This window comes from Balaenoptera acutorostrata, chromosome 15 (genome assembly GCF_949987535.1).
Source record: "Balaenoptera acutorostrata chromosome 15, mBalAcu1.1, whole genome shotgun sequence".
NCBI lineage: Eukaryota > Metazoa > Chordata > Mammalia > Artiodactyla > Balaenopteridae > Balaenoptera > Balaenoptera acutorostrata.
Genome location: NC_080078.1, coordinates 82,125,025 through 82,413,382, shown reverse-complemented (window position 1 = coordinate 82,413,382; position 288,358 = coordinate 82,125,025). Strand labels below are relative to the sequence as shown.

At 40.3% G+C, this 288,358-nt stretch overlaps 1 protein-coding gene and 1 pseudogene across 2 annotated transcripts; both read right to left on the bottom strand.

The window, feature by feature from the left end:
* Nucleotides 1-90,819: 90,819 nt before the first annotated feature.
* On the bottom strand, nucleotides 90,820-241,597 carry DOK5 (docking protein 5). Of its 2 annotated transcripts, XM_007185275.2 has the most exons (9): nucleotides 241,217-241,597; nucleotides 238,219-238,295; nucleotides 166,265-166,372; nucleotides 145,096-145,210; nucleotides 144,892-145,011; nucleotides 141,903-142,092; nucleotides 125,354-125,489; nucleotides 100,317-100,437; nucleotides 90,820-91,645 (listed from the first exon to the last, which is right to left on the bottom strand). In XM_007185275.2, exons 2-9 carry the CDS (start codon nucleotides 238,243-238,245, stop codon nucleotides 91,581-91,583), a joined length of 882 nt encoding a protein of 293 aa, XP_007185337.1. In that variant the 5' UTR covers nucleotides 238,246-238,295; nucleotides 241,217-241,597; the 3' UTR covers nucleotides 90,820-91,580. The 2 variants fall into 2 exon arrangements, with proteins under 2 accessions (XP_007185337.1, XP_007185336.1); XM_007185274.2 differs by lacking the exon at nucleotides 238,219-238,295 and having other exon boundaries at nucleotides 241,217-241,596.
* Nucleotides 220,302-220,802, bottom strand: LOC114238283 (60S ribosomal protein L21-like; annotated as a pseudogene).
* Nucleotides 241,598-288,358: the final 46,761 nt, after the last annotated feature.

Here is a 288,358-nt window from a genome sequence, read left to right as displayed (position 1 = left end):
AACTTTTAAAGTTTTAAAAATTTATCAATTATTCTCTCTTGAGTATCACGTCTGCTCTGCTTGGTACCCATTGCCATTTTGCTGCCCATGGTCCCCCATCGTAAATTTACATCCAAAAGGAGCACATTGGAATTGCTTCCCTGCTTCTCCCCATCCTGTCCCAAACAACTTAAACATTAAAAGGCACTTGTAAACTGATTCACATGCATTTGAAAAAAGTTGGCTATAATTAATGCACTTACTGCACTTAATTTTATATATATATATATATATATATATATATATATATATATATATATCCATCTGTTTAAAAATGAAGAATATGCCCTAACACAAAAGAACAAGTTGAGAACAGTAGAGTCTGAGGGGCCTGAAATAGGTTCATTGAGCAGCTATTATGTGACAGAGGAAAATTACCAGGATAAACAAATAATTCTCCTTACATGGTCGCCTTTTTAAAGGGTCTACTTGGATTATGATCTCAAAAGAAATGCTTCTAGTTAAGGGTCTCGATAGGCATAGCCCTTCATTAATCATTTTATACCAAAAACATCTATTAACATCTACTTGTGTAGCAGATACTCTGAAAGAGGGTAGAGATACCAAAACTGATAAAATATCAACCTCTGTCATGAAGTTGTTCCCAGTCTAGCGGGAGAGACAAAATCAAAATAATACAAAAGCAATGTAATGATTTATTTCAGTAAATATATTCTGATTCTCACACAAGAGCTATGTTAAATGCTCGTGATACAAAGGTGAGTTTTCACATAAATCCTGTCCTTGAAGAACTCAAAGCTGTATACTTGTGACACATGTAATACTGTAAAACCAAATGTAGTATATTATTGCAGCACAGAGGAGAAGGAAGCAATTAATGATGTCTCTGAAGAGGAGGTTAGTTAAAAGGATACCAAATTCTGTAACAGGTTTTAATACAATGCTCTCTGGGGCCAGGTGGTTTAGGAAGCTTTTGGGTGTTCTTGGACTAATAGAAAATATAATCATGATGGGATCCCCAATGTTTAGCATGGCACTGAGCTTAACACGAAGAGCACAACTGTATTTCTTCTCTCCCTGTGAGTGCAAATTTTATCAGCTGAGACACCATCATTGAATCACTTGATGAGAAAACACACTCATGTAGATGTCAGCTTTCCTCCAAAGAAGGCAGCCTCAGTGAGTGGAAAGGCAAAACTTCAAGACTTCTTCTAGGGGCTAAGTATTGCAACAGCCTGAAAGCTACATGAAATCTAAGAATTCTGTACAGCTTAAACTCCATAAGCAAAATAAAAGGTTTACCCCAAGATAGGGTTATGTGTTTTCAGGGAAGGGCTTGGCATCCTTATAAGTCAGGGAGCAAAAAGGAACATCCCCAGAATGTTAAGCTCCATGAGAGCAGGTCCTGAGTCTGTCTAATTTACGGTATATCCTCTGTGCCAAACCAGACGACTGGCCAAAGTAGGTGTTTAATAAATAGTCATTGAATAGACTCCTGATTTTTAATCCAAATTGATGATGATTTATAGACTATAATTTCCAGAGTGAATGGGGGGGGGCGGAAATGACCTTTCGTATGCCATGGTGAAAATACAATTTGATATGAACTTCACAGAGGACAATCTGGCAATATGTACCAAAAGCTTTGAGCGAAACCTTCATCCTTCATCCCCATAATCATCATCATTATAAGCTCGATACCTTTTAGCTGATATTCCAGGCACTGTGTCAAGTATTGGGTTGGCCAAAAAGCTCGTTCGGGTTTTTCCGTAAGATGTTACAGGAAAACCCGAGTGAGCCTTTTGGCCAACCCGATACTTGCCATGCATGCTTCCATTTATTCCTCTTCACAGCATTATGCGCTAGATAATCATACTAACTCCAGGCTTCTGTACAAGGAAGCATTCTTGGAGAGAGCCATGTGCCAAATTCCCCAGCAAGCAAGTGGCAGAACCAAAATTCTAACAGCCATTTCTGATTCCAGACTCAAGCTCCTGACTGCTATGGTAAATGTTCTCTTAACAGACAATATTATGTTTTTTGTTGTTGTTCTTGTTGTTGTTGTTTTTATCGTGCAGTACCATTTCTGCTCATTATACTGGAAGAAATAATTGTGTGCTGTGCTTCAAAACTTAGTCAAAGTGTTAAGTTTTATTTGTTTAGCATTTTTGCTTTTTCCCCTTCTTGTTTTGCTAAAATTATATAACTTGAGCCTTTGGTTCACATTTCTCTGCAAAAATGTCATTTCCCACTCAATAGTTTGGAGAATTTGAAGCAACAAAAGAGCTTAAAATTAAACATCAGCTGCCATAGCTATTAAAATCTATTGGTGTTCCACATTCCAGACCCCTACTGGCCATCTCTCTCTTTGGGTCACCATGCCATCATATTTCTAGAATGAGTGTCTTCCATACCAAGTCACTCCTCTCATTGCTTCTCATATTCACCACTATAGACTCCCCTCCCCTCTTTTGGTAAATAGACCATTGGATGAATTGACTTTCAGTGAACTAGCCCATACTTTCTATTCTGGGGCCGTCAAGAAAAACCATATTCAGTTCCTTCATTATGTAGAACAATTGACTTCCTTTAACTCAGTCACTCCATTTTAGATTAGACTCTGGGACTGGTTAAGTAATTTATGGTACGGTAATACTATATAATACTTAGAGCAAATCAAAATTATATTGCACACAAAGTTATGAATCTGGCAAGACATTTTAAATATATTGAGTGAATAAATATATTCAGGTTACAAAAAGGATAAAATATATTACACCATTTCAAAGGAAACATTTAAGTTGCATTTCTGTTTGTAATGATGTACATCACAATTTTTAATAGTGTTATTTTCTGCATTGTGGGATTATAGGGTTTCTTAAAACATATAAAAATATATACATAAATACATACAATTACATACATAGAGTAAACCCTGGAAGAAACTTCAGAATACTTTTCTATATTATCTAATTATTCTAAAATAAATATTATAGGTTGTAACTCCACAGAGCAGAAATTTTTGTCCATTTCATCCACTGTCTGTATCCTAGTCTCTACAGAGGTCCCTGAAATATAGTAGGCTCTAAATATATTTTTGAGAGAATAAAAGGGTATTCTTTTGTAAAATAGTTCAAAACAAGATAGACTATTTTTTTAAATTAAGTGATGCTGAGAAAATCATCTGTAAAGCAAAAAAGTTGGATATCTACATCATCATACCATAACCAAACATAAATTGTAAATAGATACAAGGGTTGGATATAAAATATAAGTCTCTGGTCTTACCTCCAATCTTTTCCTGATACAGCCAGAGTGATCCTTCTACAACACACTTTTGATCTTATCACTCCTCTATTTAAAGACTTTTAAGGCTTTCCCAGTGCATTGCTATTAAAGTTTAAAATGTTAAAAGTACTGAGCACAGCCTGGAGGTCCTGCAAGGTACAGAACCTGCGCACCACTCCACTTCAACTTGTCCTCTCTGTCTATCCCAGTTGCATTTGGAACTGGGACTTTTCTCTCCTTCTCAGAGAACTCAAAATTCTTAGCTTCAGAAACTTCCCACATGTGGTTTCCTTCCTTTTGAAACACCTCCCAACAGAATTCTCCTAACTAACCACTCACTTCTCATCTTTCAAATGGTACTTCTTGGATATTTACACTGACTGGAAGTATCTCGCCACAAAAACACATACTTATTAAAAAAGGAAAAATAGTAACTCTACACTACAGAAACTGGCAAATGACTCCTTAACCAAGTGGGCAAATCATCCTGATAGTAAGCACTAAAAAGGACACAGCATTGCTTCTGTGGCATTCCTGCCACCACTGTATAGCCTGAAGCTAATCATGGGGAAACACCCCCAAACCCAAACTGACGGGTATTCTATGTACAGCCAGTGCTCTTCAAAAACTGCAGGTCATGAAGGACGAACACTGAAGACCTCTTCCAGACCAAAGGAGAGTAAGGAGACATGACAGATAAATGCAATGCAGAATTCTAGACTGAATCCTGGACTAAGAAAGGACATTAGGGGGACAACTGGAAGAATCTGAAAGGTCTGTTGATTAGGTAACAGTATTGCTATTGTTAATTTCCTGGTTTTGTATCTTGAGCTCTGATTATGTTAGAGAGTATCCTTTTTTATTTTTAGAAAATACACTGAAATATTTATAAATGTAGTGGCATCATCTCTGTAGCTTACTCTTCAAACATTTGAGAAGATAAAAGTATAAATATAAGTAAGTATGTATGTGTAAACACACACACACACACACCCCGGGGTGGGGCTGGATTATAAAGCAAGAAGGGAGTTACAATGTTAACATTTGGAGAATCTAGGTGAAGGGTATATGGAAATTCTTTGTTCTATATTTGCAGCTTTTTTAATTAAAATTTTTATCTTGAGTTAATTGTAGACTCAGATGCAATTGTAAGAAATAATACAGAGATGTTCTTGTGCACCTTACCCAGTTTCCCCCAATGGTAATATCTTGCAAAATCATCATACAGTATAACAACTTGGATATTGACATGGACACTGTCAAGGTGCAGAACTTTTCCATTACCACAAGGCTGGTTCATTGACCTTTTATAGCTATACCCTTTCCTACTCACAGTGCCTCTGTAAACCCGATCCACCACTAATCTGTTCTCCAAATCTGTAATGTACTCATTTCAAGAATCTTATATAAATGGAGTCATACAGTTTGTCCGCTTTTTTTTTTTTTTTTTGGCTTTTTTCACTCAGCATAATTCTCTGGAGATTCCTCTAGGTTGTGGTCGATATTAAAAGCTTGTACCTTTCTGTTGCTGAGTAATATTCCATGGTATGGATGTACCAGTTTGGTTAACCGTTGAAAAGCATTTGGTCATTTCCAATTTAGGAATAAAGCTGCTGTAAACATAAACATACAGGTTTTTAATTGAACATAGGCCTTCATGTATCTGAGCTAAATGCCCCAGGAATATATGGCTGTGTCATATATTAGTTGCATGTTTAGTTTTTAAGACACTGCCGAACTGGTTTCCAGAGGGGCTGTGCCACTTTATATCCCTCTCAGCAATGTGTGGGTGATCTAGATTCCCCCCATCCTTGCCAGCATTTGGTATTGCCGTCACTCTTTTTACTTTAGCCATTCTAAAGGGTGCATTGTAGTATCTCACTGTAGTTTTAACTTGTCTTTCCCTGTAAGGGGCTAATGTTGAACATCTTTTCATATGTGTATCTGCCATTTTATATCTTCTTCACTGAAATGTCTCTTCATGTCTTTTGCCCATGTTTTAATTGGATAGTTTCTTTTTTACTGTTGAGTTTTGAGTGCTTTTATATATTTTTAATACTAGTCCTTTGTGGAATATATGGCTTGCAAATATTCCCTCCCACTTGTCTTTTCATCTCCTTAACAGCTACAGCAAACATTGAATAGCTCAACAGCAGGAAGGATAACATAAAACTTCATGCTAAGGACATATTTACCACAGTTCCTATTACCAAATACAACATATTTGGCTTTCCACAAAAAAATTAGAAGTAAGGCCTGAAGGCAAGAAAAAACACTATCTGAGTAGACAAAACAAACATTTGTACCAGACTCAGATATGGTACAGATGTCGGAATTATCAGACAGAGAATTTTAAATAACTATGATTAATATGCTAAGTGCTCTAATGAAAAAAGTATTCAACATGCAAGAATAGATGGGTGATGTAAACAGAGAAATGGAAAATCTAAGAAAAGAAGGAAAAGAAATACTAGAAATTAAAAAAACACTGTAACAGAAATGAAGAATGCTTTTGATGGAATCATAAGTAGACTGGATACAGACAATGAAAGAATCAATGAACTTAAAAACAGGTTGATAAAAATCCTCTCAAATTAAAATGTGAATAGAAAAAAAAAGCAGAACAGAATGTCCAAGAACCCTGGGACAATTTCATAATGTGTGTTCTATGTATAACTGGATTATCACAAGGAGAAGAAAGTGAGAATGGAGAAGAAATATTTAAAGTAATAATGGCTGAGAACATTCCAGAATTAATTACACTAAACCACAGATTGAAGAAATTCAGAGAACACCAACAGGATAAATACCAAAAAAAAAAAAAATCTACATCTAGTCATATCACATTCAAATTGTAGAAAACCAGAGATAAATTCTTGAAACAAGCTGAAGGAAAAAATAAACACCTACATTATAGAAGAATAAAAGAGATGAATTACAGCACATTTATCAGAAGCCATACAAGTAAGAAGAGAAGACAGTGAAATATTTAAAGCGTTGAAAGAAAAAAACTCCACCAACCTAGAATTCTAGAGCTAATGAAATTCTTCTACAAAAGTGAAGAAGTAATAACGATGTTCTTAGATAAACAAAAACTAAAGGGATTTTATCAGCAGCAGAACTGCCCTGAAAGAAATGTTAAAAGAAGTTCTTCAGGAAAAAAATAAAATTATATAGATCAGAAACTCAGATCTACACAAAGAAATGGAGAGCATCAGAAAAGAAATAAATGAAGGTAAAATACAGTATTTTATTTTCTTATTCAGAATTTTAAAATAACTTAGGGAATATTTTATTATAAGGTACCTGCAGTACACATGAAGTGGTGTAGTGTTATTTGAAGGTACATTCAGATTAGATTAAAATGTTTATTTTAAACTTGAGGGCAACCACTAAAAATTCAAATAAAAATAATTGATATGCTAACTGAGGGAATAAAATGGAATCATATAAAATGCGCAATAAAACCAAAGAAGAGGGATTCCCTGGTGGCACAGTGGTTGAGAATCTGCCTGCCAATGCGGGGGACACGGGTTCGAGCCCTGGGCTGGGAAGATCCCACATGCCGCGGAGCAACTGGGCCCGTGAGCCACAATTACTGAGCCTGCGCGTCTGGAGCCTGTGCTCCGCAACAAGAGAGGCCACGATAGTGAGAGGCCCGTGCACCGCGATGAAGAGTGGTCCCCGCTTGCCACAACTACAGAAAGCCCTCGCACAGAAACAAAGAGCCAACACAGCCATAAATTAATTAATTAATTAATTTTAAAAATAAATAAAAATAAAAAAACCAAAGAAGACAGGAAAAGGGGAAAAAATGAAACAAAGAACAAATGCAACAAAACAGTTACAAACATGGTAGATATTAATCCAACTATATCAGTAATCCATTTGAATGGAATACCTAATTAAAAGACAGATTTCAGAGTGAATTAAAAAAAATACCCAACTATGTGGTATCCAGAAGAAACCCATTTTAAATATAAAGATTCATGTTAAGGGGCTTCCCTGGTGGCGCAGTGGTTGAGAATCTGCCTGCTAATGCAGGGGACACGGGTTCGAGCCCTGGTCTGGGAAGATCCCACATGCCGCAGAGCAACTGGGCCCGTGAGCCACAACTACTGAGCCTGTGCGTCTGGAGCCTGTGCTCCGCAACAAGAGAGGCCACAACAGTGAGAGGCCCGCGCACCGCGATGAGGAGTGGCCCCCGCTTGCCACAACTAGAGAAAGCCCTCACACAGAAACGAAGACTCAACACAGCTAAAAAATAAATAAATAAATAAATAAATAAATAAATAAATAAATTTATTAAAAAAAATATTCATGTTAAAAGTAAGAGGATGCTAACACTAATCAAAATACAGCACAAAAATCTATCACAAACTTTGTAAATATAATTACCCTTTGTCCAAATTTCCCTTTGTATAGCTCAATATAGATTTTTCTTTTTCATAGATATTTATGCTACAAATGTAAACAACCAAAAAGTGCAGCAGAAATTGGTTGAATCAACAAGAAATTGTGCACTTAGGAAAACTGTTTGGAGCAACTACTATGGTAAACATACACATACACTTCAACCCAGGAATTCCTTTCTTGGGTATTTATGCCCACCAAAGGAAATGCTCAAGAACGTTTATAACAGCTATATTCATAATGGCCAAAACTGGAGAACAGGGACCAACAAATGTCTTTCCATAGTAGAATGGGTTAATAAATTATGGTAGGGCTTCCCTGGTGGCACAGTGGTTGAGAATCTGCCTGCTAATGCGGGAGACACGGGTTCGAGCCCTGGTCTGGGAAGATCCCACATGCCGCGGAGCGGCTGGGCCCGTGAGCCACAGCTGCTGAGCCTGCGCGTCTGGAGCCTGTGCCCCGCAACGGGAGGGGCCGCGATAGTGAAAGGCCCGCGCACCGCGATGAAGAGCGGTCCCCGCACCGCGATGAAGAGTGGCCCCCACTTGCCGCGACTAGAGAAAGCCCTCGCACGAACCGAAGACCCAGCACAGCCAAAAATAAATAAATTAATTAATTAAATAAATAAATTTAAAAAAAAAAATGTTTAAAAAAAATAAATTATGGTACATTTATCAATGAAATGCTAGTCAGCAATGAAGACAAATGAAATACCAGTATAACACAAAACATTGATGAATCTCACAAACATGATACTGAGTAAATGAAGCCATACATAAGACGTATACTGTGTGAATCTATTTATATGAAGTTCAATAGCAGGCAAAACTAACCTATCATTACAGAGGTCATGACAGAATAGCATTTAAATTTGGGGCTAAACACTGCTGGTGGAATTGTAAACTAGTAATGTCACTTTGGAAAACAGTTTGGTAGCGTCTCCAAATCCTCACCAAATCTTTATATTGCCTGTCTTTTTGATTTAGTTATTCTAGTACATGTGAAGTGCCATCATCCTGTGATTTTAATTTGCATTTTCCTTATGATCCGTGACGTTGAGCATATTTTCATGTGCCTACTGGTCATTCAGGTATCTTCTTTGGAGATTTATCTATTCAAATCTTGTGCCCATTTTTAAACTAAGTTTCCTGTCTTACTATTGTTGAGTTGTAAGTGTTCTTTATATATTCTGGATACAAGCCCCTTACATATTTGCTTTGCAAATATTTTCTTCCAGTCTGTGGGTTGTTTTATTTTACTTTCTTGATTTTTGTCTTTTGAAAGGCAAACATCTTGAATTTTTATAAAATTCACAGGTATTTTTAATAGAAAAAATATATAATTGAGAAATAAACTATTTGGAAAAGATGAATTTGAATAAAAATGTGTATTTGTCACATACTGGGCTTAGGGTCACAGAGATGAAGGGAGTGAACATGACATGTAGTTACAAAAGCAGCCATAAAGAACATCCATATCAAAGTATCCATTCTATGCCTCATTACAAAACATTGGCATTACTATTTATATGCACAAATCCCTAAGTCTGATTTAATGTCATTGTCCTACCAGTTAACATGAGGTTTAACCCAGTTAAAATGTTAATCTTCTTAAGCTGATCATAAGGAGTAGCATTAATGACGACTGTTTGGGAGACCACTAAGCTGATGTCGTGAAGACAGGTGAAGTCCACAGAGACTTTCTTCTTAAACCCTGAACTTTATCACACCAGGAATCTTTTTAGTATTCATTAGGTCATCTTTTGAAAAAGCTTTGTACAAAGTGAAAAAACAAACACATTTCTCCCATCAAGATTTTTAAATTAATTCATCCAAGGTTTTTAGTTATTGCTGCTCTAGATTATTTGAAAATTTACCCTAAAATGGAAAAACACCTATCACTAATGAATACCTGACCAATAAAAAAGCATTATATTTCAAGTCCAATTTATAGAAGTCTCTAGAGAGACAATGCTATTTAGTTTTTTGAAGGAGTAACAAACTGATGTTTCATATACTTATTTTCAGAAGAGAATGTATATTTAAGAATTCGAACATTGAAAAAAAAGGGAAGTCGTGTTTAAAAAACACATTTAGAAAATTAGCCTTTAAAATTGTTTTTCCTCAGAAGAATCATCTTGAATCATCAATGAAGAAGCAATACTGCAGGCCATCTTTTCATGGTCTTGGGGAATGTAGAACTAAGCCAATGTTAGTTATATGTAAGAAACACAAAAAGCCAGTGGTTAGAGGAGAAATTGACTACCTAGAGATAGTTTTATCTAGAAGAAGAATCTTGTGCCCTAAAAATGAAAATCAGACTAGAATTCCACTAGGAAACTGTTAAAATGTTTCCATCACTAATTTATACACTAAGATGTTAAATGAAATATTTTAACAAAGAACATTTGGTGTTGCATGTTTAATAAGGAATAAGCATATTTGGATATGCTACAAGGTGAAATCCTACATTGCCTTGCTTTTTCCTCTTCTAATAGTTATTAATAAATTATTATACTCAGTTAAACTGATCACCAGTTTATAAAGTCACAATTATCAGAGTAATTATTATGGGATAATCCTTGGATATTTGCTGACCTGGAGATTAAATATTTGTTCAGAGAGGCAAAGTGATATGTCTTAGGGTATGTCTTTTAAACATCCATATTTCAAGAGGAAGCCTTTTACCTGCCCAACATTATTGAGTATTTGATGAGCAAATTCCATATTAAGCCATATTAGTCTAGATTGCCCCCTTCTCATTCATGTATTCAACAAATCTGTAAAACCCTATGTGCCTGGTGGTGTCCACCTTGCTGGTATTTGTGGAGGACTTACTAAAGTATCATGTATGTGTATATTCACACAGTAGCCTTGTGTGAATAAGAATTAGGTGAAGAGGATTTTGAAGCGTGAAGAGAATCCGAAGCTTTCTAACGGAGTCACATCTAGTAAATGGTTATGTCGGCTTTTGTCTTTGGAGCCCAACTTTTAGCAACCATGCCTTATTGTCTCTTTATTAAAAATTTAAGTGTTTTCCAAGTGAATACAAGTCTGCAATCCTTTATCTGAAACCCAAGGCGCAGAATTTGATTCTGCATTGAGAACTTTTCTATGCTATAAAGATAATATAGTTGACGCAGTAATCAATCATCTTACTATTTCTGCAGCCAAGTGTATGAATGAGGGTTACTGCTTGCTTCAGCTCTGTTTAGGTTATGTTTTAGTATCATATTAGTTTTGACTACAATTTTACCAAAAACAAGAAGATTGAAATTCAGAACATTTTGTGCTTGAGAATTACAAATAAGGGATTTGTGGATCTGTTTTTCAAGTCAGAGCTAGTGCCAATTTAGTTGCATGGAGTTCTTCTGGAAGCCCAGGACACACTATCTGATCCCTTCTGACTGTCGGAGTTGACTGCCTGAAAACCACAAGCTCTCTAGGGGGGTTACTGCTGTACAAACTCAGAATCTGAGATTTTAAGTCTCTGCAGTAACATGAATTCAGTGCAAAAAAAAATCTCATTATCAAATGATCTTTTTTTAAGTAAAGTCTTCAAAACTTATTTTTTAAAAACTGCTTAGAAGTAAAGAAAGTTACTTACACTTTTATATATAAAGAATTAATCTCATCTAAGTCTAACAGTATATTCACAGTAAAAAAAAAATGGCAGAAAGTAAACAATTGTTAGCAGGGTGTTATTAACAATGATTTCTCATTTTACCCTTTATATACTTTTTTTTCAGTTTTCTATACACATTTTCATCATTTACTCCATAAACATTGTGTAAACACCGATTCTATGTTACTTGTTGCTCAATGAACGCATGCTGAATGAACAGTGTGCTTGGGATACAATAAAAAGTTTCTGATTTCCTAATGTCCACAGCCTAGCAGAAAGCCAATGATAAATTTTATTTAGAAAATGTACAGGGAAAAAGGCAAATAGCATTTTAAATGGATATATACTAAAATCTCACTGAACTAGTTATATTGGGGGGAAGTAGAGACAAATATGAATTAATTTAAATTTATATGTTCTTTAGAACTTAGAAAGATTTTTATTTTAAACTTTCAACTGTCTCTACTAATACTACTAAGGAAATGAGGTAAAAAAAAAAAGCTGAACATTTTACATGAAACTTGTAAAAGCTTTAGTACATTCCAGGAATAAAAAACTATTGCATTGTAAAGTTGATTAAAATTTGCTTTTAGTTACTTATTTACCTCATTTCATTACTAATTTCTTTTCCAAACCCTTTTTTTAAAATTGTGCAGAAATATATTTTACCACAGAAGGCCTGAGAGAATGTAATTTTCAAAAGAGTGAATTCCAAATTAATGTGGAAATCAGTGTCTGTGATCTGCCTAACAGTAAGTGACTGATAAACACTGAATAAACCAGAGTATAGCTCTAGTATACCACACATAGTATATAGTGTAGATAGTGTAGCGGTAGCATACATAGTGCAGTATGTATCATATATAGCTATAGAATATAACAGTGCAGCTAAAATGATATCTTGAACAAATCTCAGTAAAAGTCCCTTTGACCTAACCTAAAATACAGTCCTTTCTGTTTACAGTTTCACAATACTGCATCAAAAAATTCAGTCAAAACTCCATCTTTGATTTCAAACAAACACACAAAAAATAGAGTGAGTGATCATTTTTCTCACTGAACTGACCATTTGTTTACCCTCGTGGTAAACTGCACAATAGAAACAGTTGTCTCCAATGATAAATTGACTGGAAAATGTGGATACCATTTATTTTTTTCCTAAGCAATTATTATATGCCAGAAATGATTCTAATATTAAAGATGATTATTGAACCTACAGTTAATTTAATTGTATTCAATTTAATTTGTTAATTTATTTAATAAATTTTATTTAACCCTATTATAGAGCATGCACTATTATAAACCCTATTTTATAGGCATGGAAACTGAGATAGAGAGCTTAAATAAATTTCCCAAACTATATAGCTAATAAATTGTGGAGCTGGGATTATATTCTAAAAAGAATGACCTGAGTGAATTATTTACTTAATTTGTAAATCAGTTGGGAAGAATTAAAGACAGAAAATTAAAATGAGTTTAGTGGAATCACTTAGGGGGACTGTCTAGATATCCCCACTAGAATTCCCCAGAGATCTGCTTTTCCGGTGTCCCAAGATGATCAGAACTTGAGACAGACTTAACACTGTTAAAATTTCCAAAAGACCAAGGTAGATAGCAGAATGACAATTTATTAACTTCAGAGAAAAATCCAGCTGTCAAATGAATGGTGAATACTTGGGTTGGGAAGACAAGAATACGTTCCCTTTGTTGTCATGTAAATGTCAAGCTTCAGGCAAAATCAAGTCATAATCAGAAGACATTTGAAAAATATGCCATGCAAAACTACTCTCATATACACTGGAAAGCCATTTGTTGAGTCTTTCAACAGTTTACTTAGAAATCATAATATTATTGATGCAACAAATAGGTAGAGCAAGCTGAACCCAAAATGCATTAACATCAGCTAAGATTCATTTCTTAATTCAATATTCATTGCTTGAACTCCAACAGTATGCCAGAGCCTGGGGCTACAGTGGTGAACAGGACATACTAATCTGATACAGATATAACCTGGTGTCTGACAAAAACGTAACAATGAGTTCCTTCCACAATACAGATGTTTTTACTTATTTAATAATCACTTATATAAAAGACAGTGTACTAACTGCTTTGCAAATATTAACTTGTTTATCACAACCATCCCATAAGGTAATGTTAAAAAAAAATTATTCACAATATTTGTTAAAACAGTAAGACAGACTTTATCCAGGGAGACTACTACAGTGGGATTTTGCAGTAAGGGAGAGAAATTGGGCTTGATTTTGAATACAACAAAGGAAAATGGGCATTTATAGCCAAGGACAGAAGTGGGTGGGGAACTAGTGGATGCAAAATTACTGAGGGGTTAGGGTAATTCTTGCTGAGTAACCTAACAGGTGAAGGCAGACCAGGGAGATTAGATATTAAGTATTACTTGAGGGCTGAGGCATTTGGTCAGATATCGAGGGAGATCATGTACTGCGGGTGGGAGATTCTGGCTAAACTGACTTAGCAGAAATCTTTCCTAAACTGGACCCCACAAGGATAGAAACTGAAGCTCTAGTTTGGACCTAGTTGAGCATAGGACTCAGAGGATCCTGACTAAAGTTTGGTCAAGAAGATAATCTTTGTCAGTAGGATTACTGTAATCCCCATTTTACAGGTGAGGAAACCAAGGTAAAGCGTGGTTAAGTAACAATCTAGTTACAGACATCATACAGCAGGTAGATAGTCGAGCCAGGAAATCACTATCTATGCTGCCTTAAGAATAGAACCGAATACTGTCTTGGTTCTCTTTCACCCAGCACATACACACACAGAGTATCATTTTCAAAAAAGCACAAAGCCCTTTAACTCAGATTTCCTATCTGGACAGTACTTGGGATGGGAACTGCCAACATTTCTCATGAACGTGCTTTTACTATGCTTCCTTTGCTTGTTGACATGTTCTTTATTAAATAAAATAAATTAGGGACCTAATCTGAAATGAGTTGGCATTTTTTCCTGCCCTGACCAACAATATGTTAGTTTTATATGTTAAGCAAACACTGTTAGTTGCGTACAAGTGTCTTTTCACTGAATTTGTTCTAAGTAGCAATATACTCAGTTAAAAGGTTCACCTCCCCAAACTTCCTTACAGCAATAGGTGCCTGTGGCTGAGATCTCATCTATGAAATGTAGATGGGAATCTACCACATGGAAAGTTATTATTTCCCTGAAAAAGGTGATAAACCTGGCTGGCACCTGAATTGTACCCTTTGCCTTTCCCCTTCCTCCTGCTTGGAATGTACATATTATGGCAATAGCTTCTGCATCCATTCTGAGACCATGGGTGGAAGCCACATGACTGAGGAAAAGCAAAGCAGAACTATAGATGCAACCTGGATCCACACCAGAATCACAGAACTACTTTTCCATGGATTTCTTTTTCATCCCACTTGCTATGTGAGAAAAATAAATGCTCATTTGGTTAATGCACTATAGTAGGATTTGTATCTCATGCACCTGAAAACAATCATATAATAAGCAGACTTTCAAAGGGAAGTTATTGATGTTATTTTCTCATATTTGGTGAACATCTCACTATAAGTATTAAGTACTTGTAGTAAATATTATCACTGACAAAACTGTATTGAATAAACTATGAAGTACATATTTTAAGCCAAAACATGCAAAAAAAAGATTACTCAGAAATTGCTTTTCCAACTGTTTCTAGCACTCTTCCTTCTTCTTCTTATTTTCCTACTCATTACATTTTATCAAATGGCTGCTAGAGAAATAAAAGTTGCATTTTGAATTTTGGCACTTTTACTATTGGTCAGTTATTTGAAACAATGGTGACCCTAGAAATAAAAATGGAGGTGGTAGAAATTAGTATTCTGAAATATCTACGGAATAAATGCAAATTGTGCAGTCTAAATTTCAGATATGTTATGATCTGAATTCAAAGAACTTGAACTGGTACTTAAATTCAAGTATATTCTCAGTTTTCTGAAAACACACTCATTACTTTCCAAGCATCTTTGGCTCAAAACCAGCCACTTCCAGAAATGCAATCTTCGTTTGTAAGTGGTTTTGCAGGAATGATCAAGGAAAGAAGATCGAAAAATCTGATGGTCCAGATTATTTGGGGGGAGAGGCAGCATGAAAAATGGTCACTGGCATATGATCTCACTTTTGAGAATCAGAAAACTTAGAGAGAAGAAAATATAGACGCTAAGGTCTCTGAACTGCCTCAGAAGGAGAAAAACAGTTTAGATTGCTCTGCTGCCATAACAAGCAGCAGAATTCATTGTTTTGTTTGCAGACTGAGGTCTGCAGAAAATAAATATCTGCAGCTGAGGGCATCCAAAGATAATGAACATCCAGAAGTGCGACTACACCCTAAGGTACTTTGGGAATCATCTTGACAGAAAGAAAGAGATAAAGTAGCAGAGAAGAAATATTAGCAGTGGTGAAGCAAAGGAGAGGCTATAAGAAAGAGCAGTTGACTGGTAAGGAATAGAATTCCATCCCAAATCAGCAGCCACGTCCATTCAGGGCTTACTGAAGAACAGGATTCACTTAATTTCTGCTGTAGAGTCGTTAACATCTGCAATACTAATCAACTAAGGAAGCCGTTACAATGCCACAAAGTTGAGCCGTATCCTCCTTTGTTCTATTCCGTCAGCTCCATCCCCTTGCGCACAGTGAGACCATGCTGTGGTCTACCCAGGAAGGTTTGATGCATATTCATTTTAAGAAAATGCTTCAAGTGAATGGTAGAGAAAAGTTGGTACCAGAAAACTCAAGACAGTGAGTTAATTTCTCTTCCTTTTTTATAAACTATATATGTATCACTCTACCAAATGATAACCAAAAAATGATTTGTTGGAGTTTCTGTTTGTTTCTAATTCACGTCTCAGGTCCTAGATTATTTCCACTACCTTGGGGATTAACTTGGAACATCTGGCTTATTTGATGCTTCAGAAAGCAAAATTTAAATGATCCTAAGATGAGACTGAGTCATTGCAAAATGATGACGTTTCTGATGAATCAAGCAGCCATTCAATTGCCTTTATTCAATCACACATGAATTTATTGATTCCACAAATGTCTATCTTGTATCTCCTATACCCAAAGCACTATTCCAGCTGCTGATCTATACAGACAAGTGTACTAGACACAGATTCTGCCCTCAGGATGTGCAAAATATAATAGAAGGGGAAAATAAACATATGTTTACAAGGAATTGTAAAAAGTAGGTGATGACTTCAACGATAGAAATTTATCTGGGGAAAACAGTATGGGAACATTTTCAGCTATGAGATAAAGGAAGACTTCATGAACACAGTGTGTGAGTTTGACTCTTATGACTGTTTAGGATTTAACTATGATGACATAGGGGCAACAGAGAGGAAACAGTAAGCTAAGGAATTGTAATTGGCAACTGTGTTGTCCCTGTGGAGAAAGGTAAGCATACATCTGGAAAGCAGCATTCATCAAAAGTCAGAAAGTGCAATCATGTGCTATGTTGTCTTTCTCATTATCCAGTCATACCTGGACTGCTGTTATAAAGTTTACATATCAACTCACTTTCCTTGACTTGATAATTTTTGTTAAAACTGATTCATTTTTTTCTTAACAGCTGTTTACATTTTACTTTAAAAAATCACAAACAAGCAAAAAAATCAGTATCATTTGACACAGATAGAAAGTAGACATAAAATTTAACTGAAAAGAAAGCAATGTGGTTAAATTCTCCTCAGGCCTTTTTGGTTGCTTGAAGTCTCCTATCAATGTTAAAAATGGAGATTAATGAGAGGGAAGGAGGCATTGATACCTACTGGAACCAAACCAAGAATTTCTCCCTGACACAGTGTAGGAAAAGGAACCAGAGAAAAGAAAACCAATGTCTCATCATTGAATGCTGTTGAATGTTATGTCTGAGTTCCACAAAAATGCAGCTCATATTTACCAAAGACGTAAGAGGTACACTGGGAATATCAACCTACAGAGGTAGGAAGGCTTGGATTTAAATTACAGCTCTACAATAAAATAACTAACAATTCTTTTTTATTTTATTTGTTTTTTATTTTTGGGTGCGTTGGGTATTAGTTGTGGCAGGTGGGATCTTCATTGAGACACGTGGGATCTTTCATTGTGGCGCATGAGCTTCTCTCTAGTTGTGGCGTGAGGGTTTTCTCTTCCCTAGTTGTGGTGTGGGCTCCAGAGCCCGTGGGCTCTGGAACTTGCAGCATGTGGGCTCTCTAGTTGAGGTGCGTGAGCTCAGTAGTTGTGGCGCGCGGGCTTAGTTGCCCTGCGGCACGTGGGATCCTAGTTCCCTGACCAGGAATTGAACCCGTGTCCCCTGCATTGGAAGGCGGATTCTTTACCACTGGACCACTGGGGAAGTCCCCAAATAACTAACAACTCTGTGTGTTAAACTTTCCTGAAAAGATTTCTCTCTCTTACAGATAGATAGATAGATAGATAGACAGATAGATAGATAGATAGATGTAAGATATATATGTGTGTGTGTATACATGTGTATACGTGTGCATGTGTGTGTGTGTGTGTGTGTGTGTGTGTGTGTATATACAGTTGACCCTTGAACAACAGATTTGAACCACAGGGGCCCACTTATACATGTATTTTTTTCAATAGTAAATACTACAGTACTGTACAATCCAGGTGTATCCCTGGATGTGGAACCATGGATACAAAGGAACTTTGAATACAGAGGAACCGCATATATGGAGGAACCATGTAAACAAAGGGCTGACTATAAGTTATATTCAGATTTTCAACTGTGTGGAGAGTCAGTGCCCCTACCCTCGCAAGGGTCAACGGTATAAAAAATCTATCATATGTATGTATATATTACATATATATGATATATAACATATATATCATATATGTGAATATATAAATATTTATGTATACAGGGACAAACATATATACATATATAAAGAGAGAGAGAATGACAGAGACAGCTAAATGTACTTTTATGTCTATGTCTATCATTCTATGTCTCATATATAGATATGTAGATAAATGTATATAAAAAGAGACATATAGAGAGATAGAAAGACAAAGAGACATCTAAATGTACAGCTGTCTATCTTGAGAGAGAGAGAGGGGAAAAAAACACAGAAAGAGATTGGTATATACTAGGCATGCAATATAGTATTGCAATCATAAAAATGAAGTTGGGTAAAAGTTTGGGACCAAATTATGGCTCTTTAGGCCAGGTATGACTAAAAGTACATATTTCTGAGATGATAAAGGTACATCAGAACCCTAATATAGTGTCAGAAACATAAGAAAAACAATAAAAATGATCTTGGTTAGTGCTAAAATGAAGGCAAAATGTCAACTGAATTCCAATCTTACAAAGATTCAAATTTAAGTGCTAATCAATACGCATGGTTATATATGCAGATATATATAAATTTATTTTAATTTCATAAGATTTTGAAATAGGCCATATAGTTTTTATCAAAAATCTTAAGTTGGGGCTTCCCTGGTGGTGCAGTGGTTGAGAATCTGCCTGCCAATGCAGGGGACACGGGTTCAAGCCCTGGTCTGGGAAGATCCCACATGCCACGGAGCAACTGGGCCCGTGAGCCACAACTACTGAGCCTGCGCGTCTGGAGCCTGTGCTCCGCAACAAGAGAGGCCGCGATGGTGAGAGGCCCGCGCACCGCGATGAAGAGTGGTCCCCACTTGCCACAATTAGAGAAAGCCCTCGCAGAGAAACGAAGACCCAACACAGTCATAAATAAATAAATAAATAAATAAAAAGAACGTGAATTTCTTAAAAAAAAAAAAATACAATTTAAAAAAAAAAAATCTTAAGTAATGTTCTAAGACTTTTCAGGTGAAAAGAGAACAATCCAAATAACCAGTTGCCACCTGTACACCATCAAGCAATAGGTGTGTCCTTTTTGGGGGGAGGGTGCTCCCCAAGAAATTTTACTGATCTCTTTTTTGTTTGGTAAAATGACTAAGTATCTGAGTATTCCGGCAAAAGAATATAAATGACTGCTGCTTAGTAAAGACTCAATTATCCATATGCAAATAATTTTTGTTGTGTTCGTTATCCCAGTCTGCCATTATCCTTCTGCCAAGCAGAGTTTTCTAGGCCAATTTTCCCCACTGCTGATTGGAATATACTTGGGAAATTCACAGTTGCTTCAGCATGAGCCTCAACAAACCATAATTAGGTGAGTCTGCTGAAACAAAACAGTCAAACTAAATAATGCATTCCAAGACCAAGTATCGATTATAGTAGATGATATAAGCCTCTGGGCTGCTGTTTATTGGCATGGATAAATGAAAACTACATTTTATCTTCATTTTATACTTGAGTCTATATGAAAATGGATGAATAAAGCACTTAATTCTCACATCTGCCCCTCCCACCCTAAGTACTCATGTAGAAAAGATAGTTAAGAAAGTTTTTGTATATCCAGAGGCAGTGTCTCTGTCTGTGATGTTGATAAACCTGATTTGCCATTCTTGTCTTTCTTTGTCTTCTAATTAGGGACGTCATACCATTCTTGACTTCTAGTCTCCATCACCTCTTTCCCAGGGGAAATAAAAGCAAAAGAGAATGCATCCTACTGTGATAATACGAGTTTATGCCTCACAGGTTAATCAGTAGTTGGCTTGTCCATCTCCTGAGTCTAATTGAAGACGAGTTGATGATACCCTTAATTAGAAGAGTGCATAGTGCTCTCATTTTAGCAACTTTCATTTTCTGATTATTGTCTGAGTATTTACTATGTGCCAGTCACTTTGCTAAGCATTGGTAAAATGAACTGTTACATAACACTTACAACAATACGGTAAGGTGGGAACTGTAGATATCTTCACTTTACAAATGAGGAAACAGACTTGAAAATGTTAAGTCCCTTTGCCCAAAGACATAGTGGGAAAGTGGCAGAAGCATGACTTGAACCCTGGAATGCCTGACCCAACATCCAAGTGATGTCTTAGTCACTTTACTCTCCCACCTCCTCTCCCACTGCCAGATCCATGGACACCATAACACTAAACTATCACAAGCCAGAAACATTCACTAAGCTCAGCAGCAGCTAAACTCAGAAGCTCTCACCCTCAAATGTGATCGAAGCTTGGAGTCCTCACAAGCAGAGAAACAGAAGCTGGAAATTATCTGGTGGCTGGAGGACAAGGAAGTAAAGGCCAGGAGGCTGAAGGTCATATAACCCTCCATGTGGATTTCTGTGTTGGCTGTGTCAAGGATGCTGCTGAATTTTGTTGTCTTTTCTAATTTATTTAGTCAAAAAAGGTCATTTCAACCTCAGTGTCTTCTTGGTGGTGGCATACTGATTTTTATCAGAATTTCCAACTGGATTGACTGACTAAAGCCTGAGAAGGTCAATGGAAGTGAGTCAAAGGCTCTGATCACACTGGAATAGAGATTGCATTTGGCTCACTGCTTTTTGCTCTTTCACTAATCACTCCTATTTGTTTAATATTGTGGTTCATTAGACAAAATCTCTTATGTTAGGCTGAAGACTCAAAGACTCAACACCACTCTCCATCCACTGTCTGCTCTAATCAAGTTTGAATTAAATAAAATTCACTGGGAAAGCAGGAAATTGTATTTTATGTAAAATGAACCTCATGTATTAAATTCATTTTTAAAAGAGGACTGAGATATGTGCCAGGTGCTATAACAATAAACCAGAGAGAGTTTCTGCTCACACGGAGATGACGTTGCAGAGAACATCTCTTCTTGTGTATATCCAGTCCTCTTTACTGCTTCTTCTGGTTACTGAAAACTGATTATCCTTTGAGGAAACACTGTTCTGCCTCTCTGAGTCCATGTGGTTTGGGTAGACCTGTTCCAACCATGGTTGCCAAGGAGATAATGAAGGTGGAAGCACATGACCCAGCCCTGGCCAATCAGCATTGTCCATTCCATTAGTCATACTGATGGGCTCCAAGACAGACATATGACTCAAGTGAGGCAAATGAGAATCAATTTTTAGGACTGTCCATGGAACTTTGGAAGAGTGGCTGCTTGACCGGAAGATAGAAAGTAATCCTGGAGCAACTAGTAGCCATCTTGCCACCACATGGAAAAAGACTGCCTGAGAAAGAAAGAAGAATCCAACACACACCACACACACACACACACACACACACACAAACACACAGAGCAAAGAGAAGTAGAAAAATTCCTGTGATGCTATTTGAGTCCATAGATTCAGCTGAAGTTCTGTGTACCCCTACATCTCTTACATTGTAAGAGAGAATGAATTTTCCTTTTGTTTTTCTTTTCTCCTTCTTGGTCAGGGTTAAGGAAGGATTTGGTTCAGTTGCAAGCAGAAGAGTTCTGATTAATTCTTCCCCAAGAATAATTTTAGCTTTTATCCTTTTAAAAAATATTTCTAAAATGAAGAGTTCTACTTTCCTGCTTTAATGAATATAGGCATCATAAGCTTTCCTTGCCATGTTGTGGTCTTATGCAAAATATCAATTCTCAATGTTATAGATGGAGGAGTAGGAGGAGGAGATTGGCTCTAATAATTTTTGGCTCTGAAGCCACCCTGGAAGTAAGGGATTTTGAAATAAATAGCTGACATCCATTTATTTCTAGTCATTTTCCATTCCTTATAAAAATCAAAGGGAATCTATAAAAATGATTATACACATATATATAATTGATAAATGACTTTTCTGATTGATAGGGACAGAGGTAATTTTGTTAATAGGTCTTGAAAGCCTATCTTCTGTCTGGCTATTTTCCATTTAGCCTGATTTGTCCTCTGAGGAAAGTGCTTCCTTCCATGCCTCAACTTCCTGAAAGCTAGAGTGGCTAGTGTCATATCTAGTTTGGTGAAAAGGAAATTGGAAGAAGATAAAGCACCAGCCAGTCACCTGAGGTCTTAGAAAAGGGTCTGTAATTGATTTCCTCTGGTCAACCAAGCCAACATTTGAAAGCCAAATTATCAGCAAGACAAAAAGAAGAAATCAGCTCTCTGAGGTGATTACATAGATGTTTGGTCATGTGATGGTTACCGAGCCATAGACTATCGAAGCCTCAATGACCCCAGGAACTATCTAGCTCAATGGCTTCATTCTACTTTTGCTCCCTACACTCAATTCTCATTCAGCAACAGAGATATCTTACAAAATAAAATAATACAATAACATAAATAAAATAAAATAAAATAATGAACTTCTCCTATTGAAACACCACCAACATTTTCCCAATCTACTTAGAATAAAATAAAAAATCCTTAACCTGGCCTGATCACACATGTTCTGATTCATGTTCTCTTCATCTCCTGTTCTCTTCATCTGTCTAGACTTTCCTTCCTTCCTTACTCTCTGGCTTTTCTCATTTTCTAACACACCCAGTCCCTTCCAGACTTAGACCTGTTTACTTTGCTTCACTTGTCTTTAATGTCTTTAATCACTTTTCACCCAGGTAATTCCAACTCCTCCCACAATCTCTGCTTACATTTAATTTGTTTAGAAATTTTCTTTGGTATTACTAAAAGAATCAAGACCTTTCATTTAAAATTAATTTAACACGTTATATATTCTTTACAACATTTCTTATAATCTTTAATTATATAGTTTGCATTTCTTTAAATACTTGTTTTCCCACTAGTCTCTAAGCTATAAGATCAGGGGCTGTATTTGTGTTATGACAAAGTAATGGTACTGACATAGAGTAGGTATTCAACAAATTTCTTCAAAGAAGTAGTAAAATAAATGCGAATGTCTAGAGGAATGAAATAACTTGCCCTTAGAACTAACAAATATTTTAGATGTTTTCATATTTTCAACCTATAGATTCCAGTAACTCTTTAGCATTTGTTTTTAATGGTAATGAGATACTGGTATATATGTATAAATCATGGATATTTATATACACTGTAATTTCAACTTTCTGCTAACCTATTAATGTTCAACTGTAAGTTGTTACAATATCATCTTGTGAAATAAAATATAACTGAAAGTATCAGAATGTACTGTATATAGTAAGGTAAATGTTATTTCATGTAACTAGTGTTTTATATACAATGTACATGTGTGATAATCCCTTATTAGTTTCTAATTCTACATTAGTAACTTTTTCTTTTTCTTTTTTTTTTTAAATAATTTCTTTCGGTGGGTACTTTTTGTTTTCATTCATTCATTCATTCATTTATTTTTTTGGCTGTGTTGGGTCTTTGTTGCTGCGCATGGGCTTTTCTCTAGTTGTGGTGAGCAGGGGCTACTCTTCGTTGAGGTGCGCGAGCTTCTCATTGCGGTGACTTCTCTTGTTGTGGAGCACGGGCTCTAGGCACGCGGGCTTCAGTAGTTGCAGCACCCAGGCCCAAGAGCACACGGGCTTCAGTAGTTGTGGCTTGCAGGCTCTAGAGTGCAGGCTCAGTAGCTGTGGCGCATGGGCTTAGTTGCTCTGCGGTATGTGGGATCTTCCTGGACCAGGGATCGAACCCCTGTCCCCTGCACTGGCAGGTGGATTCTTAACCACTGTGCCACCAGGGAAGTCCCTACATTAGTAACTTTTTCCCTAGCTCACCACCATACTTTAAAAAGTCACTGTTGGTATTTTATTTTGTATTTTGTGTCATTTTTACCTAAATGTAGAATGAACTTGGGATTCACATCCAACCAAATTTCCTGAAGAAAAAACACGGATCCTAACTGTCTGAAAGTACATTTTAATATCACAAAACCACAGCAAGATCAATAATTCAAAGCCCACATTCCCAAATCCATCCAAAGGCATATATATATATACACATGTATCTCCTATATATCCACTCCCCACCCCACCACTAAATATTTCTTTTCCCTCAGGACCTGAGGGAGAGGCTGCCCATAGAGAAACTAGTTCATAGCTTAACCAAAAAACATGGACATGTAAGTCAGGAAACACGTACTTCTTTGGTGAGGTTTGGGGAGACTAAAAAAGGAATTACAAATGAAAGAAGAACATAATCTTGTGCTCGAAAATCCATTAGGGATCTGGCTTCTATTTCCAACTAGTCTTATGTTTCTGTGGTCTTCAAAAGCCACTACTCTAGAATCTGTCAGATCTTAGTTAATAAATGTTAACTGGACCTTTAGTAGAGGCCAATATATGATGGAAATGAAAAAAAATAGCAGTGAAGAAGGCTAAAGAAAGGTCTTTTCTAAGACCCAACTTGTCTGGATTGAAATTCCAATTCTGACACACACCACAAGTGGGATCTTAGGCAAAGTGCTTAAGCTCAGGGGGTCTCAGATGTCTGTCTCATCTGTAAAGGGGACACTAGCAGTGCCTTGTACAATAATAAGGACAAAATGAGGGAATCCAGGTAAAGTTTATAAGCTTAGCAGCCAGTACATAGAAAGATCCAATGTGTATTTGCTACTGTTCTTATTACCGTTATATTTACCATTATCATTATTAACCTTTTCCTTCAGTTCTGATTAATCTGAAGTATTACGGCATCAATTGAGTATTTTCTAATGCTATCATAAAATTTTAGCTTCATTAAAATAGCAAAAGGAGGAAATGCTTGATCAGATTTTTGGGTCCCTTTTAACATGGGCCAACATCATTTCTCTTCTACGTGCCCAGAGTGAGATCATTCTCTCTTGCCAATCACACCCAGTGAAAACACTAAGAAAGTGTTCTAAGCTTTTCATCAATAACCCTATAGAATAAGTCTCCAACTCTACAGAAAAAGAAACATTTCAAATAATACAGTCTTTTCTGATTAAAATATAGATCTTCTAATTTGTCATTGTATTTGCATGTCTAAATTTAATGTTTCACTTTCAGTGTACTGGAAGATCTAAGCTCCGGTTCCATTCAGTTCAACACCATACATATTTGTTGAGCACTTACTATGTGCAGGGCAATATGCTAACTATTAGGGATGCAAACATGAAGAGGACACAATGCCTGTTTTCTTAAAGATTATCCTTAATGTTGTAATCTTTACAAACTTCTGGTATAATGGGTGATGTTATATGCTCTGCCCACAGTTTCCTCTCTTTCAGGAAGACTTTTGGTAAACACCACTATAATTTTAGCCGTATAACAACAGTATAATAACATTGATTAATTCAAAAAGTAAACAACTGCTTAGCTACATTTTCAGCAAAGCTTTACCAAGCCCAAAACTAAACATGTTCTATTACCAAAGCTTATCTTCTCAAATTCATTAAAGCCAGTTGAACAAAAACATTTTTAAGGTGTTCATTTGTTTTTATTAGATTTAAAGAAAAATAAAACTTGACATTTGGATTAAATTCTACTAAAAAAGGGGACATCTGTAGGTAATTTTGCCCATTATTTGATTTCACAGAAATAATGCAAAATTTGTTTCTGCCATTAGTTAAAAGTTCAAGTACTAATTTAAAAACAAAACCTACATAGTTATTTTTCAGTGAGTCATTTGAACTGACTGAGGGTTTCAATATCATGGGGCCAACCCACAATGTTAAAAGAATAAAAATAACTGATGACACAAAGCATATGATTAAATACATCACTTGATTCTAGTTAGGATATGAAATCAGTTCTGCCTCAGTAATTCTTTTAACAAATTGAAGTCAAAATAGGGAGAAACATGGTATGGTCTGCTCAGATTCAGAACAGAGATGCTCATGTTTCATACACTTCACTTTGCTCCCAATGCTGCATGTGATAGAACTGGGCTGAGTGTTCTTGAGAGGGAGGATGGGAGGACCAGCAGTTTAGGAACACCTGCCCTGTAGCAGACTCAACAGATGTTATCTCACCTTGTCAAGGACACTGCCTGACAGATCAAAAATGGTGGCCACCTCTTTATATGTAAAATGCCCAACAAATTTAGCCTTCATTTTTATTTAAAACAATCCGTTGTTTTTACTGTTACTATAGTTGGATTTTCTATACTCCTTAGCAAGTCTTGACCCTCCTTAGGAGCAGCCAGGAGCAATGAGGAGAATTAATTAAGATAGAAGTGGCCACAGTGCAAAAGGCTCAGGCCAACTTAAAAAGCCACTAAGATACAGACTCGCATCATGTTGCACGCCAGGATTATCCCCAACCCAGCTGCAACAGAGGAAGCAGCACATCGGAACAAACCCTTGTATTTGCAACTAAACCTCTTCCCTTTTGATCTCATCCTGCGTCCTCCACCCAAACTCTCAAACTTCTCCCAACCCTCTTCCAAGGCAGTGTTAGCCAGAATACCCATTGCTCTACCTAATTACAATTTACTTAATTTGTGTGTGACTTTTCTCTTGAGAGGATCGGGGAGAGGCGTCCCCTAACGGAGGCAAGTGGGGAAAGGGCTGCACAGTCTAAGCTCAGCTGGACTTTTTGTTCCACTTGGTTGAGCCACTCTCTTGTCATCACAAGACTGTAATTATCTGCAGTCTCCTCTTTTTCATTTTGCTAGTTTTTCTCTCAGTGTTTGTCATACATCTTCTCTTTAATACCCTGATTTTTATTTCAATCAGTTAATATGTAAAAATCCCTAAGTATATTTAATCTTATAATTACAAAACCTCATAATTTACAAAATCTCTTGCCAACTAACAACTCTATTCAGAACCCTACACGACAGGAACTGTCTTAAGAGCACCCCCGTATTCAAACAATTACCTCTTACAAAACTCCCATGGGTAGTTACTAATATTATTCTTGTTTTATGGAATAGGACAGAAAGGTTACGGTCTCACAGCTAGTAAGCTTTGGTGTTGGGATGCAAACATAAGCCTTTTTAATGCAAAATCCACACTTTTAATTATCATACTTACATTCCACATATTAAATTCCCCAATTTAATTTATAAACAGCATTATTCATCAAACAATAAGGAATCATGTGGAAGGTGGACACTGGTAGTACATTAGGTGACCTAAAAACCAAGTTCACGCAAGATAATGTCTAGACAGGAGGACCAGAGGCTGCCATAATCTCCTGCCCTAATCACTGGCCCCCCTTCCTTGCTTCCTCCATGTAGAGGACCTTTCCCACCCTCTCATAGGTTCACTTCCAACGGGCCCTGATGAGTGGGCAGAAGTCCATCTGGTCTCACTGCCCCAGGTTCACCCAGGATCAGAGTTAGGCCCATCAGATTCTCTACCCCAGAGGTTTTGGAATTGGGTTTGAGACTCCCTTGGGCTCTGAACTTGGAAAGGGATGTACTGGTAGGTTGAGGTGGCCTAGCTAAAGAGATGGAGAAGAGCAAATTACACCTATGGAGACTGGCAGAAATGAAATCCCATTTGACCCTTGAGAAATAAAGAGGATAACTTTGCTTTTTTTAACTTTAGAGTTTCCAGCCCCTCAAACCTGTGTATACTTCCTGCCCCTGAGTTCTTATTACACCCTGAGCCTCCCAACATAGTTACACACACGTACTTTTCTAAAATTTAGTCAAGTTGCACTAGGTTTCTGTCACTTGGAACCAAAAATTACTGAAAACAATCAAAATTATTATTACAAATATATCAACAAAGCTAATATCTCAGTTGAGTCTACTCATCCCACATAAAATACTAACATTCCTGTACTACCAATTCAGTCAACAAAGGTAACATATTAAAAAAAATCAGACACCCTGTAATTTACTTTGGTACCTAGATTGGCCACACATCCTATTGATTCCTATTTCATAAAATAGACAAATGCTTATGTTTTGCCTGATGTGGTCCACTGGGGCAGAGTCACAGATTAGGACTAGATGACACTGGGTCTAGCAGACCATTGAAGAGTCATAAAATTCATAGGAAAAAAAGAAAAAACGAAAAAAAAAAAATTCATAGGGCCAAGATCCAGTAAGTCAGAAATCTGAAATCAGGGATCCAGTTAGCTGCAAGAGTCCTATGGCCCAAAACGCTATGAGACTCTATATGTGTCTGGTTCCTAAGGTGTTACTCACAGGTCACCAGGGGACATCTTGAGAGAGACGTGGTTTCCCTAGGTAAAAATGTAAACTTCTCTTAGGAGCCTTGTGTTGCTCTTTTTGTCATTAAGGGGTTTAGACCCTTGCCAGAGTATTACTTCCATACCAGAAAATGTGTTAATAAAATGTAGGTAACCATGATTGTTTTGTGGTTAAGAATGTAGTTCTCTGGAGTCAGACAGATGAGATGCCAATGATGTCACCCCCTTAGTAACTGCATGAACCTCGGCAAGTTGCTTCACTACTCTGAGCCTCAGCCTCACGGCTGTAAAATAAACACAGTGATAGCACCTCTTTCATAAATGTGTTGTAAAGATTAAATGAGATGATACTTCAGAAATTCCCAGAGAGGCCCCATTCACAGAGTAAGCATTCATAAATGTGAGCCACCATCACCGTCTGCCCTCTTAGGAAGTCCCTACCACTTTCCATTGTAGCTTGTTAGACCAAGGTCATAAAAAGTATCCCCCTCCTGCTGTTAATCCAATTGTATCCACTTATTTACATTGTCTATGATTTATTCAATAGTTATAATCATGGTTTTTCTCAATCTAAACATTTAAGACCAAAGGCTCTTTTTTTTTCAATTCCTTTTTCATACAGATCCTACTTCCTACCCCCTCAAATCCTAGATTCCTAGCAATTTGGGTCTCTAAAGATTAATAAATGCTAGAGGACTGATGTGGAACTAAACAGGCTTTCTTCTTGTATCTCCTTTTGAGAATGACTCATGCCATTAAGTGAGCTGAGGGGCCACAGTTCATCTCCTAAGCAAATGTTGTCTGATTAGTAAACATACTGACATTATGAGGTGTAAGGTTCGAGACCTGAAAGCAGGAAGCCTAAAGCCCCTTATCTGTATAAAAGACCAACACTGACACTTGGTTGTAACCTCCAGATGTTGTTGACCATGTTCAAGTTTTACGTTACAAAATAGCTCGCCTGCATTTCCCTGTGTGACTCACTCGTGTCCTGTGGTTAATAGTTGTGTAGTTTCAATTGTTATTCTGAGAACAAGGTATGAGGTCATGTGACAGATATGTGATGACATTCTGCTGCTTTCATCTTCAGCATATTCCCTAATTAATATGCAATGTTTGGTATACGAGTGGACATTGTATAAACCAAACCAGTGATAATCATTTAAGAGATCTATTCTAAAGTGCATTTGCTTTATCTCTTTTGAATTAACTCTTTGCTTTTTCTTCCCATATTGTTTCAAGACAAAATTCATCTCTTGGGTTCGACACAGTCAAATATGCATTCTCAGTGTGAAAGCTCCACTGCTTATAAGCTGCATACATATTCACACCATCTCCTTTTAGTCCCCATCATTCAGCATTCATCTGCCCACAACTGCTTAATCATAGGTGCCTTCTGAAAGGTGGGAAATTATACAGGGGAACAAATGGACCAAGAAGGGTAAGCTCCAGTGGAATCATTCCATTTCCGAAAAACAAATGACACAAGTCTTAACTTATCTCATCCCTCACTTCCGTTTCCATTGGGACACAAAGAGGAAACAGCTAAATTCTACTTCCATTCAAAAGCACTTTGTGCTTATGCAGAAACATAAACAAATGGAAGAGTTACATCCAGGAACCAGAATAGACAATCCTGTAACCCTTGCTGAGATATTTCCTTCAAGCATATTAGTAGGTTTGGTGTCTCATATGATAAAACAGAGTGAGTCCAAGGTGCTACTTAGAAAATTCAGTGGAAGTCAGAATTTAGAGTTGGTGAGAAGCTCCATGAAGAATTGGAGCTGGAATCAGGACTAAATTCTGCCTGGAAATGTTAAAGAGAAATAGAAATTTTCTCTCAAACATGAAGAAAATGAAAATGTGTATCAAAGAAGATCACCATTAGTTTTATTGTTGCTGCTACTGAACGTATAAGCCAAGGTTTTTTAAACGGCTTTAGCCATGGACTTGTTATTTCATGGCTATTTGCGGTCACAGTGAATCCTTCCGTGGTGCATGGGAAGAAAAGTGTTTGCAGCACATCATGCCTGCAATCTTTCCTCCCCTTTATTGTGGATGTCTCAGAAAAGAAAGTGGCCCAGTCAAATCTCCTTGAAAATATGCTAATGACAGACCAACTGGCAAACTCACGGATGGCATTCACTAGTAGGAGAATCCTTATCTACAAAATGCTTTTGGTAGGATGTACCTCGTCTGCCTGGGGTTGTCAGAGGTAAACAAGTCTGGACTCAGTGGGTCTGTGGGATATGGGTCCCTGGAAAATGCTACATACTCTGTGAAAATACCAGAGTATGAAATGGAGATGTTTGTATAAGTCGTGTACTGCATACCTTTCTTAGGCACCTTGCATGTTAAATTTCACTAGAGCATGCTCAAATAGAGCAAGAAAGGGCAGGCCTGGGGAGCTGTATTGGCAGTCTTCAGCTTCTCTCTGCTTCACCTTCACCTGGTGATCACCTGTATCCTTGAATTAACTACCCAGCTTGATACTGGATAAGAGCTTAGTTTCCATGCTCTTAGCAATTTGATCAATGCCTTAGTATGCAAAATGATGACGTAGTATTCAATAGTATAAATATAATTACTACACTCTACTTAGTTATATTATTTTACATATAAATGCAAAGTGAAACAAGTTCAAATTATTAAACTACAGAATTGAATCTGTACTAAAATATTTGTTAAAAGTACACAGTCACACTCACACACACACATTTGTAAATACTTAAGAATAATCTGGAAGATTATGTATACAAAAATGTTATATGAGATTAAAAATGAGTGGGGGAGATTCAAGAGTCTTTCTCTTCTTCTTTTATACACTTTTCAAATATAATTATGTATTATTAAAATAAAAAGCTAATATAGGCACATTTAAAGTAAAAAGAGTAAGTATTTTGTATGCAATGCAGTGGCTTTGAAGAGCACACCACATTCGCATTGATGATTAGAAACCGTAGCTCAGTCTCCTACGTTCCTCATCATCCAGTTTATTTCTGTTTTTTGCTTTGTGTGTCATAGAATATCAGGTAAACCCTGGGGCATAAACGTAGCAGATCCAAATGCTAAGTGTTTTTCACCTTTCCCTGCAAACACTAGTTTTCAATCAACTCATTCAAAAAGTGAGAGTGAGGTAGTAAGTACAGTTGACCTTTGAACAACACGGAGGTTGAGGGCACCGACCTCCCTGCACCATCAGAAATCAGCATATATCTTTATAGTCAGCCGTCCTTATCTGGGGTTCCACATCCAAGGATTCAACCAACCATGGATCATGTAGTACTGTTGTATGTACTTACTGAAAAAAATCCATGTATAAGTGGACTTTGCACACTTCAAACCCTGTTGTTCAAGGGTCAACTGTATATTTGTTTCAAAGTTGAAAATTAAGACTATCTGAAGAATGCTTGACGTTTTAAAATAAATAAAAGTGAGACAAGAAATTATAGCTGGGAAATTCCATTCTTACCTATATGCCCTGGAGAAGCTCTCACAGATTTGCATAAGGATATGGTTTGCACAACCATAAACACTACACCATTCTTTATAAGAATGAAAGATTGTAAACAGCTTTTACATACATCAGCTGAGAGATGGATAAATTCACTGTGATATAGTCTTACATTAGTATTACTGCACAGTAATCAAAATAAATGAAATAGGGATGATTTATCAGCATGAATTTCAAAAAAAAAGTTGAATGAATAGAGGAAGGTGCAGAAAATTGCATACAGTTAAATATTATTTACATTGATTTTTACTAACAAAAATACTATACTGTATTTTAAATATTAGCCTGTGGATCATGCACTTGTGTTAAAATATTAAAATTATGGATGTCTAAGATACACAGCAGCTTCAGAATAGCACTGAGTGGAGGTGGGGAGAGGAGGCAGGCAGGAAAGAAATGGAATGGAGAAGGAGTAGTCATAGCTGTAGTGTTTTATTTACTTCTTTAAAATGTTAAGTAAAATTTTAAAAGTTGATATCCATTACATGTGGTTAATAGCTACATAGGTGTTGATTATGCTATTATCTTCACCTATCTCTATTTTTGAGATACTTTATATCTCAAATGATATAAAAATGTTTTATATAATATACACATATGTAAAATATATGTATCTCTTAAGTTATTTATAAATGCTTATATTATAAAACCATTAATGTATTATAGATGTTCATTTATAAATATATACAAGATATATGTATATATAAACTAGGTAGCATTACTTATGAAAGATATTTTCCATATAAAAATATATAAAATATATAATGGCTATTCTATAAATATATATATATATATATATATATATATATATACACAATTCAAAATGAGAGAAAATTGCAGAGTATATTACATATACACATTGTAATCGGATAAGAAACAATAGGAAACACCCCAAAATGATATGATAGAACCCCTATATGATGTTATACATTTCCGTGTTACTGCCTGTCTTTGCATAGTTAGCTAATAATATATATATATAACATAATTAGCTAATAATATATATGCATATATTTGTACACATATATATATATGATCATACATATATGAATAGGGCATAGCTTCGAAGCTTCCAAATTAATGATGCATTCATGAAAAGTTCATATAGATTAATGAGATGACAGAAGGTTAATTTTGAGCTCTGCACAGCAGCAGCAACATGAACAAATAAGAACTGACGCTTATTTTGTGATTTCTATGTGCCATACATACTGGTCTAAGTGCTTTACCTATTTATGTTCATTCGCTGCTTACGTAGCTAAACGAGTTAGGTGTTACTATTGTACCCATTTCATAGATGAAGACATGCATCACAAGGAACGCAAGCAACTTGCCACGTTACACAGCTGGGAAGTGCCAAAGGCAGCATTTGAACCGGACCCTCTGGCTGCCAAGCCTGTTCTCAATTAAAGTTAATTTGGCAGGAGAAGCTACGCTCCTAGTATTCTCCAATGGGGACAATTTTGTCTAAAACACACTAAGGTATGCTTGCTTTCATTGGTGTGCTCAAACTATCTGATATGTAAGTTTTAAAATGAAATACAGCAAGTTTTCACAGTGCCCCTTAAGCAACTCTAAAGAACGCTAGGGGTCCACAGAAAAATGTCACAACTCATAGCAGGAATCTCTGATATCTGGGAGGTGTAATTTCGGAGACCTTCATGAATCGCATTTTCAAGAATATCAATTAGCATATAGCACTCCCCCATGAGACAAAAACAATGGGAGCATAGGAGTGAGCCCTCAATTGAAACGCTGGTTGGACATTTTTCAGAAAGAAAAAGCTGTGGAGTGCTTGGGCTGCTTTATGTGGGCTGATAAATGGAGACCAGCAAGCCCCAGTCAACACTCAGATGCTCACCAGGCAGCTGGGTTTGCTCACTGCCTTCTGCACCCCAGGCTCACGATCCTCAAACTTCAAAGCAGCCAGCAGCTGCCCACCAAGGTCTTTGGCATAGCTTGCTGCAACCATTAGACTCTTTCAAGTCTCAGGAGAGAGCAGTAAGCTCAGATGTTGGAGGAGGTCATGGAGAGGACGTGGGTTGCCCCACGAGCTGGACCTGGGCAGTCAGAGGCTGCTCACTCCCTCCCCTGTCCTTGCACCGAACATTCTGCCCACTATACTCGCAGTGGGAAAGACGCAGCATTGAGAGAGCAAGGTGGTTTTGAGACCATCTGGATGGGACACATGACTGAACCCCATTAAGGCCCTCTGTATAAACGTTTAAGATTCTGGCAGGTGGGTGCGGAGATCTACTCATCTTGCAGAGCCCAAGACAAGCCTCATATGTTAGTTCCCTCACTTGTTAAAACTGCCACCTACCCATCTGGAGGGACTGCCTGTTTCTTGGTCTCTCCTCGCCTTCAGTGTAAAGAGGCCAGCTTCACATTTCACCCGGGAAACTCCTGAGCTTCCAAACTGGGAGCAGATGCCCTGAGGGAAGGAAGGAAGGCAGCCACTCTCTTAGCAGGTGAGCAGAGTTCATGAACACCAGGAGCATTGTGATGCAGGATCCCTGAGATGTTTGGGTTGCCACAGAGCTCTCTGCCATCTTACTCAGTCCTCCTGGGTAACTGGGTCATCTTCCAACAACAATCAATTGCCAACACTCTCTACTCTTCTCCCAATCTCATTTCCTGTGCCTTCTTGCCATGTGCCTCAACTTTTATTCTACCCCAATTTATCCTATGTCCCTGTCATGCCAAACCTTCTGAGAGAAACAACCTGGTCATTAAGTCCCCAACACACAACAGCCTTCTCGGCTGGAGGTCTCTAGCCAGGCCCTCCCTAAGGCTACTGGCCTCTCTCCAGACTTGGCCATTTCCAGATTTATGTGTGAACTTAGGAACTTAATTAACCTCTAAGTGCCTCAGTTTCCCTATATGCAAAAGAAGGGTTACCAGAGCATAGTTTATTAAATGGAATGATACATGGGGAGGTATTCAGAAGGGTGACCAGGTGGTGAACCCCTCTGTTCTATGCCTGGGCCCATGGTGCCCAAGCTCATACCAGTTTATACTGATGCCCCAGCTGAGTATTAATAGAGCCCTTTCCCTCTCTGTACTGCCCTAGTTTTGACCATAAGTTATTTGGGCCTGCTACCTATGCCCATCTTACAGACACTTACTTTTGGATCAGACAGTAACCTCCAATACAAATTGAGATGGCTGGGTGTCATGGCCCCTGTGGCTCAAAGTCTGGCTGACTATGACCTGGGAGATCTGCCAGCTGTTTTATGGATAAGGACCACGTGGGTATGACAGACCCTCTACGTGTCACGGGCTCCTCTCTGTGACACCTGTGAGTAGTGCAAACCACTAATGCCAATCCTTAAGGAGCAAGCATTTTCCATAGAGAAGAAACAAAGCTGCATTTATCCCATAGGACACATAATTTAGGACCTTTAATTTTATTTTTTTAATACCTTAAACTTATTTGTTAACACCAAAGTTGGTTGCCTCAGTTTCTCTTGGATGAGCTGGGAAACTGTAAGTTATGGCTGGATTCTCTTCTCTTTCTAATAGATTAGCTCTGGCTCTTCCTAAGGCAAAGCTAAGACCCAGACAACCTTTCTCCTAGCCCTGGGCTTCTTCAGACTGAGCATGTAAACAATCAAAAGCAGAAGAGAAAATGTAATTCGACAGCCTCTCTACACAGAATGCTGAGAGGTACTTTGAGATGCTTTTCAACTGTTAAGGGCTCCAGGATTCCAAATGGCCAGACACGTGCAAGGCAGTCTCATTTGACACTTAGCTTGCCATGGTCCTTTGGGTCAAAGGAAGCTTCCAGAGAAAGATCAGCAAAGTCAGCACCTTCATACCAAGATGCAAGACACCAGGGCAAATGGAACCATCTGTACCTCCTACTGAACTGGGGAAAATGGCAGAAGGAGGAATTGGCAGCTACATCTGTTGTCTAAAGTTTATTGAGCTGGCGTACACATACATAGAGCCTTGGACTTTATTTTTTTTCTTATGACTGACTCATGCTATAATGATATCCTACATTTAATAGAACACAATAGCAGTGTAAACGTATACCAGGAATGAATTTCATGAACCAGACAATTGTCTGAGAGGAGGGAGAAGAGACAAGTCGTAGAAGCAAGTATTCAGCAGCTAAAAGAGCTGCTAAAATAATTGAAACAGGATATTTTTGTGTGCCTTGAAGGAAGTATTGAAAACACTATGCATTATTTATTTTTTAATGGTATATTTTTTATTGTGTCAGCTAAAAACATTTTCTTCATACTGCTGATAAAACAACAAGCACCACAACAAAAATGATCCTTCATTGAATCAAAGATATAAGGCACAGAAAATTCTGATTAGAGTGTCTAGCTTTCAAATTCTCACCCAAAGATTGCACTTTGTACAATATTTGCATGATCTAAGTTCAAGTGAACAGAAACCAAATACAAAGAATGTGAAAAACTGCCTTTCAACCATTTGTTTTCATGACTTTGAGATTCAGCCCTTTTCTGTGTTATTAGCTTGAAGAATTCAAGCTAAGAATGTCTTTGAGGAAGAAATTAAAAAGGATGACAAAATCTTAAGATAAAAGGCAAGATGCTTAAAGAGGAGATGATCGCTGCACTGTTTGGGATATTTATTTAAGTTCCTGGAAAATAGCACTGGCTTAAACACTTGGTTATTTCTCTCTTTGTCTAAATTTCCTCTTCTTCTAAGGACACCAGTCACACTGGATTAAGGTTTACCCTAATAATCATAACCCTATTTTAACTTAATCCCTATCTCAGATACAGTCATATTCTGAGGTACTGGGGGTTAGAACTTCAACATATGAATTTTGGAGGGACACAATTTAGCCCATATCAGATAGTTACAATATAGGCACTAACCATGTATTGTTGGCCTCTTTTGTTCTTCAGCAGAAGAACTGATTTTGTTTGGAGTCTGCTTTCTCCCACTCTGGGTCTACCTGGATTGAGGAGAGGTCCAATACCAGGTGCAGCACACCACATTCTGCAAGCCTAGTAGGAGGTTCAGGAACTAACCCAATCAGAATGGATCTCAGGAATTCTGTAAGAATGAGTGGAATGGGGCTTTCTGCTTCTGGCTAGACTTGAATCCAAGAGGTTGTCCTGCAGCCGATTTACCATCATTCAGAGAGACCCTGGAATGGAGTGGTGGGAGGCATGTACACCACATGGACCCTAACATAGCATCAATCCCACTGAACGAAGCAACAAGAGTTGGAAAGAAAGAAAGTTTGATTGACATCATGTAAATCCCAAATCTAGCCACATGCCTGAAACCAGCATGACCTTCAGACTCTTCAGCTATGTTCTTCTAAAGTAAATTTGGGTTGGTTTCTTTCTCTTGAAGTTGGAAATACCCTGATCAATCTAATAGGTGCCCTACTTAATGGAGATGTTGAAACTTCCTCAGCTGTTGGACTGACATATCCTTCCTTAGAAACAGGAGGAAAAGAATTGATAACATGTCATAGAACAAGTTCAGGCATTAGAAGTGCTGTTAAAAGTTCATTGTAAAAATCATCTTGATTTATTTGAAGCCACGTGAGGTCAAGATCCCCATCTTTCTAGTAAGTAGCAAGCATCCCACTCACCAAGCATTTAAGACATCCATGCTTCATGATATTAAGACATTCTGAGGATCATTTTTGTCCCCCCTCAAATGGTCAGTGTTTCTTCATTGTCCTTGAAGAGTTCTAGAACTCATCATGTTATTCTCTCATCCAAGGTAACATTTTGGGCAAGGGGCTTCAATTGACGCCACCATTCCAGAAACCTCAGAATCAAGGTTACCTCCCTTAAAAATGAATGGGCAATATTGTACGCACATTTCTACTCTGTTTCTTTGGAAACTTAGTGGAGATAAATGTCACTGGCTTCTCAACGTTGCACTCAGCTGGCAGAACAAGCCATTCCAGTACAAGTTGGGTCCTAAGTATCTATTATGAGAGGATGTTTATCTACGATGCACTTCAGCCCTGTCAGAATGCTACCTTGGCATTGCTAGAGTCTCTAGCAGAAGGAGACCCCCAAAGCAGTTGGCTTCTATAGACTTAAAAAATAAAATGAAGATGAAACCCTAGAGTCTCTGCATAATGTATGTATGTTAGAGAGAAAACACACCAATTAAACTGCAGCCTTTCAGAACATGATGTCACAAGTCAGATCCTATTAAAGGAAGCAGAAGATGATGAATGTTTGCTCCAGGCAGCTGGAAGGAGTTAAAAAGAACATACACTGTAAATCTTTCCACTGCTCGCCTAAATTGTAAAAGATGACTTTGGGAGTCAAGCAGACTTCTTCCAGTGAATAACTTCTTCCCAAGGAAGAAATTCTAAGCACTCAGTAAATATAATACATGGGTAGTCTGATTATCTGAGGGGCATTTGTGTGTGGTACAGTTTATTCCCCCAAGTTGAGACCTAACTGGATTTTAGGGGAGTGACCAGGGAGGTGCTGGAATCCCTACCAAAGTGGATGGGTAGATAATTCAGCAAAATAACTTGATTCACGTGAGTATCCTAACTGAACACTTCATCTTCTTTAAGCATAGGACACACTTGTGATATTTCCCACAGACTGGACTTCGTGTATGATTACCCCATCTCTCCACTTCATTTGGGCACCTCCTTGGACCTAGAGTGTTGGTTTCGTTATCTGTAAATGATATTAATGGCATTTTATTTGGTAAAGCCTTGAATAGATTAAAATTAAAAATGGCAATGGGCCTGCCCTCCAGCACCATTTCATAGGCGTACATGGAGACAAGGCATGCACCCTATACCATAGTGTGCTGCAAGAGCAAGAGGCCTGCTGGAGGGGAAAGAGGGGCCTCTCATAACCCGATATATGGAAAAGGGAAATCCTCTTTGGAATAGGACCAAGAACCAAAACCAAAGCTACTGTATAATTTCAGAATATTGCTAAATATCTCTTGTATATTTTACTCACAGACATCTGCATACATCTGGGCAGACAGCCACAGAATACATCTTTAATTCCGTGAGCGCACCTCAGTGATATATGCTTCAAAGCAGCTTAGGTGAATGTGAAGCAAAAGGAACACAAGATGTGTTGGGGCAGGAAAAAGAGGAACATAAAGGAACAAGGTGACAAGGAAACACACGGAGAGGGAAGAGCTGGGAAAGGATACGGATGGAAAATGGCAAGGTTATCAGTAGATTTATTATTAAGCGTTATTCACAGGTCTCCAAATTAGAAACCCACATTCTACTGAGTTGAAATTAATGAGTGGCTGCCATATTGAATTGCAGAGATACTGACTGTTGGACAGAAGGTTAGCTTGAATTTAGAGTGGGAAATTAATATTCCAATTTATCATTCTAAAATATCAGAATTGGGACTTCCCTGGCAGTCCAGTGGTTAAGACTCCACGCTTCCAATGCAGGGGGCACGGGTTCCATCCCTGGTCGGGGAACTAAGACCCCAAATGCTGCATGGCGTGGCCAAAAAATAAAATAAAATAACAGAATTATCCTCATCCCCTAGATATATTGATTGACCTTAACATCTTTGAGGATGAGGAATTCTGCAATTCAGATTTTCATAAAACATCGATTACAACGACTTTCTAGATAACAGCCTTCAGGGTTTAGAATGGCTGTTACAAAATAAGATTCAGGGAGGCTAATTTTTGCAAAACTCCCAAAGTTTATCCTAGCAATTTCAGAAGTATTTTTTTTAAATAATAATGTTAAAATGTTAACATACTATAAGGATTTACTATATAATATTTGATTTTTTAAGACGTGTGACATGTGGCGAGATGTCAAAAAACAAAGAGCAATGATAAAATATTCAAGGCCCAAAATTCGGAAATCATTTACAGACCCAAGTGGGCAGGAACTCTACAAACCATCTCATCCAGCCATGACAAATATTCTTCAAATTCCATGTCATATCTATCTGATTCCAAGTCATTACCTGTGTTGAGAAAGCTTCTGAGGCTAAGAGGAAAACAGCTGTTTTCTATTCACATTTCTATTTCTATTTCTACTCACATCACTTCTGGTTTTCCCCACATTGACCAGCTCTCCAGCACCAGCTGGGTGTACTACAATTCAGTTAAATTATGATGTTATCTACCTGGAGTTAGCATCAGACCCCACAATTTAAGGGTTTAATCCCAAAAGACTGCCCCCACTTCAGATGCTAAATACATCTGACAGACCAGCTATAAACCAGGAGTTCCTGTGACCCCCTCCTCTGGTTCAGTAATTTGCTATAACAGCTCACAAAACTTAAGGAAACCCTTATTTACGTTTACCAGTTTATTATATAATGAAGAATATTTATAAAGTCTCCAGATGAACAGCCATATGAAGAGGTACATAGGGCAAGGTCCAGAAGGATCCTGAACACAGGAATTTCTCTCCCTGTGGAGTTGGGGTGCACTACCCTCCTGCAATGTGGATGTGTTCACCAACCTGGAAGCTCTCTGAACCCTGCATTTTAGGAATTTTTATGGAGGCTTCATCACCCCCAGAGGATGGGGGTGGGGCTGAAACCTCCAAGCTTCTAATCATATTCAGTCTTTCTGGTGAGCAGCCCCATCCTGAAACTATCCAGGAGTCACCTCATTAAAACAAAAGATGTGGGCTTCCCTGGTGGCGCAGTGGTTGAGAATCTGCCTGCCAATGCAGGGGACACGGGTTCGAGCCCTGGTCTGGGAAGATCCCACATGCCGCAGAGCAACTAGGCCCGTGAGCCACAACTACTGAGCCTGCGCGTCTGGAGCCTGTGCTCCGCAACAAGAGAGGCCGCGATAGTGAGAGGCCCGCGCACCGCGATGAAGAGTGGCCCCTGCTTGCCGCAACTAGAGAAAGCCCTCGCACAGAAACGAAGACCCAACACAGCCAAAAATAAATAAATAAATAAATTTAAAAACAAAAGATGCACCTGTCACCCAGAAAATTCCAAGGGTTTTAGTTTTGTGTAAGACACTCCTATCATCCCTATCACTCAGGAAATTACAAGGGGGATTTAGGAGCCCTGTGTCGGGAACTGGGGGTACAGAGGCTTAGGAGGAAAGAATATGGTCATGAATATAGGGAAGGTGACACCTCCACCTCATTCCCAATTATACACATATTTCTGTTAAAGAAACTGAAGCCCTTATCTTCAGAGAGGTTAAGTAAGTTGCACAATGCTATGAAGTGAATTACTAGAAATTCCACTACAAGGTTCTAAGTTTCTTGATATTCTTACCATCATCTGTATATCATTTGTTGCCAAGTCATGTTGCCTCCTACATTGATGGTCTGGTACATTTAATATACAGTTGGATCAAAAGTGAAATCAAGCAAACACTGAAGAAAGCAGATGGCTATTATGAGCAACCGGTAAGTTGTAAAAACCTTACCCAACCAAACAGTCCAAAATACCATCTCACTGGACCAAACAGTTACCAGGAATGTTTCCAAGTTATCATTTTGGTGAGGAAAATTCCCAAACCACAAATGAACCCAATGCTCCCTTGACTTTATGATTTCCTAAATTGCATCCCAAGGAGTTGGAAAGAAAAAAGAGACACACCACACATCTTTCTGCAGAAATGTTAAACCATTGGTTAACTGTGAGTTTATGATTAACCAAATCCTCTTCATTTTTTTTTTTGAAAAATAAAACACACAGGCACACATACACACCACAAAAAGGGAACATAAACAGTTATGCTAAGCACTTTGCCATCTATACCTGTTAATAAGGGGTTTATTTCAACCTAACTGAACTTTTGCTTTTATGCCTGTTCCATGTTGTGTTTTTGGCTTCAACCTGTCATTTCATGAACTGAGGTATTTTTCAGTATGATCCCATTGGAAGATTTTGCTAACCTTGGGTCATTTGAAAATGTGAGCAGCATGCCTTTAATAATCAAGTTGAAGTTCAGGCAAAAGGCAATTTGGAATTCTGAGCTGGTGTTTAGATGTCCAATTTAGCATTTAGATAATAGTATTTATCTTATACAGTCAGCCCAATATGAACTAATCGATTAATACACATTAGCCTTTGTGAAAAAAAATCACAACCCTATATAATTCTGCTATTATTGAGCCTATTTCTTCCTTTTGTCTAGTAGTATATGTGGAGTGTTGCCAAATATTTTTCTGCTCTCTCAATATATCCTCTGTCCATGCCATTCATCTATTTTAATAATTTGATCTACCAATTTAAGTTTGATATTTATTTTTGTTAACTCACACTAGGGAATAATCAATTCTTAGTGTACCTGCTTGTTTAATAACGTGTTCCAATATATCCCAGTGATTGAGCTCAACCCTTCTGCTCTATGGTTCCCAGAAGTGACAGTTTACCACCTTTCAGAAAATTAGTACATGTGTCTGACTCCAAATCTGATCCTTCACTCAGCTGATAACATCTGTATGGGTGGATGACAGTGATTCCTTAGTCATATCTCCAAGTTGTTCAGGATGTTAGTATACTTTATTCAATAGTAGAGAACCATCTCACGTTTAAAGTGACTAAGTGATCTCTTATTTCAGGGTCAGCAAACTATGACCCAGAGGCCAACTCTGGCCGGACACTTATTTTTATAGGGCTCAAAAACCAACTTTCGAAAAAAATATTTTTAAATGGTTAAAAAAAAATCAAAAGTAAAATAACATTGCATGATATGTGAAAATTACATGAAATTCGAATTTCAGTGCCCACAGATTAAGTTCTATGAGAATACAGCCACACACTCATTTATATTCCTATGTGGCTGCTTTGGGGCTACAACGGCAGAGTTGAGTAGTTGCCACAGAGACCAGAAGTTTCCCAAGACCAAATATTTATGTTCTAGGCCTTCACAGAAAAAGTTGGCCAACCCCTGACTTATTTTAATGTTGTAGTATGTCTTTAATTCTCCCCTTAATGATGCTTGCTTGACACTTTCAGTTTGAAGGTCAGATTTCGCGATAAGAAGATGGAGAGAAAATGAGGATTGAATGGCTGTGCCATCATTTAACTGCTTACTACGCCCCAAGCAGAGGTGCCGTTTCTTTCCAGTTTATCTTCTTACCTGACATATCACTATAAAGCAGTTTTCCCTTTAGATAATATTTCCACAAGCTTTAATGCGTCACGCCCTTTAGCCTTACTGAACATACGTCTATAGATCTGTGACAGATCTATTCTTTGTATTTGGGCTTGGTTATCTTCTTTGTATTTGGGCTTTTTCTTTGTATTTGGGCTTGGTTATCTTCTCCTGCTTCCATCCTCTGCTCATGTCTATGAATTTATCAGAAATCTACCTCCCCAGACACACTGGCTTTTTCAGATTTTTTTTTTCCCCGCGTGAGCAGATAATCATATATTATGTTTAAATAACTGATCACCTTCTTGTAGTGCCAAAATGTTTTAGAATCTCTTTCCAAGTGATTTTATTATTTCTACTCATTTTAAATCTGATTTTGTAAAGGCAGGTGTGGAAACTGAACTTAGATGACACCAGCCCTGCACTCTGTAATTCTTCATACGTAACAGACATTGCTAGAAGACGGATATGCTATTCACCCAGCACCCAGCCCCATTGTGATCTCAGACCTCTGATGGAGTAGGAGATTAAGAGACCAGCCGGAGTCTGAAGTCACTCGTGGGTTGCATTCATAGTCTGAGAAGCAGAAATCCCTCCTTCAAAACTGAAATCCAGGCCTTTCCTTCTATGAAGGGACTGATATTATTTATTAAAAGTTGCAAAGTTTTTGAATCGTACATCTGGTTCACTAAAGTTCTATATCCTCAAGAGGTAAAAAGTTATAGGGAAAATGCCTGCTCAGGATTTGCTGTGTAGTCAGTGGAAATTTTAAAAATCAAAATGTAATTTGTTAGAAATATAACCTTTATCTCTTAGTGTAAGAACAAGAGAAAATGTATTCTGGTAAGAGACTTCTTCCAGAGTGCATGTGTATTTTCTGGTGAGGAAGAAAGAAGACATTTGAGGAGAAATTATTCCAGATTCTCAAGTCCTTCCTGAGAAAAGGAGTCACCTAGCTAGCTGCCCATCTGAAGAGGGTTCCATCTGTCATGTGCAACACCCAGAAAGATTGAATGATAAAGCTTCCTTTTTTATTATATAAAATATGTCTACTATAAGTAAGTATGTAGTACAGTCACTAAAAGGTACATATAGCAAAATGTTTTCTGTTAGATGAACGTATGAAATTGCCAATATTTGACAATTTTTGACTGTCACAAACAGTAATTTCATTAGTTTAAACCTAACATTTAGAATGACCGAAGTTTGAAATACAATCGAACCTAAAATCATTATGAATGGAGCTCAAGGTGAGAAATCCTGATGAAGCAATATTAAAATAGTTTTTTTAACCAAAGGATAACTTTACAAGCCCTGCTTGCTGCCAGTGTTTTCTCAAAAATCCCATCTTCATTCATTAGTATTAAGCAGACCTCTTAACTCTGTCAATTCAACGTAACAGTTTTTAAAAATTACAAAGATGTAAATTTATTTGGGGGCCCCTGTTTAGGTTCTTTGACATCATGTGCATGCTGAGCTTCACACCTTAAATATATTTGCTGGGTGGAAGGTGGAGAGAAAGAGATGTATAGAAGGGAGAAAGGAAAGGAGAGGACAGCTAAATGAATCCTAACATCAAAAGGAGCTGAAACGGAAGAGGCAGGGGTTAATATAATGTAAGCGTTCTACATTAAAAACCACAAAAGATGACTGAGAGAAATCAAAGAAGATCTCAATAATGGGTAGATACACCACTATCATGGGTTGAATGACTCAACAGTATTACAACAATCCCAATCAAATTCCTATTAAGTTTTGTGTGTGTGTGGAAATTGAGAAGGTGATTCTACAATCTATATGGAAATTCAAAAATCTTAGACTATCCAAAGAATCTTGAAAAATAACAAAGGAACATGTATTACCTGACTTCAAGGCTTACTATAAGTTAGAATATTCTAGACAGTGCTGTCCTGGCAAAAGGATAGAGAAACCTTCACTTGGTTATGATTCACTTGGTCAATGTGTCATCTATCCATTCATCTATCCATCCACCCATCTATCCATCATATATTATAATTTATGCACTGAATGGGGTATTGGATATACAAAGAGTAATTAAATGTGATCTAATTGTCAAAAAGTTCTCAGTTTAATTGGTGCTTTAAACATGAACAAAATAATTAAAATGCATTTGTATAGATACATTACACATTGTGTTGTTGTAATACAGAGGAAGTAAGAGAAGTATATTAAATTATGTCTAGGAGACTGAATAGCCATATAGTCTGTGGATAATGAAAAGAAGGTACCTCTGAAAGAAGAATTCGCATGGGCTAGATGACAGGTAATTGAGACAGCCTGTGTTCGTGCAGCATTGGGGAGTTTGAACAACCATAAAAGGAGGCAAGGTTAGTAAGTAGGATGGGGTTAAGAAACAAAAGGTTGTATAAAAAAATAATAATAATAAAAAAAAATTAAAAAAATTAAAAAAATAAAAATGTTGTATAGGTCCTCAGAGAAGATTTATGCAACAGAGAACCCATGTTTTGTTTTGTTTAGTTTTGTTTGTTTGTTTTGGTTTTATAAAGCAGGTGACATAATACAGTTGGTTCTGTACAAAGATAACTTGGTTGGGAATGGGGAAGACGAACCAGCAAATTTGCATGGAATGGTTTGAAGCAGGAAACCAATTATTCCATTTAATATGTAAAAATATTCCCCAGATATATTTTCTCACTTGAACACTGGCAAGACAACTGATAACCACTTAGAACTTGGGAAGAATTTTAAGTTCCCTAAAATGTGTTAATTCGTCTTGCCATCAGTAAATGGAGTATTGAATGATTGATTATATTTATAAATTATTCTGCCGTTGTGCAGCCATCAGAAGGCATTTCTGAAGCATATTGCCATTTGGGGGCTCATAACAAATTATTAATGTGTCAGCATGCTGTGGTAGCCACTTCTTCCCCAAGCTCCAGCGAAATTCATGTGAGCAACATGTGCTTTCTCTACCCTTGATGCTTAGAGACCAATACCAGAGAAAAAAAATACAACACGAAAATGTAAAACAATTTAGAAAATAAGTTCAAAATAATGTAATTAACATTTCCCATTTGCCTTCTGCACCCAGATCGCTTTTTTCAATATGAAAACTTACATAAGTAAGTAATGAAAGTATAAAACATGACTTGGTGCTATCAGTCCCCATATAGACACTAGGGCAAGGAAATATATCTCAAAGGCCACCCCAGTCCTACTGGACTGTACCATCCTGGGCTGTGATATGGAAAACAGAACGCATGCTATCTAACGCATCCAATCTTCAATTATCTGCTCTAGTGGAAAGGATAATCACCTTTCGTGTTATATTGTAACTTATACCTACATTTTGTCCCAACTAGATTATGAGCAGCCCATGATAAGAAAAGAAAATCCTAAGTAAAAAGAGCATGAATTTTGAGGACAATATTTAAAGCCTTTCTTTACTACTGTAAAGGGCATCTGTTGTGTCTGCTAATCTTCGTCATCCTTCTTCTGGCTACATCACCCCAATTTTTATGTTATTGACAACCTCTCCTTCACTCTCTGTCCCTGCAGATGGGTCAGGTCCATTCTCCCCTTACACTTTCCCAACTCCAGTTCCACAAATGGTCACACAACTCAGATATGATCAATGTTCCTGTTACCATGGTTGCATAACAAATCCCCCCAAAATTTAGTGGCTTAAGATGACAGCAGCATCCCTGTTTGTCCACAGACATGCAATTTGGGGAGAGTTCAACAAGGATAGCTCTTCTCCGCTCCACTCATTGTCAGCTGGGGCAGCTTGAAGGCAGAGACCTGATCATCGGAAGTCTTTCTCGCTCATGTGTCTGGTAGTTGATGCTTGCTGTCAGCTGAGATCTTAACTTTGTTGCCCAGAATACCCATATGTAGCTCTCCACGTGGCCTGGGCTTCCTTGCAATATGGTGGGGTTTCAAAGGTGAGTGTCTTGAGACAGAGACACAGGTGAAAGCATTCTCACTCTTTATGACCTGGCCTTGGAAGTCCTGCAGCATCCCTTCCATAACCTTTTCTTCATTAAGGCAATCACAAAAACCCACCTTTTCTAAGAGAAAAGGAACACACCCTTCCTTTCAATTGAGAGTGACAAGGTTCTAGAAGAGCATACCAGATGATTATTGTTGTAGTTATTTTTGGAAAATCCCAACTTCCACATCGGCATATCGCATCTCTCTGACATTGGTTCAGGCATTGGAATTCCACTCCAACAAGACTGAATCCTAAGACTTTTCATGGGGCTATTGTAAAATAGTCTTTCTTTATTCCAGGCATGCAGAGAGGCTGGGAGGGATATTGGAGCTTCTGATAAAATGTGTGTGCTGAGTCAGGCTAATCCAGAAGAACCAAGAAATATAGAAAGATATATAGTAACATGGTTTTTGGGTCTATTTCTGAGCTTTTCAGTTTCACAAACTAACAAATTTCTTTTATTTTCTCAGTCCAGATTGAGGATATTTCCCTTCCATTTGCTTCTAAAGCTTCCTGATTAATAAAACCATTTACCAGGTGAGTAACTTCAAGCAAGATATTTAATTTGAGTTTTTATTACTTTCCTGCAAATGGAGTGTGCAAGTCTATACCACATAGAGTTCTTTTGAGGGTATGATGGGAAAGCAAACATAGCTTATGTGATAGTCATAGAAAATGACCCTCACTTGCAGGTGCATCTACAAGAACCATTTTACCTCTGTTCAATTCAAGGAACCTGGTCTGAAATACATAGACATCCTAAAGACATCATGATTAAGATGGGAACACTTCCACCCATAACTGTAAAACCTCAATTAATCAAGATACTACAAATGGAATCTAGGTGTAAGATGCATTGTGCTTGGGAAACTAGGCATGTGTCCTTCATTGCTAGACCATCAGCTACATGGGAGTGGACATCAAATTTGCCTTGTTCATTCCCATCACCAACACCTGGCACAGTGCTTGCTGCAGTGTAGATACACATCAATAGAAAAGGCTAATGATGGGCTAAACCCTCGATGAACTCCTTTTAAAAAAACTTATTTTAGAAGAATAAGATACCTGACAAAAATCAAGCTGAAGTTGGCGATTTACTCAACGTTTAACTTCCAGTGGAGCTACTGTGTCTTCATCACTGTGTCTTCTGTCTTGTCTACCTATAGTCCTATTAAAATTTCTGTCATTCACTTATCAAATACTTACTGGATGTCTGTCATGAGCCAGGCTCTGAAAAGGACTCTGCCAAGGTAATCTCTTAAAATAAACCAGGTTGACTGAAGTTTTGCAAACTCATGGTTCAGCTGAATGTACCAAATCCATTATTTGGGTGTGTTACGACCTCATTTGCTACCCAGGTCATCCACTGGATCTTGGAACAAGCACCGAAGTGTTCCAGAGGTCACAAACTGGCTTCCTGTGGGCTGTTTCCATCTTGGAAGCATGCTGGTTTGACAGGCACCATGACGTGTAATAGATACCTTTACTATACATTGTTTGCAATTGGTAGCTGTAAATGTGAGAAATTTCCCCATGAAAATCCATATTTTCAGCTTCTTTTGAAATTTAAAAGATGCGGCAGACTTGTTTTCGCATTCCCAAGAGGCAGTACTCAGCTGGAAGTAGGTGGTGGCCCCCCATTCAGGTGCCCAGTCCTGTTGCCACCAGCTCGCACCTCACTCCTTTAGCTTAGCTGCTCAGCCCCTGTAGGGATTAGCCCTCTGTACAGGAGCTGATACATGCAGTGGTTCCACTCAGGGTGCTGATCTCATGGGGACCCATACGTGCTTCCCCGCTCTTCACTGCACTGGTTATGTGTTGTTTTAACTCTCTAAGCCTCAGTTAACCTGTCTCTAAAGTGGTGGTAATAATAGAACCCTCTTCAAGGATGCTGAGAAGATTAAATGAGCTAAAACATAAAAATGTCTTCATTAGGGACTGTATTAGTCAGCTAGAGCCACTATAGCAAAGCATCACGGACTGTGTGGCTTAAACAACAAACATATTTTCTCACAGTTTGAGAGGCTAGAAGTCCAGGGTCAACATGCCGGCAGGCTTGGCTTCAGATGAGACCCCTTTCCTTGGCTTGAAGATGCTCTGTCCTCTCGTGGCCTTTTCTCTGTGTGCACATACCGCTTGTGTCTCTTCCTCCTCTTATAAGGACACTAGTTCTACTGGATGAGGGCCCTACCTTATGACCTCAGTTAATTACCTCCTCAAAGGCCCTCTCTCCAAATACAGTCATAGTGGGGGTCAGGGCCTCAACCTATGAATCTGGGAGAGAGCCAGTTCAGTCCACAACAGGCACTTCCACAAGTTAGCTTAAAATAATATGAAAACATTTTACTACACATTTTAACAGAAAAAGAAACAGGGGCAAGGGCAACAGCGTTACTCTCCTAACATGATACAGGCAGCAAACGGAGGAAATGGGGTTAAAACTAAGTCAAGCTCCAAATTCTCTGTCCATCCTCTCCACATGGCTGTCCAACCAACTCTCTTCTCTGTGTTTTTGATTCCCATCATCTCCATTTTCTCTTTCTACGTTTACAGGAATTTGCATAGACTTGACTATGGCTCCTATTTGGAAAATAGTGTTAAAAAAAGGAAAGGTCCCCTTTAAAAGGAAAAAAGAAAAAGAAAAGCATCAGCTCAGGTCAACCAAGATAGAGCCTGGCACTGTCACTTCTACAGCATGCTTTTTTGGCACCACTGGCTTCATTAAAGAGGTAAGTGACCAATAACTTGTGGGAATGAGACATTCAATTGGAAAGACATGAGGAAAATGTGTAACTTTTATAGTTACTCAAGAGCCATAAGTGAAAGCTAGGGCATCACCAGTGGAGTATGTGGGATAATTTTCACTTTATATATCCACTCTCAGTAATCCACTGTGTCAGTTTTGCATCACTGCTGTAACAAATGACCACCAACTTAATGGCTCAAAGCAGCATACGTTTATCATCCCATAGTTTTGTAGGACAGAAGTCTGAGCAGCCTCAACTGGGTTCTCTGCTCAGGGTCTCACCAGGCTGAAGTGAAGGTTCCATCAGTCTGGGATCTTATCTGGAGGCTCTGGGGGAGAATCCACCTCCAGACTCATTCAGATTACTGGAAGAACTCAGTTCCGTGTGGCTGTATGACTGAGGTCCGCATTTCCTTGCTGGCTGCTGGCCAGGAGTAAGTCTCAGCTTCTCCAGGATTCCCACATTCCTAGACTCACAGCCTCCTCCATCTTCAGAATCAGAACGAGTGCATCCAGTTCTGTTGCTTCCAGTCTCTCTGAATTCTTCTTCTGCCCTCAGGCACGAGAAAGCTCTGCTGTAAAGACTCATGTGATTACATCAGGCCTGCCCTGATAATCCAAGATAATCTCCCTATTTTAAGGTCAATTGATGAGCAACCTTAATTACATCTGCAAAGTCCCTTTAACCATGTAGCAAAACACATTCACAGGCATGAAACTAGGGGTAAAGATCACGGGGACCAAAATTCTGCCAATCACACCCACCCAGCAAACATACATGAGTACAGGTCTTCATGAGTCATGCTAATTCCCAGCTCACTGAGTTGATGAGAAACTTCGAAATGCATATAAAACTGGAGGGAAATGCATCACTTCTACTTCTCCTCTAGAATTGTTATTTTTAACACATGAGGAATCTGATTCCTGGTATAAAGGGAAACACAGGGAGATTGTTGTAGGGTGAGAAAGCCTAAAGGGACATGAGTGCAGTAATCACTCTCTCCAAGAGGAAGGTAGGTGGGTGTTGCAGAGCCTAAAGTCATCCACCTGAATCGAGGAGAGAAGGCTGCTAGGACATAAATAATGAGGTAAAAAGGATTTTATGTAACCTAACAACCATAAAAGGTAGCTTTAAGGAAACCAGAAGAAAGGAACATATATACACATATATATGTATACACATACACACACACACGCACACATACACACACAATATACACACACATACACACATATATACACACACATATCTACACATGTGCGCACATATATACACACGCACATACACGCGTGCATATATACACACGCACGCACATATATATACACACACATATACACACATGCACGCACATATATACGCACACGCACATATATACACACACACACATACGCACATATACACACACTCACATATATACACACACATACACACACATACACACACGCACATATATACACACATATACACACGCACATATACACACACATATACACGCGCGCACATACACACACATATACACACACGCACATATACACACACACGCACATACACACACATATATACACACGCACACACATATATACACACATGCACGCACATATATACGCACACGCACATATATACACACACACGCATACGCACATATACACACACGCACATATATACACACACATATACACGCACGCACATATACACACACATATACACGCGTGCACATATACACACGCACATATACACACGCGCGCACATATACACACACACACATATACACACACGCACATATACACACACACGCACATATACACACACACATGCACATATATACACACACATGCATATATATTTTCACTTTATTTTATTATTTATTTTTGACCCCACCATGCGGCCTGTGCTCTTAGTTCCCAGATCTGGGATCGAACCGGGGCCCATGGCAGTGAAAGTGCCGAGTCCTAACCACTGGACTAGAATTCCCTATATTTTACATTTTAGACTGAATTTAAAAAGAAAAAAAGAAAGAAGTGTTCATTGAAAACGATTCGTATACTGTGTGGAGTCTCTGCTAAATGTGGCCATGGTTTGTCAATGACACTAGTAAGAATTAACCTTTACCAAGCCTGCTGTGTGTGGCAGAACCATCTCATTCAACCCATAAACCTTACAGCGTGAGTGCTGTGGGGTCATCGCGATCAGCATTATTTAAAGGTAAGAAAATGAAACATAGGCACAGTTAAGACATTTGCCCAAAGTCGCACAGCTGAGAAAGCTTGAAGCCGGATTAAAACCCCAGCGGTCTGACTCCACAACTCACACACGTAATCATCTCTCTTCTTTTCAGGAAAACATTCTCCAGATTCAGCATGAGGGGTCCTGAAGATGTAAACATTGTAGTGACAAGAGGCTACAGAAATAATGAGGTCAGTCATGGCCTCTTGAGCCCAATATAGCCAGGAAATGGAAGCAAAGAACTCAAAAAAGGCAGGGGAGTTATTTCTGTGTTTTAAGACATATGAGAAAAAGTGGATCAGTGACAGTGCCTCTAAGCAAAGACTGCATCTACACAAACCAAAAGTTCCAATGATCCAGGCATCTGCCGTTAATGTCCTCAGATTCCTGTTTCTGATTTAAATCAACTTTTAAAAAGTAAGTTTAGTTGAAAGGCTTTGAAACTGGAAACTGAAATTTGCAGATTATGCAATAGGGAAAAATAAATCTTGTGACTGAGACCCGTTCATTTTAGAGTAAACCTGCACAGTTCTAGAAACTTTCACAAAGCTTGTGGACCACAGACTCTTCCATCCAGAGACTTCCAGAGATATCCACAGAAATAGGGTTCTTCCTCTTTCATAACTCTAATTGCTGTGGCCCTGGTATGATAGGCTGAATTATGGCCCCTAAATGTCCACATCCTAATTCCCAGAACCTGGGCATTTATTCACGTATGTGGCAAAAGGGACCTGATGTGATTGAGGCAATGATCTTGAGATGAATGATGTTGAGATCCTGGATTATCCAGGTGGGTCCAATAGAGGGTCAGAGACAGATGTGCAACAGAGCACAGGTTAGAGATAGAAAGATTTGAAGACTGTGGGCTGCTGGCTTTAAAGATGGAGGAAGTGGCTTTATATGAGCCAAGGAGGGCAGGCGGGCTCTACATGCTTAGAAAAGGCAAGGAAGGCGATTCTCCTCTAGAGACTCCAGAAAGAACAGTCCTGCTCACACGCTGATTTTAGGACATCTCACTTCCAGAACTTAAGATGATAAATCTGTGTTGTTTTAAATCACTAAATTTGTGGGGATCTGTTATAGCAGCCGTAGGAAACTAATACATTTGGTCATATGGTTTAGCTGTGCGTAGCCTCTCCCACCCTCAACTTTTTTTCCTCTGTTAAAATGAGGGAGTTCTTGGGCTTCCCTGGTGGCGCAGTGGTTGAGAGTCTGCCTGCCAATGCAGGGGACACGGGTTCGAGCCCTGGTCTGGGAAGATCCCACATGCCACGGAGCAACTGGGCCCGTGAGCCACAATTGCTGAGCCTGTGCGTCTGGAGCCTGTGCTCCGCAACAAGAGAGGCCGCGATAGTGAGGGACCCGCGCACCGTGATGAAGAGTGGCCCCCGCTTGCCACAACTAGAGAAAGCCCTCGCACAGAAATGAAGACCCAACACAGCCATAAATAAATAAAATAAAATAAATAATAATAATAATAATAAAAAAATTTTTAAATGAGAGAGTTCTTCTTCTCCCGCAGGAAATAGTGAAGATGAAATATTACAAGGTAGGCATGAGACAAAAGTTAATTCCCTTACCTGGCTGTCACAGTCAGCACTCAGTTAAAAAACAAAAAAAGGACTCCTGGGCTTCCCTGGTGGCACAGTGGTTAAGAATCCGCCTGCCAATGCAGGGGACACGGGTTCGATCCCTGGTCCGGGAAGATCCCACATGCCATGGAGCAGCTAAGCCCGTGAGCCACAGCTACTGAGCCTGCACTCTACAGCCCGCAAGCCACAACTACTGAGCCCGTGAGCCACAACTACTGAAGCCCACACGCCTAGAGCCCGTGCTCCACAACAAGAGAAGCCACCGCAATGAGAAGCCCGTGCACTGCAACAAAGAGTAGCTCCCGCTCGCTGCAACTAGAGAAAGCCCGCGCACAGTGAGGAAAACCCAATGCAGCCCAAAAAAAATAAAATAAATTAAAATAAATAAATTTAAAAAAGAAAAAAGGACTCCTGCCTCTCCAGGCAACATTTCTTTTTTCTCTACAACTGGGTTTTCCAGTGAAAGTGCAAGGGATGAGAGGGGAGAGAACAGAGACTCCTGAACTTTGTCTCATGTATTGGAACTGCTTCAATGGATTCTACCCTTTTATTTTTATTTGAGCAACTGTAAATCGGGTACCACTATGAATAAGTTGGAGATAAGTTTGTGCAAATTCTATTACACATAAGAGCAACCTAGTGCCACATAAAACTACCACCTGAGCATTAACTCTCTGGGAAAAGTCACACCACATAACTTAGCAGGTGGACACCAGAGTAGCTTCCTTGGAAACACAATTGCCAAGTTCAGAAGCTGAAGCTAGAAAAAGAAACCATTTTGCCTGCAGTTCTCCTGTTGTAGCACACTGAAACATCTTTCTGGACCCTCTGGTCCAAAAAAGTCTTCCCTGAGTCTTGAGGATTCATTTAGATTTCACTGCTTTTTGTCCTTGCCTTCAATTTATGAACCCCTCGTAGTAGAAGTTTGTGACAAGCTCAGCTTTAGCTCCTGCACCTTCACATGAGGTGACAGCTGACAAACAACAGCCAAAACTTTCTTACCACGAAGTTTATTCTCTCCTGATGGCTCAAGTGTGCTTTAATGCACACCAAGCTGAAATTACAAGTAGGAATGTAGCCCAGGTTCTGCAAAATGACATTTTATTCTTTGGCTCTTCTGTCTGATAACTGTTTTTGTTATCCTATTAGCCAGATGCAGACAGGCTCCAAAGTCATCTACACAATGCTTATATTCTTGCCTCATCTACACAATGCTTATATTCCTGCCTCTTCTTTTATGAAAACAGTCTTTACTCCCTTTCTCTGTGTGAGGAAAAAGATATATATTAACAATTTCAGACAGCTCTGCAGCAGAAATGCAAAAGAGGCCACATTTAAACTTCAGTCGAGTGTGATAATCTGAAAGTTGCAAATAAAAATTAACAGATGACATCATGGATAAAGAACTGAAGTTACGAATAATCTTTGGAAAGTTGCATTCTCTGTAGCTTGGGCCAGACCAAAGCTATGACTCAATCCTCCTCATCTGGTGGTATTTCTTTTTGCTTTGATTTTGGCTGTCTGGTCCACAGTTGTAGTGATAACAAAAGCCTTGCAATTTAAAGCAATGAAATTCTCAGTTGATAGGGCTTGGGAAGCTATAACCGGCGAATCTGACTGTGTTACAAAGAACTTTGCTCTCAAAAAAAAGGCAGCAGGAAACCCAGATGCTGCAGCTGCCCACCGAACAACCAAATGACCACCACACTCCACATCTGCAAGGATAATTAAACTGTAATTAAATGCTCTGTCCCACTTTAAGCAATGGATCACGCAATCTAAGCACTTTTCCACTGGGATTGGACAGTCACGTGCCCTAGGGAGAAAACGACTTTCGATTGATTTTGCTTCACTGTGTAAACAAGTAAATGAAATATTCCATTTGAGAAGCAAATGGCAGAAGTAACAGGCTTGCTCCACCCCAAACCTGGTCTAAATGAAATTTGCATTGCACATGGCTGCGTAAGATCACCTCCAAAAATAAAGGATAGAATATAGCAGAGGGAAATGCCCCCGCCCAAGGAAGGGTTGAGGTGGTTGGCCCTGAGAACAGGATCTCAGTTTCTCAAGAAACTGATGGTAAAGGAAAGAATATTTTAAAAGTAGAGACTTAGGGCTATTGCAGCTTTCCCCTCTGACAACGCATGAACACATGTGCAGGTGTGCACGCGCACACACACGGATGCATACCCAGTGTTCTTTCCCTTTGGTCTCAAGAGAGGATGGGAAGATGCTGAGATTTGCTTGGAATCACACTGCCCTGTTACAGAAATCCGGTTTCCCATCCCTGACCTCTACATTTTGGCTCACACATTCATATCTCAATGGCCCTAAGCCTGTTTCTCTAGTTCCAAAATTCAAGTGTTCATTGAAGGGCTATTTGTGTCATAATTATGAAAGGACACAAAAGTACAGGCAATAACATTCCAAGCATATGCGTCCGGCTCTATTCTAAAGATTTGGTCCGCTCAGTGAACCCTCCTAATAACAACCTTACCAAGCAGGTTCTGCCTCTAATTTTTTACCTCCTGGAAGAGGCCTCCTCTAACTGTCCTCTCTGAAATACTCCTGTCATACGTGTCCTTCCCCACTTAGCACTCACTGGCATCATGTTACAGGGTACTTGTTGTTTCTTTATTATCTTTCTCTGCTAGTGACGCCTAAGTTCCTTGAAGTCATGGACTTATTCACTGAGGATTTGTCAACTCCTCTAATGAATTATGATCCTGTGGCTCAAAACTGTAGAGTAACGTACCAAAGGTGGTAGAGTTCAGAGCAGGTCTAGGATCCAAATTTGAGTCGATCTGAATCAAGGCCTGAATCTTCAGCCAATGTTTTAAATTACAAATCAGGCAAAGGCATTCTCTCCTTAAACATGGCCTGCCACTGCTCTGCATAGGTCTGCTTTTAATAAATACGGTTGTAAAACAATCAAGAAGCAAGCTTTCAAAAGGCCGGAGATCCAAGTTCTATATTCAACTTGTGGTCTTCTCAATCTCTCTGTCTTTAAATAGATAGAAAGAAAGATAGATAGATGATAGATAAGTAGATAGATACATACATGTATACATAGATAAAGAGAGAAAGAAATATATGTATATTTCTTCTTCTGCCATCTTCACCATCTGCCCGTATAAGACCCAATCAGTGAACCGTAAATTATCAGAAGACCAAAAGGCCACCCCCACTACACTAAGCTTGCCTCTTCTCAGATTCAGTCTAGGGCATTTATTCCAGATGATTAATAAGCAAGATGGTTCCACAAACTCACTGGATAATCCCTTCTGGGACTCAGAGGGATTATCATGATAGAGGGGGAAAACTGAGTTAGAAAAAATGTAACTAGAGAAACAATGCTTAATGTGTGTTGAGAAATTCAAGATCCTTTGATGGAAAGAAGGGCTTCTCAATATCATTGAATCCGAAAGCATTTCAAAACCAGTGTTAAAAATACCACATAAGGGCTTCCCTGGTGGCGCAGTGGTTGAGAATCTGCCTGCCAATGCAGGGGACACGGGTTCGAGCCCTGGTCTGGGAAGATCCCACATGCCACGGAGCAACTGGGCCCGTGAGCCACAATTACTGAGCCTGCGCGTCTGGAGCCTGTGCTCCGCAACAAGAGAGGCCACGATAGTGAGAGGCCCACGCACGGCGATGAAGAGTGGCCCCCGCTTGCCACAACTAGAGAAAACCCTTGCACAGAAACGAAGACCCAACACAGCCATAAATAAATAAATAAATAAATAAATAAATAAATAAATAAATAATTTAAAAAAGAATTAAATCTTTAAAAAAAAAACGCATTTAAAAAATACCACATAAGTCTTCCTCAGTACAGTTTGCATTTAAGGGGGAGGTAATCACATAGACAGTGGTACCTGTCAGTGCACAGACCCCATCATTAGATATTTGAGGCCTAAGAGAATCAGAACTAAGACACATAATGTTGGTCAAGAAGGTGACTACGTGTGGGTAATGATGCTGAAGATACTGCTGCTGCTGCTAATGATGGACCAATAATCATAGGAGCCGTTCAGTAAATTTAAAGCTATTTGCCAGGCACTAGGTTAGATAATTTACATGTTTTGTTCCATTAAATAGTCACAAGTAGTAAATAAGATGAGTGTTATGTTTATCCCCTTTTACAGAGAGGAAAACTGAGGTTTAGAGAGGTTGAGAACTTCCGCCAAGGTCACATAGTCTATGCTGTAATCCATTAACTTGTGGCTTTTAGTGTAGCAAACACATGATTCTGTATAAAGTAACTAAAACTCAACAATTAAAATTCTTAAATCTCTCGAAACTAGTGAGATCGATAAATTAGAAAAACAGTAGCCAAGGCAGTTGGGGAGCCAGTAGTCTCATACACTGCTGGTAGGAAGAGGAAATCTACGGGCTTTGTGCTATGTAATTGGCAACATACTGTAATATTTAATTATATCAATCATTTAAGCAATCCAGTGGTAGGCAGACCCTAAGTGACCCCCATGAGTCATACCCTTATATAATTCCCTCCTCTTGAGTGCAGGCAGGTCATGTGACTTGCTTCTAATCAATAGAATATGGAAAAAGTGATGGGATATCAAACCCACAATTAGATTATGTTATATAAGACTCTATCTTAACAGACTGGAGGGAGAGATTCTCCTGCTTACCTTGGAGAAGAAACAGCCATGTCATAAACTCTCAAGGAGAGGGCCACATGGCAGGGAACTGTGGTAGCCTCTATGAACTGAGGCGGACCTTGGACCAGTAGCCAACAGGTAAATGGGGACCTCAGTTACACAGCCCGGAAGACACCTTAGCTGTAGCCTTATGAGGCCCTGAGAAGAGGACCCAGCCAAGGCATACCTGCCCCACAGAAACTGTGAGCTAATAGATGAATGTCGCTTTAAGCTGCTACATCTGTGGTCATTTTTCATGCAGCAAAAGAAAACTAGTACAAACACTATTTGGGAACTCCAGCCTACAGAAATGAAGTAGAAGTCCATGAGGTTGTATGTTCAAGGATATTTGTGGCAGCATTATTCATAATGGAAAAAATTAAAATAATCTGAATACATATCAATAGTGGAATGGTTGAATAACTTGTTAGTCCATTTTATAGAATGTTAGATAGAGTAAATATCAATAAGTAATCAACATCTATTGACCTTGAGGAATGTCCATGATGACTTTGTTCAGAATAACATCTACATGTCATTGCTGTTAAGGAAAAGTGAGTATGTTTGTTTATTTATATCAAGCATAGAGAAATATTTGAAAGGATACAGTCTCTGCTGATAATATTGGTTATCCAGCTGGGGTAGAAGGAGGCCAGTGGAGGGGGAGGGGAGGCAGAATACAGAAGTATATTCCTCCTGTATCACTTGTTCATTGCAACTGACATCTGCACTGAGCAGCGTTCTAGGCATTGGAGGTAACTTTAGTTAATCATGCAATAGGAGGAGCCAGACAATTGAATAAACAAACCAATATACAAGATTGCATTAGGGAAGAACAGTGGCTATAGAGAAAATAAAACAGGATAATAAAATAAAATGTGATCTAGATCGGGTGGGCTCACCCATCTTTTCACCAAATTCCTGTTATTCCATACCAGGACTCTTGAAAGGCATCTTCTGATGCTAAGCTTCCAAGACGGCTGCCATTAAGTTTTGGGTTTTTGAGTTTATTCATTGTCAACCTTTAGAACACAACCTAGGGCTGCCAAAGTTATAAGCGTACACCCTAGAACTGAAGACAGAAGCTCGTTCCAGTCAAATGTTGCCTGTGCATTTACCGGCAGACATGCGGAATGCTTTGCTTCTGAGTGGCACTCATCTGAAGAAGTTATTTGTTTTATGCCACTATTTGTGATAAACCTGATTTATTTGTATAATTTTTACAAGTATTGTTTTTAAATTAAAAAAAAAAAAAAAGACATGAATGGCCAGAAATGCCAACCCTGAGAGCGTTTAACTAGACCTCTTCCTTACCGACGGAGCTTGCTTGGATGGTCACACACCCCCCATTCTTGCTCCTACATGGGATTTGTGTGCAACAGGTGGGGTGACGACTCACATGCTCTTCCCGCGTGTCAGCCGTGTAGCTGGTGCTACAAACAGCTGGTGCAGCTGTTTGTCTTTTATTTACCACCCCTTTTTACGTATTGTGACGGACTCAGACGCTGGTGCTGTTTCCTCCAGATACCTTTCCTGGGCCTGCATCTGTGAGTCCTTCATTCCTAAATTTGTCTCTCCCTGGTTTGTCCCCAAAATGTAGGGATATAATTCAAGTACACAGGGCTGTGACTTGGTTTGATGTAGAAATCTAGAACCAGAATGGACCTCATAGACCATCACAGACAAAGGTAGCATCCTCCAGAAGAGGAAACCAAAAACTCAATAAGCAGAACAAATGAAAAGGTTAAGTGCATGGCCTTTGGATTCAGACTCCCAGGTTCACATCCAGGTTGATCCCCTACAGCCTTCATGACATTGGGGGAAATACAGTCCCCCCTGGTATCTGCAGGAGGATTGGTTCCGGGAATGCTTGCGGATACCAAAATCTGCAGATGCTCAAGTCCCTCGTATATAAAACGGTGTAGTTCAGTGGACACCCCGCCCCCGCCCCCCCGCCCAGCTGTGTCTGTGGGCTCCACATCCGTGGATTCAACCAACTGTGGGTCTGATTCTGGGTTGGCTGAATCTACAAATGCAGAATCTGTGGATATGGAGGGGTGACTGTATTACGTACAGTCTGTGGTTTAGCTTCCTCATCTGTAAAGAGGAGAGTCATTGATTCAATTAAAATCAACGAATATTCTCTAACCACTCTGCTGGTGTAGGAGGTACACTGAAGAATAAGCAAAAGAGTTGTGTGTGTGAAGCTTCATGGAGCTTACAATCTAGTGGATACAGTAGTACTACCTCCTAGGGTTGCTGTGAAAAGTAAATGAGGAATAATAGAGTCTTAGAGCAGTACGCGGCATGTAATGATTATAATCACAATTGTTATAATAACATTAAGAATGTTGTAGCAATAATCATTGTTATTGTTATGGTTATTATTTAACAATAATATACGTAATTACCTCATGGGGTTAGTGTGACGATCAAATAAATAATTTATGTTAAATACTTAGTAAAAACATCTAGAAATCGTGCAGTACATTTCATCTATTGTAACTATGGCTAGGTTAAGTGGTTTTTGCCAAAGGCAAAGAGTAAATTATGGGCAGAGCTGAACTGAGAATTTCTGCCACATGCCTAAACCATTTTGCACAACTCACAGGCTGTAATACAATTAAGTGATTTCCTGTCTGTCTCCCCTGTTCAGCCTTGAAGTATATACATTCTATCTGGCTCAGATTCATCCTGCCAGGCCCATGCGGGATCTCTCACCAGGGCCTCTGCACCATGATTTTAGACAGTTCTGGTATCTGTAGGGACCTTATATCATTATTCATTTATCCTGATTTAAATAAATATTTGGGGAGCCCCTAACAGGCACAACCCCCTCCCAACTGACATGTCCTCAGCATGTGGCCTGTCATAGGTGTCCTACACTATAAATATTTACGAATTGGACAAACATGTCAGGTTCCTGCCCCCAATGAGATTAAATTCTAGTGGAGGACAAACTGCTAATGCAGGTCACAACATGGAAGCACCTCAAAAGCAGTATGTCAGGTGAAAGGACCAGGTGCAAACCACCGCCTAGTGTATTGTATTGTACTGTATTGTACTGTATTGTATTGTACTGTAATATGTTTCCATCTGTGCCAAGTGCCCAGAACAGGCAAATCCAGAGAGACAGAAACTAGACCAGTGGTTCCCTGGGGGTTCCTGGGCTTGGGGATGGGAATGGGGTTGAAATGAAGATGGCACAAGGGATTTGGGGGGGGTGAAGGAAATGTTCTAATAATGGACTAGGGTGATAGTGGCCCAACTCTATAAATTTACTAAAATGGGTGAATTTATAATATGTAAATTGTACCTCAACAAAGCTGTTTTAAACCAAAATATTCTAGTGGAAGAAGACCTTAACCAACTAATTACTCAATTACCTATTTGGTTCCAGCTGTGATATGTTCTATGAAGGGACAGTCGAGGGTCCTGATTACCAACCGCATCCTGCAATCTGGGTAGTGAATGTCAGAGAAAGCATCTCTGAGAAAGGGTTGTTTAAACTGAGTTCAGATGGGGTGGGGTCAGGGGGACTCTGAAAGGCAGAAGACATGGCATGTGAGGGGCTCAGGGATGAGAAAGACCGTAACAGTGTGGGCTTTTTGGGGAAATGAGGGAGGAAGGGGGACACCTGTGTGTCTAGAACACAGACTTTGCAGAGCAGAGGAGCTCAAGGCGAGGTGACAACTACAAAGGGCCTTTTAAGAACTTAGTCATTTAAGCCCCAATGGCTGTGATGTGGACAGTGGCACTGGAGCCCACAGCTGGGCAAGAGTCACTGTAAGACTAACGAAGCTGTCCTCAAAGCCGACTTTTAGATTGCCTCGGTTTCCTCCCCTAGTTAGCCAAAGACATGGGTTTATGCGTAGTGTCTCCATAGAGACTTTATTTGGCCAATGTCCTGTACGTTGTTGATTCAAATCACATTAGGAAGAAATCAGAAAACTGTCCTGCTATGCAAGTCTGATTTATAGAACATTTGAATGGCAGTGAACTCGATTAGAGAACCCTTGGGTTCATCCCCTAAAAGATTTCAAAGAAAGGCTCCTAAAATTTCCCCCCTACACACACCTTAAAAAAAAAACTTTCAGATGAATCCAATACCACCAGTAAGTTATAGTCAACTTTTAGTAGATGATCCATTAAGAGGCTAATATTGGGAGAACACCTGGGTTTGCAGTCAGGCCTTAGAACTTTTGGCCAAAGATGCCCAAGCAGATCCTTGATTTAGACGAAATATGCTCCACAGACTTTTAACTCAGACACAAAACCAGATTATTTTAGTTTGGGGAGAATCTGAGCATCTGTTTTCAATAAGAGCTATTTTTTAAGAAATCTCCATTTTAAAAACATTATACACACATGCACACACACGTTCTACCTGAAACATCCTGCATTCTCATTGGAAATCACTTCTTCTCGTCTCCTGAATTCTTCTAAAAATACACACAGTACTTCATTGTCACCAGAAGGTTCTCTTGAGTCATTTCACATTTGTGGAGAAGCAGGCATCCTGTGTCATTCTGAACACCAGCTTTTCCAGTGTATTCCTACAGAGCCACGCAGTTACCAAGGACATCTGAGAAATCATTTCCCTTGCTTGTGTTCTATGTTCCTCATCCTTTCCCCACCATCTCAAACATCTCAGCTTCTAGCTTCTACTTAAGAAAGGGAATGGCTCAGGTCACCACTCTCTGCTAAGACGTCCCCAGGGAGCACATGGATGGACTGTGTCACAACCCGAAAGGGGCTCCTGGGCTTCTATTTTCTTTTCCATCATGAGTTTCCTGCTTTTAGGGATAAGTGAATTGAGGAACAGGGACCTGTGTGCAGCAGAGATTTAGTGGAAAAGGGGTTCATAGATATAGACGCCAATTATTTTCAAATTATATGTATAACATATACATAACTTTATGCACCCATATATGTATATACCTGTGGCTATACACACACATATATTTACACACAGCTTTACACACATGCACATATACCATGTTCCCCTTTAGGAAAATGAGGAAAATGAACCAGCCTTTTAAAATGTAGAAGTCAGGGCTTCCCTGGTGGCGCAGTGGTTGAGAATCCACCTGCCAATGCAGGGGACACGGGTTCGAGCCCTGGTCTGGGAAGATCCCACATGCCGCGGAGCAACTGGGCCCGTGAGCCACAACTGCTGAGCCTGTGCGTCTGGAGCCTGTGCTCCGCAACAAGAGAGGCCACGATAGTGAGAGGCCCGCGCACCGCAATGAAGAGTGGCCCCCGCTTGCCGCAACGAGAGAAAGCCCTCGCACAGAAACGAAGACCGAACACAGCCAAAAATAAATTTAAAAAATAAATAAATAAAATGTAGAAGTCATAGTAGATGAAAACCCTCTGCTCAAAACCCTCTGAAACCTCACATTTCACTCAAAATGAAGTTCAAAAGCTGGGACCTGCAAAGCTCCATATAATCTTTATGATTCCACCCCCGCCCCCAGTCTTACCAACCTCCTTTTCTACCATTTTCTTCTTACTTCGTCAGAGCCACCCTGGATTCTTTGCTGTTCCTCTAACACATTCCTCCTACTCCGGCCTCAGGGCCTTTGCACGTGCTGTTCCCTCTGCCTGGCATGTTCTTTCCCCAGATAGCTGCTCGGCTCACTCCCTCAGCTCCCTGCCAAATATCATTTCTAACACACAGGTTTCCCTGACCACCCTGCTCACTCCCTTAGTTTTCCCTCCCAACCTTTTTGTCACCTAACACATTGTTTACATAGCATTTATTGCCTGTATCTACTCCATTCTAATGAATTCTCTGTGACAGCAGGAACCTTATCTTATTCACCTTAGAGCTCCTGTGGCCAGAACAGTGTTGAGAGACTCTCAAATGTTTGTTGCATGAATGATGCTGGACTGATCCCATTGGACCAGACTGCTGCCAGTCACAAAGCTTTGAGCTGGGAGGGATATGGAGATGGCAACTCATTCATCACCCCTGCCAAGAGGGCAAGACCATGCCCGACACACCGCACACAGGTGAACTCGTGCTCTGAAATCAACATCCTGAGAAACATCACAGTTAGGAACAGGCAGCTCAGACGAGAGCCAGCCACTGGCAAAGGGCCCTTTCAGCACAGCCTGTCGGGGAGGTTCTAGATGCCAGATCCTTACCAAGCTGGGCTGTGGGGTTCTCAGAGCTGCAGATGAGGCTGCAGGGCCCAGTGAGGAGAAGCAAGTGGGACTTGGGGGGCTGCATGCTCCTTTGTAGTGGGGAACTCATCCCTGGTTTTTGCGTTTGGGATCTCTGTGGGCAGGCCAGCTAAAAACCCCTAGTAGAAAACCTAGAGCCTAGAAATCAGCTTCAGCCAACTACCTGCAGACCAGATGAAGCCTTCCAGACAAAGTCCCTTGCGAAGTGATACAGTCCGGTGGCCACAGTTGAAGCTCACAGGGCAGAATATGGCTGAGAGGAGGATGGCTCAGCCGCCTGGGCCCGAACTGTGACTGCCCACCGGGACCTCTTGGGAAGAGGAATAGCAGGCAGGCCACATGCACTGCTTCAGTTGAGCCTGATGCTAAAAGCAGGTCTCCTAGTCTGTATCTCTTCCCCCACTTTTCTACCCCACCCGACCCCAGCCCACCTCAAAGGGATGTGATTTTTATGTAGCAAAGGAACAGGCTTTACCCCACCTTTCATAGTGAGAGATCCAGCAGATTTGCAGACAACAAATGCACAGCATCACCTTTCCACAAATGAGAGGAGGAGAGGAGGGATGGAGAGATGGAAACCAGGAAGGGCCAATGGGAAGGGAAAGAAAAGCACCAGGAAAGAGGAAGGAAGGGTTTTATTCCCATCAGAGGAACAGAGGCAGATTCTGAATGTACAAGTATGAGGAGCAGAATTGGAAAAAGGGGAAGAAAGAGGCAGAATTGGGGGGAAGTGGAAGATCTCAGTAACCCCAGAGCCTGGTGCAGAAGAGGAATGAAGTGAGTCTGAGTAGAATGAATAGATTGATCGTATTAACACACTGACCTGACCTCAAAGGAGAAATGATAACACTCGTCCAGCACTCCGTAGGTTCTGGCCTCAGACAAGCACTTCCAGGCATTTCCTATTTCACTGGGTCATGAACCAGCTCCTATGAATCAAACTCTTTTCTTGCGGTGAAGGCTGACAATGAACTGTCCTGATTCAACACTGTCATATGGGGTGGAGGAAATCTACATGGGTCACCATCTGTGGGGTCAAAGAAATAGATGAAAAAATTATACCCTGCCTAGTCGTTGCCCCTCCGTCACCTCCCACCTCCCCCAAGCCCTCATGGCTCTGCTCTTTGCCCCTTGCTGTCATTCAGAAACGGGCCATTCACCTCTGGTTGGGTGCTCTGGCACTGCGCTTCTCCAGATAGGCTGAAAAAAAGACCTTTTAGAAACTGTTGCATATCCTAGTTCTTAAAACAGGTCTTTCAGCAGCAGATCTTCTATCTAAATCCACATGTCTTGGAAAGCTGGAGTGGAAGACACAGCTTATTTTTTTTCTCCCCTCACCCTCAAGAACGTCCTCCAACCCCCTATGCACATGTGCTTCTGTTCTGCTGTCTCTTTTGTGGCTCTGCTTCCAGAGAGGATGCTGGGAATAATACAGATGTTCCCCTTGTATATAGTTTGCATAGCAATTGCTGCAGAAATAAATATTATGGGCTTGGCATGGCAGGATCTATGGACAGTGCCATAAGATAAATAAAAAAGGAAAACTGTGTAAGCTGTTTTTACTTTATTAGCTATAAAACCCAGGCTTAGGCAGGGATCAGAGAACCAGCAGACATCATTCAACAGAAAGTGGCGCATTCTTTTGCTCTGCTTTCCTTTTTTTTCCAAATGAGAACATCGCCACCTGGTGGGAATCTCCGAATCACCACCGGCAGTTTCCAAAACGACTCAGAGACAGAATTAAACCCAAACCTGAGCACAGAGGTCAGCGGCTGGCAGAAAGGAGGAACTGGATGTTAGAAGAGCACAGGTTTCAGATTACTTGCTGGCCTCATAGAGTCTCTCGTATACAGCTTGCTCCCAGGAGACCAAATCTCTTACAAATCTTTCTTTCTCTTCTGCAACTCTCGTCTTCCCTGATTGTGGTTTTCCGGGTCTTCCGGCTCTCCTTGCTACTAGGTACTCAGATTGAATCCAATATTTAATGCCTAGTACACTACCCACCTTCTCCAAGAGTCCACTGAGACCGCTCCAACCACGTTGGATTTCTCCCTCTTCCAGCCTCCCAACGCACCTTTGTGCCACAAAATACACAACTTGATAAAATAATCTGCTCATTGCTCCTGGGCTGTTTGAACTTTCTCCTCAACAAAGGTCTGAGTCCCTGGATCTCTTAAACATTTATGCCAAGGTCTCCAACTGGAGGCCACAGAGACAACCCAGCCTGGAGATAGGTTGGGGTTTGACATTCACACAATGAAAACAAAAGCTGTTGTTTCAGCATTGGGAGATTTCACATAAAAATTTGAATTTCTAGAATTTCTTTTAAAAAAGCTTAATTTCTGCTAGAGCTGGGCCCACATGAAAGAGGCATGTTTCTGGTTTTTTTCCACAGTCCCCACCGTACTTTGTTGTACCATTAATACCAGGTCTAAATTTCAGTTGCCATTTATCATTATGCTCGCTCTGAGTTTTTCTTATATTTGAGAAATATTTTTATATCCATGTCTCTATTAAATGTGGGGAAATAAGTAGTAGCCCAATTTTCAAAAAACAAAGGCAGAGGGCATATTTCTTTGGGATCTTATCTATGTAACGCACAAACATACAATCCACTTTATTTATTTCTGTTATTTGTCTGACCCTTTGTGAGATTTGAATTTGTTAATCCTCGGTTTGCTATAAGAAGCTCTAGACCTCCCACCAGGGTTTTGCTCAATCCAAAATGCTCCCCCTGCCCAGCCCTGCCCATGCTCTTCTCTCCCATTGCCTATAGATCAGAGACTGGTAAATCTTCTTCTTTAAAGGATAAGAAAACCAGATATGGTTTTGCTTGCGGCCCATATGGTCTCTGTCACAACTACTCTACTGTTATAGCACAAAAGCATCTACAGATAACATGGAAACAAATAGGCATAGCTGTGTGCCAATAAAACTTTATTCATATAAGCAGACGGCAGGCTACCAATCCCTGCAACAGGATATCTATCCATCGTGCCATCCTCCTTTCGACATCACTTCCTCCAGCCTTGGTCAGGCTCACCTGTGATACGTTCTCAGTGAAATAACACTTTACTTCAAATCTTTCCTTCCCCACTAGGCTGAAAGCACCAAACTCCAAGAGCAGGGACTCCTGTATCTCCAGCGCTATCAGCAGAGTCCTGTGATACACATAAGCATAGCTAAAGAATGACTGTGAAGGACAGCAGGTGAATGCCATAACCAAGTCCAGGGAGCTCTGGCTGCGATGAGATTGAAGTCGGCTGCTTCTCTCTCCAGCAACAGATCTGAGCAGAAGCACACCACAACTGACATGGGACTTCCACTGCATCAGGGACCCAGGCTCCTTCTAACTTGTTCTGTCCCTTAAGAAACAGCTCCCAAGCCCAGCATCCACGTGGCTGTACCAACTCCCACCACTGTGTTTGCACAAAGGAGCTTAAATTCTAGAGCACGTTTCTCAAAACATAGGTGAATGTCAGTCGAAGTAACTAGAAGAAGTCATTAGAGACTCTGCTACGACCATTTTTACTTCATTTATTCATTTGTATATAAGTAAGTTAGTTCTCCGTAAGGATTAGTTACTGTTAAAATCCCAGGCATGCCGCTACTCCAGACTTCTGCATTGTTGCTGCCTGGAATGGTCAAGATTTCATAGGACGCCCCTCCCAGAAACACACAAGCAGAACACCCCTCCTCCATCCTGTGATTTTTTTTCACAGAAATTATTACCATCTGATATTTCTATTTGTTTGTTTGTTTAACATCTAGCTCACTAGAGTATAAGCTCCATGTGAACAGGAAAGGTCTGGTACTTAGTAGGCCTTCAATAAATATTGGTCAATAAATGAATGACTTTTGTCATTATTTCACAGTGAGGAAGTTAAGAGAGGATTCTCATTTCTGTATAATTTACGTAGAGAATTTAACATCCCAGATCACATCTCAGGAAGGTCTTTCTTGCCCAATCTGTTTAGAATAGCCTTTCCTTCCCATCCCTGCCACACTCTGTTTACCCTGCTTTACTTCTTCCATAGCAATAATCATACCTGACATGTTAATTGTTTGTTTATTTGAATATTTTCTGCCTTCTCTCTTAGAATATAACTCTGAGAGAACAGTGGCTTGGTTTTGTCTACCCTTGTTATCCTAGAAAATAGCCTGTCACAGTGACAGCTCCCAATAAAAACTATTCAATGAGTGAAACCATCCACCCACCCATCCAACTTCCAACACTTAAAGTTCCCACAATGGGACATTCAAGGAGGTAGTGAGCTCACCATCATTGGAGGCATCCAAATGGTGCCTGAACTACACTGACAGAGTTGTAGTAGAGACTAAGGTATTTGATGTAGGAGAGCACTGAGAGGAGGTTTTATGCCCTGAGATCCATGGACATCTGCATGAATAACTCAGGGGGTCTGAGATCTTGTAGATTATCTCAAACTTTCATGTACATGGCTGGATTGTTCCTAAGAGATAATTCTAGCAATGTTTGCTGACTATTCCTCAGATATTGTTGGAAATGCAGAGCACTCAGAGATGAACAAGTCCCTGCCCTTATGAAGGTTCAAGTCTAATAGGAACAACAGGTAGTAAAGAGTCCAAAAAGGTGAATGAGGCCCCTAAGGAGGAGCACAGGGGCCACGGCAAGTGCCCTGCAACCAGTGGTCGGGGTCAAGGACGTGACTTGAGTCAAGGAAGTAACAAAGAATGATTTAGACTAGCTCAGGTGAAGTTGGAGATCAAAAAGGTTAAGAACCAGTGTTCTAGAAGATTCCTTCCAAGAAAGGCAGAAGAGCATGCAAGGAGTAGGGAAGACCCAGAACTGCCCAGTTCGGCAGATGATACCCACACTCTTCAGAGCAAACTCTCCTTGCTCTGAGAGACAGGACTAATCACTTCCCGAAGAGCCAAAGCTTGACAACGGTCAAGACACCAAACAGGGCTACAAGACAGCAGTGCCCACGGAAACGCATCATTAGTGCTCAGTGCCATGCAACATCAATCTGTCCTTGTGAAAGTTAATGAGGACATGAAAATATCACAAGGAGACCTGAGTGCTGAGCGGCTGGAGCGGTCACATTATTATGCACTGTTCAGAGCTTGACAGAAACAAAGCTGAGACCATTCTTCGCTGTTCCATGCGAGTGCCGGAGTTTTATTTGTATAGTGTCTCCAGAACCCCAGACATGGAGAGCTTACCACTTGCTGAACAAACTCTCCAGCCCACAGGAAAGGCTTTGCAGGAGAGGACCCACCTCTTCCACTAGGTAGGACCCCATTGAGAAGGGTAGCTACGTGCGGACCTGCAAGAGCCCGTGGACACTTGGAGTCTTCTGTGAACTGTCCGGTCTGCAGAGCCGACGAAGGTAGTGCCTACCAGCCCAGTGACTGTGGACAATTTAAATTCTACATCCCTCAAGTTTCTAATCGACAAAATGGATATAAGAACGTTACCTCCCCCCACGGAGTTGTGGTGACGAATAAGTCAGATGTTCTGAACGCATCATGTGAGCTATTGCCAAGCCTTCCCCCTCCTCCTCAGCTTCTGAGTGAGCTCCGAAAGCACTGACTCTCTGGACTCTCTATAAAATATGTTTAACGTACTAGGCATATCTTATCCTGTAATCAGAACCAGCTACATAGTCGGTGGCGCCCACTGCAAAATCAAGCTGCGGGCCCCTTGTTCAAGAATTACTGAGAATTTCAGGATGGCCACAGCAGAGCATCCAACCAAGCATGGAGCCCTTAAGAGTGTGGGGTCCCAGTGACCGCACAGGTCACATAGCCATGGAGCCAGCAGGTCAGTTATATTAACATTACTTTTTATAAAATGGCCACAGTTCCCACTACTACTGTTTATAAACATCTTGATTTGGGGTCAGATTCTTTTTTGTCGATTATTTTATTCCACTCATAATACCTAGGGGATGTGCACCGTTAACCTCCCTGTTTTACAAATAAGGAAACCAGGTTTCAAGGGATTGAGTCCAGTTGAGTGAGTTGATGGAGGGAACATAGATTTGGGAATCTAGGTCTTTATGACTCTGAGGCTATAACACTAGCAGGGGTCATTCTTGGCTTAACTAAATATTCAGATGCATAAGATCACCATTGACCACACTTAGCCCCTCAGGGGGATGCAGGCCAGGAAAGAGAGCAAGACAGGAGGACAGCATAAGGCATTCCTCTTCAGGTGGAGCAGACGTTCCATGCAAGGGACATGCCCAGGGACAAGTCTTCACCCACAGGGGAACCCAAAGTTGGGGCTTCCCATCTTATATGGTTCACTCAGGGCTGCTCCCAGGCCCATGCAGTATTCTACCCAGTGGTCATATTTGCCCTGACCAATGTTTCCTGGTAACACAGCTGGCATGCCATCTTTATCAGGTTTCCAGGGGAACTGAGGTAGGAAGTTAGCCCAAGGTTAAATACATCCCTTACGGAAGAAGAAAGGATTTGGGTACCTTTTGCCCCACAAATGCTCTTTACCACTACAGAGCAAGTCCTTAACAGGGACAGAATTCTCAGTCTTCCAGGGCAGCAGGAGAGCACGCTCCATGACAGACACTGCATGGCATCTGCTTCTCTAGTCTAGTACCTCTAAGCAGGTGTGCCATGGCTAATCTCTTTAGCCAAAAAAAGTCTGTTTTATTTTGCTTAATAGTGATATTTATTCATAGCAAGGAGATAGGCAAATAGGCATAGCAAAAAACGGTTGAAAGAGAAGAGCTAACACCCATCCTTCTCAAACTCTTCCAAAATATAGCAGAGGGAGGAACACTCCCAAACTCATTCTACGAGGCCACCGTCACCCTGACACCAAAACCAGGCAAAGATGTCACAAAGAAAGAAAACTACAGGTCAATATCACTGATGAACATAGAGGCAAAAATCCTCAACAAAATACTAGCAAACAGAATCCAAGAGCACGTTAAAAGGATCATACACCATGATCAAGTGGGGTTTATCCCAGGAATGCAAGGATTCTTCAATATACACAAATCAATGTGATACACCATGTTAACAAACTGAAGAAGAAAAACCATATGATCATCTCAATAGATGCAGAAAAAGCTTCCAACAAAATTCAACACCGATTTATGATAAAGACCCTCCAGAAGTAGGCATAGAGGGAACTTACCTCAACATGATAAAGGCCATATATGACAAACCCACAGCCAACATCGTTCTCAATGGTAAAAAACTGAAACCATTTCCACTAAGTTCAGGAACAAGACAAGGTTGCCCATTCTCACCACTATTATTCAACATAGTTTTGGAAATTTTAGCCACAGCAATCAGAGAAGAAAAAGAAATAAAAGGAATCCAAATCGCAAAAGAAGAAGTAAAACTGTCACTGCTTGCACCCTCTTGCACTGTTGGTGGGAATGTAAACTGAAACAGCCACTATGGAGAACAGAATGTAAACTGATACAGCCACTATGGAGGTTCCTTAAAAAACTAAAAACAGAACTACCATATGACCCAGCAATCCCACTACTGGGCATAAACACTGAGAAAACCATAATTCAAGAAGAGTCATGTACCACAATGTTCATTGCAGCTCTATTTACAACAGCCAGGACATGGAAGCAACCTAAGTGTCCATCAACAGATGAATGGATAAAGAAGATGTGGCACATGTATACAATGGAATATTACTCAGCCATAAAAAGAAACGAAATTTAGTTATTTGTAGTGAGGTGGATGGACCTAGAGTCTGTCATACAGAGTGAAGTAAGTCAGAAAGAGAAAAACAAATACCCTATGCTAACACATATATATAGAATCTAAAATTAAAAAAAAAAAAAGAAAAACGGTTCTGAAGAACCTAGGGGCAGGACAGGAATAAAGACACAGACATAGAGAATGGACTTGAGGACACAGGGAGGGGGGAGGGTAAGCTGGGACAAAGTGAGAGAGTGGCATTGACATATATACACTAGCAAATGTAAAAGAGCTAGCTAGTGGGAAGCAGCCACATAGCACAGGGAGATCAGCTCGGTGCTTTGTGACCACCTAGAGTGCTGGGATAGGGAGGGTGGGAAGGAGATGCAAGAGGGAGGAGATATGGGGATATATGTATATGTATAGCTGATTCACTTTGTTATACAGCAGAAACTAACACACCATTGTAAAGCAATTATACTCCAATAAAGATGTTTAAAAATAAATAAATAAATAAATAAATAAATAAATAAATAAAATGGGGGGGGGAAAAAAAACAGTTGAAAGAGTGCAAATTTGTTCAACTACTTTTGAAAACAACCAGGGCAATAGGCACTCTTGACTCATTGGTCCCACTTCTAGGACTAACAGCTGAAGATGAATATTTGTGAATGCTCATTACAACATCATTAATAATACGAAGCTTTTTCGAAACAAATGTTCAAATGAAGAGCAATAATTAATTTATGGAAAATTAACATATTGGAATATAATGAAACCGGTAAAAGACAGGTGTTTGAAGTTTCTTTCATGATCCAAAAATTTTTAGTATCATTTTGAGTGAAAAAAAAATCAACTGCTTGGCTTCCCTAGTGGCGCAGTGCTTGAGAATCTGCCTGCCAATGCAGGGGACACGGGTTTGAGCCCTGGTCTGGGAAGATCCCACATGCCGCGGAGCAACTAGGCCCGTGAGCCACAATTACTGAGCCTGCACGTCTGGAGCCTGTGCTCCGCAACAAGAGAGGCCGCGATAGTGAGAGGCCCGCGCACCGCGATGAAGAGTAGCCCCCGCTTGCCGCAACTAGAGAAAGTCCTCGCACAGAAACGAAAGACCCAACACAGCCAAAAATAAATAAATAAATAAATAAATAAAACAAGCTCCTGCTTTAAAAAAAAAAATCAACTGCTTAAGGTATAGTTATGATTTTTGAAATAAAAATGGACTCTACATATAGGCAAAGAAAAGACAAAGGAGACACCGATGTGTTAAAAGTGGTCATCCACAGTAGGTAAGATTACAGCTCATTATATTTTCGTCTTTACTCTTACACATGTCTGTATTTTCAACAATGCACTTGTTTGGACTTTTCGATAAGGAAACAAGAACAGCACAAAACTAGAGTTTATAATTCCAGGAAGTTGAATTGTGGGGTTTTCAGCTGAAAGGAAGTTAAGAGCAAACTAATAATTATCTCGTCTGGTGTCCACAGGGGTTTCCATATCAGAAGAAGCTGCTGAATTCAATAATGTTGCTGCTTAAAAGAGCAGCTGTTTCCTCATTGACTGAAAGTTCCCCAAACTGGGGGCTCTACTTAGCCCCGCAGACCTGACCCACCAGGCTCCATCATGGACACATGCAACAAAAACGCAATGAACTGCCTCAAGAAAGCCAATTACACTTGCAGTTTCAACCATCCTGCTTGGTAAAAATCAAAGTCAGAGTAAATACCCCAGAAAAATATGAAGAACCTATATTTTATAGACTTTATGGATTTTTTTTCCAGATTATAAAGGCATTCTTTATTCCCTGCATAAATCAGACAATGTAAACTGACATTCACCAAAAATACATTTAAATTTACCCCAAATCCTTCAACCCAGATATTAATACTTAATATTTAGGCTGTCTGATATGCTTCCACCCTCTGTGAGTTGTGTGTGTGTGTACACATATACTCACACTGCATACATGCATGCCTTCACTATTCACACACATATACTTTTCTCTATGTAAATATACATACATATATAAATCCATAGTTTATCCCTAATATGGTGTGATTTATGTGCACTGTTCTCTCTTTCCCACTTAGGGACACATCATTCATTTAACAAATATTCACTGAGCACGTCCCATGTACCAAATCCTCTTCTGGGTGCTTAGAATAGAGCAGTGAACAAAACCAAGATCTTTGCCCTCATGGAACTTATAAAGAAGGGGAAGACAGTAAATAAAAATCATGAAAAAGGAATTAAATTTTACGACGTGTTAAAAAAAAAAAAGGGTACTATAGGGGAAAAAGACAGAGTATAGAGTGCTGGGGACCAGAAGAATGGCCAGGGGATGGGAGGCAGTCATTTTTAATTCGAGTGGTCAGGTTAGGACACTGAGAAGGGTTCTTCTGAGCAGAGATCTTGGCCAAAGTGAGGAAAATCAAGGATGGAAATCGCTGGCGGAAGAGCAGTGAAGCAGAGGGGCCAGTGCAGAGGCCCCTGCCAGCGCCCAGCGAGGAGCAAGGGGCCGAGGTGGGAGGAGCAGAGTGACCAAGAGAGAGAGGAGGTGAGGAAATAGAAACTGGTGGCGGCGGGGGGGGGGGGGGGGGGGGTGTCAGGGTGGCAGACCGCATAGGACTTTTTGAAGGCCACTCTGAGGACTTTGGCCTCTCCTCCACGCTTGGCAGGAAAGGATATGTGATTGATGGGCAATAGCTGCCATGAATGCAGAAGTGAAGGCAACCTCTGCGTATCGATGTAATGACGGTGCATCCTTGGGTACATCTTCAGACGATCCCTGCCGGCCCGCTAGTTTATAGGAGGAGGAGTATGGTGGGTGAGTGATGCAATATGACCTTTATATTTCAGATCTGTGCTGGGAACAGTGGGTATTCCAGCACTTGATTCAAACCTACCCGTAAAAAATTGATTTGGCCGTTTTCATGCAGGGACGGAAAGGTGCACACACACACGCACACAGGGACAAAGGCGAGAACATTCCTCTGGATACAAGATGAGCTGATTGACACACAGGTTTTTATTACCAAGTATAAACCCTTCAGCTTTTAGGGGCTGGAAATCGACATCTTCCACAGATGCCACCTGCTCCGCGATTCTGGACAAAAGAGATGCCATCTGTACTTTCCCCCCCTAAGTCTTTTCCGTGCCGTTCCCCAAACCTGGGTGATCCATGGCACCCCGACCTGCCCTTGCATGCCTCCCCCAACAGACTCACTCCTCTCCAGCAAGACTGTGGCCCCCACTTATTGGTCCCCAGACATCCCCGCCTCACGGCTTTCACTCTCACTCCTTCCCTTCTTAGCAGGTTCCCAGATGCTAGAAGGCTGAGCCACTCGGTCCTTTTCAAAATCACCTTCTTCTGTGACCTTCCTTGACCACCCCACTTAAAATTACAAGACCCCACCCAGAACTCCCTATACCCCTCCCTGCTTGGTTTTCTTGGCAGCAACTATCAACAGCTGGCAAAATATAAATATCACCAAATACTACGTATTCTTTACTTCCCTCAACTAGACTGTAAGCCCCGTGAGGGCAGAGAATCTCGTCTGTTTTATTCACCACTATCTCCAGTGTCTCAAGCACATAATAACACTTGTTATTATTAACATGTGCTGAATGGCCGCGTAAGTGCACCAGTGAGCAGCTATCCGGAGCCCGGCTCATACAGCTTTGCCTCTTCTGCACCCCATCATGGCATCTACTCTCCGGCAGGAAATTATAGCGAGAGGCCTGTTCAATAGTTCCTTGAAATGGGGGCAGCAGGGGCTTCTACACAAGGAGATGGGACAGGCAGGCTTCCGGTATGCTGGGACGGTCGGGAACATTGACCTTGCACCTCTGGCCTCTCAACCTCTCCCACATGGGCTTAAACAGCTGGAGAAAAATCACTTCAGTGTATTAGTTCTTCATATTTCCTAGCATCTAACATGATGCTGGACATGTACCAAGGTTGTTAGTCACATTTGAGGAATGAAAAATAAATGCATGAATGAATGTATGTATATGTGTTACTCTGGTCTTTTTTTGACTGAGAGAATACAATCACTCAATAAATTATTATTCCCTGCTCCCCTGGAGAAGCTCAGCTTGAAGCAGAAGAGGACGCTGAGAAGAGTTGAAATGGAAGGCACGACAGGGAGCTCATTTGGGGGATTCGGGCATTCTTAGCGTCCCTGAATTATTTGTATACATAGTTAAATAATGTGTTGGTTATGTTTGAAACTTCCAACTATCAGATGTCTTAAAGTAAGTGCCCTGTGCACTGCTGGGCACATCCTAGACCTCATCTGATCACAGGCCAAATAAGAAAAGGAATATGCAGTCACCAGGACGGTCCCATGAAGATCTAAACCAGCCTGCTACCTCTCCACATGACAGGAGAGTGGAGACTTGGCAATTGTTGAGTTAATGTGCTACACACCAACAAGGCTTCAGTGGAATTGTTCCTGCTCTGGGTGGACTGCCTCTCTGGGACTCCTGAACCAGGCAGGGAGCAAAGAGGTTGAGAATGGACACATTTGATAGAAGAGGGAATGAAACCGTGAGTCTCTGTCCCCTGGAGAAAAGAAGCGCCGCTATTTCTTACATAGAATCTGAATAAGTTAATACAAGGGAAATCTCGTCTTCTCTGCAGGCAACTTTGCTTTAGGATGTTTTCTTATCACAGGAGGATCTATCCTCTGTTTGTCAAAAATTCACTTGGTATGTTTTTCTGCCTGCAGTTGAAAACAATAAAAGTACTCCTTTGCATCAGATATTTGCATACAAATTATATTTGGCACTTTTATAACGTACTACAGAATCTTCAGTGTGCTCTGATGTAGCACAGTATATTATAATGGGGAAATACACATTTTTCCATTAACCAATTGCTTTTTTCACAGATGGATCTGTAAGGGAGTTATAAGAAGGCAAAAGGAAAAAAAGAAAAAGAAAAAGAAAAAAATCCCTGCAACAAAAAAATAAACCAGGTCTGAAATTCTGACAGCTTCTTCCAATGAAAAGTGGTTAAGTGGGTCTTTGAATTATCCTACCCTACACTGCTGTCTGATTGTTGTGCTTAGAGAATGAGTTTTACAGACACTTATACAGAACAAAATCATTAGAGAAGAGATAATGGGACACCACAGTAATGATTGTGGGAAGGAGCCCTGGGCCTTAATTAAATTCAAGTGAAAAGCACTGTTCTTTTGCAAAAGGTAGATGGATCCCATCTTGAGAAGAAGCCTCTTTCATAATCCCAACGTTCCGCACAGCAAGAAAGAAGATAACAGTGGACCGTGTCCTAGGCTTGGAGCTCACAGCCAAGGGCAAGGGAATTCAAAACAGAATTGAGTACCAGATATTGGGTTTCCTATGCATCAATTCCTATAATCCTCTAAAGGTAACTGCCCTACAGACAGTGCCTGCTACATTGTGGGCCTTCAAATCACTGTTGAATAAATGTATGAATCAATCAATTTTATAAAACTGATACCAGGAGAAATTAAGAAATTTGCCTAAAATCACACTGGGGTTCAAACCCAGTTCTGTTGGACCCAGAGGCCTTTCCAGTGCCCCTTGTTTCCTCTGTTGAATGGGGGCATGTTTCTGTATCCAGAGAAGGAAGATTTTGGAATGGAAAATGAGCAGGAAGCAATGAGACCAGTTCCTTTTTGAGATGAGGCAGTATCCCAGGCCACACAATGACTTTCAAGGGCCAATAAATACTTTTGCCTTCCTGGGCCCCTTCCTCCATAAAATAGTATTAAAAACTACATTATACGACTGGGTTTGTATGAAGACCAATATAATCCAAATTGGATTTTTTCTTCTGATTTTAAAAGAAAGTAAAAGATTTTTATGGGCCTCTAAGAGAATCATGGGTCCCAGGCACCGCACCTACTGTGTCTTACGGAGACCGCGGCCCTGACAGCATCACGTAAAAACTCCATCAACTAGAAACACTGCACACACAAAAATTTTATAGTGAGTCCACATCCCTGTAAGGTTTTGATGCTCGCAACATTTACCAAACACCGTTGAAATCAGTACCTAACAGGTCAATTAGGATCATGGTTCACTACACATGCTAGAGACCCTCAAGTAGGAATTTTTCATATGAAATAAGTCCAGACAAGGGCAGTCCGTATACAAGGGCTGGTCCAGCTACTCACGGGGGGTCATAAAGGACCCTACGCCTTCTCGTTTCCTCTCTGACATCCTTACCAAGTGTCTTTGCTCCTCATGGAAGCAAGATGGCTTCTCCACCTCCAGCCATCCCATCTACATTCCAGGCAAGATGGAGAAGAAAGTGCCAAGGATGAGGGATAAAAGCCTTTGCCTTAGAAGCTTTGTTTTATGGGGGAAAAGAAGCCTTCTGCGGGCTGGAATTGGGTCCCATGACATTCCAGAGAATCTGGAAAAGTAAGTATTTTCAAGTAGAATCACTGCTTCCCCCAAAGGGTTGTTAGTAAGGAAAAAGGTTTAGTATAGAAAAACATGGAGCTTGAGTGGGCAATCAGCAGTGTCTGCTTCAACAGCCATAATTCCTATAAAACAAAATGACTCCCTGGTCCCAGTGTGTGACCAAATCTTTGAAAATACTACCCAGTTCAGGAAAGTTTCAGCTCAGCAGAAAACTGGGCGAGTTCTTCGGTTTTCACCAGATTTCGATAATCCAGGCCACTCTGCCCTCTGTTAACACTCGAGCAAAATAGACATAATAGCATACTGTTGATTAGCTAACATGTCTGCAGTAACCACCTCCCCAGGCTGTATTTATTTTTAATAAATGTCTTATTTCCCAGTACAAGACACTGGAGTTGTCTTTCTAGGCCAATAAAAATAGGTGTGTCATTCACATCTACTTTTGCCTGGCTGGATCTGATCTGCTTGCTAAATTTTAGCTCAAGTGCTATTCTCTCAATAAAAACTTGCTGTTTGCAGCACAGGTGGCTGAAAATGCCTCTCGGTGCTCTCTGGGCCCAGGGATCCAAAATTCACCTTTTTGGCACGCCTCCTACCGGACAGTGAGATACATTGAACCCTCGCTACTGAGCACTATTCTTGGTCATTAAGGTACACAGTCAGTGTTTGTGAACCAAAATGTGAACGTGACTCAACAAAATATTCAGCTGTTCTGCTGGGGTAGGATTAGGGTGACCAACTGCCCAGGCTGGCCTGGGACTCGGGGCTTCCCTGGACATTGGACTTTCTGTGCTAACACCAGGAAAGTCCAGGCCAGCCAGAGGAGCTGGCCGTGGTGGGTACAGTACCCATGCAGCACTGGCTTAGAACCAATTGGAAATAATATCATCATTATTAACAAAAACATTTATTGAGTGATAACACTGTACCAGGCCCTCTCTTAACAGTTTACCTGTATTATTTTGTCCTCACAAGAACTCTGAGAGGAAGGGACTAATGTTATTCCCATTTTACAGGTAAGGAAAGAGAGGTGCAAACTTTAAATCGCTGAGCCAAGGATATACAGTTAGAAGCAGCAGAGGTGGACTCGAACCCAGGCAGCCTGGCTCTAAAACCCAAGCTCCTGCCTCACCCGGATCCTTCTGAAGATGTCGGGCCCTGTGAGCTGAGGCCCATTTACTTGCTCAGGCTGTTGCATCGCTGATGTGCATGAGAACTTCCATCTTACAGCTGGGGAAGAAGGAAGAAATTTGTGGGCAGAGGCGTTTTATCCAGTGCAAACCAGGAGGCAATTTTACCCCCAGAAGACACTTGGCAGTGACTCTAAAAGCACCTCACATCTGAAGCATTTTTTACAATTTCCAAAGAGTTTTCATACCTATGACTTCATTTGGTCTTAACCAAATGGACAGAAGAGTCGTTGCTGTTATTTTGTTGACGAGGGTGTTGAGTCACCTCTGCGTTCCAGCTATTTCTGGAGCTTTTCCAGCTCTTACTCTCTCTTTTATAGTAGCCTGCAAGGCATTTTTAAAAGTTATTTTTATTGTTACCTCTGCTTCAGGAATCAGAGCATAGAGAGGTTGAATGACTTGCTCAGAGTAAAACAACTACACAATAATCGAGCGAGGCCTCCCAGCCCAAAATTCTTTCCTCCTACACATCAGCTCCTAAAGCGGGGTCCTTGGAACCCCAATCCTGAAAGATGCTCCAGGGAAAAGAGTTACATTCATTTTAAGCTACATGTTTAATACTTGCAGTACCCTAATTGGAAATCTGCATTCTAGGAGTTGTAAGTTGGCTAAAAAAAGAAAAACAAAACAAAAGCCAAATAACAGAAAAGCACATTCTCCAAACTCCCTCAACTCCAGAAGTGGCTTCAGCTACCTTTCCATCTGGTCAACACCAGAAGCTTGGCTAATTAGCAGAATGGGTGTTAGAAGTGGATTTTCTTGGTGAATAAAGGGGTGTTCGAGAACATACGGAATCACCGGAAACACTGTAAACATTCCCACCCCTTTCAGGATGAGGGATAAGACTCCTGTGGGCCCAAGAACCTTCCTCTGGATAAATGGTCCCTCACAGGCTTCGCAATCTTAACTGTTCCTCTTTTCAGTGGATAGCTATGGGACTCCTCCACCCCACACCCACCCTGCTAGAACCTTAGCTGAATCTGCTGCTAGACTACTGTCCCACCTGTCTCAAGGAAATCTTCACCACACCTACAGCAAGAACACCTGAAAGTATAGGGGGGTCACCAGTCTGGCCACACCACTGTTTTTATACCTCCTGGCTAATAATCGTTAGCATGTATCTAGACATTTGGTACAGCTGCATTGCAGACAACTATCTGATGGCCCGTTGGAGGGTGAGGAGACCTGCCCTCACCTATCTATCTCTAATCGCTGGAAACGACTGATGCAGAAACAACCACTACCAGCCAAACTGGTTTAAGACATGTCACAATAAAAAACTCTGCATCTTATGTTATAAAGATAAGTAAATAAAAGGTAATATATATAAAAGAAAAAAACAAACAAGCAAAAAAACCCTCTGCATCCTATAGCCTGCCCTTGGCTATTACATTACATTTACTAAATGTAAGGTGCCAAGAAGTTTGCAAAGTAAAGAAACTGGTTTGAGGTAACATTTACCAAAACTTCACTTAAGGATAGACCTTTTTTTCTCTTGCCCAGGAACTTGAGTTGGCCTCTCATAGGCCGCCCTGGGGAATCCTGGTCTAGCCGTATCTGACCCTCCATCGCTACTAACTGACATTTCCCCCAGCAAAAGGAAAGAACCAGAATTAGACACTGGGCTTTTATGCCTTCAGAGCTGAGTCTTTCCTATTGTTCTCAGCTCTTTTCTTCCTTCTCCAAGTAAATCACAGGATCGTCAGAAACCCCATTGAAGCCTCTCTAGGACTGCACTGTGATCTCTATCTTCAAAGCCATCCGGCTAGGCCTCTTGCTTGAAATTTGCATGACAGCTAAAGCAAAGTAAATTTGGGGGCTGGCTCCCTTTGATAACCAAATGTTTCTCTTTCCTTCTTTGTTCTGAAGGGACAGCTTTAAAAGGAATTCAGTGATGAGGAAAATAATTCTACAGTATTTAGTTCTGGGCAGTCACCGTGACTGGCTTGGGGCATTCGCTTAGAATAGGAACTGCTGCGGCTTGTCTTCAATAGAGGCCGATTATTAAAAGACTGTCCTGGAAGGTTTGAAAGGTGAGCAGGGGTCCTGGGTGGAAGCCACACGTGGAAGCAGGAAAGAGGCAGAAAAACTCAACGGGAACCTAATCCTCAGCCCCACTCAGCTTGCTTTCTCTTCAAGAAGCACTTTCTGCACAGGACCAAACACAGAGCTGGTGAGACCCAGTGTACAATTAAAATGTGAGCCTCTGTGTTCAAAAAGCAAGAAAGAAGCGCCACTCAAGGAACTAAAATGTAACGTGTTTTCCTTTCTTCCTTATTCTCTCTGTTGGTCACTGTTCCTTTTTTTTAACATCTTTATTGGAGTATAATTGCTTTACAGTGGTGTGTTAGTTTCTGCTGTATCACAAAGTGAATCAGCTATACATATACATATATCCCCATATCTCTTCCCTCTTGCATCTCCCTCCCTCCCACCCTCCCTATCCCACCCCTCTAGGTGGACACAAAGCACCGAGCTGATCTCCCTGTGCTATGCGGCTGCTTCCCACTAGCTATCTATTTTACATTTGGTAGTGTATATATGTCCATGCCACTCTCTCACTTTGTCCCAGCTTCCCCTTCCCCCTCCCCGTGTCCTCAAGTCCATTCTCTACATCTGCATCTTTATTCTTGTCCTGCCCCTAGGTTCTTAAGAACCTTTTTTTGTTTTAGATTCCATATATATGTGTTAGCATACGGTATTTGTTTTTCTCTTTTTGACTTAATTCACTCTGTATGACAGACTCTAGTTCATTCACCTCACTACAAATAACTCAATTTCATTTCTTTTTACGGCTGAGTAATAGTCCATTGTATATATGTGCCACATCTTCTTTACCCATTCATCTGTCAGTGGACACTTAGGTTGCTTTCATGTCCTGGCTATTGTAAATAGAGCTGCCATGAACATTGGGGTACATGACTCTTTTTGAATTACAGTTTTCTCAGGGTGTATGCCCAGTAGTGGGATTGCTGGGTCATATGGTAGTTCTATTTCTAGTTTTTTAAGGAACCTCCATACTGTTCTCCATAGTGGCTGTATCAATTTACATTCCCACTAACAGTGCAAGAGGGTTCCCTTTTCTCCACACCCTCTCCAGCATTGATTGTTTCTAGATTTTTTGATGACGACCATTCTGACGGGTGTGAGGTGATACCTCATTGTAGTTTTGATTTGCATTTCTCTAATGATTAGTGATGTTGAGCATCCTTTCACGTGTTTGTTGGCAATCTGTATATCTTCTTCGGAGGAATGTCTATTTAGGTCTTCTGCCCATTTTTGGATTGGGCTGTTTGTTTTTTTGATATGGAGCTGCATGAGCTGCTTGTATATTTTGGAGATTAATCCTTTGTCAGTTACTTCATTTGCAAATATTTTCTCCCATTCTGAGGGTTGTCTTTTCTTCTTGTTTATGGTTTCCTTTGCTGTGCAAAAACTTTTAAGTTTCATTAGGTCCCATTTGTTTTTTGTTTTTATTTCCATTTCTCTAGGAGGTGGGTCAAAAAGGATCTTGCTGTGATTGATGTCATAGAGTGTTCTGCCTATGTTTTCCTCTAAGAGTTTTATAGTGTCTGGCCTTACATTTAGGTCTTTAATCCATTTTGAGTTTATTTTTGTGTATGGTGTTAGGGAGTGTTCTAATTTCATTCTTTTACATGTAGCTGTCCAGTTTTCCCAGCACCACTTATTGAAGAGGCTGTCTTTTCTCCATTGTATATTCTAGCCTCCTTTATCAAAAACAAGGTGACCATATTGCGTGGGTTTATCTCTGGGCTTTCTATCTTCTTCCATTGATCTATATTTCTGTTTTTGTGCCAGTACCACACTGTCTTCTTTACTGTAGCTTTGTAGTGTAGTCTGAAGTCAGGGAGCCTGATTCCTCCAGCTCTGTTTTTCTTTCTCAAGATTGCTTTGGCTATTCGGGGTCTTTTGTGTTTCCATACAAATTGTGTCATTGTGTTTCTTATCTGCTATTAATGTCTTAAGAAAAATTAAGATTTTAAATTAGCACAAATTTTAGTGGTCATCTTTTACATCATGCCATGTCCATTTTTAATGTTCATATAAGAACATTTAATTCACGTGCTGAATCACCAAAATTACACACCTCGTATTCCTCAGCTCATATGTGCATATGCATTTTCTTCTTGTCAGAACAGGAGAAAAGCTGCACAAAAACTAACACACTTGTTTTTACTTCACTTCTTGAGACATGGACATTCTACCAACACCCTTTAGCTTGGCCTTCCTGATGAATGAGAAAGGATTGAAAGGAAAAGGAACTGTGGGTTTTCCCAGCTTTCCTTTTCCTTCTATGATAGAGGGGAGGACCGTGTGTAAGAAAGGATATGATGGACTTCTTTGGTTGGTTGTGTTTCATAGACCACCACTACCTTCCTTCTGCATTTGAAGCAAGTTCTGGTTCAAAGGGAAAGCGTCTCGGGCTGTCAAGGCCCCTGCTTACTCCATGATGGATATGACACCCTTGTGTTGTACTTGCTTTGGGGATCCCTGAACTCCCATGCATCCTGGGGCCTCGGGAATTCTGTGTTTACGGGGCATGACGAGTGCTATGTGCAAACACAGCATCAGGGAGCAGCGAGTGGACGCACACTGCAGGCACCTCCTCTGCTCATACGCATGCTCCATTGTCCCATGGGACTTGACGTACAAACACAAGTTCAAAGACAAAAGTATGAAGGATTTCAAGATGGCACCAGGAGAGCCAAATGTGGGGCCTTGTGAGCATGGAGTCCTTGTGTGACTGCATGGATTTTGCACCCATGAAGCCAGCCCTGCTGTGTGTACGTGTGTACTAGACACAGAACCAGAGGCTTAAATCTGAGAGCCCATATCTGAGGGCTGTTGCACGGCAGGAGAATATAACGGGGAGCAGAGCTTCTCACATTTTCTCTGTTCACAGTGCCTTTCGTAGCTCAGTAAGTTTTCCGTAATACCCTTAGGCCAAGAGAAATACTTAGTAGTTCCATTTTTTTTTTAAACATCTTTATTGGAGTATAATTGCTTTACAGTGGTGTGTTAGTTTCTGCTTTATAACAAAGTGAATCAGCTATACATATACATATATCCCCATATCTCCTCCCTCTTGTGTCTCCCTCCCACTCTCCCTATCCCACCCCTCTAGGTGGTCACAAAGCACCGAGCTGATCTCCTTGTGCTATGCGGCTGCTTCCCACTAGCTATCTATTTTACGTTTGCTAGTGTATATATGTCCATGCCACTCTCTCACTTCGTCCCAGCTTACCCTTCCCTCTCCCTGTGTCCTTAAGTCCATTTTCTACGTCTGCGTCTTTATTCCTGTCCTGCCCCTAGTAGTTCCATTTATTAAGCTGTTTGGTCCAAGCCATTTAAGCTGTCCTAACAAATTAGGAACCATTAAAAAATACACCTAAATCAAAAGAAAAAACATTTTTAATTTTATTCTTAACCACAATTGCTTGCTAAGGGGATGTGTGTGTCTGTAGGGCACTGAAGTTCCTCAAATCTGGGAATCAGACTGGACACCCACTGCCACCCTCATTTCCTGGTCCACACCGATTTTTCACACGGTACTTTTGCTTTTTATTGCTGAAAACCCAGTTTCACAAAAATGATATCATAGAAATGAATTTAATGTGATCTAATGTTGAAATTGAACAGCCTCCAGCCAGCAGTTCCCAAGGGTTCAATAGATGTTGAATATCACTGTTTGCTGCAAAAATTTAATATATCCCACAGCACCTCTGTGAACTCACTGTGGCGCCCTGGGCACCTCAGCACACAGTTTGGGAACCACAAGTGTAGAAGTAAAGCATGTGGGCTCCGGAGTCATCACCCTCACAGGGATGGTGTAAGGATTATGCTTGGCACACACAGGAGCTCCAGAAAAGTTAGGGCCCCCTGGCACGCTTTACACTACTCATCTGAGGGAGAACCTATATTGTCTAATACTGTGATTTAATGATGTATTTGTTGCCGTCTCACTTTCCATTTCTTTATGAAATGAAGATTTATTGAGCACCCGCTAAGTCAACAAGGTATTTTATTTGGTGCTGGGGGGACAAAGCTTAGCCAATTAGATACAGTACTTGCCCTCAGGGAGCTTGAGAAGCATGGAGAAGGCAGACAATGCAATAAGCACATGAACATGTCATTATAAACAGTAATTAGTGCTATGCAGGAACCGCTCTGAGTACTTTAAAAGCTTATAACTGCCGGCTTCGTCTGGTCTGGGGGTCCCAGGAAGGAACTCAGAGCCTGGTGTTTTGATTAATGTCTAAAGAAAGTGTTGGTTTTGCAAGAGTAGAAGAAAATAAGGTTTTTCCAGGCAAAAGGAACAGCAGAAAAAATGACCGCTGCAGTGAGAGGGTGCAGGCCCCACTCAGGGGAGGGCTAAGCATTCCCTTCCACCGAGAACATTCATTTCACAGGTGACGCTGAGGACAAGAGACGCCTGCAGGACCGGGGTCCCCAGAGGATCAGCTGGTTCCGGAAGGCCCGGATCGTACGGAGCAGGTCTCTGCAGACCTTGCCTGTAGAGGGCACGTGGCCCCTGACACCACCACTCAACTCCGCAGTTGTTGTGCAAAAGCAACCACAGGTAACAAACAAATGGGCATGGCTGTGTTTGAACAAAACTTTGACAAAAGCAGGGATAGGCTGGCTTTGGCCAGCATTTACAGACCCTTGCTACAGAAGCCTTCCACGTGTGCCTCATTAGCTAGGCCAAAGGAGGGTAGCTACCTACTGAAAAAAACAATTAAAGCTAGTGCCTGGCCTCCTAGGGTTTCCAATGGAAAAAAAGTAAATAAACACAACATGTAAACACAGCAGAGAGACAACAAAGAGGAAGCAGTCACCGTCCGGTCAAAACTCAGAGCAAAAATAGTAATCCTTACCCCTCTCCGACATCTTTAAATCCATCCAAGCAACCTCTGCTCTTCTAGTACAGGAGGGGACTGCATCATTACCAAAGGCCAAAGATAATAACATAACGTTACTATTATAACAAGGAGGAAAGCACTCCGGGGGAAGGGAGGCTGGGGGAAGCCTGGCTGGCTAGCGGCTGAGCGCTGGGTCATTAACAGCAGCAGCTGGGTATCCGGCTTTCTGCTTCACCCTGCACGGTCTTTGCAGCCCGTGCTCTGCTTTCCCCAGCAGCTTCTGGCCGGCTTTTTCCTATTAAAAACAACAGTGCGAGAAGCCCTTGCACTTTAGGCATCTCCGAGAAACAAAGAAGGTCAAACTGAGTCTCCTTATTAGTTGTTATGGCAACAAAGTATTGCAGAGGCACGGGAAACACCACTACAGACTTCACTGCCTGAGCTTCAGTCACAACACAGCTCCCCTTCCTGTGTGTAAGCGCCCCCCTTGCGGAATCTCACTGGTGCCCTCAGCCCGGCCCGCATCCCAGACCCTCCTGCTGACTTCCCCGAAGGCATCTTAAGAACACCTTGCTGATTGCCTCCAGGTACCAAATCTCACCTGATGGGAACTCTCTCCATTTCAATCTCCTCAAGGTTTCTTAAAAGGGGATTCATGGGCTTCCCTGGTGGCGCAGTGGTTGAGAGTCTGCCTGCCAATGCAGGGGACGCGGGTTCGGGCCCTGGTCTGGGAGGATCCCACATGCCGCGGAGCGGCTTGGGCCCGTGAACCGCAACTGCTGAGCCTGCGCGTCTGGAGCCTGTGCTCCGCAACGAGAGGCCCTGACGGTGAGGGGCCTGCGCACCGCGATGAGGAGTAGCCCCCACTTGCCACAACTGGAGAAAGCCCTCGCACAGAAACGAAGACCCAACACAGCCATAAATGAATAAATAAATAAATTTTTTTTAAAAATGGGATTTATACCTCCTGCACTGGAATTACCTAGAGATGCTGATTGAAAATATAGATTCATCGGCTCCACCCCGGATGAACTAAATAAGTATCTTTTGCCAACATTTGATAACTACAAGCTCAGAGAGTAGAATGTGGGCAGCTGTATCTCCTTTAGCACAAATGTAGGCAAAAGATTATCACCTGGTCTTGCCTTGGCTGACCCAAATCCCTATAGGTTGAGCCAAAAGCTCTCTTTGAAATCAGCCAGCACTGACTTTCATCAGAAGATGAGCAGCTTGACCTCCAACATTTAATCAAGAGAACTTAAAATTTCAATATGAATGAGAAGTACTGAGTTTGTGTGGAAATCTCAAAATGGATTTATTTTTTCTGGGACTGAAAGGAAAAACTTTTGTTAATAGTTGGTACAGTATTCCCCTCTGAAAGGTCAAGATTACCCCCCCCCAAAAAAAATCATAAAATGTCTCTTTATGTAAATGTACGTTCTCCTTAGTCTTTTCTGTCTCCTGCACCATTGGCCTAAGCGCTTTGAGGTCATGGAACAGGCACTGTGAAGGCAGGTACAACGCTGGTTATATTCACACCGTATTTTTAGCAACTAACACACAGCCTGGAATACCCAGAGACAAGACAGAATACTTGGTAAATGAATAAACGAATCACAGAAACCCAAGCAGTCTTACGTGGAAAGCATTTTAATAACTACTGCATCATGCTGCCTTAAATTGGGTAAAAGGTCTTTTTAGCACCGGCTACAGTAAGCACGCAAAGGGGAAGACAAAACCACACCTTCTGCCAAAAAAAAGTCACTTTTCTCAGTATATAATTAAAACAGAAACAACTATGTCTAAGTGAAATTCTGCCGTTTAACCTCTGGATTTGTTTCTTCGCAATGTTGGCGTAAGTGCTTGAGAATTCAGTTTGGTTTGTGTGCAAATCCTCCACAGCTTTGAAATGTTCCCCCTTCTCACACTTGGATATTCACCACTGACATCCGGGATTAGAAAAAGAAAACTCAAAACCACTTCAAATCACTATTTCTCTTATCTAAGGCCAGAGATTAAAGTGTTTAAATTTCTCATGGTTTCTACCAAAAACCTGAAACTGATAAAAGATAGTATTGGGTGTTCTTACAATCTAGAGTAGGGAGGGGTTGGCAAGTACGGTGTGGGCAAATCCAGCCTGTTGCTTGTTTTTGTAAATAAAGTTTTATTGGCACATAGCCATGCCTCTCCTTTAAGTATTATTGTCTATGGCTCTTTTTTGCAATACAGTAGCAACAGTGACACCATATGACCCCCAAAGCCTAAAATATTTATATTCTGGCCCTTTAAAGAAAAAGTTTGCTGCCCCCTAAGGCAGCATGTGTAAGGGATTTTACACAGCAGTCTCTGGAATCAGATTGCCTGGGTTCAAACGTGTCTACCATTTAGTAGCTGTTAACATAATCAAACAGGAAGGCCATTAGACTGGGGTGATCCTAATGCCTTGATAGCCTACATGAGCAAAGGAAAACGTAAGCCAGAGTCAGTGCACGAAAATCCAAGAAAATGAAACTTAGGAACAACCAACCACAAACAGCCAACTAGCCTTTCCCAGATAAGGCAACCACTAGAGTCAGTCAAATAATTTCCTTGCTTTGCTTCCAAGTCTTCTCTGTAAAAACGTCCTGTTCATGGAGCACTTCTAACTACTTCTGGTTGGGCGCTGCCTGATCCAAAGAGATGGATACTCAGATAAACTCTTTTAATCTGCCTCAGTTTACCTTTTAACAGAGCTAAGAGATCTTGGGCATATTTTTAGATTATTTAAGCTCCTTAAGGCTCAGTTTCTCATCTGCTAAATGGGAACAGTAGTTATACTTACCTCATGGAGTTGTTGTGGGGATTAAGATAACACAAGTAAAGCTCTAAGAATAGCAGAGACAATAAATAGAAGCTGTTAGGATAATCTAATAGCACTCTAACTCTTTTCTGTCAATATGTCTCTTCTTTGAAAAGTCCTAAAAGAGGCTCTGGCTTGTAGTTAACTACATTCAGCAACATTTCTTCACACACTCATTAGCTGTAGACTTGCTTCAGCAATTCTGACTTCATTAAAATTATAATTATGTCTTTAATTCCATTTGCTTTATCTACTTCTTCAACTTAATCCCCCGTGCTGGCTGCCAAGGCCCTGGGAATCAGGGAGAACCTCTTATGAGGCAGTTTTAGATGAGAAAAATAAATAAATAAGAGCCAGATAGAGTCAGGAAAATGAACAGTGAGCAAATTATCAAACGTGTGTGGCAAACCAAATATTTAAAAGATGAATACAAATACATCTAGGAGAAGTAGGATGAGCTAAAAGGATGTGAAGAGTAGCTACAGAGAACACAGAACACAAGTGTATCCCAGTGAAGCCATTAGCACTAAATCATTTCTATATCGCTAATCCACTAATTAATTCTTAGCTGAATTTAATCCTCCCTCCTCCAATATTTCTCCACCCCTGAGAAAAACACATCCTAACCAGCACTGTCCTTGGAAATCCCAACCAACTCAGATCCAGGTGGGATTTTAGCAGGGCCTTTGGGGTTTTATTGGTCAATCTCCATTTTAGGAAATTATGCATTTTTGGAAGGAACATAAATGAAAATGAACCTTCTTAATGGGACTTAGCAAAATTTATTTTTTTCCTAGTGAAAATAATCATTTTGGAAGGGCCTAGCCCCGGACCTGACACTGAGAACGTATACCAGCAATGTTAATTTGCCTCCCCTTGTAGAAAGAATTCTATCCCAAGGATAGGAGTTTATTCCTCCATTCATTCAACACATATTTGTCAAGCATGAGCTATGTGTTAGGTACAGTTCTAGGGCCTGGGAAATAGGATTGCCAAACTTAGCAAGGAAAAATATAGACCATCCAGTCAAATTTGAATCTAAGATATACAATGGACATTTTTAAGTACAATTATGTCCCATGCAATACACTTATACTTAAATAATTATTCATTGTGTATCTGAAATTCAAATTTAATTGGATGTCCTATATTTTATCTGGCAACTCTACTGGGAAGAGAGTCGTGACCGAGGCAGATACTATCTCTGCTCTCTCATGCAGTTTTACAGCAATTCTAGCCTCAGAAGCTCACAAGACTTAATTCCCATCTGGCAGTTCCCTGGTGGGAAAACCTGGGGAATAGAGTGACTATCTCTTTAGAAGTACATCACCTCTGGGGGTCCATTTAGCAGATGTCACTCTGTATTGGAACTGTGTCTTTATTTCCTTGTCATACTCCTCTGCACTTAAGGTCCTTGGTGACAGGTCCTGTGTCTTTTTATCTCTACGTCTCCTGACTCTGTCTAGTAGAGGCTCAGCACAGACCAGCTGAATGAACAAGTGAACAAACGCATAAATGGTTGGATTCCATCAAACGCGATGCCAAACCACACTCATGGCTCATAAGGAAAATATTCACATACCTTCAGAAACACTGGAGATACAGAGAAAACCGTATAGCCAGAATCCCAAGAACATATGGGTGAAGAATGATCTTTTATTTTAAAATGTTTTGGGAAAGTACACCAAACAAAATAAAGGCTTTTTTAAAAAGGAGGGAGAGGGGAGATAGTGTGAGAGAGAAATTGTAACCCTATAAAGAATATAAAGGGTGCTTGGAAAGGTGATTTATTAACATAATAGGTAATACTGAGTTAAAGCACTGATTTAACTAATGGGGAATATAATAAAATATGATGGCCAACAGTTAAGCAGAACCATAATATGCATAACTGAGGAATACGGTCTAAACAAATAACAAATAATTAAGAGCCATTTTATCGTCAGTACTGTCATACAATTGAAACACTCAGAAGGAAAAACCACAAGAATCGGCAAAAGGATAGATTCAGAGAGGTGCAAGGGACATGGTATCTACAATAGAAAATCATTTTGTGGCATCGACTCCTTTCTGTCCAACTGTAAAAGAGGGAAGAAAACGTCGATGTCTATAGAGCAGGTTTCAATTATGCTAATTTTTTTTTAAGGAAAGAAAAAAGAAAAACCTTTTAAGGAAAAGGTTTCAATTATGCTAAGTTTTTTTTTAAGGGGGAAAAAAAAACGAAAGGAAAAAAAGAAAAAGACAAATATGGTATTGCAGAGTTTCCCAAGGACCAGTTAGCCAGGACGTGTAGCTTCTTTTCTTCAGCGCTTCCCTTGGGGTCATCCTCTGACCTCCCGGGTGGATCTGTGCCTGACACATCACAAGCATGTCACACAGCAATTCTTGGCAGTTCCGTCAGTGCTCAGATGGGTAGGCAGGAAAAGTCTCTGTTCGATGAAGCTTCAGAGGGCTGGTGACATCTTTTCCAAAAAAGATTTAGAAATCGGCAGTTATACTTCAAGAAAGCCCACAACCAGATTAGCTAATCACAAGTTTCCCTATAGCGGAAATAAGTAACATAGGACACAGGATTTTTTTCCCAGAGGCCACTCACAGGGATATGCAAATGAAAGTCGTAAGAGATGGCATGATTAACATATCATTTGCATGTGGCCTTTGCACTGAGCTGTGATCAGACCAGTAGCAGTGAAGGACAACCTCCTCCTTAATGTTTCGTCTTTTTCAACTCCTACACCCAGAATATTTAGGGGAAATGATATAGAATCAAAGGACTGTGGAATCTTTTGGTGAGGACACTCTTTGGAAACCGGACCAGAAGTAAGACAATATTATATTTATACCTAGGAAATCTTGCAGTAAAAGAGGACTTCTTAAAATCCATTTAGCCTTTATTATTTCAGGTTTAAGTTCCAAACCAAGAAAAATGAAGAAGTCAGAAAGGCAACACACAAGGCGACTGTGAGCCCCCTTTGTGACACAGGATAGGGCTGGCGAACTTTCTCTATAAAGGGCCAGATACGAAATATTTTAGATTTTGTAGACTGTACGGTGTCATAGCAACTACTTAACTCTGCTGCCTGTAGCACAAAGGCAACCAGTTAATATGTAAGGAGTGGGCGTGAATGTGCCAAGGAAACGTTGTGAAGAAAAACAGACAGCAGGCTGATTTGGCCGGGAGGCCAGTTTTCCAGTTCTTGCAGACAGAGCACCATCTGCTGGCCAAGGGGTACCACAAGCAAAGGAATTTACACCGCAGACCAGGGGAACAGCTGTCAGAAGTGAGCAAAGCAAAACCTACACCAACAGTACAGCATTCCTGGAACCCAATGTGTGGCTCAAGCCGGCCCAACACACAGGGAGGTGGGACCCCTGGAGCATGTTCACCCCACCAACGCTCGTTCAAAACACTGGACCTATAGCAAAAAGGTTCACAGTGGCCTCTGGCCCCCTAAGCCTTAAGCTCTACCCCATTATCACCAGCAGCCCTGGCCTCCATCACACCCCAGTTGAGTCTCTTTCTGACATAAGAAATCGTGGATTCGGATATTTGCAAGTCTCAAATCTGAACCATAAGAAAATTATATATATCTAGTCATACAGTCATTGGTACACAATAGCAGTGATTATTATTAAAGTAAATTTGAATATTAAAATATCCCAAATCACTAGAAATCATTTCTTCCAGCCTCCCAGCCATTCTGGACATGAATTCTATTCTCTTTCCAACACACACACACGCACATACACACACACACGCACACATAAACACACGCTATAACGCAGAGAAACTGCATCAATGGGTTTGAGTCCTACAAGTAAAAATCCAGGCAAATCTTTATTACAGTTTGATAAAAATTCCCTGCAGGAAGTAGACAGCGTACAAACAGTATTGATGCAAAATCCATATCTTCAGTCAAGTGCAAAGCCCTTCCTGAACCTTCAACGGTAGCTCCTTAGACTCTAAAAGTTTTCGAGAAAAGTGACTGACAGCATTCACCTGGGGTCAAGTCGAAATGCATACACCTGCAGCTTCTATCATGATGGTTAACTGAATCTTCCTGGCTTGGTTGGAATGCTGTTTTTAAGCTTAACGCCAGGAGATGGATTGAGAGATTTTTTTTTTACATTTTTGCAGTTCACACAAAGGTCACAAGCTGGTAGTGGCCTGTGGATGCCATCTGGGCCCAGCCCTGTTCTCTGGCCTGCGCAGGGCTTGGAACATTTGGAATTGCTTGTCAATATCTGAATGACTGCAAACTTCCCGCAAAGGGCGGATGTCCCTGTTTTCTAGGCCTGCCGTTTTTTACCAGGGACCCCACCACTCAGCCCTGGCATGTCCTCCCGGCCCCTATAGACATGTGAGCTTGAGACCCTGGTTTATTCCTCATCTTTTCACATTTGCTCAGATCTTAATCTATTACTTCTCTCTTACCAGCTGCATATACAAGGTATGTGGCTGTGTTAGAATTAATACTGAAAAATCAGTGTTATAGAGAACACATTTTTGGTTGCCAAGGGGGAGGTGGGTGGGAGGGATGGATTAGAAACTTGGGATTAGCAAATGCAAACTATTATATATAGGACAGATAAACAACAAGGTCCTACTGTATAGCACAGGGAACTATATACAATACCCTGTGATAAACCATAATGGAAAACAATGTGAGAAGGAATGTATGTATATGTGTAACTAAATCACTTTGCTGTATAGCAGAAATTAACATTGTAAATCAACTATACCTCAATAAAAAATAAATTATAAAAAAGAAAGAAAAACCAATGTTAACTCCTCCAAAGTAGCCACTTGCTCCAAGAATCTATCATCCTTAAAATAAAAATGTAAATCTCATGGCCTGGAACCAACCCTCTGGAGGAGCTATTTCCATCACATGGTATTTGTCTTGGAGACACTTCGGGAGGAGCAGAACTTCCCCCCAAAGGCAAGGACATATGATAAAAGAAAGAGCGAGCCCTGGACTAAAAGTAAGAACACTGAAGTTCTAATGTCTGTCTCTCCACCCAGTGGCTATGTGATCTTGAGCAAGTACTCGACCTCCAAGGGTCTCAGTTTCTGCCTTCATTGAAATGGAGAAGATAGTCCCACTCTTGCCAACTCGAGCTGTTGCCAGGTGAACCAAATAAGTAACACAGAAGATGTCCCGTAGAGTGACGCAAACATCTGATGCCACTCTTTGACTTCCTAAAATTATCTAAAGTCACATCTGATCAATGATACGTGCCTATTTTTTTCTCTCTTTTTTTTTGAAACAAGGGATGCTATCTTCTGGGGCAATTCCAACAGAAAGGTTCTAAAATATTGAGCAACGGAGCTCCTTAAGATTAAGAGCAAAATTCCTAAGATGTTAACTTTAAGAAGGAGGTGAGGGCATTTGAGAAGAACATCGCAATGAAGCTGGACACACCCGCTGTCTCCTAAAGGCCCTTATGCACCAGCCACGCCACCGCCTTTCTGCTCTTTGAACACGCCAGCTCGTTTCTACCTCAGGGCCTTTGCACTTGTTGATCTCTCTGTGGACAATGCTTTACCCTGCTTCTCAGTATGGCTGTCTCTTCTCAGACTTCAGGTCTTGGGGTAAATGCTGCAGCCCCTCTAAAGAAGTCCCGTTGTCATCATCCTCCCAAAACCGACAACAGCTCTGCTTCACCATTCTTTACTACAAACACTTTCTTTTCAATCTGACATGGACCAAATTTGAAATTAAATATATGTGTGTAATTACTGACTGTGACTCTCCTTTTGACAATAAGCTGTAGGAGGGCAGAAACAAGCCTGTCTAGTAGCCCCAGTGTACCTCCATCACCTAGCACAGTGCTTGGCATAAAGTAGATGCTCAATTAACATTTGCCAAATAAATGAATGCGTCAATGGATGAATGGAGAGATGAAAACCTCAACTCCTTACTAGATAGGTGATCCTGGACACATCTAACCCTTCAAATTCTGTGTCTTAGCTGCACATGGGTGTAAAATACTCTCAGGTGGCTGCTTTGTGGACTAAATGAGACCATGTACGTTAAGTTCCTAGTGCAAAACCTGGAACACAGCAGATCCTCAAGAAATGGTAGCTTTTATAAAGATACTCAATGAGTATGTCCAGTCTCCCTTGTATGGAACAAATCTGGCACTTTACTAGAGGTATGTTAATGTTTGTTTATATAAAGAAGGAGAAACAAGACTGCATGTTCAAATATATTTGCAGAGCTCTGATTTAAGCAAGACTAAACAGATTTTTTACTACAGGACATCTCAGAGTCTGAAAAATACTGATTTGCTTTCTGAACCTCCTAAAGGAGAATTTAACATGTAGCATTTTGCCCCAAACTTATTGGAGCATAGTACTTTTCTGGAGGAAGGTGATATCAACCAGGGTTAGGACAATACAGAAGACAATTGGAAAAAGATGACTCTGGTTATTTTATACAATGAATTCTTAAAAGAATCCTGTGAATACGGTGCTCAGCACACTGTTGAATGCTTCCGTTTCATGAATTCCTTCCCAGTTTTCATGATAAACCTCACAAGCTGATTCTGTATATACCTAAACATAGAAGAGAATTTAGTTTTGAAAGCTGGCAAATGGGGTGGGAGAAGCAGTGAAGGTGGATTGAACACGTCTTAGTGCAGGTGGGTGTGTCCGAACCAGCACCTTCCTCTCTCCACCAGCAACGGCAATAATAAGGTGGTAATTCCAAAAGTAACCAGCAGGTGGCTCTCTAGGACTAAATTTGGAGAAGAAAATTTTCTCAGACCAGTCGGATAAATTCCCTCATAAGGGTCTGATTTCCAAGAATAACCACCAGATCTGTCAGAAAACGTCGGCTTGAAATACATTAGGGTAGGAGAATTGGCCAGAGGAATTACAACTCACGGATACCAGCAAAACAAGAAATTACGTGCTGTGTAATCTCATCCTGTGGCACACAGGGTCATGATGTTATTAGTTTTTCTCAATTTCATTTTTTTTCTGGGGGTGGGCAGAAGGGAAGAAGGAGAGCAGGTGGTATATAGGTGGAATAGATGAACTTATCCCATTTATTTGTTGTGTAAATGACCACCCCTGATAATAAGCAAGATAATTTTAGGTAGTCTGTGAATATTTTTTTTAATCTATCAAATTTACTGGTAAGTTGAGCCCCCAACCTGCATACACAGCACGTATTAGCACTGTATCTTAATGAATGTTGGCGACTAAAAAGCAATCCACAAGGTAAAATAAATATGGACAAATCTACACAGAACATGCTGGTGAGGAAATATCTCAGTAAACATTGGTACAAATTAAATATCAAAATAAAATACATTTACATTAATTCCTACACAGGTAACAAAAGTATGTGAAAACAAATAATTTGATGAAATAACTGGTACCAAAAAACGTACATAAATGAAGCAAAAAAAAAAAAATGAAGCAATTACAATGCCATTCTCATGCACAGAAATATTCCAAGATAATAGGACATTTCAGTGAGTATCAGCATGCAGTCAAAACAGGAATAATATAAGAATTCTATTGGAAATTTGTGTTCAATGAAGGTCATACTATATAACAAAGAGCAAACAATAATAGTTTTAATTATCATCTTCAAAACCTAGAACACAATCATCTTCAAAACCCTATAAAATTATCAATCACAAAGTCTGATAATCCATCATCTCTGAGGGAATTCTGTGGCATTTTTTTCTCATCACTGGTATTTATTTCATTAGAAACTAAGCTATCACTATCTTCAAATGACTGTTTTGTAAGTATTGCTACTGTGCTCATTTGGGAAATCCATACCAATAAACTTGAACCTAAGTTTACAGTAATGCAGGCAGAACCTTGTTTTATTGTGCTTCACTTTATTATGCTTCGCAGATACTGCATATTTTTAATTGAAGATTTGTGGCACTCCTACATCGAGTAAGTCTGTTGGCACCATTTTTCCTAACTGCATTTGCTCACTTCGTGTCTCCGTGTCACATTTTGGTAATTCTCACGATATTTCAAACTTGTACATTATTATTATATGTATCATGGTGACCTGTGATCAGTGATTTTGATGTTACTACTACGACCTGAAGGCTCAGATGATGGTTAGCATGTTTTAGCAATAAAGTATTTTTAAATTAAGGTATGTACATCTTTTTTAGACATAATGCTATTGCACACTTAATCGACTACAGTATAACGTAAACATAACTTTTGTGTCCACTGGGAAACCAAAAAATTTGTGTGACTTGCCTTATCGCAATATTCGCCTTTTTGAGGTGGTCTGGAATCAAACCCCGAATATCTCCAAGGTCTATCTGAATCTTTTGAGTATTGAATTATAAAAATAATAGATAACAAACCTAAAGATAAAGATTTATCAAATAAACCCAAATCCAATTTTGATGAGTCGTTTGGTTGGTGGCTTGCTATTTTTGACAAAAACAACAGAAACTTCTCAAAGAACATGATTTTTTTCCTTTGCGGTGAGGTTTTGTGTTGCTCTGCTCCACTTCTAAAGATAACATTATCACTACTGTTATTTTGGAATTAGTGAGTCACTCGTCTTTGATGATCATCCCAGACCTGTCAGCTATGTATGGTTTTCCAACCATAATATGGGCTTTTTGCATGCGCGTAAATCTGCGTTTTTTGTCGTTGTGGTTTAAAAAAACTACGTCTGTATGCTGGAAAACAGAGTTGTTTTCTTCGTAGCAAACAGATGTAGACATTGTCAGAGGTAGTTGTATAAACCCAAGGAGCATACAAACCACATGCTAACAGTATCTAAAACATCTGCTTTAAACTTAAGAAGATTTTTAAAAATATTAAAGGGTCTGATAAGACCCTTAGCCTTAAAATCATTTCTGAAGAATGCCTACTCGTTTTGGTTAAAGAGAGTTAGATTAGTTAAAGTAAGGATTGTAAAGTGAGTGTCTTCTTCATATGACATTTTCTCTGTCCAGATTGTCCTAAGGATTTTTAAACTCTGGGATATTTGCTAATAAATTCTGAAACTGCAACACATACTAAATATTCATGACATCCACTCTCATCTTTCCAAACATGGTATTCTGGGGAAATCCAGTGATTCATCAACTTTGATACAAGTTGACTATTCTCAAATTACCAGGCTGTCTCTCAGGAATTCAAGCAATTTATCCATTTTCTCTTTACGAAGCCTACATCACTTTGGTTCTCAACTTTCTTTTGCATTCCAGACACACAGAATCTGAAAAGACATACCTTTTTTTGTAAAGATTATTTGGGTTTGTTTAGACAGTCAAGTTACAAAGCAACTCCATAGCTTTTTGTGAGTATATGTTCATAACACATGCTTCTTTTAAACCTTCAGTAATTACTATTGGTATTGGTACAGTTGATCTTATTGTGTATTAGAAAAAATATAGGTAATTGGTATAGCAGTATAAAGACAGTAAAATATACTTTTAAAAATAAATATATTTAAATAGAAGAGACTGAAGAAAATTGAATAATGGTACAAGCGATATGTAAATGACAAAAACTGTGATGATATAAGTCAAATGCTGCAAAAATTTCTGAATTTGTTCTGACATGAAACCAATGGCATTTATAACAACCTGATCTAACCCAACCCTCTCTCTCTGTGTAGATGTGTCTTGGAAGGTCAGCTTATTTATCAATTATCAAGGCAGTCACGTGTCACTCCTACAGGCACTCAGGACATAATTTTTGAGCATCTACACTATGCCATGCTCCCCACAAGTGAACAGAGCCTACAGTCATAAAGACTAGAATGTAAGGAACTTCAGTGCCCTCTTAGCATTATACGGTCGTTCAACAAATATTCATGGACTCCATGCAAGGCACTGGGGGATAAAATAATGAGGAAAAAACAAAGACACAGGTCTCCTGCCCTCCTTGGCATTACTGCTTCTTGGAAGAGTTAGTCATGAGTCAACTGGCCACACAATTAAATATGAAATGAAAACTGTGGTGGGGCGCTATAAAAGAGGGTGCCCTCGTCTGCATCTTAGGGGTACACACGACCGGAGATTCCACACCAGTTATGATGAAGTCTGGGGGGCCTGCCTTGGAGTCAGGGAGGGCCCTGGAGGTAAGACCTAGAGATGACAAAGAGTTACCCCGGACACAGGGGAAAGGCACAGAATTCCAGGGAGAAAGACCAGGAAAAGCTCTCTGGGGGAGAGATGACCAGCAGGAAGGGCCGAAGGGAAGGCTGGGTGACTAGGGTACAGAGAGCAGGTATCTATGGCCGAGGCCATTGTTTCCTGTGGTCATTCACTCGTTCTTGCATTCATTTATTTAGCAAGTTTCTGCATACGAACTAGATGCCATCTCATAGATATTCCTCCATGTTTGGGGGTCTCGCTCCTCATCAGTGAAAAGGTCTTCAGCAAGAACCCCCTACATAGGCCTATTCATTTATTTATAAGTTATATACACACAAGGTATCCTTATACATAAAACACACAAAGATACATTTGAAAGGATAAGAAAACGTTTTAACATTTTTCTAATTGTTCCCCTGGTCCCTCCATGGGCCGTTCTGTACCCTGCTCCAGAGATCACTTTTCTGGAAAAGGGGCCTCTCAGGATTGGCTTAGAGTTACAGCAGAAGCAGAGCCCAGGCCTCCCCGTCCCGCAGTCCGTTCCCCTCCCAGGAGAGCGTGGGTCCCCAGCTTGAGAATCACGAGCATCACACATTCGGGGCCGGGCCCCACCCTCCGAGGTCCTGAGGGGGCCTGAACGTCCGCACCGCCGGCGGCACGTTCCCAAGGAGTACCGAGCTGCTAGTCATCAGTCCGCTCGACTATTTCCCCAAGCGTGGGCCAGACCTCGTGCCCAGACCCCGTGTAGGTTGTTAGAAGTGCACGCTGCTCAGCCGCTCCCTACACCTTAAAATCTAGCATCTCTGGGGTTGAGGGCCCAAGAATCTGCATTTTAAACAATTCCCCCCAAGGACACTGCGATACAGTATAAGTGACGGGGAGTGAGACCTCAACAGGGGCCAGGCTCTGGGAGGAAGGGGGCTCACCAGCCTGGCGTGCAGCAGAGGTGAGGAGCTGAGCCCTCCCCCCCCAGCCATCTCCCCCCACCCCTCCCCTCCCCGCACACAGTCCGCCCGCGCTCACCTTGCAGGCGGTAGAGCTGCCCCGTGCTGTGCTGCCGCGTGATGTGCTGCCAGTAGGCGCTTCGAGGCAAGGGCACCATGGTGCTCAGCGAGGCGGCCCGCTCACTCATCCTCATCTGCAGCTGTGGGAAGGAAGAGAGCGTGTGTCAGCAACCCCGGGGCCGCGAGCGACCCGACCCAGGGAGCTGCACGCAGGGAGCTGCAGAAGCGCGAGCTGGCCCGTCAGCCAGTCGGCGCGTACGGCCCCGTGGTGGCGGTGGACGCCGGTCGCTTTCACTGACTCAGCAGCATCCGGTCTTCAGCCGGCTGGCAACAGCGCATTGATTTTCCTGGGGGGAACTTCCCTCCAATTCAGCTCAACCCATCCGGTCATGGTCAGACCCCACCACTGATTCTAGGGACGGCCCGGTGACCTGCGTCAGGCCAATAAGACACAATCCCTGGGGACATTAGGACTTTTGTGGAAGAGAGAATCGGTAGAGGTAAATTAAGGGGTTTTTCTGCCTGTTTTTTTTCACTGCTGAATCCCAGGGTCTAGATTATTTCTGGCACGTGGTAGATGCACAAGAAATACCCGTTGAATTAAATGTTTATGAGCTTTCTTGTGGGGTTGCTGAGAGGACAGGAGATGGGCCTGGAGCCTATCTTGGAACAATAAAGGGAGAACATGCCAGTCATTGGACACTATTCTGAAGGAGACAGCCAAGAAAAGGAGGGGAGAGTCCCGACAAGCTCCACTGAGACCTTGGATCCTACCTGAACCAAGAGACTAGCCTGGGACTTCTCAATTATACAAGCCGATTATTTCTGTTCAGTTTAAGCTGATTTGAGTTGGGTTCTATCACTACTATAAGAAAAAGAGCCTTGTCTGCCCCTACAAGCACCTGATGCGCATTCCAGACACTGAGGGAGGAAGAGGAAGTCGTAGCTTTTGGCACCAAACATCTAGGAGTGTCCATCCTGAAAGATACAGTGGCCTGTATCTTTCGCCCCAGGTCCTTGGGGAGTAGTCAGTGGCCTGTCCGAACACATCGGGGGGAAGATTCAAAGAGAAGACAGCTTAGTGGGATGGGCAGGAGGTGACTAGAAGGCAAATGGGGACAATGCACGAAGAAGAGTGGGTGGGGCTCATGATTTGAGGCAGCTGTCCAGCCACACTCTCCTCTAAGCCCTGGTCTAGACACAAGCATGATATACTTTTATTGTGTCATAACATGAGAAATGACAATCCACAATGTTTGATTCCCTGGAATTGCTTGAATATCAAATAACCCACCCCAGTCTTATAAAAATGTGCTCACAGATACATGGATTTATACAGGGATGGGCATTAGGATACAGTTTGCAATCATGGAAAACTGGGGGCAACTTAAGTCTCCATCACTCAGGACCTGGTTAATTGCAGAGATACATTGGAATATTTGGCAACTGCAAACCAGAGGAAGGCAAATTTACATCAACTAAAAAGGAAACATTTACATATTGTATCATTAAGGAAACAGTGAATCAGACCACTCTAGTAGATTGCCATTTTAATTGCTCATATGAGGAAAGCTGGCATTAAATATTTATCCATTTGGGTTCAGTGAGATGATACCTGCTTAGCACTTGCCTAGCACAAACTAGGTGCAGGAAAAAATGGAGGATATTATTTTGATGAGTATAAACTGCAATGCCCACTGAAAGTTCTTTTTTTAAGAGAAAACTCCCCACTCTACACTTCTCATTAACATGGTAGTTCCAGGCATAATATCTGCATATTCACTCAATAAAGCCAAAATAATATGAGGCTTCACACTCTGGAGAACAAAACTCATTGTAGTTGACGAGACTGACTTTTTTAAAAAAGAGTATAACCATCTTTCTAAAGACAATTTTAATTTATATGTCTTGCATTTACATGTGATGGATTGGATTCTTTATCACAATAGCACAATTACCAAAATGAGTCTCCAAGTAGAATTACATAGCACTAGGTTTCATGGGGACATTTTTTCCTAAACATGTCCTGTTAAATCAAAAGGGCAAAAAGCTGAAAACAAAAGCTAGTAGAGAAGTTCTGTGGCTGTTTCTCTATTTCTGCAGAAACGAAAGTCTCGAAAGTTTAAGAGCAAAAACCAAAACCAAACAAACCAAAAAAATCTATTTACCAGTGACTTCTGGTGACATTCAACCTCAATAACATGGAATACAAGAAAATAAAGAGAGGAAAAGCACTGAATTCTCAAGGTACTGCTTATAAGATTTTCTTAATATAAAGGGATTATATTTAATGTAATAAAAATTTTAATATAAAGCAAATATTTGGGAAATAGCTGTCAAATTCAAATTACTCACTATATTACCGTGAATATATTTCTGCAGCCCAGCATGATCTGACTGTATTTTTAGAAAGCTTATTTAGGAACAAAAATAAAATGACACTAATGTCATGTGCCACAGAGAACATTACAAAGCCAGGTTCTCTGTTTCTTCCTCAAACCTTTGAAACAATATATAATTTTATGAAAGAGGCATTTTAACTGTCTTTGGAGAAAAATGCTGAGAAAAGTCTTCTTATTTAACAATGCAAAAATGTCTGAATTCTCAAAGATTGAGAAGACTTAGGAAGTCATGTGGTGAAGAGTCTAGCTGGAAGGTGTCCGCCCTCATGCTTCTTTTTTGTTTTTTATTTCAAATATATCATATCTTTTTTATAACTTACTTTCTTCACCTGAACAATGTACTGTTAGCATGTTGGCATTTTCTACAACAGCATTTTTAATGTCTACATAGTATTCCATTATATGGACGTATTTGTTTTTGTTTTTTTTTTAACATCTTTATTGGAGTATAATTGCTCTACAATGGTGTGCTAGTTTCTGCTTTATAACAAAGTGAATCAGCTATACGTATACATATATCCCCATATCTCCTCCCTCTTGCGTCTCCCTCCCACCCTCCCTATCCCACCCCTCTAGGTGGTCACAAAGCACTGAGCTGATCTCCCTGTGCTTGCCCTCATCCTTCTTTATTGCTTTAAGTGACCCTTCCCCTCTGAGCTTGCTACCCTTCCCATCTCAGGCTGCACTATGGCAGGGGCCTGCCATTTCCACCCACCTGTGGTGCCTCCCCCCTGCCCCCTTCCCACCACTGCCTTGATCCCTAAGCCTGAGAGCTCCCTCCACCCCTCACCTGGCTAACACCTACCTTCCCTTCAGGAGGTAGCTCAGGAATCAACTCCTGACAACTCTGCCCCCTTAATGACACCAGGTGCTCCTACCAGACATCCCACAGCCCTGCTCTTACTCTGATCATTTCACTGTTTTGTGACAGCAGCTAAACTAGCCCACCTCCTCCTGTAGCCCATGCACTCCAAGAAAGTGGGGATTATATCTTTTATCTCTGTGTCCCCGACATCTACGTGGGGCCCCCAAAGGCTGAACAAATAGAGGATGGATAAGTGAATGAGCCAATGAACCCAGCTCTTGCCCAGGGAGTAAATCCTAATCAACCCAGCCAATCAGAAGCACTGTTGGCCCAGAGCTGGATTCCTGCTGAAGCTCCAGGTCCAGGTTAAACTAACGTGGTTCTCGAGGGCTGTGGGGAACGTGGTAATAAGACGGCATCATTCTAGAGACGCAGACGCAGAGAATGGACTTGAGGACACGGGGAGGGGGAAGGGGAAGCTGGGACGAAGTGAGAGAGTGGCATGGACATATATACACTACCAAATGTAAAATAGATACCTAATGGGAAGCAGCTGCATAGCGCAGGGAGATCAGCTCGGTGCTTTGTGAGCACCTAGAGGGGTGGGATAGGGAGGGTGGGAGGGAGACGCAAGAGGGAGGGGATATGGGAACATATGTATATGTATAGCTGATTCACTTTGTTATACAGCAGAAACTAACACACCATTGTAAAGCAATTATACTCCAATAAAGATGTTAAAAAAATAAAAAATAAGACTGCATCATTCTACTCTGCCATTCAAGTGATAAGCAGAAGCAGGGCCTCGGGGAAAGACCTGCTTGCGTGCGTATGCACAATCGGTCAGGACAGTCCGACGGCGGGGGAGTTCAGGTCTACACATTTATTCATTCTACTAACAGTGTTACTCAAGATCCCACCAGGGAAGAAAGACAAGGCTTTGTGAATGTCAAACAAATGCCTTCTTGTACTTCAATACTCAAACTTTCCCCCTAAACAACAGGGATGCACATAGGTCTCTTCCTAAACCAGCCTGAGCGAGTTCTGACGCTGCCCGGTGGCCTGAGATAATCCATCAATGGACGTAATTGATTGGGTTTCAAGGACACACAAAGCATTGCGCTGCCGAGGGTGGCAGGGAGCCGACCGTGGAGTAGGAGACCCGTGCTCCCGTTCAGGCTGTGCTCCACATGAGCTGTGTGACACGGGACACATCCCTCCCCGCGTTTAAGCCTCAAAATCTCCTCTCTCATGGAACATCCCTTCCTAAGGAGACAGACAATAAAACTAAACAAATAAAAAAGAAAAAGACTGTCATAAAAAGGAACGAAGTCCTGACACACGCTACAACACGGATGAAGCTGAAAACTTGATGCTGAGTGAAAGAAGCCAGTCACAAAAGACCACATCGAGTACGATTCTATTTATATGCGATGTCCAGAACCGGCAAGTGCAGACAAAGCGGATCGGTGGTTGCCTAAGGCTGGGCGGATGACGCCTAAAGGAGATGGGTTTCTTTCTGGGTGATGAAAATATTCTGGAGTGGACTGCAGTGATGGTTTCACAATTCTGTGAATATATTAACACCATTGAACTGTACGGTTTAAAAGGGTGTGTTGTATGGTATGTGAATTATATCTCAATAAAGCTGTCCTCAAAAAACGTAAAATAAAATCACATCGTAGTATGTGCTATATGGACTATTTTCTTAAAAAGCATGATGTAATGACGTAGTGGGTGGCTACTTCCTGTCAAGCAGTGGCAGGGGAAGTACCATTTAAGTTTGCGTGACAACTGGATAAAGCACGGCTCCCCATCATTATCATCATCAACAACACAGACAGATCCTTTTAACAACCTCCCAATACTCACAGTGAGGGAACTGCTCATTGTCAAGGCCCTTTTCTCATAATAATGGGCAAATCATATCAACCCTCTTGGGAGAGAAAACATTCTAATGACCGCTATACGTGGCGTGTCAGCAAGAAAAACAACCGTCCTCTCCACTGCCAAGCACAGTTTTGGTTTCTTCATCCTTCATTTGGTTTGGCTGACACTTACCCGTTGCTTGTGCACTTCTTTTATGAGTCTGAGACCAGGCGTGCAGGACAGTGGCGAGTCTCTGCCACAACACTACACCACATCGTCCTTCTCTGGAATCCATCTGTTTTTACAACAAAGCATTGTGTTTTGCAAAACTGAACAGCACGACAGGATGCTACAATCACTCCATCGTGAGTATGCTCATATGCTGCGTATGTGACATTGTGCTGGAGCCATTCGGAAACCAGCACAAATCATCACAATGGCAAACCGATGACGACTTCACGACCTAATTCCCTCCCCATCAGACTCTTAAACTTCCACCGGGCTGCCCCTTAAAGTAACTCAAGTGGGGTGTCTGCCAATAGCCGCTCTGCACATGCAAACTCAACCTGGGCCCTGAAGTCACCGAACATGGACACGGTTTTGACAACAAGATTGTGCTGTGGGTCACAGTTACATTGACGCCGAATGTCTGCTCAACATGAGACTTCCAAAACTCATCTGATGCTGGTAGCAGCCCTCAGTTCACAGAAGTATATATAAACCAACTTATTTTCTCTGGGTATTTTAAGCACAACACGTGCACAAAGTTGAATCAGAAGGAACAATTCAGTCCGAGAGAGAAAAAGTAAAACTAGGTTCTGAAAGAAACCCGCACTTCAATGTCTTTCTCTCATTCCACCCAAACTCAGCTGTACCAGTGACACCACCCTTCAACTCATGGACATTCTCCCCTCGGCTTCCTGAACTATGCCTTCATGTTCTGCCTACATATTCCCCTGTGAAAATCACATTTGGCAATAGACTCTACCTATGCTTTCTGGACCCTGGGTCAGCAGTTCTCCGAGCTCTCCAACTTTAGCAAGCAAGAATCATCTGGAGGGCTCATTAAAATGCAGATTCCTGGCCCGCATCCCCACTGTGGATGGGGGATTTGCATTTCTCCCAAGTTTCCAGATGATTCAGATTGTACTGGTCCAGGGACCACACTTTGAGAACCACTGTCCTATGCTATTTATCACCTTTGGACCAACAATTCTGGGAAAAAGTTTTCCACTGTAATAAGAGCCCAAACTCCGGAGTCAGGAAACCAGGGTTAAAGTCTGGAATTTGCCACTAATAATTGTATGGCTCTAGGCTAGTTATTTAACCTCCTTTAGTCGTTAATATCACGTCAGTAAAAAAAAAAGAGAGGAAAATAAGTTCCTCCTTTGCAGCTAATTCCAAGAACACACATGACTCATCGTGGGGTTCCATCAATGTTAGCAGTATTTCTAATTAGCCCTATGTCAATCAAAATACTATCTTTACCAAGAGTTCTGAACAAGGTCCTAATAGGAACATTCACATTTTCTTTTTAAACCTAAATATTTGATACTGGACTGTGTTTCTGGCTTGAGGGGAGAAGTTTTTAAAAGTTTTCAGGCAACAACAAAAAAGCCACACATCAAATCAAATAAATAAATATGCTTAGAGAATATATTTAATCACCTGATCCAGTTGGGATACAATGAATTTAATGAACAAGCATGAATGAAGCTCTTACTGTAAACATGGAACAAGTGTAGGAACAGGAGAAAATCCAAGAGGCTCTACGGTCCCCCCTCCCCTTCCCTGAGAAATCTATATTCTCCAAGGCAGCTTTATCTTTGGATTTGGTAGTATTTTGCTGACACCTAAGAGGAGGGGAGGGGAGAGTCCACATTTTTATGATATGTATTACCCATTTTTAAAAGTTGTAATAAATTGTATTCTTTCTTAATATATTGATATATTTTTATTACATCAGGAAATATAGAAAAGAATACAGATAGATTTGAAATAATCACTTAGAAAATGTCTTAGAAAAAAATCACTTAGAAAAAAACAAAAACAGAGAACAAAAAACAAAAACAAAGAAACAAAGAGAACTTTTAACATGTTAATGTTCTCTTTCGGCCTTTTTAAAAAATGTGAATACATGATGTATATTTAACACAAACTGCAGGATAATGTATATACTGTTATACCGTCCTCTTTTTTATTTAATAAATTATAAATGTATCCTAATGTTCCTAAATACTGCCATCTTCTATGCTGTCATTTTAAAGTCTGCATCATAGCCCATCCTTTTGTTGTACTATACTTTATTTGTTCATTTCCCTAACCATTTTTAATTCACCAGCTAAGATAACAGAATTAAACTGTGACCCAGTCTCCTTTATAACATTTTTTTCCCCGCTAACCACAATTTTTATCCTGAGACCCACTTTATCGACAACTATTCCAATAACCAATTTTTAAAGGAATTTTAAAATTTAATTTTAATTTACATGTCAAATTGGATTTTAGACTGACTCAAAAATTACTTTTAAATGTGACTAACATCAGAATGGTAGATGAGTTGGTAATTTCATTTTATTCTTAAACAAAGCAGTCTTACCTTCACATTATTGTACATCCACGCAACAGACTAACCTGTTAGCCATTAAAAAGAAAAGGGTAGATCTTTATGAAGTGATATGAAACAATCCTAAAACCAAAGAGCCACCATTCCTTACCTATGTATGTTGGTGGGGAGAGCTCATCATCACTGGGACAGGTTTAAATACCGTCTATCCACACTCTGATGATTCTCAAATGCATGTCTGTACCTCCAATCTCTCCCCTAAACCTCAGGCTCCTGTATTTCACAGCCCGCTCCCCACTTCCACCTAGATGTCCAGTAGGCAGCTCTCATCTAACATGTACAAACTGGAACCATCGTTTCTCACACTCCACTCCCCGAAAGCTCTTCCCCTTCTAGGTAAATGGTTCTTCCATTCAACCCATTGCTCTGTTTAAAGAAGAAGAGAAACCTTTGAGACTACCTTGTTTCCTCTCTATCCTACAAGAAAGTTCAACCATCAGCAAATCCTGTTGTTCAAAATGTATCCAGAATCCACTTTTCACCACCTCCCTCCCCACCATCCTGACCCACATCATTAGCACTCACCTGGATGCCCAGATGACAGAAATAGTCCCTAACTCTGCTTCTTACTTGTACTCTTGCCTCACCCACCCCCAGTCTTTCCCAAACAGCTGCCAGAGTGCCCCCTTCAAGAGTAAAGCCAGCTTATCTCAGCTTTTCTCAGAACCCTCCAATGACTTCTCAACTGACCCCATGCAAAATCCAAACTCTTGACCACGAATGAAAGGTCATATAGGACGTGGCTCCTACTCATTTCTAGACAACACCTCCTACCCCTCTTCTCATTTCATCTGCTTCAAAGTCATAGCTTTGTACTTGAACATGCAAAGCACAGAGCTGCCTCGGGGCCTTTGCACTTACTGTTCCCTCTGCCTGGAACAGATGTGGCACATATGTACAATGGAATATTACTCAGCCATTAAAAAGAATGAAAAATGCCATCTGCAGCAACATGGATGGACCTGGAGATTGTCATACTGAGTGAAGAAAGTCACACAGAGAGAGACAACTATCATATGATATCACTTATATGTGGAATCTAAAAGAAAAATGATACAAACGAACTTATTTACAAAACAGAAACAGACTCACAGACTTAGAGAATGAACTTATGGTTACCTGGTTGGGGGGGGAGGGATAGATTGGGAGTTTGGGATTGACATGTTATATGCTACTATGTTTAAAATAGATAACCAACTAGGACCTACTGTATAGCACAGGGAACTCTCCTCAATACTCTGTAATAACCTAAATGGGAAAAGAATTTGAAAAAGAATAGCTACACATATATGTAAAAAAAAACAAAAAAAAACTGGCCCTTAGAAATTTCCACTCCTCCCTTACCCCCCCTCTGCCAGAGTATCACCTTATCAGAGCAACAAACCTCCTTCATTCTCTCTACTTTACAATGCAGTCTCCTTCACAGCATTCACCAACTCTTGATACAGTTTTATGTTTATTATCTATTGATGATTGTCTCATTCTCCATAACAATGAGTACACTCTTTGAACACAAGGACTGTTTCTTGTTCTCTGCTGTACTCCTGCTTCCTAGAACAGGGTCTAACACAAAGTAGATACTCAGAAAAATGAATGTACTTATTAATACATAGATACCTTTATATCTATCAAGGGATATGATGTTCCGGAAGGATGCAAAAGAAGCTGGTCATGGGTTTGCTTCCGAGGAAGTAAACTGGGGACCTGAGATGATTAAGCATGGGAAAGAGACTTATTTTACACTGTGTAACATTTTGTACAATTCTATATCATGTGTGAATCAAATATTTTAATCCAAAAGGCTTCTTTTGAAATCTTCAAAGAAATCATAGCTCTTTTCCTCAATTGCATACCACTGCATGCACTAGTTTAAAGAACTCTGAAACTATGCATAAGGCACTGAGCAATGTGTGTAAGTGTCCCCGCTCCTCCAAGAACAGGCTTGTAGAGGGAAAGATCTTCCCACTTCACACACTGTCGTTTTATAGGCCCTCCCCAGCCCCAGCCCTAAGCCCCCTGATCCTCTCCAGATGACACTTACTAGAAAATGAAAACGAGGGGAATTTAAAAGGAAAGTAGAAAATAGCTCTCAAAGAAGCTTAACCTTAATTTCAAATTTCTAACCAGAGAGAATTACTCCAACTATCTCATGAATAGTAAACGTGTTTTGAACAGAATCTTTAAAATGTTAGGTTTATTCTTACAAATTCCAGACCAAATGCCTCTCTTAAAAGAGAACAATAGTCTTAGACAATACTTTTTTTAAAAAGACATAAAAATCAAGCATGTGTTTGTGTAGTATGTGATCTATTTACCCAGTTTGAGGTAAATCTATATTTCTGAGGTTTATCAAACACCCTTGTAAAGTTCTAGCAAACTTGTACGGATTGGTGCTGGGAGTAATTCACTGAGATAACTACATTTGCTGCATTCTTTAGGGTTCTTTCTGCTTGATGAAGCACGTTCATTTAATCAATACAAACCGCTTAAAATGCTAATTGCTACGCTAAGTGGTGGTAACCAAATCCTCTGGAAGCGAGACGCAAATGCTGTTGAACAAGTTTTGTAATCATTGTGGGTTGATGACAGGAGCTATATCGTCCTCAAGGTGTACAGAGGTCTGCAGAGCAGCTCTTGCGCCCACCTTTCCTCCACCTACTGGACAGGTGCGCTCCCACTTCAGAGGAGTGATTTCTTAAGAGGATCTAGCTTTCTCCAGCGAGAGAGCTTAACCACATGTTCTTGCTTCCGTAAACACATGAAACACCGTGAACATATCCTGCTGAGATGCATGTAAAGACCGGTTAAGGTCCGATATAATTAGACCAGGAGGGAATTATGGCTTATTGACACCTCTGTTGTCAGCGCAATGTATGTTCACTGAATGATGGGTGTAAGTCTTACTGCGGATTTTTGTACGTATAAAGGGCATCAAAGCACGCGGTCCCACGCTGTGCTCTCTCTAGCTCCAGTGCCATTTCTTCCAGGGACCAAGGAGCCGGGTTCTCAGAGTCGCTTCAGAGCCCTAGTTCTCCAAGTGTGGTCCCTGGACCAAGCATCAGCATCACCTGAGAACTTATTAGACATTCAAATTCCAATGCCTCACCCACACCTGCCGAAACCCCGGAGGTGGAGCCCATCCACCTGTGGCTTAGTGAGCCTTCCAGGTGACTCTGACGCCCGCAGAAGGTGGGGAACCACTGTCCCAGAGGCCACCTTTTCTGCTCCCTCACCTCATCACCGCCCAGACCACAGACACACTTACCCTCAGGCCCTAGACATTCTCTCTCTTCTACCTCCAAAGCCTCCCAAATTTCCTCCTTCCTTTCAGCTCCCACTGACTCACACCCTGGGCTTTACGTTCCTGTCCTGGCTCTTCACTTACTGACTGTAAGCCATGGAGCCTCAATTTCTCCCTCTGTGAAATGGACCTAATATTGCCAATAAAATGCAAACCATTAAAAAGAATGAATGAGACCAAGGGTGGCAAACTTTTCTGTCAAGGGCCAAATATTAAATGTCTTCGGCTTTGCAGGCCATCCAGTCTCTCTGGTGCCAATGAACCCCCTCTTTTATTTCCATGTGAAAGCAGCCATAACAATGTAAAAATGGATTGGGTGTAGCGGTGTTCTAATAAAAATGTACTTACAAAAACAAGCACAGGCTAGATTTTGCTCATCAGCCGTAGTTTGCCAACCCCTGAATCAGACCTATGCTACATGACTTTAAACTACTCCCATGAGATATTTACTGTTGAATGAGAATACCAGGGGGTAGTTTCTTCAAATGTGTAATATGATCACGATTTTGTAAAATCAACAATGACCCCCAAATACCCATATCTTGTGTAGGCATCTATGTGTGCGTCTATCCACCTCTGTGTGTATGTAGATGTCGATTTCTGTGTAGGATTATATGGGTACAGAGGAAAACAAGGAAAGGTAAGTGCACACTTTTAAGTTTTAGGAGTTGCTAAAGAGGGGAAAGAGGCATGCAGACCAATAATAAAAGGGAAAAAACAGAGCACAAATCATCTTCTATACGGTTATATTTTTGCAGTTAGTTAAAATTTCCATACATGTGTTTGTGTAAAAATAAATTAAATAGGATTCAAAAAACCAATCCCGATCTCCAAGGATAGTTGTGAAAATTAAACAAAATAAAGCATGCAGACACTCAGCGTCGAGCCAGATGGAGCTGCTCATTCCAACTTTAATTATCCCTCAATTAGACGAAGCCTCCGAACTCAGTTTTCCGTTCACGCTCTCCCTGCCTGCGTCCCTGCCTCCCCCTCACCCCTTTCAGTGAATTCTGCACTTGGCGTTCTTTGGTTCATTCACTCCCTCATTCCACGCATTTATATACTCCGGGCATCATTTACAAGGCATGCACTCTGCTGGGGGCTGGAAACTTAAATAAAACACAGAACCTCTGTTTCCCCCAGGATTTTATAGTAAGTGGCCAGAGAGCTAGTTTAAAGCCCAGCTTAGGTCACATCACCGTCTGCCTGCACAATGGTGTCCCCTACTCTACAAAAGAGAGCAGACCCCCTTGTAAGCAGAGCTCTCCTTCCCGTGGTGGAGGAGATTCCACATCTATGCTCACATACCTACTGTCTGGTGTGATTCGTATGATGGCATTTAATAAAAAGTGGCTGAATAACTGAATCACTGATGGACACACTGGCTGACTTGACTGAAGAGATGAACCCGTAAGTGGATGAGAAACCTCCCTCATCTTCCATCCCCTTGCCATCTTATCCTCTCTAACTCCCAAGTCAACATTAGCAACGCAGGTGGACTTGGATTTAGTAGGCGCCAGACACGATGTCAGGAAACCACAGGCATTATCCCACCCAGCAAGGTAGGTACTAATATAACCTCCTCTTTCACAGGAAGGGGAACAAACACTACAGGTGGCGAAGTGACCTGCCCACGGACACTGAGCTCGTAAAGATGTCCAGCCAGGATGTAAGACCTGGCCTCCTACTGCAGAGCTAAAGTTCATATCAGAATCCTGTTTATGTCTCAAGAAAGCACAGAGGATGTCATGAAGACCTTAAAGGATGGGCTCATGTTCTGTTCATGGTGATAAAAGGCATCTGAATTTTGGAAATAAATTTTATTTTAGAAATAAAATTTTCAAAGCTTAGAGAAATGGCAAACAGTCGAAGGAGGTGCAAGGAGGTGGGAACACCCATGGAATCTTGAGGAGCAGAATCTCCCAGTGATTCTCCCAGCCCGTGGAGCCCTCACTGTCCCAGGGGCCTTTGCTCAAGTGAAAATCAACCATCTGCCAAACAGGTGGCCATCCTCGGCTTTCTCATGAAACCCATGCTTCTGGGCTGCCGAATCCAGCTCTGACAGATGTTTGGCAGGAACCACCCAAAGAGCTGTCTTCACTTTCTCCAGCTCCTCTCCCTTGTTCTGACATTTGGAGCAAAAGTGATGGGTATTCCTATCATCAAAGTGTTACCGAGATATCACAGAATATTATTGAACTGTCAAGGAAATAGAGCGAGCAGAGGCTTACTTCTTGAATGTTACAAACACACACACACACACACACACACACACACACACAGAGACAGAAAAGAAAAAGTGAGCAGGAGAGAAAGATTGCTAAGGGAAAAAATGCAGCAGACACTACTTGGTGAGCAGAACTCTGGCTGAAACAATGCCTCCACTGTCGCCCGCAGCTTTGATAAAGCAGACTGTTAGTGGAATCAAACATTTGGGGCCAAATTTCCAAATACAGCATTTTGCTGAGCACCAGATGTGCTCAAATGGTTACTTGCATGGGGAATGAAAGTGATTTGCATCAATTTACTCGGAGCCATTTGAATTCTCAGCCATATGCATAAAATAGAATCATCCCTCCTTTTGCTTCTGGTAACTTTTTACAACTCCTTACCGAGGAAACTGTCTCCCCACCTGTACAATGAAATTAATAACCTCCGGGACTATTTTCCCCAGCCTCTCAGAGCAGACTTGCTTGGAACCTGCGCCTTGTTTTGGCACTGGGAGGGAATGCGATTTGGGATTCCGGCTTCATTTTCCTTTTTCTCTATGCTCATAAAATTGTCTATTCAACCCCTATTTTGCTCATTCAACAGAACTTTAGTAAACCCTGTGCCAGGTCCTGCGATGACTGCAGACACATGGGGCCTAGTCCCCTCCCCTCCAGAGGCCCAAAGCCGTGAGGGGAGCAGGCACTTACTCGGAGGCCAGCTTTTCAAGTTGATGCAAAGGCAGAACTCCCACGTGTTCAGAGTGAACCTTTGAACTCAACACCTCGCACTCAATAGAAGCAGGTGCTTTAGTGACAAGATGCCACGTGCATGTCGGAACTGGGACCAGTGAGGGAAAGAGTGTCTATGGTTCACGGTGAGCAAGTTCACTGAGTGGAGTGGTGGGCTGGTGAGCAGAAAGGCCCGGACCACATCGATGTGCTGTACTTCTTTTTGCTGCCCTTCGCATTGCAAGGTGACTGTAACGAACCCTGTGCATATGTACAAGGTCATGCTGAGTGCTTGGCCCTGCTGAAGCCAAGCAGGAGGCAGAAGCCTTACCTCAGTCTGATGCTGCCACGTTTACACAAACACCAGCCGTGTCTTACGGAAGCAACAAACACCAGCGCTCAGCCTCATCACGCAAATTCCCGATGCCACGCGTGCGTATCTCCACTGCTGCATGGTGAGTCTCTTTCTCCTGGCCCATCCCATGCCGGTTTGTGTGAGTACAAGGGGAATCACTGTAATGGCTCACGTTTGCTGCATCTTGCTACGCCTCTCCTAGGTGCCTCCCACGCTCTAGCTCACGTGAACCACACAACAATGCGAGTCGTAAACACTACTGCTGTCGCCCGCATATGACGTATGAAGTAAACAGGGCAAAAGGAGGCCAAGTTGCATAGCTCAGAAGTGACATTCCATCCTGGACACACTGACCCATCAAATTCTTGCCCAGACTTCAAGCAAAACCTGTCCTATCTTTAGAGCTGGTTTCCCAACCTCTCGCAATTGACATTTTAGTCAGGTTGTTCTTTGCTGTGGACTATACGATCCTGTGCATTATAGCATGTTTAGCGGCGCCCCTGACCTCTATGCACTGGATGCCAGCAGCTTCCCACCTCCAGCCCCCTGCCCAGTGCTGACAGCCAAAGAAGACTCCAGCTATTGCCAGATGTCTCCTGGGATGCAATACCACTCCCCACTGAGAACCACTGGCTAAGGGTAAGTATCCTGGTTGCATCCTGTTTACATCTGTTACCCAGGCATAACTCTTGACCAAGGCCAGCTTCAGGGGCTATAACTGTGTAGTCACACAGGGCCCCATGCTTGATTAGATGCTCTGCTATCACCATCTTGAAAATCTTAATAATTTTTGAACAAGGGACCCTGCGTTTTCATTTTTGAACCAGGCCTACAAAGTACATAGCCAATCCTGCTCTTAATAGGATCAGACTTGACTCTCAAAAGCGTCCCAGCTTGGGAAAAAATTCCTATGGTCACCCTTCTCATTATACATAACAGAGCCTTTAAAAGCTCATCAGGTAATTTTTGCCTTATTGATCTGAAAAATACAAAAGCCTAGTTTACTCTTCTGTAACAGATCACACCGTGACACTCATGCTTGTAACTTGTTTGCATTTTCCATCATAAACTACGAGATGCGTATCAACCCTGACATCTTCCCCAGTAAGAGCCAGAGAAATGGCCAGAATCTTCACCAAAAAGAGATTACCAGGGAAACAAATGTCTTGGCAAAAATTTAAAGGACAAGAGGTATGCGTGGTTCTCCTAAACCAGGGGCTGCAAACTTGAATATCTACATGGGTCATGCAGGTATCAGATATGAATAAAACCTTCTGGTTACTGAGACAACAAGAAATGACAAGAACTATAAAAAACTGAAGAGCAGTCAGCACCTCAAAATGGTAGTTGCTATTCAATTTTGACTCAGGCAGGCACCGTGTTACCAGATATTCTCATTTTTTTCAAAAGACAGAACTATTATTTTATGTGAAACCTTCCATTTTAAACACTGGGAACTAATTTAATCTCTAAAAAATATCATCTGTGCCAATACCTTGTAAACCAAACAAAAACTGGTCTGCATGTGCCCGCTGATGACACCTGCCTTGCAATCTTTGACAGACTTTGCTCCTTTTCCCTGCTCTGGCCATTTGAGACATCTACCTAAGTTTTCTTGCTGCCTGAAGGCAAGCCAGTGGATAACTTTACCCCTCCCTCTTGCTGCTTACATACTGGAGGAGGATTTGTATTTCATGCTTGGACAGGTCAATGAATATTTGAGCAGGAACCTATAAAGTGGTCAATTTCCAGTTCTGAGGAAGCAACTGACTGAATCTCCCCCAAAATGTTGAAACTTCCACAGTTGGTGACAATCTCTCATCCTGGCACCTCCTCCAAATGCCCTCTCCATGCTGCGCTCTGGTTGTCCGATTCTGGTCACGCCCAATGCTTTAATACCATAAGAAAAAAACAGCCATACAAGGCAAAGTATGTGTCTGCTGGTGCAACCAATAGCAGGAACCTCTACTGAAGGATGTCTATGGTATCTCTAAAAGTGACTGATTCTGGTTAAAATCATAAGTGGCCTCTGATTTTACTGCTAGGTATTTGAGGTTATTGCTTTTTCCTTTGGCAAACTCCTAGGAGAAGAAGTGAATCCACGCGGCTTGGAGGGAAGAGATTAGTTTAAGTAAGTGCATTTGTATCTAATGCCTAAAACCCAGGGTGTAGAGTGGGGGTCAGTGCAAGCAGGAGCAGCAACCATACCTGGCCCCAAGAGCCTCAAATATTTATCATCTGGCCCTTTTCAGAAAATGCTTGCCAACTCTTGGTGGAAATGGATAAATCACTTATTCCCTAACTTCTCAAAATATTAGGTTTAAAATGGCGTTGAACTGATTCCATTCATCGCTCAAACCCCATCACCATTCCCCTCTGGCCTCTGCCATGATTGACATTGGGAAAACCGTCTTCCTCAGCACTGCCCATCCGGTTGACCAGATGCACCCTCTGCTCTCTTGTGAATAACAGGTTCACGTCATGACCTGCTGTCTTGCCATCATCACGCTTTCAATTTACTGCCTACTTATGGAGCCCCCATTTTAAACATAACATAAATGTTAGTTTTAGAGTTTATAAACAAAGCTACAACCTGCGAGCGACATTTAATTTGTCTCCTTTTCCCAAAGAGGCATAGCCAGCAGCTAAATAATGACCATGGAAAGGCTACAGGAGCTTCCAGCTTGGAGAGATATTGTATGAAGTCGGGCAGCATTTAATAACCAGGTGAAAGGACCATTAAAACGTGCCACTGCACCTTGCAAGTTATTAGGTTGTTTTAAGAGACCCAGAAGATGACATCTTCCCTGAAATATATAGGAACAAAAGTCATAGCAAATTTAAGGAAGAAGCCTGAGTTGCATCTGCATCTATCCTGTCTAAAGAAACAGTTTAGCCCATCTTGCCTATTAGTTAATGTAGGTTAATAGCACTTAGCCTCTTTTACTTTCTCATGAATTCGTGAAGAGTGCTTTGTGACCTATAATTCCGTTAATTTTATTTTAGCTGAGTAAGTAGAGCACGGTGGCTAAAGTGTGGACACTGGAGCCAGCAACACCTGGATTTAAATCTTGGCTCCATCACTTCTAGCTGTGGGTCCACACTTCAAACTCCTTAACTATAAAAATGGGATGACAGTGCCCACGTCGATGGAGTCACGTTGAAGGTGAAATGTTAATTCAAGTCTAGAGCTCGGCAGAGTGCCTGGACATAGTAAGTTCTCAATGAACGTCAGATTCATTATCATCTCCAGCAGCAGCAGTCACAGTAATGCACAGCTAACTCTGGTTCATCTGAAAACTCAGCTCAGGCACAAACTTCTCCAAAAAGATGATCTCATCCCTTGATGGAGACCCCATTTCTAGCACCTGCAAACTTCCCTACCAAGCTTTTAAAAATCGTTCTTTCTTATCCTGCATTTTTATGCGTTCAAGTGGGAGAATCCTTCCTCTTTCTCACCAGTATATCCATTCAGTTTGCCATATGCCAGAAGTTCAACTATTTCTGTTCCCGTAAATATAATTATGTAGCTACGGTTTTTAAAAAATTAATGGGGGCTTCCCTGGTGGCGCAGTGGTTGGGAGTCTGCCTGCCAATGCAGGGCACACGGGTTCGAGCCCTGGTCTGGGAAGATCCCACATGCCGCGGAGCAACTGGGCCCGTGAGCCACAACTACTGAGCCTGCGCGTCTGGAGCTTGTGCTCCGCAACGAGAGAGGCCACGACGGTGAGAGGCCCGCGCACCGCGATGAAGAGTGGCCCCCACTTGCCACAACTTGAGAAAGCCCACGCACAGAAACGAAGACCCAACACAGCCCAAAATAAATAAATAAATAAATAATAATTTAAAAAAAAATTAATGGAAGAGAAAGACATACAGAGAAATATAAAAGCCCCTTCTCAGACCCTCAAACCCCAGTCCTGCTCCCCAAAGGTAACCAACATTACCCAGTACGTTTGTATCCCGCCAGAAGTTCACTCTCTGTGCTGATAAAGCACGTGTGAGTGTGTGAGCGTGAGTGCGAGTGTGGGTGTGAGAGTGTCAGTGTGAGTGTGGGTATTAGTGTCAGTGTGTGTCGGACTCCGCCTACTGTCCTGCCTCTTCCTCATCCATGTGCTTCACACAAGTTCGATAGTACCAAGTGTGACCCTATTTAGCTGCCTCATTTAATTCCTGTTACATCATATGCCATAATTTATCTAATTATCCCCTTTGGGTGACATTTCTGTTATTACACACAAGCTCCCCAAGAATAGGAACTTCATCTTCTTCAATCACTTCCCCAGCACCCTGTGGACAGCAGGGCTTATTAGCAAATGTTTGTAAAACAGCGGAATGTAAGCAAAAAGGAAAAACTCCCTCCATTTGTGTCCACATCATCTTTGCTTCTGGTAGTCCATTTTTAGAGTAAATTCCTAGATGTACTATTGCTGAGTAAAGAGACGTGTGAATTGAATTTTGATCAACAGGGACAAATTGCCCTCTAAAGGGGACCAGAGCAAATTGAATCACAGGATTATACTGTTGCATGTTTTGAAGGGTTTAAATCATAACTTCTTATCTAAATTTCAAGCTCCTTTAAAGATGCAAAAAAAAATTATTACATCTTTGCAAAGATCTACTTTGCAAGCAGTAGATAGATGTTCAGTAAAAGATTTTTGAATTATAATTAATATACCAAGCTATGAAAAGCGAGTGGATATTCAGAAGTGGAAAAAAGTTGATAACTGCTTTAAGTAGTACACTAAAAAAAAAAAAAAAAAAAAATCTGTAAGTTAACGCAATTAACTAGGGCTCATAAACAGAAGAAGAGGTAAAAACTGATTTTTTTGTGGGTGAATGAGTGGGGACAGAGTTGTGAGGACTAAGTTTCTACACATAAAATCCCAGCAGGTGTGGGTCTTTTTCAGTCTGAGTAGTAGTGAAATCGATTCTATGCTTTCTTTGATGCCCTCTATGTTAAAAAAAAAAAAAAAGTGTAGACTATCATTGTTTAAAGTAGGTTGAATATAAATTACTTTGGTTTGCAGAAGTGTAGAAGAGTTCCACTTGAATTCTACAAATTCATTAACAAATTTTATTTGCAAAACCAAGTCTGGAAGTAAATCAATTAAACAACAACAAAAAAGAGAGGACACAGAAAGAGCTCAGATTAAACTCTCAAACGTGGAAGCACAGTCAGGACCGCAGAGGATGGGGGAGACGTCACCCTGGGGTCTGAATGTCACCCCCAGTGGAGCCCGGCCCTGCAGCCCCCAAGGGAGCTGCTAAACTGCCATCATTCTCCACCTTGTCACTCTGGCCTTGAAGGAAGTTCTAAAAATGACAGGCCCGGTCGTGGAATGAGGAACATCCCCACATTGCCACTCCTTGTTCCAAAATTAGACTCTGTTATAGACACTGATCTCCAAGGTGGCAAAAATAGCTGGCTGCTCGGGGAAGTCCCAAACCGTCCCGGCAGAGTTTCCCTGTAACTGCTCCAGCAAGGCAGCTGGCAGCTCGTGAGCAAACGGGTCCCTGCAGCTCCATCTCATTCAACAGTTAGTCCTTCCCCTAATACCCCAGGCCCGCCCACCCTCTTCTACACCCTACTGAGAATGAATCATAATACACTGAATTTAAAAGGAGAGGAGGTGGGGGAAGAATTATGAGAAACATGATTGCTATCTGGTCCCGAAAGTGCCAAAAGAAACGAGATTTCTTATAACAGTAATTTTTTAACATATACTCTGAGTTGATATGTATTTCTGAAAGGTACTCTGATATTCAGGGTAATTTGAAAATGCTAAGACAGTTCTCGGTGCGGATATAAGAGAAACAGAAGGGCTTTAAAACCCTTCTGGGGAGTGAGGCATTGTGGCCAGAGGTAGAGGTTTAGGAACCAAATAAAAGGATCCTGCATTTCTGGCTCCAACAGTAATGAGCTCTATGGCTGTGGGCAAGTGACTTCACCACTGTGAGCATCTGTTTTCTCGTCTATAAGATCTGGAGAGTGATTCCTTCCAGGTCAAGGGTCATGAATAATACTCCCTTGAATTATAAGACCCATGGGATCATGGGCTTTACCTGTCAATTACCGCTATATCCTACAGCACATAACAGCATATTACGTCCGCAATAAACATATTTGAATGAACTAATAAATGAGAACGAATGAATAAGTCTACTTCACAGAGATATCGTGGTGATTATAGAGAAAAAGAGAGTAAAATGCCTGGCTTGATAAGTGGTATGGTTGTTGCTGCTGAAGAGCCTGGCATTTAGCAGATGCTTCATAAATAAATGGCATTATTAGCAACACACCATAAAGCAGGAAACATACTTAAAAGGTAAAATCAAAGCACTAAATAAACATTATTCCAGAAGTTTGCATGGTATGGGGACAGACACTAAGGTGGCCCCCTGATCTCCTCCTCTAGGTGTGCACGCCCTTGTGTGGTCCCCTCCCTCTCGTGACTGTGGGAAGGACTTGTGACTTGCTTCCAACCAATAGCTTATGACAGGATGATGGGATGTCACGACCATGATTAGGATACATAGGATTGTGGTTCCCATTTTGCAAGGACAGTCTTGCTGGCTTTGATGAGGCAAGTGGCTATGTTGGGAAGCCCACATAACAAGAAGCTGAGGGTGGCCCCTGGGAGCTAAGGATGGCCTCCATCCACCAGCCAACAAGAAACTGAGGCCCTTGATCCTGCAGCCCCAAGGAACTAACTTCCACTAACAACCACTGTGAGCTTGTGAGTGGGTCCTTCCCCAGTCTAACCTTAAGATGAGACTAGAGCATCTCAGCCTTGTGAGAATCTGAAGCCAGGGGCCCATGTAAGCCATGCCAACATTCTTGACCCACGGCAACTATGAGATAACATACGTGTGTTGTTTTAAGGTGCACAGTTTGTGGCACTTTGTTACACAGCAACAGAAAACTAGTACATGTAGTAACATAGGCAGGACATCAATTGGCCACAGCATGGCTAGCAAATGCCCAGAGAAGGACCACTTGCTGAGTGACAATAGAGAGTGGTAGGGACTGTGGAGAACTGAAGATCCCCATTCTACCTAAAGAGGGAAGGCACCACCAGGCATATCCGATGGTTGCCACATGGGGGTGTGAGATCAGTGTGGCCTTTTCACTTTTTAAGATATTACAGAAATCTGAGTTTTATGTGAAACCTCTTAACTTCTAAATGTCAGCCATTAATTTGGAATTTTTAGAACATCAGTGATGTGATCTCATGCAGGGCAAAGGAAACGTGTCTAGGGGCTTGATTCTGAGACAAAGTGTAAAGTGGGGTTATCCCAGCTCACCTGCTCCAAATTGGAGGCCCACTACTTCCAAGCTGGTGGTGCTGGGCCCTCCATCCAAGGGTCATTGGGAGGGTTAGAAAGTACACACAAAGTCCTTAAAATACTGTCTGCTACAGAGTAGAGACACGATACGTTTTTATTATTATTGATATTATTATTGTATTAGTTACCTATAGCTGTTGTAACAAATTCCCACAACACTGGTGGCGTAAAACCACACAAATTTATCCCCTTATGGCCCTGGAGGCCAGAAGTCTGAAATCAGATTCACTGTGCTAAAGTCAAGGTGTCGGCTGGGCTGGTTCCTTTCGGAGGTTCCAGGGGAGAATCCATTTCCTCGCTTTTTCCAGTTTCTAGAGGCCACCTATATCCTTTGGGTCACATCTCTTTCTACCTTCAAACCATCAGCACAGACCCTTCAAAAATCTCTGTCTGTCCCTCTGCTTCCATTGCCACATCACCTTCTGTCTGGCTCTCACTCCTCCGGCTTCCTTCTTACAAGGACCTTGTGATGACACTGGGCCCACCTGGATAATCCAGGACAATCTCCCCATCTCAAAAGCTTTAACTTAATCACATCTGCAAAGTCCCTTTTGCCATATAAGGTAATGTTCACAGGTTCTAGGGATTAAGGTAGGAAAGATTTGTGGGAGCTATTGTTCAGCCTATCGCAATAATAACTATAATGATGATGATAATAAAATAAAAGTTATTATTACTATCTGACCCACAAGTCTCCTCTTTATGACTTCTGGGATTCAAGGTCATAAGTCTGATCCAAACCCCTTCACTCAAGGCTGCAACTTCAAACTGTCATGCGTTCCACAGTGAAGCATTCTGTCTTGGGAGTTAGTGGCAGCTAACAGTGGGTTAGGGCTTCCTAATAATGAGGTTAGCTTCACCATCTTTCTCCATTCGTGACCTTGACCATCTCAGAGAAGCAAGCCAGTAGTGGCATAAAGGCAATTCCTAGTCAAGAATAGAGCCAATCTGTGTGGGTCCACTCCCAGGGACCAGAAAATGCAAAACTCTAATTTAGGGGCTTTAGTATCACCTTCATTTGTTTCATTTTAGCACAGTATCTGTTTTCTCCCCCAATCAGAGATGGACTGAAGGATGTTGATTTTTAAGCATTTCACAATCCCCAGTTTAACTTCCTTGAGATTCAGATCCCGTTTTGAAGCTTACTCATTTCCATCTAAAACAGGATGTGTTTACTTTTAAAAGCATTCATTTTATAGAGCTTGTTAAGCATACAGCAAATTAAGAGCAAACAACATTATATTCCAGTTAAATCTGCAAAAGGATGATCTGAATGAATCACTCATACTCCTGATTAATTTTTAGTGGAAGTAATGAGGAGGCTGTAAATGGAAAAACATGTGCATGCAGAACCTGCTTTTCAAGTAGGTAACACTGTATGCTAATCGATGGCTTTACAAAAAGGTAACCTTAAAAAAACTTCTTCAGACCTTTAAAGGCATCTTGTGTAGCTCACAACTTTAATGCAATGACATTGCCCTGTAAGTTCAAAACGACTTGAATTCTGCTCCCTCCCTCCCTCCCTCCTTCTCTCCCTCTCCCTCTTTCTTTCTCCCTTCCTTCCTTCCTTCCTCTCTCTCTGTCTCTTTCTTTCCATCCATGCATTTACCTACCTCTATTACAATATCCAGAATTGGGAAGCATATGGGGAAATGGATACCAAGACTATATTAGTTCAGAAAGAACATTTCTAAATGGTTGGGGAAAAAATCAGAAGAAGAATATTTCGTGATACGTGAAAATTACATGAAATTTGAATGTCAGTGTCCATTAATAAAGCTTCTTCTGGAACAAAGCCATACCCACTTGATTCCATATTACCTATGCTCGCTTTTGCTTTATAATGGCAAAGTTAAACAGTTGCAGCAGAAACCATCTTTGACCACAAAGCCTAAAATATTACTATCTCGCCCTTCACTAAAGTTTTGCTGATCCCTGCTCTAAAATCCCAGAGTGCTGCATGCACAAGTCGTTTGGGAATAATCTGGGGATGCTTTGGGATAGATCATACTACATGCTTTTCCCCTCTTTAAATCCAACCACCCCACATGGTTAAATCATAACTTCTCAAATGGCCCTAACCTTACCATGCCAACCCAGTTCCTTTTGGTTTTGCAGATTTCTTTCCAGATGTGGATCTCTATGCATGTATTTGCAGCCACATTGCATGATTTGCATTATTTAACTGTTGTACATTCATTTCGGATTTTGTAAATTTACTGTTTTCAAAGAAGAAACTCATGAATCATAATTGTCTGTACAATGCACAATCCCTGGCACTAAGCAATGAACAGAGTAGGCGTTCTGAGAGAGCATTTACGTACGCTCATGTGTGTTTGCGTTTGCAGTGTTTTTATACATTGATGACTATGAAGGTTTGTCCACTAGAGATGGCAAATGCATGGCTGTGGGCGGGATGGGGTCTTACAGGTAGGTTTCCTTTGTCCCACAAAGCATTACTGGTTTTTGTTGTTGGTTTCAGCTGGAAATAATTTCCAACAGTTACAAACGGGAAGATACTATAAACAGTCAAATTCTTGACTTATCTGGAAAAAATCAAGAACTCTCCTACACGGAAACCACGATCTCATGTCGACAGTTGTCTGGTCTTGAGCTTTTGATATTTCACCCCAGTTTCCTCTCAGCCCTCTTCTCTCACCTTCATTTTCTCTCTGACCTCTGCTGACATTTGAAATGACAACTTCTGCTACAGTTAAAAATATTGTATCTATAGATAGATAACCCACATAGCTGTGTCTATAGATGTCCATACATATCCAAATTGATTTTAATGTACATACTACACACTGCAATGGACTGAATACTGTGTCCCCCACCCCCAAATTCATATGCTCAAATCTTAACCCCCAAAGTGATGGCATTAGAAGGTAGGGCCTATGGCAGGTGCTTAAGTCATGAGGGCAGAGCCCTCATGAATGGCATTAGCGCTCTTACAAAAGAGACCCCAGAGAGATCTCTCACCCTTTCTGCCATATGAGACACAGTGAAAAGACAGCCATCCATGAACCAGGAAGCGGGTCCCACCAGAATCCACCGGCACCTTGATCTTGGACTTCCCAGCCTCCCAGTGAGAAATAAATACATTTGTTTTTTATAACTCACTCAGTCTGTGGTATTTTGTTGTAGGAGCCCACAGTGATTAAACACACAGGTAACAACTGAGGCACAAAGTAGGTAAGCAGATGATGAGGTGGTGTATAGTTACTGTGTTACCAGGTGGCCTTTTGGAACTTTCCAAGGATGGCATTTAATCCAAGTACTACATTGCTGAGTACAGGAGTTAATCTTCTGCCCAAAAATATACTGACCATATTTTCAGCACAGAGATTCCAAGACTGCATTCTACAGCGGCGTACACTGGGTCATGAGCAAGAAATTCCACACGTACCATTGAATTTTTCACGCTCTGTAGCAAGCGCTCGTGCTGCTCGGCTATGGCCAAGGCAGCAGAGTGGACTTTCTGGTAGATGGCCTCCCCATCTCGCGTTTGAAAGATAAACAGCCCTTCACCAGTCTCACACATCCTGTGAAAACAAAGACAGAGAGCTTCTGAACACCAGCTCCTACAAGTTCAATGCACCGAGAGCCTAGAATAGTCTGATACGAGGCTTATTTATTTTGTATGAGATTAGGATTCTTGTTCACATGGGCTAAACAGAGTTAACTAGAATCAAAGTGTTCGATGAATTGGTATTAATAAGGACAGGGAACCAATCACTCTAAGCCAACACGGTGCCCAGTGTTTTTTGTCCTGAAGGTTTTGTCACAAAAGGTTAATAAGCTGTTTCTGGAGTCTTAGTATAATCCCTCTACTTCCTGTGTGACTCTCAGAGAGGACACCTGTGCTACGGCCTTCCCATCCCAGTCGATGAATCAGAAACTCATCAGAAACAGCGCCATGCAGCTCAGAGGTAAAAGAAGGATCCTGTGACTCTCAGATTCTGTCCTAACCTTCCTTACAGACAATGGCTTGAAGAATGATTTCATTTCCAAGAGCAACTATGCTTTCCCAAATCACAGATCAAATTTTACCCTAGGTGTTCACTCCATGTGATGAACCAAATGCAGCTAAGGGGTTTTTTTAAAAATGAATATAACTTTGCTGAATTAATGTGTGGAACATAAGAGAAGTTACTCAAGGAAAGCTAGATGGGTTTCAACATTAATGTTAAGGATTAAGAAGAGGATCATTTCTACCTCAGACTGTTAAAAAAATGAATTATATTAATAAGGGAAGATTGGTACACATAATTAGGTAAGAACCAAATAAATGTGTTTTAACTACTATATATATACACACACACACACATACATATATATATGTGTATATATATATGTATAGTGTGTTATATATAATTAATAAATATATTTAATTACTCTAAATATTTTTAAAGACTTGGACAAAATCCTATTATCAAGGATAATTTTTAAAAGGATATCTTTTAAAGTTCTGATTTTGATACATACATATATCAAAGATAAACTAAGAGGTTGTTTTTGTTTTAAAGAACAATCTTTAATTACATTATTTATAATTATTAATAATTACTTAATTATTCTAAAACACAATTCCACTCCTTGCACCTCAGAATCTCTTGCTGAAAAACTGAATACCGGCCTTAATGCCTGAGTTTGGCTCCCATCTAGAGGCTCACATCTAAAGAACTTTTTAACACAGCATGGAAACTAAGCAAATTTTCAACCCAAACCTGTTAAATATTTTATCTATTCCAGTCTATGCAGTTAGTGCAATAAGAAAGGAAGACTTATCCTTATTTTCCACAGTTGGCTCAATACCACGGCCATATGGCAATTTTCAGCACATACAGCATAGCATATGTTAATTGGTCAAAACCTGCCTCACTTGAATTTCACTAATGTGGACCATGTAAGAAGAAAGAGAAAAACTAGAAGGCTCTTTCAACCAGCTAATATAAAGAACTAGCTTATGAGGTTAATCATGTGATTTTAATTATTAAGTCATCCTAATCCAAGGAAGAACTAAAAACTAAAATTCAAAGCATATTTACTCAAGTACCATTTCCTTCCTGAAGACTTCCTAAAATACTTCAGTCCTCATTGCTATCCCCTCTTTATTTGATCCACCATACAAATTTGACTCTGCTACTTGACACCTAATTCTGCAACGTTTTAATTTTTTCACACCTCTTTTTTTTCCATCAAATACGGAAATATAATTTGTTAAGAGGAGGGTAACCTCAATCAATTATTTAAGAGGAAGAAGTGGTCTTCTGTTTCCTCTAGGGCAGAGGTCATTTTTACTTACTTAGATGCCAACCTTGGTTCCAGAAAGGATGAAGGCACCTGTTACTGGGCAACATTTGTAGGATGATTGATTCATAGCAAACCCTGCAGCTGTGTTTCTAAAACTTGACAATCTAGTGGCTTTTAAGGTTTTTGTAACGGCAACCCACAGTAATAAATATAGCTTAGATTGTGACCTAGTACATCTGTTGATCTATTTATCTATCACCTAGTTATTATTTAGCTATCTATCATCAATTTATAACATGTTAATATTTTCTATTATATTTTTTTAACACCAGTGGTGAAGTGCTTAATTTACATGACTCACTAACTGGTGAAACCTACTCTTTGAAAATCACTTTTATCCAATGTCTGCTTTTGGTTAACATAATGAAGCCACAACCATCCTTTAATGACATTTGACTCTCTAAATAATTACTGTGATCAAAAACAAACTAAATCAAAACAGAGTATCAAGTATTCTTCTTGAAAGTACACAGACTTTCCTTGCCTCCACCTAAGGATCTGAAAGACACACACACTCACACACATACACACACTTACACATACACACACTCACACATACACACTTACCACTTACAGGAAGAACCAGGAGTCACAACCTCAAATTCCATCAGGGTTCAGACAAAGAACGTGAATGGATAAAGATGCTCAGACCCCCTACAACACACAGCCACACAGAGGCAGCGTAGCTAATGGACACCAGCCACCAGTCAGCCCCAGTCACATTTAAATGGGGAAATACAAGCCCAATGTAGCCATACTTCTGATTGTCTAAGAGAAATCAGAAGTTTTTATTTTTATATGAAATAACCTGAATTTTTAATGTTGGCAACTTTTTCCTTTGGTTTTTTTTTTTTTAAGCTGTAGGGGCCAAAATGCCTCTAAGGACCAGATCTGGCCAAGAGGCCACCAGTTTGCATTAAAGGCACAAACATGCACTAAAGAGCTCTAAACAGAACAGGAATTAGGCCTTTGGTTTTCCTAATTGTTGGGACTTTCATCCATACTGTTCAAAGGTATATGCCCTTCAGTGGGACAGCAGCGACCCAGAAAGTGTGGGTAATGTACAAACATTGACCTCAGATGCTCTTCCATTCAGTCTCTTCTAACCTCTACCCACGAGTTCTTTTATTTCATTCACGCCCCTCAACCCAATAGACTTGTTTGGTGCTGTTTCTATAAATTTATTTATTTATTTATTTTTGGCTGTGTTGGGTCTTCGTTGCTGCGCGCGGGCTTTCTCTAGTTGTGGTGAGCGGGGGCTACTCTTTGTTGCGGTGCACGGGCTTCTCATTGTGGTGGCCTCTCTTGTTGCAGAGCACGGGTTCTAGGCGCGCGGGCTTCAGTAGTTGTGGCTCGCGGGCTCAGTAGTTGTAGCACATGGGCTTAGTTGTTCCGCGGCACGTTGGATCCTCCCGGACCAGGGCTCGAACCCTTGTCCCCTGCATTGGCAGGTGGATTTTTAACCACCATGCCAGCAGGGAAGTCCCTGGTGCTGTTTCATAAGCAGCTTTACAAGCCATTTAAAATGTTATTAGAGGCCTTTGGCAAAATAATATAATGGGCCAACTTTCCAAGGCAAGTAAGAAGAAAATAGGGAAAAAAAGAAGAAAGGAAAGGAAAGGAAGTCAAAAGAAAAGCACATCAAAGGGGTAATGGTCTTACATAACCTAATACGGCTACGTCTGCTTCACATCTCTGGAGAAAACACAACACAGAGCAAAGATGTTCTAATGGGTTCATCTATCACAGACTTGCAAATATACAGTCTTGACATTTTTCTTTTTGGCCGTACCACACAGCTTGCAGGATCTTAGTTCCCCAACCAGGGATTGAACCCGGGCCCACGGCAGTGAAAGCACTGAGTCCTAACCACCGAACTGCCAGGGAATTCCCTTCAAGTCTTGACTTTTCATGGTCCCGATTCCTTTCTTTCTCTTTACCCACTGACTTCGAACTTGGACACTTCTAGCATCCGAAGCCGTCCCAAATGCCCCAAGCCTCTTTCCTGATGGCCTTACGCTAACAGAACCAGTGGATGGAAACCCAGAGGAAGTAAAATAATGAGTTTAAGTTGGGCCTTTCCTATGTCCTTTGTGAAGACAAGGATTCATATATGAGAACTTTGTGGCCATATAGATGCACATACAGCTTTGAATTTCTCAGTAACTACTTTGCCTAAATGATATGCCTGTCACTCCAAACCATGGATTATGCAATTAGTTAAGAATCCATAAGAAAACCAAGAGCTCAGAAAGTATTGGGAAATTCATTCATTCATGCACACAGTAAACACGTATCAAGGCAGCATGGAATAAAAGGCTTGGTAAAGGTACAGACTTGGGCTCCAGGCCGCCTGTCTGGGATTGCCCCTTACCAGCTTTGTGCCTGGTACACGTTAGTTAACTTCCCTAAGCCTGCATATCCATCTGTAAAATAAATATAATGATAGTAACTGTCACCTAGATTTATTAAAAGTATTAAATATGATACTCAGAATGCACAAAGCACATCTTCAAATAATGTGCACTTCCATTATTCCACTGGAATGTAAGCTCCACGTGGACAGAGATTGTTTTCTAATTTATTCACAGCTTTTCCACCAGGGCCCAGCACAGGACTTGGCCTATATTTAGTGACCAATAAATAACTGTAGAATAGATTAGGAAACAGCAGACAGGGCTAGGAAAGGAGTGACTGAGAACTTGACCCAGGCTTCCTTGAGCAAGTTTTATTTAAACTGAGGGGCCACTGAGCCACCGTGGGGAGGGAAGTGATTTGGAGGAGAAAGCAGGAAGAACAGTGCGACAGAAACAACTGCACACAGAATGCCTTGAGGTGGGACAGAGTCAAGAGACGAGATGACACGTCGGAGAGAGAGCAGGGGGAGGGGCGGCCCGCATGCCGTGACCCACAAGGGCTCTGAAACAAGGCTCTTCACTATCTCCAAGTCACCACCTGGATGCAACACCCTGCACTGGCACTGAACGCCCAACTTTCTAATCTTTGCTCCTTCCCTTTGACAATGACATTCCACACCAACATAGTTAATTAGAAAAATACTGACGGAATTGAAATTACGAAGACCAAAATAAATGACCTCATGGGGGACAGTATTAATACGCAAACTTATGAAGTTAGAAAGCCAATCGACTCAACAGTTCCTCACTTTCAAGATGTATTTTGTGCATGTGCGTGTGTACACGTGTATGTGTGTGTCTTTAGGATATTTAAACATTGCTAAAAGCAGAATGTATCTTAGCCTCAACATGTATATATATATATTTTTTTAAGTTTGAAGTCATCTGGCTTTCTTATCATGTATTATTTATTTATTTTATTTATTTATTTTTTTGACTGTGTTGGGTCTTCGTTTCTGTGCGAGGGCTTTCTCTAGTTGCGGCAAGCGGGGGCCACTCTTCATCGCGGTGCGCGGGCTCTCACTATCGCGACCTCCCTTGTTGCGGAGCACAGGCTCCAGACGCGCAGGCTCAGTAGTTGTGGCTCACGGGCCTAGTCGCTCCGCGGCATGTGGGATCCTCCCAGACCAGGGCTCGAACCCGTGTCCCCTGCATTGGCAGGCAGATTCTCAACCACTGCGCCACCAGGGAAGCCCAACATGTATATTTAACATAATCTTTTCTTCTCTCCACCCCTGTCATAGGGGTTATTAGATCAGTACTGATTTTTCACTTTTACGATTATATATTATAACTGAAAGAATGCGGTACTTGTCACACTAACATTAGGCAAATCATAATAGCGGTTGCAATGGATGTAAACAAAGGTAAAGGCACAGGCTTTGTCTTTGAGGAGTTTACAATTTGTCTGGTTAGACAAGATCCACATATGCGAACGGGTTCAAAGATAATATAATGGTAGAATGAGCCGTTACAGGTCAGAGGAACAATCAAGAAAGGAAAGGTATACTTGGGAAGAGAGGTGGGTTTGCGCTAGACAGCAAAAAAGAAAATCAGTCAGCCAAAAACCTGGGAGAAACAGATCAGAAGCACCTTGCAGAGAGGGATACAAAACTAGGAGCAAAACCCTGCAGAATGTTGATATTCTTCTGTCCGTGAAAGTCAGGTGAGCAAAGGAGTAGCACCCCTCCCCACCTGTGGCCGCAGCGATGCCAAAGAAAACACACACACGGAAACTCAAATGAAGTCAACAAGAGGCTTAACCACATGGGATCTAGTAGCTCCATCTTGAAGAAAAATCCGGAGAGGAGAGAAGTCTGTTAGGAGCGTGTAATCTGAACAGGGGTTCTCTCTCCATTAGCACAACTAACATCAGCGATACCTGGATGGCCAGATCATCCCTTGTTGTGGGGACCGCCCTGCACATTGTAGGATGTTTAGCAGCATCTCTGGTTTCTACCCACTGGACGCCAGTGGCGTCCCCTAGTTGTGACACTGATAACTGCTCCTTGGGTGGCAAAATGCCCCCAGCTAAGAATCACTGAAATAGATCCAAATGAAGGGGATGAGGGAGCACCTGACTTATGCTTAAATGGAAAAGGGGCTGCACACACAGGCAGCTTCTTGCACACGCAGGCAGCTTCTTGCACACGCAGGCAGCTTCTGGGTTCAAGGGGAGCCTGCCTCACTGCAGACCGTGCTCAGGTTGGGGTAAAGAGTGCACCCTGCACTAGTGGGTCTGCTTTGTCCTGCGCGTTCCAATTGTTGGCCTTGCTGCCTGGTTGATCTCAACTTGAGAAGAGATGGCGGTTGACTTTGCTAGTGCCGTGTGTGTGTGTGTGTGTGTGTGTGTGCGTGTGTGTTTGTGTACTGGCTGAAGATCAGGCCGATCTAGGCTGTCAGGTGAGACTGTTTGCCTGGGCTTTGCTGCAACCAGTAGAGCGAGATATGGAATCAACACGAGACCCCACCGGACGTGCCACCCAGGCTTCTGAGCAGGGGACAGCTCTGTGAACATCGGTCATTCACACACAACTTTCATTTGTTTGTCAACCCTTTGTGTCACCTATTTAATATTTGTAGTCAACTCGCTTTTTTCCCCCCTCTTAAACAAATGTGTTGTAAATGGAATCATCAAATCCATATCGTAAGCCAGTATGCGCTGCCATAAATTGAAAGCAGACATGTACATAAATACAACGAAAATAGAGTTAGCAAGTCATTAAACTCTTGTCTAGGTCCTCTTGTCAAAGATCCAAGCTGGAAGTTTGCTTACTTCTCAGTAACACGGGTCAATTAAAAAGTGTTAGACGATTCGAGTGTTTAAGACACGCCAGCACGCCCACTGAAATGTTTCTGTATAATTTAATCAAAAAGATCAAAAAGGTAATTGAAAAGAAAATGACTTCATCACTGTTAAGAGTCACATTCGTTTGACACTATGTCTCTATCACCTAAAATCATCTCACATTTTGAGGTGAACTACAGGTGCAGTTTGCAGAGTCCTGCTCTGGGTGGTGTGGGAGACGAGACATTTCCATCCCAGCTCCCTCGGATGCTGGAATCATGACCTTGTGCATGTTCCTTGACCTCCTGAAGTTTCAGCAGCCTCATATTTCAAATGTGAGTCATAAACTCACCCAAACTTCAGAAGGTGGTGGGAAATCGTGTTTTATATTTAGCAAAGGATCTGACATCAAGTAAACATTTCATTAGGATTTGTTGCTGTTATTTGAACCCTTTAAAATGTCAAAGCCAGTGAGGATGGGGTTCTCGGGGAAAACTTCACAAGGGCCACATCTTTGCCCGGAAGGAAATGTGGGTGATCGCATCCCGGGACAACAGTGGGGAAGCAAGAATAAGATGCATGGGAAAGGAAGCTGTGTGGCTGGGGGGACGTTCAGGTCTGAGGCTCACGGGCGTGTGAAAACAGAGCAATAGGAACCTCTTCCTCGAGAACGGAATTATGAATTCAGGCAGACAAAGTCTCCCTTTAAGAAAAGAATCAGCTTTCATTGAATAAGAACTATGATGCGAAATAGCGGGTGTTTTGTTTCTCCAGCTCCGGGAAGAACACGGTGTCGGTCATGGAGTGTCAGCAACACCTTAGAAAAGCTTCCGAGCCAAGCGATCAGGATGAAGACAAAGGTCCCAATTCCGAGTGTGCCTTGCTACATGCTGTCCTTTCTCCTGTGGTTTCATCTTCAATGTCACCAGGCTTCCTAAGACCAATTCCATTAAATGTGTACACAGACCATCGTTATCACTTTTTAGATACACATTCGAACCCTTCTGTCTGTGGACTTGAAGGTTTGTGGGGAAAAGAATTAACTATCCGAAGACATACAGCATGGCTAGAATAAAAGCGAGTGGTGACTTATTACTTGCATCGTTCTTAATCACCTAACATGTAAACAAAGTCAAAGAAAGATGACTTTTTTTCTTCCTTTTATGCTTTCTCATCTTAAGCCGTGGCTAGATCTAAGTCCTTCTGTCGAGGACGCATCTTCCCTCATCCTTCCTGCTGTAGCAGTTTATAAGGAGCAGGTTGCAAATGAAGTGCCAGTCTCAGTGTTTAAACCCAAATATAATGTGTAGCTTTACGAATCCCTGACGGGATGAAAAGCCAATTTAGGGAAATGGCTGAACGAGCCTTGACGTTAACGTGTCCAAAGCCGAAGTCTGATCATCGTCAGCCCAGCTCCCCGGCCCCCCGATTTAGGAAGCTCTGCAGTAGCAGCCACTCCTGGGGGGTCGGGAACCCCTCTCTTTCTCTCCTAACCCACATCCAATCAGTGAGTAAGTTCTTTTGGCTTTAGCTTCAAAACACTTAAGCCCACGTTCACTCACCACTACCACCATCGTTGCAGACACCCTTGTCCCTTACCCTGAACACGACGATGCCCTTCTAACTGGTTTTAGCCAGAGAGAGTCTAAAAAGAAGTCAGACCATGTCACTTCTTTGCTTAACACTCCCTGTGTAGTCAAGAATTTAATCCTGTCCAAAAAGAGGTCTGGCCTTTGCCATGGGCTCCTGGGAGGTCATTTTTGTTTGCCTGGGGTTCTACGCAAAGAGTAACAATATGATTTAGGATGAGCTTTGGGTCACATGGTATCTGTGGACCTGGAGACTGAGGTCATCCATGCGGGCAATCAATGAATCAATCAATCATGCATGTGATGGAGTCCCAGTAAAAACTCTGAACGCTGTGGATCGGGGAGCCTCCCTGGTTGGCAACACTCTGTATTGTCACACATTGACACCAGGAAAGTAACGATGCCCTGGCCCTATGGGGAAAGGGTAACAGAAGCTCCATGTCACCTACTTCTCCAGCCCCCACCCCAGGCACTTCTTCTCTTGGCTGATGTTAATCTGTATCCTTCTCTGTAATAAACTGTAACTATGAATTTCGTAGCTTTCAGTGAATTCTGTGAGTCATTCTAGCAAATGACCAAACCTTAGGTGATATGGGAACCCCTGAACTTGCAACTGATGTCAGAAGTGAGAAAGGTCTTGGGGACTGTTCCTTCACACCGTATAGTCCTCCAACTACGCAGCCCCCAGTGGCTCCCGTCTGACTAAGACTAAAAGCCAAATTCTTTACAATGTCCATCAAGCCCCACATGGCCTGACCCCATCGCATCTCCACCTCTATCACGCATTGCTTCCCCCTCACTTTTTCTGCGCCAGTCTCGCCGGCCTCCTGGCTCTACTTTATGCTCTGCTTTCCAGATACATACACTTCCCCCTAGGCACCTTCTCCCATCCTCCTACTTCCGGCTGGAATGCTCTTCCTCCAGATTCCTACGTGGCTCACTCTCTCGCCTCTTGCAGGTCTTTATTCATACATCACTGACTTAGCAAACCCGGTCCTGCTCACTCTATTTAAAACTGCACCCCTCCTTTGACACTTTCTATTGAACACCTTTATTTCTCACTGTGGGACTTACACATTCTAACATCTGTTGTACTTTTTCTTAATGTTTGTTACAGTCTGTATCCCCTCTCCTCTAGAGAGTAAGTTTCATAACAACAGAACACATGTGTGTTTTATTTATTGCTACATACATAGTGCTTGAAACCACACCAGGCTCTCAGGGTACACTCAGGGAATGTGACGAAAGAAGGCATGATTCATTTTTTACTAGTCCTTTACTAGAATTCTGAGGTACTGTCATACATAAAGTGGTCACATACACTAGTGGGCCACCACCTACGAAAAGTTGGTCGCACCAGGCAAATAGCCAACAGGTATATGAAAAATGCCCTACATCACTAACCATCAGGGAAATCAAAACCACAATGAAATATCGCCTCGTACCTGTTAGAATGGCTACTGTGAACAAGACAAGAGATAACAAGGGATGGTGAGGACATAGAGAAAAGGAAATCCTTGTGCACTGTTGGTGGGAATGTAAATTAGTGCAGCCACTATGAAAAATGGTATGGAGGTTCTTCAAAAAATTAAAAACAGAACTGCCAAAAGATCCAGCAATTCCACTTCTGGGTATATATCCAAAGGAAATGAAATCACGATCTCAAAAGAGATATCTGCAACCCCATGTTCACTGCAGCATTATTTACAATAGCCGAGACATAGAAATAACCTTAGAGTCCATTGATAGATGAACGGATAAAGAAAATGTAGTGTGTGTGTATATACACGGACACTGGAATACTATTAAGTCGTAAAAAAAAAAAAAAGAAGACAATCCTGCCATTCGTGACAACATGGATGGAACCTGAGGGCATTATGCTAAGTGAAGTAAGTCAGACAAAGAAAGACAAACACTGTATGATCTCACTGACATGTGGAATCTGAAAAAAGCCAAACTCATGGAAACAGGGAGTAGAAAGGTGGTTTCCAGGGGTTGCGGGAGGAGGAAAAGGGGAGATGTTGGTCTAAGGGTACAGACTTCAAGCTGGAAGATGAGTTAAGTTCTGGGCATCTAATGTACAGAATGGTGACTATAATTAAAAATACTGTATTGTACACCTGAAAGTTACGAACAGAGTAGATCTTAAATGTTTCTCACCACAAAAAAAGGTAATTACGTGAGGTGATGAAGGTGTTAACTAACCTTATTGTGGTGATCATTTTGCAATACATACATGTATCAAACCATCACCTTGTACACCTTAAACTTAAATGATGTTCTGTATCATTTATACCTCAATAAAGCTGGAAAAATAAATAAATTAAATAAAAAATACACCTTAAATTTTTTTTTAAAGATGGCCACAAGACAGGAGGCATTGGTGAGTGTCTAATTTCTTTCTCCGAAGGTCACAAGAAAGTCATCCTTTCCTTTAAGGATTTCATATGCTAGAACCAACCACAGAAGCTCAAAGGTAAGAGGGGACCCAGCTAAGCTTCTTACGATGGCCTTGTCTTGTCTGTGTTCACACCCACACACCTAGCAGTGTCTGGCAGAGAGCAGACGGGCAATAATCAAAGATCCTTAAAGATGATGATTAAAGAGGTTACTCTGTAGAGTGGAAAGGGGACTCTCCCTTCTAATTTCACACACGCCTCCACTCAAGCAATATTTATAATACAATTATAAATGAAAATTTATAAATAAAAAATCTAAAATTATTTTTTAGATCGATGCTAATGAAGAATGAATGGCCATATAAATGGCACAACTGTAGTTTCTGTTTTCTTTCAAAAGAAGAGAATTTCACTTCCTCTGAGCAAGGCTGTGTGGGATCTAACGCATTTGTATTTAAATTTCTCTATTCAACATAGTAGGAAGCGCCAAGTACATTTTATTTGTTAATTTGCTTTCAATCCTTTAGTAAGAATGAATATATGCTCCACAAAATATTTAGAAGTGAGGGATTACTAAGTAGCTTAGAATCAAGAAGACAAATAGAGAATATCCAAAGGTTTATATGAGAATAATGGTCCTTTTACCTGTACACTCATCTACAGTTTTCTTCTCCAATGAAAAGTTATTTCACCAGTTAGAATTGTTTTTAGAGTAATATACACAAGACACAGATGATTTCTTTTCCAAGACTGTTCAGATGTCTTTACATCCAAAAAAAGCCTTTTTCACCAATTTGTGCACTCCTCTTAAGGAAAAGAATTTGTACATGCAATGTCAATTTTCACATATTCTTGGCACACCTAAAAGTTTCTCTTAAAACGATGTCAAAAGCACGAGAGGGACATTCTCTGGCTGGTAAAGAGAGGCACCCACGTGTGGTAATTATTCACCACTTTCTGCCAAACGTCACCTGAGCTGCCCTCAGCGCTGCAGGTGCTAAACGGAGGGTAGTCATTTAAATCAGTCAGGAGGTAGGGCAGAGCCTGACACTGAAGCACGCGAACTGGGCAGCCAGCTGTGAAATTCACAGGGAAACTTACTGGACACCTGCCACCCTGCTTTAAACAGTAACGTTTCAAGAATAGTTCCATGAGGGATGTTGCCGCAGTTAAAACTTCATGTCAACTGGACCTTCCCATTAAAAAATCAGAGACCCTGCCAATCTGATGAGCTTCACTGAAGCCTCAGGGCATTCCAAGTGGAAAGAAACAAACAAACAAAAACACTAGAAAAAACTCAAATAAAATAAGCAATGTATCTCTTCCCCCATCCCTCCCCCCCAGATAAGCTAATTGTTCTTTATCTCCAGGGGCAATAAGTGGCAATTAATTGTGCAACTGCACTTTATTAAAAAGATTATATTTCAACTGTGGAATTCTTCAAGGAAAAAACAGAGGTACGGTCAGAACTGCCTATATTGGGGAAGAGAGGGGGAAACAGCATCTAGAAGACTCTAATGACCTTTGATCATGATCCTGCCGCCCAAGAGAGATGAACAATTCTGACTGTAGGTGCCGGCACTCCGAACTAAAAGGACAAATAGGAGGTTCCAGAATTAAAGTAAACTAAGACAATTTATACATGAGTGCTGGTTATGCAGTATGCCTTCTCTTCCTTAGCTCTGCAGAGTTCATTCAGAACTAGGCTAACCTAGTAGAGTGGTGATACTTGGCCTTCTTAGAAATCTGTAGGGTTTGGAAGTAAGAAGAGCTGAGGGTGCTCCTGAATCCACCATTTACTTACTGGTCTCGTGCCTTTGGATCAGTCGCACAGACGCCCAAGTTTCCCCTTCGGATGAGCATGATAATATCCCGTGGTTTATATGACCAGCAAATGGCTTAAATGAGACAGTGCATGTAAAATGCTTTGTACAGTAAGAGTATAGTAAGGGCTCAATAAATATCAGTAATTATTTTCAATGGTTGATATGCTTGCTAGAGCAGAGTTTTTCACCTGGATAACTGGACCTGATAATTCTTTGTTGTGGGGCTTGTTTGTGCAGCACACGCTGTGACAACTAAAAATGTCTCCAGACATTGCCAAACGTCCCTTAGGTGCAAAATCACCCCTGGTGGAGAACCACTGTTCGGCATCTCAGCACCGTTATGAGTGATATTATTCATTATAGTCAAATAGCTGCTTCACCCTGTTTGCTTTGAGCAATTATTAAATACTGTATTGGACACATTTTGTTAGTTTTTTTTTTAAACCTCACATCCCTTCTGATGGTGTCAGTAACCTCTTCCTGCTTTGGGAGAACCACGCCCATTCTATCTGTACCCTGTGTGCTTTCCATAAGGTCCTCAGTGCAGTTCCTGACACATAGTGAATGGAATGGTCAACGTATGGTCAAGATGGTCAAGAATCTATCTCTCTTCTATTGGCTGATGGTGTGAGAAGATATCAAAGCTCCTGGAAGCCCTGTGTGGAGCAGAGTGAAGTCACCTAGAAGGAACAAGACTATGAGATAAAACCTTAGGGTCCCCATTTGGACTCTGAATCAACCCAACCCTGAAGCCATCCCTGCTCCCTGGACTTTGGGTTCTGAAGGCCGACAAATTTCTTCCCTGCTTGTGTCAGTTTGTGTTGACACAACTGCCTACTACCTGCCAGGCATTATGCCAGGTGTTTGTATATGTACCTTTATTTACTCTTCATGGCCATCTTGTGAGAGACATAAATTATACCCATTTTACAGGTGGCCAATGGAAGCTCAGAGAGTTAGGTCATTCACTCAAGGTCCCAGAGCCAGTATGTGATTGACTATAATTTCATTTCATTTCCTCCACCTCCCAGCCCAGTTTATTACGCTTGCCCCATTGTCAATCTTGGTGTGGCGAAATGGGCCATTCAGCAGGAATAACACTTAGCTCCAAGTCTAACAGAGGCTTTGCCTAGACAGAGCAGAACTTTGCCCAAGGTCTTGGGAAGATTCTCTGCATTCTAGAGGGGAAATGTTGTGACGTTTTTGCAGACGCATGCTGGATATGTGAAAACTATCTGCCTAGGGAGACTTAACTCCTGTTCATCTATCAACGTGAGACAGGGAGAAAATTATCTTAGTTAATATGACACTGCCTTATTTTGAACACATCCAAAAATAGCCAAGGGAAAGAATTATCTTCACTAATAAAGTAAGGCAGATGTGAAACCTTCACACTTGGGGGAACATGAATGATCTTATTATCCTGAGCATCTTGATGGTAACTATAAAAATTCATCTTTATTTGAGTTCCAGGCAAAATATAAAATAGTATGATTACACATTTAACACTGCCTGGATCCTGCAAACCCAGTCCTGTTCCAAAAGTTATTATGATAAAACCTCAAAGAGACTATTAAGAGAAGCCCAGCACCTTCTGGGTTATCTATATGCATTGCTGCTTTTGCCTAAGACCACCCCAGAAGGAAGTTATTACTTAGATAAACTTACAAGGGACGTTAAACACTTTGCCCGTGGCCAACAGCTAATAAAGAATAGAGATCAGGACCTAGGGTCTCTCTGACTCCCAAACCAGTGCTCCTTACGCTACGAACCACACTGTTTGAGAAATGAGTGAGGCCCTAAGAATACATTCCCGATACTCGTCCTTCTGATTATTCGTTCAATCTCAGGTTTGCACCAGTCCCATAAAGCATGACCACTGAACAAGAATGCTGCTCAAAATCAATAAATATTCTAAGTCCCTACCATATCTGAGGCACAACACTGTGTGATATAGGTTGTAGGTACTACAATCATCCAACCACTGGAGTTCTTGGACAAAATACCCAAAAGTCAGACCATAAAGAGACCAAAGTCACGAACCAAAAAGCTCCTTCATTTCCCGAGTCAGCACTTTATGACTTTTGGTCAAAGACCATTGGAATATTTCTGAACTTCATGTCTCCAATATATCCTCACTTTTCTTCCACCATTTCTTTCACTTGAGGTCCTTCAATATCTCCCCACATCCACATCTGCTACCTCTATCCTATTATTTACAAAATATGAACACGATTATACAATACACACACACACACACACACACACACACACACACACACACCTACTTAAAAATCTATATGGTTTGCTATCACACTTGGGGGAAATATCAAAGTCTTTAAAATAATCTCCTAGATCCTTAGCAGTTCTACTAAATGTCAATATGAAGAAGTTAAAATTTTGCAAGCTATGAGCAGTATTAAAACCTGGAAGATTGGGCTTCCCTGGTGGCGCAGTGGTTGAGAATCTGCCTGCCAATGCAGGGGACACGGGTTCGAGCCCTGGTCTGGGAAGATCCCACATGCCGTGGAGCAACTAAGCCCGTGAGCCACAACTACTGAGCCTGCGCGTCTGGAGCCTGTGCTCCACAATAGGAGAGGCTGCGATAGTGAGAGGCCCGTGCACCGCGATGAAGAGTGGCCCCCACTTGCCTCAACTAGAGAAAGCCCTCGCACAGAAACGAAGACCCAACACAGCCAAAATAAATAAATTAATTAATTAATTAAAAACCTGGAAGATTGAGCTAATTTTTAAAAAGTTTCAAATAGTCATGAGATACTACAAAGGTTTACTGAATTTTTAGCCTTTGGAAGTGACAATAAAAAGCCATACATACCCATTTCCTATTACTATTTCCTATAAATAGAGTGAATCAAAGAAAAACTGAAAAATATGAACGTTGGAATAAATGCTGCCCCAAATAGGCCCCAAACATCTTGATCAATGCGAATTCTTCTGCACATCAATATGAAATACGAGGTGTACAGTCAATAGAAAAGTCTATTTTCTATGATAAAACATCTTTCATAACCAGATTTCACTGGTTACAGTTAATACATAAATAATTTCTGAGGGAATTCCCTGGCGGTTCATTGGTTAGGACTCCGCACTTTCACAGCCGAGGGCATGGGTTCAATCCCTGGTCAGGGAACTAAGATCCCACAAGCCACGTGGCACGGCCAATAATAATAATAATAATTTCTGAGACCGAAGCAGGGAAATATACCCACCTTCCCAAACAAATTCTTAATTTTCTATCAAGATTTTCCTATAAGGATAATAAGTAAGTAATTCTGACATGAGAAGGATGCTGCACTAAAGATTAAAGTTTTATTTGCTAACTTGAGAACCTTTGTGCCTCTGGGAGATTCACCAATGCGTTTCTACCATTTCCATTTCCAGGTACTTAAAATTTAAATAGACCAAAGAAGAGGTGTGTGGAAAAGAAGAATTTAAACACTTTCTAGGATAGTTGTAAGAGCATCAAATTAATCATATTTCTGAAAAGTGAATTTTAAATGATTGGGCTTTGTTTATAATGGAGTGAACAGATGAATGTGAGTGCAGCATTACATGACGTGAACCTGGGGAAAAAAATGTAGAAAAACAGTCATGAAACTCACCTCCCTGCCTCAAAAGTGAACCAAGCAGCATCTCGTCCATACCGCCGCAGGGCGCTTAGCGGCCAAGAGATGAGTTTGACTCTGGGATTCTGGACGTCCCAAAGACAGATGTGCTCATATGTAATCTGCAAGGCACATTCGCCATGTACATCTAAGTTAGGAGATGGCATCAAATACACATTGAATCTCTCTGGGAGAAAAACAAAAGGTTAGTCTAAAATCCCCAGAAATAAAACATCAAAGACATTGTAGGAACAAAGAGGCATTTCAAAGTAATTCAAGCTCTTATTCTAGGTTTTGGTTGAATATTCAGGAAGATAAACCTTTCTCATAAATTAACAGTTCCAGAAAATGATTTTTTTAAAATGAAGACCATATTAAATAACATAATAATGATACAGTCTGGTTGTCAACATACATGCAACACTATTTACATGAGCAAAGATCTTTTTAGAATTTTTTAATTTGCATAATAAAAATTTGTATGGCAGTAAAAGACTAAAGCAATGAAACCATTAAAAACAATTTTTTTCTTGCCAAGTACATGTTAATTACACCCACACTTTTGTGTTCACAAAAGAGGCAGGTGCAAAATAATTGTTGCATGGTTTAATGATATTAAAATTATATTGATCAATTTATAATTTTCATAACTAAAGGAATACAACTCTACCCCAAATTATTTAAATAAACTAATACTAACTAATACTATGCACTTAACTGACCAACAGTTTGGAAGAATTCCAGTGGATCTATTTGAACTAGTTTTAACAAAGAGCTCTCTTTAGCCAAATACCGGAAAGAAATATTCATTTGCTTATTTGGATGATTGTTAACATTTAACCAAGACTGCTCTGAATAAACTACTTGGCTTATTATTGCAACTGAATTTTCATCCCCACAGATACAGTCATGGTATTTCTATTACATTTCTAGAAAGTTCATTAATTTAGGAAGCTATAGAGTCAAAATATTAAGTGAAATATGAACAAAAATATTATTACTATAGCAAACACACTTTTATCTATCCATTGTTATGGTAGATTGCCTACATCTGAGAAAATAGTGTGGCACTAATAATATCACTGGTATTCTAAATTAATTGTTTTATAATAAGGAAGTCATTAGAATTTCCATAGACTTTAGTTTAGTAAATAGGAGTGCCAAGATTGTGTTCATAAATGTATTCAAGCATCTATTCTTCAAGTTTTCTAAGTTACTTCAAACTCCCAGTAACCAAATATTTACTGCTTTCTAATAACTATTATTTTAAAAGTATAGTCTAGTGGAGCAAATTTCTCCCTGGAGAGTTCTGAAACAAGTAAGAAAGACTGACATCATCAAGCAAAAAGTAAGAGAGACCATTACCAATTTCTTTGCTTGGAAGTTCTTCCATATAACTACCTCATCCAAGAAAAACAGCAAAAGTCGTAAGAGTGACTACTTTAGTTACAATTACTTGAAGTCATACAATTAATCTTGTAAAGTGCCTTAAAAGACAGAGCTGAGTTTCATTATAATCCCTAGTAGTTATATACCAGAGGCGTTCTCATTTCTATTTGACAGAAGAGGAAACTGAGGCACAGAAAATTGGTACCAGAAAGGTAACTCCTAGGCACAGGCAATTCTTGAATTCAGTTTGGAGCACTATCCGAATATAGCTTTGCAAATATAATACGTGAAAAATAAGTGTTGATCTGAGCCCTCTAAAAAATAATCAAAACCTGTCATGCTTTCCTCTTTATGTCTGGCTTCATGTGCATTTGTCGGTGAGGCACTACAGGTGCCGTTCAGCCCAAGAGCATCCTGAGTTAGTGAACTATGGAGGGAGGAGCCTGGGGCTCGGCTGTATGACCCTGGTAAAGGACTTAATTAAGCTCTCTGCCGCTCAATTTCCCAGTCTGCAAAGAGGCTCCTCTGAATTAGCTAGCACTTCTAAGACTTTGTCAATAACACTTCCCTGGAGATGGATTCTGGCAGATATGATGCATCCAAAATAGTCGCCGACTGTAAATGTGTCATGAAGACATAGTTCCAATTGGGAGAAAGGGCATTTTTTACTAACAACTGGAGTGTGAATCCATGGAAAGGGTCAGTACAATTCCACCTCTGCCATGTTCGTAATCAAGCCAGGTGACCCACAGCCTCTTCGGTTGTGATATATCCTCATAGATCAAGTCAATAGGCTAAGAGCAGAACTATGGGATCCCATCTATCCCATCACAAGGCCCAGTTATTTGGAGCCAAAGAAATGATTCCTCACCTCCAAGCTCATACTGCAAACCAACACTGATTCTGTTGAAGTGTTCATGAATATTTCGGTCTTTATTATTTATAATGACGTATTCCCAGGTTGAGTGTTGAGCTCAAAGAGTTGGCTCAATTGTTAGAGTTAAAAAAATATATCACAGATTTAAGTGGGTTTAAACTTGATGAAACATTCATGAAGTCTGGATTCTATTAAAAACACTGGAAAGTGTTCAGTAAAAATTTTAAGTGAAAAAAAGCAAGACAAAAACTCATTGCATTGTAAAATCTGTACACTATAAATATAGGCTCAAGAGTATAGTATGGAATCAAACAGTAATTATTGGAATTGGAGCAAGATCTTTAGCTCTTTTAAGCTTCAATTTTCTCATCTGTAAAATGGAGAAGGAATAGTACTTATATCATAGGGCTGCCGGGAAAATTAAACGGTCTAATGCATCTTCTGCACAAAACTGACACACACACAGCAGGTTCCCCATAACTTCTATCTGATATTATTAATGTAGGTACATTCCTATTATACGTTGAAAACATGTTAAGAAAAGAAACACACTGAAATGTCTGCTCAGGTTTCAGGTGAAATAAAAGGTTACTTTTACTTCTTTCTTTATACATTTTTGTACCTTCAAAAATTTTACATCGTGAAGATGTCTCATGTTTCATTATATGGGGACAAAAACAGTTTTAGAAAAGAGCGAAGGAGAAAATTCTCTTTACATACCACTCTGTTCTCTCTCAACCCCTGTAGCCAGTAAGTCAGGCTCTCCAAGGCTGATGTCATTGATTCGTGTCCCTACACACTCCATCTGGAGAACTTTGCACCATTCATCAGCCTCAAGATCTGCGGAAATGTCCAGAGATTAACGTGCATGCCCAGCACCCGCTGAAAAACAAAAAGCCAAAGCCCTCCCCGCCTCCGACAAACCTGATTCACAAGCAAAGGTCTTGGAGGTATCATCATTGAAATAAATCACTATGGCATGTTTCTTGGTGCTTTTTGGCAACCGAGCTACGTTCTTCACGTTGTTGAGTTCTGTAACCTGAAAAATGAACAATGGTGAGTATAAGGGTGCTCCGGAAAGAAAGCTCCCCATCAACACCATCAAACTGAGTGGAGGCACGGAAGGCAGAAGGCACATCCCAGGCGAACACAGCCTGACAGAAGAGTGTGTATTCAAAAGCGATGAGTTATTTCAGTGTCATCCTCAACGCCTAGCAAGGAAGGTTAACAAATTACCTCCCCTTTTTAGATTTTTCTTTTTTTTGAAGCCTATTAAGAGGCACAGGCTCAAAGCTTCATAGACGTAGACGCTTGTTTTATTTTTTTAGTTTTTTATCCGCCCCTGTCAAAGACTCTGCCTTCTCCATTGTCATCATGTTTATCTCCATCAATGTGGACAGACTTTCAAACACCCCGTCTCTTCAGAGTACTCCCAACGCAAGCATCTTAAACACACTGACCCCGAGGAAGAGAAGGCAATGGTGGTCTGGTTCATAACTAGATGATCTCACCCTTTGATAATCAGAGATAGAGTCTTAGGATTCTCAAGGATGCCCCTCTACTCAGGGTTGAAGTCATATATTCCAACACAGAGAGCTGGTCGGTGAGATGTTACTCCAGTCTCTCTGACTTACTCCTAGCTTCTCCATGGTTATGGGGCCACTGCTTTAGGGTCTGAAAATACTGCATGGTAGTCACCTTCTTCCTAACAGTAGGGGAAAGCTTTCCCCACTAGCCATTCTCCTCACCTCCCTCTCTCCCTTTAACTCTTTTATGAACCGTTTCCCTCCCACAAGGGGTATTGGCTCATTGTGTTTCCAAAATGCCATCTCTCATTCAGTTACATCCAGATTCCCTGCTGCATTCCAGGGCTGTGATCATTGAGTCCTGCAGGAGAGAAGGCTTAGGTGGCTTGGGGCAGAGTATTTACAAGATAAATAACCCTTTCACACTGACTTAGTCTATCTCTTCTGTGTTATACAAAAGAATGTGTCTCCCATCAGTCTTTGCCATCAGTAATGTCAGGCCATTTCTCCCATCTATTACTCTAAAAATCAATAAATGCCTGGCTCAGGAAGTAGGTGAGGAGAGAAGCAAATACTCTCCATGCACATCCTAACCTGAAGATTTCGGTTCCCTGCTTCTTAACCTGCACTGGCTCTCTTTATAGGATAGTGCAAATTTCTTAGCATGAAATATCACAACAGTTGCTATGGACCAAATGTTTGTGGCCCTCCCAAATTCATATGTTGAAAGCCTACCTCTAAGGGGATGGTATTAAGAGGTGGAGCCTTTGGGGTGATTAGGTCATGAGGGTGGAGCCCTTGTGAATGGGATTAGTGCTCTTAGAAAAGAGGCCCCAGAGAGCTCCCTTGTCCCTTCTGCCATGTGAGGACACAGCAAGAAGTCGCCTTCTAGAAACCAGAAAGTGGGTTCTCACCAGACACTGCATCTGCCTGTGACTTGACCTTGGACTTCCCAGCCTCCAGAACTGTGAGAAACACATGTCTGTTGTTTATAAGCTACCCAGTTTATAGTATTTTTGTTGTAGTAACCCAAACAGATAACACTGTTTCCCAAAAGCTGCAAACTCTTTAGTGGCTAAACACTACCTATCTCATTCCCCAACTGCACCAAGTCTCTCAGCGTTTACCAGATGCAACTGTTTATTTTTTGCTTATTTCTGTGCTAATACCACAATATAAGCCACTATCCTCTTGCCATAACTACTTACTGGTCTCTCCACTTCTATCCCAACCCCACTCATTCACTGTAAACACAGCATCCAGATGATCTTTTCTTTTTTTTTTTTAATGTTTTCTTTTTAAAACCCTAGTCAGCTTTGGGAAGGAAGTAACTTTGGCGGAAGCAAAGATATTTTGGTGAAAAAGGAGCCTTAACATGAACAGAGGCACTCGGACAAGTGAGGGTTAGGGGGCACAGATGAGCTTTTTAAAACGCAGTTCTGACTCCAGTGTTTCTAGGCATAAAACAGAACATTTCAATGACTTCCCTTTTGCACTTGCAACAAAAGCCCAAATCCTTAGAATGATAATGAAAGCCCCCTGTGGTCCTCCTTAGAGCTCTCACCAGGCTCCTCTCTGATACCTTCCCGAGCTTCCTATGTCCCAGCCACACTGGCCTTTTTTCAGTTCCCAGGAGGCACCATGATTCTCCCGGCACAGAGCCTTCCCCATGGTCTCCTTACTTCACTCCCACTCGCCCTGCTGGTCTTAGTTTAAATCTCACTTACCTGCAGAGCCCCACTGGACAACCCCCCAGCCCCCATCAAATCAACGTCTCAAGGCTCTACGATCCAATGACATCTTTGCCCTCACAGCCCTCGGATGGCTATACGGGTTATGGTTTAGCGCCTGTCTTAGAATAAAAGTTCCATAGGGCAGAAACGGTATATTTTTTGCTCACCACTTTGCCCCCTGAATCTAACCCAGAGCCTGTCACATAGCGAGAATTCAATGAATGTAGGTGGACTTGAACAAAAGACCAAACTCACCCACAAGTTTACGTGTATGGTGCTTCTCCAGGGTGAATGCCTCTCTCTCCTGTCTCTTTTCTCCAGGGAAATTTCACTTTTCCTTCAAGGTCCACTTCCTCTGGGAAAGTTGCCCTGACCTCAGTGTGAATTCATTGTTCCCTCTTTCTGTTCCCATGTCTGCTGCATGAAGCTGTATTCTATTATCTGTTGTTGTAATTAATCCATTTAGCTCTCCAGCTTCCAGCTAGACATGAGTCACCTATCAGTAACTTACTGATGAGCTGAATCAATTAAAAACAATCATTTGAGAGTCAACATTTAGTGAGCCTACAGCCTACATTTATGCACACTCTGCTTAATATTTTTATATAGAACATCTCATTTGATCGTCATAAAAATCCTATGACTGATATTATTATCAGTATTTTCCAGATGAAGAAACTGGGGATGAGAAAGGTTAAAATCATGTGCCCAAGTCCACAGCTAAAAGATAGCACAAACGAGTTGCGAATGAGGCAAACTGACCCCAAAGCTTCCGCTCTTCACCGCCTGAAACACTAATAATGACTAACTCTGCAAAAGTTCAGCAGAGAGAATCTTTAACTCCGAAAGTCATCTCCTACTGGAGGACCTCTTTCTTTTCACGGGGGTAGGTTTTATTCTAACCCTCTACTGAGATATTATATAAGAGTAGTCCACCCTAGCCTCAAACTCAGCAATGACCTTGAAATATGTCATTTCATTAAACATCCATCAAGGGCAAAGAGGAAGGAATAAGTCACCTGAAAGGGTCAGGAAGTGCAGGGAGAGCTGCATGAGTCTGAACACAATCATTCATTTTGGAAACTGGTTTAGATAATAAGAAACCCCACACCCCGCTCAGGGTGAACGTTCAAGGAGCAAAGGAGCGGGTAGGGTTATGTTTTATGTGTGGAAGGACCATCAGGTTCTGAAGCAACAGTTTCTGTCCCCAACTCAGAACTACATCTCAGTGAGCACGTGTACACACACACACACACACACAAACGTACGCTCGCGTGCACACCTTACTTCCAAAAGAATTGCAATCTGCTCGAATTCATAATAGAATCTTCCTCAAAACACATGCTACAGTGACAATTTTGAGAATTAACATTTGCAGATATATTTATAAGTCACACAAAAACTTCTATGAGACATTTATTTCCACCATCACTTCATTTTGTAAATGAGAAAAACGAGGCAGGACGTATTTTTTTTTAATATTCCTTTCCCAAGGAAATAGTTGGCCCCTAAATAATTACTTTTGAAGTAAAGAGAGATTTTGATAAGGTCTCAGATTCTCATTTAATATGAGCAGTATCTTAAATGGGGGCGACATCAGTGTAACTGACCATCAAAAATGACTCTATGGGATCCTCAGCACTGTCTCAAAGAGGATGAGCTTTCGGGACCACTTGTGTGTAATAACTTCAATTCAACTTCAGTATGCATTTACTGTCTTTTCCTTATGCCTCAGATCACCCAGAAGTTCTTTCCTGCCAAGTTCAAAACTTTTAAGGAAAACGCCCTCCTGAGTTTTATAGATTATATTTATAGTTTTCTAGATTTTATTTTTCTTCCACAGTGCAGGAGAATAGACACACCCTAAACTTTACATGAATTATGCTGTCTTTGTGTAGAGATTCACAGATAAAATGTAAAAACTTATTCAAGGTGTAACAGCATCAAGGAGGGAACCACTTAAGCACAATCGCAGGAGAACAACATTCCCTCTTCAAGAATCTTCCTTGCATCCATTCATTCATCAAAATGTTTAATTCATTGTTTATTTACTATTCATTTACTCATTCATTCATTTATTTATTTGTAAAATTTACTCTGTGTCAAGTAGTGTTCTATTCACTAGGGATAAGATACGGAAGCTTTGTGCGTTGTTAGTGGGAATGCAAAATGATGCAGCTGCTATGGAAAACAGTATGGAGGTTCCTCAAAAAATTAAAAATAAAACTACCGTGTGGTCCAGCAATCCCACTTTTGGGTATATATTCAAAGGAAATTCAAAGGACCTCAAAGGGATATTTACACTCCTGTGTTTACTGAAGTATTATCTACAATAGCCAAGATATGGAAACAACCTAAATGTCCATTGATAGATGAATAAAGAAAAAGTGGTATATACCTACAATGGGATATTATTCAGCCTTAAAAATATTATTTTCTTTCCCTTGTACTTCTTTTTAACTGTTAATTCCTGTTCATGGCAAACGATACCCGTTTCTATTGATGGTAGTAAGAAAATGTTCTTTTACAGTGAATTTATTTAAACAAAGAAGTGATATGATTTCAAGCAAAATATTAAGTAAATAAGAGTAGAGGTGATACTGTGACCACAAACAGTTACAAATAAATGACAAATGACTAAAAATTAGGAAAAACACCATCAATCTACTACTCTTAATCTAATACTACTATTATGAAACTGACTTTCATTTCATTTTCTACTGAGTCAACAGTCCAGGTGACAACCAATTGACCTAAAGGTCACAGAGTCACCCAGAACAATTCTCATTTGCTTCGCAGCGGCATGACAATAAATTTCAACAGAAACTTGGTAAAGATTTGGTGCTCACTTGATATCCCAAAGGTCACCCATCTGAATAGGACCATTTGTTTTCTTTTTGCCTTTTTTGTCCATTTCACGATTGCATGTCCTACATGAGAGACAACAAAGCATTTCAAGCCTCATGACCAAAATCTGAAATATGTCTGAGAATTATGATTTAAAGATCAAAAGAACAGTTCCCAAGAGAGGTCTAACATGAGATCCAGTTACAAATGTTCATTACTAACAGAGGGTTTTGATAGTCAGCAGAAAACAAAAAGAAGTTAAATTGTGTGATTAAACATGGTATATACATACAGTTTAAATATTTTGACCTACCGTTTTATATAATCTTCATGCTAAGGGAATAGTTGACCAAGTTAGACAATCAAAATAACTTCTGTTTATTTTCTGGGCTGCTACTTGTCTGGTTACTCTTCCAGATTATTCTGTGACCCCTCAATCTCTAACCTTCCTTTTCTTTTTCCAGGATATATTTAAGCATCCTGACTCCAGAGATTTTTCTCTTGAAATGGAGCTAAAATCTGCCAAAGAAGACCATAGACATCTATATGGTTTACTGAAAATGTCAATATTAGGACCTTTGAAATGCTTGATTTTCTCTAGAAATTGGGTGTTTACTTTCAAAAGCCCAGGCTAGCTCTAGGCTTAATCTGATTTAATACATTCTGGGCCCAATTCAATCCTTGGACTGATTCAAAATTCATGGAAGACAGTGGCTCCTTGAAAATTCTGCTGGTAAGAGATAATGAACACTAAATGGGGCTTCCCTGATACGTAAAATATGCTTATGAGCACAGAGGATGGAAAGATTAAGTAAAGGTAAGACTTGGCAAAAATGATTCTCTCTTTAGAATCTGGAAGTATTTCCAATCAGACCAAGGGCAAATTCTGTACCTCACAGCAACCTTCACTGTCTAGATTCAATTATTTGTTCAAAATCATCCATCGCCTCCTGGCCCTCGTGACTCTTTACGGATGAGTTCGGACTTGGTCACGCAACTTGCTTTGGCCAACAGAATGTGAGCTGATGTGCTCAAGAAGATGCTTTAAATGCGTGTGTAAGTCAGTTCCACTCTCCTTGAGCTTCAGCCCTCCACTACAATAACAATATCCCCCTCCTTCTTCCTGGATCTCTGAATGCAGGACAGATGGACTGCACCTGAGTCAAACTAATCCAGCTATGCTCAATACACCCACAGCCAACCCAGATCTCTCAGGCGACAAGGGCAGAAGATAAAGATGAGCCGCTATAAGCTACTAAGATTTTGGAACTGTTGCCATAGCAGAAGTTGGCTAATACACCCTCTGTTTGATGTCCTTTTGGCCAAGAATTTTCATAGAGTTTTTCTCTCAAATCCCACTGTATAACAATATTGCTTCTAGTACAAAGGAGACCAGATTTCCTACTCAGATACATAATAATCCACTAGAACATTGGTTATGTTTTAATTTAGTAGTTGAATCATTTGGTTTTAAAATTTTTTTTCAAAGAAAATCTTACAGTGTCACCATTATATATAAGTAGAACTAGTCTAACTACATGAGGAAAATGAATCCCACCCTACTCCTCAGTTATAAATCCACTTCTCAAGAGGGAAGCCTTCCATCAACCACTTCACAACTCACTTCAATCAACCACAGAATGCTGAATGGCTACAATGTAATACTAAATTCTCAGGATGATATAACATCCTCGGTACTATTATTAAACCCATTACAAGGATGAATAGTGAGAATCAGAGAAGTAACTTAATTATGATTGCTCAGGTAGAATGGAAGGGTCGAGCCACACTCAAAGCTAGAAATTCTGGCTTCTCTAGATGTATGTTATTTCTAGCAGTACACTCCATAGGGTGTGCTCCTTAAAAACTACTAAAAGTAAATGCATGAATAAGTGACTGGCTGAATAAATGAGCAAATGAATAAAACTAAAGTTGCAAACAGTTTTGGAAACATATTAAAAGTTATTTCTGCAAGTTGTAAATCATATCTTGAGAGAGAAAAAAAAAGAAATGCAAATCTTAATTCCTAAGGAAAAATAAAGTACTTGTCAACTCAAAAGAAGACACTCTGAACTAAAGTCATCTTTCCTACTGAGACCTTAAAATGCTGAAGAAACTCAGCTTTTCAAAAACCACTTGCTTTTATGTGGGTACACCTGGCACCATGGTTTGTATCCTGAGCTACTGCTCTAGTGAAATTCTGCTTGGGGCAAGCAAGGAATCCAAATATCAGGCCCTGTGGATCAAGCACATATAGTAAAAGACAGAAATCTCAAGACCACAGTCCAGTGAATCTTGACACATGTACACACCTCGGCAGCCACCAATGTTTTGATTGACATACAAAACATTTCAGTTAATATCACCACTTCCTGGGTCAGTACTGACCATAGATAAAACCACTACTGTTACCTCCATCACCACTGGTTAGTTACGCCTTTTAGAAAACTTTATATAAATGGAATCATATCATATGTATTTTTCTGTGTTTGGATTCTTTCGTCCAATATCATGTCTATGAGATTCATCCATGCTCGGTGATACTTTGGCATCATGTGAATAAGCTGTTACCCAACACCTTTCAGAGAGTTGTCTTAGCATCCACTGAAGACTCATCTGCATCAAAATACTATTCTTTTTAATCCAACTGGTTTGTCAACTTAAGCCCATATACCTATGAGTGCCAGAGTCAAGATAAATATTGACCAAGGATGGTTTTACTGTTCCCACCTGCATACTACTTTTTGTTAAAGTAATCTGGAAACACAGGTCATGAATATTACTAGAATCACTATGATTACTCATTTATTTCAAAAATGTGGACTACTGCATTTAATCAGGTGAGCAAGTTTACGTAGAATTTACTGCATGTTTAGTTGATAGAGGTGCCCACCATACACCCTTTATGCATTTGGACATCCTCATCCACAATTTTTAATTTATATTTGTCAATAGGTGAGCTGGTGTACACAACTGGGTAGTTTACTCAAGAAGGGAACCAAGCCATTTGTGACTTGACCCCATCATCAGTCTCTTTACAGGCATTCCAGAAGGACAGCCAGCTAGCTGTTATCACAACTGCAAGTTCTAACTGTAGTTACTTTGAATCTGAAGAAAACCATGCACAGGTGAATATGGTGGTCCATTTAGGTTACACTTCTAGAGCCTGTTGAGAAGGGATGTTGGCGATTCTTTGTTTCTCAAAGCTTTTGGTGGCATTTGCAGACCACCTTATGGGGGACTTCCAATCTTCCCCTTGCACTGAAGCATCCTTCCTTCAACAGAGACTCCAGGCAGATGGAGAAGGCGGTCCAACTCGCCTTTCCTGCGCCAATGCAGAAAATGACAGAAGGCTACCTTGTTGGTGGTGTGTTTTTTTGGCTCTAGCGTGTGATTACATTGGATGGCACTGCCTGAAAATCAGTCTGAACAAACTTTGATTCACTCTTCTCAAGATAGAGCCCAACCACGTGTATTCCTCCCACACACTCTGTGCTCCTCTAAGAGAAATGGATCTCTTTCCAATAGCTGGAGGAAATAAAAAGCTGCACACTGAAGTCTCCACCTAGCTCCCACTTGTCTAGTGGACAGTTCTTTGGGACTTTCAGAATGTTCCTCCAAATACTTCTCTGCACACACAGCCTATTGTGATGTTAGAGGTCATTATATTGAAGAGACACAACTCTACTGAAACAAAGACAGTGCACAATTTACTGTTTCCCTTATCTTAAAAGCCCAACTGAAATCCCTCTCATTTCTGTGGTCTTTTCAGTCCCACCAAGCAAGAACACTTGGGCTTGCTCTTGCTTTGCCTGGAGACACTCTTTCTCTATAGGAAGAAGCCTCACTCCTGCCTTCTTCAGCGACTCACACATCCCCTTCTCCTGATGACTGTATTTAAAATTGTAGGGGCTTCCCTGGTGGCACAGTGGTTAAGAATCTTCCTGCCAATGCAGGGGACACGGGTTCAAGCCCTGGTCCGGGGAGATCCCCCATGCTGCGGAGCAACTAAGCCCATGCGCCACAACTACTGAGCCTGTGCTCTAGAGCCCGCGAGCCACAACTACTGAGCCCGCGTGCCACAACTACCAAAGCCTGTGCGCCTAGAGCCCGTGCTCCACAACAAGAGAAGCCACTGGAATGAGAAGCCCGCACAGCACAACAAAGAGCAGCCCCCGCTCACTGTAACTAGAGAAAGCCCGCGCGCAGCAACGAAGAACCAATGCAACCAAAAATAAATAAATTAATTTTTTTTTAATTTTAAAAAATAAATAAAATTGCAGCACTCTCATTCCACATGCCTATCCCTTTTCCCTGCTTTCATTTCCTCCTTAGCATGTATCAGTCACGCCGACACCCTATATATTATACTTTTTCTTTATGTTGGAGTCGAAGCAGGGGGTCACCTGCTTTGTCCTCTGCTGGATCTCCAGTGACCCTCAATAAGCACACGTTAAATGAAAGCCCCGCTTCCTAATCACCATCCCCATTGTAAAGACAAGGAGACTGAGGCATGGTGATGTTGTTAACCTGCCAGGGGCTAGACAATTCCTGACCAGTGACAGAGGCAGAATTTGACTCCAAGCAGGCAGACGCTGAATTATGTGCCAGATCTTGGGTTCTAAGCCCTTCATATGGATTATGTTATTGAACTTTTCACATCCTTTTTCACTGTGATATTATTCCCATTGTACATAGAAGAGTGTCGAGGTCTACAAAGGTGAATTTGTTCACTCAGCAGGCAAACAGCAGAGCTGGGATTCAAACACAGATGATCCAGCGACTCTTTACTAAACCACCAACTGCCACCAAATGAATATACAGAAAAGAATCAGAGAGGCCATCATTCCTGAGTTAGGCAGTGTTATTCCTAAGGTGGGTGGTGAAGGATGAACAAGAGTTTATGAGGCAAAGAAAGGAAAGATGAACTTCCAGACCAAACAGAGCCTACATATGCACAATCACGAAACTGCAGTTTGGTACATAAAAACCTGGGGAAGAGCGGCAGCGAGGAGGGCAGCAGTGGGCAACAGACAAAGCGTGAAGCGAGAGCAGTTGGACGGCAGCTACATCCGAAAAGGCCCGGTGTGATGCCGTCAGGAGTGCAGTGTGACTCACGACGTCTGCAGAGCATATACTAAGAGGTTTAAAGCAAATAAATGGAAGGGTAACATCTACGCATTAGAAAGATTATTCTACAGGCCAGTGGTTCTCAGTCTGGGGGAGATCTTGCACCTCCCTCCTTTCCCAGGGGAAAAGATTTCACAAAGTCCAGAGATATTTTTGGTTGCCAAAACTGGGAGGTGCTACTGGCATCTAGTGGGTAGAGGCCAGAGATGCTGCTATACATCCTACAGTGAACAGGCCTGCCCCACAGCCATAACGTTAACTAACAGCGCAGTGGGTGAAAACCCCATTACAGTAAAAGTAGAGAAGGAACAAGGCTGATGCATCACGCAACTAGAGAGTTCTATGCACACGGAGTTGATGAGAATGGCGCCCTCTGGAGCTGAGCGGTGAACAGCTGGCTTGGCCATACATGGCGGACTTAACCACGGGGAAGGAAGGGAACATCATGACCAGAGGGCAGAAATGAGGTCTACAGAGGCCAGGAGGCAACCAGGTAATAGTTATGACTTTAGCGTAGGTTAGAGCGGGAGGAATGGAAAAACAGGGAGAGATTTAAGAACTACTTAATTACCATGCATTTCTTGTTTTCTAGTTTTCTGAGTATCAAAAATCCAAAGTACTATGACTCCCTCAAAGACAAGAAATATTCAACACTCTCCTAAATTTCTGATAAATCTTTAAGTATGCCATCCAATTAGGAGCTCCAAAAGAAGGACTGCCAAATCAATTTGGCTGTTTAAAGCCATATTCCAGATGTCTTATTCATCATAAATGATAGTATTCATTGAAATAAATGTTTAACAGCCAGCGATTAACAAAGTGGCCATACTTTAAAAGTTTAGTTTGCTACAGATATAGTTTTGCATTAACAACTTGGAAAACAATTACAAATTACACAATTCAATTTTCTAAATGGATTATTTTGTAACTAGACAGAGAAACTGTTGAAATTTGTTCTGGTGTTTCAAGGGAAGATTAATACAATCGGATTTTTTAAAGTACATTCCCTTGAGGAACTGGTATATTCCTGTCAGAATTATGCAAGTCGTCAGCATTGTGTGGGAATATTAAGTATGTTTCTGGTGTGCTGCAAAGTCAAAAGCCATTTAGGAAAACAAGGATTTGATTTCCAATTTTTCCCCTTCTTTTGCTGATGATAATTTACAGATAATGATTTATTTATGTTTACAGAGTGAAATGGAGACCGCTACCTAAAAGGCAATTTTTCCGCCTTGCTTTTGTAGGCTGTATCCTAATTATTTTTCCCCTTGTGGGACTGAATGAATTAAGTGAGCAATTCACTTTGTATATGCAAATTGTGAAGCTCTGCAGAAGCTTCAAATTATTTCATTCTAAAATAAATAAATAAATAAATAAATAAAGCCATTATCCTACGGAAAATGAAGAGGCATAAATCCCTTTAACTTTTGTAGGTTGCCCTTGAAAATAAAAGTCAGGTAAAAGCAATCCATTTCTGGGTCCGTAATGTTTTCTCAAGTACAGGATTAATAAAATAATCCATTACATTATTATTATTGTTTTTACATTATTATTATCTGTTGAAATTTTCAGAGCACTCTGAAAAGCTCTAATAAAGATTTCCATTAAAATTTTGCAAGACTTCTTATAATGTGTTCCAAACCTTTAACTTTTTCATATTGTCTTTCCTAAAAAAAAGTACCAATGGTTTTAATGCAGTGCCAGTAAGCAGGGACAGACAAATGAGGAGAGACATCCCCAGTTCTAATCAAAAGTTGTCAGCATAAAACATTTCTATCCACAAGTTTCCCCTCAGGACCTGGAACACAGCAGTTTAAGCAAACATTTTATAAAAGATTTCTTAAGAAAGAACCAGTCTAGACAGTTATATCCCAGCCCCCATAGAGATGGTTTCATTCTTTCCAAAAATATCTATATGCCCTTGGTCACTTAAAATAAATTGGACTAGCCCCTGTCTGAGGTACAAATTTGGACTGTCCTCCCTGGAGAGTGGAGCTTTATTTGTACACATGAAATAACTGAAATAATCTGTTCATTGTGTCTTCCTTAAAAATAAAAAGCCACACACACACCAAAGTGTACTTACACTGAAAAGTCTGCATCTGAAATTTACAGAGAGAATGGAGTCTGGGGTGAAGGGCACTTTCCTAAGCTGTCTGTGGGTGTGGGATTCTGGATAATCTATCTGGAGACAATTTGGCAGTAGCTACAAAAATGTTAAAGGTACAGGATATCAGCTGACCCTCTCACATCTAAGACTTTCCCTTCCAAAAAGATTAGCATGAGCATATAAAGACAGATGCACAAGTTTTTCACCACAATAGAATTTATATTAGAAAAAAATTAGAAACCTTTTTGCCCATCAATTTGGGTATTTTTAAACAGATTGTGGTGTATCAATATTAAAGAGTAGTCTGAAGCTGTTAAACTAATGAGGTGCAGCCACTAATTATTGACTTAGAATTATTCAAAGCATGACAGAAAGGGTGTAATTAATGTGACCATTTATTTTATCTCATAAACCAGAATATTTTGAATGTGAAAGAAGTTGTTACTAAAAGTTATATAAAGACTACAGGATCATCAAAACATCCTGGGGAAATCTGTATTTATGGTCTCCTTAAACACAATATGCATAGTATGTAAAGAATTACTCTATTTTTGCTTTAAAAATGTGATCCATATATGTGTGAGAATATGCTTCTATTTGTGTAGAGAGTGAAAAGAGTTTGAGGGGTGCACATCAGTCTATTTTTTTTTTTTTTTCCTGAAGACAGGGACTAGGGCCCAAGGTAGGATTATTTTCTTTCATTTTACTTCATACACTTCAGAATTGTTTACATTTGTTACAAGGAATATGCAGGATATTTATAATTTTAAACAATGAGTGACAAGAAAAAAAGAAAAAGAAATCTGCAAAAAAGTGTAAAATGAGGTAAGTGGATCTCTATCCTTTGTCAACACAACTTCTTGTGCAGTAACTTACTTGGTCAACAATATCCTGTAGTTTCTCCCACACCCAAAAACCATTTGACTAATTTTTTTACCAACTTGAGAAAACCCACCCTTTTCCTTTTGACATCATTTACAGAGAGCTTCTGTATGTTCTTGGATTATAGTCAAGTGTTTCCACATAAACACAAATGTGAAATCACATAGATCAAGTCCTAGAGATACAGGCTTTTAAGAAATTCATGTAAGAAATACATAAGAATGGGGAGGAAAAAGCATTTACATTCAATGAACTTTGTAGCTAAGTTTGTTTTTTTCTTATTCTTATTTTCCTATGTGCATATGTGTGTTTCTTGAGACTATAACTAAGTCAAACAAACTAATAGACCAGTGACAGACTAAACAGATTACATTTTCATAAACCCTCAAAAACCTGAGGTTCTTTCCAAAATGCAAGGAAAACTAATCATTTCAAATGATTAGTCTAATAATTGTGGGGTAGGAAAAAAAATAATTTAAACTAGATGATTGTTTTATCAGATTATAGGCCAAAAATGACTGGTTTACACACAAGTATTTAACTCAAAAGGGCTTTAAATTTAATCCAAATTAAATGAAATAATCACGTATAAACTTAACAAAACATGTACAGGATATGGAGGTTGAACATTACAAAATGCTGATGAAAGAAGTTTTTAAAATTCAAATAAATGGAGTGACCATGTTTATGAACTGAAAGACTTAACACAGAAAAGATGTCAGTTCTCCCACAATTTGATCTATAGGCTTAACATAATTATTTTCAAAATTCTAACATGGGTTTTCTGTAAGCACAGACAAGCTTCATTTAAAATTTTATGGAAAGGCACTAAAATAGCTAAAACAACCTTTAGAAAAAGAATAAGTGGAAGCAATCATTCTACCCAGTATTAAAGATTAGTATATATTTACAGTAATCAAGAGAATATGATACATAGCTCAATGAAAAAGAAAAGAGAACCCAGATATAGACTTCTGCTAATATGCCCAAATGATTTTTGATAAATGTGCAAAAGTAATTCAGTGGGAAAAAATAATTTTTTTTTTTTTACAACAAATGGTATTGGAATAATTGGGCAACCTTAGCTAAAAAGAATGAAACTCAACCTACATCTCACACCTTATACAAAAATTAAACTCAAAATGAATCATGAACTTAAATATATAACTTAAAACTATAAAATCTTAGAAAAAGAAAATGTTCAGGATCCAAGGCTAGGCAAAGAGGTTTTAGACTTGACAGCAAAAGCATAATCCATAAAAGTAAAAATTCAAACACTGGACATCATTAGAATTAAAACTTTTGTTCTGCAAAAGATCCTGTGAAGAGGATAAAAGATAAGCTATGGAAAAGAAAATATTTGCCACCACATACCTGACAGAAGAGTAGAATCTAGACTGTATAAAAAATCACCAAGACTCAATGGTTAAAAAAAAATCTATTAAAAATTGGTAAAAATATATGAAGAGATATTTCATAGAAAAAGATATACAGATGGCAATTAAGTGCATGAAAATATGTTCAACATCATTAGCCATTAGGGAATACAAATTAAAACCACAATGAGATATCACTATCAGAATGACTAAATTAAAAATAGTGATACCACCAAATGCTAGTGAAGATGCAGAGACACTGGATCAGTCATTCATTGCTGGTAGGAATGCAAAATCCACAGCCACTCTGTTAAGACAGGTTAGCGATTTCTTATAAAAATAAACATGCAGCCACAAAATGATCCAGTAGTTGCACTCTTGGGAGTTTATCAAAGAAAGATAAAAACTTTATCCATAATAATAAAAAATTAGAAACAACTAGCTCTTCAGTGGATGAATGTAAATAAACTGTGGTACTCCATACTATGGAACACTGCTTAACAATAAACAGGGACAGAATATTGAAACACACAACACAACAACTTGGATGAATCTCAAGGGGATTACATTGCTCATAGCAGCGCTATTGAAAATAGCCAAGACATGGAAGGAACTCAAGTGCCCATCAACAGACAACTGGATTAAGAAGATGGGGTGTGCGTGTGGACACACACACACACACACACACACACACACACACACACAGTGGAATATTGCACAGCCATAAAAAAGAATGAAATACTGCCATATGCAGCAACATGGATGAACCTAGAGAATATTATGCTTAGTGAAATAAGTCAGAGAAAGACAAATACGGTATGCTATCACTTATATGTGGAATCTAAAAAATAATACAAATGAATTTTTATCCAACATAGAAACAGACTCACAGATACAGAAAACAAACTTGTGGTGACCAAAGGAGAGAGGAGAGAGGGGAGAGGGGAGGGACAAATTAGGGGTACGGGATTAACAGATACAAACTACTGCATATAAAATAGATAAGCAAGAAGGCTATAGCACAGGGAATTATACCCATTATCTTGTAATAACCTATAATGGAGCAGAATCTGCAAAAATGGTCAATCACTTTTTAGATTCCACATAAAAGTGATATCATACTTGTCTTTGTCTGACTTACTTCACTCAGTATGACAGTCTCTAGGCCCAACCATGTCACTGTAAATGGCATTATTTCCTTCTTTCTTATGGCTGAGTAATATTCCATTGTATATATGTGCCACATCTTCTTTATCCGTTCCTCCATCGATGGACATTTAGATTACTTCCATGTCCTGGCTATTGTAAATAGTGCTGCAATGAACATTGGGGTGCATGTATCTTTTCGAATTATGGTTTTCTCCAGATATATGCCCAGGAGTGGGATTGCTGGATCTCATATGGTAGCTCTATTTTTAGTTTCTTAAGGAACCTCCATACTGTTCTCCATAGTGGCTGTATCAAGTTACATTCCCACCAACAGTGCAAGAGGGTTCCCTTTTCTCCACACCCTCTCTAGCATTTATTATCTGTAGATTTTTTGATGTGGCCATTCTGACCTGTTTGAGGTGATACCTTATTGTAGTTTTGATTTGCATTTCTCTAATAATTAGTGATGTTGAGCATCTTTTCATGTGCTTTTTGCCCATCTGTATGTCTTCTTTGGAGAAATGTCTATTAAGATCTTCTGCCCATTTTTTGATCGGGTTGTTTGTTTTTTTGATATTGAGCTGCATGAGATGTTTGTATATTTTGGAGATTAATCCCTTGTCAGTTGCTTTGTTAGCAAATATTTTCTCCCACGCTGTGGACTGCCTTTTCGGTTTTTTTATGGTTTCCTTTGCTGTGCAAAAGCTTTTAAGTTTAATTAGGTCCCATTTGTTTATTTTTGTTTTTATCTTCATTACTCTAGGAGGTGGATCAAAAACGATATTGCTGTGCTTTATGTCAGAGAGTGTTCTGCCTATATTTTCATCTAAGAGTTTTATAGGGGAAAAGTGGGGGGGAGGGATAAATTGGGAGACTGGGACTGACATATACACACTACTATATATAAAATAGATAACTAATAAGGACCTACAGTACAGCACAGGGGACTCTACTCAATACTCTGTAATGACCTACATGGGAAAAGAATCTAAAAAGAGTGGATATATGGTACATGTATAACTGAATCACTTTGCTGTACAGCAGAAACTAACACAACATTGTAAATCAACTATACTCCAATAAAAATTAATTGAAAAAAAAACTGAATCACTATGCTGTACACCTGAAACTAACATAATATGTGTATATCCACTTTACTTAAATACATAAATAAATAAAGTGAGGTTAGCTGAAACAGGAAAAAAGAGAGAGAAAGAAAAGAAAAAAAGGGAAAAGAGAAAGTAGGTTTACCAAGCCCAGGGCCAGCATACTTCCCACCACACTAACTGCCTTGGTCTCAAAAACAACAGACAATCGTCTCTCCACTTAGATTTCTTCCCAGTTGTTATTCATCTCAAAAAAGTAAAAGGATGCACAGAAATTCTCAACCCCCCTTCTGGTTGGTGTGAGCAACTTTGATTTGCTGAGTGAAAACAATAAACTTGTGTTTCACAAGAAGGTCAGGAACTATAATATTTAAAGTCGTTGGAGTCCTTTGTCTCAAACTTAGACAGTGATGTATGTCAATTATTTCTCAATAAAACTGGAAAGAAATAAATGAAAAATAAAGTCACTGGAGTCTTAATATCGTTGCAATTACAGTTAATCAAATTCACAGCCGTCTCTGACAGCTGTGGGTGCTTGAGGGGTGCTTCACAGAAGAAGACATGAAAAATGAATGGTTCTGTATGTGCATTATTCATATATTTATTTTCCAATTTTTTATGAGAGCACCTTTAGCTCCCTTGTCAGCGAGGAAAGCACCAAGTTTTAAAATTCTACAGACAATTTCTTGCTTTAAAAACTTCTAAAAAGAATCACATACATAAAGCTGGCATTTTTTCCATAATAATATCTTTAAAAGTGAAACAAAAGAAGCACTATATTCCCATAAATGCTACAGATGTCCTACAGGAGAGATATGGGTGTATATGCCACCTCATCTATGTGTTGATCAAACAGCATAATATACAGTTCTTCATTTCTTTTGGAAATTGCTTTATTTGTATTCAAATGAACTCTGAAATCTGTTCACAGTGTGCTACTTATCACCCTAGTATTATCAAGATTCATAAATTACACAGAATTTAGATAAAAAATGCACATCTCAGAGTTACTCCAGCTTTTTATACGCCCCCAAGAGATTAATACTAAACGTATCAGGCCTGAAAGAGTAAGGATGATGAATAAGCTACAGGAACTCATCAAGGGCTTGGAGGCTTAGTGTAGATAATTCTTCCATTCTAATGCTTTGAGCTTTGGTTAATGATTATTATAGATGAAAGAGAATGTGGCTTATCACATTCCCCAAAGATTTACATATTAAATTCCAAAGCCAGCAGGTAGAAGTCTGGGAAATAGGGCTCGTTTGTCCTCAATCTCCCCTTACTTGTTTCACATTCAAGGGGAATCTTTTCAGTCCACTTTGGTTTTACATTTGAGTCTGTCCTCATCAAACTTCCCAATCCTGGCTTTCTCTGCTCCCATCCCCACGCACCCCATTTCCTCCAAATCAAAATTCCTTTTCCTGGTTTCAGATTTCTCAAGATTTTCTGGTAAGCTAAATAAAAGTGTGACACAAAGACATCTACATGTATTCCATGTCCTCTGTCGGTAATATTCATAGCTTTTCAATCAATAGTTTAAAAAGTGTCTTCTATGTGTTAGGCCCTGATAAGGAGTAGAAGCAGACTTACGCCCCCCCAAAAAATCTCTGCCCTTGTGGAAATTATTTTGGGTGGTGTTGTAGTAAGGACAATAAGAAACAACCAAGTAGATATGTATGTAGTGATAAGTGCTAAAGAGAAAAACAAAGGGAGATGGAGAGGGAGGGCGTCCAAGGATTCCATTTTAAATAATGGGGGCAGGCAATGGCCTCACGTAGAGGAGGAATTTGAACGATGACCCGAACAAAGTAAGGACATGAGCTTTGCAGATATTTGCTGGCAGAGCCAAAGCAAAGGGAAGAGCAAGTTCGAAGGTAGGAATGTGCTTGGCATGTTCTGCGGAGAGTAAGGAGCCCAGGGCACCTGTCGCAGAGTAAAGTTGGATTGGGGAAACTGTGCAGATGAAGTTAAACAGGCGGCAGGGAGTCACATGAGTGATGTGTAGGCCATTATAAGGACTTGGCTGAGGGTTCTGAGCTAGAGTATCAGGATGTGATGTAAGTGTTTTGAATAGACTCCGGAGGGCTGGGAATTAGGCAGCCTGGTGGCTTCGACCACAGCAGTAGCAACAGAGGTTGTAAGAAACATTCAGAGTCTCTCTGCATATTGAACACAGAGCCAACACCATCTGCTGATGGACTGGATTTGGGGAGTTCCTATAAAATACTCCTCACCTGTCCTCTTTCTTCTCTTAGGAATATATAGGTCTGTAAGCAAAATACAGCCTATTTTTTTTCTGCATTCAGAAAGGTTGGTATAGGGGATTGTGAAGAATCAGATATTTCTGGAAACATATGCAACTCTTCCAAAACAAGGAAGCACTGATCAACATCAGCGGCCACACACAATGAGGAAACAGAACGAGTCTGACGGTATCCTAGCCCATTCAGGCTGTTGTAACAAGTCACCATAGACTGGGTGGCTGAAAAGCAACAGAAATCTATTTCTCAGTGTCCTGGAGTCTGGGAAGACCAAGGTAGAGGCACCGGCAGATTCACTGTCTGGTGAGGACTTGCTTCCTGGTTCATAGATTCTGTGTCCTCAGCTGGCGGAAGGGAGGAGGGAGCTCTCCCGGGTCTCTTTGATAAAAGCACTAATTTCATTCGTGAGGGCTCCACTCTCATGACCAAATCACCTCCCAAAGGTCCCACCTCCACATACCATCACAACTGGGGATTAGGTTTCAACATACGAATTTGGGTGGTTGGGACACAAGCACACAACCTAGCGCAGATGGAGACTGTAAAGTTATAGACTGGCTGGGATTCTCAAGAGAAGAACTGATGTACAACCACAAGTTCTGGCTGCCTAGGGGTGAAGCCTTTGGATGACCTTGTTACTTATAGTGTGAAGGCAATGAAGAATGAATGATTTTCAACCACAGCAGAAAGTCTAGTCACCAGGATGTGATGGACCTGAGAGGTGGAGGAGAGGAATCAGTGCCAGGTAAGGGAAGGAGAAAGGAAGCAACTCTGTCCTCATCCCAGAGATAAACCAAACACCCCTTTGGGCATCTTGAGCTCCGTTTTAAGGCAAGACCTCTCAAATCAAAATGAAGCACGTCATTCCTATATCATTGTTCGCCATCTTGTTACAAGAACAGACACTGGGTATGCACGGGATAAGTGGGACGTATTACATCTGGTCCAAAATGACTGGACATCAATAGTTTCAGGTGTTATAGAAATGGAGAGACTGGCTCGAGATTATTTTCAAGGGTTCAAAGTTATGCTCTCCCTGGCTTCCTGGATCACCGCTCCTAAATAATAGATTCGCAACAACTCCTTCCTGAGGACAAAAAAAATTTTATTTGAATAGTGGTAATATCTGGCATATGGAAGATAAACAGTAGAGGAAATCTAGACTCATAGAGAAGTATACTTGGGTTCTCCTTTGGAGAGAAGGAAGGCTGGAAATGGGGCTGACCTTGGAAGGCAGAACTTTGCTATGAAATAGTGGGGAAATGAACCACATGGAAGATGCTACTCTTGACTCCCTTTCCTACTTATCTCAAAAGTCTTGCTCTGTGCTTTTCCTTCCCTTATGTCTGTATAGATGCACCTTTAAAGCATAGCATACTCTTTATGTCTCCAAGCTGAGAAGGAATACAGCTTGTTCTACTGCTTTTCATTATTGTATAAACCAAGGCGTCAAAACAGGCCCTTAGTAAGATGTTGGAAAGTCACCACTTTTCGAGAATTTGCACAAAAGGGAAGGTTATTCACTTCCCCTCACCTGGCTAAATTTCTGTGCTACTGGATCCACCTCTTCCAGCTTCTTTCCCTCCCTCCTCACCCCACATTCCAAGCACTGACTGAGGATCTATTCTGTATCAGGCACTGTGATAGACATAATGAGATCCAATCCTGACCCTCCAGGGGCTTCAGTGTTGGGAAAAGGGCCTACCACGCAATTGAAAATTTACAAAACATGGTGATTTCTACAGTAGAGATTGGAAAAACACAACAAATAGTAGGAAACCAGAAGAGGGACTTCACATCAGTCAATTATTTTAAACAATGAGCAAGTAGATATTATTTTAGAGATGTTTGGTCCTTGGAAAAAGTATCATTTGTACCTTTGTTAAAAAAGCAAGACAAGTTTTCAGACTCAATGAACTTGAGTTCCCTAGTTATGAACAGATTTCTGGAAAGCTACAACAATCGAGTCTTACCTTATGATAACACCTAAAATATGCAGCACGTTCATCGGAAAATTTCTCCAGTCTTTTTGGACCTTTGCTTGAAGCTTTCTTGAATACTAACCAACATCGTTGATAAATCTGCAAGGAAATACAAAGACAGCACTCAGCATCACTACTGACTCAGATATTCCTGGCATTTACATTTAAATATTTTCTTTTTTGATGTTTTCACCTGTAAAATATTCATAAGCCATAAATGTGATGTTGCTTTGGGAAAATAAAATTTTAAAACCCCGAACTGTTTCCACAATGGGTGTATTATGTCATTCAGAAAATCACTGGAATCAAAAGAAAAATAAGTATTTGGAGTCAAATTTCTTCATACTTTGACAACAACACCAGTGGAAACATTGCAGAAAAAGTCCCAGAAATAAAAATCCCAAATCAGCGCAAATAATATAAGCATTTGTGGCACATGCCCTAATTTCAAATGCCATTATATATGGAAATCATAGGCCTGATATATGCCAAAGACTTTAAGTCCTAGAAAGAGACAGTCCCTATGTGTCATGTGACATTCCTCATAACTGATGGTCAAGAGTTGGGCCAGACACTAGACTAGCTAATAAATGCTGATGAACACCAAGCAGATTCTCCCTCAGAAAATTCAACCCAGAGACTCAAAGATTATTGCCAGGCTAGGGTGCAGTCCAAGGTAATACTGTAAAAAGTTAATACTGTAAATTAAAGGAAAGAGAATTTCTGTTATTTCTTAAATATCCAAAGATATCAGTAAAATAATTAAAATCGATTCTATTGGCTTTCATCTTGCATAGTCACTGAACTTACCAAGGGTCATAAAAACATGGAGACAAAAGTGGAAAAGCAATGGAGGGAGGGTAGCCTTTTAAACAAATGGTGCTCAAATAACTGAATATCCATAGGGAATAAACAAACTCCTTAACCCAAAACACTCATACAAAACTTAACTGAAAATGGACTTAAATATTAAAAAAACTATAAAAAGTTTGGGGGAAAAAAGGAGGAAATGTTTGGGATCATGGTCTGAACAAAGAGTTCTTAGACCTCATACCAAAAGCACAATCCATAAAAGAAAACGTTGCCACATTGTACCTTGTCAAAATTTAAAACTTTCGCTATGTGAAAAATTCTGCTAAGAGAATGAAAAGACAAGCTACAGACTGGGAAAAAAATATTTGCAAACCACATATCTGACAACGGATTAGTATCTAGAATATATAGAGTCCTCATATCTCAACAGTAAAGAACCAAACAATCCAATTACAAAATGGAAAAAAGACAGACATTTCACCAAAGAGAATATACAGATGATCAAGAAGCACACGAGAAAATGTTCAACATCATTAAGCCTTCATGGAAATGTAAATTAAAACCACAATGAAACATCAGTACACACCTATCAGATTGGCTGAAATAAAAAATAATAATAATAATAATGCCACCACATGTTGACAAGGATGCTGAGAAACTGGGTCACTTACATTATAATACATTGCCGGTGGGAATGTAAAATGGTACAGCTCTGAAACACAGTTTGGCAGTTTCTTAAAAAACTAAGCAAGCAACATAGGACTTAGAATTGCACTCTTAGGATTCTATGCCAGAGAAATGCAAACATCCCATACACAAAAAAATGTGAACATGAATGTTCATAAGCAGCTGGATTTGTAACAGCGCAAAACTGGAAACAACCCATCTATTCTCCAATGGGTAAATGGTTAAACAATTTGGGGAACATCCATATCATAGAATAACCACTCAGCTATAAAAACAATATGAATGCATCTTCAGAGAATGATGCTGGGTGGGGGAAAAAAAGCCAAACCCAAAAGGTTACATACTGTATGACTGCATTAAAAGCATTCTTGAAATGACAAAATTATAGAAATGGAAATTAGATTAGTGGCTATCAGGGGTTAGGGGTGTGTTGAGAAGGGAGCAGAATGGAAGAGGGGCTGTCTGTAGAGGTAACATGAGGGATCCTGGCAGTGATGAAACTGTCCTGTATCTTGACTCTATGAATGTCATTATCTCGGTTATAATATTGCACTGTTGTTTCGAACATGTTACCACTAGGGAAACTGGATAAATGGTATAGGATCTTTGTGTAATAGTTCTTACAACCAAATGTGAGTCTACAATTATCTTAAAACAAAATGCTTATAAATTTTTAACAAAAAATGTAAAAGATCTTAAAAATTACAGCCTAATCTAATAACAGTTACCTAATTCTTTTGCTACCAGACCGAAGTCTAATTAACCACTAGACTAGGTAACTTTAGAAAGCCAAGTGGCAAGAGCCATTGGTAAGAATTCAAACCCAAAATCCTTTTCAGGGTGGAGAGTCAGCCATGCAAATTAACATTTTCAGGGCTATGGTTGGCAAATAGAAGACTTACCAACATCTGGCTGACGTCTGAATAACAGATGAGATCACCAGCTCCCTTAAAACCTAACCACCAGAGAGAGGACTGTAATTACATTGGGAATGACTGTCACCCTGATTGTTCAAATAAAGGATGTGGAAAATAGGTTCCTCACTGTCATTCTATTATTGGCAACCCCTTTCTTCTGGACATGGCCCTGAAAATGTGTTAAAGACAGCATGCTAAGGTATGCAAGAAATATGCCTACTATGGGGAAAAAAATATTTTCACCAAAGGGGATATTTTATATTTCCTAATTATGCCTCAACTTTTAGACCCAATCTTGAACGACAGTATTTCTACTTAAAAAAAAAAAACAAAAACTTATTCATTTTCTTCACAATCAAACCTCTATTTGCCTGGCTTCTGTCTGAAGTCTATCGAACACAAGCTAAAGATTCCTCAATTTCAGCATGCCTAGTGATTTCCATCTTTGATTCATCCATATTACACTTAGGGGACTTTGGGGTTTTTTTGTTCTATTAAGTATCAATAGTAAGAGCAAAAGTGCAATGTTATAATGAAATAACTGCAAGAGTACTACTGTATAAATTCACATGCAATATTGCTTATAACTATTGGCTGGAAAGTCACCCCGGAACAGATTAAAACATGTTGGTTCATCAGGAGATAAGGAGAACCCCAAAACTTGGTTTATGAAAAGGGGGTTCAGTGATTCTCCGTGTTGGCCCAGCCTCACTCAAGATAATTGTTAATTATGCAGATTCCTAGAGATTAGCCAAGGTCAACTGCATCAGAACCTCTTGGGGTAGGGCCAAATTGGCTCTGTACCATATCCCCCAGGGATTTTGTTTGTAATTTGCAAACCAATGCCATGAATATTCATAAAGACTTTCAGACAACCCAGTGCTTCCCACGTGGGACTGACAACAAAGAGCCCTCCAACAAGTGCTCCATCCACGATGAGGGCCTCTGGGCTGAGTGGTTTCCAACAAGTGATGCATGGTGGCTTTGGACGTGGAGCAGCGTGTGATGCTGTCCTGAGACACAGTGAAGGTGAAAGTGAAATCTGCTGAACTACAGTAAACTCCCCATTTCACCTGCCCTACACTCTCGGTCCCAAGAACAGAAGAGCCACCAAGTATCAGAGAATTAAAAACTTGTCCTCAATATTTCAAAACTGGTTAGAGGAAATGAAACAGGAGGACTCACTGAACATGGGAACACGTGGAGACTAGTTGGAGTAACACTGACATGGTTAGAAGGACCACAATTGGAGAACAATCTCATTTGCACAATAGCATAGGGCATTTTTTTTCTTAAATTAATTCATTCAACCATCTCCTTCATATTTCATATAACACATCCACTGACCATCTATAGTATTTCTGAGCTAACATTTTTCTTTCAATTGACTTGTTTTTAACTAAAAAATGTTTACCCCAACCACGAGAGCAAAGTGCAGTTTCCAACTGGACATGAGGAGTAGGTAATCCTAATGATAACTATACCCTAAGAGGATCTAATGACAGAATAATTTTCATGTTGAAATATCCCACCTTCTCTGCATCAGGGTTCCGCATTCTCGGCACAGCTGGCATTTTAGACGAGGTAATTTGGGGTAGTGGGAAGGGCAGGGCTGCTCCTCCAATTGAATGCCAGCAGCACACCCCTCCTCCCCTGCTGACAACCGGAGCTGTCTCCAGACATTGCCAAATGTTCCCTGGGGGGCAAAGTCAGAACCACTGCTACAGGTGAGTGCACGCTGAGCCGAGACTGCAGAGTTGAAGAATATGAGGTTATGGGAATATCTTCAAAGTCCTGGCTTTGGACAAGTCAATCCACACAAGCCACTGTCGAAGCTAAAACAGACAAGCACATCGCACAGTTCTGACAACCTGAGTGGATGTACATGAGATTTAGCAGTTACATAAAAATCTCCTTCAGTGTGTATTTTCTTGGTGGTGGTGGTCGTTTTACTACACCTAATTTTCAGCCTTAAACTGTCCTCAAACCATATAAGATTTCTATTATTTTTTCCATTGTCTTCCCTTTCTTTAAAACTTGAGATCCTTAATAACTAATTAGCTCTGGTTTCAAATCCCTGATATCTTTACTAGCTACTTTTCCTAACAAAGACTGGTCTGGTAAATTCACCAAGATTTCCAGGGCCAAGGAACAGCTGAAACAATTCAGAATTTGCTGGGAGTTCCTAATTTCATTAGCAGTCCATCACAATGTCTTGAACAACAGAGTCACAAACTAAACTTCTATAGGACGTATCTTTTTTTTTTTTCTTTTTTGGTCACGCCACGTGGCTTGTGGGATCCCAGTTTCCCGAGCAGGAAACTCCCTATAGGATGCAACTTATGAAGATAACAGAAAGCAAATTTTGGTCACAAAATTTCTGTTAAAAGGAAAATTATATACTGCCTTTACATAAGCTCAAGAAAAGCAGAAAGCTTAAGTAAGATGTGACCATTTAGGACTTCACGGTCTAGTGCAAGTATCAGCAAACTTTTTTCTGTAAAGGGCCAGACAGTAAATATTTTGGTCTTTGAGGGTCACAGGCCCTTGGTGCAACTACTGAACTCTGCAGTGGTAGCATGAAAGCAGCCATAGGAGGATATATGTAAATGAAAGGTGTGGTTATCTTCCAATAAAACTTTATTTAAAAAAACAGGCAGTGGGCCAGATGTCGCTCACAGACTGCAGTTTGCCAGCCTCTGGTCTTTGGCAGTATTTCTCAACTGTTTAAGCTCAGGTCACCTTTTGATGAACATAAAAATCTGGTTGACATGTCCCTCTTCAGGGAAGGAGGGGAGGAAATATCCCCCAGGTGAGGATCCCTATATATCCCATATCTCCCCACAAGCCAAATTTAACTTCAATCAACTTCTATTAAAATGCTGACTTGGGCTTCCCTGGTGGTATGGTGGTTGACAGTCTGCCTGCCAATGCAGGGGACACAGGTTCAAGCCCTGGTCTGGGAGGATCCCACATGCCGCTGAGCAACTGGGCCCGTGAGCCACAATTACTGAGCCTGCGCGTCTGGAGCCTGTGCTCCGCAACAAGAGAGGCCACGATAGTGAGAGGCCTGCGCACCGCGATGAAGAGTGGCCCTCACTTGCCACAACTAGAGAAAGCCCTCGCACAGAAACGAAGACCCAACACAGCCATAAATAAATAAATAAATAAATAAATAAATAAAATGCTGATTTGATGCCTTTCAGTGCCTTCCACCACCTACTCCACACATTCCCGGTCTCGCCGTCCACTGCTGGGACCCACTGCTCTACAATGGATGCAGACAAAAAGGCCTCCTAAAGAGGCCTTTTACAGGCAGAGACATTAGCATCTCACCTCTAGCTTTCTATAGTTATCGTATTCTACGCAGGGAAGGTGCCCTTGGGGGAGAAAAGGTAAGTTACGACTGTTTTCCATTTTGCCAGCATCCGCTTCCTGTACTCAGATTGATTCTTCTCTTCTCAGGGCATTCTCTCCAATTCTAAAGATAAATCCTCAGTCTTATAATGCTAAATTAGCCTCATTTCTCACATTCTAATCCTGTTTTTATTTATTCTCCAAAACAAATCAAACATTCTTCTTATCCAGGGTGTTAGTAACAACACCTAGCATTGGTCGAACCCTTTGTGCACGGCAGAATGCTAATCCCTCTTTGTGCATTATCTCAACTAACCCTACCAACAGCCCTATAAAACAGATGCTGTTATTATTCCCATTTTACAACAAGGAAATAAGGCCTTGGTGAGGTTACTCACTGAGTACTACTCAAGGGCGTGGAACTGGTAGAAACAAGCCAGCATTCCAACCTTGGTTTGCTTGATTCTGAAGAACAAGCTCTTAACCATTCCTCCAGGATTTTCCCAGAAAAGTTGATCTCCTAGAGATGCATAAACTTATGCTGAGGGTCGAGCTGTCTGTAAGAATTTGATTTTCATGCTTATCATAATCTAAAAAGAGACATTTAGCTGTAACCATATGCTCTTTCATCTGGACGACGACTTCATCGTCTAGCTATTTTGGTGTGACATTTGCATTTGTGATTTTAAGTTCCCTGGCACCAAGTGTTCACCAAGAGTGATAGTTTTTAATGGAGTATTTCTGCAATTGGGGTCTGAAGACCCTATTCCAGGACTGCAAGTTAGCCCAGCAGTTTGTAAGATGTGTTTTCTTTGAAAAGAATTCCACTCTCTCTCTCCTTAAGCAACAAAGTATTCAGTATCCTTGACTGCAGTCCAGAAACTCAAACGTGCCGAGTATTTCTAACTATGTGGTAAGTATCTCATGTAAGTTCTCAGCTTTTCTTGGCCTTCCTTCCCTCTCTAAACTTTAGTCTCTTGTTATTCATTAGTTACAGCTGCAGTAAACCAATGTCCTGGCTAGCTGGCTCCCTGCTGGTATGTGTGGTCAGCTCCCTAGAGCTGACCAGTCCCTTCTCTAGGAGTGCCCAGCCCTCCACTTTGGCCAACGATGCATGGCCACAGTAACTAGCTGCCCACCCAGAGTCCTGGGCTCCTCTGTGACTGATGAAATACCACAATCCAAGTTCAACCCAATAGCCATAGAAAATGGTGTTGGATGATGCAATCTGGAAGCAGAGGGATAATCCCCCCTCCATCCTGTCTGCCACTGTCTGCAAATAATCCTTCCACAATATTAGAATTTTGACCGGGATGATCTCTGAGACCAAGATGCTTAGAACTTTCTAGTCTTATGAAGGACTCTGTCATTATGGGATTTCAGAAGGTGACAGATGGAAGAGTATAAGAGAAGTAGTTCTTTGGCATCATGGAATCGTTAACAGGTAGGCTGCTACCAACTCCACCTACCAAAACAATGAGCTGGTTCAGAATTATGTATTTTATGAGGGGGAAAAATCTTTTCACTGAGTAAACAACATGACTCTATGCCTATCATTTATATATACCTTTCATTTGTAAGGAAATAAATGCTAATTTGGAGAAGGTTTTGCACAGTGGGTAGCAAGGTTCATTTTAAATTCACTGCAAAGAAAAATACCTGCAAAAACGAGATAATTAATCATAAAATAAAATTTGTACAAAGAGGATTAAAAATACTTCAAAAGCATCCACAGGCAATAAATTACCTATGTCAATCCTTTGCTGATGGTGAAGTAAATTAGCACAACCTTTCTAGAGGGTAAATCATGCCTACCCTTTGACCTGGAAATACCATTTCTAGGAACTTTCCCCTGAGGAAATAATTGAGGAAATATGCAAACATATGGGAATAGGGTTCTTTGGCCAAAAAAACCTGAAAGCACTCTAAATGTTCCAGGGGACTAGCTTAATTAATTATGGCATCTCTGTAAACTAGAAATTGCCATCATTAAAAATGATGTTGTAAAATAATATTTATACCATAGAAAATGCTATTAGTAAGTTATTAAGTAAAAAAAGTAGGTTGTCCCTGCTTTTTAATCTGTTTCTACTCCAGTATATATACTCATTCAGTAAATAAGGCCCAGTTGCTCGTCCAAAAGGACTGAGAGCTATATTTCCACCCTTTCCCACCTCCCCCCCCCCACACACACGCACACACGTGCACATACACACACGTGCACATACACACACAAACATGCACACACGACGACAGGACGAAAATGTCTGTTTCAATGGAAAACTATGCATTCTCTAGGACACACACATCCAGTATTATCTGCTTCTGATTCTGTGGGAGCTATTCTCCAACTCTAAACTGTAGATTACTGATAGAAATGCAAAATAATTCTAGTCCATAAAGATGCAAATTCTGTAGAGGTTCTGTTGATTTCCCTCCCCCACTGCCATGAAGCTAGTTTTGCCTCCTTGGGAACATGCATTTCGCTATGCTGGATATATAAACATGTAGGTTCTTTGGATTCCCCTTAGAACTAGTTATTATAATATTCTGTGTTGCTCTCTCATTCGATTAATAAGCTAAGTAGAATCTTCAACACGTGCTCTTTCTACATCTGTATGAGAGTCATGATAAAAACAGTTAACTGTTTTCGAAAAAAAAATTTTAACACAATCCATCGGCCACTGCGTCCTGTGTATCTCACCTTCTGGTTGAACCTGGAATAATCTATTTTTGTGCAGGGACCACCACCCTAATCCAAGCCACCACCTCCTGAGCTTCAGCGTTTCTCTGCTTTCATTCTTGCCACTTTTCCATCCACTTCCTGCAGGACATCTGGGGTGACCTTTAAAACACTCATCTGACCACATCAATCCACTGCTTAAGCATTTCTGTGGCTGCCTGTTGCCTTTGGGGTAAAAAACCAAAGTCTTAACAAGACATTCCAGAACCTGCAAAAACTGCCCCCCTCCCTCCCTTTTTTGCCTTATTTTGCTGATTGCTTCTTTTATATATTCTTCACATGTAACTATATACACATATCTTTAGTAATAATCAAACAAGTAATACAAGGTTATTTGGAAAAATTCTCACGGAATCAGTATCGGCCACCAGCTGTTCTTGCCACACACAGGAAACCCTTCCCTTGTCAGACAAAGCTGACCACTGTAGAGAGCGGACGCTGTAGAGAGGGAAACGTGATGGCTCCTCTCCTTCTCTCCCCAATTCCTTTCTGTCCCCCGGATCCACACAGGAGGAAGAGAAGTAAGAAACAGGAGAGCTGCCTGAAGAAGCCATACACAGTTATATGTCCTTATTTAGCTTCTACTTTTAAGCAGCCTTAGAGAAAAAAAACCAAACTACTCTAAAGAAATGCTAGAGAATCTTGACTACTGGGTGAGCATTCTATTCAAACACAAAACTGGGGAGCTGATATCACTCATTAATTCATTCAACAAATATTTATTGGGTGCCTACCACGTGCCAAGCACTGTTTAGGTACTAAGGACACAGCTATAAACAAAGTGGAGGAATCTGCTGCCTTCCTTGCGCTTACAGACAACCAATAAGATGACAAGATATATATGCACACATACATGTTCATGTGTCTTATAGTACACAGGTAATATGTCACAATATGTCATATGGTGTTAAGTACCATGAAGGAAAATAAGCCAAGAGAGTAGAGGAGAATTGCTAGTGGTATTTCAATTTTAAATAGGGTAATCAGGGAAGTTCTCAAAGAGAAAGTGACATCTGAGCAAAGACCTGAAAGAGACAGGAGGTTTGGGGGAAGGGGGCGCTAAGCAGAAGCGGCAGCAAATGGGCCTTGACACAGAAACATGCCTGGTGTGATGAAGCCATCAGAAGTCCAGAGAATTCAGAGATGGTGGTGGTGGCTAGGCCTTATGGGTCTTATTGCAAAGACTCTGAATTTTTCTCTGCATGAGATGGGAAGTGAGATGGAGGGTTTTGAATGGAAGTAATATGATCCAATTCACTTTTAAGAACGCTGCAGGGAACTAAAGGCAGAATCAGGGAAACCAGTCAGGAGGCTGCTGCTGCAATAAATCACATGGGAGGTGAGGGTGCCTTGGGTCAGGATGGAGGTGGGGAAGGGGACGAGAAGTGGTCTGAATCCGGTTATATTTTGAAAGCAGAACCAACAAGACCCACTGATGAGACTGGATATAAGGATGAGAGTAAGAAGAGACAGGGATAATTCCAAGATTTTTGGCTCAAGCAAGTACTGATAGAAGAAGGGGGTTTCCATTAGCTGAGCAAGCAAGCCTGGACGAGGACCAGGATCTGAGGGAGGATATGGAACATGATGATGGATGTAAGGAGCCTGTCATGCCTATTAAACATCTAAGTTTATATAAATATTATATTATCAAACATGATGAATACTCAGTTATTTGTGTGTGTTATATATATATATATATATCTATTATAGAAGGTTTTATTGTACTTTTAAAATAAATTAATAACACTATCTTCTCTATAGGCCTGTTGGGAGAATGGAATAAGTTAGTGCATTTAAAGGGCTTATATTGCTTGGGAAGCACTTCATAGAGGTCAGCAGCTCATACCATCCAATCAGGCAGTGACTGGCCTGCAAACAAGGACAACACCCATATTGGTTCCTTCATTTACTCATTAATTTTGCAAATATTTACTGAGCATCTACTATGTGCTAGGTAGGCCCTGTTCCAAGCACTGAAGAAATGGCAGGGTATAAAGCAGAGTCCACAGGGTTCACTTTCTCATGTGCAGAGACAGATAATTATCTGTCTCCCAGCCCCAAACACAATGCCTAGCATGGGGTCATAATGATTACAGACTACATTTGCAGAATACCGTCATTTGGTAGTATGCACCCAACAAATATTTCGTGAAGTTAAACAAGAAATGATGTCATCGTGGCTTCCAAAGCAGTCTGTCAGTGATCACCAAACCAAAACCACCAACACTGAGTTCCAATTTCACAGCCTGGCTCTATACAAGCTGACCCATGCCTATTTGTCAGACCTCTTCACCACCACTTCCTGCTTCACTCATGGCACCCCAGTCTCCAAAATGTTCCATTCTTCTCCGACGAGGGATGAGAGAATGTGCTGGAACTCTCTTCCCCTTGCTGTTCACAGGGCTGCTTCCTTCTCATCCTTCAGATCTCGGGCGAAATTTCTCTATCACAGCTATTTTTATGTAACAAATCACCCCAAAGCTTAGTAGCTTAAAAGAACAGCCATCTTTCACTTCTCATGAACTGGAGAGTGGATCAGGCAGCTCTACTGATCTGACCTGGCTCCTGGCTCATTCACAGGTGAGCAGTCAAGGCAGGTTGACTGGAGTTTGCCTGGGGTGACTCAGCTCTGCACTGCACGGTCTTGGATTCTCCAGAAGGTTAGCTGGGGCTTATCATCACAGAGCAAGCAGAAGTCTGAGAGAGCAAGCAGAAAAGTCCTCTATTCCCGAGGGTCCCTTCATTACTGCTGGTTGAGGGGGGCGCTCTATCTTCTCCTGTGATCTCTACTGACACAGCGGTGGGGGTGGTCTCATTACCACAGGGCATTGGTGAAAATCCTGACCCTCCACCAGGCCCCCTCTGACCCCGCCCCAGTGGGGAGAGGGAGAGGCGCCTCATTACTGCTGAGTGAGGTGTATAGACCCCCAACATGGTCTCCACTGACACCGCGGTGGAGAGGGCTAACTACCAACGGGCCAAGATGAAAGTCCTGGCTCCCTACTTGGCCTTCACAGACACCAACTAGGCGGGGCGGAGGACCTTGTTACAGCTGAAGAGGATCAGAGTATGCCACCCCAAAACATGCTACTCTGACAGCAGGATTTCTTTGAGCTGAAGACAACTGAGAAACCGCAGACACAGGAGGATCTCTCTGCCTTCCCCCTTTCTGCCTACAAGCAAGGCACACATTTATTTTTTTAAGTGACATGGACTTACATGTGTAAATGTGTTTCCCTCTCTTACACCAGGAAGACAAGAGACAGCACCAAGACGAGTCTGTATACCAAACCATACTAAAGAACCCTAATCTACAGTAAAAATTTCCTGGTCACCTTCCCACAATTTACCACCCTTAGTTGCTCAAATTCCCTTTCCTTTCTCTAGTCACTTCTCCACAACTTACAACCCTGTGTCAAAATGGTGTATAAGATTCTGAGCCTAAAGTAACACTCATTGTAGAGGGGAATGCTTTAAACAGCTTTGGTGAAAGGTGAGACCTCCAGGGCACAGGTATTACCAGGAGTCAAGGCAACAAAAGAAATGGCCAAACTGTTCTGTAAAAGAGTGATTTGGGTTTTTTCTCTCTTTCAAATTCTTTACTTTTTTTTTTTTTTTTTTTGATACTTTGAGAGAAGGAGAAATGAGAGAGAGAAAAGTAAAAGCAGCAGAAGGGAGAGAAAGAAGTCATGAATCTGAGCACTACTTGGAAAACAACAGGCAGAACACAAATCTGAGTTGGGGCAAATAAAGGACTTTTAGGAAGTGGAGTGACAAAAAAAATAAATAAACGAAAAAAAGAAAGAAAAAAGAAAAGAAAGATTCTGAAGGCAGAGTCAAGACGGTGGTGTGGGAAGATGCGGAGTTAGCGTCTCCCCACAACTAGGGCACCTGCCGGCCACTGGTGGGGGACACTGATGCCCAAGGAGATGGGAGGAACCCCAGAGTGAACCAGTAGGAAGTAGGGGGACCGAGGGGGGAGGAGAAGTGGAGGCCAGACAGGATTGGTGCCCCTGAGGCCGGGGAGATCAGGAGAGGCAGGCAGGAGGGACTCTCCAGGAAGAGCGGGAGGGGGGTGAACAGCGATCGCCTGGCCCACTCGGGCTAGGGAGTCTGCTGAGCTCCCAGGCTGGTAGCCCCCCAACAAAAGCCCCCTCCAGATCTTGTGGGTCCTGGGGGCATAGGAAGGAGGCTGAGGGGAGAACAGGAGAGGCTAGCGGGAGGGACCCGCTGGTAGGAGCAAGAGAGGAGCAGAGGGCAATTGCCCTGCCCACTTGGGCACAGGGAGCCTGGCCCACCACCCAAACCTCGCCCTTGCTTAGGCCCTGCCCTCCACAGCCAAGGCCTTTTGCCCCCCTCCCTTTTTTTTCTTTTTTCTTTTCCCTCCAACTCTTTATTAATACTGTGGTACTGATGTACCTTCTGGTTGTTGATTCATCTATATTTTCATTTTTATGTTCTTCCTAACATATCTGTTAGTTTCCCAGTCTAATTTTATTTTTTACTTTTTTGGTTTTTTTTGTTTTTTTGCCACCCCAGGAGGCTTGCAGGATCTTGGTTCATGAGCCCGGGGTCAAGCCGAAGTTCCTGCGGTGGCAGCTCCGGGTCTGAACCACTGGACTAACAGAGAACCTCAGACCCCAGGGAATATCCAACAGAGTGAGGTCTCACAGAGTTCCTCATCTCAGCAGCAAGACCCAGATCTACCCAATAGCCTACAAACTCCAGTGTTGGAAGCCTCAGGCCAAACAACCAGTAAGACAGGAACACAATCCCACTCATAAAAAAAAATAAATAAATGAGACAACAAAAAATATGTCACCAATGAAGGAGCAAGGTAAAAACCTACAAGACCAAATAAATGAAGAGGAAATAGGCAATCTACCTGAAAAAGAATTCAGAGTAATGATAGGAAAGATGATCCAGAATCCTGGAAATAGAATGGAGGCACAGATTGAGAAAATACAAGAAATGTTTACCAAAGATCTAGAAGAACTAAAGAACACACAGAGATGAACAACACAATAAGTGAAATGAAAAATACACTAGAAGGAATCAATAACAGAATAATGGAGGCAGAAAAACGAATAAGTGAGCTGGAAGACAAAATGTTAGAAATAACTGCCAAGCAGCAGAATAAAGAAAACAGAATGAAAAGAATTGAAGAAAATCTCAGAGAACTCTGGCACAACACTAAACACACCAACATTCAAATTATAGGGGTCCCAGAAGAGGAAGAGAAAAAGAAAGGGTCTGAGAAAATATTTGAAGAGATTATAGTTGAAAACTTCTCTAACATGGGAAAGGAAACCCAAGTCCAGGAAGCACAGAGAGTCCCATACAGGATAAATGCTAGGAAAAACACACCAAGACACATATTAATCAAACTAACAAAAATTAAATTCAAAGAAAAAATATTAAAAGCAGCAAGGGAAAAATAAAAAATAACATACAAAGGAATCCCCATAAGGTTATCAGCTGATTTTTCAGCAGAAACTCTGCAGGCGATAAGGGAGTGGTAGGATATACTTAAAGTGATGAAAGAGAAAAACCTACAACCAAGATCACTCTACCCAGCAAGGGTCTCATTCAGATTCAAAGGAGCAATCAAAAGATTTTCAGGCAAGCAAAAGGTAAGAGAATTAAGCACCACCAAACCAGCTTTACAACAAATGCTTAAGAAACTTCTCTAGGTGGGAAACACAAGAGGAGAAAAACACCCACAAAAACAAACCCAAAACAATTAAGAAAACGGTAATAGGAACATACATATCAATAATAACCTGGAATGTAAATGGATTAAATGCCCCAACCAAAAGACACAGACTGGCTGAATGGATACCAAAACAAGGCCCATATATATGCTGTCTACAAGAGACCCACTTCAGACTTAGGGACTCATACAGACTGAAAGTGAAGGGATGGAAAAAGATATTCCATGCAAATGGAAATCAAAAGAAAACTGGAGTAGCAATACTCGTATCAGATAAAATAGACTTTAAAATAAAGACTGTTACAAGAGATAAGGAGGGACACTACATAATGATCAAAGGATCAATCCAAGAAGAAGATATAACAATTTTAAATGTTTATGCACCCAACATAGGAGCACCTCAATACATAAGGCAAATGCTAACAACCATGAAAGGAGAAATCGACAGTAACACAATAATAGTAGGGGACTTTAACACCTCACTTACACCAATGGACAGATCATCCAAACAGAAAATAAATAAGGAAACACAAGCTTTAAATGACACAATAGGTCAGATAGATCTCATTGATATTTACAGAACATTCCACCCAAAAGTGGCAGAATACACTTTCTTCTCAAGTGCACACGGAACATTCTCCAGGATAGATCACATCTTGGGTCACAAATCAAGCCTCAGAAAATTTAAGAAAATTGAAATTGTATCAAGCATCTTTTCTGACCACAACGGTATGAGACTGGAAATCAATTACAGGAAAAAAACTGTAAAAAACACAAATACATGGAGCCTAAACAGTGCACTACTAAATAACCAAGAGATTACTGAAGAAATCAAAGAAGTAAAAAAATACATAGAAACAAATGACAATGAAAACACGATAATCCAAAACCTATGGGACACAGCAAAAGCAGTTCTAAGAGGGAAGTTTATAGCAATACAATCTCACCTCAAGAAACAAGAAAAATCTCAAATAAACAATCTAACCCTACACTTAAAACAACTAGAGAAACAAGAACAAAGAAAACCCAAAGACAGTAGAAGGAAAGAAATCATAAAGATCAGAGCAGAAATAAATGAAATAGAAACGAAGAAAACAACAGCAAAGATCAATAAAACTAAAAGCTGGTTCTTAGAGAAGATAAACAAAATTGATAAACCCTTAGCCAGACTCATCAAGAAAAAAAGGGAGAGGACGCAAATCAATAAAATTAGAAATGAAAAAGGAGAAATCACAACTGACATTGCAGAAATACAAAGGATTATATGAGGAAACTACAAACAACTATATGCCAATAAAATGGACATCCACAAAGAAATGGACAAATTCTTGGAAAGCTAAAATTTTCCAAGACTGAACCAGGAAGAATTAGAAAATATAAACAGACCTATCACAAGTAATGAAACTGAAACTGTAATTAAAAATCTTCCAACAAACAAAAGTCCAGGACCAGATGTCTTCACAGGCAAATTCTATCAAACATTTAGAGAACAGCTAACACCGATCCTTCTCAAACTCTTCCAAAAAATTGCAGAGGGAGAAACACTCTCAAATTCATTCTAAGAAGCCACCATCACCCTGATACCAAAACCAGAAACAGATATCACAAAAAAAGAAAATTATAAACCAATATCACTGACGAACATAGGTTCAAAAATCCTGAACAAAATACTAGCAAACAGAATCCAAAAGCACATTAAAAGGATCATACACCATGATCAAGTGGGATTTATCCCAGGGATGCAAGGATTCTTCAATATACGCAAATCAATCAATGTGATACACCACATTAACAAATTAAGGAATAAAAACCATATGATCATATCAATAGATACAGAAAAAGCTTTCGACAAAATTCAACACCCATTTATGATAAAAACTCTCCAGAAAATGGGCATAAAGGGAACCTACCTCAACATAATAAAGGCCATATATGACAAACCCACAGCAAGCATCATACTCAATGGTGAAAAACTGAAAGCATTTCCACTAAGATCAGGAACAAGACAAGGATGTCCACTCTTGCCACTCTTATTCAACATAGTTTTGGAAGTCCTAGCCACAGCAATTAGAGAAGAAAAAGAAATAAAAGGAATACAAATAGGAAAAGAAGAAGTAAAACTGTCACTGTTTGCCGATGACATGACACTATACATAGAAAATCCTAAAGATGCCACTAGAAAACTACTAGAGCTAATCAATGAATTTGGTAAAGTAGCAGGATACAAAATTAATGCACAGAAATCTCTGGCATTCCTATCCACCAACAATGGAAAATCAGAAAGAGAAATTAAGGAAACATTCCCATTTACCACTGTAACAAAAAGAATAAAATACCTAGGAATAAACCTGCTTAAGGAGGAGAAAGACTTGTACTCAGAAAACTATAAAACACTGATGAAAGAAATCAAAGATGACATAAACAGATGGAGAGATATACCATGTTCTTGGATTGGAAGAATCAATATTGTGAAAATGACTATAGTACCCAAAGCAATTTACAGATTCAATGCAATCCCTATCAAACTACCAATGGCATTCTTCACAGAATTAGAACAAAAAATTTTACAATTCGTATGGAAACACAAAAGACCCCAAATAGCCAAAGCAATCTTGAGAAAGAAAAACGGAACTGGAGGAATCAGGCTCCCTGACTTCAAACTATACCACAAAGCTACAGTAATCAAGACAGTATGGTACTGGCACAAAAACAGAAATATAGATCAATGGTACAGGATAGAATGCCCAGAGATAAACCCACGCACATATGGGCACCTAATTTACAACAAATGAGGCAAGAACATACAATGGAGAAAAGACAGCCTCTTCAATAAGTGGTTCTGGGAAAACTGGACAGCTACATGTAAAAGAATGAAATTAGAACACCACCTAACACTGTACACAAAAATAAACTCCAAATGGATTAAAGACTTAAATGTAAGACCAGACACTATAAAACTCTTAGAGGAAAACATAGGAAAAACACTCTGACATAAACCACAGCAAGATCTTTTTCGACTCACCTCCTAGAGTAACGGAAATAAAAACAAAAGTAAACAAATGGGACTTAAACTTAAAAGCTTTTGCACAGCAAAGGAAACCATAAAAAAGACAAAAAGACAACCGTCAGAATGGGAGAAAATATTTGCAAATGAAACAACAGACAAAGGATTAATCTCCAAAATATACAAACAGCTCATGGAGCTCAATATCAAAAAAACAAACAATCCAGTTAAAAAATGGGCGGAAGACCTAAATAGACATTTCACCAAGGAAGACATACAGATGGCCAAGAGGCACATGAAAAGATGCTCAACATCACTAATTATTAGAGAGAGCAAAACTACAATGAGATATCACCTCACACAGGTCAGAATGGCCATTATCAAAAAATCTAGAAACAATAAATGCTGGAGAGGGTGTGGTGAAAAGGGAACCCTCCTGCACAGTATGGAGGTCCCTTAAAAAACTAAAAATAGAACTACCACGTGACCCAGCAATCCCACTACTGGGCATATACCCTGAGAAAACCATAATTCAAAAAGAGACATGTACCACAATGTTCACTGCAGCACTATTTACAATAGCCAGGACATGGATCCAACCTAAATGTCCACTGACAGATGAATGGATAAAGAAGAGGTGGCACATATATACAATGGAATATTACTCAGCCATGAAAAGAAACGAAATTGAGTTACTTGTAGTGAGGTGGTGGACCTAGAGTCTGTCATACAGAGTGAAGTAAGTCAGAAAGAGAAAAATACCGTATGCTAATGCATATATATATGGAATCTAAAAAAAAAAAAATGGTACTGATGAACCTAGTTGTAGGGCAGGAATAAAGAGGTAGACATAGAAAATGGACTTTGAGGACAAGGGGTGGGAGGGTGAGCTGGGGCGAAGTGAGAGTAGCATCGACATATATACAGTACCAAATATAAAATAGTTGGCTGGTGGGAAGCAGCAGCATAGCACAGGGAGATCGGCTTGGTGGTTTGTGATGACCTAGAGGGCTGGGATAGGGAGGATGGGAGACAGGCTCAAGAGGGAGGGGATATGGGGACATGTATATGCATATGGCTGTTTCGCTCTGTTGTACAACAGAAACTAACACAGTATCGTGAAGCAATTATACTCCAATAAAGATCTATTAAAAAAAAAAAAAAGATTCTGAGCCTAACCATTTCTTTATATTTTCACTTTTTTCCTGTTAGTCCCCATAGATATGAAGCTATCAATGACATTTGTATGCCTTTTGTCAGTTTAATTCACAATGGCAGGGTACCGCACCTAAGAGGGTAGAGGAAAATATTTTACTCACAGAGGCTCACAAGGATGGAAGTCTAGACTCCTTACTCAGCTTTTGCTGGCATGAAGCGGGGTGGGAGCACAGTCTATTCTGTGGTGTTTGGCTGATATTAGAACAGATATTTTCTAAAAGTTTTCTGTGTTGCTTGGCTGCCTCATTTCCTGGTTCTTTGACCAGAAAATGGGTTTTTGTTGGGGCTTTTTCTCTCTGTACCCGCTGGCATTTCTGGTTTGCTGGCTTCTTTAGCTCCAACTTTGGGATGTACGAGACAAGAGGGAAATCACCACTCTGTTGCTCCTCAAAAGCTGAGGTCTCTAGCCAGTCTGAGTCTCTCCACCTTTCAGAGTCTTCTTAGTTTGATTTATATATAAAGTCCAGAGTTTGTAGTTGTACTTAGCAAGAACAATAGGGAAAGGTATGTCTATTCACTCATCCCAGAAGCAGCAGGTAAAAGTTTTTTATAGGCTTTGTGTAAAATGCTTTTATAGCCTCTGCTTGTGGCAAGTTTGCTAATAGTTCATCTCACATGTGTTTCATCTCACAAGCCCAGAGTCAGGGTAGATAGAGACAGTCAGAATAAAGGTCATGGAAGTAACTGAGGCCATCAACGTACTCACATGCTACCACGATCTCACCTCCTCAGAAACATCTTCCTTCCTACGAAATCTAAAGTACTCCCCTACCCACCCCCCTTGCAACTTCAAATCAATCTCTGAAATCATCTTGCTCATTGATTTGTCTGCATATTTATGTTCTATCTTCCTCCCTAGAAAGCAAAAAAAAATCCTATTTTATCTTGATCATCCTGAATTCTCAGGACCTAGGAGAGCATAGGTTCTCATTTGTTTTTAATGGTGAGTGAATACACTAATGAGCAAACAAAAGCATGGGAAAAGCCATACTCAGCGCTCATGAGCTTCCACTATTTCATAAATGATGTCCTTGGATATCAAAGTACCTCAGAATGGACCTGACATTTCCGAAAAAGCCTGAACATCTTTATACGAGAGTATTTTTTTTTAAAAAAACAACTCAAGATATGTAGAGCACGCACATTCACATTATATTGACAGACATTCTTTTAAAAGAAACAATTATAAAACCACATTTTTCCTTAAAAAGTGCATTCCACAAAATGCTATTTTCTATACCATGAAGAAAGGCTCCAGTGGCCATTTGTTACATCAGTGTTTTCAAACATCAATGGATTTTGTTCTAAAACCACAGAACCTCAAGATGACTATAATTCCCTAGAGACCAAAGCAACTATTTTCCTATAATTAGAAACAGGCTCTAACCAAACTGGAGAGAGATTTATTTGCCATGACCCCCCCCCCAAAAAAATAAAAATTAAAAATTCCAAATTAGGGAGTTTTCATTAGAAATTGCTACTTCTGAAGTTGAGCCACTGTAATGATTTCAGAAGGAAACATTTCAGCAAGGCTCGCCCTTCCACATCTCCACATTATTGGGGCACAGCACTGAGTAAGTCATTCCGTGAGAGGGCTCAGTACAGAAAATTAGAATGTCACTCTCAAAGAAAGGAAGAGAAATGAATTCCATGGTTGAGAAAGCACTCTTAAAAAAATACACACACATAAGGAACAGGTGTTGCCAGAAAGGGGAAGAAGGGTGAAAAATAATAGCCCTGTAAAAACTTCGAAGCCAGGAAATTCAAGAGGAGGAAACCTGGGTGGCCACAGAGGAAACAGTTTCAGATTTTCATGGGTAATTTACAACAAAGAAGCATATTTTCAGAACTTATTCTTGTTGTGAAGAGATGCGAAACTGACAGTACCTGGAAGATTGTTGGTTGGTTGTTTTGCTTTGAGGGGTTTTCTTCTTTTTTTTTTTTTTTTGGCTCAGTTTGGTTTAGGGATGAGTGGTATTAAACATCATCAACACATTAACTATTTATAACATATGATCACCATCACCACCTTTCACTAAGGGCTGACTTCATCACAGGGACCTGAGTTAGTATTCCACAAGCATTTTCTCATTTAAGTGCCACCCATGCTGGGGTGAGCTAGGACCTATTAACGTCCCCTTTACACAGATGAAAAAACTAAGGCCCAGAGACTTCAGCAATGTGACTGCGGTCACACTAATATATTACATGTCACACTGATATATTAGCTAATATATTACTGAGTCAACACTTGAACAGCACCTGAACACTTCATCAGGTCTGTCTGATCTACGTGACCTACATTCTGAGCTCAAATCCCCAATGTTTGAACAGAAGCAAATCTTCAGGACCAACCATTTTTTAATAATTGGTGGTCCAGCCATACTAGCCATTTTCTTTTTGAATTCATTCTTCAGTGATTGAATTTACTCCTGACGGTCAAGTGATACTTACACTAGGTCATTAGCGGAACAGTCAAAAATGAGGTGATTATCAAAGAAGAACTCTAATCCCATTGTTGTCCACAGACACTGATGCTTGGAAACAGGGTTTGGGGGACATGTTTTTTTCTAAAATTACAAAATCAATCCAAAAATACGATCTCATCCTTTAATTTTTGACATTTCTTTAGAAAAAGGTAATAATCTATCTTGTGGAAAAAAATCAAATAATAAACAATGGTCAAAAAATAAAACTACTGTTTATCACAAATCTAATATTAAGAGAGGTACACCCCAAGCTCTAAAAACGGGAAGCCTTGGTAAAATCAAGGTTAATAAAAATATGATCAGTACTTTTATCAGACTTCGAGCAAATAACTTACCCTCTTTGAGATTCAGTGTCTTCATCTGTTAAAGGGTGATAATAGTACATATTGTGTATAAGGTACCCAGTGCATTGTTAATGTTCAATAAAGGTTACTTATTATTTTATTCTTTACACATTGTTTTCCTGATCTTGTTATTTTATTATTACTATTCATATTAATTTAATTACAATAGGTTAGGAAAAACTGTCTAAATGTCAGATTATTAAAAAGCTGTGAAATAGCCTTTGCTATATATCCAGGTGAAGAAAAAAAAAATCTACATCTGAATGACAGAGGCCTGTAAGTGATGAAGAATCCTCCCGTGTGATTAGATCAGTGGTCCTCAACTAGGGCAAGTGTGTCCCCAGGGGACATTTGACAATGTCTGGAAACGTATTTACTTGGCACAGCTGGGGAGATGCCAACCAGTGTCTAGGGGGTAGAGGCCAAGGATGCGGCCAACATCCTACGAGGCACAGGACAGGCCCCCAATACAAGGAATTATCTTCCCTAAAACGTCAACACTGCTGAAGGCGAGAAAAAGAAGACATCAGGTAAACAGTGTTCTCAAAATTAAAGCCTTTATCCCAGATTTAGAAGGAGTCATTGATCAAAGTTAAGTCTATTTGATGAGTTATAAAATACAGTGAAACCAAGTATTTGACATGTTGGAAACCAAACATCAAGATGCCCGAACACTTCTGTTAATGTGATACTTTAGGGTCAGGTAGACACGGATCCTAACAAGCTGAGACATGCCCACAGTCCCAGCACGAGATATTTCAAACTTCAAAGAATTTCTGAAGTCAGGTGGCAGTAATTAGTTCTGGGCCAGGAGGTGTGGATAAAGCCTGAGGAATCGCCACTCAGACTGCAGGTCTCCAAGCCTCCTGGCACCCTGCTCAAATTTGAGCCTGCCTAGAAAAGTCACTGCCGATCAAGATAGGGAAAACATGAGAAAAAGTGGCACATGGTGAAGATTAATCAGGAGGGAAAGAAGCGCAGCAAAGACTGTGAACAGCAGAAGTCCTTGTACAGGAAGACTCAAGTCTGCACGACCCTTAGAAGTTGGCTGCCAAGCTGGGCACAGACCCTGAAACCTTCCACACCACCAGGCTCCTTTCTTTGCACAAACCATCCGCAGCTTCTTTCCTGCATCTGGGTGGAATACCTCTACATGGATCAACCCTCCCATTTCAAACCCCTCAACCTGGATCCTTATCTTCCATGGGTCGTGTTACTTTCTCTAGAAAGCCATCACTTCCTGTCACCCCCCCACCAAGCCAATATACATACAGACCATACAAAGAAGCATATACAGCAAAAGTCGGGAGCACAGCCTCAAGAGTCAACCTGCCTAGGCTCAAATGTGAATTGCAAGATGTAGACGCTGTGTGGCCTTGGGCAAGTTCTTCGTGGGATAACTAACTGTCCTAGGACCTACACCACTGGGCCTTCAAGAGGATCCAATGAGTTACTGTATTTAAAGCACCTTGGAACAATGCTTGGCACACAATAAACCTTTAATAAATGACAGACCCTCTTAAGAGAATGCAACCACCATGACTAGAGGATATTTGTCTATATTCTTCATTGCTTTATCCTCAGCTCCAGCACAGTGCTTGCCATATTGCAGGAACTCAATAAACAACTGCTAAATAAATGAACTGCCAGAGGCCCCACTTATGCACACCCAGAGCACCTTGACCTTCCACATCATAAACAAACTACACTTCACGGCAACTGTGTCATTTTTTCTCTCTCTGTAGTGACTGTAAGTTCTGTGAGGGGCACCGTCTGCTTTATGCACCACTCTAATTATTGGACCATTTTGAGCACACACAAAATAGTTCCCAAATGGAATTAAGAAGTGAGTGAATGTCAAACTTAAAGAATAAATACGATTGAATTATACCCAATATCTTTTAATAACCTATAATGGAATATAACCTGCAAAAACAAAAAGAATCAGGGCTTCCCTGGTGGCGCAGCGGTTAAGAATCCGCCTGCCAATGCAGGGGACACGGGTTCGATCCCTGGTCCGGGAAGATCCCACGTGCCGCGGAGCAACTAAGCCCGTGCGCCACAACTACTGAGCCTGCGCTCTAGAGCCCACGAGCCACAACTGCTGAGCCCGGGCGCCTAGAGCCCATGCTCCGCAACAAGAGAAGCCACCGCAACGAGAAGCCCACGTACCACAACGAAGAGTAGCTCCCACTCACCGCAACTAGAGAAAGCCTGCGTGCAGCAACGAAGACCCAACGCAGCCAAAAATAAAATAAATCAAGTAAATAAATTTTTAAAAAAAGAATCACTATGCTGTACACCTGAAACTAACACAAAATTGTAAATCAACTATACTTCAATAAAATAAAAATAAAATAAAATAAAGAATAAATAAGACTGTCAATAAAGCCAACAGAATTCATATTTTGTTTTCTTATAAACTTGTCTCTACTAAGTTTTACTGGAAATGCCTTTGCTTTTACAAAGGATACGAAGAAAGGGGGAGTTTTTCCACTAGAAACTAGGAAACCTACTCCCCTAAGACTTCATCTCCAATAGTAATATGTGGAGGTAAGAGGCTCAACTTTCATCCTCCTTGGACCCCAGGCCAGCAGGAAGCTACACAGGAAGCTGTTGAATATCACAAGACCCTGGAACGGCATTCTCATTCCGATTCATTATGAAATGAAGCAAAGCTGGTGCTTTCTCTCCCCTATAATATCAATTTTTCCTTAGGTGTCCTAACTACAGTAGATTCTACTCAGACTCACCCAAAATTTAATAGCTTCCCTGTCTTATAAACCAGGTTCTGTTGTAGTTTCAGTCTTTTGGAACTCTGAGGTCCTACAACTAGAATCAAAGTTGGTTCAAGACTCATCCAAATGAGAATTTTAAGATCCAATGTAATGCTTTTCCAGTCCCACAAGATGGGCAAAAATGAAGACATTAACATAAAAATCCATAAGGTACTTTCATATGCTTATTAATGCTGGACCACAAAGTTGGCTCTAAGCAAGTAATGTAATACAAACCTGATGAATTATGAGTCACATTCTCCATAAGATAAAAACAAACCAATTGCTGAGGAAAGTCACAATAATTCTTTATACTAGGTCCAGACGGAAATGTTTCCTCAGGATCTTTATAACACACAGGAGTACAGTTTGGACAATCTCCATGGAGGGCAATTTGGCAAGATCTTTCCCCAAAATGTACACACTCTTTGACCCAGCAATTCCACTTGCAAAGATTTAGCTTACCCTTATACGCTTACATGTGTGAAATAATGGCTAAGAGTATTCATTGTAGCACTATATGTAAAAGCAAGCAAAAGATTGAAAACAACTAGGGTATCCATTATTAGGGTACTGGCAGAGTAAAACAAGAATGTCACGGAAGACTATGCAGTTGTTAATAAGACTGAGGCCACCCTGCATCCACCAAAATGAACTGGTCTCCTCCAAGAATGACTGCTAACTGAAAATGCAAAGTGAATACCCAGAAGAAATTAAAACATATGTCTACACAAAAACTTGCACACAAATGTTCAAAGTAATATTATTCATGATAGTCAAAAGGTAGAAACAACCTGAATGTCCATCAACTGAAGAACAGATAAACAAACTGTGGTATATCTATACAAAGGAATATTATTCGGCCAGGAAAAGGAATGAAGTTCTGATACCTGCTACAATGTGGGGGAACCCTGAAAACATTGTAAGTGAAAGGAGCCAGACACAAAGGATCACATATTGTATAATTCCACTTATATGAAATGCCCAAAAGAGGCAAATCCATAGAAATAGAAAGTAGATTAGTGGTTGCCAGGGGTTGAGGGGAGGGGAAAATTGGGAGTGACTGCTAATGGGTAGGAGATTTATTTATGGAGTGATGAAAATATTCTAAACTTGGATTGTGGTAATGTGCTAAAAATCACTGAATTGTACACTTTCACAAGACTGAATTTTATGCTATGTGAACTGTATCTCAATAAAGCTGTTATAAAAAAAAAACCCTAAGTATTACCCTTATAGATTTGTGGGTCTTGGGGGTAAAATTCAAAATAACTATAGAACTCCTGACACATAGTGTGCCAGCAACAAAAACACCATCATCATCGTGATCTTGAGCATTTACTAATGGCCAGTCACCTGATGGCTATATCTTCTTAAATTCTTATGAGGGTCCAATGACATAGAGAGGAACTCTTATTATTACCATTTTAGAGGTGAGAAATTGAGGTTTAGGATATGTAAAGTACAAGTAAAGAGCCATTCTGATTCAAGAGCCCACATTCTTCTCCATCAGACGATACTACCTCACTAAAGCATTCAATCTCTGCTGGTCTTACTACTACAGTTGGACCTCGAACAACTCTGGGGTTGGGGGCACCGATTCTCCTCCCAGTCGAAAATCTGAGTATAACTTTACAATCAGCCCTCCATACCTTCGGCTCTGCATCCGTGGATTCAAGCAGCTGTGGATCGTGTAGTACTGTAGTATGTATTTATTGAAAAAAACATCCTAATGTATAAGTGGGCCAGTGCAGTTCAAACCTGTGTTGTTCAAAGGTCAACTGTGTAATTATGTCTCCAGCCTTGAACATCCAAAGGCTGGAGCAGCTATTAGGAGGCTGAGTGGCAGCTAAGGATGAGTACTTGCCATTAGAATTCTACCTCTGCAAACAGGTTTAATACAGATAAGAAAATGATGAAATCTAAACTGAGTTGAAATCTAAACACCCTTTCATCTGACAGTTTTTGGGGCCCAGCACTGGGTCATGACAAGAGGATCCGTTCAAACATGCCAAGATGCTCTGACATTAAAAGAGAGGTTCAAACAAGCCAGAGAACTATCATTTCTATCATGCTGCTAATGGTGGACTCCTGGGTCACCGTGTATCGCCTTATTTTTTATTTCCTCTTCTTTAAAATATGCATTTCTTAATCTTTTTCTTTTTACTGTTTACGTAAAAATGCTCATTTAAGACAATAGATGATATGGAAGTGTAGGAGGTTGCCACTTGGCCATTCTAGCAAGTTGTCACCCAATCACCTTTCTCTTCTTATTCAATAGTAACAAAATCCTGGGCAATGTGCCACCTGAGGGACTGTATTTTCTAGGCTTCTAGGTGAAGCCAGGTGACTAAATACTGACCAAGGAGATAAAAGAAGCAGTTTTGTGTAGGTTTTCCAAGAAGGCTTCTTAAAATGTGAAGGGTCAAAATTATTTTGCACTTCTGGCCTTTCCTCTTTTTTTTGGCCTATAAGAGATATGATGCACGCAGCTCTAGCAGCCATCTTGGGCCATGAGGTAACCTATAGGTGAGAAGCCACAGAGCAGAATGGTGGAGCAGACACATAGATGAAACCTGGTTTCCTGATGACCATGGAACTGCAATACCATACAAACTTTGACTTCTTTTCTATGACAGAAAACTAAACTTCTACTTAGTAAGCCACTATGATTCTGAGTTTTCAAGTATAGGCAGACAAACCCAAAAAGTGGTATCAGTCTACCTTTCTATCTATATATAAACATTTCTATTTTTTTAATAAAGAGGCTCACACCAAGTATTACGTTTCATAACTTTCTCCTTTATTTTTCCACTTGAAAACAAATCAAAAGCACCTTTCCACTTCAATATGCATAGCCCTAACTCTTTCTTTTGAATGGATGCATAGCTTTCCACTGTTAAAGTTTCAGATGGTTCCCTGCATCCCTTTGCCCCTTTGTTAAATTCAAATTGCTCTCTGTTTCTGAAAAAAAAAAAAATCTATTTCTACTCAGCTCTGCCTTCCCAAGGCACTGAGTTTTATTTTGCTCTTAGACAAGCAACTTTGCTTCCCAGCTTCCATTTTGGGAAACTAACAAAAAGCCCTTTGGGGTTAGCATTCCCCAAAGCGAGTACTGACCTGAGCGGATACTATCTAACAACACCAATGTGAGAGGTCTGCTCTTGGATTTGAATTCAGCAGTGGATGCCGTGACAGCACATGGTTCTGTAAGAGGAAAGAAGCTCAGGGCTGTTAACCTTGGGAACAACAAGGGAGTTGCAAGTATAAAGAAGCTTCATGAAATTCTAAGCACAGGAATATACACTTAAAACGTATCTTCATTTGTCAAACCACAAAACAGCTATTAATTGTCAGAGAATAAAATTTAAAAAAAAAACTTTTAAAGCCACCATTCCCAGAGAGAAAGCAGACTGTGAACCACAGTGTCTGAATTTTGCCATTGGACTTGGAATTGCAATTGCTTAGGTAAAACACATCTCATGTATCATTCGAAGACCAAATCCATGTTTTCAGGCAAGTTGCTCAAGCTTTGAATTTTAGAAAAACTAACCAAGGAAATTCTCAAGATTACCCTTTATGCTGAAAGTGCAATTATTTCAGCGTCCTTATCAGATGTACACAGAAACCACAACTATTTTGAACCACTTCTCGGTAAAATACAAGACCAGGCAAACTGTACCTTAACAAACATTGTCTCTGATAAATAAAATCTCATTATTTCATAGACAGTACCTGTTCGTGGTAAGCAACTGATTTTAAAACATCTCTGCCTCTGAGTAAGAAACTGCACTCGCTTTTCACACTGGTGTTCTGAAAGAAACGGAGAAAAGGCTGCTTTCTGATAACAGGCAGCCCTACAGTTTTCTCTGGGAGTTCAGACATAGCCATGTGCATGAAGAGATATCTGTCATTGGATGATGGACTTGCTCCAGGTATTTCTGAAAAGCACAGTTTAATTTAATTACGTGGCTCAGGAAGCATCCAGCAATTGGACATCTTTTTTTGGGTTTTCAAGTTGTGTGTGTGTGTTTAACCAAGTATACTTCGTTTGTGCCAAATCCTCACTTAATTTATAATCAAACCACAAGTTTGCAGCAAGAAAGTTCAAATCCCCAAGAGAAAATCATTATTTCTAACGTTCTTAGTACCCGAGTAGTCAGTCTCTGCATTTTCTTTCCCTTTCCAGCTGGCCCCCCTGGCAGCCAGCTCTGGATCACAGGGAACAAATTCATTTCTTTCCTGAATATTCACCAGTTAGAACTCCACGAATCCTGGCGCCAGACTGTCGGTGGCCCAGCTTTGGGGCCTCGCCCTTCACAATGCAGAGAAAGGACACCTCTCAGATGGGAAAGTGTTCTTTAAACAGCCTGCCTTTATCCAAACTTATCAATGGAAGAAGGAGAAAACTGACAGGTTGGCAATTCTGAAATCTGACCTCATCAAACCTAAAAAGAGAGGAATGTGGGAAACGGTTAAAAGAAATTCTTGGTTTCTTTTTACGCAGGCTTCTCGGCCAGAGATCAGAGAAGCAGGAACTTTAAGTGGGAGGAGCAGACAAATTTAAAAAGGAGGCTGACTGAGGGGGTTACAGCAGAAAGGGGACAATGCAGCCTGTGGCTGGGCAGCGGCGTGAAAAAAATCGCACACTCACGCAAACACACTGAAAACAAAAGAGCGATTTGGTTCTTAGTGTTTAGCCCCAAATCTGCAGGCAAATCTTCAAAATAAATCGAATCACCAAGTGGGAAGCGTTAGAAGACCTGAATACAACTTCTACCAAATCGCTTTATGATTTCAGTAAAGATGAAAGGACTGCCTAAATTATTATCTTTTTATCATTGCCTAAATTATTATAATAACAATGTTTAAGTTGTAAGACTAGGCAGCACAAATTTTAAAGTAGTTTACTTTCAAATGGATGATAATAAGGGTCAATTTTTTTTTTTGTACGCACCACACGGCATGTGGGATCTTAGTTCCCCAACCAGGGATCGAACCTGCGTCCCCTGCATTGCAAGCGTGGAGCTTGACCACTGGACCACCAGGGAAGTCCGGGGTCAATATTTAACGGGAGCTTCAACTCTGGGTTTCTCTATTAACACAGCCCATTGACCTCTCCCAACAAGGGGATTGTTATTATCATCTCCATTTTATGGATGAAGAAATTCCCCAAAGGTTAATTAACAGACTTTGACATCCTGAAACCAGATCAGCATCCAGATTTTTCCATACTCCCTCCCACCGGTAGCCAAAGGTAACCCACAATTAGTATAAGCCCTGAAGAAATGACACAACTAACAAAAACATAATGTGTTTCCTGCTCTTTGGGGCATCTCAAGGAATGTTTTTCCTACAAGTATTTATTCCCTGCATTAAAACATTTGAAAAACTCACATTTGAAAATGAAATAAGAATTGTAATGCTCATGTCCAAAAGAGAATTCACTCCGGCTTGTTTGGTGAAATTCCATTGGTCCCTGTAATGTCTCTCTGTATCCTGCAGTGAACAGGATGACTAACATAAAGGCTTCTAACCAACTAGGAGAGCAGGATTCCACCCTCTCCTCCCGGAGCTCGGGCATTCTTCAGCCAGTCTCCCATCACCCTCGGGGAAAACGCTTCCTTTCAGGGCAGGGACAGTCATGATTAGACCCACTGTAAATAACCTGGATGTTCAGAGCAGTGCCACTCGGAATATTTAACATGTGAGCAGAGCAAGAACTTTGCTCTTCCTCCAGACAGTGACCCACCGAGGAACATCCTTGACGAATGTTCTTCTCCAAAGGGCTGTCCTCTGGTTGAAAACCAATTGCAACCAAGCGCCCACAAATTAAAAGCTATAGATCGACAAAAACCCAGTCTTTCTCGTTCTCTTTTGAAGGCCTGATTTTTAATCTGATAAATTTCAGCTGCAAGCTCAAGAGCATGCTAATTATCTTAGTGAAAATTAGTTATTAATAAAGATAAAAATAGGGCTTCCCTGGTGGCGCAGTGGTTGAGAATCTGCCTGCCAATGCAGGGGACACGGGTTCGAGCCCTGGTCTGGGAGGATCCCACATGCCGCGGAGCAACTAGGCCCGTGAGCCACAATTACTGAGCCTGAGCGTCTGGAGCCTGTGCTCCGCAACAAGAGAGGCCGCGATAATGAGAGGCCCACGCACCGTGATGAAGAGTGGCCCCCGCTTGCCCCAACTAGAGAAAGCCCTCGCACAGAAACGAAGATCCAACACGGCCAAAAGTAAATAAATAAATAAATAAATAAATAAATACAGAAAAAAGAAAGATAAAAATAAGATAGCCGAGGGGAAATATCAAAATGCCAAGATATGAGGTGTGCTGTAAATTTGCTTTAAGAGCCACAGAACATTGATTTGGAAACCTGCCCTCCTCCTACTGTGTGATCGTGGGCAAATATAAGTAAATCCCCTAACTCCCCTGAGTCTTAGTTTCCCCTGTGCTGAATTACAAAGAAAATACAATCAATGCCTTCACTGCCCCCATAGCATAGTTGCAGGAGGAGGGCAGGTCTGGATGGCAGACAATGGTCCATGTCAGTGTTAGTCACCATAATAGATATTCCTAAAATCAGATCATTCAAGGAGATTATGTGAACAGAAAAGCAGAGACTGGAGTTCCTGGGAGCTGTAGGGGTTTCAAAGGGCAAATCCGGTTAATTTTCACTGCATCCTAACGAAGGCGCTTACCCGCACGTAACTGTCTATGTTAGCAAGTGGACCAGAATAATAGATGGGAACAAAGGGACAAAGGGACGAAAACTCCAAGTTGTGTCTTTACCCGCAGCAGAGCTGTCCCTTCATTTCTTCCTGCTGCAGCACCAATGCCCCTCCCTTCTTCAATCCTAGACTCCCCTTCCATGATCCTTCCTCCCCTCTCCCAGCACACTGCTTTCCTCCCTCAGCCCTCCGCCACCTCAAACCTGGACGGCGCTCAAGTTGGGTTAGACCGGAAGGTGCAGGGGGCGCGGGTGAGAGGTGAGGGGGGTGGACCATGGCTGACCCTGTTTCACAGCCTTTAGCCCAGCGCCAGTTTTCAAGCCCGGTATGCAGCAGATTAGCAGGACTGCATCTCAGTGCTTCAATTCTGCAGACAGAACAAATTTGGTCCCTGATGCTGACCTTAAAGACAGTTATTTAATTAATCCTTGTAACATTTTTATTGGAGTTTTGAAGTTAAGCGTGCTCAAAGAGGCCATGGTTGGTGTCTCCTTTTAGAGTGCCTAATGGGTTTCTGATTTCTGCCCCGCACTAGCTAGCAATAACATGTGTGTGGGCCTTCTCCCTCTAGTCAATGGGAAATACAAGCCTTTCTCCTTTGAGCAATCATTCATTCTTCAGAAAATATTTAGATATTATATAGAGAAAAACACAGAGCTCTTAAAACCCTTGGAATTTCCTGAGTGACGGGAAAGACAGGAATTTAGAAACATCTTTTATTATTCATAACTCACTCCTTTCAACCACACCTAAATTTATGCTAATGAGGTGACTCCTGATGGGCCAGAGGAAGCGGGCGAGTGATTGGAGGGTTGGAACTCTCAGCTCCACGCCCCAATCCCCCCACCTCTGGGAAGGGGAGAGGGGCTGCAGATTTGAGTTCAATCACCAATGGCCAGTGAATTAATCCATCATGCCTACATAATGAATCCTCCAAAGAAACTCCTAAGAAACCCCTATTCTAAGATTTGAGACTTGTGGAATTTTGAGCAGAGGGGTGGCATGATCTGATTTACGGTCTCAAAAATAATCTCCACCAAAGATGGGCAAGGGCAGAAGCAAGGCAGCAGTTAGGAAGCTGTTGTAATAGTCCAGGTGATAATACAAGGAGTTTTGGCCCAGGGCGATAACAGTAGGGGTACCAAGAACTAAATCCTAGATGCACTTTGAACAGAGAGCTAATAGAATTTGCTAAGGGATTACCAAATAAAATGTGAGAGAAAGATAAGAGCCAAAGACGACTGAAGGTTGATAGCCCTAGCAACTGGAAGGAGGGAGCTGGATTAGGAGTTTATTGAGATGTCTTTGGTCCAGTCAACTGAAAGAGGAGAAGCCCAATAACATGAGCATTGGGACAAGAGTCCAAGTGTTGAGCAAAGGCTGTAGGTCAAAGAGCTTTCATAGGCAGGTATGTGCACTACAGAATTTAAAACACACTTGATTTTCAAAGACCAAAATGCTAAGATGACAGGATTCTCTCTTGAGAATTTGAAATGGAGTGTTAGTAAAAGCCTACAAGTAAGATTTGCTACAGATAATCTGCAATGTCTACTGCACCACATTTCCTTGAAGCCAAAACAAGTAATAATTCAAAGATAAAAATCGGATAAATTGGTTACTTCATAGCATAGAGACAAATTCACAAATACAGTTATTGAGTGTATCATTCACTCTGAAATAAAGTAGTAAACCATCATGCTTAAACAACCTATTTCTCTTAACTGAATCACAAGATGATGGTGTTATAGACTTGGTGATATTTGCTTAAGATACAAGCTAGTTATTTGAAAAAATGAGTGCATCATATTCAAACTTGTAACTTTGACCGAAATAAAGAATTTGGCTCTGACTTTCTGTAGCTATTATAGAAATCCTGTCATTCTCTCATCTTCAAAGGTATGGGCACTGATAACGTTCGGATCTCTAGAGAGGAGAATAAATAATTTAATCATTTCAAGATGGTTTTAAATGTTAAAGGCAATAATAGAAATGGAATGAATAAAGATTATAATTCATAAGTAAAAAGAAATAGATCTAATATTAATTAAATACCTCATTTATGTAGCATTTACTATGGGACGGATGCTAAACATTTAACATATATCATATCTCTTTTAATCTTCATAACATCTGACCTCTTGATACAAAAAAAAATGCAGTTCAAATCACTAGAGCACAATAAAAACATTAAATGAAATACAGTACACATTAAAAGTCAATCACATCTACACTGGAGCCCTAGATGAGCTAATTCCTACCTAGACAAACCTGGACATGTTAACTCCATTAAACCTCAACCTTCTCATTTAAAATAATGAGATTATAACAGTAGCTAGCCCAGAGGGTTAGTGAGAATACTATGAGGTGATGCATATGGAGTATTCAGCATGGTACCTGGCAAAAAAGTAAGGGCTTAATAACTGTGAGGCATTTTCATCAACATCATCAACGTCATCACCATCATCGGCACTTTACCATCCCCACCAGCACCTTCATTATCATCAATCCTATAAAAGGAAACCTATTATTATTCCTATTTTACTGACAAGGAAACTAAAGCTCAGAGAGGTTAAATAAGTTACCCAAAGCCACACAGCTTATGAAAGAAAGTCAAAGCCAGCATTTACGGTAGGCATGTACTTCAAAGACTATATAATTCATATTCAAGCTGTGTGACTTCAACATACACGTCAGTCTATTTTAGTGTCCCATGTTGCCTAAATCATAATGCTTCCAATTTATTTCAGAATTTAAACCTGTGATGGCATTATTTGTTTCACGGAACTCCTATACAGTAGCATTTGATCCTTGTAAGAATCCACACCTATGCCCATTATTCAGGTGAAGAAACTGAGGCTAAGTTAGCTCAACTGAGTTAACCAAATGCTAATAAAAACTTGACATAAGACACAGAAGGGATGAGAATTCACATCTATTGAACTCAGCGGTTTAACTCTGCATATCAGGTGAGAAGTTATATGGAATCAAATAAGCCCTGCTAATTCTTTAGGGATTTTGTACAAAGCAACGTGTATTTTTCAAATTCTCAAATAAATAAAAGAAATTGAAAGATTATTATAGAGCAAAAAACATGAATCCTTGTACATGTTGTATTTAAAAGCAAATGCATGGCTCTCAAGAAACTTGATATGAGGAATTTTGAGCCCAGGTGACAGTTTGTAAAAACGGAATTGCTTCTGAGAAAAACCGGTTTTAAAGTCAGTGTTTCTGAATAAAAGCAAAGGTGTTAAAGACTTAATTGCTGGCTTAGAAGTGGGTTCCCCCTTACCCTGTAAATTCTTTGAGGGCAGAAACTAAATCTAACTTCTATATTTCCCAGTCTAGCAAAAAATCTCAATCTTCAATATTGTGATATAATAATAAATAGGTATTTGGTCTCTGTCCCTGCTTCCTGTACAGAGCTCCTAAAACCCTTAAAATTTCCTGAGTGACAGAGGTGAGAGGAGCTTCCTCTGTCATTCATAATAAGCCTTTTCAATTTTACCTGAGCTTATGCTAAGGAGGCAGCTCCTGGTGGGGCCCTAGAGAACTTCAGGAAGAGGAGCTGGATGACCACAGAAACCAACCATTTAATTATCGGGTTGGAACTTTCAGCCCTTCCCCCAGCCTCAAGGGAGGGGAGAGGCGCTGGAGATTGAGTTAATCACCAGTGACCAAGGGGTGAATCCATCATGCCTACGTAATGGAATCGCCACAAAAACTCTAAACAATGGGGTTCAGAAAGCTTCCGGGTTTGTGAACGCATCCACGTGCCAGGAGGACGGCACAGCCAGCTCCATGGAGATGGGAGCTCCTGCACTCAGGACCCTTCTGGACCTCAGCCTGTGTACCTCTTCATCTGGCTTATTTATATCCTTTACAATACCCTTTATAATAAACCAGTAGTAGTAAGTAGCGTTTCCCTCAGTTCTGTGAGCTGTTTTGGCAAATGATCAAAAAAAGAATAGGGGGTCATGGGGTCCCCCAATTTACAGCCAAGTCAGACAGAAGTGTGGATAACCTTGGCAACCCGATACCTACAACTGGTATCTGAAGTGGGGAGCAGTCTTGTGGGTGAGCCCTTAACCCGCGGGGTGTGCACTAATTCCGTGTAGTCAGTGTCAATTAAACTGAATTACAGGACACCTGGCTGGTGTCCGGAGAGTTGGGAAAGTTAGTTGGTGTGGGAAAACCCCATGAACATTTGGTGTCAGAAGGGTTCTATGAGCAGAAAATGATCAGAGTTAGTAATAAGTACCTATTTAGTAATTGAATGAATGAATGAATAAGTATCTATGTTAATTTTTTCATTATTTATTGTTAGGCTAGAACCTGGGTTGAGTGTAGAGCACACATCTGGAGCCAAACCATCTGAGCCGGAGTCCCATCTCTATCACCTGGAGGGACCTGAGTTTTTGTAAGGATAAAGCTCTTAGCCAAGTACGTTAGAAGGGGAAAATACAACTCAGACATGACAGCGTACTCTACCAGACCCAAAGAAGACAATCAAGTGTCCTCAAAGCTAGAGTATTTCCAAAGGGTTAAATTTAAATGATTTTCTTCTCTCACTTATGTCTTTCCATCTGTTGCAAAAGCCTCTTTATTTAAATAAAGCAGGGCTATAGATACATGTACACATGCTGTCTCCAGAGAGGCTATCATTTAAACAACACTGCTCAGTTCTTTTTAGACTGAATTAAAACCCTAATTTGAATAAAATCAACTCCCACATCATATTTAAATTCCCGGGTTTTTTTCCTTACAGTAATTAAATATGTATCTGTAGCTGACAATGGGTTCTCCACATGCATATTTAAATATAGCTCCTTTTCCCACTATAACAGGGTTATATAACGAGACACACTTCCGCCCACTTAAGGAATTACATACAGGGAAATCAGAATATGGGAGCTGGATTCTGAGATGCTGTCTGTCTTTAGCCTAAGGGTGCACGACGCACTGCAAGTTAACATTTTACTATTATACACACCTTTCTTTCCGCTTCCCCCCGTCCACTTTAAGAGTCGGAAGTAACTAGAGCTAGAAAGAGGTGGATTGTGTCACGGATCGTGGTCAGCTAATGCATCACCCAATTACTTCAGCATCACGGAACTGTATAAAAGCATACTCTAGACATTTACGCCATCACCTGACAAAACTGGCTGATGGCCAGCAATCTGACTTCTCTGTATTACTAGCATACATTTCTGGGTACCTAGCATCTCCTCAGGAGGTACGGAACCCATCTTGGCATGCCTTCTTCAGTTGAGCCATGCCTCTTTTCATGGGCAACATTAAGAAATGATTTGTCTGCTTGGTAAATAAATTTACGTTCTGAAACGGATTAAGCAAAAGAGAACACAAGCTCAAAACTCTATATATTTGCATCTGAAGTGACATTGGTAGGATGTCCTCCATTATAAGATCTCAAAATAAGAACTAGTAGTTAATAGCAACAAGATATACTAGGGTATATCTAAATGTGCCCCTAGGACTTCCCTGGCGGTCCAGTGGTTAAGACTCTGCGCTTCCAGTGGAGGGGGCGCGAGTTCCATCCCTGGTCGGAGAACTTAGATCCCATATACCACACAGCACAGCCAATAAATAAATAAATAGAAAACAAAATGTCCCCCTAAAGATGTCCACATCCTAATGCCCAGGACCTGTGAAGATGTTGTCTTAGATGGCAAAAGATATTTTGCAGATGTGATTAAGCTAAGGATTTTGATATGGGGAAATTACCCTGGAGTATCTAGGCGGGTACAATGTAATCATACGTGTCCTTATAAGAGACAGGCAAGAAGGCAAAGTCAGGAAAAGGAGATGTGACAATAGAAACAGGTTGGAGTGATGGGCTTTGAAGACGAGGAAGGGGCCATGAGCCAAAAAGTGCAGGCAGACTCTAGAAGCTGGAAAAGGCAAGGAAACGATTTTCCTATGGCCTCCAGAAGAAACACAGCCCTGCTGACACCTTGATTTTAGCCCCATAAGGCTCAATTCAGACTTCTGACATCCAGAATTGTAAGAAAATAAATTTGTGTTCTTTTAAACCACTAACGTGTGATAATTTGTTACAACAGCAACAGGAAAGTAACACATGTATCATTAAATTTTTTTAAAGGTACAATTTCAGACAAATGTATCTGGAATTAATTTCCACTTCTGAAAACTGAATCCACATATAACTTATTATATATGAGAATTATAGTAACTTTAACTCATTCTTTTCAGTTCTTAAAAACGTATTTATGTATTAGTTCCTCATTTATTTTTTTGCTATCACACATTCATTTAGTCATTCATTTAATATTTTTTTCACTTGTTCAACAGCCTTTATTGAAAGCCCACTCTGAGCCAAGGTCGGTTAGGAAGACAAAAATGAAAAGTTCAAGTCCTACCCTCCGGATGCTCGCAGTCTAATACAGGAGGAACACGTGTCAACATTTTCAGTGTTGTGCCGTGAGTGATTTAATGGAAACGTGGATATGACGCAAAGCGTACAAAGAAGATCTTTCCAGGTCAGTATATGTACGTGTGTATTTCATTCTGTATCTCCTTCGTTCTTTTTAGAACTGTACAGAATCCCATAGTACACATAATTAATAGTTATTTGGCCACTCCTCTATTAATGGACTTATACGCTGTTTTTAATTTATACCACTACAAGCCATGATGCAACAGTCATCCCACTATATCTCTGCTTGTACACATGTGTTTCTCTCTAGGTAAGTAAATAAAACATCTTGCAGTACACTCCATATAGGATATCATTTAAATAAAAGAACACATGTCCCAAGGAACTATATTTCTAGGGATACACATATTTATGCAAATACCTAGAAACCATATGTAATAACTGATAACAATGGTTACCCCTTGGTAAGGAGTTAAAGGCAGGATGATATTGCCAAGGGACGCTGGCCTTGACATTTATTTGTAGTATTTTAACTTCCTACAACGAGAATGTACTATGCATTATTCACACAATTAAAGTTAATAATAAACTATTACCACAGCATATGTTCCCAAATCAGAGTGAGGAGGAATCAACTCAGTAGAAATTGAGAAACTGAGTCAGCCATACACAGAAAAGAGAAGGAAGTTGTGATCATGGCATGGGGCTTCAAAGGAACACAGAAAACTTGTGCATCCCTTCCAAGGCTGTGTTCCTAACCAGAACTCTAAAGAATAGTTAGTAGAAAGAAGTAGAAAGAACAAGGTCATGGTCTCTCCAAAAGGTTAGATGGCAGCTGGCTTTCCCTAAAACATACAGCACCTACATCATACCTAAAACCATCGTGAACCAGCCCAGACCTCTGTTAAACTATTAACGCATTTTACTTTCCCTAAAAAACACTTGTTTCCTAAGCAATTCCAGAGGGTGTTCACTGGCAGCCTTAGAAATAGGCAAAGAAGAAAAGTAGAGCAAAGAAAAGAAAAAGGGACATTATGATAAAACTTATAGAGGTTTTACCTTACAAATTGCTCAGATATTTTACCTGAGATTATTATGCATATAAAAAGGAGTGGTATACTAACACTTACTAAGTCTCAGGATGTTTTCACTTGTATCAGTAGTACAAATACCCTTGGCTTATTTTCAGGCTTGGGATTCTCTTTTGCTTTTTTTTTTTTTTAATTTTTTAAATTTTATTTTATTTATTTATTTATTTATTCTTAATTTTTGGCTGCGTCGGTTCTTAGTTGTGGCATGCGGGATCTTCGTTGCGGCACCCGGGCTCTTTGTTGCGGCCCGCAGGCTTCCCTCTATTGCGGGTTTTCTCTCTGGTTGTGGCGCGCAGGCTCCAGAGCACATGGGCTCTGTAGTTTGCGGCACACGGGCTCTCTAGCTGAGGCACGAGGGCTCAGCAGTTGTGGCGCGCAGGCTCAGTTGCCATGCGGCACGTGGGATCTTAGTTCCCCGACCAGGGATCAAACCGGCGCCCCTGCATTGGAAGGTGGATTCTTTACCACTGGACCATCAGGGAAGTCCCCTCTTCTGCTTTAAACGGATGCTTCAATATTTTTATACTGTCGTATTCTCTATATCACCATAGTTCACTCATCCTTGTATTCATCACACTCTTAAAGACAGGAAGACATCAACATAGTGGATGAGTTAAGTAGTTGTTCATAAGGAAACAGGATCATTACCCAAACTACCCTGCTAAAAAAACATGTCTTGAAGCCTATTTTGCTGACCTTTGCAAATGGGACATAGAAGAGTGGTCATAATTTCTTGAACATTGTCGAATATTGCCTAGACACTTTAAGCAAAACTTTTAGTTGTATTCCATTAGAAATCTGTTCAAGCCCAGCCTTGGTTTCAAACATCTTACTAAGCTTTTTCTTCATGTAATTTCATACGAGTATATATACGTATATATACTCATATATATGTGTATATATATATATTTTTTTACATCACGTATGTCACAATTATTGATATACCTGGTTGTTTTGGTTTTTATTTTTGCTTTTTTGACTTTTATGTCTTTTTCAAAATAAAAAAATAAACCTGTAATTCTTAACTAAAAAAAAAAAAAAAGAAAAGACACTTGTTTCAAAGTCTAGCGCCCTTATACTTTTAGAAGACTGAGATTTAATAAACTGGGAAGGAACGTTCTAGGGGCAGGGACCTTGTTTGTCTTGTTCATCATAATACACTGAGTACATGTGTCTGGCTCAGAGATGGTAACTAATAAATATTTGTTAAATGAATCAAGTCTAGGTTTCCTGTATCACACAGTACTAATAGTTGTATTAACTTAAATTGCATTTTCCCTCAGTTTTCTTCTTTCTGTGTCAAAGAGTGGTAAAAAAAAAAAAAAAAAAAAAGAGGAAGAAAGGAAGAAAGAAAAATGGAAGGAAAGGAAACAAACAAAGAAACACAAATGATCTTTGGGTATGGAAAGATGCACCAAGTACTACTGTAAGTTCATAAAACTCCCATAATCCCCACAGAACTCTGCAAAGTTCAACATTCAGCTCAATAAGTTAGTTCCAAACCTGGACTAACTCAGTAAAAACATCTTGATCAGTGGCTTTTATTTTCAGACTTGGGATTCTCTTTCGCTTTTTTTTTTTTTTAATTTTTTAAATTTTATTTTATTTTATTTTATTTATTTATTTATTTATTTATTTATTCTTAAATAAATTATTTATACCTTAATCAGTGGTTAATTGTTTCCCACTAGACTAAAAGAAGCAGAATTAGGAAGAGAAATAAACTCAGTTATGAAATCAATTACTTCTAACTCGTATCTCAAAGCCTGAAGTCAGGTCCACAGAACACTAAGATTACCTACACTATTTTCTGTGGAATGAACTGTGTCCTCCCCAAATTCACATGTTGAAGCCCCAACTCCCAATGTGACTGTATTTGGAGACAGAGCCTTTAAGGAGGTGATTAGTGTTAAATGAGATCATATGGGTGGGGCCCTGATCCAATTGGATGGGTGTCCTTATAAGAAGAGGAAGAAACACCAAACATGCTTCTCTCCCTGCCAACACAGAAGAAAGACCATGTGAGGACACAGCAGAAGGCAGCCATCTACAAGCAAGAAAGAGAGTCCTCACACCAGATAGCAACCCTGCTGGCACTTTGATCCTGAACTTAGCCTCCAAAACCGTGAGAATATAAATTTCTGCTGTTTAAGTTGCCCAGTCTGCAGTATTCTTTACGGCAGCCCAAGAAGACAGTTACAATTACACTGAAATAAAGAAGAATGAGAAGGAGAAAGACGAGAAGAGAAGAAGGGAGAGACAGAGAGAAAGAAGAAGAAAGAGGATATTTTCATAATTCCCTATGATACACTTCACTCAAACTATTCAGCATAAGCAAAGATAAAGTAGAAGATGATTTCCTTGAACTTGTTCATTGCCTCAGACACAAACGTAGCGTTACATGTGTCCTCTAACATCAGTTTTATGTGACCCCAAACTTCCAAAAGACACTTTATTTTTCATTCATTTCTCGATGAACCCCATCTCCCATTACTCTTCCCTGACAGCCCTTCTGTAGCAAAAAGAGAGAAGGAAAAAAAAAAAAAAAACCTGTCTTACACAGCCAGTGAAGCTGTAGTTACTAGGCAACCCTCCATATATTTTAAAATAACTTGCAGTTCTTCAGCAAAAGGAAAGAGACTATTTAAGACTGTTAAGCTTCGAATTTTTAAAGCACACCTCAACCAAAGTTAGTACAAGAAGAGATCTACTGCCATTTCTGGAACTGTTGGAATTCCTCTTCTGTCTGAAAACTGAAGTACGACCATGGACTCCTAGAAACTCTTGACATCTTTTGACAAGTGGAAAAGGCAAATTCTCATGCTCAGTACAGCATGGAATGGAAGAGGGCTTTGCAGAATTATTCAGAATAACGAAAGAGGAGGAAAGCGTCAAGTTGGCATTCGTCAAGCTGGGAGATGTGACTTCCCTGGGGGAAACTTCATTTCTGTATCTCCAAAAGGAGCCCTCTATTCAAAGCACGTGTCCAGTAACTGGAGCAGTTATGGCATATGAGGGGCAGAGGACTCTCAAGTAATTGGAATCCAAAATCCCTAAGGACTTCTCTTGAATTGCACCTTGCACTGAGTGCAAAAGGTTGGTTGCAGCTATTGAATCCCTTCAGAATAAGTAATCGAAGGCTCAGCATTCCAAATGGGGGGGAGAGGTCATTCCAACATCATCCAAACTATACAAACAAATCCCTCCGATAACCTGTCCTATTTTTTTAAAGTCTTTACAAAATAAGGGTCCACAGCCTTTTCTCCTGTTCTGTTGAAAACTTAATAACTCCCAGTATCCAGAATTTTTTTTCACATTTATTCATAATGATTCTCTTGAAATGAATCCATTTTCTTTTTGTACTACTCTCTAAAAGACAGAGGATAATTAGTTGACATCAACTGTTTAAAATCCCTTCATGTATTTAAAAACTATTAATTAGCCAACCCACAGCCCACTCTTCTCCAACATTAATAATCTCAATGTCTTTTATCTTCCTTTGAAAGTCTTATTCTCCGGCCGTTTTTGTGACTCACTTCTGAATTACCGTAAACCTCTCCGCAGCTTGTTGAATGGATCAATGAAATGAATGAATGATCAGTGGTGGCAAAATGGCAGCCTGCAAAGGCATATGGAGATTTTTTTTTTTTTTTTTTGCTCACAGAACATTTAAAAATATATAAACAAACTAATATTTTATAATCAAGTTTCACACAGAATTGGACTTCAGATTTTGCTTTAAAAATTGAAAGAACTGACAAAGCCGGACCCCTGGGCTGGATATGAGAAGTGACTGCCTCCTGAGAGAGGGTAGGTGCAATTTTACCAAATCCCTACCCAGCCTTCTTCACTTATTTATGTGGCAATTTGCCCCAAGGGTGTCTGAGTTTTTGACTTTTTAGAATAATGTCTTCGACAATCACAGCTCATTTTTGAGTACTTACCAGGTGTCAGTCATCTAGAATTAATATTTACTGATCATCTACTATTTGTCAATTACCCACTAATTCCCATAATTCTCACAACAGCCCTACTGGCTAGGTTTCATGGTTATTCCCACTTTATAGAACTGCGTTTCTGAGGTTAGGTAACTTGATTACAAAGTGAAGTGGCAGAGATGGGATTTGAACATATGTTTCTGAAGCCAAAGCATGTATTTCCTCTACACTGAGCCATCCCTCTCACCAGGAGTAAAGTGCTTACCACTGATATGGAGGTGAAAAGGACAGACTCACAAGGTCATCAGTGATAGAGAGGTCATGATGAACAATGAAAAGGAGCAGTTAATTCCCACTGCTAGTTTATTAGCCCACAACTAGTTAAGTGGTAGTAAGAACTGGGATTAGATTTCCTAAATTCTGGAAGCCATTCTTGACTTCAGGCAAATTCTGACCAGTTTTAAGATTTGGGACAAAAGAATTTAACTAACTTCTCTGCTCTTTTCTTTGTCAAATGGGATATATGATACCCCTGTTTCTCCTGAAATCGCGTATAGTTATGAACATGCCCTAGGAGGCAGAGTTTTTGCGTATTTGTTTTTTTTAGCTTATTATTTCATTCACTTTTACCTGCCAATGTAACACAAGCTCATTATAAAAAGTCAACCTATCTTCTTAAGAGCAGAAGCTTTGCTGTGGAACAGACCTATGTTCACACTTAATCACTCAAGGACAAGTAATTTATAATCTCTAAGCTTCAGTTTCCTCATTTGTAAAATAGGGGTATCGTTGTAAGTATCATTAACTATATGGCTGTAGTAAGGATCATAAAGTAAGGTAAATGAAATCATGAATATAAACCATTTGGCGCACTGCCTGGCAGACAGCACACACTCTGTTGAAGCTCAATAAACTCCTATTACTATTATTCTGCTTACTGGGAATTGCACTCAGCTGAATGTAACAGAAAACCAAGTATATCAGCTCATAGTCCCAAAGTGGCTGCTCAACCTCCAGTAACATCTCCATGTTACACCCTGAGAAAAGGGTAAGAGACAAGTTGCCAGCTGACTCTGCCCCTTATTAAAGCGTTTTACCATTAGCCCCATCCAGTGACTGAGCCCCAGCCAAGAAGCTGGTTACTTTAGCTGGGTATACCATGACCCCAAACAACCCGGGGTCTGTTGGTAAATAAGAGGGAGAAGAGAGTATCAATTAGATGTCCAGCAGCATCTAGGAAACAAACCTACATCACGGGCTTGTTATGAGGAACAAATAGTTGATGCAAAATTTCTGAAACATGCTCAGCACTGCACAAAAGCTCTCTCCTGCTCCTCTCTCCTTTATCACTTTATATCCTGTTCTTCCACCTCCAGCTGTAGATCCTCTTATGATCACCTTCTCCAGAACCATGGTTACAGTAACTACACAAAGACTGAGGCCAAAATCAAGTCTATATCACTGAAAGAGTTTACCCTTCATAGCATATTTCTATTTTTAAAAAAGTATGCATTTTTGAAATAGTAAAGCAAAGTGCAGATTTCAATATGAAAGAATACTACTGAAGGGGAAAGGTGGGGGGAGGGATAAATTAGGAGTATGGGTGGAACAGATACAAACTACTATATATAAAACAGATAAGCAACAAGGGTTTACTATATAGCACAGGGAACTATATTCAATATCTGGTAATAACCTATAATGGAAAATAATCTGAAAAATATATATGTATATAATGGAATCACTTTGCTGTACACCCAAAACTATTGATAATACAATATTGTAAGTCAACTATACTTCAATTTAAAAAAGGAAAAAGAAAATACCCATTAAATGGTAGCTATTACCATTGCTGTTGTTGTTGGAGTCTGGTGGCCCTGACCATCCTCAGACACAAATGCTGTTATTCTGTGTTGTCACGTTGAACACCATGGCCAGACAATGGTGATCAAGCCAGCCTTGCCCTCTGGCTCATTCCCATTGCAACAGGCTGCTCTTTCAACTCCAGAATCCCAGAAGTGAAATCAAGTGGATGAATTTGGCGGGTGGCGGGGGGGGAGCAGTGTGCTCCCAATGGCCAAGCAGGGAGAGTAATTCTGGCCCAGGGATCACACAAAGCCAGGCAGCCTTTCAATCCAGCACAACCTGGGGCAATGTAAATGAACTAGAGCAAAGCAGAAGGGGAATGGGCTAACTGGATTCCTGCAGATCAGGAAGGAGAAATGTTCTCTCTTAAACCTGGCCATGGGATCCTATGCTGTACCCACTTTGAAAGCCCGAATGCTATCTCTCTCAATGTTCCAACAGCATTGTCCGTTTTTCCAATTAGTCATTATGATAAAGTGATTTTCTGAGTATACATCTCTGGCTGTGGTTTAAATAGATTAGCAATAAAACACCTCTCTTCGCCATGACCAGAAACTTAACATGAAAGGGCTTATTCTCCCTTTAATTCTACTCAGAAGCTGAAAATTGTACAAGTACGAAGTTTAAAATACACTTTTTAAAAATGTTATGTTATTTCACGTACATACATTTTAGGATTAGGCATAAAGTATGACTGTTAATTACTGAGCATTTGTGGATAGAGAAGCAGCCCCTTTCACACCAGCCTGCCTCATCAAGGAAGGCAGAAAAGAGAACCTGCCAGCAAAGGAAAAGGAATAGTTCTGCTTCTTAGAGTAAAATCATTTCCAGGAAATTTTGTGTAAGCAAAGAATGTAAATAAAAGGAAATGTAAATCAGTATTTTTAAAAACTTCCATACTCTTGTCTGAAAGCTTCCGATGGACATTTCTACGTCTTGGTAGAACTGGACAGTTTTTATTGTATTAGCCCGCAGGCAGCATTTTTCTTCTGCAGCCATGGAGGCAGGGGTCAGGGTGAGCTGGCATGCAGTCTGCCCTGGAATGAAAATTCTCTCTGTGATCAAGGCTATGGTCTTTACCAGCATGAGTTCAACTTACAGAATTTAATTAGAGAAAGTGGAGGGGAGAGAAAGGAGAATATTCTAATTAATAATCAATGTTCTTGTCACCACCTTGCTTTAAACCCTTCCACTTGCTCTTGCGTTGCACCTGTTAAAGACAAATGAAATGAGAAAATGAAGGTAAAGTGCTCACCAAAATGCTAGATACCCTCTCGAGCTTAAAACCCACCAACAGCCTCCGGTCATAGAGGTATTTAGATTATCTATCAAAATCATTCCCACAGCATATAAGCTCTTCATGACCTAGCCCTTGCACAGCTCTCCAGAAACAGCTCTGAACACTTCCTCACCGTCGTCCCATCCACCTCCCTACTTACACTCTTCCCTCCAGATGTGCTGAGCTACTGCCATTCCCTGGCTCATGCTTTGTTATATCTTCAGGCCTTTGCCTGTGCAATTCCCTTTGTCTAGAACAATCATTTCCAAAACAGAGTGCAGTGAAGTGAAGGAAAACATTTTAAAACTTGTATTTACTTATGTATGTCTGGAATAAATACGAAAAGTTTTTCTAAAATATAATACCATAGTATATGGATTGAAAATAGAACACATGTAGAAGGAATAAATATTAAAATATTAGGATTTGCTTTTTTTAATTGAACGAATTATGTAATCAAAAAAGTTCAAAGACTATGGGTCTAAAACACTGTCTGTGTCTTACAATCCCCGACTTTGCCTAGACAAGCCCTCTTTATGACATACTTCCTCCAAGTCATCCTGGACCTTCCAAAGCTGGACTAGATATATCTCCAATGACTTCCATTCTCCAACAGGAGCATTCTATTCTACTTCCACTCTTGCCTCTTAATATTCCACTTTCATCTCTCACCATGGCAGCCAGCAATAGCTTAATCATATCGCTTCTTACTTAAACCTTTTCAATGATTCTCAGCACACTTAGAATTCATCCACACTCCTCACTACGGACTCTGAATTCCTACAAGATCTGGCCCCATGTAGCTCTCCAACCTCATATGTCTATCCCCTTTGTCCTCTGGGCTCTGGCCCCACTGACTTCACTGATCTGTTCTCAATTACCACAGGAAGCTCATTCTCGACCTAGGCTCTTTGCCTGGTTCTGTCTTCTACACTGAAGGGCTTCCCCCAGATCTCCACACGGCTGATCCTTCTTGTCACAGGTCTCAGCTTTCCCTGACCACTCAATCTAAAGCAGACACCCAGTCACTCTAAAGCCCTGTGCTCTCCAACACAGCAGCCATTGGCCTCAAGTAGCTTTCAAGCACTTGAAATGTGACTAGACCAAATGGAAATATGCTCTAATAAATCAAATGCCAGATTTTGAAGACTTAGTAGAAAAAAGAATGTAAAATGTCTTACTAATTTCTTTATACTTATTATATGTTAAAATAACCTTTTCGATATATTGGATTAAACAAATTATTAAAGTTAACTGCACCTGTTTCATTGCACTTTTTCAACATGCCTTCTAGAAAATTTAAAATTGCACGTCTGGCTCACACATATGTCTTGCTTTATATTTCTATTGGACAGTGTAGCTCTAGAACATACATTTTTTAAATTTTCCGTGTAATTTTTAGCTTGACCTACCATTTTCATTTATTTGCTGTCTGTTCCCCACCTCAGCCTCCCTAGGATCTCCTTAAAGGTGGGGTCTTCATCTGTCCTATTCACATTATACCATCAATGCCATGCAAGCTCCTGGCACATGGTGAATACTCAACAAGTATTTGTGAAACGAATGAATAATTTTACAGCACCTTTTGTCCTAAGATAGTGTTTACTGAGCACTTAGATGCATTATGAAAAATAAAGTTGATATCTCTATTTTATAGATGAGGACGAGGACATGGAGAGATTAAGTAAACTGCAAGTGACTAATTTCAGAGAAATCATGATTTGGGCCCAGGCAGAGTCTGTGTGATTCCCCCAAAGCTGCAATGCCCCAGACCAGTGATCTCACATATAATCTCCGAGGATTTATCTGTCGCCCCACCCAGCACCATGAGGACAGGGATGGGAACACAATCATTGTTGTTTCTCTAATGCTGACACATAGTAGGTATTTATATACATATATAATTTTATATTAAGTTTATATATATTATACATAACAGTTAACATTTATCGGTTATTACTATGTGGCAGGCGTTATTCTAAGCATTTATAGTCCCACCTGGGTCTCTAATAGACATCTCAAAATTAACATGTTCAATTCTGAATTCTTAATCTTTGCTCCAAACTTGCCCTATCGCCTATTTTCCCACATTTCAGTTAATGATAATCTCATTCTTCCAGTGACCAAATCAAAGTATTGAAGTCATCCCTGACTTTTTTTCCCCCGGTGCATTTCTAGTCTGTTAGGAAATCCTCCTATTGTTATTTTTACAATAGGTCCAGAACCTGATTGCTTCTCACCACCTCCACAGCTATAAACTTGGTCCAAGCGCCCAGAGCACTGCAACAGCTGCCACGTGAACTCCTGGCTCCTGCTGGCACCCTCTGCAGACAGCCAGAGTGATGCTTTTAAAATGTAACCCAGGGACTTCCCTGGTGGTCCAGCGGTTAAGAAAGACTCTGTGCTTCCAAGGCAGGGGACGCAGGTTCGATCCCTAGTCGGGGAACTAGGATCCCACATGCCAAGCGGTGTGGCCAAAAAATTAAAAAATAAATAAAAATAAAATAAAATGTAACCCAATGCACACCATTCTCCAGCCCGCCACTGTCTAGTGTCTTCCCTCTCTCATGCTCAGAACACAATGCAACATCCTTGCGTTGGCCAAAGAAGTCTAACATCACTGACCTTATCTTCTACCCCTCTCCTGCTACTCACTCTGCTTCAGGTACACTGGCCTCCTTGCTCGTCTTAGAACCCTCCCAACACACTCCTACCTCAGAGCTTTTGTCCTTTTGCCCTGCTGTTCCTTCACCTGGAACATTCCTCCTCATGTGTCCACACAGCTCCATTCCCCACCTCCTTCCATTCATTGCATAAACGATACTCTTTCTTTCCTGACCACCCCAGTTAAAATTGCAACTTACGCCGTATACACACACACACACACACACACACACACACAAACACATGCACACACACACACACACACTCTTTCTCTCCCTTTCCTGATTTTCTCTCCATAGCACTGATCACCACTTGACATATAGTTCACCTTGTTTTTATGCTTAGTCTGACACCTTCTCTAGACTGTAAGCTCCGTGAGGGTAGAGGTCTTTGTCTGCGTATCTTCCCTCTTGTATGCCCAATACCTAAACATAGTAGCCAGTAAGCATTTGAATTGAACTTATATGTACGAACTTATTTAATCGAGGGGTCGGTGCTCTTCCTCAGTAAATATCTTAGGCTCTGTGGGCCAAAAGGTCTCTCTCTGTCACAATTACTCAACTCTGCTGTGTTCGGTGAAAGCAGCCACAGACGATACATAAACAAACAGGCATGGCAGTGCTCCAATAAAAGTGTACTTGCAAAAATAGGGAAGAGGAAATGGCATGTTTGCCCCGTGGATTCGCTGTTTACCAACCCCTGATTTAAATCTCACAACTGCCCAATGATTTGGAAAGTATAATATCCCTAATTTATCAGGACTTTTAAGTGACTTGCCCAAGATCACTTAGCTGGTCAACTGCAGAACCGATTAGAACCTGTGCAGTCAGGCGAGGGGTATTCAAGGATGCTGGGAAACCAAGAAAGACCTGAGAGACACCAATGGGACAAATAAGAAGTGGAAGCATCTCAGTGAGAAGCCAGCCCCTGGCTGCTTCCATCCACACTTACAAAGGAGGTGCCTCAGAGACTCAGTCGTGAGGTTTCTTCAGCCACCCCACATTCCCCACTGAGTACCAGGAAGACCACCAAACCCTCTGAGATCAGAGCCAGGCTGTGCTTGTTTCTCGCCCACCACCTCAAAAGCCAACAAGGCTTTGATGCAGATAATCCTTGCCCTTGATGTGTGACAGGGCTTCAATGAGCTGGGTCTGCAGATGATAAAATCACATCTGGCCTTGCTCTTTTCCCTCCTGTCTACCATATTGTCCTCCCCGTTGCCGTTACCTTCACTTAAGAAGTAGAAATGGAGAGAAGAGCATGCAAAGCATGACACCATCTCCATTCACCACCATGTATTCCTTAAATCATGAGAGGATTGGGAGAAATTATATTGGGAAAGGAACTAAACAACGTGGAACCTCACAGTGAGAAAGATACTCATGTTGTCTTTTCAGTCCTTCTGAATGAGTCATGGAGAACATTCCAGTCAGTTGGTAGTAATGATTCTAAAAGGTCTCTAAAACTTGCTCATCTTCCTTTTCAACAAAGAGAAAGCCTCAGGATCAGTGCCTTCATGGAGTGATGTGTCTAGTTAGAATTCAATAATATTGTTTGGTTTTTATTGTATTTACTTTTTTTTTTATTGGAGTATAATTGCTTTACAATGTTGTGTTAGTTTCTGCTGTACAGTGAAGTGAATCAGCCATATGTATACTTATATCCCCTCTCTCTTGGACCTCCCTCTCACTCCCTCCCATCCCACCCATCTAGGTCGTCACAGGGCACCTAGCTGAGCTCCTTGTGCTATACAGCAGGTTCCCACTAGCTATCTATTTTACACATGGTAGTGTATTTATGTCAAACCTAATCTCCCAATTTGTCCCACCCTCCCCTTCCCCACTTACTTTTATTGTATTTACTTTTCTGGTGGATTCATATTATGCCAACCCAGTTAAGCGAGAAATAACTTTTCAAAGAATTGCCTTTCCTCCACCAGTCAGAGTTAGTGTAGACCACAAGATCTGGACGGAGGAAGTGAAGCCGCACCACGTTATTTCTACACTTTGGAAGCTCAGCGCAGGGCGCTGCTCATGTACATTGTCTGAGATCTGAGGTTCACCTGGTGGGCGTGAGGAAACAGCTGCACTGCAGCTTCTTCAGCTCCTGCCAGATCCTCCTTAAGCCCCTCAGAAACCTGGGCCAAGTGTCTGTCTAGCTCCGTGATGATGGGTGCCACCTTCTCATTTCCTCCTTGCAGGACGCCCTCGTTGCTGAAGATGGTGGACTGGAGACTTTGCCAATCAGAGGCTTCCATCCCAGCCACCTGGCTTCCAGTTTGTCTCTGTTTCCCCCACGTCACGTCCGTCTTCGCTGCTGATGTCAGGCTCCAGCATCGGGCACACCTACTCTGTAAACCAGCTCCCACAATTCTGTAAGAACTAATCCTGAAAATAAATTCCTGATGAAATATCTCCTAGTGGTTCTGCTTCTCTGATAATGCCCCCGCTAATATAGCTTCTCTTATGGAAAATGATATTGGTTTTCTTCATGAATGGCAGTTCTATAAAATTTCCACATAAAGAAAATAACTCATTTTAAAGGAAAACTAGTAAGTGAATAACAGTAAAAGTGGTCCATAGCTATGACAAAGGTTGTGGAAGGGGTGTGTGAATGACTGATGATTTGGAAACACCCTATTATTTTTCCCTTCTTTTTAAGAGTTAGGCCAGGAGGGAGAGGGGAAGGGATAATTGGGAGATTGGGATTGACATATACACACTACTATATATAAAATAGATAACTAATAAGGACCTACTGTATAGCACAGGGAACTCTACTCAGTACTCTGTAATGACCTATATGGCAAAAGAATCTAAAAAGAGTGGATATATGTGTATGTATAACTGATTCACTTTGCTGTACAGCAGAAAGTAACACAATATTGTAAATCAACTATAATCTAATAAATTTTTTTTTAAAAAAGAGTTAGGGATAAAAGCAGCAAACCTATAAATTAGATCCTATCAATAAACAAGTTCCATGACCAACTGTACTTTGTGATATATTTCACTTAATGGTACTGTTTTTGGATACCCCAGTATTAAAAAAAAAAAAAAGCCATTCATATTCATAGATTGAAAATGACAATATAACAGAGAATTACACTTCACTTTTTAACTTTATAGTTAAAATTGAATTTTTATTATTTTTAATTAAAATTGAAATTTTACTATTGTTAAAAGTGATACATTCACATGGTTCAAAATTCAAAATTTCAGTTGTATATATTGATTAGCCTCCCTATCTGTTTTATATCCCCTGAACCAGTCCCTGTCACCTATTTGCAACTACATTCATTAGTTTCTTATGCAAATGCTAGCATATACACACAAATGTAAATATACAGCCTTATCTCCCTCCTTTTTTACACAAAATATAGTATTCCATACATACTGTGGATCAATACTTCCAGGTTATAATTTGAAAAACATTTTTCAACAGCCAGAAAAACTGTCCCACTTTTAATGTGCAATTTCACTTATCAAGAAAAAAGATCTAAAGGAATAAAACTTATGTATAAAAATTTTATTTGCAGTACTATTTATAATAATAAAAAAGGAGATAATAAACTTAAGAATTCCAAATTAATAGAATATTTAACACAATGGGATACTATGCACCAGAAAAAAAAAAAAGAAATGAGACTGATCTTTAAGTAATGATGAGGAGAGATTTCCAAATTTATTAAGTAACACAAGGTAGGTGCAGAATAATATATATAGTACGTACACCATATATGTGGGGAAAAAGGAGTATACAAAATAACATATATATAAGCTTATCTACATATGCATATATGTATATGTTGATATATGCCTGAAATACAGCTGAAAAAATAAAAACCATAAGAAACTATGACATTAATTGCCTATTTGGATAAATTTGGGGAAAGGGATGAGAGAATTTTTGATGTGTACATTTTTTTAGTTTTAATTCTGGAATTTTGAGCCTTGTGAATACCTATAAAATTTTTAAATAGCATATAATTTAACATTAAAAATATTATATTTTTAATATCATATATAAAATTATTATAGTAATATTAATTATGGGTTAAATGAGTACATTTATCATTAATATATTTTCCAGTTTCCTTTGATTCACCATTTATCTGTTAGTACCGAGAACTGAGCCTTACACATAGTAGGCACTAAATAAAAAGGTGTTAAATAAGTGAATGCATGTGTGGAATTCATGGAGCCGCAAATGAATGTATGTTCATTAAATATTTTAAACTAGAAGAATGATTAGGTCACTGATGTAATAGGTCTCAATTGCTGATGTGGTTTCTGATAGAGCCACGCATATACCACGAATTACCAGAGGTGCACATTCACTCAGGACAGAACTCACTAGAAAGAACACACTCTTTCTTTTTTTTTTTTTTTTTTTTAAAGGATTTTCTTATTTATTTATTTATTTATTTATTTATTCATTTTTGGCTGTGTTGGGTCTTCAGTTCGTGCGAGGGCTTTCTCCAGTTGCGGCAAGCGGGGGCCACTCTTCATCGCGGTGCGGGGACCGCTCTTCATCGCGGTGCGCGGGCCTTTCTCTATCGCGGCCCCTCCCGTCGCGGGGCACAGGCTCCAGACGCGCAGGCTCAGCAATTGTGGCTCACGGGCCCAGCTGCTCCGTGGCATGTGGGATCTTCCCAGACCAGGGCTCGAACCCGTGTCCCCTGCATTAGCAGGCAGATTCTCAACCACTGCGCCACCAGGGAAGCCCCACACTCTTTCTTTATTAACTTTCCCAGCTTCATAGGACATGTAAATCGCTTTATCGATGGAGTATAATTAATAAAGGGCATAAGCCACAAAACCAAATCCAATGCCCTCTGCTGTCAGCAAGTATAAGAAGTAAATTGCATTCAGAGTATTAGCTGAGGAACTAAAATTTGCTCAAAATTCAGAAACAGATATCATGGGTCCTCTTTCCAGTTTTGGAACAAATGAAATCAAAATGGTCATTGAACCCATTTGGCAGTAGTTTCTTAATGGGCTGGAGACAGCATAGCTCACCATTGCAAATAGCATATTTAATTTTTCTCTGGTTATAATGAAATTCCTAACTGAGCTAAAGAATTTCCAGAGTGTCTAAATGATGGAAGTCATTAGTCAAAATACTGTATATATCTTCATGCTAAGGGTGGAAACTTACACTGAGGACTGCAGGTATGACTTTATTTTATTACTCAGTTCAGGATCCCAAGCCAAGTTCTATGACCAGGGAAGGGAAGACTGCAAAACAAATAGAATGTCAGCATCATCTGTGGCAGGCTGCTAGATTTCTCATCTTAAAAACTGGACTTTGTCCCTTCACACATTGCTGACAGCAATGTAAATTGCTGTGGATCTTGGGCAAGTTAATTTGCGATGCATATCAAGGGTCATAAAAATATTCAAACTCTCTAGCCTCATAATCACATTGATTATTAGGGAACAGTCCTTTACATGGTCAAAGTTATAGGCCTGGGCATTATTTGAATTTGAAACAGTTTAACTGTTTTAACTATCAAGTAATCATGTACCTACTCAACAGAGTATCATAGACTTTAAAATTATGGTTTGAAAGATTATGTAATTATTTGAGAAAATGTGTATAACGCAATACATTTTAAAACATACACAGGACATGACATTGTAAATATATAATAATAGCAACCATGTGAAATTTTAGAAGCATGGGGGGAAAATGGAATGAGATATACTATAATAACAACTTTGTATGGGGGTATTAGGTTTATGTAATTTTTTAATAAATAATATCTAGCAGTTTATTAACCAATGGAGTATATTGCACAACAAACTACCTCACATCCTTCAGGAAGAAAAACCACTAAATTTGAAAAGTAAAGACATCACTCACTGAATTCGGACACAAAATGTGCTTTAAATAGTTCTTTGGGGGAGGGGACACAACACTTCTACTCAAGAGAGACATTTGTATCCTCCAGGTCTTTTCTTTACACCCATCAGGCCATGAATTCACAGGAAATGGGCTCCAACAGTTCAGGCTCCTTTCCACTGGTTCTCACGAGGTGCGCTTCTGTGGGTGGAGCAGGCTGGCGCTTCAGTTGAACCCAAGCACCTTTCTCTTTGGCTTCCTTCTTTTCCTGATCATTTTCCTTCACCCGTTTCAGGAAGCAATCTCGGCTCTTAGAGTGCGTAATATGCTCGATATGCACATTAATTCTCTTGGCAAGAATCTTGCCCTTAACTTGTTTTGTTTACAACGATGCCAACAGCACGATGGGTAATACTGTAGACTCTTCCAGTTTTGCCATGGTAACATTTCTGGGGCATTCCTTTTTGAACAGTGCCCGTTCCCTTGATATCGACAATACCACCCTTCTTGTAGATTCGCATGTATGTGGCCAAAGGAACAACTTCATGTTTTCTAAAAGGCCTAGAGAACATATAGCGGGTGCCCCTCCTCTTTCCTTTTGTGTTGGTCATTTTGGCGAATTACTGGAAGATGGCGGTTCTGGCCGAAAGGGCTCTATAATTTTATTACTGGGAAAAATATTGGAAAACCTTGCAAAACTATAACAATAAAAAGAGGAAAAACATTCATTGACATCAATGTGCTCTTTCCTATTCGTTTTGTGTCCAGTGTTCAAATTTAGTTTACTATATTGAATGAGATGATCTTGGTTATTAAAATTCTTCTAAAGATTCTATATATGGAACCCTAGCTTTAGACTATTAGTCTACTTTTCTAAAGGAATGAATAAACTCATAAAGAGTGCTCAGACACCTAGCTGCAATCTCCTGTCATTGGTTTTCAAGTCAGTTGCATGACATTCACTTTGGTTTCCTTCAAATCCATTTCTTAGTCTTTTCCTTACTAGCAACTTCCATGTTTCTTATTTTCAGAGCATCAGGTAAAAAGTAGTTCAAGAAAATATCTAAAAATATCTAAAAGAGGCAGTCTTACAGTAGTAACTCAAAGCATTTAGCTAGTCCTGTTACCAATATTAAAATTACGAGGACTGGATCTAGAGACCTGCATTAGTATTGTAAAGATTAAGCAGAGAAAGGCATAGGTCTGAACCTCTTGCTTTTCCTGGTACTAGTAGGGCAACCTTGAGTAGATTATGCATTCCCTGTAAGCCTAAATCCTTCACCTGTAAAATGAGGACAATGTCAGTACATCTTAAAGGTTTGAGACTGAATTCAAACCCAGATTTGACCATTATGCTGTATATTTAGTCAAGTAGTGTGGTTAATCATAGAAACAGATGTGGGTGTCTTGTCTGTGTGACCTTGGTAAATTATTTCATCTCTCTGTGCCTTAATTTTACCAATGCTAGAGAGGTCCTTTCAAACTGGCCAGAGACAATGGAAGTGGTGACTCCTCCCACTTAACAATCATTCCACTAATATTGACTCAACGGTACTATAGTAACTGTAGCAGGAGCAGAAGATCCCAGAAGCAGTCTCTGCGGGTGATGCGTGATTCAACACACTTTCTCATCCCTACGACATCCTGATGAAATGGACCAACATTCTGGGTTCACTGCATCCGTGTTGGTATAAATAACAGGACTAGCATGGACGGTGGGACCACAGCTAGGAGTTCAGATTCTGCTTGGTCGTTGACCATTTCTGTGATTCTGGACAACTTCTGACTTCTTTGATCTTGAGTTTCCTGAAACTTTAAATGAAGCTAACAACATGTGCCTTACAGAGACCCAGAAAGATGATGAATGCAGAAAATCTAGCATGGCACTTAAGAATCTTCACTCTCCCTCCAAAGAGAGTAAATGTTGTTCCAAGAGTTAAATTAAGAGTTAAGGAAATGCCAAGCTCAATTCCAGGTTCATCTTGCTCGGCCACATGACCTTGAACAAGCTATGCCACTGTTCTGACCTTTACTCTGTTCATCTATAAAATGGCATCACAAGTAGTAACTAATTCCCCTGTACACGTATATAATGTTTTGCCTAGTGGCACCAACTATTATTAAGTGTCCTACTATTATTAAATCCTAATGGCACTAGTTATTATTAAGTGTCCTACTACTGTTAGGTCCAAATTCAGTATATTGATTCATAGAGCTCACAATAATTTCTATCAATATTTCTACATTTCTACGTCCAAATTACAACCAACCACACTGACATGGTAATTAGATGGCATTATGCTTCCACAGAAAAATCTTTATTTGGCTGTAGGGCCAAAACCTACAAAAATACTATTCAATAGCTTTTGGAAACAAACCTTTATAAAACCAGCTCAAAGGGACAAGATTCTCTCTCTCCTTCCCTGCATTCTATTATTGTCCTAAACAAAGGACTTGGGTTATACAAATTAAATGGTTCACCCAGACCATGGGTCTGAAATATTGGATGTAATTTTGCTACATAGAGTGGACATCAACATTTGTAAAATGGCACAGAAAATTGGAAGTGAACAAATTATCAAGATATATTGAAATTCCAAATCAGTTTGATTTGTTCTGAAAATCTGACCCAACTTTCTTCTCCCCTTTGTCCAGTCCAACCACACTCTCACTGATGAAGCTGCCATGTTTACGTATTTAAGTATAGAATCCAAATACCATCTTTCTCTCTTGACAAACTAGAGTTGTTGTTCCCTTGATAAACTTAATATGATATGTAAAAAGACCACTTAATCCTCCAATTTATGACCGTGAGATGTTGCTGAAAACCTGAGCTCTCAATGCTCCTAATTAAAACATTAATAGTGATCACTACAGGAAAATATATTTCATTAGAATTGTGAGGATGTCTTACAGCGTTTTTGGCAAAGCCGTAATGATTATGTTAAGGTGCAGAAAGTCATGTGGCCTAGCTTTCTCTCCTGCAAAAGAAAATATACAGTGAAAGTCATATGTGATGACTTTACATATGAATGAACATAATCTGTCCCTCTCCCAAGTTCCAAGAGATATAGGAGAGAAAAGGTCAGTGATGTTACTGGACCATGTCTTTCAGGACAAGACAATATATGAGGATATGCCCTTGTCATGCAGAGAATGAATTTCAATATATTTTAAGTAAAATGAGTTCACTAAAAAAAAAGTCTTATCTTCCAACTGCTATGCTCCATCTCTGCCCAATTAGGGTCGTGATACTATTTTTATTGCACTACAAAAGGTATGAATGTGCATAAACAAACAAATGGATAGATAAATAAATTAAAAAGCATAAAATTTAAGAAGCAAATGACCACCCACCTCACTTTACCTCCAGTGTCCCACTTCTTAGAGGAAAGCACACTTACTTTCCAAGAGTTACGACCAGAACTATTCCGCCCTTCATCTACTCCCGTGCAGAAATACTCATGTGCACACATCTGTGCCAAAATCCCTCTTTTTTTTCTGCCACTTGCTTTTTTGCACACTTCACAATATATCAGGATAATTCCACATTGTAGCTTAAAAATATGATTTCTGAGGGGCCAGAGCCTCAGAGAAGTCATGAAATGGCTCCTGGCTTCAGTTTCCCCATCAGCAAAATACAGGGATCAAACGAGTTCATATCAAATCTCTTCACACCATGAATGTCTAATCATTCTGGTCCTTTTCTCTCCCCTCTGGTTTCAAAACTTGAATTGATATTATTCTTTTTATATGTTATCCCTTAAATTTACTATAATCTTCACTTGCATGCCTAGATCACGGAATAGTGAGAAATATTCTTTTAATAACACTTATATTCTCCTTGTTGGTCGTTTCTCCAACTAACATGCCAATGCCTTTCTCCGTTTGAACCTTTACAAGATAAAATGAAAATCTGCTCATTTCTAACTCCATATGCCTAAATACCCATCTAAAAATCACGATTACAAATTCCCTAGAATGCATGACCTTAACTGGTGGGGAGCTGACCCCTTCTTTAATATTAGAGAAATTAGTCTAACAAAATGATTTTTTCATCTTTGAAACATCCAACTTCATCTATCTCTGTAAAATAAGCTTCAAAGTTAAACACCAGTAAAATGTCCAATCTGCTTCACACACAGTTTATCCTGTATCCATCTCTCTCAAACGGATTTAACTTAAGAAATTTATTTCTGTATGATAAAGAACTTTTTTAATCCCATGTGTAAAACTGTCAATCTCATTAAAAGGTAGTCCGGCAGCCTGGGGAAATGTACTTCTTTCTAAATCTTTAATCAATCTTGAAACATCTGCCAGTCAGCATGACTTCTGGAACTCCATTTATGTTACAAATGTTCTCCAGAAATTCACAGTTGCCCAATGAAATTGACAGTTTTAAAGAAAAATCAGATTGTCTCCTCTCCACGAGTGGGCTACGGCCCTTTCAGGATTAAAGTAGAATCAAATCCGCAGACAAAAGTATATTCCTTCCCTCTGGCTACAAGAAGCTATAATCAGAATTCTCCTTTTATGACGGTGTAAACAAGTACTCAGGAAAAAGAACTGCCATCAGGCCTTTTGAGCAAGAAAAGCTAAAGTAAAATGCATATAAATCTTGTCTACTGTTTATTTGGAGCTTCTTCCTCCCAGAGAAAACCATGGTTGATACTAATAATTTACCAAGTCCAAATTCAACGTAATGAACCAGTGGAGGTATTTTCCTAATTCATTCATTAGATGAGTCTGTTGAAGAGACCGGTGCATTTTAACAACATAAGAAATGAAATGGGACTTCCCTGGTGGCATAGTGGTTAAGAATCCGCCTGCCAACGCAGGGGACACGGGTTTGAGGCCTGGTCCGGGAAGATCCCACATGCCGCGGAGCAGCTAAGCCCATGCGCCACAACTACTGAGCCTGCGCTCTAGAGCCCACAAGCCACAACTACTGAGCCCGAGTGCTGCAACTACTGAAGCCCACGTGCCTAGAGCCCGTGCTCCGCGACAAGAGAAGCCACCGCAATGAGAAGCCTGTGCACCACAACAAAGAGTAGCCCCCGCTCGCCGCAACTAGTGAAAGCCCACGCGCAGCAACAGAGACCCAATGCAGCCAAAAATAAATAAATTAATTAATTAATTTTAAAAAAAAGAAATGAAATGAGCCATCGAACTTTCATTTTTTGAAAAGTGAACTGAAGAACCATTTTGGTTTTGTTTTTTTTTGTTGTTTTTCTTTTTTTATTTTTGACTGTGTTGGGTCTTCATTTCTGTGCGAGGGCTTTCTCCAGTTGTGGCAAGCGGGGGCCACTCTTCATCGCGGTGCGCGGGCCTCTCACTATCGTGGCCTCTCTTGTTGAGGAGCACAGGCTCCAGACACGCAGGCTCAGTAGTTGTGGCTCACGGGCCCAGTTGCTCCACGGCATGTGGGATCTTCCCAGACCAGGGCTCGAACCCGTGTCCCCTGCATTGGCAGGCAGATTCTCAACCACTGCGCCACCAGGGAAGCCCACCATTTCGGTTTTGAGAACACTGGGTAAAATACAGGGAGAAACCATGGGCCAGCAAATCAAGCAAAACACATTCTTGCAAAAGGTCTTGGCTCTCTCTTTGGAAGGCTGAGCCAAGGCTGCAGGTTTGCAATTACAAATCAAGTTGCTGCAAGTTGGGTTTAGCAGGAAGCAGATTCTAAGAAGGAAATTTGCATTCAGAATGTTTCGTGGGGAGGGCTCTGGAAGCAAAACCTAGGAGGTCGTCAAGGATGCAGGTCAGCTGTGATGCACTCTCAACAATGCACCCATCTCCACCCAGGAACCTGGATGCCTGCAGAGCTGTCCCAAACTGGGGCAGTCAGTGAGTGTAGGCTGTGCCCCAGGAAAGGGGCTTGGCTTTGGTCAGGTAGCTCTCTTCAGCATCAGCACAGGGCGCGGCTGCAAGCTGTCTGTCTACAACACTCATAGCACTGCCAGTGGGGGGACGGAAGCCTTCAGTCCTGGAAGAGACGGGTGGAGATCTGGGAGCACACTACAATGCCACTACACTGGTCTAGCCCAATCCCAGTCAACCTTGCAACAGTTAGCCAATGGATGCTGAAATGGCAAGCCCAATGAGAAAAAATCTCCATGGTGCTGGTGGTGAAAGAACCGGGGTCCTGCTAAGGTATCTAACTGGAACGTTGAAGGAGACTTGGGTAAAAGCATGCAGCATCCAGCCCCTTCCCAGAAGGCCTGCTGATCAATAAGGCACAACAATAACGTTAAGAGCTTGGAGGAATTCTTTAATTCACTCAGTCATTCAACAAATACTTATTGAACCCCTACTATAAGAAAAAAGCAAGAAGCAAGACAAGAATAAGCTGTACCCTTGTGGGGCTCATAGACTAATGAAGCTAAAACCATCAAAACAACATGTTCAATCACATACTTTAAAACAGCCGTGCGTGTTACGAAGAAATTAAGGCAGCACTGTCCAACAGAATTCTCAAAAATGATGGAAATATTCTATATCTGTGCTGCCCAACATGGCAGCCACTAACAGAATGTCGCTATTGAGCACTTGAAAGTGGCTAGTGTCATTAAGGAACTGAATTTTTAAAATTTTATTTGATTTTAATTAATTCAAATTTAAAGATCCACATGTGGCGACTGGCTTTCCCCAGCATTTAGATGTGGGATGGTGCTGGGAAAAGCATCTCCAGATCAATAACATTCCAGCTGAGATTTTCAGGATGAAAAAGTAGAGAAAGTAAGAGGAAGAATTTTCTAATCAGTGAAAATACATGTGTAAGGGCAGTAACAGAGGAAAGAGAGCTTGGCCACTGGAGGAACTAAAGTAGGCAAGTTTGGCTTGAGTACTGACTTGGGGGCGCAATGATTTGAGAACTGATTTGTGTGGGATGAGATATGGCAGGGTCTAGATCACACAGAGCGTCTTAAGTACATTGCAGAATATTTATGTGTAAGGAGAAGGCATTAGAGAGTTTTAAAGTAGAGGTAGGATAGGATTGGATTGGATTACTAGGTAATCAGTTTGCTGTAAGCAGAATAAATTTGGGGAGTGGAGGACTGAGCCAAGGAACATCCTTGCAGGAGAATATCCTTCCCAAGTTAAACACACACACACACACGCTCACAGAGTTAAAACACACCCCAAGTGAGGATTGGCAGAAACAAATATTTCTGGACACTCTCGGTGGAAGTATACCTGGTATAACCTCTTTGAAGGAAAACTAGATCTATTTATCAAAATTCTAAATATGCACAAATTTGTAAGAGCAGCTTCCTTTTTAGAATTTATCTTAGAAAAATATAGTATCATGTATGCATAAGTGCATGCACAAGGATGTTTACTGCTTCATTGTTTAATTAGCAAAAATTAGAAACTATATTAAAATGTCCATTATTAGTGTGAGCGAATTAAAGAAATCATGGAACAGCCAAATAAGTGAATATTGGGTATCTATAAAATTTTCTGAAAAGTGCTACAACATAAGTTAAAAAGAACAGGGACAGAGTATATAACAGTACTTAATAATATGATTTGCAAAGCAAATTATACACACACAAAAACACATGCATTTTTATATATGCCTATACATATATATAGGCATCTACATATCTCCATACAAATATACAAGAATCTGCCTAGAATTGCCTGGAAGTGGAGACAAGTCTGGCGTAGGAGGGAACTTCCCTCTTCATTCTATCTTTTTTTGCCTTGTTTCCTTTACCATGTACACATAATGTAAAACACTAGTAAATTAAAAAGACTTCATATATGCAAAAGCCATCTTTCATTGTAGGTAGTGTGGGCCTGTTTCTCCTTCCTCCCTTCCTTTCTTTCTTGTCAGAAATTCAACACTGTCTTTTGAAGTCCAAAGTAAATCATAAAAAAAATTTTTTTTCAAGTTATCTGTTCTTGTTTTGTGGTCTGACACAAGTCATAGCAGCACAGTGGCATCCAAAGTCTTCTCTGCTATTTTCCACTCAGGTGGCCTATAGCAGGGCACTGCAGAGACCAATTTGGGACTAAATGGGATATTGTGTGTGCTTGGGCATGCTCTTCACATCCACAATCATGCTTCTGGCTCAGAGGCAGACAGGTGGGAAGAGAGGGAGGCCAGACATTTGTATCTCCATCTTGCCACAGTGGAAGCTGAGGTGTGAGAAGTTCAGTGACGCGCTTTGGTCACAGCAGAGGGCCAGCAGCAGGACAGGGGCAAAAATCAGGCCATTCTTATTCCAGCCAGGTTTCTCGTCTCCACATGTTTGTCCTGTGCCAAGGACTGCAGTTTGGATACTGCAAAAGGGCTACCAACAAACATCACCCAATAGAATTCCTCAAAACTCTTGGAATTTCTTGGGATTTATGAATATATGTACTCGTGAGATGCTAGGGCTACTGTCTGTGAGATGCTAGGGTTACTGTCTGTTTCATAACTGAATATGCAAAATGTTATTTCAGGGTTTTATTCCTTTACTTAAATGTTTATTGAGCATTTCCTATGGGCAGAGACGCTAGTCTATCATCCCTCCTCCCAGCTGGACCCACTTGAAGCATCTTACAAGATTGAGTGAGTTAATAAATATATTGATTGGGCGACATTAGTTACTATGCATTTGTTTGATTCAATAAACATATTTTTTTACCCAATATATGTTGAGCAAATTTTCAGTTTTATCATTTTAACTTCAGAATAAAAATAACAAACACAGCCACAGTTAACATATGATTTATCATATCTTCTAGGTCAAAGATTTTGACACAGCATTTCCCAGGAAGGTGCTGTTCTAAGAAAATAAATCATCGTTTATGTGTTTCTAAATCCTTACTTAATAACTACTTTTTAAATTGCGTAAATGTCATTCCTAAAAGAAAAAAGACTGCAAAACTGAAAAGATTCTAATTATAAAATTGCCAAGAACTCAGCATCATGCTTGAGAAAATCTATGTACAAAACAGATTAACTTTTCACCTGCTGGATTAGCAGAATCTTGAAACAGCTCTCAAAGCACACTTTTGCAAAATGGGAGGAAAGGGGTGGGTTCACAGATTTCTGGGAACATCCTCCAAGGCAACTTTGATAAAATTTTACATGTGAATATGCTTTGGACAATAAGTCCACTTCTAGGAATCTATTCACCAATATGCTCATCATGGGATGAGATGAGGGGGGGTTTGCAGCACTGTCTGTAACAGGGAAAAAGGAATTACTCAGATGCTCCACAAGAGAGAAGCAGCCTGAACCCAAACTTAGGCGCTGCCACGTATGACTTGCACAAAAATTTAACATCACAGTTAACTCAGTCTTTTGATCTGTAAAATGGACATAAAAACTCCTACTTCCTGCACATATTTAATAGTAAGTAAAAGGAAGAAAGGAAAGAAGGAAGAATGGATAAATAAGCAAGCAAATACAGCAAATATACCCGTACACTGGAATTCTATCTGATTATTGAAAACAATGATATGTTGCTAAATAAGAAAAGCATGGCTCAGATGAGTATGTAATTATATATATCACGTACACACATACATTCATGCACACACACAAAAACCTTTTTATACATAGACTCTTCTGGAATAAACTATTCACAGTGGTTGCTTCTGGGGAAGGAAACTAGACAATTCCTAGGGACAAGGATGAAAAGAATCTTACTGTTCAATGTAGAAACTTTGTAACTTTGAATTTTGTACCAAGTACACACATTACCTATTCCAAAAAACATCAAATAAAACTTAATTTTAAGGGGGCTGACTCAAACCTGGAGCGTTAATTGCTGAATTCCCTGGTACCGAATTTGCAGATTACATACCAGTAGCAATTATGAGACATCTTAGAACATCCTACCACTCAAAAATAGAATATACAACAAAATCAGGTGGGACATAGGCACAGTTTTCTCCTTGTCTTCTTACATGTGAATGTCTCATTCCATTATTCTGACCTGCAGTAAAATCATTTATTCATTCAATCAGCAAATATTGAGCATTTACCATAGGCTAAGAGCTGGGGATACAGCAGTGAATAAGATAGCCAAGGTCTTTGGTCTCACAGAACTTACAGCCTAGTGGGAGAAGACATACCCTACAAAGAAATAAATTAAGAAAAAAATGTATCTGGCACAAAAATAAGAACAATGTTCTAGAGGGATGCGAGGGGAAAACTTTGGATGTGATGATCCATATAGGTTGGCCTCAGGCAGGAAATCTAAAGCTAAAATCTGGATACCAAGAGAGGGCCAGAGAAAATCATCCATCAATGGAGAAGATGGATTCAAATGGACTAAGACCTCTCCTGGGGCCAAGTCCCCGGGAATATTCCTTTCAAACCACACTTCACACAACATTTTCCATCTGAATTAATGGATGTTGAAGACCAGACTAGTTTCATAACATCTAGATTCGGGGTCACTGTTGGTGAAATACAACCCAGGCTCAAAAAGTGGTTCTTTGGGGGCTTCCCTGGTGGCGCAGTGGTTGAGAATCTGCCTGCCAATGCAGGGAACACGGGTTCGATCCCTGGTCTGGGAAGATCTCATATGCCGCAGAGCAACTGGGCCCGTGAGCCACAACTACTGAGCCTGCGCATCTGGAGCCTGTGCTCCGCAACAAGAGAGGCCGCAATAGTGAGAGGCCCGCGCACCGCGATGAGGAGTGGCCCCTACTCGCCACAACTAGAGAAAGCCCTCGCACAGAAACAAAGACCCAACACAGCCAAATAAATAAATAAATAATTTTTATTAAAAAAAAAAAGTGGTTCTTTGGCAAATGAGCTAAAATACCTGCTATTGGTAAATGGAAAGCTGGAAATCTGAAGAAATTGTTCATATGAAAAGTCAATGAACTCTTTCACTAGGGGATTCAAAGAGGTATGATTTCTTAAAGTTTTTTTAGAAATAATTTTCTTTTATTAAGTTAATATGTGGTATTAAGATAATAAAATGCATTTTAAGACTATAGCGCTTTCCTGAATAGTGTAACTTGTAGTAAGTAAAAGCTTTGAACTCAAGCTAGTGTTTTAATTTAATTTGAGTTAGTAGTCCATTCATAAGATAGCCTAATTTCTCTTTCTATTAACCACTAAAGTATTCATTGTATAAATGAATTAAGGGAAGATAAAATAAAAACTTAGGCAAATTGAGACAAGTTTGTGGGTTTGGGGGAGTTGGGGGTGGGAAGGGACACACACACCCATAGTCGTATCAGACGGAAGTTCCTTAGAGGATGGTATTGAGTACATGGGATATCTTTTCTTAGAACCCAATTTTTAATATATTTGTATGAAATCAAGCCATATGGCAGTTACAAGTAAAGAATTTTTCACAAAACCCACTTAAAAAGGTAAGTACAATCATCCTGTGTTTCCCAAACTTCAGTCATGCACAGCCCACCATTTGGATTTGTGCTGCATCTGAGTTCCACCACCTACCCCAACAGTTTTTGCTGCTTCTTTGTAACACTTGCACTATGTGTTAATTATCTATTTTAAAACTTCGCTTTTTAAATTAAATAAATTTATTTAAAGAGGAAACTATATATTCTTATCTTAAATGGAAAACCAGTATCACTTGAAGGTAAATGTAAAATGTAATACAATATAATATTAACGAATACAATAAAATATGATATTTTTGAAGACTCTGCACCTAAGTATGGTTTTCTATTAAAAGGCCTCCTAGCCGACAGCTCCTTGAGCTGAGTTAAATAAGAAGTAGCACTTTTTCTCATTTTATGATTCAATGTTGTTTACTGCCCTAAAATGGTCTCTCAAGACATGATTCTCACATTTGGGGAAGACGTCTAGAGTTCATAAGCAAAAATATGATGGTCAATCTTTAATCAAAGGTCTGCCATTTTTGGCTAACATAGTCAACTATGTATTTTCTAATACAGTGTTTCATCAGTGGCTCCTAAATAAACTCGATGTTATAAAAATGAATTGCTAAAGTCAACGGCAAGAGGAAAGTACAGTGCTACCTGTTGTTCATTACCAAAGCCGTGACTCTTCTGCTGAGATACGGGTGAATTAATTTCTACCAGTTTATGGTTCTTACAGACAACAAACAAGAAATATCACCTCAATCTCTTAACAATAAAAAATAAAAATCAACATTACAGACCTTCATGAAGTTTCTACTGTGAGTCAGCACAGGATTAAGAGTTTGATATCTTTTATGAGAAGCATGTTATTATCCTCATTTTTGTACATGAGGAAGCTAAATTTCAGAAAGAGTAAGCAATTTCCCCAAGGCCACAAAGTCAGTAAGTGGCCAAGTTGAGATTCAAACTGAAGTGTGGGTCCCAAATGTACGCTATGTCCACCAAGGAAAAAAATAATGCACCAATTCAATTATGAATGAAAGAAGGAAGGGAGGGAGGGAAGAAGGAAGGAAGGAAGGAGAGAAAGAAAGAGAGAGAGAGAAAGTGTCCCAGCAAGATTTGTAGTAGTTATTGTCAAGACTATTCTAAAAATGCACCAATTCAACGAAGGAAGGAAGGAAGGGAAGGAGGGAGTGAGGGAGGGAGGGTCGGGAGGGTCCCAGCTAGACTTGTAGGAGTTATAGTCAAGACTACTTGAAAATTCATATTGAAAGCAAAGGACCTAAAATACCTAAAACAATTTTGAAAAAGAAAAATAAAGTGGGAGGAACCAGTTTACCCTATTTCAAGACACTGTACAGCTCCACATGTAGACATATACAGACATATCACTGTACAATGGAGGCACACAAAACAATGGAAGAGAGTAGAGGACCTAGGAATAGATACATATAAATAGGCTCAATGGAGAAAAGACAGGCTTTTCAACAAATGGTCCTGGAGCAGTTGGACCTCCATAGGCGGAAAATGAACCTACACCTAAAATGCACACTGTATATAAAAACTGACTCAAAATGGATCATGGACATAAATGTAAAAGGTAAAACTATAAAATATTCATAGTAGGAAAGAAAAAAAGTAGGAAAAAATAGTTGGGATCTTGGGCTGAACAAAGCATTAGTACCAAAAGGGAAAAAAAAACATAAATTGGACTCCATCAAGCTTAAAAATTTCTGCCCTGTGATAGATCTTGTTAAAAGGATTAAAGTAATAAGCTACATACTGAGAGAAAATGTTTGCAAACCACATGCCTGAAAAGGATTAATATCTAGAACATACAAAGAACTCTCAAAACTCAACAGTTAAAAGCAAACAACCCAATTAGAAAATGGGCAAAAGACTTGACTAGGCATTTTACCAAAATGTATGTACAGATGGCAAATCAGAACACGAAAAAATGTTCAACATCACAAGGAGATGTCAATCATCATCTCATCATCACAAGGAGATATCAATATACACACATCAGAACGTCTAAACCAAAACTGACACCAAAAACTGGGGGGCAACACCAAATGCTGGTGAGGATGCAGAGAAACTGGATCTCTCATGCGTTGCTGGTGTGAATGTAAAATGGTGCAACCACTGTGAAAAACAGTCTGGCGGTTTCCTGAAAAGCTAAACATGCGCCTACCGACACAACACAGCAATCGTACTCCTGGGCATTTTCCTAGAGGTATGAAAACTTATGTTTGCACAGAAACCCAGACCCAAATGTTTATGTTAGCCTATATACATAACAGCCTAAAACTGGAAACCACCCCCAAATGTCCTTCAATAGATGAATGGCTAAACAAACTACAGCACATCCATATCACACAATACAACTTAGCAATAAAAAGGAATGAAACTTTGATACCCGCAATACCGAAGACAACCACGACAATTCCAGAGAATTATGCTGAGTTAAAAAAAAAAAAATCCCAAAACATTACATACTGTATGGTTCCATTTACATAATATTTTTGAAATGATAAAACTATAAAAATGGAAAACAGATTTGTGGTTGTCAGGGCTTTAGGGTTGTGGGAAGGGGGAGCAGAAGGGGCGGCTATAAAAGAACAACACGAAGGACCCTGTCACGAGGGAACGCTTTGTATCTTGATGGCACCAATATCAGTATCCTGGGTGTGATACTAGGGTCTTGAAGGATGTTACCATTGGGAGAAACTGGGTAAAGGGCATGCGAAATCTCTCTGTATTACTTCTTACACCTCATGTGAACCTACTATTACCGAAAATCTAAAAATTTAATTTAAAAAAATGAGACAGTGGTTCTTAAACTTTTTTGGAAATTGTGGAGGATGGGAGGTGAGAGGGTTTGGGACACAAAAGTCCCAATCTCTCTAAGAATCTCGTAAAATCTATGAAGTCACCTGAGAACAATCATTTGCATCTTATCCATAACACAGTACGCACAGCTAACATTTATGTTCTCTGAGACGCAGGGCATCAACAGAGGCTTAGAACACTAATAAAATAAACATAGCCCCCCAACTGCTCCGAAAAAATCAGCTTCCAGATACTCATCCAAAATGTAGGCATCTGCATTCTAGAAAGAAGCTATTTTAACTTCAACATTCACATGTATCTGTGGCATTTCTAAACTCCCAATTTCATTTTGAATTTCACAGAAACAGGAGTTTGCAGGAGGGAGGCATCCTAATCTCTTCCTGGCTTGGAATCCCCCAAAATTTTATTTCCACCTAACTAGGATCAAATTCCTAGAGTAAGAGGAAAATCAAATTTCCCCTTCCTCGTTTCATGAAAATGAAACTGGAGATACCTGCAGATGTCTTTTCACTTCAATATTTGACCCGTTGCTCAAACTAATTCATCCTTAACTAGAGTGAATATATTAATCTCATGTTAACAATACCATTCCAAAAATAGACTGTCAATTCCTTGAGGATGTAGACTGTACCTGTCTTATTTAAGGTGGTTTTCCCTGAGCTTCTTAAAACGAGTATTCACTCAATAAACATTTGATGCATGATAAAATAAATGAAATCAAATATATCCCAAATGAAAACTAAATTCTTAAAATACCAGAGATAATGATCCACAAAAATTACAAAGCTGCTTAAAAAATAAATATTTCTAGCAATCTAATGAATATCATAAAAAAATACATTGGCAGATGTGGGGAAAATCATCACAAAAGTAATTTGGTTTATGTCTACACACAAAATCACTAAATTGGCCACTCTTTGCTTAAATCAGTTTTGGGGATGATTAAAGGCTGACTTTACACATAATTAATCATACCATCCACAAGGACCATTGAATAAAGATGACTAAAATACCAGCTGGAAAGCACTTCCGACGTGGAAACCAGGGAAGCTGATTCAAATGGAGCTAAAATACTGAGCACTCTTAGGCAATACTTAGCAAGTGTATTCAGTCTATCTGACCATAAATTTCACTACTGGAAGTTAGCCCCAGACTCTCTCTTCCCTGAGGAAGGAAAAGGATGCTTCATGAATCTTACTGAATGGTTGCATGTGTTGTGTGCACATACACTCGTGTACTGATGGCATATGATGAATTTATTCAATTCCTATGATTTTGATGTTATGAATATAACTTTGCCACGATACCATTAAAAATGCACAGATCCCTGATCATCTATAAATCCAAAACCCTAAATGAAATAGGAAACCTCTTTGGCATACTGGGTCAAGTGAAACAGAGAAACAAAGGAGTGAGAAAATATTTCTGCCTAAAATCTGGCCATTAATTAACCAGTTTTTCAAATCTACTCTGCCACGCAAGAAAAAGATCCCCAAATTAACAGTTATGCCCTAGTCTGGTAAGCTTGCTCAAACCAAAGTCACATGGAGATGGGTTTCTCTGGTCCTGATACCTCTGCCAGTTATCTAAGGATCATGAAAAATCCTACAAAGGCAAATATCCCTTCCATAACCTAACATCAGTGCTTGTACATTAATTATTTCACGGATATTAAGTTTTGTTTTCCTAACTAAAGAGCAAGGTCTTTGAGGACGAGAGCTATTGCAGGGAAAGAGATGAAAATAACAAGCATGTAAGCGTCACCATCCTCTAACAGCACTAGTAGTAGAGAGAGCAGTAATAAACATTAATTGGGTTTCCACTGTGTCAAGCATTGTGTTAAGCCTTTTACGAGAATCCTCTATTAGGTGGATATTATGAGTCTCCCTATTATTACAGAAAACTGAGGCTTATAAATGCTAAATAACTCACCAAAAGTCACATAACCAGTCGCTGAATTGGGATTTTAACAGACTCATGTCAGAGCGTATGCTCTTAAACCAGTAGATAGTGATGGATTCATTCATTCAATAAATCTTCATTGAGTGCTTCTCCATGCTGGAAACTGTTCCAGGCACTGGGGTTCAGCTATAATTGATGGATTCATTCATTCATTCATTCAATAAATCTTCATCAAGTGCTTTTCCATGCTGGAAACTGTTCCAGGCACTGGGGTTCAGCCCTCATGGAGTTTCACATACCATTTGGGAGATACAGGCAATCAACAAGTAAAACATACAGACCGGTATGTGAGGGGGTGATAAGTCTAGAGAGAAAAAAACAAAGGGATATAGGGGGAGAAGGAGGGAAGAGATAAAATAGGGTGGCTGGAAGGCCTCAATGAGAAGGTGGCATTTGCGGAAAGGCTGGAGGTGAGGAACCAGCCAGGAAGAGATAACGTGGGGAAACAGCATTCCAAGCAGAGGGAACAGCAAGAGAAAAGATTCTGAGTCAGGGGACTTCCCTGGTGGCGCAGTGGTTAAGAATCTGCCTGCCAATGCAGGGGACACGGGTTCGATCCCTGGTCCGGGAAGATCCCACATGCTGCGGAGCAACTAAGCCCCTGCACCACAACTGCTGAGCCCGCGCACCACAACTACTGAAGCCTGTGCTCTAAAGCCCACGAGCCACAACTACTGAGCCCGCGTGCCACAAGTACTGAAGCCCGTGTGCCTAGAGCCCGTGCTCCGCAACAAGAGAAGCCACCGCAATGAGAGGCCCGCGCACCGCAGAGAGGTGTGGCCCCTGCTCGCCGCAACTAGAGAGAGCCCGCGCGCAGCAATGAAGACCCAACGCAGCCAAAGATAAATCAATAAATAAAAGATTCTGAGTCAGCGCAGGGCCTCGGAGCCCGCTGTAAGGCTATAACCCTTGGTGGTTTGAGCAGTGAGGGAGATAAATTAGGAGGTTATTATTCTACAATATTTGGGGGCTTGGGCCAGGACGGCAATGGCAGATGATGTGAGAGGTAGTCGGATTCTAGACATGTTTCCAAAACAGAGCTTACAAGACCTCCTGATGGACTGGTTGTGGGGCTGTGACAAGGAGGGACTGAGAAGGGGGGCTGAGTTTTTATTGTTTGCTGCTTGCTTGCTTGCTTGACTGATTTTTACCAGGGCAACTGAAATACTGGGACCTCTAGTGGCTGAGATGCAGGCTCCAGGAGAAGGAGGTTTGGATGAAAAAATCAGGGGTGGCTGGACATACTGAGACCAGGAGACGTCCAGATGAGGATGCGGGCTAGACGGGAGAAGAGGTCCTTGGTACATAAGAGCATAGAGATGCTATTGAAAGTCGGGTAATCGAGGGGGACTGCATGGAGATAAAGTGAACAGGTGTGAGTTTAAACTCTGAGACTTGCAGGGTGGACAAGCCATGGCAATTACTGACTGGGAAATCCTCTCCGTTGCAAAGGAAGAAACCAAGTGAGGGCAGTTACATGATGCCATCTAAGCCACGTGGTAGGTTAATGACGCGCAAATTGCCTAGTTCACCATTCCTCTAAGAATACATTTTTCAGTGTCTTTTGTGGATTTGCCAGATAATTGTAGACACACCCCTCCCTAGCCCTCAAAACAGCAACATCGACATTACCCTGAAAAAGTATTGCACCCAGAGCCCGGCTTGACACCTCCATGAACCAACGGATGATGAAGCCGGAGAATAAAGATGTGAAGATACTGAGACTTTTGAGTTAATGAATTGAATTTCTTTAAGCTTTTTGATGTTTATAGAAAAAATCAAGTCTACAAATATTTGATTGCTTAATCACTTAAGCTGCTTAGTATCTCAACTAAAGGTGACCACTTATTTGCAACCCAACTGAACGGGGATGGTCAGACTATTTCATGCCCCACTGAAAAATCACTTACATGTATATAATTTGTAAAAAACTGCATCCAATGAAAATGTTCGAGAGCTGCATAAACATTTATGCCTTTGGACACATCTAGATAGAAAGATAAAAAAAAAATCAATCATTCCTATATCCTTCCACCAGTCCTAACTCATCTCTGATTACACCAAAGAAATAATGAAATCAGAATCAATGCTGTATGCTTTCACTGCATTTTCATAAATATTATCTTATCCAATGCTCACAGCATCATTAAATAGTGTTCATTGTACAGATAAGAAAATTGAGGCCAAGAGAGGTCAAAGGTCATAGAGCTAACGAGTAATAGAAGGAGGATTTGTTCTCTTTTCTCCTCTTATCAAATCTGAGGGGGCGTTCCCTGGCACACCAGCTGCTTACGATGAAATGTTGTTCTCTTGTTTAATTATAAACCCCCCCAAACATGGTTCTAATCCACAGACACTTGTCTGAATTCCATTAATAAAAGCACCATGTCATATTAGTTCCTCAAGGGGTTTATGAATTGCAAAGTCAGGCCTTCACTCTGTAGTTCAATCCATGTTCAATGTGCACTAACTGAGCGCCTACTGTGTACCTAACGCAAAGCCCTCCGACTCTTTGAGACTTGCACGTGCTGCGTGCTGTTCTAGGCTATCTGCAGCCTAGATTAATACCACTAACATTTCTTACTTTGGACGGAGGGTCCCTGTGCCATTTTCCTGAAGCATTCCTCTTGACGCCTCCATTATAAAACTTTAGTTTGCAGTGCTTTCTGACAATTATGTAATCAGTCTCCTCAGTTTATACAAATAAATTATATCATTAGGACACTTTTTGAAAATTAACTGGTGATAAAATCAAACTGAACAAATAAAACCAGATTTTGTTGATTATATTTTTGACCTTTTCTCTCCATGAGCAATAACCATCATTCAATAAATATTCTAAAATCTATTTGAGTGTTAACACAGACACAATGAATAAATCCTGAGAAAGTACACTTCTGGTCGGCATCCAAGATACTGTAAAATATAAAGGGATGCAAAATAAACTATATTTCCTTTCCTTCTGCTTCAAATATCTGTCCGTAAACACTGGCACACATGGGACGATACAGTGTCAGTAATATTACAGAAAAAAGTCTCAATTACTATTAACTAGAAAGTTATGGTAACTAGTCTTTCAAATAAATCACCATGTGTCACAATTTGGCATAAACTCTGATCCTTATGAATAATTCACATTTTGTGTATTAATAATTCATGTCCTCTTTCTATTGGAATGCTCTCTAGCACAGAATGGATGTCTCTTATCAATTTCCTCAGTTGACATGATGGAGTAAATCTAAAATTAGAATGGTGTTTTCTAATGCTCCTTTTAAAATTGTAACACTCAGCTGGCCCATAAGGTTATAAAAAATATAAAGTTCCTCTTATTTCTTGTCCTTTGCATGGAAGTCACTATGTTAAGTACCCTAACAATAGTTGGTCCCCTTGATGAGAATATTTGCATAGCAAAAAAAAAACCAAGGAAACTAAGGGTTGATAGGGATTGGTTAGTTCTGTCACATTTCTCTCTAATTATATATTTATATATTCACTATAACATGGGGCCTAGTTGCTAAAACATGGTAACCAGCAGGGAAAGAAAAAAAGAAAGAGAGAGAGAGAAAGAAAGGGAGGGAGGGAGGAAGGAAGGAAGGAAAGAAGGAAGGAAGGAAGGGAGGGAGGAAGGAAGGAAGGAAGAAAAGGACCAAAACAAATCAGGTAAGAGTTTTTAATAATTACAGATGTTTCCCATCAGCAGGTTTTCCTCCCTAACTGTTTAACACTGCGAAATTGCCTTTCAATTTTCAGTAAAATTATCTGGTACATAAAAAAGTCCAAAGACCAAATAAGAGAAAGGTGTCAATGACATGTATTTGTGGAGAAAGATGTTCAATTTATTACTATTAACTCTATTCCCACTGTGGCCATTCTTCATCATTACTGACATTATTTTTTCAGACATTAGGAAAGTAAACTTTTCTCCCCAAACTCCCTCGCCCCAAAGCACACAATAAACAAAAACAGCAACAGCACTTGACACAAGGCAAAGAGAAATGAGGTAGTTTGAAATTAAAAAAAAAAAAAAAAAATCATTCCAGTGTCCTCCACCTCCCTCAAGAATTCCTTTGCCATCCCTCAAGCCCAAAGAGAAGCAGAATGAGTTCTCTGAAGTCCATCAATGAAGAGTAAAGGGAAAAAGGGCAAAAGAGAGGGGGTTTTAAGAGAGGAGCCATCCCTGGGCCAACATCCGGTCCCGGACAAGTAGCCTCTGGTTCATTCATTCTTCCTTTTAGTACATATTTAGGGAGGGAGCACTTGCTCTGTGCCAGGTATTATGTTCCGCCCTAAATAGTCCTCCAGTGGGCATCCGGTGTGTATTCCAGCAATAAATCCACTGCCCAGGCTCAGGACGATGGAACCTACCCACACCGCCTTTGCCAGCACCTGGGCCAGGGGTGGGTCACTGTCCAAGACCCGGAGTCCGAAAAGACTTCTCCCTGGGGTCAGAGGGTCCCTGACCTTGTTCACACTCAGAGCGTCTGCCCTTCCTCAACCAGTCCATCCGTCCCCCGGAAAAGTTAAGTTGGCGGCGAGTGGGAAGAGGGGCACCGGGGGCATCCGGTGGGCTCAGCAACCCCGCCCGGGTTTCTCAGCTCTAACTCCCATGGCTACCGAGAAATATTTATTTCCAGTGGACGGGCTCCAGTGGCTACTGAAGCCGACCACGGGGCCACCATCAGAAGGCCAAGTCATCCGAGAGATAAAGATAGATCCATTACATACCTAGACCCGGCCTTACAGTGGCAGCCCCAGGAGATGTGGGCTTAGGCTGAGAAACCACAGAGCAATTCTCCGGCGCGCTGCCGGGAATCTCCTTCCACCCTCCAGGGATGCTGGCTAAGGATAAAGACAATTGAACCGGTGAACGGGGGGCGGGGGCGGAAAAAAAAAAGGATCGATACTTACCCCTAGGCGTCTGCTCCGGATCCTCACGTACCCTTGCTTCACTATGTCATTAAAATTGGAAGCCATCCCGGACAGCCAGTGACAACCCCCCTCCTCACCCAAGCGCACGCACCCTAAGTGGCTTTGGGGAGGGCTGAGGCCAGGGTCAAGAGAAGGCTTTGGGGTGGGGAAGGAGAAAGTTGACAAGGTGAAGCGGCTACGGCTGCGGCCCGGCGTGGCTTCAGAAGGCGCACATCACTTTCTCCGTCCCCCAAAACCTGAAAGTGGGCGGCCGGTTTGCAGCCACTTTGGGGGAGCGCAGAGAGCGCAGCGCCGCGAGGCGAGGCTGGAGCGCCGGCGTCAGCTGACTCATCAGCCAGCCTGCCGGGAGGAGGAGCGGCGGCTGGGATCCAGCCCAGCCTCTTCCCGGGGCCCAGGAGGAGAAGGAGGAGGAGGAAGAGAAGGAGGAAGGGGGGATGGGGGAGGGCGAGGAGGAGGAGCCGCGCGGGGCCAGCGCCCGGCGGTGGCCACCCGCAGGCAGACACACTTGGACGCGCTCCCCCTCCCCCGCCCCTCCTCTCCCGCCCACCTCGCCCGACCCCATTCTCGTCCCGACCCCGACCCTCCTCCGGGACCCAGAGCTTGCCGCTGCCTGCCCCGCACCTCGCCCACACCCGCCGAGATAACGCTCGGTCTCTTCTGGCTCTGGGCTTATTTTAGATGGAGAGGAAATTTCACTTTTTTTCCCAGACACCGCCTACCCCGCCTCTCCCTTCAGCCCCATCTTTGCCCTGAGAAGGGCTGGCTTTTGCCTCTGTCGTGCATGTGTCTGGGGAGTAGTGTTGCCATGGTTTGCCTTGACCTTGGCATATGAGGGGAGGGATACTGCCCTGGCTTAAGCTGCATGCTTCCTCGGGTTTCCTTGGCATCCTGGACCCAGCCCTTGCATTGGTATCATTTTCCTTGTTTGAGCTTGTCTTTCCCGCCGGATTGTGAGTTTCCCAGGGGCTGACCCTTGGCCTCATTAGTACGTGTACCAACAAAGCCTGGCCCAGAGCAGGTGCTGGATAAATCCTTAGTGTCAGGCACCCTCTAAGCCCTTAGCTTGGGCTCATTTAAACTCCCCTGTACTTTATGAGGTACCCACCCCTCTTATGTGAATACTAGGACCATATTTATGCCTCCCTAGCCTGGCAATAGAGCTCATGTTCATAGCCATTGCAGGATGCTGCCTATAGAATATGATAAAAGGGAGACCGGATTTCACATTCACCTGCCCCTGGCTGCACTACCTTCCTGAAACATGTTTGAGTTGATAATGGCTATCATTTATTGGCATTAGGCATTAGGCATTGTGCTAATCCTGTTAAAGGAAAAATGAGATAGGTACTATCATCCACATTTTATAGAAACTGAAACTCAGAGGAATTAAGAGATTTGCCCCAGGTCCCATGGGAAAGGAGGTGTGTGTGACACCAGCTCTGGTAAACACTGGATGGTAAACACTGTCCTATACAGTGTTGTCACAGGGGAGGGAGGTTACTAGGTGGTTTCCAAGGAAGATCTTTCTAATCACTTGCACTGTCCACAAAGGCAACGATGGCATCAGAAATTTGACAATTCTTGTTCACTGGAGGTGACCAAACCAAGGCTGGGTGACCTCTGGTCAGAGCTATTGAGGAGAGGATTCATTTATTTAGAGGATTCTTTGACCTGATGACATTCAAAGGCTTTTCAACTCTAAGATTATATGAATCTTTCCTTTCTCACTGGGAACACTAGCTTTTAGTCATCTTGGTTTGATGGGTGTCAGTTAAAGAAGAGAATCACCCAAGAATGTGTCATAGGGGAACTGAGACTAAATTGGGACAATCAAAAAGCAAATCTTCTGGCAGGGAGAACTCTTTGTTACATAGTAAACCATTAGCTCTGTCATCATGTTGTCATTCAATGAAAATGATGCTTTAAGTTTAAATCTCTCACCAAAAGAAGATGAAATGATTAAAAATATCATTTGGAGAGTTCTTTTTGAAGGTTTAAAACTTAAAAAAAAAAAATACCATCCATGGTTGCCATGAAATAGACATGTTCACGGAAGGCATTTATCCAACACACCATTTGTAGACCAAACCCACAGTAGCATAGACACCAAGAATTAAAGAATTTATGCATAAGGAGCTTGAATGAATGGCTCAAGGTAACAGAAATAACTACTGACAAAAACTGAGACTGAGGGACTTCCCTGGCAGTCCAGTTGTTAAGGCTCCGCGCTTCCAATGCAGGGGGCTCAGGTTCAATCCCTGGTCGGGGAACTGAGATCCCACATGCCACGTGGCGTGGCCAAAAATAAATAAATAAATACATAAATAGTGAGACTGAGAAATCCATCCTTTGATAATTAATGTTGAGTTCAATCAATATCCATAAATAATTTAGCTAGAAGTGAGCCAACTAGAATCACTCTAGAAAATATCAAACTAGATGTGAAGAAACAAATGCTTTTCTTTTTTAATTGCAAGATTGAATCCAGTGTATGGTTTTGTTTGTTTGTTTTGGGTGAAGTCAAACTGATATACATGCAAAATACACAAACTGTGCTCTACTATTCAGAGGACAGACAGCCGTTTACACTTGTCCAAAATATGCATACACAACTGTTACAGAGGGGAAAGGACTAATTCACAGAGATACACAATATAAGAGTGCTTATAGAGTTGTGCAGTGTACAACTCCCACAACTGTGTGTGTCAGACAGACACACAGCCACACACAATTCGGTTTCACTAGAGGTTAAGTCTGACATAGAAAACTCATTATTTCAATCCCTGTTTTTAACTCAATTTTAACACTTAGAACTTCATATTTATAGTATCCATTTTTGTTTGCTTCCTTAGCATGCAATTCCCTTCTTCCAGTAGTGGTCACCATTGTCACTTGGGGTATAATTACCCCCTGCTCCCAGTACAGGTGTGCAGCCTTGTACATGCCTTCCTTCAAATGTACTGATTGGTTTAGACGTGGACACATGACCTAAATTGGTGTATTAAGAGTTAATTACATTACTTTTGCTGAATACTGGGCCAAAGGTTCATACTGTGTTTGGGTGAAGTAGAGTCTGGATGCATGGAGCCCAGGAGCTTCGGGAGGGGAGGCTACACAGAAGAAGCAAAGCCAAGAGATAAGGAGAAGCAAACCCAATCCTGATAGTACTGTTTGGACCCCCCTATCCAGTACCCCAGGAACCTATTACATTATAAATGCTCGAGAAGCTGGTGTAACAATTAGACTCCAAAATGGAACGACTTAGATTGGGTAAAAGTTTATTTATCTCTCATGGAACAATCCAGATGGGCAGATAGGAAGCTCAGTCTCAAAAGGTCATCCAGGGACTCAAGCTGGTGGGTCAGCTGTGGACATGGTGTCCATCCTTGGGTCTAGTTAACTGCCACTTCCCAGGAAGGGAGAAGAGAGCGTGGAGGGAAAACAGACTCCAAATAAAAAATTCATCCAGATATTTCAAACCTCTCTTTCTCTTGCATCCCACTGACCAATATATTGTCACATGGCCACAGCTGTCTCCAAGGGAGAATGGGGAATATAGTCTCCATTCCAGCATGGCTCTATTTCTGGAAGAACAAAATTGAATCGGTATTGCATGGGTCAGATGGCATTTTCTACCTCAGTGGAGCCACTCTTGGACTGTTTAACTGCACAAGGTAAAAAATTCCCCTTTTTCTTAAACCAGCTCAGACTGAGGTATTCCGTCATTTGCAATCAAAGGAGTCCTGTTTAAGGTACCATGGTACAATTTGAACAAGAATCTCAACTAAATTGTATATAGACACACCTATAAGGCCCAGATTACTTGAGAAAATTCCAAAACTTTTTGTAGCATTTTCCCATAAAGCTACAGACAAAGGTGAAAGTGACCTCAGCTCCAAACTGGTCTGATCTCTGTCACTGGGTATCACTACTCTCTCAACTATGAGTGATTCTCGGGGAGTGGGTCGAGACAGCGACTATCTCATTCACCACAGGGCTGGACACCTGATCAAGTCTGGCCAATCAGCACACACCATTCTTGGACATGAAGACTGGCGCAGAAATGGGCACGTGACCTAGAAGGTCCAATCAAAATCTTCCCTGAGGTGAACAGATGAACACACTGAGATACACATCTGCATGGCCATATTGTTTCCAAAATGTGAGCCTAGTTGAGAATAAAGCCAAGAAAGGAGAAAGTGGGATGAGAGACAGAGCTAGAGATACAACTATTCCTGAGGCCAGAACTACCTCTTCCACTTCTCAATGACACGATCTACTCTTTTCGTTTTGTCTTGTTTATTTGAACCCATTTGAATTGAGTTATGAAGAGCAGGCTCCCCAGGGCTGGGACTAGGGTGAGGCAAGTGGGGCACTTACAGTGCAAAATTTAAGGAGACGCTCACTCTCAAGGCTGCGTGAGCACTGAGCCTCCATTTGCAAGACCCTGAGGGTGAAGGCTTCCTTAGATCATCCCTTCTAGGAGCTTCTTGCTTCCTCCAGTCCTGACCCTGATACTACCGCCTTTCCTAGTCAGCTCAGGCTGCTATAACAAAATACACAGACTGCGTGGCTTCAACAACAGAGGTTTATTTCTCACAGTTTTAGAAGCTGGGAAGTCCAAGATCAAGTGCGTGCAGATTCTTCTTCCTGGCTTGCAGACAGCTGCCTTCTTGCTATGAGCTCACATGCCAGACAGAAAGGGAGGGCTCTGGTCTCTATTTCTCTTCTTATAAGAGCACTGATCCCATTCATGAGGGCCCCACCCTCATGACCTCATCTAAATCTAATCAACTCCCAAAGGGCCCACCTCCAAATACCATCACATTGGGGGGTAGGGCCTCAATGTATAAATTTTGGGGGGACACATTCAGTCCATAACGCTATCCTTATTAAAAGCATATTAATTAAAATGAAAGGACTGTCAGTTCGAAATGGAATACATATAACAGTATTCTTCTCCTACTTGGACATCTTCTTGTTATGAGACGAAACTATGTCATGCACTGAAATAGAACTTTATAACCATAGCATCACAAAGGCAGGAATTAGCCCAAAGGTTGCTTAGTCCAATACATTCAGAGCAGAAATCCACTCTAGCTTGAAACGTGAACAATTCATGCCTTGCTCTCTGCATTCCATTTAGCCTATTACTATTATTACTATTATTATTCTTTAGTTCTTCAGAACAGAAAATGCAGAGGCAACTGCACTTTTCCAGAGCAGGTGCCCAAGCTTCATCAAAGGATGTTGTACTTTCACCAAGTACCACAAAGTACCAGGGCAGAGGCTGAAATGGCCCTTGTCCAAAATCTTTACCAAAAATAACTTGAGCTTTGGCCCCGTCGCCTGCTGCTCTCAGTGGGAGTGTCACAGAAACATAAGCAGCCTTTCCTCTGGCAAGGTGACACAGCGCTAATGAGAAGGATTGGGCTGGGGCTGAGGAGAGAGGTTGTGTGCTCTGCCACCGGCTCCCTCCCCCAGCCCTTAACCAGCTAAAGAAGGATGACTTGGGAGAATGATGCACCGAAATCAGGTGGGAGGAAGCCTGGGAGCAGGTCTGCTTCAGTTATTCACTGCTTGCCTGCCTCCTTCCTGCACTGGACAGATACTGACTGAGCACCTGCTATGAGTGGACAGTGTCCACATTAAGCTTTAACACACACACAACACACACACACACACACAACACACAAACACATACACACAACACACACACAAACACACACACACAACACACACACACACACACACACACCACAGAGACGAACAAAGTCCATGTCCTCAGGGAGCTTACAACCCAGGAGAGAGAACAAATAAACGAGTAAATAAACAATGTCAACAGCTGCAGATGGTGATAGGGAAGTGAGTGGAGTTCTACGTAGGGGCTAGCCAGCGGCCTCCTCGAAGTCAGAGAGTCGGGGAAGTCTTCTCTGAAGATGTGGCGCTGAAGCCCAGACAGGAAAGAGAAGAAGAAGCCGTGTGAAACGTCAGGGGCAGGGCACTCCAGCCACAGGGAAGAGCCCTCGAAAAAGCCAGGATGAAGGAAAGAGCTTGGCAAGTTCAAGGAGCTAAGGGAAGGAGAGTGTGTCTCAACCCAGAGGAGGAGGGATTGATGGGGAAAATAGTCCCAGGGAAAGGACAGGACAGCCCAACCCCCGGCCTAGCGGCCGCAGCAAAAAAACTGCATCCTACTCAAAAGGAGAAAACATGAAGGAACGGCTGATTTATATTTTTAAAATATTATTCTGCCTATTGAGTAAGAAATGGATAAGAAGGGACTAGACTGGAAATCATGAGACCATATAAATATCTAGTTCTAAGGACCTTTGCCAGAAAATCTTTAGGAAAAGAGAAATAAAGCTTCCGATGAGAAGGTAAATTTATATCAATTGATATAACTGTTCTGGAGCATAAGTGATGCTATCTTAAAATTTTTTAACTTTGATAATTGCTTACCGTAGGTCCTCAACAATTCCAGTTCTGGAAATGTATCCAAAGGCACAAATATTTAGTTACAAGAAGATTCACTGCAGTGTTGTTTATGATTTTATATACACACACACACACAAACATATTTTTTCACATGGAAGAGTGTGTATATACATGTAGCCAAATTTCCAAAGAAGCTAGGATCACTGAGATGTAATCGCTCCCCATTAAACTCTGCTTATTGAGAAGTGCTTTCTCCAAGCCTAAATGAAATCTCCAGAAGGTCCTTGGCCCTTCTGACTACTACTGGGTACTAAAGAGTCCATTTCAGCCTAACAAACACAGAACACCACCCCCTTTCAATGTAGGGTTTATCCCCGAGCCCAGTTCAGGCCTGGGAGTGTGGTGGGGCTTAACGGAGTCTTCACTGACTTTCTGCTCTGCCTCTTCTTCCACGTAATAACTACAGGCTCCTGAGACCCCCAGGATTGGAGCCCAGGGGAAAGGAGAGGCTAGAACACAGAAGTTCTGCTTGCCCCAAGGTTTGTCTGCGGGTGGATGCCCTCTGGGCTGCAGGCATATAAAGGCTGCTCTTTCTCTCACTGAGCTTTTGTGGGTTCATGAGGCACCAGCCCCTGTGTCCTCCACACTCACAGGGACCCACATCCCAGGCTTCTAAGTGAATCTCTTGAAAACCGCTCCCTTGCTGTAAGGTAAGGAGAAGCTCCCCTTTCCCTGCCCCAGGGGGAGAAGAAGAGCTCTCTGCCAGGGACCCTTCCTTCTTTAATCTCTTTATCCACAATGTCCTATTTAGGCCGCAGGTGCGTGATGGACTAACGCAAACAAAATGGTTTCGAACTACTTTTTTTTGGAATTTCTGCACAGACAGCCCAGCACCTTGCTTTGGAATGTTTTCTAAATGTGCCCCCCACCCTTCCCCTGGGCTTGTGAGGCTTCCTCTGCAATTGAGTCAATAGTAATTTTATCATTCTGTGACAAATCCATATCACAACCGTTAAAATGGATGTGAAAGAGGTCCCTTCTTATTTGTTCGTTCAACAAATACTATATCAGTCAGGCTTGCTAGGCACTGAGGAGTTGGTGGAGCAGATAGAAAGAGACCAGGCTCTGCCCTTGTGGAGTTGATGGTCCAGTGGGAGTGCAAGACATTAACAAAATATTCCAATAAGTGTAAAATTATGCACCAAAGAAAGTTACATGATGTTAGGACAAGGAGAGAGGACCTAACCCTTTTGGAAGATGGGGGATGGAGAAATTAGGGAGCTGAGATGAGAAGGAGAAGGTGATATTATCCAGGTGAGGGAGGGAGCGGGGGAGGGGGGAAGAAGGCCATGAGCAAATGTCCCAGACAGGAGAGCACGTGGTACATTTAGAAGGAAGGTCAAGGTGACTGGAACTTGGAGAACGAGAAGAGGGTGGTGAATGATGAGGCCAGAGGGGATGAAAGGGCTTCTCATACACTGATTATAAATGATCTATGCAGTATGGGCCCGTTTTGTAAAAAAAAATTATATACACACACACACACACACACACACACACACACACATACACACACACACCCTGGGTAGAATATATCTACACTAAAATATTAGCAGCGGTTATTTGTGGGCAGAAGTGAAGTATTGAAGGTGTTAATTCTTTCCTGTGTGTTTTTTAAAATATAAATTCCAAATGCAATTTTTAAAAAAAAAGAGAGAATGACTCTTTCTTTCTGCACAGGTGGACCTCACATCTTAAGTTTTATAACCAAGGACACCAAAGCAAACATAAACCTCTAGTGAACTTGATTGGGATTCAAATTTTGGAGTCTTGTGATCCTTAGGCTTCTCCCAGATCTCTTTTCTGATGAGGAGAGGCCTCCTCTCTGCAGGTCAAGGCAAAGCCAACCCAGGAAAATCTAGGCCAACACATGAGAAAGAGAGCAGAGGGAAGTAACTAGATGACAAAGGCATTTGGCATTTACAGAGCCCTTTTTCAAAATGAAGCGTATATTCATTGGTTGCTGCAAGATAGAAGTCAATATTCCCAAGGTCTCCTCACGGCGTTCCCCTTAGTTCACTGAGTGGCTTTGGGCAAGCCTTTAATGTCTCCTGCCTTATAACCTGATCTGGAATACAGAGATAAATGGGACTAGCCCTACTGGTACAGTGTGTTGAAGTCCCTGGATAAAATGTGCAAAGAGGGCAGAATCTTATGTTCAAAGTGTTCTGCCAATGCTAATTAATCCTCACAGCACCCCCAAGCCCTGTAATGTTATCCACAATTCGCGGCTGAAGGACCTGAAGCAGAAAGAATAAATGACTTGTCCAGGGACACAGAAGGAGCCTGCTGGAGAACAGGAATTAGCCCTCGACAGCACTGGCACCCAAAGAAGTGGCATTTTAACATTACTCATAAGATACGACTAAATTGTGTGTGGAATGTTTTTATTTTGAAAACAGAGTTTCTGTGTCGATGAATTATAAGGCAGCAAAACCCTAGATGCATTTACAATAAAATATGGCAGACAGATCCATGTGCAATTTTAGGAACTCCTTTCTTAGACTGATGACTGTGATTAGCTGCTCGAGTCAATTCCACTTTTATCTCATTGGCCAGAGCTTAGCCACGTGACCTTGGCCTCACAAAGAGAAGGGAAAGTGGGGAAATGTAGGTTTTACTCAAGGCAGCCATGAGCCAGGCTAAGGGTGGGAGTCTATGGCAAAGGCAGAAGGGCTGCTTGGTTGGGGACTGGACCAGAGACAACCTGGGAGGATAGAGTGACCAGTTAGGAAGCTACCGGGCACAACTAGTCATCCTACCGCCCCAATCTTAACATGGCTAAAACCAAATTCACAGTCTTCCCAACATTATCCCCCTCCAGTACTTCTAAATCATATCAGTTAGCATCTTTTTAGCTGAAAATAGCATAAAGCTCAACCACCAGAATCTCAGATCAAAGGCATTTAAGATGCTATTAATTTTAAGGTATGCTACCACTTTATGCCCTAGTAAGGAAGAAAAATTACTACCAACTTAACCTGTCGTGCCAATGCCCAACCATAATCATTTTTCACAGCTTTACTGAGGTATAATTGACATTCAACAAACTGCACATATATAAGGCGTAAAATTTCATAAGTTCTGACAAATGTGTACACCTGTGAAATCATCACCACAATCAAGATAATGGATACACCCACGCCCCCAGAAGTTTTCTTGCACCCCTGATATCTCATGCCACCGTGCTACGGTGGTCATCATTTTGCCATATATAAATGTACCAAAACAACATTTGTGTACCTTAAACTTACACAGTGTTAGGTGTCAGTTATATCTCAATAAATCTGGAGGAAAATGGATTTTTCTATACCTATTTTACTACAGCCTACTTTTTCCTTCTCATTCTGTGGAGACTGGTACAGTTTGATACACTTAGATCTAGTCATTAAACTACTGAATCATACTTCATCATATGATAACACATTTTATTTCTCCTTTTTCCATTGACAGACATTTAAATTATTTCTATTTTATCCCATTACAAGCAACAGACATTAAATTGTTATGCCTAAAATATGAAATACAATCATCACAGTAATATCTTTCTAAAAAAAACCTAAAATCACTGACAGCTATTGACACTCAATATCAGAATTCTTAAAGAATACAGATGCTTGTGGGCTCTTTTTAATGAAATCAAATACTCAGTAGACCTTCTAAGGAGCCAGTGCAATTAAAAAAAAGTCTGTTTTGCAGAAGCTCTGCAGCGAGAATAAAAACTAAACTAATATATTTTAAATATTTCTTTGATTTCCCTTGTAAGCTTCAAATGTTAAGTCTCACATCAGTCCATTTAAATAACAGCAAACTTGTACCTGTGAATGATGGAAGCAAGAATGTGTAGGACGCTGCATTGGTATTTTAGCTCGAAGACAGATAACATTTGGTCTTCCTTTTGGAGTGGCTTCAACAAAATCATGTTGCATTTGCATATAGAATAAAATCCATTGGCTTACAAGGTCAGACACGTCCCCAGGTCCTCCTCGTCTGCCTCCCGGATCCATCTACCTCCTGCTTCTGGTCACCCCCACCATCCACAAAGACCTGCTTCCTGTTCCCGAAATACACCAAACTCACTCCCTGCTCAGCACCTTAGCGTTTGCTTGCTCCTCTCCCCCACACACCCTTCCCTCAGATTTTCGCATGGCTGACTCCTTCTTGTCACTAAGTTCTCAGCTTGTGTCACTTCCTCTGAGAAGCCTGCCTTGATATCTGAGTCCAAATTAGCTTCCTTCTTCCAACCAAGTCACTTGTCCTCATAAACTTCGTTTTTTTCAAAACACTTAGTACAAATTGAAACTATCTTGTTTCATGATGTGCTAACATGTCTCCTGTCTGTTCTCCATCCCCCCATTAGACTGAGCACAAGTTGAGACCTTTCTGACTTGTCCACTGTGAGCCTCAGTGCCTGGTACAATGCCCAGCATTGCTGAATGAATGAATGAGTGAATTAATGAAATGCAGGCTATTATTTGATACTACATGTGTCCTGAGATGTTCAACAAATAATAGAAAACTAAAATAATGTCTGCATCACCATCTCATGTGTATTTTCCTCCAGGGTGAGCCACTTGTAGGTAAAGATCCCTTCTTACGGCATTGCTTTAAACAAATGCAGTTAAACATGAATGGACAGTGCTCAAGAGAGACCTATTCAGAAAGGCACTGCACATTAAAGTAAGAAATCTGGACAAACAAGTAAAAACAACCAACAACTATGGGCTTCGGCGTCGAAAAGATTTGAATTCCCGTCCCACCCCTCACTCTGTCTCTGAACCAGTGGTTCTCCACGGGGGCAATTCTGTCACCCAGGAGATATTTGTCTGGAGACGTCTTGGTTCTCGCAACGGTTGGGGGGTGGGGAGCTCTTGCTTTTAGTAGAGAGAGACCAGGGATGCTACAGAAAACCCTACGATGCACAGGGCAGCCTCTCAGCAAAGAATCATCCAGCCCCAAAGGCCAATAGCATGGAGGTTGGGAAACCCAGCTCTAAACAAATTACTTAATCTCTTCTGTACTCAGTTTTCTCAGATGTAAATTGGCAACACACAATATCAACCATGTAGGATTAGGGGAAAAAATGGGTTTAGCGCACCAAGAACTGGGTCTTGAGCATAATCTACAAATACGCATTGTTTTTATTATGAACATCACATATTATACTTCTTATTACTTGTTTCTGTTTATTACCTATTTATTAAGGCATGCGGCTCCTTCTATGGCAGGGTTTCTCCTTCTTTATCTTTGAATCCTCAGTTCCTAATAGAGGGTCTGGCAGATGCCTTAATAAATGTGGTCTGAATTATTTAAATTAAATTCAATACTGAATAATCTAAAACATCTTATATTTTGCTGTCGTTTTGTCCCTCTCTCTCAAGATTAGTTTGACCACACCAATCAGTGCTGTCCCCTATATGTTTAAGTTTCTTTTTATTTTTCTTATTATCTTGCTAGCCTCTTAAGTCAAGGATTGAATTATATGACATCAAAATTAATGATCTGGACTCTTACCTGTCTTTGTCATCATCTTCCTCCTTCCTCTCTCTGGCTCACTAGAGGCAACACACTGACCTTCTTGCTATTTCTTGACAAGCCAAGCAGGATCCTGCCTCAGGGCCTTTGCACTTCCTGTGGCTAGAAGACACTTTTCTCCCTGGATATCAACATGAAATCTTAATGTTCATTTTTCTTGTTATTATGGGGTTGAGCATTGTCATATGTTCACTTCTTGCCCATGTTTTATATTCTGTGCAATGTTTGCTCATGTCTTTTGCCCATATTTTTGTTGTAGGAGTTTTTTGTTAATGTGTTCCAGATAACGATTTTTTGTCAGTTGTGTTACAAAAGTCTTCTGGCTTGGGGTTGTCTTTTCTTTTTCTTTATGAGCTTTTTAATAAACAGAAGTTTTAATTTTCATTGGAGTCAAATTATGGGTCATTTTTTTTCATGGTTAGTCATTTTTGTGTCTTAAGAAATCCTTCAGTATCTTTTTTTTTATATATATCTTTATTGGAGTATAATTGCTTTACAATGTAGTGTTATTTTCTGCTGTACGACAAAGTGAATCAGCTATACATATACATATATCCCCATAACCCCTCCCTCTTAAGCCTCCCTCCCACCCTCCCTCCCTATCCCACCCCTCTAGGTCGTCACAAAGCACTGAGCTGATCTCCCTGTGCTATGCGGCTGCTTCCCACTAGCCATCTATTTTACATTTGGTAGTGTATATATGTCAATGCTACTCTCTCACTTAGTCCCAGCTTCCCCTTCCCTCCCTGTGACCTCAAGTCCATTCTCTACGTCCGCGTCTTTATTCCTGCCCTGCCACTAGATTCATCAGTACAGTTTTTTTAGATTCCATATACATGCATTAGCATCCGGTATTTGTTTTTCTCTTTCTGACTTACTTCACTCTGTCTGACAGACTCTAACTCCATCCACCTCATTACAAATACCTCCATTTCATTTCTTTTTATGGCTGAGTAATATTCCATTGTATATATGTGCCACATCTTCTTTATCTATTCATCTGTCGATGGACACTTAGGTTGCTTCCATGTCCTGGCTATTGTAAATAGTGCTGCAATGAACACTGTGGTACATGTCTCTTTGAATTATGGTTTTCTCAGGGTATATGCCCAGTAGTGGGATTGCTGGGTCGTATGGTAATTCTATTTTTAGTTTTTTAAGGAACCTCCATACTGTTCTCCCTAGTGGCTGTATCAATTTACGTTCCCACCAACAGTGCAAAAGGGTTCCCTTTTCTCCACGCCCTCTCCAGCATTTATTGTTTCTAGATTTTTTGAAGATGGCCATTCTGACCAGTATGAGGTGACACCTCATTGTGGGTTTTTTTTTAATTAATTAATTTATTTGCTTATTTATTTTGGCTGCATTGGGTCTTCTTTGCTGCGCACGGGCTTTCTCTAGTTGCGGTGAGCAGGGGCTACGCTTTGTTGCAGTGCATGGGCTTCTCATTGCAGCGGCTTCTCTTGTTGCGGAGCACAGGCTCTAGGCACGTGGGCTTCAGTAGTTGTGGCACGTGTGCTCAGAAATTGTGGTTCACGGGCTCTAGAGCGCAGGCTCAGTAGTTGTGGCGCATGGGTTTAGTTGTTCCACGGCATGTGGGATCTTCCCGGACCAGGGCTCGAACCCGTGTCCCCTGCACTGGCAGGCGGATTCCTAACCACTGCGCCACCAGGGAAATCCCCCCTCATCGTGGATTTGATTTGCATTTCTCTAATGATTAGTGATGTTGATCATCTTTTCATGTGTTTGTTGGCAATCTGTATGTCTACTTTGGAGAAATGTCTATTTAGGTCTTCGCCCATTTTGGGATTGGGCTGTTTGTTTTTTTGATATTGAGCTGCATGAGCTGCTTGTATATTTCGGAGATTAATCCTTTGTCAGTTGCTTCGTTTGCAAATATTTTCTCCCATTCTGAGGACTGTCTTTTCATCTTGTTTATGGTTTCCTTTGCTGTGTGAAAGCTTTTAAGTTTCATTAGGTCTCATCTGTTTATTTTTTATTTTATTTCCATTACTCTAGGAGGTGGGTCAAAAAGGATCTTGCTGTGATTTCCTTCAGTATCTTAATGTCATACATAATCCATATTTTCTTCCACAAGTTTTAAAGTTTTGCTTGTCACATTTGAGTCTTGAATTCATTGTGAACGATGATTTTTTTGGGAGCTAGTGGTGCCATGGAAGACTGGGATCCAATTCCTTCCTTTCTAGGTGGAAACCACTGTAGTAGCCCCCTTTCCACATCAGCCTACAACATCTCATCTGTCATGGATCTAATTTCCCTACATGGGTCAGTTTCTGGATACTGGACAACACCCACCGCATACCTCAGTTCACTGCCTCAATATCTGGCATCTCTTAGAGCCCTAACCCCAAACCACACACTCATGCATCCTTGATTCTTCTTCCTCCTACAGTCTCTCACCTCAGCAGTTTTTGATTTATGTATTTTGATGCTCTTTTATTTTATACATAAAGATACATGACCGTATTTTTTCAGAGTTGGGCAACACCAAAATAAAACTAATTTCTTTTACAACATTAATAATTTTTACTCTGAATTCTAAATTCATGCACTAATGTACTCTCTCTTAATGTTTTTGTGATGGTCTGAGACATCATTGCCCATCCTTTATTTCTAATCTTTAGGTAGCATTTTAAAGTATGTTAGTCTTCAATTAGTATATAATGGAATGCATCTTTTCCCAAGATAGTTTAATCCACTTTCATTTTTAACATTTATTGGTGTGTTTGGTCTTCTCCTTAATTTCTGTTTTCTGATTTTATGCTCATTTTATTATTCATCTTTCCTCCTTTGGTCTATATAAGTTATGTTTTCTTTTTAATTTTTAATAAGGCTGAAGTTTAAAAAAATGTTGTTGACAAGTGATACCATCTACATCAACACAACTTACTGTCTACATTAACATGACTCTATTATGCCAGGAAATTCTTGCCCAGAAAAATGAAGTTGCAATAACTTTATTGCTTCTTTCAGGAACTTGCTGAAAATCCACTTATCTGAACAATAGACTATTCACCCTGTTCTCTCCAGTATAAGGAACAAAAGCCCTTTCTTCCTATTAAACAACAGCTTGCCCAAGTGGATTCATCAAATTATTGTTTATTCATTAAAGACTCACTTCAAAAATCTCACCTCTCTGCATCCATCAATCCTCAACTATTATACCACAAACTTTGCCAAATCCCAATCAAGTCCCTGCATCAGAAGATCTACCTTAAATCAGATCACAAAAACCTCATAGATTTCCCACTTTGGGCTTTTCCCTTTAGAGATGCTACTGAGACTCTGCCCTCCATCACTGCAGTAAACAATAAACCTGGCTTTGCTTGATCTGCAGGTTATTTTGATGATCTGTTTGGGGAGTCAGCTGTCAACACCATCTTATTTTTATTCCCTCAGCAGTTAATTTTATAATTTTATGCATGTATTTTTCATGTCTATGTCAAAAAATTTTTGAAGTCTAACTTTTTGTAGAAGATGAAAATGCACAGTTTTTATTTCACCTAGACCTGACCCCTTTTCCTAGCTTTTGTTCATATTATATGATATAATATGGAATTATTATGACAAAGCTGACGATTTTATATTATACATGCTCTTTCAATAATTATTTTTGACATTTGTATTAGATTTTATAAATACATAAACATCCATGATGGAAATTTTAGCACATTTTGTTTTATATCAGCTCCATTCTCCCTCTTCTAGCATCTACTATATAGTATCTATATAATGTAAGATTTTCAATCCATAGATCTATTATTCATTTTTTTCTGCACCTTCTCATTCAAAAATTATTTTTGAAATTTAATATTACTACCACATTTAAACCCTATTATTAAATTTCATCTCTCTTGATCACTGACAGTTTTTTAAAAACTGTCATCTTCCTTCTCTGAAATTCTTTAAAAACTGTCATTTTCCTTCTCTGAAATTCTTTGATCCATTCTTTTGAATAGCAGGAGGGTGTCTCTGATTTTATTTTTAGGAAGAGGGCCTACATTTTCCTGCCAGCATAATGACCTCATGAGTTTAAATGCAAATCACACAAAGGCCATGTGAGGTATACAAAATTCTACTGGATATCATTCTTAACGTCTCCTCAGTTATATGAGTTTGAGAATATATATTTTAAAAATGAGCTCACTGAACTGACAAGTCTTTATCCTGGGGTAGAAATTATATTTATACGTCTTTAAAATTCCACCAAATTTGTAAGTTGGAGTTAGCAAGGATCAACGTAATGTACTTCAAGATGGGGGGAAAAAAGAAGCAAAAGTCAAATCAAATCAGTGATTTGGGTAAAAGTTACAGAATCTGTAAATAGATAGGTGAATTAGAAAATATGTATAACTTGAATTTGAGGAACTAGGCAAATTGATCACACCTTGGAGTTATGGAGACCTAACAAGGAGACTATAAAATAGATCTCGATGAGTCCCAGCAGGGTAGTCACTAAAAATCCAGGCAGTCTCTGGTCATGAATAAATCCAGTTAATTAAAAGTATAACTATATTCCTTAAATATGAACATAATACTTAAACTTTATAACTAAGTATAACAAATTTGAGAGTAACAAAATCATAGTATTAACTTTTTTTCTGTAAATACTGAATTTGTACACACTTTATAAATATGCCTTTGAAAATTTTTAAGAAAATAAAAGCTTTAAATTTTTGTAAGTTTAAACATTAGTAAATGATAAAGACTTAATAAATATTCTAGAAGGTTGTTTTTATTAAGTCAGTCTCTTAGGGGTACTTAGAGAAAGCAAATATATTAAATTTCTAAAAGCTGTTTAAAATATTTGAGGTGTTCAAGCTTGGAAAGGGAACCAAATATTTGTCAAAGATCCCTTAAAAGTGATTGCTAATAACATCTGCTGGACTTTAAAATAATAGATTTGTGAGCTATGCTTAAGTCTAAGAAAGACTTAGTTTTCCTTTCACAACTGTAACTTTAAAAAATTGAATAGTGGGCTTCCCTGGTGGCGCAGTGGTTGAGAATCTGCCTGCCGATGCGGGGGACACGGGTTCGAGCCCTGGTCTGGGAAGATCCCACATGCCACGGAGCAACTAGGCCTGTGAGCCACAATTACTGAGCCTGCGCGTCTGGAGCCTGTGCTCCGCAACAAGAGAGGCCGCGATGGTGAGAGGCCCACGCACCGCGATGAAGAGTGGTCCCCACTTGCCGCAACTAGAGAAAGCCCTCGCACAGAAACGAAGACTCAACACAGTCATAAATAAATAAATAAATAAATAAAAGACCGTGAATTTCTAAAAAAAAAAAAAAAAAAAAATTGAAGTTATTTTTTTAAAAAATAAAATACTTCTGAGTAGTATTTTTCTATATGTACAAGCATCCCTTGGGGGCACCAAAGAATCCTTACATAAATATATCCTTCCTTTCATGTTGCTCATCAAGCATTCATTTAATCATTAAACACAGATCTATTAAATGCTTATTACAATCTATGTAATGGGCAAAATACTGGTGATAGACTGAGAAATGAGGAAAGATAATATGTTCACACAGACACATATTTTTGAGTTTCTGTAAATTTTGTAAGAGTAAGATGTCTAAGCATAGCTAAGTTATAGACTGCTGCTTCCTTTCCCACCAAATCCCTGCCTGTTACACTTCCCTTTTATCAGTGGTATTAGAGTGGTGGTGAACATTTTTTGTATCTAGCTAAGGGAAAGCTGAATTTAGGATACACTGATCTTGGTTTTAGTGGGATATATGTATGTGATTCACAGTCATTGATGTGTTCAATTAAGTTTTTGCTAACTATTCTGGTGAACTGCTTCCTGGAAAATTCTCAGTGCCTACAGGGTTGACTGTCCTGGCGTCATGACACAAAGATACAAGGACAGAAGGATCACAGTGGAGCCATGCCCCTGACCTCACAAGTATGTGGGTCATGGAGGAGAAGCAAGGCCTGTAATATCCAGAGTCAGATGACAGTCTATAGAAAATTCTGACAGCAAAGGTCTCTATCATTGAGAAGCTACTTGATAATATAACATACGTAACAAGAAATGCACCATACATTTTCATTCCTCTTTTGATGGGAATTATGAGAACTTCAGAATTCTTGATTTCACATTGGACAAATTGAGTAGCAGCATATTAAATCACATCTCAGCTCCTTTGACACATCTTGTCCTGATGACATCTTATGAATCCAGACAAAAGAGCACACAAAACTGCCCACGAAACAGAAACAATCAACCATAGTGGAAGAACGACTGAATTATCCTTCAATTCTCCCTCTAGGAAATAATATTGTGAAATCACTGTCACATGAAAGAAAGAATGATATCAGTGATATCAAAAGATATGCCCTCAAAAAAAGCAGGGAGAAGAGTACTATAGAGGTGTGACTCAGTTAATTAAAAAAAAAAAAAAAGGGCTTCCCTGGTGGCGCAGTGGTTAAGAATCTGTCTGCCAAAGCAGGGGACACGGGTTCGATCCCTGGTCTGGGAAGATCCCACATGCCGCGGAGCAACTAAGCCCGTGCGCCACAACTACTGAGCCTGCGCTCCAGAGCCCGCAAGCCACAACTACTGAGCCCATATGCCACAACTACTGAAGCCTGCGCGCCTAGAGCCTGTGCTCCACAACAAGAGAAGCCACTGCAATGAGAAGCCCGCACACCGCAACGAAGAGTAGCCCCCGCTCGCCACAACTAGAGAAAGCCCACGCACAGCAATGAAGACCCAACGCAGCCAAAAGTAAATAAATAAAAATTTTAAAAAAAAATACTATTTTTCTCGACTTTGTGACATGTGTGGGTTTTTTTTTAAATAGGCTTTAAAATCATTTGTGATTTATGATTTTTAATGATTTATTATTTATTTCATGATTTATTTTCTCATTCTAATTAAGTATCAGCCCTGTGCCTAATTCTTTTTTCATAATTTTATATACATTTTTCTTTTTCAAGAAGGCTGTAATCATTATAAAAGCTTCAGACCTCAAAAACCAGGATTTATCACTACTAGTGGACCAAACAGCTGAAGTTCCTGGCTTAATGGAACTTAGACTGCAGTGGGAAAGTGTCCATCATTGCCCTTTAACAGTAATAGTGATGGTTTGGCTTAGATTTCTGCTTTCTTAAGATCTTTTTTTACTCCTAAACCTGTAGACATCATTTAATTCTGGGTTTTAATATTGCAGAAGACTGGCATAATGGGAAACAGAAGACAACAGGGCAATGAGAGGTAGACTGGCATTACGACATTAAAAAAAAGAAAGTGCTGCAGTGGAAGACAACTCGTGTCTATAGCACACCCTCTGAGTTAATCAGAATCTAGTTCTGTTCCTTGACTTTGAGCTATGTTACAACTCTGTAAATTGTGGATAACTGATAGATATGCAAAAGTATGTCTTATCTGGTAGAGGTTCAAACTGTCTTCACTCCCACCCTGGTTTTTGTCTTTGCTTGCAATTCATCTCAACATTCCTTTACTCCAGATAAATTTGTGCTGTTTGTGCTGTGTGTTGTCTTTCTCTTTGAACAAGTTATAACACCAGCCTGGGCCCCTCGTATGAGTAAAATAAAATCTTTAATACACATGTTCATGTTGATATCTGTATGTAAGTCATGATTTTATCTCTTCCCAAAAATTATCTTTCAATAATGGTCAGGTCTATCTAATTCCCTCTCTCCCAGAAGAGAAAGTTGAATTTAGCCTGATTTTTGTCTCCGTATAGGTTACTTGATTTTTCCCTCTAGATCTTAAGTTATTTTTCTTTAGACTTGAAGATATAAAGTGTCATCATAGATGAATGTTATTAGTTTGTTTTGACATGGTGCATTAAAAAATACAGTTGACAACCTCCAACTTAAGTCAAAGCACAATTTTTAAAAAATCATTCTGATTGGGCTTCCCTGGTGGCACAGTGGTTGAGAATCTGCCTGCCAATGCAGAGGACACGGGTTCGAGCCCTGGTCTGGGAAGATCCCACATGCCGCGGAGCAACTGGGCCCGTGTGCCACAATTACTGAGCCTGCGCGTCTGGAGCCTGTGCTCCGCAACAAGAGAGGCCGCAATAGTGAGAGGCCCGCGCACCGCGATGAAGAGTGGCCCCCGCTCACCGCAACTGGAGAAAGCCCTCGCACAGAAACGAAGACCCAACACAGCCATAAATAAATAAATAAATAAATAAATTTTAAAAAATAAATCATTCTGATTATCTTAAGTATTTGTGAACTCCCTGGTTTAGTGGGATTTGTGGATGTTATTGAATATTGTTGAAATGCAACAAACTACTGATTTTTCACATTAAAGCATTAAACAATTTTAGAGTTAGACACAGCCCAAGAGACATTGTGTAAGTCCACATTCCTGTGCAGTTTTTTTTATTTCATGCCCATTGAGCCTATTCTGATCCCTTCTAATGGTATTATTATTTTAAATTCCAAGGATAAATTTAAAAAATCATGTGTACTATGATGGTATTTTGAACTAAGAGTTGTTCTCCAGACGGATTACTGGAGACTGTTGTAATGTTGTCACCAAAGCTTATGTGTCTTGTAATGATGCAGTTTATGGAAGTCTTAGGCTTAAAGTATCACATATTTAGCATGCTCAGACTGTCAGTTTAAATAAAGAGGAATGATTATTTTTAGAAAATAAATGCGCTGCTTAAAACCTGCCATTTTTCTGCATCTGTATTTTCTTTTTCAAGATTTTGTTTCATTTGTCACTTCCCCTTTATAAAAAATGAAATTTTTAATAACTTTTTATAAATGTATAAAAAGTCCCCTTCCTAAAAAATGAACCACTTGCTTTGTTTCTGTGAATCACAGGACAAGCTGAAACACGTTAAGACTGAATCAGTTCTACAGCTAGGAAGAGTAGGAGTTCAAGTTTTTACTCACACTGCCTTGATGTTATCCTAGAGTGTAAAACCTCTCTTTGCCACCAGAGTTAAGCTTGTTTTAAAAATGTCAATATATCATAATACTACCTAGAAAAAATTCTTTCAGGACAAAGTCCACAATACAATGTTAAGTGAAAAAAGAGAAAGAGAGAGAGACAAAAATCATATCTATCTTAACATTATAATAAAATAAAGTTAAAATAAATACATTATAATGAATTTATTTAATTATTTTTAAAAGACTGAAAGATACACGTAAAACACAAAAGGCTTTATCTCTGGATGTTGAGATTAAGGGTGATTTTAATTTTCACATTTATACTTTTTTACACTTTAAGTTTTATATAACATGCTGAGATGAATTTAAGTAAAGAAAAAATAGTATTAAGGAAATGAAAAAAATTAATACTCTATGATGGTAGAGTTTAGATTCTTCGGTTGACACATAAAGCAAATACATACACTATGGTCCCAGCCTGCCTCTCACCTCACCTCCCTCATCCCACCCTCCACACACACCTCACACCCTACACTCCAGCCACACAGAGAATACGGACTCTATATCCCTCACCCTTTGCACAATCACATTCCCTGCTTTTGTTGTTTCTGCCTCCAGAAAACCTTCCCTGACTTCTTTCAATGGTATCAGTTGTATCCACAGCATTTCAGAAATCCCTCTTCAGTGGAACTTATCATATTTTGGCTATTTCTTTACATTTTCTCCACTCACCTGTGGGTTCTCTGAGTTCAGAGACCACATCTTATACATCTTTGCACCTCCAGTGTCTCTGCCTGAATCTAGTGGGCTCTACATTTGTTGAATAAATGAGTGAATGAACAACTCAACCCAAAAAAGATTATGGGAGCTTTTTTTCCCATTTCATGTGAACTTCACTTCTTGAGAAGCCCAAAAGTACTTCCTGCATCCTCTACTGTCTGAATTGACTCTTTTCTACAAGTTCAATGAAAAAGCCAAATATGGATGGTCTGTGTTGATGAAAACTTCCTTTTCTTCCAGAACAAATAGAAGAAACACTTCTTTGTATCTCTGGGGAGAAACTGGTTTTCTCTTAAGAAAAGTCCAGTTTATAAATAAAGAAAGCAATTTCTGAAACTTGCTGCAGAAACATATCTAGGTCAGAAATTATCATCCTTTTGTGTATCTCACTTATTTTGGAGTTATGTATTATTCTGGTAAAAATACACCATGGGGAGCTTAGCTCCTGTAAAAAGGAACTTGGTTGAGTGTGTAATAAAAAAAATTATAGATTTCATACAGTCTGTCCCATGAATATGTCCTCATCTTTCAGATAAACCTGGCAGTGATATGTTTAATAATTACAGAGTACTTTTTCCTCAAAGGACTTGGATTTCTTTACCCTCCCTTTAGCACTCCTTTGGAGAAGGTAATCTTAACATCATAAAACAGATGAGAACATGGAAACCTGGTGTTATGGGTTGAGCTGTGTCCTCTCAAAAGATATGTCGAAGTTCTAATCCCCAGTACCTCAGAACATGACCTTATTTGGAAATCAGGTCCCTGAGACGTAATTAGTGAAGATGAGTCCAAATAATGTAGGGTGGGCTCTTAACCCAATAGGACTGGTGGCTTTGTAAGAAAAGGAGGAGACACTCAGAGACAGAGACACAAGGGGCAAAGCTAAGTGGCAACAGAGGCAGAGATTAGAGGGATGCATCTATAAGCCAAGCAATGGTGAAGATCACTGGCAAACACTAGGAGCTAAAAGAAGCAAAGGGAGATTCACCCCTAGTGTCTTCAGTAGCTTGATTTCAGACTTCCGGTCTCCAGAACTATGAGACAATATACTTCTGTTATGTTAAGCCACCCGGTTTGTGGTACTTTGCCACAGCAGCCCTAGGAAACAAATACACGTGGAGAGACTCAACCCATTTCCCAGGATTTTGCATCTAATTTAGATGAAAATAGGACTAAGTCCAAGTCTTCTGTCCGCTGAGTCAGTCTATGGTCAAATGGCAAACAACTGTAACTCTCTAGTTATAATTCTCCTGGTTCTGCCATAAATGTTGGCCATGACTATTGAGTCCCGCAAGTTGTAGAAGGTGAAACATGAATTTGCAGAGAGATAAACTTGTCTTTCCCTTAATTTTCCATTTAACCTTTTGCAAGGTTGGTCTAAGAGTCAAGAACAAACCCAGTGGGGTTAAACTAGGCTATAATTCTGCATTATCGTTCATGTAGTCATTTATCTGTCCTGATGTACTGTGAAGTCAAGATTTCTGCCTATTAACCTTTCAGCCAAAGCAAGCCTGACTTTTGGGTTAGAAGCTAAAATGTTAGGAACAATTACCTTAAAAGGCACTGCATTTCACACCAAGGAATTTGGCCTGTGGATGCTCTTTTTTAAGTAGCCATTTGTTACCTAAAAGAGGAAAAAGGGATGAGAATAAAGGATGAGACAAAATGAATAAAATGTATATAGATTCAAACCAGGAATTAATTTAAGTGCCTGTAAGTGATCAACTTGTGAGTCTCACTGAAAGCAAACATGTGACATGAGAGGCAGAAGGGTGTCATTTTTTTTTTTAATTTATTTATTTTTGGCTCCACTGGCTCTTCGTTGCTGTGCACGGGCTTTCTCTAGTTGTGGCGAGCGGGGGTTACTCTTCATTGCGGTGCGCGGGTTTCTCATTGAGGAGGCTTCTCTTGTTGTGGAGCACAGGCTCTAGGCACGCGGGCTTCAGTAGTTGTGCCACGCGGGCTCAGTAGTTGTGTCACGCAGGCTCAGTAGTTGTGGCTCACGGGCTTCAGTAGTTGTGGTTCACAGGCTCAGTAGTTGTGGCGCATGGGCTTAGTTGCTCTGCGGCATGTGGGATCTTCCCAGCCCAGGGCTCGAACCCGTGTCCCCTGCCTTGGCAGGTGGATTCTTAACCACTGCACCACCAGGGAAGCCCCACAAGGGGGTCATTTTTAAGAGTACCCAGTATGGGTCCAAACTTTCAGTTTTAAAATCCTGGCTCTACCATTTACCAGCCTTAAGATCCTGGGCAAGGCACGTAATCGGCCTCCATCTCCTCAAACATCAAGTTCAAGTTTGGGATAAAAAGAGTATCTCCTCATAGCATTGTTGTGAGCGTGAAAAGTTCTTACTATGCAAATTCAAGGGACACAAATGCTGATGGGACTGTGACCCTAGTCTATACCTAGTCCATCCCAATCCATCCAGGACAACTCACCCAGCGCCACCCTTCCACAGGGCATCCTCAGCAGCCTCAGGCAACTAACCAGACCTGGAGAACTAGAGGCAAGGCATCCTCAGCTCTGCCTCTGAAAGCCCACCGATCCTTGAGGTCCACACTTCCCCAAACCGTAAAGAGGTCCACTTTTTCGCTGCTTATTCAAAGAAAGACTCAACCAGAACAGTTTGGATAGTTCTGCCTTCTTAGCAAGCAAGAAATTAAGCTTTTTATTTCAGATCTTGAATGTGGCTTCTTCCATCAACATCATAAGGATTATCTCACTGAATATATACACAGATCCCTTAGGCAGTGCCTGGTGTGTAGTAAGCAGTCAATAAATGTGCATTATAGTTATTAAAAACTGTGGTGGCCCTGACCTACTGGATAGACCAACAGGAAGCAGAGGCAGTAAACGTAGTATTCAAAATTGAGCATTCGGGAATCAGGACAACTGAGTTCAGAATCTAGCTGCCACTTAGCTATTTAAATACAAGCAAATTACCTACCCTCTATAAGAGAGGTTGGCAAACTACAGCCAGCTAAATCCAGCCCGCTGCTTGCTTTTCTAAACAAAGTCTTATTGGAACGCTGCCACACCCATGTGTATATTTAATGGCCGTGGCTGCCTGTGAGCTCCAACAACAGAGCTGAGTAGTTACAACTGAGATGGCATAGCTCACCGAGCCTTAAAATATTTACTATCAGGCGTTTTACAGAAAAAGTCTGCCCTGCTCTGTAAACCTCAAGCACCGCATTTCTAGTACTCCCTCAGTATCTTCAGGGGATTGGTTCCAGGACCCCCGTGGATACCAAAATCGAGGGATGCTCAAGTCCTTTATATAAATGGCATAGCATTTGCATATACTAGGTATACTTTACATCATCTCTAGATTCCTTATAATACCTTATACAATGTAAACGTTACACAAATAGTTTTCGGTTCATGGCAAATTCAAGTTTTGCTCTTTGGAGATTTCCGGTTTTATTTTTTTTCTTCTGAATATTTTCAGTCCCATTGGTTGAATCTGCAGCTGCAGAACCCGCAGATACTGAGGGCCGACTGTATAAATGATGTCAATCACAGGACCTCCTTCACAGGGTATAGTGACAGTCAATGAAAGAATATATGTAGCGTGCGTAGGAAAGCATTTAGCAGAGTACGCGCTGCATCAGGATTAGAAACTGGCCAGCTGAAGCAGTGGCCAAGGCTACAGTTTTTATTTGTTTTTATTTTTTTTTAATTGAATTTGAATTAATCTTAGGTGAGGCATAACTCTCGAGTTGGGGCACAGCTCTCACCCTTTCTCTTTTCTTTAAAATTAGGTTGACTTCACACTGTTTACCTGCCCAGCTCCTGCAGCCATTTCAACTGGAATGCACCATTCTAAATGTTAGTCATTCTATTACTCTTCCTTCCAAGAGAACCTAAAATCCGACGAGTCCTCCTTGAGTTTACTTATACACCTGAATATTTTCTTTAAAAGAGAGCAATTTGCACATCGTAGAAGCGTCCTTCATGTGATTTAAATTAATTAAGTACTAGCACCTATTACGTGTTTGGCCCTGTTCCAGGCACTGGAGAAGGGAGAATTACTTTAAGTCGAGTTGATAAGAAAAGCCTCGGTGGGATGGAAGTATTTGAACTGAGCCAGTCGTGGAAAAGGTAGAGAAGAGCATGCTGGGCAGAGTAAAGGCCTTGAAGCTGTCTCAGTTTAGCTCCTTCAGTGAAAGGCAGTAAGACAGGAGGGCAGAAGCTGAGAGACAGGGACGGTGACGCAAAATGAGACAGAGCCAGGCAAGGTGCGGATCAGGCCGGGTCTCGTGGGCTACAGTGAGAGGACAAGCTTGTCTTTCAGATGCATGAGAAACTGCTGAGGCTTTTTAAACATTTCAGAATGTTTGTGATTGGATTCACTCTCTGATAGGTGTCTCTGTGTGCTCTTTGGAGAATGGAATGAATGAATGAATGAACGAACGAATGAATGAATGGTGATAGCCAGGTTTCTGTGTTCATTATTACAAAGCCAACAGGGGAGGACTTAACAAATCTGCTGAAAGCAGGAGGCTGGAAAGCCCATCGGAACCCTTCCTGTAGCGAGTGCTGGGTGTCCTTGGATGTTGCTCAGTGCTGCTGTGTGCCAGACCCAGAAAAAGGAAAACACCAACTGGGTGACGATGAGCCGATCTGGAATCGCAGCAGGTGGTATAACTGTCCTCCCCAAACGTTCTTGAAAGAGTCTGTTGTGCAAATATTTAAACTTTTGAGGTTCAAGCCAGAAATAACCAGATCTCCATGCAAACATGTGGAAATCTTTCAGGCTCTGGTTCAAAAGAATCTAGACAAGGGATCCTTTGCTGTTATGTGTGTTTTGTGAATTCTGGCAGGGTAGGGAAAATCCTTTGCCCAGAACACCTTGGCATTGCCTCTAAAATTAAGTAACTAATACAGCCTGGAGCTCTTTGTCTGGGTCTAGATACCTAATCGGTCTGTTCCATTTTGACTTACTTGGCCAGTTCATTCATTCACAATATTATTTTGGCTAATACACGTTTTAAAATATTTACAACACATGAAGTAGTGTGTTAAGCACATAACATTGCATCTTAGCCTCACAAGCCTCTATAATTATTAATATTAATAATAGCAAATGGGTGAATACATGAGAGGTGCTTATTAGAACAGTGCCTCTCACTCAATACCTGTTAGCTAGTATCATCACCATCATTATCATCACTATTATTATTGCTATAATTTAATACTCTTATTTGCTATTATTAACTCAACTGATAGATGAAGAAACTGAGGCTCAGAGAAATTAAATAACTTTCCCAAGGTCAAATGACAGGGTGAGAATTGGAACTCCAGAGCCTGACTTCAGAACCACCAGGCTCCCCAGATCTACAATGATAATTATCTGGTTGAAAATGTATTATTATTGGGGCCAATATTTGAATCAGTTGTTTATACGATTTCTCCCTGATGTCACTTTAAGATTTCCTACATACCAACAAACACACACACATACACACACAAGCACACAGACACACACATACAGAGCTGTCCATACAAAAACACATTCACAGTTGCAGTACACTTAGCACCTCTAATAAATAACAATAATAAACTCTTTGTGTGATAAATGTGCTGTTTTCTAGTTAAAAAAATAATAATAAGTTATTTTTTAAACCTTTAAAATTATATTACAGACCTAATAGTGTAAAATAATTCTCAATGAAAAATATCCCATGATTACAATTCCAAATCATAACAATAAATCTCCTAATGTTGCCACTGCCATTTCAGTGGGTGCAGTACGTTATGTGCAAAGGCCTGGAGAAATTCCTGAAGACGTTCTCTGATTAATGCACAGTTTTAACATTTTTATTTATTTATTATTTTTGCTTGGCTCAGGTGTTTCCTGAACAAGGTCTCAGGGAAGCAAAAAAGGAGGATTATTTCCGTGGGAACATATGCAGAACTTAAAAACCTGCAAATTACTGTCAATATGGTAAATATTATTAAAACGGAGGAAAATAACGCTGACTAAACCTGCAAGCAAACAGACTGTGCTGAATCCTGGGCCGTGTTACCCACTGAGAAATGCAGCATTCATTTTGCTTGTTTGGGATTTTTGTGACAGGTTCCAGGAGTACAGTTTCTCTCCGCTCCCTTCTGCTTTTGGCCGTTGATAGCATATGCCAAGAAGACCTTCTCCTCGCTCTATTCAGTGACACAGGATCACGCAAGGCTTGAGTCAGATTACAAAATAATTCTCATTTGTCCCCTTTTGTGCTCTTTATTTAAAGTTCACTGAAGGGGAGTTTCTTTGCCAAATTAATTGGCAGGCTCTGTATCTATCGCCAAACCAGGCTGGCGTAAACGACAGAATCCCTCCTCATTTTTACCCCTGGGAAACCACCTACAAAGCCACGACTTGCTTTAGTGATTATGGGATTTCCAGTTCATCCTTCTTGCCAGGAGCCCCTGTCTAAATGCCAGAAACTAACTGGGGTACAAGTGTGCCAACCCAAAGACTAAAAACTCCTTTTTTCTCAGTCACCAGAACCTCAATTTCATTCAAATGTCTGGCAGAGGTCCGTCAGGAAAGAAAGGAGCAGACCCCAGTGTAGGGGTGATCATGTGACCCAGATGGTCATGTAAGCTGGGTGTGGCCAATGAGAGCTAAGCAGAAATCCCCTGGGGGCCCCTGAAACAGTGAGTTTTCACCCCTGCCAAGAGTATGGCATTGGAAAAGAAATACTCTGCATGCCTCCTCCTTGCTTTGGAAATAATTGGGTAAGGACCTCATGCTCAGATGAGTCAGGTCTATCTTATAACTAAGTGGAAAGTTTAGAGAATTGCAGGGTTACTGATCTGGGGTCCTGATGTTGCTGAGCCACTGAATCATCACTAGCAAATCACCTTTTGCCAGAACTTCATTTTATGTGAGAAAATGAAAACCTCCTTAAAGATCCTGAAAAGTGAATATTCCCTTACTTGCAGCCAAAAGCATTCAAAACTCTTACACCAATACTCTGATCTCTTATGCATTTCCCTGACTTTTCTAAAACAGTATGAGGGTTAAGTTGGGACAAATTCTTGCAACAGTCCCGAGGAAGTGGCTCTTACAAAGATGGCTGCTGTTTGCATTGGGGCAAGTGGACAGTAGGCCTGGTTGGGGTGGTGGATGGACGGACAGGCAGCTGTCATGGGCCCTGAAGCCTTCCTGCATATTCTTGCTGGGTGTGCCAAGAAGGCAAGGCCCTGACTGCTGTTCACCCAGGTCACTTTTCAGGGCTCTGTTTACAGCAAGCAACTTTAAAGGATGAGGTAACATCTCCTCCAGACAAGGAGCAGGCTTGCTTACAGTTTACTATAACAGCAGTGGATTCCCCAAGCTCAGGGCTCCTCAGTTGTAATGCAAACCCACTTGAGCCCCTCTGCACTGGCAACTCTCCCTTTCCTCACCTCCTGTGGGACTTGGAGGGCAACGGGAACCAAGCCAAACATGAAGCTCATGCTACTTGCTGTGCATAATAAAGTCCTTCGTCTCTGACCCAAGAACGTCATGTCTCCTGCCAGCATGTATGAAAACTGTGTGCATGTATGAAGCAGGATAAAATCTCAGACCCTTCACAGTTGTTAACAGACCTGTGGAGCAAAATGTTCCTCTTGGTGAGAGTCAGATTCTCCCACATCCTCAGACTATGGCCTTCACTCCCATCATCCCTCCCATGAAAATCTACAGCAACTACTTCCTTGAAGTCCTGATATTACAGCACTCAAGAGCATAGTGTTTGAAATTTGACCAACTCATTGTAGAGTCTGCCATTTACCAACTATATGACTGTGTGCAACTTTTTTAACCTCTCTGAGCTCCAAATTTCTCACCTAAAAAGTAAGAATAGTAATAGTACCTTTTCAAAATGTTGTTATAATATTCTTGAAGCATGAATGCAGTGTCTAACACACTGTAAGCAAACAATCTTCACGGCTTCTCCCCCAGACCAAACCACCACAATCTCTTTCCTATGTAACATCAACAGTCCCTTAACCAGTTGCCCTGCTTATACTCTTGCCCTGTTTCAACTCATTTTCTACATAGCAGCCAGAATAGCATTTTCAAAATCAGAAATCATTTTAGAAATTCCTGCCCCCAACCTCTTCAGTAGAAGAGACTCACACACCAAATCCTACTTGTGACTGATAAGACCCTACATCTTTCCATCTCTGTGTACCTTTCTAGCCCAATTCATCAATTTCTCCATTTTTCACTGTGCTCCTTGAACAAGTCAAGTTCATTCCAATGTTTGGGCATTTTTACCTGTTATTAATGCTCCAAGCAATGCTTTCTCAGTGGATCTTTACATAGCTCACTAGCGCTCATCATTCGATCATAAAATGCACTCCTTCGGAAAGACTCTCTCTTATCATTCTATCAAGATTTGTCTCTACCAATTACTCTCTTCCTTTATTTTTTTGTTTTCATAGAACTTCCTGCAATTACCATTCTTTATTTACTTAGGAATTTAATGTTTTTTTTCTCTCTTCCTTAGGATGTGAGTTCTATCTTGTTAATTGCTATAACTTTTGCAACAAGAAGAGTGCATGGAATCTAGCTATTCTTTTGAATGAATGAATAAGTGTTACTCTTTATCATCAGGATATTAAAGAAGCAAAACTCTATAGTTATTTAATATCTCAAGGCAGGACTGTGCAACAAAAAAATAACAAGCCTCAAGCCTTTCTCAAACCCATGTTTATTTGTGGAAATTCAGCAGTTTGTAAACAATATTGTATCTTAACTTTTTTTGCAAATACAGTATGGAGGGGATTCTTTCAGCTTTAAAGGTAACCTTTGTGAATTTTGCAGAGAACTTCCTGGACATGGGTTGTTTTTAATTCCAAACATTCCCTTGACAACTACGCCCACCAGGACTCAGGCTCCTTGTGGAAGCTAAAACATCATAGGGATTGAAGGGCATCATGGTAGGCTGAGAAATGCCCAGAAAACATGTAGAAAAACACATTTTACATTGTTGACTTTTGGATAAATGACTTTTTTTGAGAATATGAGCTTTTCTAAGACATTTATGGTTCAAAATCACATTTCCTATCTATAGTAATGTATTCCACAGGAAATGACTAGTTGGGGGATAATCATCTAAAGTGTATTTTCCTTATCATTTGAAAATAGTATTTTGGGGGTGGAGGAAGGACTTTTAAGAACCATGATGTCCTGCAGAAGCATATTTTAGGCTTGATTCTTATCAAATATTAAGTGCAAATAATACATAGCCATGACATCCTAGGGGAAATCTGGCTAGGTCCTTTACAACTTCTTGGCGATATTCAGGCTTTGGCTGCTAACATAGTAAAATAATGAAACTACACACTGGATTGTAAACATCTTACCAGTTTACAAGCAATCTGAAAAACTGCATTTCTCATGATGTTTATCACAGTTCTTGGCAGGTAGTATGTGTTTAACACAAATTTATTAATTTGTTGGTTATAAGAATAAGGAAAAGACTTCTGTTATAAAAAGAAAATATGTTAGTATAACCTATCACAGTCTAGGGATTTTATGGTGACTCTAAGGTCTTAGTTTCTCTCTATTTTTGGTTTTGCTGTTCCTAGTGTGTGGCTTCATTCTTAAGTTTGCCTCATGATAGCAATATGGCTGCTGCTCTTCCAGCCATTAAGTCTACATTCCAGCCAGGAAAAAGGAGCAAGGGCAAAAAAGTACTTATGAGTTGAGCTTTTTAGGTGCTTCCTGGGAAGTCCCACTGTAAGCAAAAGTGGGGTCTGGCTGCTTGCCCCTCAAAAGCCATTAAAGGGGCAAGGTTGGTGGAAAGGAAAGTTTGCTTTCTTTTGGATGCCGGCAACCGGTTTGGAGGGCAGACACCTGTCCAAAGGCTGACTCCCCACCTCCTACAACCAGTGGGCAAGAGCTTTTATAGACAGAGGAAGGGGGGCTACATGCAGAAACGATACAGTCAGCTCTGACAGTCATCTTGAAGTGGTCATGAGGTGGTCTGTTCAGAGTCATCTTGATTGTTTCAAGTACCATTAGTCTTCAGTTCCAGGGTCAGTTTGTCCCCATTTCTTTGAGGCCAATTCTCAGAACTGTGGCAGCTTATGTCATGGCTACAGGCTGGTCATCATGTAGTTAAATTCTTCCACCTGGTGTGGGTTTCAGTATCTATAAGACAGCTCACAGGACATGGCTCAGAATATGATCTGTATCCCTTAAGGAGGAACTAAAGGTCCTTGACTCTGCTTAATGACTAAACTATTATTAGTTGGTCTCCTTGGACTATTTTCCTTTGTTTCTGGATTTTCTCATTTCTCTGATTAGACTTATTCTTTGGCTAAAGTTCTTCCACAGACGAAAACAGGCTGAGGACATTGGGGTGAGGGTGCGGTGAGGACCCCAGGGTCCTGCTCCGTTTCACCACCAAGTAACTTCCATTCACATCTCACCAGCCTGAACTTGTCAAATAGCAAGCCCTCTCTTCAGGGGATGATAGAAATATAGACTTTTACACAGGCATGTTGTTTTCATCATCAAAATTATGGTTTATCTTAGTAAAAAAGAAAGGTTAAAGTGTTATTGGGTGATTATGATCCCTTTTCTGCCTTAATAAAGTAATATAAGCATCAATTTCTCTTAATTTTGGAGGACAGGCATACCAGGTTGAGAGATGGAAGATAAAATTTTTGATATGGAATAATTTATGACCTTCAATCCGTATATCCTGATGGGTATCCTATTCTCAAATTCTCTAAAAAATTAAACACCTAAAATCAGGATTTTTTCCCTAAAATGATGAAAAATAGAATAATGTGGCAGGTAAAATTAAAATATTATCATTTTTACTATTTAGTGAAGATGGGCATTGAATGCTAAATGTTGAATAGTAAAGGTATTATGATACAGTAGATGCTACTAGATTATCAGAGATTATGTTACACCTGATAAGCTTCAATGTAATTTTTTAAAAACACATCAATGAGAACCATTTAGAAGAGTCCATTTTGAAAGCCGGCATTATCACGTAGCACTGTGGATAGGATGTTGCTGCTGAGGGTGGTGGGGGTCGGGGGTGGGCGGAGACGGTAGCGGACCTACAATTGGAGCCTACTATGTGCCCAGTCCTGTTCTAAGCACCTGACACTTTCCCATCTTGTTGAAAATTCCCATCCCTCCTGTAAAACAGCTAAATATTTTTAACCCCATTTTATGGATGACTGAAAACAACAGCTAACAGCCCAAGGGCATCAGATTGATAAGAATTTGAAGTCTGACTCCAGAGTTGGGCTCTTAATTCTCACATTACACCACTTCCCTGGAGGGGTGAGTCTGGGAGGTCCAGCAGGACTCAGAAGATCTGAGTCCTCATCACAATGCAAGGCGGCTACCGCTGGCTTTATATCCACCTTGTTCTGCCCTCACCTAGAGACCTGTCCCTATTCCTTTGCAAGTCCCCGATACTGGAACAACGCAGAGCCTGTAGGTGAGCCAGGTTGGGGAGGAACCCTTACTAGTTTGTCCATCAAAAACCACACACATCACGAAAGACACAATGTATGGAGAATCTTGCTCTGGGACTGAAATTGGTGAGTAGTAGAATCTTCTTTTATCGGTTATTTGATAATAACCAATAGATTTGATCCCTTTTCTGATCATTTTCAGGTATTTATTTTTATTGAAGTATAGTTGATTTACAATGTTGTGTTAATTTCTACTGTACAGCAAAGTGATTCAGTTATACATATATATGCATTCTTTTTCATATTCTTTTCCATCATGGTTTATCACAGGATATTGAATATAGTTCCCTGTGCTGTATAGTAGGTCCTTGTTGTTTATCCATCCTATATATAATAGTTTGCTTCCGCTAACCCCAAACTCCCACTCCATCCCTCCCCCACCCCCCTCCACAAATACCATATGATATCACTTATATGTGGAATCTAAAATATGACACAGATAAATCTATTTAGGAAACAGAAACAGACTCAGAGACATTTTCAGATATTTATTACATCCAAAAATCAACTTTGTACCGACTAGGACACTACTACGAGGGAGACTGGTGTTGAGCAGGGAGAGATATTTACACAAGGACTACTTTTTGAAGCAGTTTATTAATCAATACTTTTATACCACAATAAGTTTTATTTCCTCCTGAACCACAAGGTTCAGATAAAGAAATCTTGGATAATGAAGACCCCAATATGTAAATGGTATACTATAGAACTATTGTTTTTAACTTGCTTTGATCCCTTAATAATGTACCATGAGTATTTCCCATATTATTAAATATCCTTGTGCAACATCCTTGCAAGTGAATATATAATATTCTATTGTGAGTACATACTATATCTAACAGTATATTCTGGATACTTTGACTCCAAGAATTAAATACTATTAATAATGCTAAACTATATATATATATGTAGTTAATATCCACACATATCCTTAACTCTTTGAGGTAATATATTTCTAGAAGTGAGATTGTCACATTGAGGGATTTATGCATGGTAAGAAAATTTTTAAATAAGTACTTTTTAATTAGCATTTACCAAGAGGTTGCCTTTGCCAACTTCCTTCCTTAGAGTCATATGAAGACATGACTCCCAATTTCTATCTATTAGCCGTGGCATCCAAGCTATATATTATTGCTACTAAAAAATGGAAGCCCCTCTGGCCAGCTATCGTCCTGGCAATTGCTTTTCATCCACCCACACACTGTTCTGTGTTTTTCTATCTCACTGTACTTTTTCCTCCCTTCCAAACCCTTGCGCTTTGGGGGAAACCGGTTACACGGTTACCTGATTCCCCCAGTTCCTCAACCCACCTCCGCATCTTCCACGCTCTCTATTCCTTGGTGTCACTGAGCTCTCGCTCTCCTCGGAGAGCACTGCGTTTCCGGAGACCAGCGCAGGGGAGTTACTCTCTCTTCCACACCCCCGTTCCCACAGGGTGAGGGATGGCTCAGCCGTCTCCTAGCTCCCTGTTGCCTCTCCCCAGCCACTGCATTGCACCCTGACATAAAACCACCCTCTCCTTTGGGACTCAGAGTATCTGCTGTCTGTCCAACTTTCTCCCCTTCTCCCCCTGCTTATCCCCTTGCTCACACAGCAGCCAGAGGGGTCTTTTAAAAATACGTAAGCCAGATCATGTTGCGCTTTGCCTAAAACCACCTCGTGGTCCCCATTACACACAGAGTAAAATCTGGAAAGGTCCTAAAGGATCTGTGCTGCATTCTCATTCTTTGCTACTGTCCCGGGACCCCGCCCCCCCAACCCACCTCCGGGCTGCCACACGGTCCATCCTCCACCTCCCACAGGTCGTGCCTCCAGCATCGTCTTATTACAGAGGCCCCTCCAACCAGCTCAGCTGAAAGAGGGTTGGATCTCCTACCCCGATCTCATTCTCCATTCTCTATCCCTACTTTGTTCTTATTCGTCGTAGCCCGCATTCCCGCCTCCCGAAATGAAACGGCGTGCCTTGTCTTTGTTCGGTGGTGAATCTCCGGTATCTTCCATCCTTGGCACATCGGAAGCAGTCAAGCAACATGTGGTGAATGAATGAATGAAGAATCGATTACCAGCTTATCTTTTGGTCCCTCACCCACGTTTATTTTGACACTCTCTCTCTAGATGATACCGTAATTATCTCTGTTTTCCTGTCATGCAGAACAGACTACGAACTCCCTAGAGGCAGGCCTTCATCCTACTTTTTGTCTCACATACACTTAGGAAGGACCTGACACGTGATGGAGACTCAGGAAAGTATTTGTTGAACTGAACCCTCCTCCCTTTAAGACAGCTTTCTTACCTTCCTGATTATTCCCATTTTTCAGAGGAGAAACACAGAAGGCCAGAGAAATTCAGAGATCTCCCCAAGCTAGTAAATGGTTGAGCCATGTGACTTGAACTCACATATTTTTACCCCAAGTCTAGCTCTTTTTTTTTTTTCTCTTCTTATCTTGTTTTTCCTACTGATGGCCTCTCCTCGTCTTGAACTGGTATATACAGAAGCTTCCAGTATTATGCACATGCTGTGAAAAGTTATGCTTGAGACCTTGGGATCCTTAATTTGACAAATGTGTGGAAGAAAAATATACTGCTCTAATTATAGAATGCAGATGGCACTGAAAACTTACAAACTATGTCATTTAACAAAGTAGAACAAAAGAGAATCATGCTTTATAAAGTGACCTTATTTTCTTAAAGAAAACAACTTGGGGGAATCTTTGAAAGGCATAAACAGGCTGTCTACACGTTCTTGATTATAAGAATACCTAAAGGAAGCCCATTAAGTACCAGTTACAATCATTTTACCCATCAATTATAAAAGTGGGCCTTTCTAATTATAGGCAACATTTAGCATTTGGGACTGAGTTATTGCTGGTTATGTAAGTTGCAGATCTAACGAAAGCCAAATATACCCTAGCTGGATTTTACCCCACATTTCTATATTTCTAATTATATTGTGATAGCATCAGCATTACCCACTGCAAACGTTTAAAACCTCATGACTCAAAAATAATCTACAGGGAAACTTCCAGAAATGAGTGGAAAATGTGAACAAGGATGTGGCCTAGTCTCAAAATCAAACACCTGGGGAACAAGCTCTTCAAAACACAGGTAGCGGCAAAAAACGCGACAATTTTTTAATGAGTTTTCTAGAAGGGACACAAAGTTCCCAATTCTGCCATTTTTTCTATGGAATGCACACTAATATAAAGCATAGCTGTAAAACACACTATGACAAGTCCCATCTCACCCCCAGAGCAGGACATGAAGAAAGAGACGGCACAACTGAATGAATGAATGACTGAATGAATTCTGGAACATGTATGGATCAGTGAAGCAGACCAAAGATCCCACCTTTTTAGAGTTTATATTCTTGCTGTAATTAAGAGTGATTATAAAACCTACTCAAGAAGTCTTTAGAAATAAGCTTGTCAGCTCCCCGAGATGGTGAAAAGAGGGCTCCTGTCTAAAGCAGAAACTCATTAATGTTTCCCACAATGTGGGATATGAAATGCATTCAGGGGTTAAGCTTTTAAAAAACCTAATGCCTTTATTTTAATATGTGTAACATAGAGAGAGAGATATAAAGATACATTATATGTAGAATATGCATTTATTTATATATATATATATCTTTACATATATACATATATATATGTATCTTTACATTTAAAGGAAAAAAGAATTTTTTTTCATTTAAACAGTAAAGAAATACAACTAGAAGTGGTATGATACACAGATTATGGCAAAAATTATGATGGTGACACATGATCAAAATTTTACAAATACTGATCTCTTCAGACAGTGATTGTAACTCACATAATTCCAAATTGCAGACGTGCAAATGCTTGCTATTAGAAAAAATCGCTTAACCCTGAAATGTTTCATCAAACACATGGAGAGATATATATATATATACACATATACATGTGTATGTGTGTGTGTGTGTGTGTGTATATATATATACATACGCACACACACAAATTAAATAAGTAATTGTGCAATAGCAATTATACTGATTGTGGTTTTATTAAACTCAGACACTGCTCTAATCATTTTACATATTTTATATCATTTAATACATACAACAAAATTATGAGATGAATACAATTTGTTTCATCTCACAATTTAAGGAACCACGGCACATCCAAAAAAAGTAATTAGAGGGACAAAAAATTAGGGAAAAAAAGGGTAAAGATATCCCTATTTTGACATGACACACTTATCTGTAAAAACAAAGCTAAACAAATCTGCAGGAAAATACTGCAGATAATAAGATAACCTAATAAAGTAGCAGGTGTAAAATGAACACACTAAAACCAATAGCCTTTACATAGATTTAAGACCATAAACTGTAGAAAGTATAATGGAAGAGAAGGGAAATAAAAATGAACATATGAATAAAATACCGATGGATAAATGTAACAAAAAATGTTCAAGGACTATGAAGAAAACTATAAAATAGTTCTGAGGCAAACAAAAACTAATATGCACAAAGGGAAAGACAGCATCACAGGAAGATACGACTTCATAAAAATGTCAATTCTCTGCAAACCTAACTTATAAATTCAACATTATCCCAGTAAAAATACAAAAGCACTTTTTTGAGCAAGACAAGTTTATTATAAAGATTCCTTGGCAGAACAAAAAAGCAAAAAAAAAAGTCAAGAAAACCCTAAAAAAGAAGAATAATGGTGGTGTGGAGAATAGCTAGCCCAACCAGGTAATAACATATATAAAGCCTCTAAAATTAAAACGGTGTAATATCAGTGCATGAATGGACATAAAAAACAATGAATCAGAAGAATCATCTAGAAATAGACCCAACTGTATAGGCAAATTTAGTATGCAATAAATTCAAAATTGCAACTCAGTTGGGTAAAGATGGACCATTCTAATAAGTGGTGTTCAAATAACTAGATTGTTATAAGGAAAAAGAGAAAATTGAGTATAATCCTCACACTCTACATAATGATGATTTCCAAGTGGTCAAAGATGTAAAAAAAAAAATAAGAAAAGAAAGAAACAACACAAATATTAAAAAAAAAAGTTGATGAATCTCTCTGTAACTTGAGTTTGCAGAAAGCTTTCCCTATTATAATTCAAAATCCAGGTGCCATAAGGAAAAAGACTGATTAATTTGACTACTTAAAAATAAACTTTTGCACCCCAAGCAAAGTAAAAGTATAAATTACAAAACAAGGAGAAAACATTTTCAACTTATACCAAAGGATTGATACCCCTAAGACCTAAAGAGCTTCTAAAAAAAAAAAGGTTCAACTAGACTACTAGAAAAATAAGCAATAAATATGAACAGATGGTGCACAGAAGAAAATGCAAATAGACCTTAAACAGAAGACAAGGTGCTCAGCCTTGACTCAGGATGATATCACCAAGATAATGCGAAGGAAAACAGCAGACCTGGGGCTCCCTCCCCTTCTTCTTGGATTTACCACAAATGAACTTCTTTTTAAACATTCTAACACCTTTACCAGGATGCAGCTGGTGAATCGAGATTGCCTGTCATAAACAAACTCCTGGAATGTATTAATGTGTGGAGCAAGGAAGGCTGGAAAGTGGACGTTGAGTCGCACAGACTCTCTCTGCATAACTAACAGAGTCTAAAAACCCAGAAGCCCCAAACTAGAGACAACTTCCTCTGGGCTCACTTGTGTCACACACACTGTCGCTATTCATCTTACGCTTGACACTGACACGGGTTCCCATGGAGGTGAGAGGAATAGTTTTTGGAAGCTGCATCTGATAGTTTGGGGTCCCTCCAGAGAAGCATGCTGTGTCTTTGCTTCTACTCACTTTATTTTATTGTGAATTATTAGTGGAGGTCAGTGTTAGGTAAGATCTATGGTTTGCTGAGTCAGCTTTCACAGTGTGACATTTTGCTGTGAGGTCATCACTTTCATTAACCTATCAGGTTGACAAAAATAGCCTGTTTGTGTAGCTGTGGGGAAAGAAGCATGTTTATACACTGCTGGTAGGAAAACAAAATAATAACGCAGAGCACCATTACATATGCATCTACGTTTTGACCTATTAGTACTTCCTCTTCAAGGGATGGATCCTAAAGATATATCAACAAAAACTAAAACCAAATAAAGCCAAAAAAAGCAACAACAAATGAAACCCCCATATGTACAAGACTATTACTTGCAGCCCTACTTGAAATAGCAGAAGACTGGAAACATCACAATGCCCACCTGCAGAGAACTGATTTAACAAGCAATAGGACGTCTGCACAATGGAGTACAATGCGACAGTTGAAAAAAATAAGGAATATCTTAATATTAATATGGTGCTGTGGAACAGTTTCCAGAATATATCGTTAAGTAAAAAAAAGCAAGGTATAGAACAGTACATATAATATCTACATTTTATCTAAGAAGTGAGCATTATACTAATGTATATATACATTTGCTTATATTATAAATAAACAATGGAAGGATAAACCAGAAATGTTAAAAATAAAAGATTATCCATAAAGCAAAGGAGAAAATAGGTCGAGGGGCACAAATAAAAGCTAAAATTCTCTGGATATTTCTTGATTTATCGATTTAACTTTTACATGGTTATAAAACAAAAATAAAACAAATTCTTAAAAAAAAAAAAAAGCAACCCCTAAAATGAAAGCAAAATAAAACAAAGCAAACTAGTGAGTATTGATTGGTGGCTTAAGCAAACAGACAGAAATTATTTTAAGTGATTTTAAAACACAGTAATTTGATGGTATATCCTTAGTGGGATACATTATGAGGGCAAAACTGTTTTAATAATAGTGGTATTAATTTTCTCACAGACACACACATAGACACATGATTAATCATATACATGTAAACAGTAATAGCGATATTATTATTCCGATACACACACTTTTATAAGCATGATTAAAGTTAAAGCAAAGAGGTAATTATGTTACTATCATTAAAACCCAGGATTTTGCAGCATAAAAGTAAAGAAATTCAAATATAAAATCAAAGAAATTAAGTAAAAATCTTGTAACCACAAATTTAAATAGCAGTAAAAACTCATAGTTTACCTTTTGTTAAGAAATAAGCATATATCCTGTCTCCGTCCACTGAAAGGCCAAGAGACAAAGACCAGCCTGGTATGATTAAGTAACCCCAGCACCTAGACTGTGCTCTTTAGATGCCAAGAGCCAGGGATCATTGAAGAAATGGCAGAGTCCAGGTCTGGGGCAAAGCACAGAAGGAGTTAGGAACACCTTGTGCCAGAAACTAAGAAAGCTATAAAAAGACTCTTGAAATTATATCAAAAGGACTCAGGAGCGATTTGAAGGAGCTCCCTTTGGCCAAAGATAAAAAGAATTGAGCCTCAAAAAAAGAAAAAGAAAGACAGTGGATGAAAAAACAAATGTGTTAAAAATATACTCATAATAATACTAAAAAATAATACTAAAAACAATCATACAGAAAAAGAAACCCTTGTTGGTTATCTTTGTGAAACTCTGGTAAACATAAGGGAAAACAATCAAGCATTTTTCCTGCCAGCCCTGCTTGATCTGTACCTCAGAGTGACCACATGATAGATCAGGGAAAGTTTTCTTTCCTGAAGAAAGCCCAGAAGAGTTCCAGGTAATACATGTAGAAGGACTGCTAGGATGAGACAATTTGCCACTTTCAAAGCCTATTGAAATAACGCATCAGGGATTACTAATGTCATTAGCTGAAAAGCTTATAAGGAACTCTGTAATGGATGAGTCAATCGTAACATCACACAAACAGCAGTAGACATCCTATGCTTCCTGATGGGATGTGGAAGCAAGCACCACCTCCCACCTATATTCTTGGGGTGGGGAGGAGGGAACTCCACTCCACTTACAAAAATATCAAAGGACAGAGTGATCTCTTAAATGATACCGCAGGAAGCAATCAACAAAATCCACAATGGCAATGTTACAGAACAATCTAGTTTCTCCAACCAGTAAATGGCAAGAGAAAGGAGGGAGTGGGAGGTGAGCTTGCACACTGAAAGACACAGCAATCAAAGGCAATGTGTGGACTTTGAATCCTGATTTGAAAAAAAAAATCATCTAAAAAGAAAATGTATATGATATAAGCAGGAACTTTTTAACATTGATTGGATAGTTCATAAAACTAAGGAATTATTATTTTTTGCATGTAATGATGGTGTTATGGTTATGTTAAAATTAGAAGTACCTAAGGAAGTTCTTATAGATGAAAAGAATATGATATCCAGGACGGGTTTCAAAATAATCCAATAGTTAAGGGGTAAGGGGCAAAGGAAGGACATTTAGACAAAAAACACATTTGCCCATGAGTTGAAAATTGCTGAATCTGGTTGATAGATGCATGGGGGTTTCATTATACAATTCTCTGTACTTTTGTGTATGTTTGAAATTTTCCACAGTAAACTAATACACACACACACACACACACACACACAGAAACATGCACAAAGATGTTAACTAACTTGCCCAAGATGGCTAAGCCAGTCACTGATAGAGCTGTTAACCACTACATAAAGTAAAAGTGTGTTAAAATGATGAAAATTTTGAGGAGAGGGTTTATGTCTTATCTTTTTTTAAAATCTCCAGATCTTAACAGTGTATTCAGCACATAGTTGCCCAACAAAACTTTGTTGCATGAAATATTTTTAATTACTTACACTCCGTTTTGTATCAAAAATGATTTAGAATTTAATGAGTAAATAAAATCAATATGCAAAGTTTTTTATAAAATTAGGACCTTTATTTAGATGAGATAACCATATTTTGGTTTGATATCCATGTAATCCATCTTGAAAATACAAACTTCATTATTCAATTTTTTCTAACATCGGCATTCAATCATGTAATACACCTTCTCCTATTTATTCAGCTTTTGAATGTACCTGGATTTAATAATTTGTTTAGGAAAGTGCTTTGCTGAATAAAGTACAGAGCTCTAATGGCAAAAAGCTATAGTGGTCCAAGGATACAATCTTTTGCCATGCAGTCATTTATTCCACAAACTCTGTTTGGGCACCTACTGTATTCCAGGTGTTTTGCTATGTTTGTATTCAAAACCAGAGTTGCAGTTAAGAAAAGTGCAATATATAAGTCGATCCACTTCTCTGAGATTCTCTTTCCCCTAAACTTGATACAATATCCTATCAATTACGTACTGAAACCCCAACTCCATCATCAAACATCCACACCAAGACCAGCCTCCTACAGAGAGCCTGCTCTGACTATCCCGTATATATTTCTTTTTCAAACTTATCACATGATGCTTATATTAGTTTGGTCCCTGATTCCCCATGATGTGAATTCCTTGTCACTCCATCTAGGTCTCTGAAGACAGAGCCTGTCTTTCATGTTCCCATTTCCTACTGTACCTAGGGTAACATCTTGCATACAGCAGAACCTCTGAGAATAATGACTATGTTATATGCTCTAGGCAAGAAAGAATTAAGGTTGCAAGTGGAATTAAGGTTGCTAATCAGCTGACCTTGAGATGGAGAGATAATCCTGGATTATCCAAGTGCCCCAATGGAATCACAAGGATATTTATAAGTGAAAGAAGGAGGCAGGAGAGTCAGTGTCAGAGAGATGCAATGTGAGGAAGACTCGACTGGCAGTGGGTGTCTTTGAAGATGAAGAAGGCCATGAGCCCAGGAATGCAGGTGGCCTGCAGAAGGGGAAAGGCAAGGAAAGGGCTTCTCCCCTAGACCTTGCAGAAGGAACACAGCCTTGCCAATACCTTGATTTCTAGCCTAGTGAGACTCATTTTGGACTTTGGACCTCCAGAACTGTAAGATAGTAAATTTGTGTTGTTTAAAGCTACTACATTTATAGTAATTTGTTAGGGCAGCCATACGAAACGAATACAACCGGTATATAAAACTGACTCTACCACTTAACCTGGTTGAGCCATGTGCCTTTTCATAGCGTTCAGCCACCTTTTCAGCCTCAGTCCATTATTCCTCCAAGATGTGTACTTGACTCTAAAATGAACAGAGTGACTCATTCATTCCATAACACAAGCACGACTCTCCAGCCCTCTCCATCACTACTGCCACCATCCTGGTTCAAGCCAGCAAACCTCTCATCTGGGCAACAGCAGCCCCTTAACCAGCCTCCTGACTTCTGTTCTCCCTCCCCCAAACCCATCCCCTGCGACAATCTATTTTAGCACTGCCAAGCAACTCAAGTTCCATCATTCTTTGATCAGCCAACAGTCTGTACTTTCCTTTCCTGCTTTGAATAAAGCCCAGTACTTCTACTATGGCTAATAAAGCCCTACTCAGTCTTATCTCTGCCAAGTTTCTTTTATGATTTTATTTGAAATAGTACAAACATTCAGAAAAGTATAATCAAGAACCGGTGTAACATACCACAAACCCAGATTTAAGAAACGTTAACATTTTGCCACAACTGCTGCAGATCTTGTTAATGTCATAGCTTTACTGACATATAACTCACATGCCATTAAATCCAGCCACTCAAAGTACATAATTACATGGATTTTACTCTTGAACACTGTCATCACTGCAAAAAGAAACCTCTTGCTCATTGGTTGTCACTCTCCATTTTCCCTCAATCTCCCCAGCCGCTCAGAAACCACTAATCGAATTTTTGATTCTGTAGATCTGTCTACTTGGGGCATTTCATATAAATGAGATCATATGATATGTGGTCTTTTTTGGCTCCTTTCGCTTAGTATGACTTTTTAAGGTTAATCCACAGTGTAGCATGTCTCCACATTTTATCTGTATTTCATTCCTTTTTATAGATGAATAATATTCCATTGTATGGATGCACCACAATTTATTTATCTATTCATCAGTTGGTGGACATTTGACTTGTTTCCACCTTTGGGCTGCTACGATTCATGATGCTATGAACATTTGTAGACAAGTTTTCATATGAGTCCCTGTTTTTTGTATGGACATTTGTTTTCATTTCTCTTATACAGAATTGCTGGGCTATAGGTTATCTTTATGTTTAAAACTTTTGAGTAATTCCCAGACTTCCCTAGAATGGCTGCGGCATTTTACATGCCCACCAGCAGTGTATTAGAGTTCCAATTTCTCCATATCTTTGCTAATACTCACCGTCTATCTTTTTGATTCTTGCCATTCTAGCGGGTGAGAGGTGGAATCTCATTGTGGTTTTTATTTGTGTTTCTCTGATGGCTCATGATGTTGAGCATCTTTTCATGTGCTTATCAATCATTTGTGTGTCTTTGGAGAAATGTCCATACTAGGTCTTTGCCATTTACTCTTTTTTTTAAATGATTAGGTTGTAGGAGTTTGTTATATACTCCAGATGTTAAGTTCCTTATCAGATATATGATTTTCTCCCACTTCTCCCACTGTGTGGGTTGTCGTTTCACTTCTTTGATGATATCTTTTGAAGTTTGAAAGTTATTAATTTTGATGAAGTCCAATGTATCCATTATTCTTTCAATGCTTGTATTTTTGTTGTCATATTTAAGAAGGTTTTTGCCTAACCCAAGGTCATGAAGGTTTATTCCTATTTTTTTCTAAGTTTTATAATTTTATCTCTTACATTTAGCCTATGATCCATTTTGAGTTAATTTTTGTGTATGGTAAGAGGTAGGGATTTATTCTTCACATGTGAATATATAGCTGTCCCAGCCACCATTTATTGAAAAGATTATGCTTTCTCATTTAGTTGTGTTGGCGCTTTGATTGAAAGTTAATTGACTATAAATGGGAGGGTTTATTTCTGGACTCTCAATTCTATCCCATTGATCTATACAACTATCCTATACCAGCACCTCTTTATCTTAACTACTATCTAGATTACTTACTTGATTGTAGTAAGTTTTGAAATCAGGAAGTGTGAGTCCTCCAACTTTGAATTTCCTTATGAATTTCCTTACGAATTTCAGAATTAGGTTTTCAATTTCTGCCAAGAAGCTAGGTGAGATTTTTATTGCAATACCATTGAATTTATAGATCAACTTGAGGAGTATTGCCTTCTTAACAAGATGCTATCTTCCAATCCATGAGCAAGAGCTGTCTTTCCATTTATTTAGGTCTCCTTTAATTACTTTCAATAATGTTTTGCAGTTTTTAGAGTGTGAGTTTTGCACTTCTTTTGTCAAATTAATTTCTAATTATTTTATTCTTTTTGATGCTATTACAAATGAAACTGTTTTCTTAATTTCCTCTTTGGATTTTTTATTGCTAATGTATTAAAATGCAGTTAATTTTTTGTGTAATGGTTCTGTCCCCTGCAACCTTGCTTAACTAATTTACTAGTTGTAATGGTTCTTTACTGAATTCCTTATGATGGATACTATATGAGATCATGTCATCACGGTCTTTGAACATGCTGTTCTCTTTGTCAGAAATACTTTCCTGCTCTTAATGTGGCCAACTCATTCTCTTCCTTCAGATCTCACATTAGAAGTCACCTCCTAGTTGCCTCTTCATCACATCTTTCCTGAGCACTCAGACTCAAGATGGCCAACACTATTACTTTATCTCAACCACCTGATTCTGTCTTACATGGCATAATAAACAGAACTTGTATGTTCATCACAAAAATGTCCAAGCAAACAGAACAGTAATGAGACTATCATAATGGAGTCCCTTATACCCATCAACAAGATTTAATATTTTTCCATTTTTTTAATTTACATTTTTCTTGTTGAATACTTTTAAGGAAAGTTGCATCTATCTTGACATTTTACCCTATATAAACTTCTGTATAAATCTCCAAAAACTACGGACATTTTGCTTCATAACTGCAGTACACATACAGAGACACACACAAAAGCATTTCCTTAACATCACTAATACCCAGGCCATATTCAAATTTCCCCAATTGTTTTAGTCATCTTTTTCAATTGATATGTTAAAACTTGAATCAAATCAAGCTCCACAATTTGCATTTGATTATGTCACTTTAAATCTAGAACAGAACCCCCTTCTCCTTTTTTAAAATAACACTGTAGAAATTGGATCAGTTGTTTCATAATTATTTTGTATATTTGCTTTGTTTATTTGCTTTTTATTTGAGTCTCAACTGTCAGCTCTAGGAGAGCACTGGCTTTGTCTGTCTTGTTCCTTGATGAGTGCACATTACCCGGACTATAGCTGATACTCAATAAATATTTCTTAAACAAGTAAGTGAGTGAGCGAATGAATGAATGAATGAATTTCTATGATAGGGATATGAACAAAGTGCTATGAGAGCACTGGGGGGGGGGGTCATTTTTATATAGGTCCCCCTTTAAGACCACCAAAGGAACTGCAGAACATAGATAATAGGGACTAGGTATCTTAAAATTTACCCTGTTTTCAAGGAGAAGCATCTCTCTTTGAAATGTTCTCATTGACAATAGGCATATAGCTGGATCCTTATCTAATTAGAAGATGAGCCATGGTATTAAACTTTAGGGTCACCTTCTTCTTTGATACTCAATTGGTCTTTTCATCTTTCTCGAACCTCTCCTACTTTTGTATTCATCTTCCAAGAGAGACAATTAAAATTCCAGCTTTGTGGCATGGGCACAAATCTTTGGGCTTTAGAATAAACCCTTTGGTTTCTGAGGTTCACAAGTATAGTACAGAATCCATATGGGGCTGGGGAAGGCGTAACTTCTAGCTACAGTTTTCCTCCTGGAACGTACACTATCTCCCTCTTTAGTTTCAACGTGACTCAAGTAAAATGGGTCCTGTGGCATCAGGAAGAATTTAAAGTCTGAATACACTCACATTACTTTACAAGCTCTACAGCCTTAGACCTCCTGACAGAGCCCATTTCCTGGACATTAAAATTTAACACCTGCATTTCTCCTCTTTTCAGTTTGGTGTTTAAAAATGTAAGCACTCTTATATTCAAGCTCTCTTTAAACAATCCTATCCAGTTTCAAAATGCCTGATGTGAATCCTGG

Excerpts from the sequence above, each read along its gene's own strand:
- DOK5 (XM_007185274.2), bottom strand. The coding sequence starts at position 241,282 with ATGGCTTCCAATTTTAATGACATAGTGAAGCAAGGGTACGTGAGGATC. Across the intron at positions 145,211-166,264 it reads ATTTTAGGTGTTATCATAAG|GTTACAGAACTCAACAACGT; the intron begins GTAAGACTCGAT and ends TTCATTTTTCAG. Across the intron at positions 100,438-125,353 it reads AGAGCGTGAAAAATTCAATG|CTGCAGATGAGGATGAGTGA; the intron begins GTACGTGTGGAA and ends TCCTTCCCACAG.